Source organism: Narcine bancroftii, chromosome 5, assembly GCF_036971445.1.
Source record: "Narcine bancroftii isolate sNarBan1 chromosome 5, sNarBan1.hap1, whole genome shotgun sequence".
Lineage (NCBI taxonomy): Eukaryota > Metazoa > Chordata > Chondrichthyes > Torpediniformes > Narcinidae > Narcine > Narcine bancroftii.
Genome location: NC_091473.1, coordinates 229,195,080 through 229,459,648, shown reverse-complemented (window position 1 = coordinate 229,459,648; position 264,569 = coordinate 229,195,080). Strand labels below are relative to the sequence as shown.

Here is a 264,569-nt window from a genome sequence, read left to right as displayed (position 1 = left end):
AATGGGGGCTCGTCCAGGATCACACTCCCTCCACTGACAGAGTACCCCGACGACGAGAGTAGGTGCACCCCGGCTGATTCAGCTGGACTCACGGGCGACGGGTGGCTGGTCAGTGGAAGAAGCGAGTGATATCCGAGAAGAGGCATTGAGAACAAACGACGGAAGGAAGCGCACTAGAGCATTACTACTGGAACTCGGTAAGAGTAATTTTACTTGTTTGTAAGCATGGGAATAATGGGTAGAGAGTCCTGGTTCAGGATGTGAACACCAGATAGCTACGTACAGCCCACTTGGGTTGATGTTATCTGAGTGGGGCACAGGAAAGACCCGTGGTAAAGAAAAACTGACAATGGTCAGGTATTGTTGTATTGAATGGGTTAAATACCCGGTTAAAGGGAGCTCCGTGTACTGGCCAAAATTCGGATACGAGGATGAATGGATGTGTCAAGCTTTGATCCTATGGCTCTATCAAAACCAGAAAGACAATGTTGAGAGCAGGGAATATGCAGCCTGCTGGCTCAAGGGACCCATTGAACAACTGGTTTTGAACGAGAAAGAATTCAGGGATAAGAGAGAGGAGGAACCTTTTGTCCCTGAATCACAGGGTTGGGATGTGTTACATTCCCTCCCTCCACCTTATGTTCCTCCTATGCCGGCTCCTATCTTTCCTTCCCCTCCTATGACCTACCCTTCTGCACCTTCCCCACCTCCCCCACCACTAGAGAAGAGAGAAGAGAGCAGGAGTGGTATGATAACTTGCTCACAAAGCACTCGATTACCACCTCTGTTGGCAGGAGAGAGAGGTAACTTTAATTCAGAACAGCGTGAGACTCTTCAGGAAGAAAGGGCAGAACCCTTTGATTCATTTCCCAGGGAGCAGGAACCCAGACCTAATAAGCCAGAAACCAATTGGATGAGACCACTGCGGGAAGTTCCCATGGGAGAGGGTCTCGGTTTCGTAAATGTGCCCCTGACCAGTACTGAAGTGCGTAACTTTAAGAAAGAACTGACCTCCCTGATAGAAGATCCCCAGGGATGTGCCGAACAGTTAAGACCAATTTTTGGGACCAAATATATATACAATATGGGGGTCTCGACATAGAATCCCCAGCAAGGGAACAATTGGTACTGACAGGTTTTGTTACCAACTCAGCCCCAGACATTAGGAGAAAATTACAAAAGACAGAAAATTGGCATGAGCAGGGAATAACCCAGCTTCTACAGATCACACAAAAAGCATTTGTCCAGACATCTGAGGATAAGCAGAAAGCAAAGGCTAACATTTTGATGCAAGCAGTTAAAGTAATAGTAGATGAGTAACATGGAAAAGGCAGGGACTGTGTGCCAGCTCCTGAATGTTGGGAGAAGCGTCGGGAGTGGGAGAGTAGAGACCAGAGATAATTTCATAAATCACGACTTCCCACTTCAGTCACTGACCAATATTGATTAAAATTCATGCTAAAAATTAAATGTCATAAATGATCGTTTTTCAATACTGTAGAATTAGCGAATTTAACTACCAGTTAATTCCAATTTATGAAATAAATTGTATTTAAATGTGATTTTGCACAGGGAGTACCTGAGAGTTGTGATGTTATAACATTTGCAGGGAGAAATGTTTGCGCAAATAGGGTGAGTTCGACACATCTTATTTTAAGTGTATGTAAGATAAAGAAAGGATCTGATGTGTAAAGTGGCTGGATCAGCCAGTTGAAGGGGGAGTGTGCATGTCCCTTTAAGTGCACTGTGGCACTTGAAATTGAGGCTTCAGGCTCTTGTCTTGCAGTTAGAGGTATTTCTTCTACACATTCAGCAGTCAAGGTCCGTGAGTTTAAAGATCACCCACCTCTGGAGAATAAAGATACCTCTGGGGATTCCTATGGGGATTCCTATAAGTTTAATCATTCATTTCCTCCGGAGTGAAATTAATGCCTCAGCACAATTTCTCTGTATTGCCGCTGTTATTTAATTCATGATAACTTTCCCCCATTCATCAGGTTTATATTTAAATCCGGTAGTGCGGAAGTTACATTGTAAATAATCTCGGAGGTAAACCCTGCGCAACTGGATTCAGCTTAATGGAGAAATAAACCTGCGAACTGGTCTATGGTGCTGTGTGAGTACTGCAATAGGTGGAATATGATTTAAATTGGTGGCATAGTTCAGAACAATTGGGTGCATAAGAATAATAATATCATTAAGAACTCACAGATCTTGTACCGGATGCTATTCAGTACATCTTGACTTAAGGACTGGAGAAATTGGCATGTTAGAATGAGATTGGCATGGCACCAATATTTCTTGATTCAATAATGACTCCACAAGCTCCAGGATTCATGCAGCAGATCTTTTAAGTGGAATATAATAGAAACTAGCCTGAACTTAAATTATTGTGTGTTCAATCTTCATAAGAACATCTTTTAACTTTTTTTGGTGCCTGTTTTACAGACTGTTTTAAATAAGGCCAGCTCCTGTGAGCTGTGGCACAAGGCATTTTACTTAAGGCAGAACTAAAGGTTGAATATGTTTCAAGTTCTCTTGCAGGGGCTCTTGTGCTGCAATGTCTGTTATGTACCCACTCTAACAAATTGGAGGGTTGTGCCCCATACAGACAAGCAGCTCCAACTGCATTTTAATAAGGTCTAACATATTCAAAACCCATGGAAATATGGTTTGTGTTTCATTTTACAATTTTTACACTAACACAAAGGAAAGTCAGATTGTTATTCATTTTATTAAAATCTAGTGATTGGTTATATGTAAAAGCATGGCAAGAGGATCAACTAAAACCTGCCTGGGATGGTCCCTTCTGTGTACTTTTAATTACAGACACCGCAGTAAGAACAAGAGAGAAAGGCTGGACCCACATTCAAAGAATTAAACCAGCTTCTGAACCACAACATCATGACACACTGATTCAACCCTCAACCTGGCGTGCAGTTCCTCATCCTTCAGACCTGAAACTTACACTGCGCCGTGACAAAGTGCCGTAATGTTACATTTATCGTGGTATTTTTTTAACTGTTTATACATTTATTGTTGTATTTTTAACTGTTTATTTTTTTAACTGTTTATTAATTTATTGGGGTATTGTTTGTTAACTGTTTATGTCACTTCACGACTCGCTATGTTTTAAGTCCTCCTGGGATAGGGGCAGCAGAGGTGACAATTATTTTCCTTTAGAATGTAGACAGGGCATAGATTTAATGTATAGTCATAGTGGGATATGGGTTAACAAGGGATTCCAATACGGACCAGGGGAACTGAACAGCTTTAGTGGAGTACATCTAATTTGTATCTTAGCCTACACAGGTATTAAAGACAAGAGTTTTGAGGCGATAGCACAAAGGGCATGGTGGGACAAACACAGACAGAATGGTAGTCAGGATTGTACATGTAGCAGAGAGAGAGAGAGTTAATACATATGCTAATGTACACAGACAGGCTGCAACTCACAAGTTCAATGATACCCATGCTAATGTTAGCAGACAAGCTGCAACACACAGTTAAATCACAAGAAACAATCCCCCCCCAGCTTGGTCTCTTTTCATCACCCCGTGAAGGGGAGCACCAGTTACCAACAACGTGAGCTGCTTGGCACCTCAATATCAGACTCCAGACAGCCTTCGGAGATCGGTGGCCCTGGGATTCAGGGCTGAAGAGGAACGGCAGATACGAGCCACAATTCAACGGAACCGCCTGACTCTCGACTATTCGTTCGCTGCTGAAGGCAGCGTTTCTCACAGACTTCGTCAGGACAATGCTTACAAAAGTCGGGTGGTTAAAAGACACTGCTTCAATGTTTCAACGTGAATCTTGTTTTAACCCCTAGATTCCAACATGAAAGAACAGTACTTTGCTGATTGGACTAACGTTCCTGAACACTGTGTTGGGGCCCCCACTGGACTGAAGTGTGTTCATAATGGCCAAGTTTGTGAGGTTAAGTTTAACAAGGGGTCAGAGATGCCAGTCCTTGCAAAAACTCCTGAGGTCTTGGTCCCATAAGTTAACTGGTGGTTGGTCTCAGTTTCCTGAGACCAAAAGGGGGACTGTTGGAATCTAGGGGTTAAAACAGTATGAAATAAATGATTAATTAATAAGTGTATATTTACTGCATGGTTCAGGGAAAAAGGAATGTGATTAAGTGGCAATCACAGCATGGAGCAAAGTTGGCTGAACAAAATTGTCTCTCCAAAATACAGGGAGAGGAAATGCATAAAACGATTTAGGAGGAATGCTCAAACTAAAGGAGGTGGTGAGTAGCACAGGAGACACAGGCCAGATCAGAACAAAGAATGGCCTGTAAGAAACAAAGGGAATGGAAAACAAGTCTAGGAGGAAGATTAAGGCAGGAGGAGGTGTTAAAGAGAACAGCAGAAATTGGCAGGACAAGTACAGAATGGTGATTAGAGATATCTGGGGATGAATTAATTTCTGATCAACACAACTGGATAGTCTGGCCTGGAGGATTAAGATGGGAGTGCTACACCCCAGATATCTGCAAAACAGGAGATGACTTGTGATAACCCTTATGCAAAAAGATCTAGCAAAGGAAGACAACTTTTGTTCTGTATGATAATGAAATCTAGCAAAGGAAGCCAACTTTTGTTCTGTATGATAAGGTTGACCTATATAAACTGAACCAACTGGACAATAGGGGTCAGTCTTGGGGAGTAGCTCACTGTGCAGGTTGTGAGAGATGGGAAAATTGATCTAAAATTATGAACATGGAAGAAACTAAAGTTCATCAGTAAATGGCTGTAACCAGTTCAAACAGGATAAGCTTGGGGCTTAGGATGCAGGAAAGCAGAGTCAGCACGATTAACATAAGAATCTTCTAGTCTTTGTGACAAGACCATAAGACTAAGATAAGGAATGGTAAGGTACAATAGAATGTAGGAAGTTGAGGTAGTCTGGATCAGATAAGGGTCTCCTAGCCCTGGACAGAAGTACCAAGTCATACATTTCTAATTAGCTAACCATACACAGATTTATACATATGAAATTAGCCAACCCTAGATAGAATGAGTCAACTCTGCATATCAAGAGACTGTAGCCCCGAGAATCAGGAAGGTGTGAATAAGGACAATGACATGATGGGGCACCCACATGATACCCCCTGGTCCTCCAAGTGTACTGAAACTGCACGTAGGCAGGAAGGATTACCTATGCCAAACCCATCCAGGGGGCAGAAGAATGTAAGGGGGAGGGCATTCTGATACTGAAATTGACTGTATAAAAGTTGGGTGAGCCCCAGTATGTGTGTGTATTCCCAGGGTAAGGGGAAGCACCCAACTTTGCATTGTTGTTGTAATAAATGTTCTTTGTTCTCAATTTTTGTCTCGAGCAATTTATTTAAAGGTACTTTAATTTCTAACAAATGGGGGCTCGTCCGGGATCACACTCCCTCCACTGACAGAGTACCCCGACGACGAGAGTAGGTGCACCCCGGCTGATTCAGCTGGACTCACGGGCGACGGGTGGCTGGTCAGTGGAAGAAGCGAGTGATATCCGAGAAGAGGCATTGAGAACAAACGACGGAAGGAAGCGCACTAGAGCAGTACTACTAGAACTCGGTAAGAGTATTTTACTTGTTTATAAGCATGGGAATAATGGGTAGCAAGGAGGAGAGTCCTGGTACAGGATGTGAACACCAGATAGCTACGTACAGCCCGCTTGGGTTGATGTTATCTGAGTGGGGCACAGGAAAGACCCGTGGTAAAGAGAAACTGACAATGGTCAGGTATTGTTGTATTGAATGGGTTAAATACCCGGTTAAAGGGAGCTCCGTGTACTGGCCAAAATTCGGATCCGAGGATGAATGGATGTGTAAAGCTTTGAACCTATGGCTCTATCAAAACCAGAAAGACAATGTTGAGAGCAGGGAATATGCAGCCTGCTGGCTCAAGGGATCCATTGAACAGCTGGTTTTGAATGAGAAAGAATTCAGGGATAAGAGAGAGGAGGAACCTTTTGTCCCTGAATCACAGGGTTGGGATGTGTTACATTCCCTCCCTCCACCCTATGTTCCTCCTATGCCGGCTCCTATCTTTCCTTCCCCTCCTATGACCTACCTTTCTGCACCTTCCCCACCTCCCCCACCACTAGAGAAGAGAGAAGAGAGCAGGAGTGGTATGATAACTTGCTCACAAAGCACTCGATTACCACCTCTGTTGACAGGAGAGAGAGGTAACTTTAATTCAGAACAGCGTGAGACTCTTCAGGAAGAAATGGCAGAACCCTTTGATTCATTTCCCAGGGAGCAGGAACCCAGACCTAATAAGCCAGAAACCAATTGGATGAGACCACTGCGGGAAGTTCCCATGGGAGAGGGTCTCGGTTTCGTAAATGTGCCCCTGACCAGTACTGAAGTGCGTAACTTTAAGAAAGAACTGATCTCCCTGATAGAAGATCCCCAGGGATGTGCCGAACAGTTAGACCAATTTTTGGGACCAAATTTGTATACTTGGGAGGAATTAACGTCCATCTTTAAGACTTTGTTTACCTTAGATGAGCGGGGAATGATCCGACAGGCAGGCATTAAAGCATGGGATAAGGAACACCAAGGGGGACACGAGGCGATCCCTGGAGAAGCCAAATTCCCTCTCACAAAACCTAATTGGGACAAAAATACCAGTGCTGGCCGCACACTGATGGAGGAATATAGGATTAATTTGATCAAAGGAATCAAGGAATCTGTCCCAAAGGACAGAACTTCAAAAAAGCCTTTGAGGTTCCCCAAGGTCCCGAGGAGACCCCCTCTGCATTTCTCAATAGATTGCGCACGGCAATTCAACAATACGGGGGTCTCGACATAGAAACCCCAGCAGGGGAACAATTGGTTCTAACGGGTTTCGTTACCAACTCAGCCCCAGACATCAGAAGAAAGTTACAAAAGACAGAAAATTGGCACGAGCAAGGAATTACCCAGTTAATGCAGATTGCTCAGAGAGCATTTGTACAGAGGGCAGAGGATAAACAAAAAGGGAAAGCTAAAATTCTATTACAAACAGTCAAAGGAATAGTAGCTGACCATCACGAAAAAGATAAGGATTACTGGCCAACTTCTGTACGAGGTGAGGCGAGCCACGGGTGGGGAGGTGGAGACCCCAGCAGGTGGAGGAGTAGAGGAGGATTCCGGGGACGACGTATGCCCCCTAGAAATTTTGGGAAAGATTGGGAAACAGGACCCCTCATTTGTTTTCATTGTAGAAAGGAAGGGCACTTTAAAAAGGAATGCCCACTGCGAGCAATGGACACACGTTCCTATGCCTTGATGGAAGCTGATCACGAATAGGGGGGTCACGGTTCTCAATTAATACATACCGTGGGGCTGCAAGGAGAACCGTTAGTTAATTTATGCATAGGACCCCACAGGGATAAGATGACATTTCTGGTCGATTCTGGAGCCGCCCGATCTAGCGTTCTATACCAACCCCAGGGGGTGAAAATAGAAGGGACAGTTACAGTTTCTGGGGTAGGAGGACGAGACTTTCCAGTCCCGGTATTGCGAGATGTCAGTATTCAAATGGGAGATAAGATCATAATTGAGGATCTTCTATTACTTCCCCAAGCCGGAGTATGCTTGCTAGGAAGGGATCTACAGGACCAATTGGCTATCGGTACTCGACCTCTACAATCAGGCATTGGAGTACAATTCTATGTTTTAAACGAAGAAGATCGCAAACTAATAAATCCAAGAGTATGGGCAGGAAATGGAAATAGAGGAATCCTTGATATTCCTCCGCTACAAGTCACGTTAAAAGATACTCAACGAATTGTTAGACAGAAACACTACCCAATTCCGATGGCTGGCCGGAAAGGTTTACAGCCCGTAATTGACCAGTTGATTCAGGACGGTATACTCGAACCCTGTATGTCTCCCTTTAATACCCCGATTTTACCTGTTCAAAAGCCAGACGTCACCTACCGCCTAGTACAGGACATGAGGGAGCTTAACAAATTCATCCTTGCCCATCACCCGGTTGTACCCAACCCTTATACCATCATGAGTAAAATTGACCCCCATAATCAATGGTTTAGTGTCATTGATTTAAAGGATGCATTCTGGACTTGTCCATTAGCCACAGAAAGCAGAGACATGTTCGCCTTTGAATGGGAGAACCCCTTTACTGGCCGTAAAAACCAATACCGGTGGACTGTCCTTCCCCAAGGCTTTACAGAATCGCCCAATTTATTTGGTCAAGTCTTAGAGCGGGTATTAGATGAAGCTCCTAAGATAGAAAATTGCCAACTCATACAGTATGTGGATGACTTGCTAATTACTGCAAGAACACAGGAATTAGCTAAAGATTTTACGGTAGCACTTTTAAATTTTCTGGAGAAGAAAGGTCTGAGAGTCAGTGAGTCCAAATTACAATTTGTGCAATCCGAGGTCAAATACTTAGGTCATCTAGTTAGTTAAGGAACCAGGAAAATTAGCCCAGAAAGAATAACTGGTATTATACAGATCCCCCCTCCCAAAAATGCCCAAGAACTCAGGAAATTCCTTGGGTTAGTGGGATTCTGTAGAATATGGATAGAAAATTATTCGATTCTGGTCAAATTTCTTTATGATAAGATTTCCAGTATAAGAACCGAAACCCTTGACTGGACGGATGAAGAGATTGAAAAATTCAACTTTGTTAAACGGTGCCTAACGAGTGCCCCAGTTTTAGCGCTACCCGACCTAAACAAAACCTTTGATTTGTACACTAATACCAAAGCTGGAACAGCCACTGGAGTGCTCACCCAGAGCAGGGCTGGCTATAGACAACCAGTGGCTTTCCTGTCAAAGCTTTTAGACCCCGTTTGTCGCGGCTGGCCAGAATGTATACAAGCCGTAGCAGCCACTGCAATTTTGGTGGAAGAAGGACGAAAGATTACTTTCGGTGCCCCTATGACAGTGCATACCCCTCATACAGTCCGCAATATTCTATTGCAGCGGGCTGGAAGGTGGCTCACGGATTCGAGAATCTTAAAATACGAAACGATACTAATGGACAGCAATGATTTGACCTTAATTACAACCAAAACTCTCAACCCAGCAGCCTTCCTCATCTCTCCAACTAATGACCAGCCTTCGGACAATTTAGAACATGTGTGCTCAGAGGTTATCGACTTACAAACAAAAATTAGGGAAGACCTAACCGATGTCCCTTTAACTGAAGGGGAAAAATTGTTTATTGATGGTTCTTCACGTTGTATTGCAGGAACCCGCTATAGCGGGTATAGTGTAGTGGACGGTAAACAGGAACTGGTGATCGAAGCTGGTCGCCTCCCTGGTCATTGGTCAGCACAATCCTGTGAGCTATATGCCCTCTGTAGAGCACTCCACGAACTAGAGAACAAGGTAGGAACGATCTACACTGATTCTAAATATGCTTTTGGTGTAGTCCATACCTTCGGTAAGATATGGAAAGAAAGAGGGATGATAACTGGCAAAGGACAAAAGTTAGCCCATGAACAGTTAATTACCCAATCCCTAGAGGCTTTAACACTCCCGTCCGATATTGCCATTGTACATGTGCGGGGACATCAGACTGGTAACAGTCCTGAAGCTAGAGGAAACAGGCAGGCTGATGCAGCTGCCAAACAGGCGGCATTAGCAGAAAAGATTCACATATACCAGCTACTACCCACGCCGATAGAGATTAAAAAGAATCCCATCTTTTCACGGGAAGAGGAGGTCGCAATGAGAGATAAGGGATTTTGCCAGACTGCCGACGGGTTGTGGTGGACAGTAGACGGACGGCAAGACATTAACAAAGCCATAGCCCGCCAAGTCATAGATCAGTTACATCAACAAACACATTGGGGAACCCAGTCCCTTGTTGATGCCTTTGCACGTTCCCTTCACTGCCCTGGCATATACAATATTACTAAGTTTGCTACTAGATCTTGTCCCATTTGTCAAAGGGTTAATAAGAAATCGATGCGCCAAGTAATACCTGGCGGTCGCGACATTGCCGTTCGCCCGTTCCAGCGCATACAAATAGACTTTACTGAACTTCCTAAGATTGGTATTTACAAATTTCTCCTTGTCATGGTCGATCATTTTACAAGATGGGTTGAAGCTTTTCCTACCCCGAATGATCGTGCCAACACTGTCATCCGAATACTCATTGAATGTGTCATCCCACGATACGGTATGATGCAGACCATTGATTCAGATAGAGGTACGCATTTCACCTCTAAGATTCTACAGGGTGTCTGCAAGAACTTAGGAATAGAATGGCAACTACATACCCCATGGCATCCCCAAAGCTCGGGTCGAGTCGAACGTATGAATCAAACATTGAAACTCCAACTCACTCGACTTCATGAAGAGACTGGTCTTTCCTGGATTAAATCATTACCATTAGCCCTGATTAGAATTCGGACAGCACCTCGTAAAGATCTTGCAGTCTCACCGTATGAGATGATGTTTGGGCTCCCATTTATGGGGTTCCACACTGATTCTCCCATTCCTGAAGCTAATGACCAATACATTTCCAAATTTTTACGAGGGCTTTCTACTTCCATCCAAGATTTAAAACAAAAAGGACTCTTAGCCCAAACACCACCCTTAGACTTTCCTATACATTCTATTAAACCTGGTGATTGGGTTTATGTAAAAGCATGGCAAGAGGATCAACTAAAACCTGCCTGGGATGGTCCCTTCTGTGTACTTTTAATTACAGACACCGCAGTAAGAACAAGAGAGAAAGGCTGGACCCACATTCAAAGAATTAAACCAGCTTCTGAACCACAACATCACGACACACAGATTCAAACCCCAACCTGGCGTGCAGTCCCTCATCCATCAGACCTGAAACTTACACTGCGCCGTGACAAAGTGCCGTAATGTTACATTTTTGTCGTATTTTAATGGTTTATTCAGTTATTGTTGTATTCTTTATTGCCGTATTTTAATGGGTTTTACATTTATTGTCGTATTTTAATGGTTTATTCAGTTATTGTTGTATTTTATTGCGGTTTTCAATGGGTGTTACATTTATCGTTGTTTATTCAGTTATTGTTGTATTTTATTGCTGTTTTCAATGGGCTTTACTTTTATTGTTATTTATTCATTTTTTTGGAATATTGTTCGTTAAATGGATATGTCACTTCAGTACTCGCTATGTTTTAAGTCCCCCTGGAATAGGGGCAGCAGAGGTTACAATTGTGCTCCTTTAGAATGTAGACAGGGCATGGATTTAATGTATAGTCATAGTGGAATATGGGTTAACAAGGGATTCCAATACGGACCAGGGGAACTGAACAGCTTTAGTGGAGTACATCTAATTTGTATCTTAGCCTACACAGGTATTAAAGACAAGAGTTTTGAGGCGATAGCACAAAGGGCATGGTGGGACAAACACAGACAGAATGGTAGTCAGGATTGTACATGTAGCAGAGAGAGAGAGAGTTAATACATATGCTAATGTACACAGACAGGCTGCAACTCACAAGTTCAATGATACATATGCTAATGTTAGCAGACAAGCTGCAACACACAGTTAAATCACAAGAAACAACCCCCCCCAGCTTGGTCACTTTTCATCACCCCGTGAAGGGGAGCACCAGTTTCCAACAACGTGAGCTGCTTGACACTTTAATATCAGGCTCCAAACAGCCTTCGGAGATCGGTGGCCCTAGGGTTCGGGGCTGAAGAGGACATCAGATACTAGCCACAATTCAATGGAACCGCCTGACTACTCGTTCGCTGCTGAAGGCAGCGTTTCTCACAGACTGCTACTCGTTCGCTGCTGAAGGCAGCGTTTCTCACAGACTGCTACTCGTTCGCTGCTGAAGGCAGCGTCTCTCACAGACTTCGTCAGGACAATGCTTACAAAAGTCGGGTGGTTAAAAGACACTGCTTCAATGTTTCAACGTGAATCTGCCCATGCCCATGTTCAGACGTGGCAACTTCGGACTGATGTGGGATGGACTAGACTCTTTACTGAGAACTGGAGCCTGATACTCACAACCCTAATAAGCAGCTGGACTCGCTACTCTGGCCTTCATGGTGCTCCCCTACCTAAATACTTTACACAGAGATTACAATTCGGTTATTGACCAGCTGGGTAAAACTACACCTTACACTTGAAAGATCAGTATTACTGTTCTAAAAGAAAAGTGAGGAAGGGGGTGGGGGGGGGGGGATCAGTCACACTGACACTAGTAACCAAAGATCAGTAACACTGATCATGGTGAAAGATCAGTATTACTGATCTAAAAGAAAAGTGAGGATTGTGAGAGATGGGAAAATTGATCTAAAATTATGAACATGGAAGAAACTAAAGTTCATCATAAATGGCTGTAACCAGTACAAACAGGATAAGCTTGGGGGTTAGGATGCAGGAAAGCAGAGTCAGCACGATTAACATAAGAATCTTCTAGTCTTTGTGACAAGACCATAAGACTAAGATAAGGAGTGGTAAGGAACAATAGAATGTAGGAAGTTGAGGTAGTCTGGATCAGATAAGGGTCTCCTAGCCCTGGACAGAAGTACCAAGTCCTACATATCTAATTAGCTAACCATACACAGATTTATACATATGAAATTAGCCAACCCTAGATAGAATGAGTCAACTCTGCATATCAAGAGACTGTAGCCCCGAGAATCAGGAAGGTGTGAATAAGGACAATAACATGATGGGACACCGACAGGATACCCCCTGATCCTCCAAGTATACTGAAATTGCACGTAGGCAGGCAGGATTGCCTAATGCCAAACCTCTCCAGCAGGAGGCAGAAGAATGTAAGGGGGAGGGTATTCCTATACTGAAATCAACTGTATAAAAGTTGGGTGAGCCCCAGTGTATGTGTGTATTCCCAGGGTAAGGGGAAGCACCCAACTTTGCATTGTTGTAGTAATAAATGTTCTTTGTTCTCAATTTTTGTCTCGAGCAATTTCTTTAAAGGTACTTTAATTTCTAACACTGTTGTCTTGTATGTTGATTTTCTTTTCCTCAATAACAGATTATCCACAGCCCTTTTTGGCAACTCTGCAAAAAAAAAATTTTTTTTTTAAATCCTCTTTCTCTCAATCCAAAATGTGTTATTCTCAAACTTGCCCCTGGTTCTGGACTCCTCACAGAAAGAAGCCAATAATTGTCTGAATCTTGTATGTCAAATGGTCTCAGTTGTTCTTCATAGGCATCCCTTTCCTCTCAGGAATCAATCTTTTAAATCTACTCTGCAGTGACTCCAAGAGAAGTGTATCCTTTTATCAGGCATTAAATCTGCTTCAAATATGTCTCACTGAAGTCCTCTATAATCTAAGGAAAACTTTTTCAGTTTTATCTTCGAACCTCTCAGAATAAAGGTCAGCAGGTCATTATTTTTCTTAAAATAATTATTTGTATATACTGCACTTGCATGTTTATGCACCTCATGAAATGTCCCATCAATTTTAGGTCCTTGTCTCTTGAATCAATACAACAATTTAGATACTTAACATAATTCTCAATTGTAACCAGTCTATAATATCCATTTTCTTCTGCTCTCTCTCCTCCCACAGACATAACCGTTGTTCTCTCCATTGCCACTTTCCCTGCTCCTCTGCACTTGTCTTACTGTTTGCATTCTATTTTGTTCCTGGTCCTGGTGCCAGACCCTCAACCTGACATTTTAAGTTTGTTTTTCTCTCTCTGCAGGCACTATCTGGTTTGTTGCACATTTACAGCATCTTCTGTTTATACTTCAAGACTAAAAGCTTTCCCTATACCTAAACATTTATTCATTTTTTCATTATGTAGCAAATATTTTGCTTTAGCATTCTTTCTACGTCAAAATTGGTCACCTTTCCACCATCTGGCCCATTCACTTACCTCGACTATGCCTGAGCAGAATATTTTTGTCTTCCCAACCTTCCCTTTCAGCTTTAGGTCATCAGCATTGCATTGCATTAACCAGAAAATCTATGAAGTACTCACAAGGTTAGGCAGCATCTGCAGAGAGAGAAAAAAAAAAATTCAAATTAATTAACTTTCATAAGAACTCTAGATATATTAATTTTTACCTTTTCATCCAAGTCATTATTGTAAATTGTGGAGAGCCGAGGCCTCATTCTTAATCTCTGCGATACATCAATGATAACTGATGGCCAACCTGAAGATTCATTCCTTTTTACTCATTTAATAAATGAGCTACATCACAATGATGGCTCGCCAATGATCCATAATTAAACAAGTTAATCCCATTCATTTGAAAGGAGTGCAAACTTCCATTCTAAGTGATTTGCTTTTTAAACCCTTTGTTTGAATTAATATTATTCTTTAGTTATTTTATATAAAAAAAATTAAATATGCTTATGGTATTTTTATTGTTTACATTGCTTAAATTATTTAAATGTAGTTCAACTCTTTCCAAATGTCTCTGGTCATCGGATCCACTTGGAAATAAAGGCTGTCAGAAAACCATCACAGCAGCCAGGGGTCAGGATCCATTTTGGATGACTTGAGACCTAATTTCTGCTCATAATCTGCTTCACCTCACTGGATGGTCTCAAGAGCAAAGCATTCAGGATATGTTCGTGGATCAAGTCAAGTGATATTTGACCCAATGAAGCAAGTTTGGAGTTTGGGGAGGTGGAAAGGGAGTTTTAACTTAAGACAACTAGCTGAACAAGGAATATCAAACCAACTGCCCTTACCAGTTCCTGCCTCACCCTTCACCTCTTTATAGTGGCCATCTTTACATGCTCACTTATGGTGGAGGGTCTTGACCCAAAACATTGACTGTTTCTTCCCCTTCACAGATGCTACCTGATCCATTGAGTTCCTCCAACAATTGTTTTTATTTTTCTCCAGATTTTACCATCAGCAGTCTCTTGTGCACCCATTATATCTCTCACCTAATCTTAGATTCCAAACAAATACTTAAATATTACATAGTAAAAATCAAAAGTAACCCTAATATTGTATATTGTTGTCAAAATCATATCATGCAGCCAATATATAGTAGGGCAAGTAACATTTGAAAAATCAGAATCATTAATATTTTGCAGGAATAAAGCCAAATGCTTTTTTATTTGAGTAATGTATGTTGTTTCTTGATCTGCAGCGTGATTTTGTTCCCTGAGATGCTCTGAAGTTTAAGTGTGGTAAGGCAATCTTTTCATCCAGCAACTACATGTGGCAATGTTTAGTGTTTTGGAATATGGATGTTGGCCACAGCTCAAAGTATTAGGCAGCCTTGAGAATAGATCGGTTTTGCTATATCCACAAGAGAACTTTAGGAAGCTGATGTGTGAGATTATTAATCTATCACCACTCAAATGATCTCACTGAGTTTTAGCTGCTTAGCACACTGTATGTCTGATATATACAAGCAGATGTAACCAAGCATAATTGCAGTGTTTATGAGGTATATATGTCGGACTTGGTTATTATTATCATACATAACAGAAACAATCTTAATGATGACTGGCTGCATCATTTCCACAATAATATTTTCAGTAAATATGCAGTTGTGGCAGGTGACGGAGAAGACAAATGGTAGCTTGATTTCCATAGCACTTGCGCACCCCATCACAGTTAAATGGCAAAGAAACAGGCTCATTGAGTTTGCACCCATCGTCAATTTTCACTCATCCCACGTTTTCATTTTCTGCTTATTCCCAGCAATTCCCCATACATTCAATGATTGGTCTACATATTTGGGGCAATTAACCTATCAACCCAAATGTATGATATATGTGGGAGGAAATCAGACATCCAGAAAAAACCCACACAGTCAGTCAGAAAACATGCAAAGTCTGCACAACACAAGAGGTTAGGATTGAACCCAGGTCAACTCCACTAGAGGTGTCAGTAAGCCACTCATCTGGCCCCTCTTGCCCAAGTCTGTGGGTTTCACATTGGAGTCACTACAGAACACGAATACATGAGTGGAACTAAATCATTCTCAATCTTGAGAGACCATGAAGCAGAAGAAGATAAAGTCTATTATGATTTAAATTCACAATCCATGTTAAGGCAGTTGCTTCTTGAAACAATGGCACTGGAAATCCTCAAGAATAAAGAAATATTGCATTGTGCAATTTAGTATAATCAAAAACAGACAGTAAAACCAAAGAAAATCCTGCTTCTGGTATACTTTTTCCAATTTTGTGGCAACCTCAATATACAGTAAAACCCCTGGTATCAGGCACCTATAGGGATGATAGATGCTAGATAAATGCATTTTCTGGTTGTTTGAGACTTTCTCTTTACACCTGCATTAAGAATTAGCAGATTAAAAGACTAAAGACAACTCAGATTATCTGAAATCCTCAGTTATCTGAAATTTTTTGGACACGGAAGTGACATCTGTTCAGCTCCGAAAATCTTTTTGGATAACTGAGGATTTCAGAAAAATCAGAAATCCTCATTTATCTGAAAAATTCCAAAGCCGAAATGACATAATTTCACATCCGAAATAATCAGAAATTTCTTTGGAGTCGAACTGATGTCACGGGTTGAAATAAATTTGAGATTTTAGATAAACCGCCGAGTAGAATTTTGAGATTTTGCTGTGAGAATTCAACATTATTTCATGCATAAAAATCCTTCCCTTGTTGTTTGTTGTTGTCTAAGCACTATTACAAATGATTTGCTGTTGATACTGGGCTGTTTTTTTAAAAAATGACCAGTTTTCTGAAAATATAATTTATCCGAAATAGGACTTCTGGGATTGTCTCCTGAAGTTCCATGTCTCAAATCCAGATTCCAGTAATTTCTTGTTGATGGTGTCTAGCTGTTCTGTGTAACATCAGAGGATTAAATATAAATGAAAAATATCAGAACTCCGATTTCAGTTCATTTCTGCAGAATAAAGAAAAAAACTTACATTCTCCCATCCTGCATCAGGACAATCCTTGAATTAAAGTAAAGCTTTCACTCTCAGCAAACTACTTGGGGGGAAAAAGGGCAAATGTTGTCTATTTTAAATTTTAACATCGTGTTTTCTGCCAACTCATCGAAATATTATTCTCTTTGAATATCATCATACTTTGAACTAGTTACCATATCTGTGAAAATTAATATCTCTTGTATTCCCAGTCTTGCTTTTCAGGTTCTTAATGTGCTCATTTTTGTTATTAACTTGATCCTTGAATGATATGGGTCAGATTCATAGATCATTGCTATGTTATTTCTGTTGTTTCCCAAACCCAACAGAGTGAGGGTTCTGATCAAGTTAATGTACTGAATATTCAATTATCCAATAAATATTCAATTTGTTTTATTAGTTCCTGCTAATAACTAATGAATTGTTTTCAGAAATAAAATCTGGAGACAAAAATAATAACCTACCACAGTCATTTGTGGGGTACTTAAATCAACTAAAATATTAGATAATAGTTGTTTTCATTATTACCTGACTTCAAAATTTATTCTATCTTTTATACAAACTGTGCTGAGATTCTACAAAAAAATCTTCTTCTTCAAGATGCCCTCGTTCTTTTTTAGTAGCTTTATAAGTAGACAAACTTATTAGCATATATTGTAATTCTCTCCTCTGGAGTTATTGCCTTAATTAAAAATCATCCTTGTAAGATACTGCAAGAAAGATCCTAGAAATCGGCAAGCAGAAATTTACAGAGCACTGCTGTCATTTCTTTATCATGGAGCTAGCAGGTTATTTTTAAAATTTGTTCTATTTTGCATGAAAAGTTTCAAATGCAATTAGACGAGTTCAATGTTTAGAAATTTCAACCTTGAGTAAGTTTCTTGCCTTATCCTATGAGGTTTCAAGGTGTGTCACTAAAAAGCAGGGATCAGAAGTGTGGAAACAGTGACATCTAATGCTCCTTATAAATGAACTGCAATTGCATTATAACACAGGGAGAACAGAGAAGAAAGACCCTGTGATATCCGTCTCTGAGGGCGACATCAGAACAACATTCAAGGAGGTGAACCCTCGCAAAGCATTTGGCCCTGGTGGCATACTTGGCAGGGTACTGAAAATCTGTGCCAATCAACTGGCTGGAGTGTTCATGGACATTTTCAACTACTCACTGATGCAGTCAGAGGTTCCCACCAGCTTTAAAAGGGCATCAATTATCCCAGTACCCAAGAGAGTAGTGTGGGCTGCCTCAACGATTACTGCCCAGTAGCACTAACTTCTACTGTGATGAAATACTTCAAGAGATTGGTCATGGCCAGAATTAACACATACCTAATAAAGATCTGGACGCACTCCAATTTGCTTATCGTACAATCGCTCTTCAGCAGATGTAGTATCACTGGCTTTCCAGTTAGCTCTGGATCACCTCAAGAACAGCCATTCATACCAGCAGCTGCTCTTCATCGACTACAGCTCGGCCTTCAATACAATTATTCCCTCTGCTGGTCAAGGAGCTACAAACTCTAGCCATCTGTACCCCTCCACTGCCCCCCCCCCCCCCCACCACCTTTTCAACTGGATCCTTGACTTTCTCTTTGGAAAACAACAGTCAGTACAAATTGGAAATGTCTCTTCCTCATTGATCATCAACATAGGCGCACCCCAAGGATGCGTGCTTAGCCCACTGCTCTTCTCTGCTCTGCTCATGTCTGTGTGGCCAGACACAATTCCAATGCCATCTACAAGTTTGCCGATGACACCACAGTTGCCGGCAGAATCACAAACAGCAATGAGGAAGCGTACAGGAGGGAGATAGATTGGCTCGTTGAATGGTGCAATGACAACAACCTTGCGCTCAACACCAGCAAAACCAAGGACATGATTGTGGACTTCAGAAGGAAGTCAGGGGAACACGACCCAGCCCTCATCAAGGGCTCAATAGTGGAGTGGGTCAAGAACTTCAAATTCCTGGGAGGCAACATCTCCGAGGATCTGTCCTGGAGCCTCCATGTTGATGCAATCACAAAGAAGCCTCACCAGCGGCTAGACATTGTGAAGTGTCTGAGGCAGTTAGGTCTGTCACTGGATACTCTCGTAAATTTTTACAGGTGTACCATGAAGAGCATTCTGCCTGGTTGCATCACTGCCTGGTATGGAGGTGCCAACTCTCAGGACAAGAATAAACTCCAAAGGGTTGTTAAATTGGCCTGCGACATCACAGGCACCAGACTTCACTCTATCAAGGACATCTACATGAGGCTGTGTCTTAAAAAAAGCAGCCTCTATCCTCAAAGACCCCCACCACCCAGGTCATCCCCTCTTCACTCTGCTACCAATGGGGAGAAGGTACAGGAGCCTAAAGATGAGCACTCAGTGCACAAGGACAGCTTCTTCCTCATTGCCATCAGATTCCTGAATAATCAACGAATCAATAATCACGGCCTTACTTTTCGGGCACTGTTATTATTATTATTTTATTTTTTATACAGTAAGATGGTTATTATGTATTTTTGCTCTATGATGCTGCTGCAAAACAACAAATTTCAGGACTTGTTCATGATAATAAATCCTGATTTTGATTCTGAAGAATTGATGCCAGCTGAAGAACCATGGACCAATAGTGAATGGAACCATTTAAATTGGTTAGCAAGAGAATCCATTTTGAAGCAGAGCTGGTGACTATTGAAGTAAAGCACAGAACACACAGAAATGCTGGAGGACCTCAGCCAATCTCACAACGTCCATAGTGTAATAATAGAGTGCTAGTGATAATCCTGACCACTAGAGGGAGTCGGAGACAAGTTGTTGCAGCTAGGAGTAGATTCAAAATGGATGCCTCCACGCCGTTTTGAGTTCAAAAGCTAATATAGTTGTTATAAAAGAACCCACATTTCTTTGTTACAATAAAAGAAACATCACATGGTACCAGGAGTAGAAGAAACAGCAAGAGTGTTCAGAGTGAGAATCAGTCAATAGCAGCAGAAAACATGGAGAGTGTAAAGGCTCTTGACGCTGTAAATTGAACTGGAAATGTCGACCACAACTGGAGATTGTTCAAATAATGATTTATGCAGTATCTGCAAGCCATTGGACTTGATAGCAAACCTGATATGCATACAAGATTGGACTGTTACTTACCCTAGTGAAACCATTAAGCACTAGAGGTTTTCAACACATCTGTTTTTGCTGAGGCAGCTGACCAGGGCAAGTTTGACAAGGTTATCGAGATGCTTGATGAACACTGTTCACCAAAGAAAAATGAAACATTCGAGAGGCACGTGTTTCACTCACGCACGTAGCTGCAGGGAGAGAGCTTTGATACTTTTTTAACAGATTTGAAATTAAAAGTAAGAATGTGCAATTTTGGATCAATGATCCGTGATCAAATTGTGTTCAGGATTATTGATAAGAAAGTGAGAGAGAAATTGCTGAAGATATGACACACCAGTGAAATAGCACTGCATCATATGAAAAAGTTTGGTGATAGTTCAAAAGCCAGTAAAAATGAAGGCATAGTCCTAGCCACAGTATCTGGACACACACATAAATAAAAAACAAGATACAGGAAACAGTAAAAAATTGGAGAGACATTCAATGGTAAACGATGTGGCACTCAACATGCATCTAAACAATGCCCTACCTATGGAAAAGTCTGTAATAAGTTAAAAAAGGGCAGAAGCATTATGCAAAGCAATGTTTTTCCAAAGAGAAACAAAATAAAAGTGAAAGTGCACACTATTCACACTATTTAAGAAACTGCTCTCGGTGATGCACTCTTCCTTGGCGCATTAGTCCAGAAAGACTATAAATCAGCAGACACTGAACAGCCAAGCATGATAAGTGGACAAATGGAATATTCCTTTCAAGCCAGACATAGGGACAAAGGTCAATTTGATTTATGAGCACGACATCAAGGCGATAAAATAAAAGCCATACATCCATGCAAGTCCTGGACAGCTCAAAGCCTATAATGGACAGAACATTGACACAAAAAGTACATGTGAACTTAAGGTGAAAGTTAAAGATAAAGAAAACCACCTCAGGTTCAGGGTAGACCCAGATGGATATGAATCACTGTTTGGTGACAAAACATGTGAAACCTTAAGCCTAGTCAAGAAGGTGTACCACATTAACTGCACGTTAATCACAATTATGAGAGGTTAAAGGCACATATATGACTACAATACACAGATGCATTGAAATTCTTGCTTGCTGCAGCTACAATATGAACATAAAATATACTAATAACTATAAATCAAATTACCACACTAGATGAAAAAAGATAATAAATATACAGGTAAAGTACTTGAAGTTCCGAAAACCAAAAAGATCCAAAAACCAAATTTTTTTTTTTAGCACCAACATGATGTCACAAGTGGAAAAAAAAATCAACTCCTGACTTGCCCATGTGGGGGTCTGATGCTCTGTTGGCGCCAGTTTGATTACAATAACAGTAACAAAAATGAAATCTTTGCTTCTGGCCGGGAAGATGCCAAACGGAGCTGGGTCCAAGTCTTCAGCATCAGCTGCAGCTGGAGTCAGAAACAAAGGCTCCTTTCTCCACATTGGGTGTGGTACTATCCGCATCAAGAAGTCACCGCGGGCTCCCGGGCATGAGCGGAGACCTCAGGCTCCGGGCAGGAGCAGGGACTTTGGGATTCTGAGCAGGAGCGGGGACCATAGTTGGCGGTGAATTTTCCACTTGTGGCATCATTGTTTGTTGTTGTTTAACATCTAATACAAGTATTCTGCTTATGGTACAGTGCTGTTTTTGGGGTTTTTTTCCCAGTTTTGATCTGGTCCCAAGTGTTTTAGATACGGGGTACTGTACCTCTACAAGGATGGATAAATATTCTAGTTGTAGCCAGTGCAAAAAGATGCTATGTTACAAGAGTACAAGCAGTATTTGATAATCCTGGAAAAGTGTTAAGGTTGGGATAGTACAGTAAGTCCTTGAATAATGTTGTTTCATTCAATGTCATTTTGTTATAACGTTGATGAGAAATAATAAGAGATAAAAAGTACTGTGCCGCACTTTATTATTGTTTGGTTTTGAACTGAATCCTGGTAGGTGCCTGCCTCTTCAAACGTTTATTGTTTTTCAAACATTTATTCCTTGATTTACCCCGTGGCAATGAGCACAAAAACCTGCATTGTTCATCCCTGCTGATGGTGGCCACAAAAAAAGAGAGGAAGTGCAACGTTAGAAACAAAATTAGAAGTTTTAAAGGGATTTCACAATGGACGGGGAGCTGTGGATATTGGAATAGCTCCCAGTCTGCAACCAACAACTGTATGAACAATTCACAGTCATGGCAAAAAGATTAAAGCCGGTGCTCAAAGTGTAACACCTTTAGCTGCTACAAAATTAACTCAGAGTAGAAGCAGTATAATGGAAAATATAGAAAGACTTTTAATTATTTGAATGGAAGACGTGTGTCAGCATAACTCTCCATGTTCGTTAATGGATATACAAATTGAAGTTTTAAGTTTATTTGAAGAAACAACAGTGTTCTAATGCTGAAAACAAAACCCCGTGACAAGTCGTGGTTGGTTGGACCATTTTAAGAATCGCCTTCTGTGATGATGACGACCAAGCTGCTGCTCTGCCCTTTAGTAATGACGATCACTGGGGGATTCCAGTAGACCCCTCCCCATACCAGCCACCACCACTACATCCGCCGTCACTCACTGATTCACCAAAATTCACTCCATAATTTTTATGTGTTTTTATTGATCTTTCTCAAATGTCTGTATAGCACACATTTATTTCAATGTTTAATATTGGAAGTGTTTTGGGTCATTATTTAGAAATTGGGTGATGTTTTTGTGACCATAAATAAACCGTAGGAACTTAACTCGATAGTAAAACTGGTTTTGTTTAACATCGCTTCACCTAAAGTCGCATTTTCCAAGAACGTATCCAGTGTTTATGTTGAACGTTTAGTGGGTGGGGGAGAGAGTGGGAGGGAAAAAGGGGAGAAAATGACACTGTGTCAAGAGGGAAATGTTTATGTGTATTTTGGTCAATATTGGAATAGCTCCCAGTCGGCAACCAACAACTGTACGAACAATTCACAATAATGGCAAAAAGATTAAAGCTGGTGCTCAAAATGCCACAAAATTAACTGCATAGTGCGAAAAAAATTTTTTTAAAAAGCAGTGTTAAGTAAGGACCTGCTGTACAGAAAGGTTCTTTTCAATGTTTTTATTATACTTTTTATTTAGGAATACATACAAAACTAAAAAGGAATGATGCATATCAGTGATACACAACTCTAATAAAGTAAGCATACTTGATTTTTTATTATGCAACATTATTCAAAGACAAAGTAGAAAAGAGAAGAAGAAAAAACAAAATATTAAACATAATTTTATAATCCAAACCATTCTCAAGTTGCCTGGCTAATATAAAGGTATTAGGAATATAGGAATTAGAAATTAGGAACCTAATATAAAGGTTGAGGAAGGATATACTGGCTTTGGAGACGGTCCAGAGGAGATTTACTAGGTTGATCCCTGGGATGAAGGGGTTGACTTATGATGAAAGATTAAATCGTCTAGGATTGTATTCACTCGAGTTCAGAAGAATGAGAGGAGATCTTATAGAAACATATAGGATTATGAAGGGTATGGATAGGATAGATGTAGGAAGGTTTTTTGAGCTGGCCGGCGAAACTAAAACGAGAGGACACAGTCTCAAGATTCGGGGGAGTAGATTTAGGACAGAGATGAGGAAAAATAGTTTTTCCCAGAGAGTAGTGAATGTTTGGAATTCTCTAACTAGGGAAGTGGTTGAGACTGCCTCATTAAACATATTTAAAATTTGGTTAGATAAATTTTTACATGATAGAGGAATTAGGGGATATGGGGAGAAGGCAAGTAGGTGGAGTTAGGTCATAAATTAGATCAGCCATGATCGTATTTAATGGCGGAGAAGGCTCGATGGGCCATTTTTGGCCTACTCCTGTTCCTACTTCCTATGTTCCTGTGTAAAATTTAAAAAAAACACAAATCCACGAGAACCACAGATTACTTAATTATCATTACCGTTAAAGATTATGAAAACAATTCAAAAAGGAGCCCAAAGATTTGAAATACTCTAAAAAAGTTAGATATGGCATCAAATCATGCAACCATTGATTATAAGTGAGCAGGACAGCATCTTTCCATCTGATTAAAATAATAAGCAAGGCAAATATATGACATTGAGATGCAGACAATTTCACTACCAGTTTCAAGGGCTTTAAAGGCTCTGGTGTTAGGTTTACATTAATAATTATTGATAAAGTATGGAAGATATCTTCCCAATATTTGACAAAGGTCAAACAAAACCAGAACATATGAATTAATGAACCTCCTCATTCTTGCATCTATCACAATCAGAGCTAATACATCCCCATGAGACTGGCGTTGTGGATAACCAGTGTTTCAGACCTGAGCCCTTCATCAAGTTAAAGATACATTACCCACGTTTCGGGCCTGAGCCCTTCGAAATGGGTTTCAGCCACAGCGTCTGCTTAATTTCATGTTTCACTCTTTCGGGCCGGAGCCCTTCTTCAAGGTATTAGCAAAAACCAGGCAGGCGCCTGAATAAAAAGGCTGGGGGATGAAGGAAGAAAGGGCAGCAGGAGAAACAGGGGCCGCAGATAAAAGGCGATAAATAGACATGAATAGGAAGACAGGAGGTGAAAGGTGAGAATTGATCAGGGAGGGGGGTAGCTCTGTGAATGCTGAGCTGGAGAAGGGAGACAGAGGGAAAAGGAAAGAGAGATACAGAGCTAGAGATAAGGAGGAATAGGGATAGAGGAAGGAGAGAGACGGGGAAGGGCTAACAGAAACAGGATAAGACAATGTTAATGCCTTCCAGTTGGAAGGTGCCCAGATGGAGATGCTGTTCCTCCCAATTTTCAGGTGGTCTCAGTCTGGCAGTGCATGAGACCAAGGACAGGCATATCAGCATGGGAATGGGGCAGGGAATTGAAATGGGGTTCCACTGGGAGATCCCCACTATTGCATCGAGCAGACCGAAGGTGTTCAACAAAGCCATCTCCCAGGCTGCGTCCTGTCTCTCCGACCTAGTGGAGACCACAGCAGGAGCATCAGATGCAGTAGATGATTCCTGCAGATTCACAAGTGCTGCTTCACTTAGAAGGACTGCTTGGGTCCCTGAATGGTGGTGAGAGAGGAAGTGTGGACACAAGTGCAATGTTTCTTGTGGTCATGGGAGGTGCCAAGGGGGAGACTGGAGAGTGTGGTCCCTGCAGAAGGCAGAGAGGGAAGATGCACCCGGTGGTGGGTTAACATAGTAGGTGGTGGGAATGGCAAAGAATGTTGGATGCGGAGGCTAGTGGGGTGGTAGGTGAGGACAAGATAAATCCCGTCCTTGTTATGCATAGCAGCCGCTCACAACCTTTTTTTTTGGCTATGGCCCTCGCCCCCCCACCCCCATAGGATTCTGCTCACAGTTAATGATGGGCCTCCTTTCCCTGTGAAGCAGTCAAGTTTTGGTTTCTTCCATTCCTCTCTCCTGCATAAAAATTTTTTTCTAATTTTAAAATTTAGACATACAGATATACAGCACAGTAACAGTCCCTTTCAGCTCATGAACCCGTGCTGCCCACACCCAATTGAGCTACAGTCCAGGTACATTTTGAATGGTGGGAGGAAACTGGAGCACATGGAGGAAACTCGCACAGACACGGTGAGAATATACAAACTCCTTGGACCCTGGACCCAATCACTGATGCTGTAATAGCATTGCGCTTAACTGCTACACCAGTGGTGTCACTAGGGTTGGTGTTACCCAGAGTGGTAACTCATGGTGTCACCAACACCCCCCCTCCCCCACCATGGGCCTCCTCCTCTACAGAATCCTTAGTAATGTTTTTTGTACTAATGTTACTTGTAAATTGTAATTCCTGAATACCACTGAATGTAGTGAGATAAACAACTTGAAAAAATAAAATTACAACTTTAAATTACAATATCATATTCATAGCCTAAATGTATTTACATTGACATAGTTCAGCACATGGTGAAGATCTTGACTAATTCAGAACTTTGTTTTCCTAGTCTTCAAAGCTGCAAACTTGTGAATCATTTCATCTAATGCAATGCCTTTCGCCAACTCACTTTCAATTGATAATATCACAAGATTGGAAAGCCTTGACTGTCCCATGGTAGATCGCATATAGTATAAGTTTCAGCTTTGAAAAGCTCCTCTCACATCAAGCCACAGACACACAGATGGTCAGAAATAATTTTAGGTTTAGTGAAAGGGTTGGGAGAGATTCTACAATGTACCCATTCAGCTATAAATGTCAAAATGTCTGCTGTTGTCCAACCTTTGGCTTCTTCCAGATTTATCTTTGCTGCTTTCAGGTGCCTTCTCAGCCTTGGTGTTTCTATTAAAAGCTCACTCTCGGATATCTCATCATAGAAAGTGATCAGTTTTGGAATGGGCACCTCAGTGGTAGATATGAGATTCTTCACTTGAACAGCCTCAAACATGGCAGCTACTTCCTTGATGGCTCTTGATCTGAAGTTCAGAATGAACTTGTGAGAGATGAGTAAAACTAATATGAAAATATGAAAATATGAGAGATGAAGAAAGCTAGTATGGATATATGTGTAATGAATAAAGCCAGTATGAATAAGATAAGGGTAGATAATAGAATGTAGGAAGTAAAGTTAGTCTGAATAAGATAAGGGTCTTCTAGCCTTAGACAGAATTAGCAAGTTCTGCATATAAGAGTTAGTAAGCCCTGGGGGTTGGGAAGGTGTGAATAAGGACAAAGGCAGGTTTGTCAATAAGGACAATGACATGATTGGACACAGACAGGATACCCCCTTTTCCTCCAAGTTCAGCATGTAGGCAGACAGGATTGCCTAATGCCAAACTCATCCAGGAGGCAGAAGAATGTAAGGGGGAGGGTACTTCTATACTGAAATAAACTGTATAAAAGTTGGTTGAGCCCCAGTGTGTGTGTGTATTCCCAGGGTAAGGGGAAGCACCCAACTTTGCATTGTTGTACAATAAATGTTCTTTGTTCTCAATTTTTGTCTCGAGCAATTTCTGTGAAGGTGCTTCTGTTTCTCACAAACTGAAGCATGGCCCTCTCATTTACTTCTTGCAGAGTGAGTCCAGCATTGCTTGCCTGCCATTCTCTTCCTGAATCTGGCTCTTCTCGGTGCTGCAATGCCATAGTCACCCGATTGTAAAAAGCACGTGTTCAATTGCATGCTCCACTAGGGTACAGAAAAGAAAAACTCCAGAAAATCTGACAAAAGCAGCAACTATTAAAAAAAAACACCAGCAGGAATGAAAACGACAGTGTGTGCTTGTGGTCAGAACGACGACTTGAAGCCTCATTATAATTGGGTCATAATTCCAGAAGGGGGAGGGGGGGGGGGTTAGAAGATTCAAAAGGTAAATTAGCACAGAGTTTTAGCCTTGTATATTGATACATGTAGGCTGGATTGTTTACTAACTACAAGAATATTATTCTAGGGCCAAATCAGTCATCCGCCACAAGATGGCAGGGGGTCCCCTTCCCTCCAACAAGCCCACAGTTGACGACAGGGATTGCCCGCTGGGAGGGGGGGGACGATGGGACAGCGCCGCATCCGGGTTGCATGCCACTCGGTGACGCGGCGACGCGCTGACGCTACTTCCTCAGGCCAGCGCTCACAGGAAGTGGGCGGTCTCCTCGATCAAAGTAAAGTTCAGTTACTCGTCCAAGGTCTTTCTACTGAGACCCTGCCCGAAAATTGTACAGGCAGGCATTGGGGTGTCACCCAGTGTGGTGTGCACCCTCGCTAATCACCCCGCCTTGAAATATATTTATGTGGCTTGAGGTGAAAAGAAAGCATGGTTTTTACTTAAAAGGTGCTGATCTAAAGCAGTGGTTCTCAACCTCTTTCCCCCCCCCCCACCACTCACATACCTCCTGAAGTAATCCCTTACTAAGTTTGGCCCATGAGGTAAAATGAAAATTACAGTTTGTTCCTCTTTTGGATCTAAAATATTGGTGATCTTAAGTCAGGAGTATTGTGGAAGTGCCTTTATGGAAAAGTCTTGGAAAGTGATAGCTCCCAGCATCCATATTATATAAATACAAAATTAACATCTTTTACGTGTGGATCATATGATTGATTAATCTGCGCCCTCTCACAGCTGGCACCAACAGTGCATATTATTCAGCTTTTTTTATATTTCTCTCCCATCACAATCCACCCCAAACGAGTGGAAAATGACTTTCATTTTAATCTTGATTCTGAAAGCCCATTGACCTGCAACACTAACCCTGCCTCAAAGATGTATGTTGCCTGACCTGCTGCTACTAGTTAATGAGATAGGGACAGCTTTCTTTTGATCGACATTTGGAGATTAAAAAGTAATAATCTACCTATGGCATTGGAAAGGATCACTTCAAATGGTATGTGAGGGGAAAAAAAACTAATGGGCCAGTGGAATAGCGCGCAAGCGCTGAAGGTTCGGCAACGCCGCTCCCGGTCGCGTCGTGGCGCTGTCCTTGGCGTCTTTGTGGCAGTGCGCATGCGTGAGCCGAGCGGCGGTGTCTGGGTGAGGGAAGGTTGTGTTGACGGCTGATGCTCGGTGAAGGTTGATTCTGGCCCCGGGCATGGCGTATTCACTGGTAGGGCATGTTGTGTGTTATTCGGGAGCTTGTCGTTTGGATCCCCGCCGCTGTTTTTCGCAAAGGAAAAAGAGTAGCATCCAATTGATGCGGCGCGGCTAGTCTTGGGTGATGGCGAGAAGATTCATGGCGAGGCCTGGGGGAGCTCAGCGGGCAGGGTGGGGGAGGCGGGGCCTGAGGGGAGGTGGGTGGGGGTGGCGGGGCCTGAGGGGAGGTGGGTGGGGGTGGCGGGGCCTGAGGGGAGGTGGGTGGGGGTGGCGGGGCCTGAGGGGAGGTGGGTGGGGGTGGCGGGGCCTGAGGGGAGGTGGGTGGGGGTGGCGGGGCCTGAGGGGAGGCGGGGTGGGGGTGGCGGGGCCTGAGGGGAGGCGGGGTGGGGGTGGCGGGGCCTGAGGGGAGGCGGGGTGGGGGTGGCGGGGCCTGAGGGGAGGCGGGGTGGGGGTGGCGGGGCCTGAGGGGAGGCGGGGTGGGGGTGGCGGGGCCTGAGGGGAGGCGGGGTGGGGGTGGCGGGGCCTGAGGGGAGGCGGGGTGGGGGTGGCGGGGCGGGGCCTGAGGGGAGGTGGGTGGGGGTGGCGGGGCGGGGCCTGAGGGAGGTGGGGCCTGAGGGAGGTGGGGCGGGGGTGGCGGGGCGGGGCCTGAGGGAGGTGGGGCGGGGGTGGCGGGGCGGGGCCTGAGGGAGGTGGGGCGGGGGTGGCGGGGCGGGGCCTGAGGGAGGTGGGTGCTGGCTGACGAGGTGGGTGGGCAGGAGTGGGTGAGGAAATGTGCCATGACAGTTTTATTCCTTAGTAAGGGATAACTTAAGGAGATATGTGATTAGGGAAAAAAAAAGTTGAGAACCACTGCTCTAGACCCAATTGTAACTGAAATATTTTGCTTGAGAAAAATTGTCATTAGCCTATTTCCTTTGGAGTTATGAAGCTGCACAAAACGAGTCAATTCAGTACAATTAAAAGTGGTTTTCAACCTTTTTCAGAATCAGGATTTTTTGTCATGAACAAATCATGAAATTCGGTGTTTTGTGACAGCATAATAGTGCAAACATACATACATGTAACCATCTAACAACAGTACTATAAAAAATAAAATAATAACAGTGCACAAAAGTAAGGCAGTGTCTTTGGTTCATTGAATGTTCAGGAATCTCATAGCAGTGGGGAAGAAGCTGTCCTTGTGCCGTTGAGTGCTCATTGTTTGGCTCCTGTACCTTTTCCCTGAGGGTAGCAGAGTGAAGAGGGCATGGCCTGGGTGGTGGGGGTCTTTGTTTCCACTCGCATACCACTTTAAGTAATCCCATACTAATCACAGAACTTCTACGGCATAGATGGTATGAGTGGAAAGAAAAAGTTTGGGAAACCCTGTGCTTGAGGAATGTAGTGGTTTCAGCAGTACCATTGAGAGAATTCTCACAAAAGATGTTGCTTGACTTGCTGACTTACTCCTTATCCATCTTGTTCCTTGTAAACTGTTTTTGTTTTACAAGCAGATGGTATTACATTATTCTTCTTTTCTTTGGCTTGGCTTCGCGGACGAAGATTTATGGAGGGATATGTCCACGTCTGTTGCAGGCTTGTTGGTGACTGACAAGTCCGATGCGGGACAGGCAGGCACGGTTGCATTGGTTGCAAGGGAAAATTGGTTGGTTGGGGTTGGGTGTCCTTTTGTCAGTGAGGTGGGCTCTGCGGTCTTCTTCAAAGGAGATTGCTGCCCGCCAAACTGAGGCGCCAAGATCCACGGTTAGAGGCAATATCAGCCCACTGGCGGTGGTCAATGTGGCAGGCACCAAGAGATTTACATTATTACTGGTATATAAAGCACCAACAAATCGAGGATATATCTAACAATGTGATGTGAGAGGGAAAAATGTAAATATAAAGGGTCGGTTTATTCCCAGTTGCAATAGTGAAAAAACAATATGTCAAAAATAGACATAAATTTTATCTCTTGCGTTTAGTACTTTGAATTGTTTAGTTTGGCCCATGAGGTAAAATGAAAATCACAGTTTATTCCTCTTTTGGATCTAAAATATTGGTGATCTTAAGTCAGGAGTATTGTGGAAGTGCCTTTATGGAAAAGAGTCTTGGATCAAAGTGATAGCTCCCAGCATCCATATTATATAAATACAAAATTAACATCTTTTACGTGTGGATCATATGATTAATTAGTCTGCACCCTCTCACAGCTGGCACCAACAGTGCATATTATTCAGCTTTTTTTATATTTCTCTCCCATCACAATCCACCCCAAACGAGTGGAAAATGACTTTCATTTTAATCTTGATTCTGAAAGCCCATTGACCTGCAACACTAACCCTGTCTCAAAGATGTATGTTGCCTGACCTGCTGCTACTAGTTAGTGAGATAGGGACAGCTTTCTTTTTATCGACATTTGGTGATTAAAAAGTCAACCTTAATAAATAATAATTTGCACAAGTTGAATGCTTGTATGTCTGGTTGTCAACCAATGAAATTTTTTGCATCTGTCGTCTCTTCGATTTGGCATTAGGCAGTGGATGTTCTTTGAAACACTGAAGATATGCTCTATGAATGTTAGTTGTTTGTGCTGAGTTACTTATGAATTCATGTAATAACTAGGCACTGTAATTTATATTACCACTTCAGCTAAGTAAATACAAAAGAACCAGTTCCATGATTGCCTTCAGGGTCAAGACTATAGGCCCTTTCAGGTGGCCCAAACTCTTTCTCTCCCCCCCCGGTGTCTCTTCTTCTTTGGCTTGGCTTCGCGGACGAAGATTTATGGAGGGGGTAAAAAGTCCACGTCAGCTGCAGGCTCGTTTGTGGCTGACAAGTCCGATGCAGGACAGGCAGACACGGTTGCAGCGGTTGCAGGGGAAAATTGGTTGGTTGTGTAAAGCTGCAGATTATCCCCCTTGCGACTAAATACCTACTTATCTGAATGCACCCAGAGCACCTTCGAGGTGCCGATGCCAACCCTCTCAGGAAGGAATAATCGGCAGAGCTTGGCGCTCTGCTGACGCACCTGAATGTGCAGCCACTGTAAGCAGCTACTTAGGGGTGGGCTGATGACTCCATGAACCAGCGATCCAACTCCACGCTGCCTGACAACCCCCTGCCCAGCTACCTGACAACACCCCCGCCTCACTAGGGAGGGGAAGTCTGTGCGAGCCACTGGGGCAGGGGTGGTGGATGCCGGCTGTGACAGCCCGGCTGGCCGCTCCGGCACCTCACTGGGCGCTTTGGTCTTCTGGACCACTCTCTACGGCTCAAAACAATCTCCCATGCAGCTGGAACTGTTCTAGGAAACAGAGCGATTCCAACTGCGTGGGGGTTTATTGGTAGGGAACACCGCCATTGCTATGCTGCGTATTTATGATGGGGTGGCACTGCGGGACCACTCGCCCCGCCTCCGTCAGATCCGGAGGGCACTACGAGGTGCCTCTGGATATGAATGGGACACTGGAGCAGCCTTTTAGAGCTATTCTCTGAAAGGTGAGTTCTTGGTTTTCAATCCACTCCTGTTGTTGGCCTCAAGGTGGAGAGTTCACCTGAAATGACACATTGTAATGAAACAAGATTTAGAAGTAACAGCACCTGAATTAGCCACAACACCGAAAAATAACATTTGATAATCCATGTTTTTACTAACATTAGAAAGAGATTAGAAAACAAACTGATCAACTGCAACTGAACTGTAACCTGTTAGTTGACATTGTGGAGATAAGGTCATGGGGAACCACTTTAGCTGGGTGTCATCATTTCATTGTGGTGCTACCTTGTGTTTTGTTCATGGGTGACAGACACTATATTAAAAATTCAGCAATCCGGAAGTTTACATTTGTGGTGAACTTCTTGTTGAAGTTACCCTAGGATCTATTGCTGTTAGCAGGATTCCATATTTGCCTGTCATAACATTTTTAAGCATTGACAAAGTTGGCAGTCTGCTTTGGTTGCTGGTGTTCGATGTCTAAATGTCAGAGGAATAGCTGACTGCTAATGTTGACACTTGGCATCAGCCTGACATAGTTGGGCACAGAAGTCTTGTAACACCCATAGCCAAGTATAATGAAAAATAGAGCTTAATATTCTTGTACAATATTTCATTCTATTACTAGTCCTGATTTTACAGATATTTATTCTAAATAGCAAGAGAAGTACTGATTCTGAAAGTTATGATGTTTGTACATTGGAGAAATATTTATAATTATTTAAAGTTTGGATAAACTGGCATTGAAAGATTGAAATACAAATGAGTACATGATTGTGTTCTGACTAAAGCATTATTCAGAATTAGTTCCAATTTAGCTCAATGAACTTGGCCAGTAACTTCCATGATATTACATGACTAGCTAATTTTCTCGACCATTGTTGTAGAGTTCTTCAATAGTGCAAAAATAAATTACCTCTGTTCATTGCAAATCAAACAGTTATATTCCCATTAATTTTTAATTATTGTCACTCTTTGTCTTGGTAATATGATGCTCCATCTGACTTGGCATACCCCAAATGACTGCTATAAACTTTAAAATTTGATATTCAATGAGATGCTATTCTCATCCTCATCCAGAGTAAATTGGATATTTGTGAATAGGAAAATGTTAAAAAGAGAAAATACTCAGCAGCTCAGGTGTATTTTTGGGAAGAAAAACCTAGTCAGCATTTCGGGTGACCTAGCAATGGGTCTCTAACCTGAAACTTTGTTTCTCTTCCCATAGATGTTGCCTGAGTGCTCAATGAGTCCTTTTTTTTTTGATTTTGAGTATCTGCAATCTTTTTTTCCAGGAAAATCTGAATGTTGCTGTCAGTGATTCTACACTACCCTTTGGTCTTCTCTGTTGCAAATTAATTGAATCTGCAAATTTCAGTATTACTCAGTTTAAATATACTAAATGATATTTTGCTTGGCAAATTCTGGCCATTAAGAATCAAATTTTCTTTACATGGATTGAGATTTCCCTTAAATTTCAAAGCAAATTTTTCACTTCTACCTTGATCTTGTTTTCTGACTTCTATTAATCTGGAAAATAATTGTTCTTCCTGATTTGCTATCTGAGAAGTTTTTACTGTAAAACAAAACACTACTCGTTTGTATCAGAGCTGCTGCTAAACCGATAGGATGAACAGTTGCCTGATTTCAGAAGTGAAATCCACACCCAAGATGGCTAAAGGTTAGGTTAGCTTTGTACAAAATCAGTGGCAATCCCATCATTTCTCCTCTAATTATGAAATGTAGATTATTCTGTAACTTTATAGACTATTTAGCTAGGTGTTTATATTTTTTTGGGGGGAAGAAGAGAAGTGGGCAGCCTCTCTTTGATTATTAATCTGGATGATTATTAACAGCGTCCTGATACAGTGGGCTAAAGATTATGGTATATTTGTGCTTTGGGGTAATATTGAACTCTAATCCACTAATGTAATCCAAGTTCATGTTCAGTTGTATGGGGAACCTGGGAGAAGTTCATTTGTTTGCAGAACCAATTGAAATTCTGTGCAGAATGCAACAAGAAAATTCCTTGAAGCTCTGTTTCATTATGTTTCTGGTCCTTCTCATAAAGTTAAATGCAGAAAAAAATTACACAAATGTGTTTTGTATACTGGTTTTGATTTTAAATACTCTGGACTTATTATTAGTTCTGTTCATAATTTTAGATAATGCTTTGGATTAATTGAGCCATTGTGTAATGGCTGAACCAATTTGTGTTATGAAATTGTACATAAACATGAAATACTGTTGTGTCTTACAGACCTCAGGAGTGCTCCTTGCATTTGGTGCCATTTTTTTGACAACTGTTGGAGTTGTTGTTGGACATTATGTATTATCTAAAAAAAAGAAACCCAAGGTTACCTTGCAAGATCCCAATGAGAAGTACCCTCTGCGATTAATAGATAAAGAGGTAAATGTGATAACTTTTGAGTACCCAGCTCTTTAATACTTAATACATTTGTAAAGTACTGTCACTTGGTTTTACTTTTAAAACAGGTGGTGAGTCATGACACCAGACGGTTTCGCTTTGCTCTTCCTTCGGCTAGTCATATTCTTGGTTTGCCTGTGGGTGAGTTAAATTGGCTTTGAATAACAATACTGATTAAGATTCCATGGGAGTAGCAGATTGGCTTGTTCTGCCAATTCAATTTTTCCGCTGTAAAATAAAACATTTCTCCTGTTCATATGGGAATGTGGGAAAACTCATTGAATGAATGAAGACAATATTGGGTTTTTTTTTTGCCACTATGAATTCATTATTACTTTAAGCTGTACCTTGTTAGTAGCATCTGATTTTTGTTTTTATTACTCATCAGGCATTACATAACATTCCTGGAAAAGAAATGCATGGCAGTAAATGACTTTTGCTTGAATATATTTTGTGCATATCCAGTATGCTTAGATTAAAAAAGATTTTGGTAATGTTATTCCTTTCAGTGAAGCAATACAGATTAGGCATAAAAATTCTTCCCTACAAAATCATTTGTAGAAAAATAATAATTAAACCCTGGCTAGGCTTTAGTTTGTCTGTCTAAGCAATGTCACCTGCACTCCTACTTCTACCATTCTACCACCTGTGTTTTTGCAATACATTTCTCTTTCTTAGTTGAGTTTTTTTAAGACCTATGTCTAAACATAGAAAAAAATATTTACTATGGACATTCCAGATTTAAAAAAAAAAGCTTTGTTTTAAAGTTTTGTTCCTGTGTGCCCACAGATTATTACATTTTAAACATTTAATTTGACTTCAATATTTAATTTTAGGAAAACATATATACCTCTCTGCCAGAATTGATGGAAGCCTCGTAGTGCGACCATATACTCCAGTTACCAGTGATGATGATAAGGGCTATGTTGATCTTGTTGTGAAGGTAATACTTCTTTCCTTATTCATTAATGAGTATGTATTGCAATCTGCTTTTTTTCACATCTTGTAACCATAGCAAAGTAGAATTTGAGACGAGGAAGTTGCCCCTAAACCTGCTTGACCGAAGAAGCTTTCCAGTCATCAAGTAAAAATGAAGTTTATGAGACATTTTACTAACCTCTTTAAAATAACAAATTTATTTTCCATAACTTGAATGCTACAAAAAAAAATTTCTCTTCTCAGCAGTTGGCATCCACTTGTACAAATATTCACTTTTAATTAATCCATATGGTGGTACTGAAAAAAATAGATTCAACTTTATTGTCATTGATCTAAGTGCAAATACAAAGCCATGAAATGCAATTAGCATCTAACCAGAGGTACAAAGAATAGTGCTATTTACAAGTAATTGCGAATAAAAGCAAACAAGTATAAAAGTACTGACAGTACAATATGGGTGCAATACTGCTCAGCACTGTGATGCAAGGTTCAGCAGGGTCACAGCCTCAGGAAAGAGGCTTCCTGAGCCTGCTGGTCAGGAGCAGAAGCTTCTGTAGCATCTACTGGATAGAAGAAAGAGTAAAAAGTCCATCGATAGAGAGAGATGCATTCTTGATGATGCTTTTTGCCCTGCCCAGGCAGGGATTCTGATAGACGTTCTCAATAGTGGGCAATTGCGTACCGATAATCCGCTGGGCAGTTTTCTCCATCCGCTGGAGTGCTTTATGGTCCGATATGGGACAGTTGCTATACCACATTGTGATACTGTAGATGAGTATGCTCTCAATGGTACAGCGGTAAAAATACATTAGTGTCTTGGGACAGAGGTGAGCTTTCTTGATGCTCCGCAGGAAATGGCACTGTGGCGCCTTTTTGATCAGGATGAAGGAGTTCATAGGCCGGGTAAGATCATCGGAAATGTGAACACCAAGGAATTTGAGGCTTGATACATGTTCCACTACCGTCTCATTGATGTAGATAGGAGCATGAGGGTGGCTCCCAGCACATCCAAAGTCCACAATGATCTCCTTGGTCTTCTGGGTGTTAAGGGACAGGTTATTGTCGGCACGCCACATGGCTAGGTGCTGGACCTCATCCCTGAAGACCGTCTCGCTATCTCTTCTGATCAGGCCAACCACTGTGGTGTCTGCGAACTTGGTTGTGGTGTTGGAACCATGTACAGGAGCATAGTTATAGGTGAAAAGGGAGTATGGAAGAGGGCTCAGCATAACTCCCTGAGGAATGCTAGTGCTCAGGGTGGGAATGGAGGAGGAGAGGTTGTCTAATTTAACAGATTAGGGCCTGTTAGTCAGAAAGTCTAAGGTCCAATTGCAGAAGGATGAACTGATACCAAGCTGGAGAAGTTTGGCAATCAGCTTGGAGTGAATCGCAGTATTGAATGCCGAACTAAAGCCAATGAACAGCATTCTGATATAAAGAATTTGGGCTGTCCAAGTGGGTCAGGGCAGAGTGAAATATTGTGGGGATGGCATCCTCAGTCAACGCGATAGACAAATTGATAGGAATCCAGAATGGTGGGCAAACAGGATTTCAAATGTGATAGAACCAGTCTCTTAAAGCACTTTGCAATGATGAGGGTGACTGCAACTGGATGGAAGTCGTGCAACTGGATGGAGGTTGTTTGGGCTTGTGGCAGTGGAATGCTTTTGACACTTGCACAAGGGTGAATATATTAAAGCTTGTGGATACAATTGCCTGGGCCAGGGACGGATTGAAAATGTCCGCGAAGACCTTGCCAACTGCCCTGCACACAGCCAGGTATGCCATTCTGACTGGCTGCCCTCCGTACATTCACCCTACTCAGAGTGGCGCAAACATCTGAGGTGGAAAGTGAGAGAGGCAGTTCACCAGGTGGAAGATCCGCTTTGAGGGTGACCTCCTTGTTCCCTCGATCAAAGCGAGCATAGAAGTAATTGAGCTCCTCAGGGAGGGAAGCACAGCTGGTAAGCTCATAATTTTGCTGCAGGTTTTCAGGATATTTATTAGTTTTCAACCATGATTAGATTATGTTCTGACATTGAAGTACTGATTTTAATTTATTTTTTGTAGATTATATTAGGGTAACTAACTGAAAAACCTTGCATATGCTGATTTTAATTAATTCTCATAACAGATGCCTTCTGAACTCCAGGTTGATTTTTTTCTTGCAGATATATTTTAAAGGAGTGCATCCCAAATTCCCTGCAGGTGGAAAAATGTCTCAGTACTTGGAAGATCTGAAGATTGGTGATACTATTCACTTTAGAGGGCCAGGTGGATTACTCACTTATAATGGAAAAGGTGAAATTTGCATTTGCAATCCATTCAAAGATGCTGGGGTAACTTTACAATAGTCATTTGTATAATTAGATTTGAATTGAGGATTACTAATATTCACCCCACATTTGGATGGATGAGTCGATTGATATGAAAGTAAATGTATCTTTTTAATTTGTACATTACATCCTTTGCATACATTTGTATGCTAATGGGAATAATACTGTATTTGACAGTATGAAAGACCTCTCCTTTCCCCCCCCTCCAAACAAATCGCCTGAAAAACTGCCTGTCTTGTATCAAACGAGACATTTTGGAGAGCATGGTATTGCTGCCTGGCCCTGGTATCAGGGATGGAGTGATTTTTTTTCCCCCCCCCCCCCCCCCAACGTTTTGGGTGCCACGAAGCCCCCCTTTGCCCTGAGCACTCCCACTCCTAACACTGCCCCCCCCCCCCCCGAGCACTGCTGCTCCTAACCCTAACCCCCCCCACCGAGTACTGCTGTTCCTAACCCTAAACCGCCCCCCGAGCATCACCGCACCTAATCGCCCCAACTGAGCACCACCACTCCTAACCGTAAGCCCCTGCCCTCTGAGCGCCACTGCTGCTATCCCAGACATAGCACCTGTTCGTTCTAGCATTCATCCTCAATGAAACAACACCAAATAAAACATGGCGGCCATCAAGGTCAGGTCTTGCAAGATCTGGCCTACCCATAATACATAGACCAGCTTACCCATAAATACACTAAAACATGTACACTCAAACAACATTTTAATTCTTAATATTCTCTGCTGAAATTGGGGGGGGGGGTCTTGTATGCTGTCAAGTACGGTATGTCTAAACATTTGTTAGCCTGAGAGTATGTAAAACATGCTGCTTCTCTAGCCTGCTGCTATTTTCAGCAAAAGAATGACTGATCTTTGACTTCTTACTCTTTTCCAAGTTTCACGACTTATTCTAACAGCCATAAATCTATCTATCAATACATGTTACAGTATGTTGCAGACTAATGTCAGAACTTGTCAAGGCAGTTAATGGAATAGCTGTTGGCTCAAAGACGATAATGATGAGAGTGAAATATCGGAAATGCTCTGCATATGTCCACACAATTAATCATTTGTAACCAACTTAGACTTTGGAATAAACTTGACACTTCACATGTGTTGAAAGTGTAACCTTGAACTCAAATTTTCTGTATTTAGACAAACAATGTAATGGTGTTGACTTGAAATGATTTCAATTGATGGCCACTGTATCAGTGCATTTGTAGGCATTTAATTGAAATTGTGAAGATGCTGGAAACTGGATGGACACACAGTGCTGGAGGAACACAGGAACAAAGGGTTTTCAGCCTGAAATGCCGACCTCTTGTTTTTCATGGATGCCTGCTGATTCACTGAGTCCCCCCCCAGCACGTTCTTAAATTGAAATTGTGCGGGTTTTCCACGTGTGTGCATGAGTTTCTTTTTCATCTTCCAACTTTATTAAAACAGATTTCGACTCCATTTTATTTAGATTTTCCAGTGATTTTTTTGATAAGAAAGTCTACGTTCTCATCACAAACGTGATTAAGAAATGTTGTCTATTTCACCTGCATATTTCACGGAGACTGCCGATGCTCTAGTTTTATTCGGTGTTGGCTTTGCCAAAACCTTGCATAATTTGAAGAACTGCTAGGTCATTTTTCTAGAATGAACTGAGCTTTATCTTTGGCATCATCTCAATTTTCTGGTGTTAACTAACTTTGCAGCCCTCTCTTGTTATAATAAAGCAGCCAGAACAGTGCACTGTACACAAATGGAAATACATTTACAATAGTTCAAATGATTTAATGTCTTGTACTTGTTATCGAGCCGTCTCTAAATTTCGAAATTGTATTTCAAAGTATTTGATCTTTATGGAGGAGCAGTTGTTGGTATCATGCTAAATAGCACTCCTGTTTTGTCTTTCCATCAACAGGCTAGGCACTTCATTAATTACCCTGACAACCTCTTGTCTATCACGTGTCATGCTACTGAAGGCTTATTTTATAATAAAAAGCAGTATATGTTACCTATTAACAAGTTGGTCAAGAAAGAAACATCCAATATTAAATGTTTAACTATTTTCTCCTCTGGGGTAGGATTTTGAGTTCATAGTTCCCTTGATGTATTCATCCAAGTATTGCATTACTTGTCCACTATTCTTTTGACACTATGGTTATTTCATAAAGACTCTGCTATTTTGTCTGAAATTATTTTAAAGTGAATTAAATCTTTAACTGCATTTAATACTTGGCAATTAAAATAAATATATACAGAAATATTCTGTATAATATTGCCATATCTTGCTCTTAAATAATAGAGGCTCCAATAGCTTAGTGGTTAGAGCACTAGTGTTGTAAACCGGGGTCACTAGTTCAATCCTCGCTGACAAAGTCTTCCCTACAGTAGACATAGTTAAAGAACTTCATGTATGTTACATTCTAAATGTAGTATTATGTGAATAATGGGAACCTTTACCATTAAATTTCAGTGAATCACAAAGATGTGTAATTTGGCAGGTTAAACAAGGGCAGGGCTTGCACAGTAAATGAAAGAATCCTAGATTCCTAGTTGCAAAACAGACTTGGGGGTAAAGGTACACTTCCCAAAAAAGCAGTGACATAGGGAGACAGGGTGGCAAAGAAAACACAGCATGCTTGCCTTTATTGGACAGGACACTTAGTACAGGAGTTGAGATGCCTTGTAAATCTGTACAAGATGTTGGTGAGGTGATGTTTTAAATGCTGTAAGGCATTTCGATCGCCTATCCTTAGGAAGCATATCATTAAGCTAGAAAGGGAACAGAAAAGACTCACAAGATAATTACTGGGACTAGTGTGGGGGAGAGGAGCTTGAGTCTCTGGAGCAGAGGCTGAGTGGTGAGAGGTATATAAAATCATGAGGCATGGATAAGTTGATTGGTGAGGAGAATGATTTCAATGGTACCTGAGGAGCTCTTGATTTTACACAAAGCAATGCAATATGTGGATGAGTTGCCAGAGAAAATGGAAGAGGTGGGTCCAGTTGACTGATAGGCAAGATTGGGATGAAAATGTCCCATATGAAGGAAAATGGGAACACTTAGTTTGCCTGTTTCTGTGCTGCATGACTGACAATTGCCAAGGAGAGTGAGTTAGTAAATGGGGAATAGTTTATGAAGAGGTTGAAATCTTGTGGCTTAAGTCCTCCAGGTACTTTACTGAAATCATGAACACTTCCTGGTTGTTGTATAAGCAAGCTGATAACTTAACTCAGTGAGGAGAGAATTTGTGTTTCTTTTAGCAATATCAGTTTGCATGTGCATGCTAGAGGCAGCGTACTGATGAGAAATTGGAAAGGTGCAAGGATGGACCCAGAGCTCATCAGAAAGATCATAAGGGCATACCAGAGATGAAAGCATGGTATGAAGCTTGTTAACATTGGTCTTTAGCTATCATTAGATAATGTATAAGTAAGCTTTGGAGAAGTGCTGGGAGAGGGTTATGTCATCAACCAGCTCAAAGACTGCAGATGAGATGAAGGATAGATTATGATTATCCCACAGCATTTTGTTAGTTCGATTAAGAGATTTGAGAGAGTTTTTCATAGATGACATGGCCTGATGAATGAGATGAAAAGATGGGATGACTGGAATCTTGGTGAAAAAAGTCCACGACTCAATAGTAGATGAGGTAGGTAAAATGAATAAAAATGTGGTGTACAGTAGATTAAAATCAAGGAGCTTATCATTGTTCCAGAGTTAGAATACTGGAATGGAGATGAGGACTGCCAGGGACTGAGTGATGCAAAGCATTGGGGATGAATGCTAGAAGTAAGACTATAGTGTTGCTATCTTATCTTTAAGACTTTAGGAGATGTACCTGCTTTTGAGATAGTCTTACTGAATTATACCAGTAAACATTAATTTTTGTAGCCATGGTGATTTAATTGAGCTAGCTATTTAAGTTCAAAAGGAGGGATTATGCAAACTACTCTGGGCCACATGGTAGTCAGTATCTTGTGACTTGTTCCAACATTCTTCTCTCCCCCTTTTCACCCTTCTCAACCACCTTTTAAAATCCCTGAATGTCAGGTTGAAACTGATGAATATTCTTTCCTCTCAATTTGAGTGGAAAAAATACACGTCATCAGACTCACTGGGCTCTAATTTCCAGGGTTCCCTTTGGTGCCTTTTTTAAACAATCGAACATGAGCTACCCTTCAATTCTCTGGCACCACACCTGTGGCTAAGGATATTTTAAATATTTCTGCCAGAGCTGCAATTTCTATACTAGCCTCCCTCAAGTTCTGAGGAAATACCTTGTCGGGCCCTGGGGATTTATCTATCCTTATTTGCTTTATTTGTATTGGTTCAATTACCTCATTGCTCGTTTTCCTTACTTCCCATGACTGTTCATTTCCTGAGTGATACTGATGAAAAATAATGTTGACCAAATTATTGAGAAAGAAGTAGAAATATCACTTCAGCCTTGACTCTTGGCTACATAGTGATTAAGTATGGGGATGTTCTCTAGCAGTTTTGGTAGTAACATAAAGTGAGTCATTTTTGTGAAACAATTTAACTTGCTGTCTTTAATTAGGAGGGTTGCTCTGTGTGGTTACATTTAGTTCATCTGTCATGAAGATATTTTCAGTGCTGCTCGTCATGGAAACTTTAGTCAGACCCACAGAACTGTGAGCAAGTCTGGTCTGTATTATCTGCTCTATTTCTTTATCTTGATGTACTTGACCAGCAAAAGTCTTTCAATCTAATTTAACTAGTATTTACTGCTTTTTGTGGAAACAAATCTACAATCTTTTTATATGTTATTTCTTAATCTGGTCTGAATTAAATTAAATTTTAAATTTGGACATACAGCACGGTAACAGCTCATGGGTCCGTGCTACCCAATAAACCTTAACAGTCAGGGAAAACCCATGCAGACACGGGGAGAATGTACAAACTCCTTACACAGCATGGGATTCACTACGTGACAATCATACCGCCCCTTTGATTTTTAGTTTTAAGACTCCCTTTAACAGCAGGACAAAGAAATCACAAATGTTGCCAGATACATCAGTTTCGCTAAAAATATTTCTAATTTCTAGTAAAACTACCCATGTACGCTATAGTTTTGTTCTTGAATTTGATTATTATAAAAATAATTGAATGACTGAAAGTAGTTTCTCAAAGCTGTAGTCACTTACTCCATTTTGACTATTTTGTTCACACAGCAAATCCCCAAATTGTCTCTGCAATCTTAAGAACGTTATATAGCTTCTGCCTGATTTAATTTCATATAGTCCAATTGTCATCCATCACCAAGATTAGAGGGCACCAAGAGCTAAAATCTGAAACTTTTACTCATGTAAATGATAGTTTGGTGTAGGTTTCTTGAACTACGTAGGAATACATGGCAGCACAAAATGTGCGTTTATTTGTATTTTAAGACATTTGGGAGCAGGAGTTAAATCATTTGCAGAAAGTATTTTGGTCTGTAAAATTGAATTTGTCATATTGAACAATGTACATATACACTGAAATTCTTGCTGCAGCTGAACAAGTATTTTGTAAAAAAAAAAACTACAAAATATTTTTAAAAAACAGCTACAATAGTAAACTTGATTGAATTGAAGAGATGATACAAAAATGATAGTCATCCTCATGCAAAACAAGTGATTTAGCAATAGACTACCATACTACCTTGTTTCCTACTTTTGTATGCCAGCTGAGGTTAGAAATGTAGTAGTGCAAACTATCTCAATAGTATAATAAAAGACACAATGCTCAAACTGTTGAACAAAAAAGCTACTTTTGTCAGTCCAGGCAAAAATAAACATTTCGCACTTAGTGGGCTTTCATACAGTTGAGACTGCGGTCTTAATTTGCAATATGGCAAATAAGGTGATGAAGGAACAGTTCATCAAAATTATTGTTCTCTTTTAGGCAAATTTGGTATCCAGCCTGACAAGAAATCACCACCAGAAGTCAAGTTTGCAAAAAAACTTGGGATGATTGCAGGTGGATCTGGTAAGTATTGCCATTACTTGGAGAATTGATGTGTAAACTTGATGTAGCACAAATCTTGTGCTGGTTGTGACTTCTGTAAATATATGGTTCTTCATACAAGTTGAGAATTTTTGTATTTTTCTTTAATGCTTCCTTTATATTGTGAAAAAGATACCATGAAACTCAGGTTTTTGTTAGAATGGATAGTAGAGATTAGGAGTATTAATGAGAGGATATAGGGTGGAGAGAACATGTATTATTTCCATGGATAAGAAATAGGAAGTTGAATACTTTGCTTGGTTTTGCTTCTCTTCCCTTTGGGAGTTACTGACATGCAGCACACTAACAGCCCCTTTCGGTGCACAAGCTTGTCCCAGCCAATTAACCTTCAACCCCCATATGTTTTGAAGGGTGGGAGGAACAGGAGCACATGGAGAAAACCCATGCAGTCACAGGGAGAACAAACCAACTCCTGACAGATAGCACTGGATTCAAACCCTGGTAGCTGTTACAGCTACGCTGTCTGGGCCACCCAACTAGCAACTTCATAGCCATGAGCAGTAACACAATCGTACATGATTTCCCACAGTATTGAACTGCATTAGAAGGAAGAAATATTAATTAAAAAAATTAAGTGCCACAGAATTAAAATGCATGACCTGAAAATAAATTCAAATGTAGAGCATTGGAGCTGATGTGCCAAACTGTCAACTGCATAAATATTGGCAACTGGCTTTTATTTAAATGATATTACTAACTTGATGTATTTTTTTCTATAGGTATCACACCAATGTTGCAGTTGATCCGTGCCATCATGAAAGATCATGAAGACCCAACAATGTGCTATTTACTCTTTGCAAATCAAGTATGTAATCTAAAATGTGCCCAAGCGTATTTGTTATTTAAGTGTTAAAGCACTAATCATGGTAACTCGAAAATGTCATAGTTGAAATATTGTTAAGTTTGCTCACTGATGTGGCAGCCACTGTGCATAGCAAAATACCTCAAACAACAACCTGAGACAAGATAAGGTCAAGAACCAAGTATTGTCTACAATTCTAGAAGAATTTTTGTATTTCAAATAGTGTGACTGGAGAATTTTGTACCAACTCAAGGCAGACTGGAAGCCTGTTCAAGCTCTCTTCAGAAAAGTGACACCTTCAGCACTGGACTTGGGCTGTATTCAGGACTAGACATTTAATTCATGGAATATTTCCTAAACTTTTAACTTTGCGTGAGAATGTAATCACAAAGCTGTTAAAGATTATACTTGTGATTCCAATACTGTAGTTCCATACATGAATGGAAAGAGCATAACGTGGTTTAGTGTGGGGGGGGGGGGGGTTGGGATAAGAACATAAGTAGGAGGAGGCCACCTGGCCTATAGAGCCTGCTCTGCCATTCGATAAGATAATGGCTGATCTGACTGTGGATTCAGCTTCACTTCCCTGTTCCCAATGCTCAATTCCCTTATTCTTCATAAATCTATTTATATTTTAAATTAATTGCTTCCTCTCAACTGTTTCAGTCTCTCCTGCCAGTAGAAACAACTTCCCTGCTTCTGTCCTATCTATTCCTTAGTCTCCATCTGATTTTCCCCCTCATCCTTCTAAACTCCATTAATCTTCAAGCTTCTTTTTTTTCATAAGCTAAACAAAATTCTCACATTGACTATTCAGCTACTGCCATGTCCATAAGACATAGGAGGAGAAATAGTCCATTCAGCCCATTGAGTCTTCCCTACCATTTAATCAAGAGCTAATGCATTTTCCCACTCAGCTCCACTGCCTGGCCTTCTCACCTGGCTAATTAAGAACCTATCCATAAATTTGCCACCCTCTGGGTGAAGATATTCTACATCTCTGTTTGAAGCAGGCACCCTTCAATACTGAAGTTGTGCTCTCTTTTCCTAGACCAGGGGGCCCCATTCTTGGAATGCTTGATCCCTCGTCGATTCCTGGGGATGGAATCCTCCCTCCACCGGTGACATTCTTTGTATATGGGGGAGGGGGTGGTGGTGGCACTGTCCAAGTGGTGGGGGGGATGGGGGGAGAGGGTTAGCAACATACAAAGAACACTCACTTATCTCTTCTCTGCTCCGCCCACCTTCCCACTGATTTCCATAGACAAGCCCCTGCTTTCTACTGCAGAAGTTCAATTGACTCTCCCCACTGGCATTTATCAACTCCTTGGATAGTCACATCGACCCCCAAGGGTAGATATTGACCACTTTGGAGACCCCTGTCCTAAACTCTCCCACCATGGGAAACAACCTTTGTTCATTTGCTCTTACATTTCAACAATTAAAATGCCTCAATGAGATCCTCTCTCATTCTGCTAAATTCTGACAAGTACAGGCCAAGAGCTGTCAAACATTCCTCACACAATAACCCTTTCATTCCCAGAATCATCCCTGTTAACTCCCTCTGAACCCTCTCCCACGTCATCAAATACTTTCTTAAATGAGGAGCCCAAAACTGCTCACAATACTCCAAGTGAAGTCTCACCAGTGCCTTTTTAAAACCTTAATATCACATCCCCAATGTATCCGAAATTGAATTTTAATCTGAGTGAAAACTGCCTACTGTGTTGTAAGAACAGACCTCCATTTAATGGTTTTTGGGAACGTCGGAGGAAATTCCTGAAAGAGCACAACTGCTATTAATGGGCAAAAGATGTCAAATGTTGCTCATTAGAAAATTCTGAGGCATAAATGGATATAGTCAGGACTACAGCTTTCTTTCATGGAAAGATTAGATAGATTAGAATTTTTACTGTTTTGGGCTGAGATTTAATTGAGGTACCTAAAATTAAGAGTTTTGATGTTTGCTGTTCGTTACATTACCCTGGCATAAGGAGAAATTTGAACAAATGGGTTTGGAAAATAGTGAGTTTTTAAACTCAAGTGTTGGAGCTGAACTTGCTACAAGAAAGGGTGATGGAGGCCAAACACTTCTTTTCAAAAATAAACTATTTGATATGCTTTGGAGTATGGACTGATAACCAGAAAGTAGAAGCATCTTGCTCTTCCCCAGAAAGTATAGATGTAATTGGTTGAATGCTCTTTCTTCCAAGTATATTTTTCTCTTTTCAAATCTCAGCTTATGAAGAAGTTGGCCACAGGTATAATGGAGTAGATCATTTTTACTAAACTTCATTTGAATCACAAAACTGTTGAAGTGTCTCAACAGGATCTCGAGCTATTTTAATCAGTATCTTCTGGAGATAATTTTCCCAGCAGTTGCAAATTGTTTGTGCTTAACTGTTGTTTCCCCACTTATCAGACTGAAAAGGATATTCTGCTACGTGATGATTTGGAGGAACTTCAAGCTCTGTATCCTGATCGCTTTAGGCTGTGGTATACTGTGGATAAAGTTCCTGCAGGTAGTTAATTATATTTGGTTTATATTGATTGACCAATGTAGATTTAATGTAGTTTGCTGCTACAAACTCAGTGAGTAAAATCTTATATTTATTTTTATAACATTATTGCTTTTCAACCCAAGCTGATAGCAGATGGAAAAAAAGTTTTAACTTATAACAAAAGTACTCTAAACTTTAAAACAGTTTATAGGAATCTTAAGTTAAAGCTTTGATCAATGGTTTAATTTTACATTTTCTGGAGCTGGGGCTTCAATTCCTCAAGTTCAAAAACTTGTTAATTTTCAGTTTAAGTTGAATTCTATTAATAAAGCTCCATTTACAGCTGTTAACTTGGATGAATAGCTGAAGATAAAAATAAGAGAAATTAAAAGAAATTATGTTATTTAGGGCTGGCAGACAAATTGTTTCTAGGCTGAAATTTATGCAGGACCCAAACTATTCATTAAGTGGCTTACATTGTGTAATACAGGTGCACTATCCTTTATCTGGATATCTAAAATCCAGAAAGCTCCAAAATCTGTCAAGTGGGGAGAGACCGGCAGTGCGAGTCGGGGTGGGGAGGGGGCAAGGAGGAGAGACGGCAGCACGACACGGGCGGGCAAGAGACCAGCAGCGCGACGCAGGCGGGGGAAGAGACCAGCAGTGCGAGTCGGGTGGGGTGAGGGGGGGAGAATGGCAGCACAATTCGGTTGGGTTTAAATCTGGCTTTCCAAAATCCGAAATTCAGAACACACTGTCCCCCAAGGGTTCCGGATAAAGGATCGTGTACCTATACAATTATTCAGAGCCACTCTATTTATTTTTAAATACCAGTAATTAAATTGAAGAATCCACCAGAATTTGGTGCATCCAGTAAATCACTAATGTTAGTCAGTGAAGTAATTTAGATTAATTCAATTTTGTTTTTCTTGAGAATGTCATAACTGATTCCTATTTGGTATCTTGAAGTTAATTTTAATATCCAAGCTGATCTATCAGATATCAAAACCACTTAACCTTGCTTTAACTTTCAACGGAAATGTGACAGATAAATACATAGGCCTAATGGTTCGAACATGTCTTGCATTGTTTTTTTGAAGCATTTAACCAATCATTCTGACATGTTTAATAATCTCTCAAATGGCTGTTTTTGTTTTAGGCTGGGATTATAGTGAAGGTTTTGTGAATTCTGAGATGATTAAGGAACACCTGCCACCACCTGCTGATGATGTATTGATTCTCATGTGTGGCCCACCACCCATGATTCAATTTGCATGCAACCCCAACTTGGACAAACTTGGATATTCGCAAGGAATGTGCTTTACATACTAAGTGCCAACATTTATATTTTGGGTTTGAGTAAAGGAGAAATTGAAAATATTTGCACTTCAGCCTGTGGTATTTGCTGTCCGTAATTAAACAAAGCTGTTTTTACACGTTACACACAATGCCAATATTCATGGCACATGTTCAAATATTTATGGCTGTGTTTTGAAATGAGCAATGATAACCTTTTGGTTCCCATGGTTTGAAGAATAAGCTCATGTTTAAGCTAAAGGGGTCTGGTGTGTAATGTTAACCACAACCCATTTATCAAAAATAATTTTGGAAATGCAAAGATTTCTGGGTGGGTTAAGGGGACGCTCTTTTGACATTGTTAGGGAACTTTGGATTTGTGTTTAATATGCAAGTTTATCAGAGATTACAAAATAAAAGTACCAAACATAGTAGTTTGCAGTGCTGGTTGCCTATACTGGTAGTTGGTCTAAATATTTAATCTGTATTTAGCAAGCTTGGCATGAGATCTTTATTAGTAATCAATGACAGAAAATATTATTGTCTTTCTGTCCAGTCCTTTTCTCCAGTATCTCCACAATGACCACTGAAGTACTTATGCCTCAAGTGACTGACTTGTTTGCATTTTGTTTTACATCATCAAATCCATTCTGATTTGATTTAGTTTACAACAGCTGAAACGTGCAACTGTAAATTTGGTGCTGTCTGTCAGAACTGACAATCCCATATTTTTTAATTTATTAAGAAATTGGCCCACAAATTGGTGCAACATACTGCACCAGATGCCATATTAGTACAACTCAAATTGATACCAAGACACAACTCTGTACATCAATTAATGAAGCACATGAATTGCTGTAAGATTCTTGCAATAAATTGTACTAAATATTGATTGATTTTTAAAAAAAAATGTATAACACTAAATAAAGACTTTGTGACTTGACTAGTTTTATTTAGGGTTTCAACACAACACTAAGTTTTAAGCATTTAGCATTTGATTGAAGGATGTACAAGGGACTTGGGTGTTCTTGTACACCAATCTCTGAAAGCAAACTGAAAAGTACAGGCAAATGGTAAGGTGGCTTCATATGAACAGAGGTTTTTGTTTGCTGGAAGTAAAGCTGTCTTGCTCCAGTTTTCTAGGATTTTGGAACCACACTTGAATATTGTACAGTTTTGTTCTCCCTGGCCCAAGACAGGATATGGTTTCCTTAGGACTGTAGCAAAGATGTATATGATTCTTCAAATTGCAAATCTCAAATGAGGAGAGGTCAGAATGATTAGGCTTTTATATAATGGAGTTCAGAAAGTACAAGAGATCTCATTTAATTGTACAAAATTATGACTAGGATAGAAAAACTAAATGGCTAGATGATGTTTCTGAGGGATGTGGAAGGGGTGCTCAGGATATTTAGAACTGAACTGGGATATCTTCACTGAGAGAACAATTCTCTACCACATGATTGTGCAAGATAAGTCACTGAATGTCCAGGAACAAGGTAGATTTCTAAATGTATGGGCAGAGATTGGCACAGTCTGATAAATTTATTGTCATCTGCATTATATGTGCTGAAATTCTTGATGCAGCTGAGTAGGTACTTGTTAATTGAAAAATAAGAGAGAAACACAAGATACAAATCACAGTAATCCTAGTGCAAAGCCTTTTTGTGATGTGGAAATAAACTGTTTTTCAACTGAGAGGTGCTGGTTTTCAGGCTTTTGTTTCATCTGCCTGAAGGGTGGAGTGAGAAGAGGTTATGACCTGGTTGGTGGAGTTCCTTGATGTCAGCTGCCTTCAGGAGATAACTCTCATTGATGTATACATTTGATGGAATATTAGAACCTGTGATGGACCTGGCTCTTACTGCCTTGGGTGTTTCTGGGTAGATGAATTACCAAACCAAGCTGTGATGCCGGTATACTTCCCAGAGGTATCTGACATACTTTCTTGTGTGCTTTCTTCATTATTGCCCTAATGTGCTGGTTCCAGGCTTAAAAGCCGAATTGCCTAGTCCCAGTCATCTTCAGCTACTTAATCGGTACTTTCATCAGAAGTGAGGATGGTTGCAGATAACTGGTTATTGCATGAAAAGATCTTGATGTTGTTCAGGCACGGTCTGATATGTGGGGTTCTGATCCGAAAAGTTAACCCTTCATTCCTGTCTGTGGATGCTGCGTGACCTGATGAGTCCCTTCAGCTTCATTGTTTGCGGTGCCAACTCTCTAATAAGTAACACACATGTTAAATCTCCCACCCGTGAGATTCTGGATGTCATACTGCAGCAGGGCCCAGGAATCTCGTGTCCAAGAAATTCCATCCATCTCCAAGGGATTGTTGCAGGCATTTCCAACACAACCAGTCCTGACGATCTTCCTTGAGAGAGAAAGTGGACTCTCTTTGTTGATGACAGTGTGTACTAAAGATGTATCACTCAGGGCTTATGTAACCTTATCAGTTACATTGCTACTTTCTTACACGATTAAATGATGCGCAAAAAGGTTGATAAAACTTTTTGGTTTATCCCAAGACCCTCCATCCTCGCAGAACGAATCTGGTTTCTCGGTCTCGCCATGAAGTTGGCTGTTGCGAGGAGATTTGTGGCCACTTGCATTTTAACCCTTGCACAACGGTCCGGGTCGAGGCAGCCTGTCGGACAGGCACGAGTCGACGGACCAATGTCACAACAACAGACTGGAGCGACTGGCCATTTCACAGAGCAGCCCCTCGCCCGGCAGCAGGAGGATCAGCCACCACCCACTCTGAGCGGGACTCTCGAGCACGGTTTTCCCCGTAAAGCATCTGTTCCAAACGGTTTCCTCTGAAAGGCGAGAATTTCGGTAACGACTGTAGAAGAATTGAATGATTGTTCTGTGACTTTAACCGCAGTTCTCGAAGGCGAAACGGGGGAGGGGGAGGGGGCGGGGGCGGCGCCAGCGTGGCGGTCCGGGACACTTCGCCAAGCCCACCGGATCCGGTCACTTTCAGCGGAAGTGACGATCTAACGCGGGGAGCGAGCCGCGCGCAGGAGGTTCTCTCGGGGGTCCGGGGGTGTTTTATTTTTAGCGGAAGGGGCTCGTGGTTGGGGAGGGAAATGCGGCGGGTAAACGAACCGCTATTCACTGGTTGGTGTGGGTGCGGGCTTACCCAGGGTGGGGGCTTACCCAGGATGCGGGCTTACCCAGGGTGGGGGCTTACCCAGGATGCGGGCTTACCCAGAGTGGGGGCTTACCCAGGGTGGGGGCTTACCCAGGGTGCGGGCTTACCCAGGGTGGGGGCTTAACCAGGGTGGGGCTTACCCAGGGTGGGGGCTTACCCAGGATGCGGGCTTACCCAGGGTGGGGGCTAACCCAGGGTGGGGGCTTACCCAGGATGCGGGCTTACCCAGGATGCGGGCTTACCCAGGGTGGGGGCTAACCCAGGGTGGGGGCTTACCCAGGGTGGGGCTTACCCAGGATGCGCGCTTACCCAGGGTGGGGGCTTAACCAGGGTGGGGCTTACCCAGGGTGGGGGCTTACCCAGGATGCGCGCTTACCCAGGGTGGGGGCTTACCCAGGATGCGGGCTTACCCAGGGTGGGGGCTTACCCAGAGTGGGGGCTTACCCAGGGTGGGGGCTTACCCAGGGTGCGGGCTTACCCAGGATGCGGGCTTACCCAGGGTGGGGGCTTACCCAGGGTGGGGGCTTACCCAGGGTGGGGGCTTACCCAGGGTGGGGGCTTACCCAGGGTGCGGGCTTACCCAGGGTGGGGGCTTAACCAGGGTGGGGCTTACCCAGGGTGCGGGCTTACCCAGGATGCGGGCTTACCCAGGATGCGGGCTTACCCAGGGTGGGGGCTTACCCAGGGTGGGGCTTACCCAGGGTGGGGGGGAGAGGGTGGGCGCATTCCCAGGGTGGCGGCGAGAGGGTGGGCGCATTCCCAGGGTGGCGGCGAGAGGGTGGGCGCATTCCCAGGGTGGCGGCGAGAGGGTAGGCGCTTCCCCAGGGTGGGGACGAGAGAAGGTTGTTTACCCAGAGTAGGGACGAGAGAAGGGTGGGGGAAAGAGGGTGTGTGTTTACCCAAGGTGGGGGTGAGAGGGTGGGTATTTACTCTGGGGGAGTGTGAGGCTATTATTTACCCCAGTGGGGTGAAAGGGTGGTTATTTACCTTGATGGGGAGAGAGGGTGGTATTTACTCAGTGTGGGGTTATTTGGGGTCATGCCTTGCTTTTGAAATTCCTACCATATGGAAAACGCATTTGATCATTTTTCTCTCCTTACATCTGGTCACCCTCGGCCTTCTTCACTCCTTGGAAAACAAGCTACATCTATTCTAATCTCTCCATAACTGATGTCCTCCAATCCAGGCAACATCCTGATAAATCCAGTAAAAATACGAAAGTGTTGAAGAAACTCAGCAGGTCTCACAGTGTTCTTAGGAGGTAAAGGCATACAACTAATGTTTCGGGCCTGAGCACTTCTTTAAGGTACGAGATCCCCACAAGTGCAGTAGCAGTGTGATGGTGCTCAACAAAATGATCACCCAGCCTACTTCTAGTGTCAACCCATTTAAATTTCCCATTCCCTTGCACACATATCCATGGTTTCATACACTGCCAAACTGAGACAGGTTGAGGAAGAGCATCTCTTACTCCATGTGGGCACTCTCCAACCAGACAGCATTAACATTAACTTCTCCAGTTTCCGTTTTCACTCTACCTCCCCCCCCCTACCAGCCTTCCCCTCTCCTCTCTTTTCCCATCCCTATTTCTCCTTTCCTCTAGCTCTACGTTCACAGACCCTCCCTTGATTAATTCCCACCTTTCCTCACCTATCCTATCCTTTTTTCTGAGCCCTTTCTTCCCTTCTCCCTAGCCTTTTTATTCTGGTGTCTGCCCGCTTTTTGCTCATACCTTAAAGAGGGGCCCAGGCCTGAATTTTTTTTACATATCTTTATTTCCTGTGAGACCTGCTGAGTTTCTCCAGCACTTTTGTGTTTTATTTACTGTGATCACAGCATCTGAGACTTTTGTGTTTTACTCCATTCTGAGAAATCTAAGCCCTCCCTCCAGCAATTTCTCATCCTTCCTATAGTTTAGGGACCAGAACTGAATTTTAGCTCCAAACAAGAAATAGGCACAGATCAAAAGGCAAATGGAGCAGGAAAAAGAATCTCAGGGTTGTACGTGATGCCATGTATGCACTCTGACAATAAATCTGAATTAAGAGAGCGATAATCTTAGAGTGGTTGTTACTTTGTCAGTGTAACCAAGCAAATTTTAATTTATGTACTCCATGCTGATCTCTATTTGTCATTTCTTTCCAGGAGCATGAACAATTTTAAAGAGATTATGGAGCAGTTTCAGAAACCGTTCCAAATTCTGCTCTACGCACTTACCCTGAGTACGTCAGGAGCTACAAGTGCATTTCATATTCTGCAGCGTATACAGTCAAAACAGTCACTTCATTGGAGAAGCTTCACTGAGACACTGTGTCAACTTGAGCCATTTTTGGAAGGGAATGAACAGAAGCTAAGTCTGTAAGAGCCTTTATGGAATATTAATTCACATGCAGAATTCTGATAGGGCACAAAAGGTTGGATCCTTGGGTAGTTAGAGTTACAACACACAAGGAAAGACATTTAGCACCATGGTGAAGGGAAATTTCTTTACTCTGAGGTTAGTAAGGCTCAAGGACTATGACTAAACATCTATTTCATTGGTGTGCTGAACTGTATTGGTCTATTTACCTACATTATGCCAATGACTGTACCAACAGTGCTTTGGGGTATTCTGAAAACATGATTGGTTGTATATTTGAGCATCACACTTTATTTTAAGATGTAGTTTTGTCCATCATTTGCCATAATTTCAAACTGACAATCAAGCATGACAGGATAAAGTTTGAAGCAGGAAAATCACAAATGTGAAGTGAAATTGTGGAGATAAATACAAGTTTCCTTGAAATGGTGGAGGATGACTACAGAAAAAATAGTCTGTGAACCTTTGAGCCACATTTTTGCATAGACAGGGCAAATATTGACTTGGACTTGGTAATATTTTGTTGATTAAAAAATCGGGATATAAAATAATTATTCACATTTTATCCTACAATTTCTGCACAGCTCATTTTAATTAATAAGAATTGGAGAATTAGGTATCTTGTCTATCAACTAATTAACCAATGGTATCATTGTTTTTTCTCTCTCAGAAAGCCATTGTTTTACCTTTTTCCAGTAATGGTCAGGAGAAATCTTTTATCTTTTCTTCACTTGGCCTGTAGCCATGTACCTAAAGACTGTCTGCATCAGCTCATTTCACAGTTGAGAGAAAACCTGGACACTGATCTCTGGATTCAGAAATTAATTGACACCTTGGAGCAGGACTTAGAAAGTGGATCGTGTTATTTGAAGTCAAATTCACCTTCAAACAAATTTCAGGATCAATTAACAAATATCTGTCAGAAATTGAATGGAAATTCTGAATATTCCTCGGATGTTGAGAAAAGGTTGGGATGGTACTGCAATCAACAAAATGATAAATCATCTGAAGGTGCAGAAGTCAGTCTAACGTTACCACAGAATTGTAAAAAACGGAAAAATGCTGTGAAAGATGCATCTCTTTTGAAAAATGATGAGCAAAATAGAGCAAAGAGAATAAAGCTAGCAGAGGATGTTGTATGTTTAGAACCCATTATTGTCCATGAGAACCAGGATGCAACTGCAAACTTGGAAAATGTGAAGCTTATCCATATGCAGAATAAGATGGGCATTGTTGAAGAGGAACAGAAAGTTTTGAAAGCAGAGAAAAATGTTGAGCTACCTGAACATGTCAAGGTATGAATAAAATGTATGTAAATATGCAGTAAAATCCGTGTTATCTGGTTTTCAACTAACCAGCAAAAAAATCAAGAAAAATAAATAGGTAAAAAATACAAAAGTTTAAAATTGATGCCCCTAGCCATTCGTTTGCCAATCAGGTAGCATGCAATCTCAGGCAAACAGAAATTTCACTTATCCAGCATTTACCTATCCCCATAGGTGCTGGATACCGGGAGTTTTAGTGTGCATATAAACAGTGGATGTTTGACTGAAACTGTTAGTCCAGAGTTTGCTGATGGAAGTTCCTTGTCCTTGTTCATTCCAGAAAGGCTGGATTTGTTAGGCACAAGATTACAGAAGTGGAGCATACTCAATGATTTCAAACCATAATTTCCCAGCAAACATGGAGCTTGCAGGTTTGGATAAGTATGTTGCAGTTACTGGCATTTTTGTGGGTTATAACTCACTACTTGCTGTGAAATTTTAGACACTTCACTGAGATTCAACCATTTGGGTTTTGGTTATAACTTGAGTGACTGACTTTATTCATTAGTATATGTTTAATTATTCCAGTATTAATAAAAATGTTTTGTTGAATACTTGTAATACCTTTTGGAAGTGTAGAAGAGTGTGAAGAGTTTCCCTTGTAAACTCAAGTTATTCCTATAGTACAATAATGAGAAGGAACATTAGAAGATTTAGTTGTGGAAAGATGATAAGTCAACAAGTAAAACAGCTCTGGCTGAGATCCTTTCTCCTTGACCAATTTTTTGGTGTTGCTTTGGTACAAAATGAGAAAATGATAGTTCTCTACACTTCATGCTCCTTTTAGTCCTATCCCAGTATCTCCATTTAACTTCAGGAAACTTTTCCTTGTGGTATTTTCCCCACAAACAAGATCCTTATTTGAGCTGACATTGACATTCTGAGTTTTTTTTAAAAAGGAAAGAAAAATTAGGGCAAAGGTAGCTGTGAATGTGAAAAAGCAAGTTTCTATAGATACTTAAAAATGTTTGCTCCTATATAAACTGATGCTGGGAAATTAATACTGGAATTAAAGAGACAGTTTGGACTAGTGTTTACTATCAAGGGTATAAATTAATCCGAATTTCAGAAGAAAGAACTTGGGAAAATTACAATCACCAGGGTAACAGGTGCTGAGCAATATTGAGTGCAGGCTGACAAGTCCTTAGGTTCTTGGAAAATTTATCAAAGGGCATTAAAAGAAGTGACTGGTGAGATCATTGTTGCGTTGGTTATAATTTTTCAAAAGTTCCTCTTGGTTGGAGTTTAGGTAGGATTACAACAAAACTGTGATCTACTTGTAATTGAATGTCAGTTCAGATTTGATGAGCAGAGAGACCTACTCCTAATACAAGTGTTTGTATGTTCAATGTATTAACAGAGGAAAATAAGTCTGGTTGGAATCTTTTGATCAGTACTTAAGCCATAGTTATTTATAATTTGTATCTATCACTTGATTGAAGATCCAGAGATGGCTGGATCACTCAGTGGTAAAAGATCAAAGAAGCTACAAAGACTACCTTACTTAAAAGGAATGGTACCATCAAAATGTTTAATGGGAAGATGCTTTTGCAGTATTAGAATACATCATCACGGTAGAAATGAGAAGAAATGTCTATGTTCCAGAAGCTGTGAATCAAGGAATTCTCAGAGGGTTGTGGATGTTCATTGGCTGAGTGTGTGCAAGGTAGAAAAAAATCTTCAGTATTGGGGCACTTTATGGAAAGCTCTGTAGTGTGTGAATACATAATTGAGATACTACATACTGCCAAGGATTGCTTTTGTGAATATAGTAAAAGCCCAAAAATCCAAATGTCAGAAATTCAGATCACCCAAGAATCTGAACTTCTCAAACTGTCGCCTGAAATCTTGAGAATCACTTAAAGATTCTTACTTTGCACTTTTTTGATTCTCTCTGTATTGCATAGTCAGTTTGTTTATATTTCTTTATTTGTTTACATGTGTACATTGTGTAGTTTTTTTTTGCACTACAAGTAAGTGATAATTCTGCCTCACCCACAGGAAAAAGAATCTCGGTTGTATATGATGTCATGTATGTACACTGACGATAAATCTGAGATAGCTTGAAGTTGTTGGGGAAATTGTAATTAAATTTAAATCTAATTGCTCACTGTAAACTGGTCCCTAGATCCCCGTCAGCAGGTAGCGCTGACATTCCAACAAACTGAAATAAAAGTTACATACGCTTTCTAGTTTTGGCACTCCCAAGTGCTCTTGACCTGTTACGACAAACACACCTAAAACTGCCAAAATCATTCTATTGTTGGACTTGGAAGATTCTCTGGTTATACTTGTACTGCAAAAACATTTAAATGTTTGTACATTTATAGGAAACATCATATGCAGACCAGGAAATGATAAAACCTGACATGATGATTGGTATAATTCCCAGCAGCAGGAAACAGCAAACTGAGGTGTGGGGGGGGGGAGACAGAGTAGGAAACAAGGCCATAAAACCAGCTTTAAGAACCTTATTCAAAGAAATTGGAGAGCTTTGGATGGGTGATTTGATTAAGCAAATCGTGCCAATTTGATATCAGCATGTAATTCTTCTACATTTTAAACCTGTTGATCTTTTTTTAAAACAGGCTTCAATATCCACACTAAGAGATATATTTGAAGCAGACGCCGATGTAAGTTTTATACACAAATTTAAAGCTGCTTTTGATACAAGAATTATTATTCATGCTCATCTGCCAAATTGGTATTTGCCAAAAAATAACTTTTGGTTATTTGTTAATCATACCTCATTACTCGTATACTGTGGCTGCCAAGGAGCAACAATTTATAAGTGCAAGTTATGATTTTTTGACTAATTGCATGTTCCCTGCAGTGTTACAGTTATTTTTAATGAGGACTGTGGCCCGTGGTTTGATGAGTTTCCACAGTGACAACCTGATGAACTTTGAGCTCTGATGTCAAGTTCAGATCAGATCTAGTGGTTTCTGTATTTTCTCATGGTAGATCAAATTTAGAAGACTTTGTTACTGAATCAGGAATTATGTTTATTCTGGATGATGGTTCCATTCTTTTCTTTCTTCCAAGCTATTTCATTGTTGCATCCTATAATGGCTTGCACATGTCCACAAAAAATCAACTAGGTGGTTCTTCATAGATCTCTGATTGGAGTAGTCCAAGGTTAGTGCTCCCTCTTGGGCAATGCATTTCCAGAATTATAGTCATGTGACCATGGCCTGTTGAGCTTAGCCTCATATTTGGGAAGCCTAGCAATATGTCTAGTAGTAACCTGATATTAGACATAAAATTAATCATGCGAGATACAAGTTGTAATTAGGTGTTGGTTGTATAGGATGCCTTATTCCAACAGACAATTCATTATCTGTTTTAACAGTGTAGGGTGCCTTCGTTTATTTTTACTTGTTTCTACAGCATTTTGGATAGCCAGAGGGTTTTTTTTTCTTCCCCAAGGTAGAATGGCTAACACGGAGGCAAAGCTTTAAGATGTTTGGTTGTAAGTGCAGGGAAGATATGTTCTGGCTCATTCTGCTTATTCCTTGAAGAAGGGCTCAGGCCTGAAACATCAGCAATATATCTTTTCTTTTTGGACTCTGAAAAGACTGGCTGAGTTCCTCCAGCATTTTGGTATGTTTTCACTATTAGATGGGTACATGGAACTAGGAAAAATGGAGAGTTATGCAATAGGGAAATTCTAGGCAGTTAGAGTAGGTTATTAGGTTAATAAATTGTGGGCTGAAGGGCTTGTACTTTGCTGTGTATATCTATGTTCTATATGCTGCAGATGGAGTAACTGAATTGTGTTCCCACTGTTACGAGCCAAGAGGACCCATAAATCCAGCAGCAAGATATTCACCAAGACAAATAGTTACTTTTAAAAGGAAACAGAAGTTGCTTTTAATTATCTTTAAACATGAAAACAGGATCAAACTTTAACTTATTACTATTCACTTTTTCTTTGTCTTGACTTCGCGGATGAAGATTTATGGAGGGGGTAAATGTCCACGTCAGCTGCAGGCTTAACTTAACTTAACCCCCTTCTAATTCTAAGTGCATGTGTATATAAGTTCAGAAAAGTTCTTTGATTTACTGTCCAATCTCACTTCTCATTCCTCCAAGTTCACTGGTTGCAGGTAATTCTTATACAGTGCACAGAATTGAACATTTATGAAGTTCATCAGGCTTTGGTGCTTGAAAGGTAAATAGTTACTGCTCAGAAAGGTTCTTGTCAGTTTTCAGAGAGAGATTTGTTGTTCGCTGGTCACCCACAACTGATTCCTTGTAACCAGCCACTGCAGTGTCTTGCCAAAGAAACTTGCCCTCTCAGGGTTCTCCAGATGATTATCTCTTTTTTTTCAGGTCACCTCAGAGTTCCCTTTTGTTTCTCTTGAGACATTAGACAGCCAGTCCTATCCTCTTGCATGAACCACAAGGGCTTTGACCAGGCTGAACTAAACACTCGCAACCTGTCTTACAAATGGGGTTTTCCACAAACTTTCCAGCTTGTCCTGTTCCAGTCCCAGCTGTTGCTGCTGACTGTAAAACTGCAGAACTGAATTCCCCCTCTCTCTGAGAGAAACCCTGTGTGACCCTCTCTGCTTGCAAAACCACATAACCCTTTTAGAACAGCAAGCTGCACTCCTGACAGCCTGCAGCTCCAACAAGCTCTTTCATCTGTTGCCTTTTTGTAAACAACAATCCATTAGTGAAGTCTCTTGGGCACTCTCCAAAGCTTTTGCAAAGGCTGTTGGCCCCAACATGTCTAACATGGGGCAGAGCTCCAGGATTTTAAATAAGATTTGTTTTAAAGTGACCCACACCAAAAAACCTGCCCCGATTTATCTCCCAAAAACATCTATTATCTGTCACACCCACATTAATTGCAGGGCAGCTGAAGGTATACTACATATTTTTTATTTGTTTCTTGTGCCTGAGCTGAATGCATGCAGATTGAACTGTGGATTGTTTCTGTGCACACAGATATCTTTTGTATATAAACTTGATTTTAATTAAAAAATTTTTGGACTCTTTTTAGAAGTTGGAAACACCTGAAGAACTAAATATCCTGAATGAATGTGATCCATGTCAGGTAGGATCAGAGTATTTTTCAAAGTGATCCTTATCAGCTTGCCCATGATATGCAATGCTTTTTTTTTGCCAAGCGTTCTTGGCCTAAGTCTTCACTGTTTTGGGCAACTCTGAGATGTTGCAAATGTCTACCGTCCAGGAAATGCTCCATTGCCAAGGCAGCATTTCCATCGTTTTTGGTCATTTGTGTGAAAGATGGGGATTCATGAAAGACCTGGTATGGAGGTTTGTTGGTGAGTCAGGAGGAAGTAGACAGAAATCTTGGTGAAGGATTTCTTAGATTCTTTGTGCTGAAAAAAAAATCTCCTTTTGCATGGACCCTTCGCAATGCACTCCCCTTATGAAAAACATCTTACCAAAATGAAAATGGGTCAAGATTTAATTTTCCATTGGTATTATTGGAATTATGGTGAATTGGGATTTGACAATATTCTACATAAACTTATTTAAAGGGCTCAGGCATGTCCTAACAATGAGCAAACTACAAAACTCACAGAGATATCATTCAATTTTATGAGCTGTCAAGAACTGGAATCTGCTACTGACTATATTACATCTTTTAAACTACCAACAGAAATATTAAAACTCAATCGCTGTTGCCCAAGTGCAGCCTTTGGCTAGTCTGAACATGTTTCCACAATTCTGTATTTGTTTGACAAGACAAACAAAGACTGTATCCTTTCAGCAACAAATCTGTGAACCTTTTTTGCATATTAGCAATCATCAAGGATCCATACCACCCAGCCGACACTCTGTTGTTGGTGCTACCATCAGGAAAGAGATATAACATCACCAGGTTCAGGAACAGCTGCTCCCCCTCCACCATCAGACTCCTCAACAAAAAACTCAATCAGGGACTCATTTAAGGACTCTGATTTGTGTACTTTGTTGATTTTTTTAAAAATGTTCCTCTCTGTACTGCAGTCAGTTTGTTTACATGTTGTAGTGCCAGTTGATGAAGTAGACAAAGACGATGTGGTCAAACAATATTCATGGCTTTTATTAGCAGAAACTTATGGTCCAATAATGAAAGACAATGGGTGCATAGACAGTTATGCCCAAGGGGAGTGTCTTTAATGGTAGAGATAATGCACAGCCAATGTTAGTACAGCAAAGCGTGCCAGAGGGGAGACAGGCAGCTCAGCAGAGATTCACCACACATGTATACATTGTGTACAGTTTTTTTTTGCATTACCAGTAAGTGGTGATTTTGCCTCGCCTGCAGGAAAAAATCTCAGGGTTGTATATGATGTCATGTATGTACTCTGATAAATCTGAATCTGATATTGATTAAAACACTGTATTTCTTGCAGTTGGAGAAACTCTGTTTATTATTGCAACTGCCTGAACTCTCAGAGCACCAACTTCCCCTGGCCTGCAACAAAATAATCTCCCTATCATCTGACCTCAGTTGCAGCAATGCAATTGTGCTGGCTCAAAACCTCTTCTTAACACGGGTATGCTCATTAGTAATGGTATGATTTCCAGTTCTCTCACTATGTAACTTCTTGCATAATTCAGCTATTGTGTTTCGAATGCAAGCTTAATGGCCCTGAGAAACGCTGGACACCATGGATTTTTTTTTGTGTTAAATAATTTGATTCCATTGGATTGTAGCAGAATACCTATCAATAATTGGGCAGATGTAGATTTTGGGTGAATTCCAAATGAATCACTTCTGAGGAATGATGGAATCCAGCAAACTAATGGCTTCTGAAGATATTTTTTACCTTGCCCACACTGACAGAATTAGGCCGGCAGCATCTGGGACAGGAAAATCTAGTTTTTAATTGATCTGCTCTTGAATTGGTTGGTGGAGAGATGTATATATGCATTAATTTAATTGAAGTGTAGTTCTCCCAAAAGTTCAGTTCGTGAAAACAGAAATACAAAGGTTAGGAGTTTCTGAGAACTAAAAATAGAAAATATGTTGTTACGAGCCCAGAGGACCCCAAAACCCAGCAGCAATAGATATTCAGCAAGACAAATGGTTACTTAAACAAAAGTTGCTTTTAATTATCTTTAAACATGAAAACAAGATCAAACTTTAACTTAACTAACCTAACTTAACCCCCTTCTAATTGTAAGCACTTGTGTATGTAATGTGTGTGTAAATTCAGAAAAGTTCTTTGAATCACAGTCCAATCTCACTTCTCATTCCTCCGAGGTAATTCTTATTCTGTGCACAGATTTTAACATTTATAAAGTTCACCAGGCTTTGGTGTTTGAAAGGTAAATGGTTACCACTCAGGAAGGTTCTTGTCGGTTTTCAGAGAGATTTGTTATATGCTGATGCTCACAACTGATTCTTCTTTACATCAGCCACTTCAGTGTCTTGCTGAAGAAACTTACCCCCTCAGAGTTGTCCAGATGATAACCTCTTTCTTTCAGGTCACCACAGGGTGCCTTTTTGTTTCTCTTATTCCAAGTGAAACATTAGACAGCCAGTCCTATCCTCTTGCATGAACCACAAGGGCTTTGACCAGCACTCGCAACCTGTCTTCCAAATGGGGTTTTCCACAAGCTTGCCAGCTTGTCCTGTTCCAGTCCCAGCTGCTGCTGCTGACTGTAAAACTGCAGAACTAAATTCCCCCTCTCTCTGAGAGAAACCTTGTGTGACCCTCTCTGCTTGCAAAACCACATAACCCTCTTAGAACAGCAAGCTGCACTCCTGAGAGCCTGCAGCTCCAACCAGCTCTTTCATCTGTTGCCTTTTTGTAAACAACAATCCATTAGTGAAGTCTCTTGGGCACTCTCCAAAGCTTTTGCAAAGGCTGTTGGCCCTGACATGTCTAGCATGGGGCAGAGCTCCAGGATTTTAAATCAGATCTGTTTTAAAGTGTTTGTAGGTGACCTACACTTAAAAAAAAATTGCCCCAATTTATCTCCCAAAAGCCATATCTATATACTGTCACAATGTAAGAATTCAGCATGTCAGGCAGGATGTGTAAAAGGAAATAAAGTGTTAACATTTCAGCTCAATGACCTTTGAATAAAACAAAAAAATGAGACATGACTAATGTTAAGCAATTACAATGGTCAGGAAATAGAAGAGGAGGAAAGGACACCTGTGATGGGATGGGAGGCAAGAAAGATTAAAATTGTGGTGCAAGGAAAAGGGCATGGTAATGGGACGTAAATAATTAAAACATGGGTATGGAGGAGTTATAAATAAGTAAAAAGATTAATTACTGACATTTGCTGTCTGATAAAATGGAATCTCTGAGCAGTGGTTATTTTCTGAAATTGTTGAACCCAATAAATGTTGACAGCTCGCTGCATTTTGAGGCTCTGTGCCATGAATTTCTGTTGATTATTATTGCAAAAGAAAGAGTTATTGAGCTGCCTTTTTGTTGGCGATGTGGAGCAATCGTTGCTACAAGCCTACACAGGCAGGGTCCTCAACTCTTCCACCACTACAATTGACAAATACATTGCTGCCCTTCTGCACCCATGATGAGCTTGTCTACTTTGTCCACTTTGCTGCTAACTTACACTCCGAATCTTTTCCTTTCTCTCAATTCCTCTGTCTCAGTTGCATCTGCACCTAGGATGAGGTCTTGCATTCCAGAACATCTGAGGAGACCTCCTTCTTCAAAAATCGTGCCTTCCCCTCAACTGCCATGAATTCAGCCCTTATCCACATCTCCTCTTTCCCACATATATACCCTGGTCCCCCCCTCCCCTGAGGCACAACAAGGACTGTATTCCCCTTGTCCTCACCTGCCACCCCAACAGCTTCCACATTTGCAATTTCTGTCACCTATGTCATGATTCCACTGCTATACAATCTCTTTCCTCCTTCCCTCCCCCCCCCCCCACCTCTCCATTTACCACAGGAACTCATCCCTTACCACTAATCGTCCCCTCGGTATCTACCCCTGTGACAAGATATATTACACTTGCAATCACACCTCCTCCCTTACCACCATTTGGGACCCCAAACAATCCTTCTAAATGAAGCAACACTTCATTTTGTTGTCTATGGCATCCATTGCTCCCAGAAGTGAAAACTGTCTGCAAGGTTGGTGTAAGTGGGGAGTGATGGAATAAGAATTTAGTTGTTGTAAGAAATTTTTCCTCCCAATTGGAAACCTTGAAGACTAAAGCAGGATTAGGGTATCCTCTTGTGCCTGGAGATGAAATTAGCATGAAGGCTCCTTTTGCTGTGGAGTGTTGCTCCTACTCTTTTGGAATAATGACTAATATCACTTCAAACACATTATATCCAGGTGCTTTACACATTCAGGACAAACTAAAGGATGCAAGGCTAATCAATGCAACTTTATGCACAAATGCACTCACAATACCTAACCTAGGTCCAACTATCTGTCCTAGTCTCCATCAATGGCTGTCCACTTGGGGCTGGTCAGAGGCATCATCTCAGGAGTCCAAGGTTCTCTGCTCTTGAAGGCCAGTTTCCTGCCTCGGGTGGTGACGGCACTGTTAGAGCCTTGAAAGTAGACTGCCCCTAGTTCTCATAAGCTTCAGTACTGAGAATCAAGAATTAGAGGGAACAGCCTCAGAATGAATGGATGTCCCTTTGGAAGAGAGATGAATAGGAATTTCTTCAAACAGAGGGTGGTGAATCTTTGAAATTTGTTGCCACTGATGGATGTGGAGGCCAAGTTAATTGGTATATTTAAAGCAGAGGTTGATAGATTCTTGATTAGTAAGGGCGTCAAAAGTTATGGGGAGAAGATGGGAAAAATGGGGTTGAGAAGAGAAATACATCTGCCATGATTTGATGGTGGAGCAGACTTGATGTGCCGAATGGCCTCATTCCTCTCCTACACCCTATAGTCTTCTCGCTCTCTCGAGCTTGCTGATGTGAGCTAGCTTGCAGCTATATTTCGTTAGGAGTTTGAGGAGATTTGGTATGTCACCAAAGACTTGCAAATTTCTACATGTGTATCGTGGAGAGCATTCTGACTGGTTGTATCACTGGTTGGTATGGAGGTGCCAATGCACAGGACTCGGCCAGCGACACAATGAGCATTAGTCCACTCTAGTATGTCTCAATAAAGCAGCCTCCATCATCAAGGACTCTCACCACCCAGGCCATGCCCTTTTTTCAGTGTTACCATCAGAAAGGCGGTACAGGAGCCTGAAGAGACACACCACATTACAAAACAACTTCTTTCCCTCCACTGTCAGATTTCTGAAAGGACAATGAACCTATCAGAATTTATTGTGAACAAGTCACAAAATTTGTTGTTTTGCAACAGTATCTTAGTGCAAACATTCATATAAACCACCTTACAACAGTTTAAAAAATAGTGCTTGAAAAGTAAGGCAATGTCTGGTTCATGATTATTCAGGAATCTGATGCTGCTGAGTGCTCTTCTTTAGGCTCCTGTACCTTTTTCCTGATGGTTGCAGAGTGAAGAAGGCCTGGGTGGTGGAGGTCCTCAAGGACAGAAGGTGCTTTTTAAGAATCTGCCTCTTGTAAATGACCTTGAGCATTCCATCTGGTGCCTGCGATGTTGCAGGCTGAGCTAACAACCCGGAATTTTTTCTTGTCCTGAGCATTGGCACCATCATATCAGACAGTGATGCAACCAGCCAGAATGCTCTCCATGGGACACCTGTAGAAGTTTTTGAGAGTCTTCGGTGACATACCGAATCTCCTCATGCACCTCACAACGTGTAGCTACTGGCGAGCCTTCATGATTGCATTGATATGGAGGCTTCAGGACAGATCCTCGGAGATGTTGACACCCAGGAATTTGAAGTTCTTGACCCTCTCCACTACTGAGCCCTCGATGAGGACTGGGTCACGTTCCACTGACTTCCTCCTGAAGTCCACAATCATCTCCTTTGTTTTTCTGACTTTGAGTACGTTTGTTGGTGTGACACCACTTAATGAGCTGATCTATCTCCCTCCTGCATACTTCCTCATTTCTATGATTCTACTGACAAATGAGGTATCATTGGCAAATTTGTAGATACCATTGGAATTGTGTCTGACCAGTCATGGGTATATATGAGTAGAGCAGTGAACTAAGCACATATCCTTGAGATGTGCCAGTGTTGATAAACTGTGAGGCACCAAGATGCACAGTTGGAGGCGATATCAGCCCACTGTCAGTGGTCAACGTGGCAGGCACCAAGAGATTTCTTTAGGCAGTCCTTGTACCTCTTCTTTGGTGCACTTCTGTCACGGTGGCCAGAGGAGAGCTCGCCATAGAACACGATCTTGGGAAGGCGATGGTCCTCCATTCTGGAGATGTGACCCACCCAGCGCAGTTACTACTGCCGCTAAACAACAAATTCCATGATGCATGTGTATGACATTGAACCTGATTCTGATGGTGAGTTATACTACCAAGGCTTTCCAGAAAGTTCCCTTGATGAGCAGAAGGACCACTGCTATTCATTTCAAAGGCTAAAGAGTTTCAGCAAAAGCTTTGAATGCAAGCTCACAAGTAGGATACGAATAATAAACCAAGGGTCCATCCGGTTTACCTCTGCATTATTTCTCTTTCCCTAGACAAATGTTTGTTTTAAATATTCAATCCCTCATCAAAGTGGTCATCAACACCTATTCTGCCACAGTCTCGCTAACCTGAGCTCCTGCCTACCCCAGCTAATTTTGTGGACTGGAATTTCCACGACTGTCTGGGATATTTTTGGCCAAATGTCTCATGATTCATAGATCTGTTCTAAATGGCCACAGGAATTGCAAGAACCTGCAGAATCTGTAATCCTGAGTAAGCAATAGGGAGCTGGAGGGACACAATGAGTCAGGCAGCATCCGTGTTGTTGTGATCCACACAGGAATTGGTGTTATAGGTAGGCCTAAAAATGATGTTCTGAGAAAACTTAGGAAGCTGGGGACCATAACCGTGAAAAGAGAAACAGTTAACATTTCAGATCTGAAACCCTTCATTAAAACTGGTAAAGAGAGAAAACAAGTTGGTATTAGATAGCAGAGAAGTTAAAGGAGATGGAACAAAGGAAATATCTCTGATGAGGTGAAACTGAATTTATTTATATGGAAAAAACAGTTCTTAACTTTTTAACAAAGTTATCTTGGGGTCTATATTTTCCAATGAATTTGGTTGAAGATATGGGAATGCTCATCAGAGGAACTAGTATGGAGGATCATATCAACAGATCTGACATACTGAGAAACTGAAGGAATGGAATAAAGACAATACAAGAATTGGGATGGGAGGAAGAGTAGATTCCAAAGATAGAGGTGGTGAGGTTGAGGATAGGAGGAACTGTGCTTTAATATTCCTTTAGAACCATTTCTCACAAGAGAAACATAACCTTCAGTGAAGGTAGAGTTCAATAGCTGTGGACTGTGCTTATTCACAGGTACTGTCATTGACAGAGCCAGCATCACGCTTTTTAACAGCTGCCATCACTTTATTCTGCAAGAAATATCCACGTCCTACCTGCAGTGCTCTGGTTGGGCCGCTCCTTCAATCTCCAGACATAGGTAAGGTTGGTCTTTGTGAACCTGTGGTGGATATACTGTCTACTAGTTAGCAATGTTTGATGGTTAATGTAAAAGTTATTTTATCGGTTGTCCCCGCTTCCCTTAACTGAGCACCTGCATTCACCTTTAATTCTTCCCATTGTGAGGATCCTTCTTCACACAAGATGGTGGGTAGATGGAATGAATTGTCTTAAGAGATAGAATCAGGGACAATTGCAATGCCCAGAAGGTTCACAGATATGAGCCAAATGCAGGTAACTGGGACCAACTTCGTTAGCATGGACGGGTTGGCCTGAGAGGCCCTTTTCTATGCTATTGGAACTCTGATTGTTAAGCATTTGACTCTAAATGCCTGACTGCTATGAAGTCTATTGAAGAATAATTGCTGAACTTAGGTAGCCTCCTGTTAATTAAAAGGGTGGGGAATTAGAATTTAGCTTACTTAAGTTATTCCAAAATATTATTCTCAAATACGTTTATCCACTTATTGTTACTCGTGGGCTTGAATTGGGTAATCTAGTGAAACAATTTGGCAAGTCTCTCAGTTATATTTTTGTTTCTAGTCACAAACGTGATGCATACTGAATGACACTTTCATGCCCTGAGGCCCTGCTAGTTCCAACTATTAGAGATGTTTTATGTTTTGACAAACTGAGGGTTAGATTGCTCCGATGAGTGTTTATATCACATTACATCTCTTGAAATAATATTTGCAAGTAACAACTGGAGCAAATTTTTTACCCGTGTGAAATTTTTCTTTCTGTGTGAAGCTGCCTTTTTTAAACACTCAGATGGTTGCATAACTGACATTGAGAGTTTTCATAATGAGCCTTACAGGTTTTCATGCTGTGTAACTCCAGATTTTCTGGTAAATATTGATATCTTCTGATTTAGAGCTATAAATTTGTATATCAAACCATTAAAATAGGCAAAAAAAGCTATTAAGTATTTTTGCAATGTAACAGGAAGTTTATTTCTGTTTTCTTTACAGGAAATGTTCAAGTGGAACTGATATGTAGGATTACAGAAGACTGCCTTGAACCAGACCATTTAGCAATGATATTTAGGTTGATTTATTCTGTTGTTCGTGAAACTATACATTTTATGCATGCATATCTTGTACAAATCTTATTCAAGAAAATATTTTAAAACGTCCACCTATACAGTAAAATGCATTTTCTTTGGTTGACTTATTTTGAAGCAGCTGTTGTTTCTCTTGATTTCTGAATGTTTTTGATTTTGCAATTCTATCCAGGAAATCCCTGCCTCTTAGGAGCTTCATTAAAAATGTGGATTGTTCCTCCAAGACATCTATTGGGTTGTTTAGGAAGGAGCTGCAGGGCCCACCATGCTCTGTGGGTTTTGTGTGACCATTTTAGCTTAGTTAATATTAATAGCACCTTTCACACTGCCAACCTTCCTAGGAAATGGAAAAACTTACCAGGCCTGCCTTTCCCGCTGCACTAGGATTTATCTGGTTAATCGGCAACCCGGCATTTTAAGGGAGGTCCTGCCTCCAGCGGTGACAATGCAAAAGCGGGTTGTGCTTTCACACCGCCAGAAGATAATTAGTGTTAACTCGGCAGGACTCTGACACTTTCCCCCCCACCCCACCGAATGTCAGAGTCTGGTTGAATTTAATTCACCTTGCCAGGTTGGGACGTTTCACTCCGCACGATTCCCAGGAACAGACCCACTAAATTAGCCGGTTAACCCACACGGAATCAGCAGGGGTGGAGGCCAAGTTTTGAGTTTAGTTGGAGGTCTCCATATTAACCACAGAAGTGATGTATTAAAATTAAATTGCCAGTATTAGTCACCTCCATTGATTTTATTTCTCTTTTTTGGTTTTGTGAGGGGGTAAAAAGCTGAAGAGTAACTTGTACAAACAGTTTTAAAACACCACTACAGAAGAAATTCCTATTAGTGTCCTATTGGGAGCTTCAAATCAAATAGGCAAAAGTAAACATGTTCTTATCAATACCTATAGATATTTTAGCATCCATCATATAGATAGCTTTAGTCATTATCATAGTTTTACAACCTTGCTTTATCTATAGACGTTATGCTGCCAAAGAAATATTTGCTCTAAATATTTTACTAAATTGGAAATGCTGCAAATTCATTGGAGTTCAATTGAATTTAATAGTAAATAAAAAAAATTTGTAAAAATCACTTTTGAAGTATAGTGATTTGCATGATAGTGTTTGTGGAAACCATTTTAAAAAAAAATGCACAGCTATGGAGAGAGTGCAGAGATTTACCAGGGTGCTGCCTGGATTAGAGAATGTGTCTCATGAGGCAAGGTTAACAGAGCTAGGGCTTTTTCTCTTTGGAGCGAAGAAGAAGGAGAGGGGATTTAATAGAGGTCTACAAGATGATGAGAGGCACAGATTTGGTGGACAGCAGCACCTTTTTGTCCAGGACAAGAGTAACAAATGACAGAAGACATCTGTAGAAGGTGAGGGTATGAAAGTTTAGGGGAGACATCAGGGATAAGTTTTTTTTTACACACAGAAAGTAGTGGGTGCCTGGAATGCATCGCAAGGGATGGTGATGGAGACTGGTACAATAGGGACATTTAAAATACTCTTTGACAAGCACATAGATGCAGGAAAACTAGAGGGTTAAGGGTGTGAGGCACAGAAGGTTTAGTTTGTAGAGTAGGTTTATAGAGGTTGACACAAAATTGTGGATGAAATGCCTGTATTGTGCTGTAATGTTCTATGTTCTTCACTCTTGAGATGAATGCTTAATATTGTATTTAATGTGTTGAGCGATGATTGTCGAGTTGAAGTGTCAGCAGAATTTTTCTGTGGAAAATGGTGCAGGTATCTATCACATCCACTCAAGACAGAAAAGTGGAATGTAAATTTGATTTGAAAATTGGGATTTCTGATAGTGCAATTATATAGTCTAAGTTTCATTATCTCCTGTTGTGACTTTAATCTTGAAGTTAGAGTCTAAGTACTTGACTACATTGGGCATGATCTTTCTTGCGTTGACTGGTTTTCACAGTAGCAAAGCATCTTTGCTTGAGTTTGCTTGTAAAGGCTGAGGGAATTCCAAACGATATTAACCTGCTGGCACAGAACTATAAAGGCCATAATAAGCAGTGGAAAAGGAGAAATGAAATGCTTAAATAATGGTTGTAATGCCTTATAAATTAGGATTGTATTTCATCTCCCTTGAACATTCTTGCTAATTATTGTGTTATACTTACAGACATGTCCTGACCATAAGATGGAGTGAAGAAATACTTTCTGTGGCCCATATATTGCTTGAGAGAAAGGTAATCAATAAAGTATCTGCAAGTTCAGGGCACCATAAAGCACTCTTATAGTTTCATTTGAGCATATTACTCAGCATCCAAACTAACCACCCTGTCTAAAGATGAATGGTAGCTCTGACTTGAATCAGTTTTTATTTGATGTCATAAATGGTTTGTTATATGAATCTGACTCATAACTAGCATCAAATACTTATTGGCCCGGATGGCAGTGGATATATGCATCTTGATACTAGAGGGCATAGATGAGAGGGGTAAAATTTAAAAGATACTTAAGGGCTCCTTCACTCAGAAGATTGTGGGTAAATGGAATGAGCTGCCTGAGGAAGTGGTAAAAGAAGGGATAATTGTAATATTCAAAAGACATTCAAAGAGGTCCATGGAAAGGAAAGGTTTAGAGCATAAATTCTCAAGGTATGCCCCACTGGTGGGGTGTGGGGTTTAAGTGGGGCATAGGAATATTTTGGGAAAAAAATCAAAAAGTTGGTTTGAAAAAATAAACTCATTGTGTTGGCGTGAAAGGTGTGATTTGACAACATTCAGTACAACACAATTATGGTAACATCCAAGTAAAATCACTTTCTTCTTTTTATTTTCATAACGTGCTTTTGCTCTTCCAACGTTTCTCTTAACTGTTGTTATAATTGGTTAACATTCAGACTGGTCCTTATTATCATCCATTCCAAATTATCTCATTGGTGACAAGAATTCCAAATTATCTCAACAATCGTGTCTCCAACCACACCCCTTTACTTTTTCAGTTCAATAGTGAGTGAGACTATTGTATCTGTATGTATCTTTGTGTACTAGCGTATTGATGGGGGAGTGGGATGCCAAAATCGGGGAGGGGGGGGGGGGGGGTTCGTGGGGGGGGGGGGGGGGGGGGGGAGGGGGGGGGGGGGGGGGGGGGGGGGGGGGGGGGGGGGGGGGGGGGGGGGGGGGGGGGGGGGGGGGGGGGGGGGGGGGGGGGGGGGGGGGGGGGGGGGGGGGGGGGGGGAAGCCCCAGAAAGTAAGCATGGTTTTGACGCACTCTGCAAGTAAAAATGTTAGAAGCTGCGCTAATGCTTTTTTTTCACGTTTTTTTATTTAAGGTCACAAATCTTTCTTGATTCGATCATTTTATTACATTTTTCAATTCTAAGACATAATAAAATATTGATTAATCAGTTTCAGGGAGCTCACGCTATTGTATTTATCTATTTCAGGGAGCTCGCGCTGTTGTATTAATCTGTTTCAGGGAGCTCGCGCTGCTGTATTAATCTGTCTCGGGGAGCTCACGCCATTGTATATTCAAAATGAGTAGACCAAGCAAGAAAAAGGTTTTGTCAATATTCAGTGGAGTTCGGGTTTATGCCTGCTGTACCTGCTGTGTATGATGAACAAGCACCTTTTTGCCTATTATGCTAACAGACTTTGACAAATGAATCAATGAAAGCAGACCGTCTTGAAGCTCATTTGAGGGTAAACCATCCTAACCATGTGACTTCAAAATTGGAATATTTTAAATCACTGAAAAAGTTTGAAAATAGATCAAAAATCACTTCATTATTTGCTGTGCAAACTACAGCCTTGAATTGAACCATTGAAGCGAGATATGAAATTTCCCTGCTGAGAGCAAAACATGGGAAGAATCATGATTGGGAGGAACTGATTAAACTCTCAAAACTTGAAATTAAGTTCTTGCTAACAACAGATGGCAAAGCTTAAGTGAGTTACTTGATGGATATTTTTGAGAATCTAAGTACATTGAACTAAGTAGCAAATATGACGCTTGTTGATGCAAAAACAAAGATATTTGAATTCATGACACTTCTAGAATTATGCCAAGGGAATATTTCTGCAAGAAATTTCAGTCAATTCTTTTAGGTGTGAGGTAACTAATGCTGCTACAAACGTCATTGTTGACCATTTGATAATGTTGGTTACCGACTTGAATGATAGATTTTGTGATTTAAAGACAGTGGATTTTTCCCTCTTGATTAACTCAGCCATTGCTGATGGACTTATCTGAAGTTCCAGTGCAATACCAAGAGGTGTGACCTGAGTTGCAACATGATGAATGTGTGAAAACTTCAAAGTTAAAGGAACCATGATGTGGCTACCTAACAAGTTAGAAAAGAAATACCCAAACTAAACTACTTTAGTAAGAGAACCATTGATACATTTTTCATCGTCTTATTTAGTAGAATGTGGCTTCAATGCTCTTAGTGATTTTCTACAGGCTAAGAGGAACCGACTGGAAATTACAAAACATGGAGATTTACGGTTGAAGCTAACAGAATTAGTCCCTCGAATCAAAAAATTCTGCAGCCAGCGTCAGGGGCAAGGTTCCCACTGAAGTGACAATTGTTGAATGTGTGTTTGAGATAGTTGACAATATTGTAGTAATTTAATATGAAATATGTTTCCAGTGTACTCCCAACCTTAATTGCATTGAAACACTTGCAGTAAATTATTTAATTAAAACTTATTTTGAATATATAACTTTTTTACGATAATGATGGGGCATACTTTTTTTTGAAAAATTAAAGTGGAGCCTAGGGCAAAAAAGGTTGAGAAACCACTGGTTTAGAGGGATATGAAGCAAATGAGACAAACTTGGTTGGCATGGACAGGTTGGGTCAACGGGCCTATTCTATGCTGTAGAAATCTAACTTCCTCAAAACAATAAAGTCATTCATTTTAGAGATCAGTCAAATTTTTTAAGGAGCTAATTTTGTTCAACAGTTCGGAAATAAATATGATAGAATTCCTCATTTAAATAATCCAAATTGCTTTACAAATTTACATTTTTAATGGTAATCGGTCTTAATCAAATGTCAAAGTGCGGCCTTTTATAAATAATACTGATAAATGACTGAGCATCATGTTTTTATGGTGTTAATTGAGATAGGAAATGAGAATTATAACAGTGTTTTTTTTGTGACAGGTAGAGCTAACATCAGAACTATTTGAGCTATTCATTCAAAAGTTAAGCCAGCAAGCTGGGAGATTCAACAACTCGGTAAAATATGCCAAGATGGTCCTAGCAACTCTTACAAAATACCCAACCTATGTGAGTATTTAACTAGACATTGAGGAAAAATGGGTTGAAATCTTAACTCTTCAATGAAGATTCTTGAATATGGAGGGGAGTGCAAGAGGACTTGTGGCTTCCTCCTTGTTTATTTCTTACTTTTCCAGCCTTAGTGTCAGAAGTAGAGCTAAGTGAAAGGGCGATGTCTATAGCCTAAATGTGCATAAACTTTTTGTTATTTTCCAGTAATTAAACATAAATTGCTTTATTTATATCATTTGAACCGCTTTTAAATCTCTGCGCTTATCAGAGATATTTTACAACAATTCAAAGGCAGTTCATAGCAGTGAACTATCAGTATGCTCTGTTATTGGAGCTTTAGCATGCATTGCCAGAGGACTAGTCATGACCTGCAGACTGCTCTGGGAGATGCAGCAACTTGAGATCCAGCTTGATTGAGCTTTTGCTGCAGACCAACAGGAACAGTCTGGCCATCTAAGTGTTGATCCAATAAAATAATCAAAAGCCCAAGGGCATATCTATTATTGAATAATCACAGTGCAGTCCATGGGATACATTCATTGCTATGTGGGGTCCAATTCAAAGGTGAGAAACTCTTGAATTTTATAATGGAATACAATTTTGTTTTATAATTTTAATCTTATTTTTGAGGCAAAAGTTTAAGGCCGAAAATAATGCCGACTCTTCCCCCCCCCCCCCCCCCAAGGAGAACCTTGACATAACTAATTCTGTAAAATTTGGTCTCCTGTGTTTTACATTACTGTACTAACAGTAGTTAAATTAGATTACAGTAGAATCAGATGTTCTTAACATTCGAAAGATGGACACAAGTATTCAGATTGGGTAAGAGCATAATTGATCTTTGGTATGTTTTCTGTAAGAGTGGGAAAATTTAATAAGGACATACTATTAAGTTTTCTATCGACTTTTTAATTCATTTTGCCTATTGCTACACGATGGCTGATTGTAGACTAAGTGCTGCAGGGTAGCTGACTGGAGGGGCAATGGCCAGATTGTCAGTACACCCCTACTTGTGCCCTTCATTTAGCTGCAATATGCCCATTGGCCCTGGCATAGCTTTCCAGTATAATTGACAGCTGTAGCTGAACATCATTGTAGAATATGTTGTACAGCTGTGAATGTGATGGTCATGGTTCCTTGAACTGCCCCCTGCAAGAACCTTGTAATGTTGGATCACAGAGCTTGCCAAGTGACCCAATTCTGACCTTATCCTGGGCACATTGCCATGTAATGCAGCTCAGTGTGTGAGCAAACAGAGCATCATTAAATTTAATCTCCCTACCACATCTCATCCTTTTCTCCCAATTTCTTAGTCTGCCCCATTCTTCTCTCAAGACCGTTCCAAAACATATGACCTCTTATTCAGGAAACTTTTTTTCTGTGGTTGATGGAACTCTGCATATTTCTTTCATTTGTTCACAATCCCAGCTCCCTCAAAAAACAAGAGTGTAGCTACTAAAGCAATACACGCACACCAGGTTAGTCAACACAAGACTGATTTATTCGGACTTTACAAGCTTTTTTATACCGCGTGTCCCGGGCTCCATGGGACAAGGTGGGACATCACTACGAGTTTATTGCCAATCCCGGGGACTGACAGGTTTAAATTAAGCCCTGTGAGTGTCCCGCGCCTTCTGGCAGGAGACTCAGCAGATCAACATGCCGTTCCTCGGCATGTAGCACCGCTCGTGAAGTCCCACCGCATTAACTGCCGCAGTTGTATCCTCGACAACTGTAGATTCAAGCTTCGGCTGAATCTTGCAATCGGGGGTCACCAATTGTAACAGCTACTTCGGTAGAGCTACTAAAGCAATACAGCTGCTACAAGAGTTCCTTTAGTCCTCACTATTAACTTCTGCATGCTGCATCATTTCTGACAGCTGCAATCTTACCCTCCCCAATTTCTACAGGGACCACAACTCCCTGATCTGCTCATCCCTATGACCCCCAGCACTTTACATGGCAACTGCAGGAGGAACTAGACTGGTTCTTACACCGTTCCCTCACCACCAAGCAGTCTACTTGGTGAGGTAAAGATTTACATACATCTCTCCTGGTATCGTCTTCTGCATTCCATTCTCTCACTGTGGCCCCTACATCAGCGAGACCAAGTGCAAGAATATCTTCCCTTTTTTCCCAACCATAGTTTTGACAAAACTGATAGCTGCTTGATTCTCTTTCTTTTTAAAATATCATTATTGAGTTTAATAAAAAAAATACACATTAATCCAATAATTGAGTGAAATGACAGATAATTTGTATTTTTTACTGAAAATTTTAAGTTTTCCATGCATGCAATCATAACCAAATATAAATATCAAATCCATTGCAATGATGATATAAATCCCCACCCCCCCACCAAAAGAAACCCCAAGAAAAAGAAATGAAAGCAAGACATTGAAAAAGAGTAAAGTAAGAAAAGAATAGAAACCTGGTTGGCAGAGGATTCCTCCTCATCACACTGTTAGTCATTTATATCTTTTAATACCTCCAAGGATGTTAATGAGGTTCGAAGCTTAAGGAAAGGGTCTATAAATTAATTCCCTCAATGTGTAAATATGGGCACCAAATTTTCAAATACATCATACTTATTTCTCAGATTATGTGATCTTCTCCAAAGGAATGCAGCTATACATCTCTGCGTTTCCACGCTGCCTACCTAAGTGGGTTTATTTCTCAGATTATGTGATCTTCTCCAAAGGAATGCAGCTATACATCTCTGCGTTTCCACGCTGCCTACCTAAGTGGGTGTCTGATTTCCATGTTACTGCTATACATTTTCTCACTACTGCTAAGGTAATCATTAGAAATTATTTTTGATATTTAGATCATTTCAATTTTGGTCTTATACCTTAATTACCTATTAAAAATAACATTGGTTTTGTGAAAACTTAATTCCAATAACCTGTTCTAAATAAATCGCCAAAATTGAACAAAGGTCTCACTTTGAGCCAGACCAATTAGAATGTAAAAAAAAGTGCCTTCCTCCTGACCCCATGTAAAATACTGATCAGATAAATCTGACTTCAATTTATTTAACTTTTGTGTTGTAAGATATAATTGATGTAAAAAAAAATTATATTGAACTAACCTATATCTAACATTTATAGTGTTTGTCATGCTATCTTGGCAAACCTATCCAATTTATTTCATCAATATTAGAATTTAAATCTGTTGTTTAGATGCATACCCTGTTTAAAAAGTCCCCTTCTGCAATAAATTATACATAGCCAAAATAAATGTCTTTATATACTTACTATATATCAACAATTCTACATCACCACATTTCAGTAACAGCATTATTGAACCCAATTTATCTCTTAAATAAGCCTGTAGTTGATAACAACAAAAAAAAGTATTATTTTATATCCCATACTTACTTTTTAATTGTTCAAATGACATTAAATTTATTCCTTCATAACAATCTTCTTTATACCTAATTCCTTTTGAGACCAAATATTTTAAAATTGATTATCCATTGAAAATGGATTAAGTCGACTTGTATCAAAGGCAGTTTAGGTAGGACAACCCTCCTTGTTCCAATTTTGTCATTTACTTTATTCCAAATATTAATCAAATGTTTCAATAAGGGTGCTTCCCTCTCCCCAGGTAATAATTTAGATTCCTCTGACTTCCTCAGTCCTATTTTATCAATTTCTATTTTGATCCATGCTGTTTTTTCTTCGTCAAAAAAAATTCAAAAATCTCAATTGAGCTGCCTTATAATAATTTTTAAAATTTGGTGATTGCAAACCTCCTAACTCAAATTTCCATGTTAATTTGTCTAAAGAAACTCGACATCTTACCCTTCTAAAGAAAATTTCTAATACATTTATTTCGTTCTTGAAAAAACTTTTGTAGTATCATTATTGGTAATGTTTGAAATATTGTATCATAGGAAATATTTTAACCCTACCCAAAAGTGTTATTGGCAACAACTTACTCAAATCCTCACCAATTTACTTAAGGGTATAAAATTCAATTTATACAGATTTTAACTTATTATCTACCTGTATTGCCAAAATGTTTGGCCTGGAAGTCAGCCTGAAGAAAACTGAGGTCCTCCATCAGCCAGCTCCCCACCATGACTACCAGCCCCCCCACATCTCCATCGGGCACACAAAACTCAAAACGGTCAACCAGTTTACCTATCTCGGCTGCACCATTTCATCAGATGCAAGGATCGACAATGAGATAGACAACAGACTCGCCAAGGCAAATAGCGCCTTTGGAAGACTACACAAAAGAGTCTGGAAAAACAACCAAAATGAAAAACCTCACAAAGATAAGCGTATACAGAGCCGTTGTCATACCCACACTCCTGTTCGGCTCCGAATCATGGGTCCTCTACCGGCACCACCTACGGCTCCTAGAACGCTTCCACCAGCGTTGTCTCCGCTCCATCCTCAACATCCATTGGAGCGCTCACACCCCTAACGTCGAGGTACTCGAGATGGCAGAGGTCGACAGCATCGAGTCCACGCTGCTGAAGATCCAGCTGCGCTGGATGGGTCACGTCTCCAGAATGGAGGACCATCGCCTTCCCAAGATCGTATTATATGGCGAGCTCTCCACTGGCCACCGTGACAGAGGTGCATCAAAGAAAAGGTACAAGGACTGCCTAAAGAAATCTCTTGGTGCCTGCCACATTGACCACCGCCAGTGGGCTGATAACGCCTCAAACCGTGCATCTTGGCGCCTCACAGTTTGGCGGGCAGCAGCCTCCTTTGAAGAAGACCGCAGAGCCCACCTCACTGACAAAAGGCAAAGGAGGAAAAACCCAACACCCAACCCCAACCAACCAATTTTCCCTTGCAACCGCTGCAATCGTGTCTGCCTGTCCCGCATCGGACTGGTCAGCCACAAACGAGCCTGCAGCTGACGTGGACTTTTTTACCCCCTCCATAAATCTTCGTCCGCGAAGCCAAGCCAAAGAAGACCTGTATGCCTAAATATACTATCCCATTCATCGGCCATTTAAATTGGGTAAGGGGCATAATGTAACTTTTATCCCAATTCACTTTATAACCTTGCTGTACTCCTTCAATCTTAAATATAATTTGTGTAGCGAATCTATTGGTTCTGTCAAATACATTAATTTTATATTCTTCTTGATTAACCTTAAACCCTTTAATTTCTGGATCAACTCTGCAAGAATTTCAATTTCGAAGATAAATAAAGCAGGTGATAAAAGGCATCCTTGCCTATTAGATCTGGTTAACAAAAACTTGCTTAGCCTTAGGATTATTATAAAGCTTTAACCCAATTTATAAATCCTGGTCTCATCCCAAATCTCCCCTCTTTTGTGCTAAACATATTATACTGAGTAATCTAGTTACATTATCTACAGATTTTCTCATTTTTACAAATCTGATCTATATTTATCAATTTTGGTTAAAAACTTCATCAATTAGCTAAAATTTTTGCAATTATCTTATATTCTACATTTAACAAGATTATCAATAGGACGATGGTTTTAGAGAATGTCTTTTTTTTTTGGTATTACCGTTATTGCAGTAGAGAGTTTCCTGGAGGGCATGTGTTACTATCTTCTTTCTTTCTTTCTTCCATAAAAGGAGGAATCAATCAATCTTTAAATTCTTTATCAAATTCAGGCACGAAACCATCTTCTCCTGGATATTTATTACTTTATAATGAGCTCAATGCTTCCCCCTCCTCCACTGATGTGAAAGGAGTATCCAACCCCCTTTGGTCTTGTTTGTGACAATAAATCTTTTATTTTACTATCATCTCTGTGACTCAGATTTATGAGTAAAACTGGTTAAAAGTTTTATTTATTTCATAAAGTTTATGAAATCACATTCGACTGTTAATTGTATTAATAGTTCTTGAAACTTATGAGCCCTTTCAGCTAGCTCGTATCCCTGCTTAGTTTTCATTGTTTTATTTCATTCTACAAGTTTGTAATGCATTATACTGGTTTCTTATTTATAAGCCTTCTACATTTTTCCTCAGAAACCTTTCTAAATGCTCTCTTTCTCCAATTGATCTGATTTTTTTCATGTAGTCCTTCTTAACTTTAGAAGTATAATATGTCCCCTTAAATACGCTATCATCGCATCCCATAAAATAAATTTATCATTAACTGAATTAGAATTAGTCTGAAGAAAAATCTGAATTTGCCTTCAAACAAAGTCACAAAAATCTGGTCTTTCTAATAAAATTGAATTAAATCTTCATCTATAAATGAATTGTTCTTTATCTAACATTGCAAATCTCATTAATAAAGGTGAATGATCAGATAAAAGTCTGGCTTTATAATCAACTTGATGTGCTGACATTAAAAATAAATCTATAAGAATCACACCAATTTGAATAAAAAGCATAATCTCTCTCGGATGAATTCTCCATATATCTTTTAAATTTAACTCTTTCATAAATGTTAAGGTGGTTTTCGCTGCCTTTGCTCTTGATATTGTTCTAGATTATCTATCTAAAACTGGATCTAGACAAAAATTAAAATCCCCAGCTATTAAAATATTCTGATGTGTTCCAGAAAATTAAATGTTTCTTGTATAAATTTTACATCATCCACAGTTGGTGCATATACATTCAAAAAAGTCGACAATGTACTATAACATGTCTTCCTACAAGATCAGTCACCACACTTTGTATTGTAATTGGAAGAGTATATCAAAATTGCTACTCCCTGTGCCTTTGAATTAAATGAAAATGCTATAACATCCCACCTAGTCTCTTTTCAATTTCTGATGATTTTGTCCTTCTCAAATAATAACTAAATTATATAGAACATAAATTGTGTGTACTCTCAAAACAAAGTTAACTTACATATCTAATATACATAGGAAACGAAAGATGACATTCATAAACTAGGCAACACTGCTCAACAGCATCCGAACACTCTAATTTTTTTAAAATGATGCTAATACTCCATGAATGGGCCCCATGTCTTGTAAAAATTTACCTTTAACATTCTGTCTGATTTTTTTTTTCTAAACTTAGGAAACACATGACCTCCTGTAACCATTGAATGAGTAGGTGGGGTGCTGACTTTCCATTTCATCAAGATTGCCCGTCGAGCTTTCATGAGGTAAAAGCTAAAATTCGCTTTCGAGATGGAAGCAGTCGTATTTCCTCTTCAGAAAAACCAAAAAGACCAATTAAAGGGGCTCGGTTCTAATTTGACCTTAAAAATAACTGATAAATGTTTCCAAAAACCTTTTAAACTAGGGCAAGTCTAAAACATGCATCAATAAAGCCCCCAAAATGTTACACTCACCGCACAATGGATAATATCAGAATAAAAAAGTGAGATCGTTTAACTTTTGAAGTGTGCTGCATATACCAATTTGAACTGCAACAACTAATGTAATGCACAGGATTCATTAATCAAATTTAAAATAATATCCCAGCCCACATCTGTAAGTGATAAATCCAAGTCATGCTCCCAATCATTAGAAAATGGACCATTTAAGCTAGTTTCACATTCCTTGAGAGCAACTTTTATTTTGTAACACAAGGCTTGCCAATAGGTGAATTAATCATTTAAGATACAAATTGGCAATCATACTATTGTGTATTGAAAACAATTATACAGGACATTTTCAACATGAACATTCTGCAACAGGCATTTTTGGGGTTAAAAAGGGCATGCAATCTGCAGGCATTAATATCTTGGTTTTTTTTCCTAGATAACACGTGTTCACAAGAAATCATTGTCCCATGTCTTGACACTGCAAACAACATTTCTGAAGAAATCAATACAGGCAGCACTGAAACATATTAACATATAATTTCTTTAATTTTTTTTCCTGCAATTGCTTTGAGTATATGTTTCCAAAGGTCTGTAACTTATGTAAGGGTGAATAGTTGTGTGGAAGTTATGATAGCTTTTTAAATTGGCTAATATACTCTACTGTACCTGCATTTATGCCTTGCCAATACTCAATTGTGATGAAAAACAGTTCCTCACTGCTCTGTCCTAATGCCTTCCTAACAAAATTGTAGAAACCCCTATAATGTATTGCTGGTGAATTTGACTTCCCATAAAGATTAGCTTTTTTCTGTTAGTTACAAGATGTTCTATGAAATGACTAGCTGATATTTCTCTTTATTTGAAATCATCCCACAAGAATTTTGAAATGAAGGTGCAATGAGTTATGCACATTAGAGAAAATAATTGCTAATTCTGTGCTTAAGGGAAATGCAGTACCATGTGAGAATCTGTAGCTGAGAACTTCCTTCCACAGCAGACATCATTGGTGTCAGTGAGAAGCTGGGAAAGATTTTGACTGGACTTCCTTCACTCTCAGAAGATAAACGCTTCAGCTGTCATTTTACCCAAATGTCCAGCAAGACAGTTCCAGGATTCAAATTTTTCCAATCAACCCTCCAGCACAATATAAGAGCTGTAAGTACATTGTCCCTTATCTCTTTAAACACCTGAGCAGTATTTCTTTCCATTGTTATTAAGAATCTTGAAATTACTTCTAAATGGAATCATAGGAAGCACTTTCTTACATTGTTCAAATATTATTCAACTCAAAGCATTTGACACCCAACTAAATAAAGCAGGTGAGGAAAGGTATCCTTGCCTATTAGGTCTGGTTAACGGAAACCTGCTTAGCCTTAGGATTATTATAAAGCTTTAACCCAATTTATAAATCCTGATCTCATCCCAAATCTGCCTGCCGCCGTGACAATTGCACTCTGGGCGGTGAGCGCAACCAAAGGCCAGCAGCCCATGCAGCTGGCCCCAACAAACAAAATGGATGAACGGCAAGGGCATCTGAAAGGCCAGCAACCCCAAAATGACACTGGCCTTGCTGCACAGACGAAGAGCGTATGGGGAAGAAGCATCCACGCATTAGAAACCCACTTTTGTTATGTATGTTGTGACGTCAGCCAGTGTAAAAGTCAGGCCTAAGCCCCAATAAAATTCATATCTTAACCTGACTACACTACGTGTGTGTGTGTGTCTTTTAAGTAGTGCGTGGCTAAAATATGTTTTAGATTAACCAGTTTTCTGATTAATTAATAAGCAAAGAAAATTCAAGGTGTCTACATCAAAAAAAAAATCATGCTTTTACTCACTCTTCAATTTATAATCTTACAAAGATTACAGCAATTGGGACTCTAAATGCTGCAGAAGCTTTAGAACCCAAGCCTCCAAAATTATGGGATTATAAAGTGCATGGACTGAGTTAGATGAACAGAGGGAACACATTTTGCAAGAACAAACACCTACTTACAAATATTTTATTTTCACATTTTTATGCAGTACATTTTTTTTAAAAATCCATTCGTTTTATTCATATCTTATTTATATTGATCAGGTTACAAAAAAAATTAAATTACCATTGATTCTAGTGTTAAATTCCTATTTGCCCTGAGAAAGGAAGCAAAATTGTAGGTTATTCCCTATCTACATTCAGTTTTAAAACTTTGGTGTATAACTACAGCATACAGGTCCATTAACCTGAGAGCACATAGTGTATTTACACTGTTTGGTGACATAGCCAATTTCCCAGTGAACAAGAACTGTCAATTCTTAAAATCACAAATATTGTTCATATTGAGATGCATCACATGTGCCATTCAACTTGTGTTAATTAAGTCTTCAAGCTAAAGGGCATGAACTGCTGAGCACTGCAAGTTTTGACAAGTTTATAGATTGCAGTGTCACTAAGCTGAGAAATCATGTTTACGAAGAATATGCCAGTGTAAATGGACGTTACATATCGAACTGCATCAGCACTACCAATACGGTAGGATGAATGAGCACTACACCAAAGTCTGAGAAGACTTTGATTGCAGCATTAATCATCGGAAGAAGAATCAAGATCATAATCCAGACTAAAATCAGACAGATCAGAATCAAAAAGTTCATAATGATAGTGTGCGTTCTCTAAAAAGTCAAGAGAAAGCACACCAAAAAGATGAAGAGCGTGATCAAGGTCATCATTTTCCTCATCGTCATCATCCATCCATTGAGGTTCCAAAGGCGGCTGTGAGGTACACAAGATTCAAAAGTAACAGTTAGACAGCAGTCAATTTCATTACTTTATGAAGGTAGCTAATGAAGAAGTAAACAGAGTCCTCCTGCCTCATCTATTCCATTATTCTGAAATTGTCTCAACTTTTGCCAATTTTGAACCATTAGAATTTCCCACAAGTCCAAGGATGGGAATCCGAGCTCAGAGAAAATCCGTATAGTTTGCAATTTTAAAGAAGATTATTATTTCTTTTCTTTTGGACTCCATTTACAAAGATAGAGCCCATGTGGTTTAAAAGTTTAAATCAGATATCCAAATCTACTAGTCATCGTCATAATTACAATGTATTAGCTTTCTAGACATTATGAAGTTTGCACTTGATGTAGTGATACGATCAGTTGTCTAGGAAGTAACTTCAAAGAAACTGCTACACACCATCTGAAAAACAAAATTCACACCAACTAGGCTGGGAAATGGTCTTTCTGACAAGTTACTGAAGCCAAGCCCATTATGGACATGATGCAGAGATGCAAAGTTTAGGAACTATGCATCTTTGGAAAGTGCCATTTGAGCCAGTCTTCCACAAAACAACTTGGCACAAACGAAAAGCTGAGTGGAAAATGTTTGATCCCGTGCTATATCCTTTACCTGGGGGAACATTGGAAGATGGACTTTTTTCAACCTTCCTATCAGAGCCAAGTTACAATCAAAAGGATTAAACAAAAAAGTTTGCAAACACTGGATTGAGTGCATTACACAAAGTGCTCAACTCCAGCACTTTTGCATATAACAATGAAATTGTTGCCTCTTTAAGGATATTTATCCTAGTACCAGCATTCTAACACCAAAACCTATATCTCATGTTTTTATTATCCTAAAACTCCTCTGCTCCAACATCCTAGATCGTTTTCTTTATTCTACTTTATTATCCAAAAGATCCAAAATATGTACTGTTTCTCTTCACATTTGCAGCATGACCTGCTGAGTATTTCCAGAATTGTTTTGATATTTCTAGCAATTTTTAAAAAAAATTTCATTCAAAAGACTTGTTTTTAGTTATAATTTGAATGAAATCATTTACCCAACACCCAAGCTTGCCAACCTACAATAAAAAGCAACAATTTTAAAACATTCTTCCTAGTTGTTAAATCTTTGTGAAAAATTTCTTGTCATACATATCTAGTTGTAGCTTAATTTTAGTAGTTTTAGATCATTTTATTAACTGGAAATCACAAGCAAGACAAATTGATAGTTTTAGAAACTTAAAATGTTACTTGCAATATGATTTGCTCAAACTAATCAGAAGCTCTGCTACAAAATAAATCAATTAAGCAGCCTGTAATTGAATACTAATGTTAAAGTAGCACAGAAATTACTTACACGATTGTTTCGCCTTCTTCGCTGACGTTGAGTCGGCTGATGTCCCTTTGGAAACTCGTGCAAGTAAATGCACTCAGATTTAAAAGGACATTTGCCATTACTTTGCAGAAAAAATTTGCATCTTATTTTTCTGTGAAAAAGAATGCCATTGCAGAGGTAAATCAACTGTGCAGTAGGACGGTATTTACATTTTGTCTTGGAGACCTCCACGCTGATGTGCTAAGTTTTTCAGTGCCCTTTCTTTGCTTAAACAAATTTCCATGTTAATCTTAATAGTGCATTTTATTGTAGGCTTTTGTGAGGCCAAAATCAATCCTAATTATACCAAAGTAAACCAGGACTAACACTAGCAGCCTTCCTGCCCATGAGGAAGCATTTCAGTACATTTGAGTACAATGATACAAAAATATTGCCAGAGACTGTCTAAATTTGGGAAATGCCAAGTATTGAACTTATGAACTTTTGATTTTCCCCATTCCAAAATTAGTCATCCCACAGGGAGAGGAATGCAAGGAAATCTTGGAGGAAGTAGTAAAATGCATCCACTTGGAAATGTTCACAGACTGATGTTCAGTAATGAGGGCAGCAAGACAGAAAAACAGGTCATCAGAAAAGAGCAAGCATAACATGTAGCAACAATTCGACATCTGCACTGGTTAACATTGACCTTAAAAAAAATTATCAAGAACAATCACCAAACTGATGAAGGATTTGACAAAAAGAAATCAAAAGTCAAAGCTTGTATTATAGCCAATGAAGAATTAGAAAGTTTAACCAGCCTTCCAAATATGGAAGAATCAGGAGTGTAATTATGTATAAAAGTTTAAAACCTATAGGAAAAACAAGAAATAAGCCTGGTCACTGGCGCGCTAACAGTGCTGCCATCACAATTAACACCACCCCCCCCCCCACACCAAGTTTGCAGACAAAGCCTTACTAATATACTTATACTAATAAAGACTTATTAGGCAGGGAGAGGGAGACACATTGGTAGAGTCACCACAGCGGCATCAGTCAAATCTTCATTCTGGGCGCTGCCATTTAAACACAGCATTATTCAAACAGCTGATGTGCACAGAGCACAACCAGGCCGCTCTGTTGGCTGAATGTTTGCTCCTATCTTCACCAAGGGCTTGTGAGTTACTTTGTAGAACATTTATTTTTACAATTTTAAACTTATTTATTGTTATTTCCCCTTTTTTTTGTCAGTTGCTTGAATTCCAGATACCGGGCATTTTAATGTAGTATGAAACTACTCTTTTAACTCGTCTCAGCTTTTCCAGGCAACTTGACCAAAATGACATTAAGAAATCAAAATACCAAGAGCTCCTTTCAAGTCCATCATCCCTTAAATCTTAACCTGCCAATGGAGTTTCTAGGCTGAGGAGACTTAGTAAAATCATCTTGTTTTGGAATTACTTTCATTTTCACAGGAAGGAGAACACAATATGGCCATCAGAACTCAGGACAGGCAGAATAATTTAAGTGCTCAATGTACTATTTACATCTAACAATGGTAACATCAATCATCTATTCCCAATGCCTCGGAACAAAAAAAGTATACAGACTAAATGCAACCAGTGGATTATCATCCATAAACAGAATCAGGACCTGCTTTTAGTATCCAGATTCAATTTGTTTAAAATTTCCTGGCTGTCATGGTGGGCTACTGAATCTCCTCCTTGGATCTGTGGTTAATGAAAAGTTGGTTACTGAACTTCAGATACAGCATAGAACTGTGATTGAGAAAACCAGAGAAACAAAATTTATCAAATATCATTATCCAATATCACTACAGTACTAGAATAATTTTCTAATAACTCAAAATAGTGTAGTCTAGAGTATTATCAGAGTTAAGGAATGCATATATCAGGATGCTCTTCATCAACCACAGTTCAGCATTTAACACCATCATTCCCTCAAATTTGATCTAGTGGGGATGCTGCCATCAGAGAGCAGCAGCAATCATCAAGGATCCACTTCACCCAGCACATGCTCTGTTCTCGCTGCTACCACCAGGAAAGAGGTACCATATAGGAGCCAGAAAACTTGTACCTTGTTCACTGCCAGTCCAAGACCACCACATATTGGAGGAATAACACCCTGCAAATGGATGGCATTAACATCGACTTCTCTGGTTTCCGTTAAACATCCACCCTCCTTTCTTTTTCCCCTGTTGAAAATCAATTCTCACCTCTCCTCTCATCATACCCAATTAACACCTTTTGCTGATTTGGACTCCTCCCCCAGCCAGCCTTCAGTATCTTGCACCTTCCTGTTCTTTCTTTGTTCCTCGAGGAAGGGCTCATGCCCAAAACATCAATAAAATATCTTTACCTCCAATAGATGCTGCAAGGCTGACTGATTTCCTCCAGTGCGTTTTTACATGACCTGTACCATCAGGTTCAAGAACAGCTGCTCCCCCTCCACCATCAAACTTCAAACAACAAACTCAATCAGGGACCCATTTAAGGACTTTTACTTTTGCACTTTGATTTTTTTTCTCTGTATTGCAGTTTGTTTAAATTTCTGATGTGTACATTGAGTCTGTTTTTTTGCACTACCAATAAGTGGTAATTCTACCTCGCCCACAGAAAAAAGAATCTCAGGGTTGTATGTGATGTCATGTATGTACTCTGACAATAAATTTGAAATCTCTGATGCTGCAGTATCCAAGTTCAAACCTACCTCTTTTCAGCTTTGAACTTGTCAATCAGCTCTTGTTTCTGTTCATCCACAACCCAGTATCTGTGGGGAATGTAGTAACTGGACACTACTCTACATTCATGGGGAATGTAGTAACTGGACACTACTCTACATTCAGGACAAGCTCTGTAAGTAAACACATGACAGATTTGACACAAATACCATCCACAAAGGTCAATAATGCATAGTACACTATCATCCAAGCCAGAAAATGTAACATTTTTGTTTATGCAGAAATTTTAGAAGAATATACAACTCTGGTTATCCAAAATGGTCAAGACCAGACCTATTTTAGATAAACTTTTTTTTTCCCTAGAGAACTGGTCATTTTAAAAACACCCCAGTAGCAACAGCAAATCACTTGTAACAGTGTTTAAACAATAACAAACAACAAGGGAAGGCTTTTTAAGCATTAAAATAATGTTTAATTCTCACTAAAAAATTGTAGGTCACCGACACTTCCGCACTAAGGCCCATGTTGGGAGCCCGAGGTTCCTACTGTCACTGCTGCCAAGAGCCTGAGGTTCCCGGTCAGTTTGGCTCCAAAAAATTTCAGATAACTGATGATTACGGATACTCAGAGTTGTAAGGTAGTTACATTCTGAAGATATTTCCATCACCAAATTAAAATGTTCTCAAACACCAAACATCCATTTTTTTTTCTACAAAACCATCTCTATTTTACTGTGCCTCGGAACAAAAAAGTATACAGACTAAATGCAACCTGTGCATGAGTGTTGTGAAAAGGAATTTTCAGTTTCTGGGCTTTGTGCATGCTCAGGAAACTAGTGTGGTAAACACCCATTTTTTTTCCTACCCATCACACTCCTAAGAGGTTAACTTTAAAAAGCCATCACCCAAGTGCACTTGGTAATCGCTAATAGTCTACAGTACATTTCTGATGATCAGAAATGCTCAAGAACTGGATGTTTTTCAGTTAACCAATTTTTTGGATAGCTGAGAAATTGCTTTAAGCATCCCAGTAGCATCAGCAGAATTCTTGTATCAGCGGTTAAACAGCAAGAAAAAATAACGGAAGGGTTTTCGAGCATGAAATAATGTTTAATTCTTACCAAAAACGTGATCTCTATTTACAAGATAAATGCACCTATTTAAGAAAAGATCTTTTTTTTTCAACTTTCAAAATTTTGGATAACTGAGAATTTAGGCAACGTGGTTTCGGATAATTGAAAACATTCCATTTATTGAAACATGGAGAACTGTGACATTGCTAATGGCACCACAACTGAATCAGTTTAATCAGTAATATGTACTTACTTTGTGATATTATTGGTAAATCCCTTGCTGCATCGCCACTTCTTAATACAGGTCACACAGAAAGCATGATTGCAGTCAGGAAGGATTGCAAAGCATTGGTCTTTAGCTGGTGTTTTTTCATACACTTTGTCCATGCAAATTCCACAAATGATATCTTTACTTATTTCAAAGGCCTGTTTTTGAGACAAGTTTTTCTAAATGCAAATAGAAGACATTAAATCATTCCTTTCTCTTTTCATTCACTTTTCAAGTTCCAGAGTGCTATTAAATCGCCAGGTTCTAATCTAACACTGCAAGGATTCTGAAAGTTTTCTGTGTGGGTTTTCTCCCACATTCCATAGACTATAGGTTGATTAGGCGCGGGCTCATGGGCCAGAGGACCTGTATCATGCTGTATGTCTACAAATATATTTTGCCAAAGCTGTCTGGCATTTTCCTGCTAGCATCACATAGAATCATACAGCATGGAAATAGATGCTTCACCTCAACTTGCCCACTCTGCCAAAATGTCCCACCCACACTAGTTCCACCTGCCTGCATTGAGGTCATATGCTTCTAAAGTAATCGTAACCAAGCATTTTTCTTTTGTTACATGAAATATACCATACCCACAGAAAGGTTATGGAACAACCCAACAAATTATTTTTCATAGAAAGATTAAGGAATGCAAGGCAATACAGAAATCAAGCCTGTTTTGATTGAAAATGGTCCTTCCATCTCTATTAATGCTGCAATTGTGTAATAATTGCTGTTTAAATAAAGGAACTTTTTTAAGAATTGCAGTTTATGATCTTCAAAAAAAATTCTCAACAAAAATCATTCCATTTGTACAATGTGGTCCTAAAAAATTCTCTTTTTTGAATATTTTTTAAAAACTGAACTTGTTAAGCTAGTGGATTCCTTTATAAAATCTGAAATTGCAAACCTTCATAAAAGACTGAGAAGTCAAAGAATTCTTCAGTTCATTCTGAGGTATGTTGTCAACTTCACTGTTAGGCTTTTGGCACATACAGTGAGAAGATCCCGCTGCTTGTGATGTTGGTGAATCATCTGAAATACAACAGGGTGAAATGTGAAGATAAGCAAGTTTTAGCCTGAATAAAGGAGCAAACTTTTCAGTGTACTGGTGCTAAGCAGTGAAAACTCAAAATAATGTTGGCCTAGTATATGAAGAAAAAAAATAGAAATCAACATTTGCCAATTGTGAAAATGTAATTTTCAGTGAAACACCACGACCTGTGAAGGTCACAAAAATTCCAAACTTTGGACAACTTCCATTATATTAAAAAGCAGTAAATGATTCTTCCCTTTTCTGAGGTTATTTATGCAATTATACACCACTACTAATTCTGAAACACAAAGTCTCTTCTAAATGAACATCCATTGTCATGACCTATTTCTTGATGTTAACATTTAATTGCCCAAACAGGTCATCAGATAGACCCAAGTATTGAAATTCACTCAATCCCTCCATCTCAATTCATTGCTGCACAGCCAATTTACAAATCAATGGCACATTTACAATTAATAATATCAAATGCAAGAAGTAACAATTTTATAGTTTAAAAAATTGAATCTTGCCAAAAGGGATTTTAATTTGTGCATACTAAACCACATCATTTAGTTATCACCACATACAATGAGTGCAAAAGAATCAGTAAAACAAATTTTGGACAACATTCCCTCCATAATCCAGGCCAATACAGCATGTTGTAATTCCCCCCCACCCCCACACCACATGCAATTTCTTTCACCAAATGCTGCCCACAACCTTGGTTGAAATGACACACAGATAAAGCAGAGCAACCACTTGCTACTTTTGCTACTTGACCATTCATTTATGCCAATTCTCTTCCACTAAATGAGATTTAATAATCTATTAATTGGTTTTCAATAGTTACGGAGAGAAGGCGGGGACGCGGTACTGAACTTTAAGATCAGCCATGATCTCGTTGAATGGCGGAGCAGGCTCGAAGGGTCGAATGACCTACTCCTGCTCCTATCTTCTATGTTTCTAAGTTTAGTTAAAGTTTCACTTCTCTTTCTCGAAAATTTCTTTTTTTAATCCAGTTTCTAATTCGAGACACAGCAGCCATGGGAACCCAATTCCCATCATTTACCCATATGGCCTATTGAAGAATCTTGTATTTTTTTCAATGAATTTACAAGTATACCCTGCTTTACGAAACTAGACCATTCCTACGGAACGTTTCGCAAGACGAAATGGCGTAAAGCAAAGAAGTGATTACCACTGAGCATTCGTGGACCCCCAAAAAATAATCCATCAAATCATACCAATTAATACATAAAACCTAATATAACACTAACATATGGTAAAAGCAATTTTTCGGGCCCAGACGACTCCAAAACCCAGCAGGAATAGAAATTCATCAGGACAATCGTTACTTAAACAAAAGTTGCTTTTAATTTTCTTTAAACATATTAACAAGATCAATCTTAAACTTATTACTATTAACTTAACCCCCTTCTAATTTTAAGTGCAAGTATATGTAATGTGTATATGTTCAGGAAAGTTCTCTGTTTCACTATCCAATCATTCACTATTCATTTCTCCAGGTTCACCGTTATCAGGCAATTCTTATACTGTGCACAGAATTTAACATTTATGAACCTTTACCAGGCTCTGGTGCTTAAAGTTAAATGGTTACCACTCAGGAAGGTTCTTCTTGGTTTCAGAGAGAAATCTGTTGCTCATTGGACACACAAACTATTTTCCTCCAGTCACATACTTCAGTGTCTTGCTGAAGAAACTTGCCCCATCATGGGTTTTCCAAATGATAACCTCTTCTTCCAGGTCACCACAGAGTCCCTCTTGTTTCCCTTATTTCAAGAGAAACACTCTATCCAATCATTTCCTCCTATAAGGACTACAAAGATTTTGAACAGGCTGAATTCAGAACTCACAACCAGTCTTCAAAATGGGGTTTTTCAACAAGCCTGCCAGTTTGCAGCCTCAACTGCTACTGTAGAACTGACTTCTCTCTCTCGTAAAAAAACAATACAACTTCTTACAGGGCTTAAAACCTAATCTTTGAAAGATCTTATCAGTACCTTGGCGCCTGGACTTTATTGCCCATACACAATAGATCAGCATTCCTCATTGCTTCTGAAAAGTCAACTGGAGCCTCAACATCTAACTTCAGCAAAGATCTTGCATTTTAAATGAGATATCTTTTGTCAAGTTTTACTGTTTGTTAAGTATAACCTATACTAAACCCCCACAATCTCTTTCAACGAGACTTATGCATTCCTGGAATAAGCCATACAAAAATAATAATTGAAGGCAGAGTTAATACTCTCCAGAAAAATAAGCAGTGGAAATAACACAGCCTTGCCACTTCAGATTTGTTTGTATCCCATTATCTCACCCCGTCTCATTTGATCTCATGTTCCACCCATTGCCCTCTATACCTTCTCTGCTACATTACTTTTCACAAATGTAAAGGATCCCAGATACAAATTGTTAATAATTTCTTTAGACAGAGGCCACGTTTCCAGCATTTTTTAGTCATCCCCGCCCCCTCCTCCAGATATCTTGTATCTGTAATTTTGTGATTTTCATTAACTTATCCTGAGGAGCCATTTTATAATAGTTAAAGACAATCTTCAGTATCTTATTAATGCATTTAATAACTATATTTTACAAGCAGAGAATTTCATTCCATTATATTTTAATTTTTGAACTAATAATGATCAGCAACAAACAATAACAAATGCAGTCTTTGATAAGTCTAATCTTTGATTAGTATTTCATGAAGCTCAAAGAGCAAAACATCAAATTTAAGCTCAATTCATGTTGATCCAATTTTCCAAAATTACAAAATAAGAAAGCAAATGTATTTTATGCCTACAGAAATTCTCATCAAGAGAAACACAAGGAAGTGCAGCGAACAAATCACACCAGCATCAGTGAGTGAGCTAGACCAACTGACTTTAATTGAACTTGCACATATCTTCCAGTTCCCAACGATGCTTGCGACTCCTAGGACGGAAAGGATGTCAGCCCCGAGGGCTGGAACCGCACCTGGTAGATCGGGGCTCTCCGCTCCCCGCGAGTCCTCCGCTCCCCGCGAGTCCTCCGCTCCCCGCGAGTCCTCCGCTCCCCGCGAGTCCTCCGCTCCCCGCGAGTCCTCCGCTCCCCGCGAGTCCTCCGCTCCCCGCGAGTCCTCCGCTCCCCGCGAGTCCTCCGCTCCCCGCGAGTCCTCCGCTCCCCGCGAGTCCTCCGCTCCCCGCGAGTCCTCCGCTCCCCGCGAGTCCTCCGCTCCCCGCGAGTCCTCCGCTCCCCGCGAGTCCTCCGCTCCCCGCGAGTCCTCCGCTCCCCGCGAGTCCTCCGCTCCCCGCGAGTCCTCCGCTCCCCGCGAGTCCTCCGCTCCCCGCGAGTCCTCCGCTCCCCGCGAGTCCTCCGCTCCCCGCGAGTCCTCCGCTCCCCGCGAGTCCTCCGCTCCCCGCGAGTCCTCCGCTCCCCGCGAGTCCTCCGCTCCCCGCGAGTCCTCCGCTCCCCGCGAGTCCTCCGCTCCCCGCGAGTCCTCCGCTCCCCGCGAGTCCTCCGCTCCCCGCGAGTCCTCCGCTCCCCGCGAGTCCTCCGCTCCCCGCGAGTCCTCCGCTCCCCGCGAGTCCTCCGCTCCCCCCGAGTCCTCCGCTCCCCCCGAGTCCTCCGCTCCCCCCGAGTCCTCCGCTCCCCCCGAGTCCTCCGCTCCCCCCGAGTCCTCCGCTCCCCCCGAGTCCTCCGCTCCCCCCGAGTCCTCCGCTCCCCCCGAGTCCTCCGCTCCCCCCGAGTCCTCCGCTCCCCCCGAGTCCTCCGCTCCCCCCGAGTCCGCCGCTCCCCCCGAGTCCGCCGCTCCCCCCGAGTCCTCCGCTCCCCCCGAGTCCTCCGCTCCCCCCGAGTCCTCCGCTCCCCCCGAGTCCTCCGCTCCCCCCGAGTCCTCCGCTCCCCGCGAGTCCTCCGCTCCCCGCGAGTCCTCCGCTCCCCGCGAGTCCTCCGCTCCCCGCGAGTCCTCCGCTCCCCGCGAGTCCTCCGCTCCCCGCGAGTCCTCCGCTCCCCGCGAGTCCTCCGCTCCCCGCGAGTCCTCCGCTCCCCGCGAGTCCTCCGCTCCCCGCGAGTCCTCCGCTCCCCGCGAGTCCTCCGCTCCCCGCGAGTCCTCCGCTCCCCGCGAGTCCTCCGCTCCATAACCTGGTTCACTTGCAGAGTGGCTCAGCCTGCCACAGGACCACGACCCCCCCCCCCCCCCCCCACCACCGCTTCCAAAAGATAAGATGTTCAGAGGTGACGAGCCATCTGACAGTACACAGTTTGTATGTTTAGGCAGATGACCCCTCCACCACGGGGACGTAACTGTCACTGGTTGCTCCAAGTCAACGTGTGCCGGCTTGAGGTGGTCAACTGTGAAGGTTTCTTGCCTGCCTCCAATGTCCAGGACACATGCCATGTCGCTGTGTCGAAGCACCTTAAATAGACCCATATGGGTGCTGAAGCAGAGTTCATTGCAGTCCTCTTCTCACGAAAATGTACCGGCAGTCCTTGAGGACTTTCAGGAAATAGATGACAATTAGACTGTGCCAGGGGATTGGGATAGGGGTTAAGTTGCTGACCTTTTCCTGTAGTCGTGTCAGGAGTGCTGTGGCGAGTCTTCCTGTCCCCTGAGCTGCTGGTGCCCGGGACAGTAAATGGAACCCCATACAGTAGCTCAGCAGCGGACGTCATCAAATCCTCCTTCGATGCCATGCGTATGCCTAGTAGCACTCAAGGCAACTCATCGACCCAATTCGGACCTTTGAGGCACACCATTAGGGCGGTCTTGAAATGACGGTAGAATCTCTCCACGAGACTGTGGGTGGTAGGCCATGGTAGGAACTAGGCAAGCACTGTCCATAATGCTGACGTGAACTGCACTCCCCTGTCCGAAGTTATGTCAGCCAGTAATCCGAAATTAGCTACCCAGTTTATAATGAGGGCCCTGGCACAGGTCATCGTGGAGGTGCCCAATAGCGAAATACCCTCTGGCCATCTTGTGAATCTGTTGACCATCGTGAACGTGGTCAAAATGCCTGTGAGTTGGAGTAAAAGACTGGAGAAGGACTTTCGCGTGCCTCTGTATCTTGGAGGCCTGACTGTGCTCACTTGTCTGCAACAAGTTGTGTGATTGCTCGGATGGATGGGTACGCCAGACGCTGAATTGAGTCGAACACACAGTGATTCCAAGTAGCAGATACAATGGGTCGAAGTTGGCCAGTGGATACATCGCAGAGAGGCATAGCCCTGGAAGGTCCAAACTTCAGGTCATACAGCTTGAGCCTTGAAATGGCAGTATGATAGGCCAGTATCTCACCATCCTGCTGCTGCGCTGCTGCAAGAGCTACATAGTCAATCCCTGGAAACAAAGAATGGATTGAATGAATTAACATCCAAGATGGTGCATCCGTCATGAGATTGTTCTTGCCCGCAATGTGTCCATTGGAAGTAGTGTATTCTGAGATATAGGAGAGATGCCTCTGTTGCCTTACTGACCACTTGTCTGATACTTTGGCAAAGGCGAACATGAGGGTCCTGTGGACTGTAAAGACGTGGTCTGCTGAAAAAGGCAAGTGGTTCCCAATTTCCAATGAACAACTGCTCTAAACTCCCACCAACGGCTGTGTTAGACACAGACAGTGAGGGCCGAGGGAGCGTTGACTCGTGGATGCATCAGCATGGTCACATTGGCCAATATGTCTTTGGCTCTTTCGAAAGCTGCTGTCGACTCCTCATCCCATTTTAGATCTTTGGGCTGTCCGGACAGAAGCTTGAAGAGGGGTTGCAGAATTCTGGCTGCCGCCGGTAAAAATCAATGGTAGAAATTCACCATACTTACAAATTCCTATAGGCCCTTCACCGTGGCTAGCTTGGAAAATTTGGTTATAGCCTCCACTTTGGATGATGTTGGCACTGTTCAGTGTTGGTTGATACGGTGCATAAGGAAGTAGATCGATGCAAGGCCAAACTGCCATTCAGCTGGATTGATAGTCAGGCCATATTTGCTGACCCGCTAGCAGAGTTGGCACAGGTGCACGCTGTGCTCCTGACGCGAGTGGCTGGCAATGAGAATGTCGTCCATATAAATTAACACAAAATCAAGGCCGCAGCCCACTGAATCCGTAATCCTTTGGAAAGTTTGCACTACGTTTAATCCAAATGGCATGCGTAATCTGAACAGCCCAAATAGCATGATGAGTTCCATCTTTAAAACATCGTTGGGGTGCACCGGAATCTGAGTGCATCCCCTAACCAGGTTGATCTTGGAGAAGACCTTAGTGCAGTGAAAGTTAGCAGTAAAATCCTGGATATGAGGAACCGGGTACCTGTCGACAGTCATGACGTCGTTGAGCCGCTGATAATCTCCACATGGTCTTCTTCCCCCGTAAGCCTTTGGTACCACGTACAGGACTGCCTACGGACTGTCTGAGTGACGAACTATCCCCAGCTCTTCCATCTTCCGTAACTCCTCATTTGCAAGATACAGGTTGTCAGGAGGCAGTCTGTGTGCTCGGGCGTGTAGCAGTGATCCTTCCATGGAAATATGGTGCTTGGGTATAGCTGCAGAGAACCGCGGGTGGACAACGCTCGGAAATTTCCACCAAGATATTGGCATACTTGTTTTGAGAAAAAGTCACCGAGTCCAAATGGGGTGCCGGCAGAGTGGCTTGGCGCAAGGTGAGCGATTCAAGTCTTGGAATTTACCAATCGACGTCACTTCAAGTGAGCTCAGAGGAAGTCCGTACCCAGCAAGGATTGTGACGTATCAGCCAAGATGAAGGTCCACTTAAAGCAATAGGAGCCGAAGTCAAGCAGGATGGTCTGCACACTATACATATTAATATTGCTGCTATGTGAGGGAAAGCACAGACTTTCCAGCATGGGTGCCCCAGCTCATGTGAGGCAAAATGGTGATTTCTGCCCGTGTCAATGAGGAAACGGCAACCGGAATGTTGGCCCCACAAGTAGAGGAGACTGTCTTGGTAGCCAGTTATCATAGCCATTAGTAGCGACTGGCCCGGGTGTTTCCCAGGTGCCAGCAAGGTGGGCTGCAGAACCCCATCTCTGGTAGCAGTAGCACCACTGCTCCTTTTCCGGGCTTTCATCCGCTGTAACTGTCACCGCCCTCTTCTCTGGGGTGGGGAAAACCAAGTGCCCGGCGTGATGCAGCAATATGGTTGGCAATCACCCCATCTTGTTGCTTGAAAAAACATACAGTGCTTGTTGCTTGGTGTGACATAGGATGTCATTTTGGGATGCCAGTCCATGTGGGGAGGGTGGGTCACCGAAATAGTCTGCCAAGACCAGGCAAATGTCCTCTGGAATCCGCTCCAGGAATATTTGTTCAAACAGCTGGCAGGGTTTGTGGCCATCCATAAGTGCCAGCATGTTGTTCATGAGGGCAGGTAGTGTTAAGTCACCTAGGTCATCCACGTGTAGCAGCCACGCTGCCCGTTCATGCCAGGAAAGTCCAAAAGTATGAGGAGGAGCGCTTTAATGGCCTCTTACCTGTCAATGGCAGGGGGATGATCCGGGATACCGACAATTCTTCCAGCAGTCTCTTGGTCAAGCGAGCTGACCATGAAGTAAAACTTTGTGGTGTTCGTGGTGATCTGCCTGACATGGAATTGGGCCTCAGCTTGCTCGAATCAGACAACAGGCTGTGAGGTCCAAAAGGTAGGCAGTTTCAGTGAGACCATACTTTGTAAATTAGCCCCATTCATTATTGGATCCAAAATTGTCATTTGGGCTCGTCGGGGTCACCACTGTGATTGCGAGGAGGTGCAGTGAACAAAGCACACTGGCAGCCCTGAGTGAGCTCGATCAACTGATTTTAATCGACACACACCTATGCTTAAGGATGTCAGCCCCGAGACTGGAACCGCACCTGGTACATTGGGGTTCTCTGCTCCCCGTGAGTCCTCAGCTCTGCAACCCAGTTCACTTGCAGAGTGGCTCATCCTGTCACAAAGTAACATTACACAAAGGCATACACAGATACTTTCAAAACTGAAACCTACACAAACCTTTCTATACTACAAAGCATTTTCAGCACAGAACAATGCATTTTGCAAAATGGATCAACAACTTTCAACAAATCAAGTGGAATTTACTCCTATAGTTGGCTTTACTATGGCTTTCAGATTCTTACAGGGTTAATGAATGACATAGAAGAGCCAAAAAGCAGATTTATAGAATGTGGATATCTTGGGAATCAATGCTTGCACAGTTCCAACTTTTTAGACTTTTAGCTAAGACTGTAATTGCAAACAAAGAATTCTCAAAGTAATATAAAAAAAGGACATTTTTTAAAGATTCCAGGCATTAAAAGTTCTAACTTTACAAACTGCAATGCAGTTTCATAAGATGTAATTTTCAGTTATAAAAGTGATCAAGAAATTGGTAGATTTCCAGGACACTTCTCCATGCTATGTTCAACAGCCCAAGCATCTCGACATTTATATATTCAGACTGCTACTCTGATCAGTCCAGAGCTTCCTTTCACAACTTTTTCTTTTAAAAACTAAACACCAAACCATTGAATGGAACCTATTGCTTTTAGCTTTTTTTGCATACATGATCTGAAATTAAATTCTAATGCATTCCCCAAAGCAAAATAATGTGTCATTCCAACAAGATTGGTCAAGCTCTACTCATATGGAAGTTGTGTTTTTCAACTTTTGCAGAACCATACTACGACAGATCTCAAAACTTCTCATTTTTCTAGATCTATGGTAATTTAACAGACTTAATGTTTTCAAACAGCATTTTCCTGATTATTTCATCCTTCCCTGGAAATAGAGGAAGTAGATATGAGCACCTGTGCCCCAAAAAAAGTGATACATTTTCTTTGCCTGTTCTGCACCACTCACCTCATCTGAATGAAGCATCTTTCCCCCCCCCCCCCCACCCCCAACCGCCCCCCTACCAAAAACCAGGACTGTGAATCATACCTCAGGAAAACTTCACCTTAATTAAATGAGGAATGGAAAACAAAGATTCAAAGCAGAACCTTGCATAAAAGTTCAGTATTACTTACCACATGCTTCAAACTGCCATGGTACAAATTCTGCACCGAGTTGCCATTCCTCCAAGCTTCTGGAAGGCGTCTCATCTTCATTATCTTCTTCAATTCCTTCCTCCAGTCGTACACCAAAGCATTCAGTATTCCTCGAGTTCGTGGAATTTGAGACAGCAGGTTCAGAACCACGTCGACAAGGGGCCAATTCAGCAACAGATTGGACAGTACAATCTATAGGTTGAGAAGGTTGAGCAAATCCAGCTGCTGTTCGCTGAACAGTAGGAGCGGAACTACGCCTGTTTCCGGGGTTATATTCTCCAGTGTGGTGTCTAGATTCCATATCGTGAAAAGTCTGAGGTAGTTCTCTGGTCCTCCTCAGCTGAAGGGCAGGCTCAGAACCACGTCTGCTCCCAGCTGACCATCCTACAGTTGGCTGTATATGTTGGTATCTAGTACAATATTTTTAGGCATGGTTCGTAAATACAATTTAACACCACTTCTAAACAAGTCTTCAGAAAATGAAACATCAAGCTTCAGACTGTAAAGATGTACACAATGCCAATCAGTTATAAATTTAACAAATTATTGTGTCCTGTAAAATAGTGATTAAATCCAATTTGAACAACCTGGACAGCAATTTAATAAATTACATCTATGCTGGAGAATAAGATGGTCCTCTTCCTAAAATATGACCTTGGTGTCAATAATATAGTCGGTAACAACTTTGGCCAGAACAAAAGCACTGGCAGGTTGTGCTGAAGGTTCAATCAAATGCCTCAAAATACTAATAAAATACTACCAATTATAGAGCTGCATTGACAGTCCAAAATATAGAAGTCAAAATCCTCAATAACCAAAGCAACTTGATGAAGTCATAGACCTTGTACATAACTGGTTGTTTAAATTTGTGCATCGTTTCCCTATCATCTGATATCACTGCACCACCACAGATTTGCAACACTACTACCAAAAGTTATGGCTTGAGCAGAAGAGTGTGAAGATCACAAAGAAAGATGGGGGGATAGAGATATGACAAAGATAACAGCCAGATTTACAATTCTTTTTACAACCAGAAAGAGAACTAAACAAACTAAGTGGCTCAGTCTGTGCTCCAAGTTTCTTTCTTGATACATAATGCTTGCCACATTTCCCAACATTACAAGGCATTGATCTATAAATTTACTGTATATGGCACTTAGTATTTTAACGATGCAAGACAGCATTATAGAAAAGCAATTTTTCATCCCAAGGCAAACGACAAATAGAAGTTCAAATTCCCAAATACAAACCTGCACTGGTCTCCATAGAAGCATAATCCATTTAAATAGAACCTACAAATCCGGGACGATTTTTGCATCGACAGGTCATGTGAGTAATAGCAGCGATGTCCCCACTTACAAGATCCGTGGATGAGGTTTCTGAAAATGCAGAGGACATTTAATGTTTATTTGTTTCAAATTAATACACTACATAAATTGCCCAAGGTCATCTGTTACAAGCTCCTTATTCCAAATTAGAAAAAAAAAATAAGATATTGAACCCATTGCACCTCTGCTATTATTCAATAAATCTCCAAAAATTTGCAGGGTTTGTAGACTAATTTGTGTAATTTGGACAACACAGGCTCATGGGCAGGAAGGGCCTGTTACTGTGTTGTATCTCAAAACAAAAACCCATGGATCTTATACTTCAGCTACACTTTTTGCACTAATAAACCGGGATTCGCTTAATTGTCCAAAAATGTATCCACCTTATTTACTCCACAACCAAGTATTTCCCAAAACTGCTGAGAATTCAAAATATACAGTCTTAAAAGATCAACTCCTTATTGAACTTATGATCCAAGTATAACCAGTGGAAACCAAGACTGCATAAAATTCAGTAAGAATTTTGGAAATCGCTTCTCATTCTTCAAATTGATCAGGTCAGTCGAAACCTGTCTCACAGGACAATTTCACTCCTCCCAGAAATCAATCTTATGAACCTGCATTACACTCACTCAAGTGCAGATATATCCTTCCTTGGGTAGGAGACCAAAGCAGCATACAATATTCTGGACAGTTTCTTCAACCCTTATACAAATTCAAGTAAAAAATTTGACTTATGCTCCAATTCTCCCTCAATAAACGCCAATTTCTTATAAACTGCTTGGTACATCCGCACATTAACTTCCAGCGATTTGTGTACAAGATAGACAATTACTTCAGAACATTCATGCTATTCAATCTCTAAATAATTAAAAATATTTCACTATCGATTTTGTTTCATCAAAGTGGAGGACCTCATTTTTTTTCTCCCTCATCATAGCCCATCTATGCTCCATATTATTCTCCAAAGCTTCTCTGCACCCTCCTTTCATTCCAAATTACTAACTAGCATTGTATCATCAGCGAAAATGGATACATTACACGGCATCCTTTCATTCAAATTATTCATACAAATTGAATTTCAGGCCCCAAGCATCAACTTCTACTGCACCCCATTACACAGCCTAACAACCTGAATAAGAACTCTTTTCTATACTCTGTACATTACCCACACACACATACGCTCTAATTTTGAATAATAATCTTACTGAAGGGCTTTTGAAAGTAAATATTTCCACACTCATGTCTAACATTGTCTCCTCTACCTGTTCTCTGATCCACTTTTGCAACTTTAGCTCCAATTTAGTCAATCTGTTCCGGTGTTACGAGCCCAAGCACTCAAAACCATTAGCAACAGAAATACACCAAGACAATGGCTACTGTGCCAGAGTAGATAGAAACATTTTTGGGAGATAAATTGGGAAAGATTTGTTAGAGTAGGTCACATACAAATATTTTAAAAACAAATCGGAGTTGAAATACTGCAGCTCTGCTAATGCTAGACATATCAGCTCCATACCTTTTGCAAGAGCTTTGGAGGGTGCTCAAGAGACTTCACTAATGAATTGATCTTTATAAAAGGCAACAGATGAAAGATACTGATGGAGTCGCAGATTGTCTGGAGATGTTCTAAGAGGTTCATGTGGTTTTGCAAGGAGAGTCAAACAGGCTTTCCCTCAGAGAGGGGGGGGGGGTGGGTGGGGAGAGAGAGAGAGAGATCAGTTCTGCAATGTTACAGTGGGTAACCACAGATGGGACTGGAACAGGACAAGCTGGTAAGCTTGTGAAAAGCCCCATTTTGAAGATGTCCTGGTCAAAGCTCTTGTGGTTCATGCAAGAGGAGGACTGGCTGTTTAATGTTTCAACTTGAAATCAGAGAAACAAAAACTAACTCTATGGTGACCTGAAAGAAAGAGGTTATCATCTGGAGAACTCTGATGGGGCAAGTTTTGTCAGCAAGACACTGAGGTGACTGATGGAAGTACATCAGTTGTGGATGTCCTGGAACAACACATATCTCTCTGAAAACTGACAAGAACTTTCCTGAGCAGTAACCATTTACCTTTCAAGCACTAAAGCCTGGTGAACTTTATAAATGTTAAATTTTGTGCACAGTTTAAGAATTGCCTGCAACTAGTTAACTTGGAGGAATGAGAAGTGAGATTGGACTGTGAACGAAAGAACTCTTCTGAACTTACACACACATTACACACATGTCCGCTTAGAATTAGAAGGGGGTTAAGTTAGGTCAGTTAAGTTAGTGTGATTCTGTTTTCATGTTTAAAGATAATTAATAGCAAATTTAGTTTAAGTAACCATTTGTCTTGGTGAATATCTATGGCTGGTGAGTTTTGGGGTCCTCTGGGCTTGTAACATTTTTTGGGGGTTCGTCCTTTCAGATTGAAAATTAGAGCTTTTGTGATTTATTAGTTAATTGGTTTATTTTCAAGCAAATTTAAAGCTTGTGTGTGGAAAAACAGAAGCAATGGATGTTGATACATTTTTGTCACAACCATCACCTGCAGAGCAAGAGTAAAGAGGAACTGATGGTTATTTCTTAGGCATTAAAACTGACTGAAGTCAAGCACTGGATGAGGAAAATACAAACACAGGATTATAATGTAATATTATATAGGTGAGGGAAAATTTGTTGAGAAAGAGATAATTTTCCAGATCTGTTGAGTTGCAATTGGAATTGGAGAAATTGAGAGTGGAAGAAGAGAGAAACAGAGGGTGTTGGAGGCTGAGAAACAGACAATATGAGGCAGACCAAATTGAAAAAGAGACTCTGAAAAACAGAGGATATATGATTTGGAGATAGCTGAAAAATGAACGGAGGATGATGAAAGACAGAAAATATGACTTGGAAAAGATTGAAAGGGACAGCAGTTTCAATTAGAGAAGTGAAAAATTGAGATGGAGAGAAGTAAGAGAATTGAGGCTGTAACACTTGGGGAGAGGTTTTTGGCTAGTAGAGAGGTAAAATATGTATAGATACATATTTTCAGCTTTTTGTAAAGGTTGCTGAGAGCTCAAGATGGCCAAAAGAAAAATGGCCTCTTATGCTCCAAAGTGTATTGAAGGGAAAAGCACAAATTGCATCCTCTAGTTTGACTGTAGAGTAAGTGGCAAATTATGATACTGTTAAACAAACAGTATTGAAAGCTTATGAGTCAGTTCCAGAAGCATATAGCCAAAATTTTAGGAGTTTGGGAAAACATGGAGTCAATCTTATGAGGATTTTGCTGTATGTTTTGACTGTTGGTGTGCCTCAAAAGGAATAAATGATGGTTTTGACAGATTGAGAGAATTGTTGTTAATTGAGGAAATTATAAGGTGTGTTCCAAATGAGATTAAATTATACCTGGATGAGAGAGACGTGGGGATGTGGCGGCAAATGGCTAGATTAGTGGACGAATTTCACAAAAAATACATTTCAGACTAGTAGGCATTTTGAGAGAGTTAACGTGGAACTGCTTAATAAGCCTGTTCAAAAGGTTAATGTGGAGCAGACTAGTAAACCTGAAATTAAGTCTGGAGAGAACGTCAAGAGAAAAAATGAAGCTAAGGTGGGAAAGGACAGAACTTCTGGATTTGTATGTCATTATTGTAAGAAACCTGGTCATGTTATTGCGAATTGTCTAGTATTGAAAAAGACGAGAAAAGGAGATTTTACCAGAAGCACGTATTCAGACTGTTGCATTTAAGGAGAGCAGATGTTCCAAACCTAGTAAGGGTGTCATGGATGTTTTCAAGTCTTTTGTGTCAGAGGGCTTGGTTTCAATAAAGCAGGGAGAATCACAGGTTCCAGTTAAAATTCTTAGACATACTGGGGCTGCTCACTCACTGATTTTGGAAAGTGTTTTAACTCTTGTTGCAAGCCCAAAGGACCCCAAAACCCAGCAGCAACATTCATTCACCAAGACAAGTGGCTTTCAAAACAAAAGTTATTTTTAATCAACTTCAAACATGAAAATAGAATCAAACTTTAACTTAACTCTATTCTTATACTATATACTAACCCAAATTATCCCTTCTCATTCTAAGCGCACGTGTATGTAATGTGTGTGTGTAAATTCAAGAAAAGTTATTTGGTTTACAGTTCAATCTCACTTCTCCTTCTTCCAAATTCTCTGATTGCAGGCAATCACCCTACAGTGCACAGAATTTAACATGTATAAAGTTCACCAGGCTTGGTGCTTGAAAGGTAAATGTTTACCGACCACTCAGGAAGGTTCTTGTAGGGTTTGCAGAGGTTCTTGTAGGGTTTCCAGGATTTCACCCACAACTGAGGTACCACCACTAGTCACCTCAGGGTCTCGCTGATGAAACTTGCCCCATCAGGGTCTTCTAGATGGTAACCTCTTTCTTCAAGCTACCAGAGTTCCATTCCTTCCTCTATTTCAAGAGAAACATCAGACAGATAGCTAGTAAGGATGAGGTTAAAGAGGATTTTGAGATATATCCTGCATGTGCTGTAACAAGGTCTTTGGCTAAGAAAATGGTGAGAGCTGAAGAAGATCCAGTTGATAAAGACTTGCGCAGTGCTTCTGAAATAGTTTTGAAAGAGCAGGGTAATTGTGAGAGTAAGGGTTTCTCTTTGTCAAGGAAAGAATTAATTAAACAACAGAAAACTGATTCAGATCTTGTTGACTTAAAGAACAAAACAGTAAGTGAACAGATTAAAGAAATGGCTTATGGATATTACTTGAAGGGTGAATTGCTGATGAGAAAATAGAGACCTCTTGATATTCCTGCTAGTGAAGAGTGGGGGGTGATTCATCATGTGGTTGTTCCTAGAAATTACCAGAATGAAATTTTAAATCTACCCCACATACACCTTTGGGTGGTCATCTTGGTGTAAAGAAAACCATGAATAAGATTTTGAGACAATTTTTCTGGCCTGGTTTGAGGAAGGATATTGTAAATTGGTACCGGACATGTCACTTTTGTCAGGTTGTAGGAAAACCTAACCAGGGTCCTCCAGTAGCTCCATTGTAACCTATTGCTGTTGTTGGGGACCTTTCACTAGGGTTATTGTGGATTGTGTAAGTCCCCTGCCTAAAACTAAGTCTGGGAATCAGTACTTATTAACAATTATGTGTACAGCGTTGAGATTTCCAGAGGGTATACCATTATGGAATATTAAAGCCAAAACAGTGGTAAAGGCTCTGGAAAGATTTTTCAGTTTTTGGATTACCTAAAGAGATCCAGAGTGATCAAGGATCTAACTTTATGTCTGGGTTGTTTCAGCAGTTGATTTATGAGTTGGGAATAAAACAGATCACTTCATCTGAATACCATCCTGAAACTCAGGGAGCTTTGGAAAGCTTTCATTCTGCTCTTTAAAAATATGACAACGATTTATTTTCTGGAGAATGGAAAAGATTGGGATGAAGGTATTCATTTATTGTTATTTACAGCAAGGGAGGCTGGGCAGGATTCATTAGGTTTCAGCCCTTTTGAAATTGTGTTTGGACATCAGGTTAGAGGATCTTTAATGTTGACAAAATAACAGTGGGTTAATGAGGGAGTGCAGTTGAACTTGTTGGATTATGTTTCTAAATTTAAAAATAGGTTACAAAAATTGTGGACTTTGGCTCAGAGAATTTAGAAATGGCTCAGGGTAAAATGAACCATTTATTTTAACAGGAAAGCTAAAGTGAGAAATTTTAAGGCAGGAAGTAAAGTTTTGATTTTGTTTCCAACACATGACAATCCTTTGAGAGCTAGATTTTCTGGGCCGTACGAAGTTAAATCAAAACTGAACGATGTTAACTATGTTGTTAACACTCCAGATCAAAGGAATAAAACTCAGGTTTATCACGCAAGCGTGTTGAAACCTTATTACGAGGATAAGGGTAGTGGAGAACAATCTGTATCCGAGGTGTTAGTTGTTGACAGGGTTGAGGAAGTTAATGGATTATAAGACTATGGAAACAGAATCTTGTGAGGGTAACCTTAAAGAAACCATGGTTCCTGTGCATCTGTCTAACTTAGCAATTTTGGAAAATTTGGAGGTAAAGTTAGGCCATCTTAAGTCACAAGGACAGATGCAACTGAAAGAATTAATTTTGAAATATACAAATTTGTTTTCTGATGTTCCAAAAAGGACAACTGTTGGAATCTAGGGGTTAAAACAGTATGAAATAAATGATTAATTAATAAGTGTATATTTACTGCATGGTTCAGGGAAAAAGGAATGTGATTAAGTGGCAATCACAGCATGGAGCAAAGTTGGCTGAACAAAAATTGTCTCTCCAAAATACAGGGAGAGGAAATGCATAAAACGATTTAGGAGGAATGCTCAAACTAAAGGAGGTGGTGAGTAGCACAGGAGACACAGGCCAGATCAGAACAAAGAATGGCCTGTAAGAAACAAAGGGAATGGAAAACCAGTCTAGGAGGAAGATTAAGGCAGGAGGAGGTGTTAAAGAGAACAGCAGAAATTGGCCAGACAAGAACAGAATGGTGATTAGAATTAATTCTGGGGATGAATTAATTTCTGATCAACACAACAAGATAGTCTGGCCTGGAGGATTAAGATGGGAGTGCTACACCCCAGATATCTGCAAAACAGGAGATGACTTGTGATAACCCTTATGAAAAAAGATCTAGCAAAGGAAGCCAACTTCTGTTCTGTATGATAAGGTTGATCTATATAAACTGAGCCAACTGGACAATAGGGGTCAGTCTTGGGGAATAGCTCACTGTGCAGGTGACCTATGAACTAACGACTGACCCAGAGCTCTGTTAAGTTTTATTCTTGTGCTGTGTAATAAATTGACTGTTGAACCGAATACTTCTCCTATCACTTCATTCAAAGAACGCGCTGGACTCAGACTACACATAGACTAAATTAAGAGTAAGGTAAAGCCAGAGTCCGACACATCAAGTCCAATAAAACAATACCCATATAGAATAAACATTCAGAAGAGTAAAATCATGGAGCAGGCAGTGGAACATATATTGAGAAATGGCATTATTTGACCTTCAACTCAAAGAGACTGAAAGCAGATGGAACTGTTAGGTTCTGTACAGATTACAGGAAGGTTAATTCAGTCACTAAAACAGATGCTTATCCTATTCCGAGAAGAGATAACTGTATTGATAAAATTGACAAAGCTAAATTTCTTGCTAAATTGGATTTGTTGAAGGGTTACTGGTGTGTGCCTTTAACTGAGAGAGGAAACAATATTTTGGCTTTTGTAACTCCATCTGGTTTATATGAGTATAATGTGTTACCTTTTGGCATGAAAAAATGCCCCTGCAACATTTCAAAGGATGATTAATTCGGTAATCCAAGGGTTAACACATACAGATGCTTATATTGATGACTTGGTCATAAAAAGTGACACATGAGAAGAACATCTAAGGGAATTGGACAAATTGTTTGCAAGATTATCCAAAGCAAACTTAACTGTGAATTTAGCAAAGAGTCCATTTGCAAATGTCACTGTAACATACTTGGGTCATGTAGTTGGTCATGGCAAAGTTGCAACTATTCAAGCAAAAGTTAATGCAATTTCTGAGTAAGAAGGAAGTGAGAAGGTTTTGAGGAATGGCAAGATATTATAGAAAATTTTGCTGAGGTTGCTCTTCCTTTAACCAACCTTTTAAAGGGGAGAAATTTGTGTGGACTAAAGTTTGTCAGATAGCTTTAGAAAATTTAAAGATGTTATGCCATTGCCCTGTGTTAAAATCTCCTGATTTTGATAAACTATTTTCTTTAGCAGTGGATGCTAGTGAGGGAGTAGCAGGTCCAGTTTTATTACAAAAACAATGAAATTGATCATCCAGTTGCCTACTTTTCTAAAAAAAATTCAATGTTTATCAAAGGAACTAATCTACTATTGAAAAAGAACTGTTGTCTATCATATTTGCTCTGTAGAATTTTGATTTATATCTCTGTACCTCTCATGAACCAATTGTGATAATTACTGACCACAATCCTCTGGTGTATTTGAATAAAATGAAGAATAAAAACAGAAGATTGTTAAACTGGAGTTTAAAGGCAGTTTGGTTTTAACTGAATTTTAACTCAAGAGTTAAAATCCCTTTAAAGGGGGAAAGTGTGACAGAGTATATAGAAATGTTTTTCGGAGACAGATTGGGAAAGGTTTGTTAGAGTAGATCACATGCAAACACTTTAAAACACATCTTATTTGAAATATTGGAGCATAGTAGCTTCTCACACCTTTTTGCAAGAGCTTTGAAGATTGCTCAAGAGACTTCACTAATAGATTGTTTACCAAGGCAACAGATGAAAGAGCAGGCTGGAGCTGAAAGGAGAATTTGCTGTTGTAAGATGGTCATGTGGTTTTATAAGCAGAGAGAGTTAAACAAGCTTTCTCTCAGTCTCAAGTGTGTGTGTGAGAGAGAGAGAGAGAGAGAGAGAGAGAGAGAGAGAGAGAGAGAGAAGCAGAAGTAGCTGGGACTGGAACAGGAAAAGGTGGCAAGCCCCAGTTTGGAAGATGGCCTAGTCAAAGCCCTTGTGGATCATGCAAGAGGAGGACTAGCTGTCCAATGCTTCACTTGGAATAAGAGAAACAAAAACAATCTCTATGGTGACCTGAAAGAAAGAGGTCATCATCTGGAGAACCCTGATGGGGCAAGTTTTGTTAGCAAGACCCTGAGGTGACTGATGGAAGTACATCAGTTGTGGATGTCCTGGAACAACACGTATCTCTCTGAAAACCAACAAGAACCTTCCTGAGCAATAACCATTTACCTTTCAAGCACCAAAGCCTAGTCAACTTTATACATGTTAAATTCTGTGCACAGAATATGAATTGCCTGCAACCAGTGAACTTGGAGGAATGAGAAGCGTGATTGGACTCTGAACCAAAGAACATTTCTGAACTTACACACAAATGTGCTTATAATCAGAAGGGGGTTAAGTTGTTAATAATAGTTAAGTTAATGTTTGATTCTGTTTTCATGTATAAAGACAACTTTTGTTTAAGTAACCATATGTCTTGGTGAATATCTATTGCTGCTAGGTTGATGGGTCCTCTGGGTTCATAACAGTAACTTATCCTTTTGCAGTACTTGTCTTCACCAACTGTCTTGATTAAAGTTTCAGATCAGAAACATTAATCTCTTTTTCTCTCACTAATACTGCTCAAAACACTGTTCTTCCAGCAGATATATAGTTCCAAAATCCAGTATCTGCCGCTTCTCGTGTACCCCCAGATACAATTTAGTAGTGGAATGAGGATTACATTACTGTTCCACAAACGAGTCTGCAGCTGACGTGGACTTTTACCCCCTCCATAAATCTTCGTCCGCGAAGCCAAGCCAAAGAGAAAGAAGAGAGACCGAGTCCAGAGGACCCCAAAAAGACATGAACCACAACAAAGGGTTACTTAAGCAAAAGTAGTTTTTAATTATATTTGAACAAGAAAACAGAATTAAACTTTAATTTATTATTTATGTTATGAGCCCAAAGGGCCCCAAAGCCCAGCAGCAATAGACATTCACCAAGACAAGTAATTAATTAAACAAAAGTTGTTTTTATCTTTAAACATGAAAACAGAATCAAACTTTAACTTATCTTTATTAACTTAACTAACCCAACTTAACCCCCTTCTAATTCTAAGTGCACGTGTACGTAATGTGTGTATAAATTTAAGAAAGTTCTTTGGCTCACAGTTCAATCTCACTTCTCATTCTTCCAAGTTCTTTGGTTGCAGGCAATTCTTATACTCTGCACAGAATTTAACATGTATAAAGTTCACCAGGCTTTGGTGCTCGAAAGGTAAATGTTTACTGTTCTCAGAGGGTTTGCAGAGAGAGATATGTTGTTCCACAACTGAGGCACCATTATTAGTCATCTCAATATCTTGCTGATGAAACTTGCCCCATCAGGGTTCTCTAGATGATAACCTCTTTCTTTCAGGCTACCAGAGTTCCTTTCTGTTCCTCTTATTCCATCAGAGACATAGCATTTCCAGCCATCCGCCACTCTGGAGCTTCTGTTTCATCAATTTCAAACCAGTTTCTGCTGGCTCTCAATTCCAGCAAGCTTTCAGTGTCACACACACTGGCTGAGAGAACTTGTTTCACCCTTCTCTCTCTCTCTCTTCCTCCCTCCCTTCAACTGCCAGAAAACCCATGTGACTCCAACTTTCAAAACCCCTGATCTTCAGCTCCCATCTGTTGTTTTTGGTAAACAAGAACCCAGAAGTGATGTTTCTGTACACTCTATCAAAACTCTCGCAAAGAGCTTTCAACAGCCAGAGTATCTCCAGTCCTTTCATTTCATGATATAATTTCAATTAGCACCTACTTGTGAAATGTGCATAGCATTCTCCATAGTTTCTGTAAATTCACTGAATATGAATTCTTCAGTATTTCAAATAACATCTGTTTCAAAATGTGTATATGTATGTAACCTAATCTAATTTTACCAAATTATCTCCCAAATACATCTATCACATATTCTATCACAGTTAACCTACTTACTTAACTTACCTAACCAACTTAATCCCCCCTCTAAACTAAGCACAGTTAAGCTTAGAAGTTATTTGGATCACAGTTTAATCTGACTGGTTACAGGCAATTCTTGTACTGTGCACAGAAGTTAGCATTAACAAAGTTTCACCAGCCTTTGGTGCTTAACAGGCAAATGGTTACCACTCAGGAGGGTTCTTGTTGGTTCCTTTTTGTTCCAGGACATCCACACCTGATTCCTGTTTAATCAGTCTTGCTGATGAAACATGCCCCCTTGAAGGTTGTCAAGATGATCCCCCTTCTTTCATGTCGTTTTAAAAAGCCAGTCTTCTCCTTTGACCACGCAGTCTTCCAAAAGTTTGCCAGCTTTGTCCTTCTGGAACTGATTTCTGTCTCCTCTCTCACTGTTTCATACCCTCCCTCTCGGAGAGCAAAACTGTTCTCTCCCTGCAAATATCACATGCTCTCCCAGGCAAGCTGCATGCTGATACTTGGTTGCTCTTTTTGTAAAAAGCACTCTGCAAAAGTCCTGAAAATATTCTGGGTTTAAAATGGGTGTGTGCAACCTGCTCTAATAATCCTTCCCAAAACACCTCTTAATACTTACTCTATCACATTACTTTCCAAAAGAGGATGATGATAAATCTTTGGAATAGTCTGTTTATTCATCAAAAACAGATAGTTAGCCTTCCAGAAATTAAAGGAACCGTGGATAAGGAGAGGAAAAGGTTGGGGTGTGTGAGAGATAATAGAATATAGGAAGTAAAGCTAGTATGAATGAAATAAGGAATGCTAGACTAGGTTAGAGGAAGTTAAGTAAGTGCTGAGTAGGGATGAATTCCGATAAGGATGAATTCCGATAAGAGTGTGAGGAAGGGTTACGCAAGTATGATAGAATAAGGGTCTTATAGTGATAGAAAGAATTAGCCAGTTCTGCAGAATTAGTAAGTCCTGGGGGTTGAGATGTGTGAAAAAGGACAAAGGCAGATTCATGAATAAGGACAATGACATGATGGGATCCAGACAGGGTACCCCATGGTCTTTCAAGTTTACAGAAACTGAGTTAAGATCATTTGTGAAACAGATATGTGGCCGACATATGATTTTATTGCCTGAAACTAGTTTTGAGAAATACGTACTTTCCATATATCTGATTTGTATTGTATTTTACAAGAAAATGAAAGCAAGATAGATTGGGATAAAGATAAGTTGAAATGGGAAAAAGATTTAGGTTCTATAATAGATGAAGAAGCCTGGATGGAAATTTGTCAGAATAGTATTCGGAAATTGATCAATGCTAGATTAGCAATGATTAATTATAATTTTATACATCAATTATATTTAACACCAGAGAAATTAAAAAAATTTGGTCTTAAGAAGACAGATTGTTGTTTTCGTTGTGATCAGACGGCCAATACTTTTTTTACATACTGTTTGGTTTTGTGATCGATTGCAACAGTTTTGGAAAGGTATTCATTCTATATTTAATAGTTTATATACGGCCAATACTTTTTTTACATACTGTTTGGTTTTGTGATCGATTGCAACAGTTTTGGAAAGGTATTCAATCTATATTTAATAGTTTATATATCTATGTTGTATTAGATCCTGATATATTTTTATTAGGGAATATGCAATCATTAATTGACTTAGGCTTAAATGATTATCAGATTTATTTTATCTATTTAGCCTTAGCGGTGGCTAAGAAATGTATAGCGCTTACTTGGAAAAACAGAAATATATTAACCTTAGATAGGTGGTATTTAGAGATGAAGACTTGTTTAATTATGGAAAAGATATCTTTTTCAATTCAAGATGTCTTTTTATAAGCTGAAGTGGACTCCATTTGTTAAGTACATGAAATTAAGTTTGACTTAAATATGTTTTATGTGTGATATTTTAGATTTGATAACTTTTTTTATTAGTATTTTTATCTGTTTTTTTTGTTTGTGAGTGTTTTTTTCTATATATATTAACTTTATTAATTCTTCACTCTTTACTTTGGGGGGGAAGGGTGGGGTTTTTTTATATATATAGATTTTTTTTAGTGGCCATATATGTTAGGGGGGGGGGTTAGACTGATTTAAGTTAGGTCATTAATGCTGTGTTGTAATAATTACTTTATTTTTATTTAAATGTAATTTTTTTGTTTTATTCATGTGATAAAATCTTTAAATAAAGTTTAAAAAAAAGTTTACAGAAACTGCACGTAAGCAGACAGAATTACCAAATGCCAAACCAATCCAGGAGGCAGAAGAATGTAAGGGGGAGGGTACCTCTACACTGAAATGAACTGTATAAAAGTTGGGTGAGCCCCAGTATGTGTGTGTATTCCCAGGGTAAGGGGAGGCACCCAACTTTGCATTGTTGTACAATAAATGTTCTTTGTTCTCAATTTTTGTCTCGAGCAAAATCTGTGAAGGTACTTCTGTTTCTCACAAATGGGGGCTCGTCCGGGATCCCACTCCCTCCACTGACAGAGTGCCAACAACGGGGGTAGGTGCACCCCGGCTGATTCAGCTGGACTCCCGGATGACGGATGACTGGTCAGTGGACGAAGCGAGTGATATCCGAGAAGAGGCATTGAGAACAAACGACGGAAGGACGTTAAGGAAGCGCGCTAGGAATAGCTACTGGATCCCGGTAAGAGGAATTTATTTAACTGCTAGTATGGGAGGAGTAAGTAGCAAGGGAAACAGTCCTGAAGAAGGACGGGAAGATCAGATACCTAAACATAGTCCGTTAGGATTAATGTTATCTGATTGGGGTGCGGGGAAAACCCGTGGGAAGGATAAGCAGACCATGGTCAGGTATTGTTGTCAGGAATGGGTTAAGAATCCAATAAAAGGGAGTTCAGTATATTGGCCAAAGATTGGATCCGACGACGACTGGATGTGTCAGGCATTGAACATCTGGCTCTACCAAAATCAAGGAGACAATACCGGGAGTAGGGAATATGCAGCCTGTTGGCTTAGTGAATCATTTAATCAGATGATATTGGACGAGAAGAAAGATACAAATAAGAAGGATGAGGAACCTTCTGCCCCCGAAGTAAAGGGATGGGATGTGTTACATTCCCTTCCTCCACCTTACGTTTCCCCTGTGCCGGCTCCCATCCCCTCCCTCTCCCCTTCGCTTTACCCTTCTTCACCTTACCCTCCCCCTCCACAGTTACAGAAAGAAGGAGAAAGTAGGAGTGGTATGATGACTGGCTTACAGAGTGCAAAATTACCGCCTCAATTGGCATGAGAGGGAGGAGACTTTGATTGTGAGGGTCATTCAGAAGAACACTATGAGGCCCTTCGGGAGGAAAGGGCAGGACTCTTTGATTTGTCTCCCAAAGGGCAGGAATTTAACCATCATAAAGAAGGAGATAAGCCAGAAACTAACTGGATGAGACCTTTACAAGAGGTTCCCTTGGGAGGGGATGCAGGGGGTCTCAGATTTGTAAATGTGCCTTTGACTAGTACTGAGGTGCGCAATTTTAAAAAAGAAATGATAGAAGATCCTCAGGGATGTGCAGAAAAATTAGATCAATTTTTGGGACCTAATATATATACCTGGGATGAATTAATGTCTATCTTTAAGACTCTATTTACTTTGGATGAGCGTAGAATGATCCACCAGGTAGGGATCAGAGTCTGGATATTTACTAGTTCCCCAACCTGGAGTTTGCTTGTTGGCAAAGGATTTACAGGACCAATTGGCTATCGGTACCAGACCACAGGGATCAGGTATCGGGGTTCAATTTTATGTTCTAACAGGGGAGGATCGGGAACTAATACATTCTAGAGTATGGGATTAAATGCTTACCCTTAGCTTTAATCAGGACTCGCACAGCTCCTCGTAAGGATCTTGCCGTCTCACCATATGAAATGATGTTTAGTCTTCCTTACATGGGATTCCACACTGATACCCCTACCCCTGAGGCTAATGACCAGTACATATCTAAATATTTACAGGGACTTTCTATTTCTCTGTACGACTTAAGGCAGAAGGGTTTATTAGCTCAAAACCCACCCCTGGACTATCCTATTCATTCTGTTAAACCTGGTGATTGGGTATATGTAAAAGCATGGCAAGACCATAAACTAAAACCGATATGGCCCTTATTGTGTACTTCTGATTACAGACACTGCAGTGCGAACAAAAGAAAAGGAGTGGACTCACATACAACGCATTAAAAAGCTAATCCACAGACTAAAGACGTTGATAATATACCCTCCACCTAGCGTGCAGTCTCGCATCCTTCTGGTCTGAAAGTTACACTACGCCGGGAAAAAGTGCTATAATGTTATTTTTATTATTTGCTGTATTGTTTTTCTGCTGGTTCCCAATTTTTGGGAAACCACCCAATTGTACACAATGTATTAAGTCCTCCTGGAATAGGGGCAGCAGAGGTGATAATTACTTTGAGCAATGGACAAGTTTACCTTTAGAATGCAGACAGGGCACAGGTATAGAGTGTATTCATAGTGGGGTACCTTATTTTGTAATTTAGGATCCCAACATGGACCAGGAAAACAGAATTGGTCTAGGGGAGTGGATTGGCCTCTACAGATATTAAAGAGATGAGTGCTAAAAATATGGTACAAAGAAGATGGTGGGAAAATGATAGGCAGAACATTAGTCAGGGCTATATCTAGAGTAGGGATAAAGGGGGTATATATGCTAATGCTCGCAGACAAGCTGTGAGGTTAGGTAACAATAAACGCTCCCCCCCACCCCCCCAACTTGGCATCTTGTAAATCATCCTTTGGGTCACGAATACATTCGGAAGGCTAAAGGCCATCACTATAAGGGGGATTCCAGTTGTAAACGGCTCAAGCTGCTCCAGAGTACCACAGCAGTTTGGCATTTAAACCGTTTAATCAGACTCCAGGCAGTTTTGGAGATTATCACCAAACAGACAGCGAAGGCCTTGGATTTATGGGCTGAAGAACAACGATAGATACGAGCTACAGCTTATCAACACCGCCTGGCTCTCGATTACTTGTTGGCTGCTGAGGGCGGCGTTTGTGGAAGATCGATCGATGACAACGGTCACAATGGTCAGGCGGTTGAACTTTTTACTGGTGACTTATAGCAGCTGGACTCGTTATTTAAGCCATCATGGTACTTCCCTGCCTAATGACTTGTGTGCAGTGTTTAATTCAACGGACCCTTCGTCAGATCACTACAACCCAAAGGATGTCTGGTTCCCAAACTCCATCTGATGATGCTGAGATGGCAGTTCGTTTGCTGACTCACTGGGAAAAAGACCAAGCTTCCAGTTGAGAATTTACTAAGCGTAGCTAAAGGAAAAGTGTGGATTGTGGGAGATAATAGAATATAGGAAGTAATAAGAAATACTGGACTAGAGGAAGTGCTGAGTAGGGATGAATTCCGATAAGAGTGCGAGGAAGGGTTACAGAAGTATAATAGAAGAAGGGTTTTATAGTGAAAGACAGAATTAGCAAGTTCTGATATAGAATTAGTAAGTCCTGGGGGGGTTGAGATGTGTTCTTTGGCTTGGCTTCGCGGACGAAGATTTATGGAGGGGGTAAAAAGTCCACGTCAGCTGCAGGCTCGTTTGTGGCTGACAAGTCCGATGCGGGACAGGCAGACACGGTTGCAGCGGCTGCAGGGGAAAATTGGTTGGTTGGGGTTGGGTGTTGGGTTTTTCCTCCTTTGCCTTTTGTCAGTGAGGTGGGCTCTGCAGTCTTCTTCAAAGGAGGTTGCTGCCCGCCCAACTGTGAGGCGCCAAGATGCACGGTTTGAGGCGAAATCAGCCCACTGGCGGTGGTCAATGTGGCAGGCACCAAGAGATTTCTTTAGGCAGTCCTTGTACCTTTTCTTTGGTGCACCTCTGTCACGGTGGCCAGTGGAGAGCTCGCCATATAACACAATCTTGGGAAGGCGATGGTCCTCCATTCTGGAGACGTGACCCACCCAGCGCAGCTGGATCTTCAGCAGCGTGGACTCGATGCTGTCGACCTCTGCCATCTCGAGTACTTCGACGTTAGGGATGAAAGCGCTCCAATGGATGTTGAGGATGGAGCGGAGACAACGCTGGTGGAAGCGTTCTAGGAGCCGTAGGTGATGCCGGTAGAGGACCCATGATTCGGAGCGTGAATAAGGACAAAATGACATGATGGGACCCAGACAGGATACCCCATGGTCTTTCAAGTTTACAGAAACTGCACGTAGGCAGACAGAATTACCAAATGCCAAACCAATCCAGGAGGCAGAAGAATGTTAGGGGGGGGGGGAGGGTACCTCTACACTGAAATGTACTGTATAAAAGTTGGGTGAGCCCCAGTATGTGTGTGTATTCCCAGGGTAAGGGGAGGCACCCAACTTTGCATTGTTGGACAATAAATGTTCTTTGTTCTCAATCTTTGTCTGGAGCAAAATCTGTGAAGGTGCTTCTGTTTCTCACAGGGTGCAAGAACTTGTCAGGCTGAGCATGCTCACTCGGATTATTTCTGCCCCCCAACCTCAGGACCTACTACTGACGCCATGAACGTTAGTTAATGGACGGTGGCACTCGGCTCCCTCGGATGGGAGCGAAGAACGGCAAGTCCCCTGCCCCGTCTGCGGCCGCGCGCCCCCCCCCTCCCCCACACCACCTCGCCTCGGTCGCGCGCGCCCGCTCACCGCCTGCCTCGACCGCGCGCCCGCCACCCCCACCCCGCCTGCCTTCCCCGCGCGCGCCGCCTCATGAACGTCGCCGAACTCCAACCCGCCACGCAGCCGATGAAGGCTGACGGGCTTATCCCTCGAGGGCCAAAGTAAGTCGGTAGAAACTTGCTCAACTCCCGCTCCTCACCTGCAGGGGATCCGCTTCCGACGTGCGACACTTTCGGACCACCCCTCGGCCATTGCCTTCTCTCCTTTTCCCCTCCCCCCAACCCGCTTCTCCTTCTGCCTCCCCAACTGACCGTCTCCCGGCAGCCCAACTTCTGACTGGCCAAAGGCCCGAAAGGAACGACAACAACCTGCTCACGGCCAATCGCAGCTGGCCACCCCCCCCGCCCCACGTGCCCCGTCTGACCAATCCCAAACGCAGACAGCTCGATTTGAAGCCATCGCGATGAGAATTGGTTAGCCCTTCGACCAATCAATGTGCAGTATTCTGGTCTCCTGCTGGCGGCCCGGAGTGGGAATTTTGGGGGGAGAATGGAGGCTTGAACTTTTATGGAGTCACCCGTGGGAGGATAATAATATTGATTTCTTCTTAGAAAAGTTGGGATCAAGAACGAAAAATGCTGGAAATAGCAAGTTGCTCCAGATGTGTGGTGCTTAGAGAAATGGAATGAGGAACTTGAGTTCAGCAAGGTGTTTTTACTGCAATGCTGATGGAAAAACCCTATCAAGACTAATGGAACATTTTAACGCCACACCTCGGCCCTGCACCCACCACCATGCCGAATTAAACCAGTCCCCAGCTACTTGCACGTAGCCTGCTTCCAGTCCCCCGCTCGTTCAAGAGCATTTGTTGCAATTTCTAAATTAAACTGGATAATACAAAGCACCTAAACAAAGAATTGGATTCCAAAGTAGCCCTGATGCCACATTACAATATTGCAGCCGTTCTTGAATTGGTTTGCATCTTCTTACTCCTCAAATCAGTTGAAAATATCTATTATTAGGTACCACTCAGCCATTTTTTCCTAACCCTGAGCAGAACAAATCTCCAGCAATAAATTCCGGAGGCTTTATAAAACCATATCAGAAACAGGCCTCTTCTGGTCTGTTCCAAAACGATTTTTTTTGCCTTGTCCCACTGACCTGCACCCAGCCCGAGATGCCTCTTCCATCCATGCACCTGTCCAAGTTTTTCTTAAATGTTCAAATTAAGCCTGCATTCATCTCTTCGGATGGCAGCTCATTCCACATTCCCACCACTGTGAAGTTTTCCCTCACACTCCCCCTAAACTTTTCCCCTTTCACACTTAACCCGTGACCTCTGATTTGTATCTCACCTACTCTCAGTGGAAAAAAGCCTTTCTACACTTACTCTGTTTATCCCCCTCAATTTTAAATAGCTCTATCAAATCTCCTTCATTCTACACTCCATGGAACAAAGTCCTAATCTGTTTAACCTTTCCCTGTAACTCAGTTCCTGAAGTCCGGACAACGTCCTAGTAAATCTCTGCACCATTTCTATTATTGATTTTTTTCCTGTAGTTAGCTGACCAAAACTGCATAAAATACTCCAAATTTGGCCTCACCAATGTCTTGTATAACTTCACAATAACATCCGAGCTCCTGTACATAATACTTTCATTTTATGAAGGCCAATAAGCCAAAAGCTCTCTTTACAACTCTACCCACCTGGGAATTATGTATCTGTACTCCCAGGTCCCTCTGTTCGAACGCACTACTCAATGCCCTACCATTCACTGTGTAGGTGCTTTCTTGGTTTGTCCTTCCAAAATGCAATACCACACATTATTTTTCCACCCATTTTTCTAGCTAGTCCAGATCCCCCTGCAACCTTCTTCAATCTTAGTGTCATCTGCAAACTTGCTGATCTAATTTACCACATTCTCATCCAGAACACTGATATAGATTACAAAATACAATGGTCCCAGAACTGTTCCCTGAAGCACACCACTTGTCACAGGCCTCCAGTCTGAGAAGCAATCATCTACACTACTCTCTGGCTTCTCCCGTCCAGTCATTGTCAAATCTAGTTCTCTACTTTACCATGTATCTTAACCTTCCTGACTAATCTCCCATGTAGGTGGTTAAAGGCCTTACTAAAGTACATAAATCCACGGCCTTAATGTACTTGTAATTACAAAATGGTCACTTTTGAAATTCCAAAAATTAGATCACTAAAGTTCCTAATTTTAAGAGGTCCAACTTCATGTGATTTACTAATGTCAGGATGGTCTTGAAGATTTGGATGTGGTTAGAAACATAATTGAGGATAGCAAGTCCAGAAAAAAATTAATTTATAGGACATGAAAATGTTTCAATCATTTGCTGAACCTTGATTAAACCAAGAAGAGTTTTTGACTTTTATAAAAAGATTATACTTTCTCCTCTTTTCAAGGCTGAAGAACTCCCGTGCTTGCTTTTTAGTGGTCTTGCAATCCTCATCCATGGCTTTATCATGCATCTGTTTTATGCAAAAAAAAACAATAAATAATAAAATGAGAATTAATTTTTAAAAAAATTGCTGGTAAAATGGGAGAATAAAATTGGCGCAGTTCAGGTCCGAACCATTCATCTAGAATATGCCAAACCTGACCTAAAAGTTAAATCTGATAAGAAAATTAACAGGATGGGAAGTGTAGATTAATAGATATCCGAGATCATGGAAGTTTTTTTTTAAATTATGGCTCAGAATGTCTCCATTTGTGGTGTAATTAGAACCAGAATCTAGAAGCATAAAATAGTCACTAATAAACTCAAATAGTAATTTACAAGAAATATATTTACAAAGGCAGATAGAGAGAGAAATCATTAACATAGAGTGATACAATTTTCCAACATGTAAATAGGCCCCTAGGCTCAACTGGACCATGCCAACCAAGCTAGTCCAATTTACCTGCATTCAGCCCATTATCCCTTCAAACCTTTCCTATTCATGTACCTTTCTAAATGTTACAATTATCCCCACCTCTACTATTTTTTTCTCTCTGGCAACTCATTCAATATGACCCACCCTGCATGAAGGTATTTCTTTTTAAATCTTTCCCTTCTCATCTCAAATCTATGCCCGCTAGTTTCAGATTCCCCTACCTATGGAAACAAGACTGACTGTTTATTTTATCTATTTTCCTCAGGATTTTATAAACTTCTACAAAGTCCCACCTCAACCTCCAATGCTCCCAGAAAAAAAATCCCAGCCTACCCTTATAATTCAAGCCTGCCAGCCCTGTTAACATTCTCATGATTTTTTTTTTCTGCATCATTTCCAGTTTAATATCTTCCCTAGAGCTAGGGAACCAGAACTGTGCACAAGACTCCAAGTGATGTCTCAACAGTCTTCTTTCTACATGTGGAATCATTTAATGTATTTAAGACACCTCTATACTTTTATATTTATCCTACATTGATACTTAAGATGATAGGGACCAAGCTGGCTCCCAGGTGAGCAGTCCCACTCATTTCATCCCTCCTCTCCTTATTCCTCTGTACTCCTGTAACTTATTCTCTCTTAACATAAGCTATCAATTCTCCCTCATTTTTAATTAACCTACACTAAGTGTAACAAATCTACCAGCACGTCGGTGGGATTTGGGAGGAAACCGGAATTAGAAGAAACCCACTTGGCTCACAGGTATTATACAAATACTGGATGGTGTATGGCAATTATTTTTTTGCATGAGAACCAACTTTATTTTTTTTGTATTTACCATCTTTTTGATAAGCATACTATTGTAGTTTTTAATATTTTTATTCCCCACAAAGTACCTGTTCAGCTGCAAGATAGAATTTCAGTGCATATGTACACTGTACAATGTATATGACAAGAAATTAATTGTTATCTTTTGCTAAATAACAAGTGATTCAAGACTACTTGGTTTGATTTCTCTCTATTTACTAGGCTGGCTGTAAATGCAAATTGAACTTTTGATTTTCCATTCACATTATTCAGCTTCTGTTGCTTTGTTCTTCCAGAGGGTTTTTTTTAAACCAAATGGAGCCAAATTTAATTTATTTGATGGAGTGCCAACTTATTCACTGTGACATGCAACCTTGTTGCATAGTACTTTATGTTAGTTAATGGATCTCTTGAACTTTATGACATCCACTTGACATCAAAGTTAAAATATTCTAACATTGTTTTAGATCTTCCATACAAGCTCTATCAATCAGTCACAACCAAACACATTAATTGGTAGCAGGAATTAATAAACTGGGTCATGCACAGACTTAGCAATGAAAGTTCCACTTCAGGCAGGAAATAATTTTGAGTATAGAACAAAGCACAGGTGACAAGATTAACCTCCACAACAGGTTCAAGATTCCAGGCCAGAGATCCCTTTGTCTTCTCATCATTCCACTTTTGGTTCTCCTCAGTCATGCCTCTTTTTACAATCATACAAACTCTTCTGTTACATTTCATGGATATCGATCACCAGAGTGAACAAAATTCCCCTTATTAAAATGGTACAAATCAGCATGATCCCTCCCTGATATCCAAAGTGGTCCCATGCAAATAACACTGAACTTGACATGATACAGCAACGAAGGGCAATTAAATGGCAATAATCATTCGAAATAGAAGTGGGCTGTCTGTTTAATCCATTAGACACATTTCATAATCATTCTGAAGCAGCTCATTTTGTTTTTGTAAGATCCAATATTGATCAACTTAATGGTCACCTAGTCAGCAGAAAGGGCAAGACGCTGCGATTGCTTGGGACTGGAATCCCACGTTATTTTGTGGGTCGACGAGAGAAACCATTCTGCTCCTATGCTATTCAAAGTGTGAAGTTTTCATCTAGCCTCAAGAGCACCCGATTGTTAGATTAAAAACTCGTTTAAGTATCCATGTAAAACACCATTCAAGAGGATATATATTGGTTTTAGGATTCATATTTCTTCATTAGGTATCTTATTTACAGTTAAGCCCATTTTGTCTAACTTCTTAAATACCCCTTTCCTCAGGGCACAAGAAGCATCGTGAATTCCTAAAAAATTAAACATTTCTCTCTTTTTAGTAAAATAACTTGTTTGAAACAGCAACAGAGCATTCCAATCACATAATTTATTTTGGTTAATCTTTATTTCAATTGCCTGGTCTTTTGAGGTAAGAGGTGTCAAAAATTATCTTCATCATAAAATGTACAGGACAAGAGACCTCAACTTATCCACAAGTCACAGCGCCATTTATTAAATTCACATATTACAAAAAGTTATAATGTCCACAAGTTTCTAAAAATAGGTTATTTTTGGCCCCATTAACCTAAACTATTTAATTAAATATACCAAAAATTTCAACATAAATCACAATGTAGAAAACTTAAAAGGAGGAAAAATAAACATGGTGAAATTTATTAAAAGTGAAAAGTAACATAACCTCTGAGAATTTGGCCCTTAGTGGTTGATATCTGGAGAATTTCAGAAATTCTGGTCGGATTCTCAAAGCAACACCAGGGAACATCAGAAACCTCTTCACAATTCCACGCAAAAGACTCAGCACTGAAAGAGTTCTAAAAGTGTAAATTTCAAAAGTGTAACTACATACTGAGAGTTCAGAACAGCAATTTCTGATATCTTTCAATACTTTATGAAGATCACAACTGACACCACAAAAATACCATTTTACTCTATAAAGTTATAGTTTACACAAGTTAAATTTTTCAGCTTTTGAATGTTGTTGCGGGTTTCTTCACAAAATACACCATTAAGAAACTTGTCTTGCAACTCCTGAGATGTGACCAAATTTCTGCCTATTACTGCTTTTGAGAGTTCAATATGATTAACTAGAAAAGCACCCTATACGGGTGAACACTTTTTTTTCTGTTCCAGTATTATGGAATCATTTTCTATGGAGATTATGGCTGAATTGGACCATAACCTATGAACATTTACACACATCTTGTAACTGACATGGTCACAGCAATTATGTAAATAAGGAAGGTTATCAAAGATCTTAGTATATACACACACAAATAATGGTGGTTGAAATACTTGAAATATATGGCACAGTTTCAATGTCCTGAGTAGACACAAGTCTGGTTTCTGTAGGTAACATATTGAAGGCACTTCTCATGTTCAGCCAGATATTAAAAATGGGAAGTGTAAAATATTTTTTCACCCATCCATATGACAAGCAGATTTTTTCATGCCAACTCCAGTTAAAAATTAATGACTATAAATGGAAATACTCATGGTCACCACCATTTTTACATAACAGGACATTTATTTTAAAATTGTTGAATCTTTGCAGGTTGACATGCAGCTGAAAATCAATCTTTTGCTTTTGCAAACCTCAACAACTAGGAGTGTAAGGTTAATACACCAGAAAAATTCTGGGTGTGAGAAAATGATTGAATGACGCATCATTTATTCAGATGAGAGAGCTTGGCCTCCACATCTCTAAGATACAATTTGGTTCTGTGGCTAGTAAATCAAATATCTGACATAATTGATTATAGTTCATTGATCATCACCTCCACTAAGACAAAGCTCTATTGAGGATTGACAGTTCTAACATAAAACATGTGCTTACAATGGAGCTTTTAAGACTTTTTTAGTACAAAAATATCATCTGTGCAAGCAGCACAATGTTAGAACCACATTTACCAGGTAGTGCATAGCCTCATAAAACAAAGAGAAAGGAAACAAACTTTCTAACAAAAAAATAAGCTTCAGTTTAGATAACAAATACAGAATGTTTAAGGACAAGACATATAGCCTAAAAAATGTTTTGCAAAACATACATGATAAAGCATATTTATTGCATCTCCCACAAACACAATAACCTAATAATACTAAAATGATTTCAAAAGGTTATTACCATTTGGTTCCAAAACTAAATAAACCAATATTTATACTTAAATTAGCATTAGAGTCTATTAGACTAAAAACTTAATCGATGTCCCAGATGCCTTTTGCAATTATTGCATTAGGCTTATCGTAAATGTAAAGCTAGTCAAAGCTAGTTGATGGAAGATCTCCTAAGAATGTAACAGCCAATTTAACAAAATATAGTTGGCAATGCACCTGGAGGGCACTTATGTACAGTTCAAATAATTTAGAGTCTGAAGTAACTAGTCAAAAAGTGCACGTCCAGACTTTGTCGGTTCCTCATATCTTTTTTATCATCTTATTAATCATAGATATAGCCAATACTTTTGTCCCACTATTGATTTTAGTTTTTCACAAGAATAATTAGAAAATAGGATGACATCTACAAGGTGGTGATATTGTAATAACCACCATAGTACATTTGGATAGTTTTTTAAAAATTACATGAATAAATCAATTTGTTCTTTTTTTAAAAAAAGACCAAATATATTATCTGAATCCATTAGGGTAATCAATGAATTATGATTTTTTGTAAGTTTGAAACTTAAAGAAGCATAGATCAAGAAACAGAAGTGCTTGGCATTTCCTTGTGAATGTACAACTTAAAAAAAGAAAAAAAATTCTGGTTCCTGCTGTAACATTAGTAGTCTTTATTTTTTTCCAGCATTTAATTCATCAATTCCTGCATCTTCTTTTAGTTTATGATGGTCAACAAGGAAATAATCCTGTTTTCAACTGGACTTAAATGAATGACATTAAAATAAATCTGGCAAAAGATTCCATTTATTTTAATAATGTGCATATGCATCCACATTTTCCAAGAGAATGTGTTTGTCCTGAAAGTTGTTTTGATTTACAGAGGTAAGCTGTCAAAGTGTGCAAAATACTACACAAGAGCATCACCTCATAATGGAGCAAGCATTGGTTGCTCAACACCATTCTATTTCTAGAATACACTAAAATATATCGTTTTTATTGCTTGGAGAAACTGTATGGTAGTGCAAGTTTACAATTTCTGATGCCCATTTCATCCAACCACACTGCTCAGCAGTCCCATTTAATTTAAATCATTTACTTTTTATGTGGTTCACACAGAAAATAGTTGAGTCACACAAACCAGAAAAACACAAAATCCAATGTCCCACATTTGCACGATTTAGGAATCTCAAGTTAAATGGTTTGGCAACTAGATTTACCACGGCTGAAGGAGAGAGTACAATGGTCATATTTTCTACTCCTGATCACTATCCAACTTCTCAGCTGGAGGTTCACACATCCTCAAGGACAGGATTTCCTTCAACTTCAATACTTTTCTGAATTCAAGCCTTCACAAAGATATGCAAATTGTTCAAGACAGTGTTTTTGCTATGGTAACACCACAAAGAGTGAACATCTCAAGAATTCCAAAGAAGTAAAACAAAATCACATCAAAATAGGATGAAAACAGGATATATACAAATTGAACAAAATGTTTAAATTTTTTTTTGTCTGCTTAAAGGAAAAAAAGAACTCACTAATGGATTCAGATTACATGATTTAATCATGAGTCACTAAAAAACAACTGCTCTTCTTCTCTACTTTGAACTCCTGAATTAGTACTTATTTCCCGACTTCACTGTGCTTTGTAGCATGGCCTACTGAACAAATAATCAGATCTTGGTCACTTTATGCTGCAAAACCATGCCAATTCCAGTGGGTATCCTCATCTTAGAAAGCAATATAGACTTCAGAAATTCTTTTGATTTCTAATCAAGAGACACAACAATAAAATCATTTTAAAATCGCAGCAATTAAATAATATCAAAAATACAAACATGGTAAAATATTAACACTGGAATTTATTGGGATTTAATTGGATAACGTCAATCTATGGCTTAAACCACATTACACTGGCTGACATATGGGGTATTTGTGATTCTCAGTGTCAAATATACACCGATTTAAAATTTAGTATGGGCTCTACTTTGGAACACATTTAAGTGTGTTACATTTGTGGTATCAAATAACAGAAAACAAAAAAGCAAAAGCTAGATATTTTAAATCCAATCAGAAAACGTTGGAAAGACCATGCAGGTGCAAGAGGATCTGAAAAATAGACCAATTTTGAGGGACAATAACTAAATGTTTTTGTTATACAAATCTTAATACATTTGATTTTCCAGTATTATCCTTTGCCGAAAGTATTCATTTTTTTAATTAATGTACAGCATTCCAGTGTCAAAGCTGAAGATGGAACCTGTCAATCAGTCAAAAATCAACTTGGGAGGTATGCCTTAAATCTTGTTTTACTAGCTTATTGATGCACCCCCCTCATTAAAATCACTTCTAGAGAAAACTGCAGTATTTTCAGATCCATTGGAATTCAGCAATAATGGTGAAAATATTTCTAAGTTCACAACAAAGAAATACAGTGGAGAGAAGAAAATACTAATGTATCCTTGTGCTAATGAGCAGCAGAATAGAACTAAGAGAACTTGTCAATTTACCACAGAAATTCCAAATTAGTAATTGTAATATGAAGGTCAAATGCAAATTTGACAATTAAGGTATGACAACTTCAACTAAATATTTGAAGATTAATTTGCAAAACACGACAAGTTCATGGCTTTCATATATAGTAAATTTGACTACTTAAAAGGTTTATGGCTATATTATTTTTCCCCCAGAACAGATTTCATTTTAGGGAGCTTTATTAAAATGTGTAAATATTTTGCACTTTAACCACAGTGAGGAAGGAATGCTCAAAAGAAGGATGGAGACTGCAAACATACTACAAAAAGAATGTGTAAATACCAACTGGAAGCAGAATTGGATACGGGGTCAGTTTCTCCCAATCACGAATTTCAATGCTCAACAAGGAATTTACAAACTTGCCCTCAATAAAATTTGATCAGCATGTATGGCTGTCAGATACAGAAATTTGAATAAAGTGACTTGAATATTTAAATGAAATTCTTCCTCACTAAAGAAAGAATGACATTCATCTAAGCACCTCATCACACTTCTGTGAAACTTCAAAGTGCTGCATAAAGTCTTCTTGAAATATGTATTTTCCCCATAATTGCTACATCCACAACTAATTCTATAAATGTATGCACATTCGTAGCCAAATACCTCTTGGAGCAAGCCATTCTTTAGGATAAACTGCTATACAGTACAAGCTACATTTATTGTAGCAGTTTGTATAATAATTTCCATATCCTCTACTTATATCAAAATTAAGACTGACCAAACAGATGTATACTGTTGGGCTCAGCAAGCACAGTACCATTAGATACTTCTACAAAAATTTGCTTTTGACAATAGTTGTGTCTACCAAGCGGAGGTATTAATACTGTAACCAAGTTCAAATTACAACACAAATAATATTTATTGCAGTTTATCAGTAGTGCTGATAATGTGTAGTTTTTTTTCTGTATTCTTCAGCTGTAACCATTAACGTCTGTTCAGCTGATTTCAAATGATTCAGCTGCAACCAACCAACTGAAGAACAGAAAATTTAAATGAGGAGTACCTAGTTACAGATATATATGAATTCTCAAGATGACCTATGTTGAGAATTCATTGGAGTCATGTTAGTTAGTTCTGGGGATGGGGTCATAGGGTGTCTATGGAGCATTATATTAGGCTGAATAGTGAATGTGCAATGTTTGTCAATACATGTCCTTGTAGATCTCTTGTAGCAGCGGATGCAATGAAGTGTCTGCTTCAGTTTTCTTAATCTTCTGAACAAGCTGTGCATGCTCAGTGACTAGCTGGCGCAGGTCAGCCATTTTCTGGAGGAGCTTTGGAAAGAGGTACTGAGAGTCTGGATGGTTGGCTTGTAAATGTAGGCTCAATGCTTGGAGAACACTGTCCTGCATTTCTTCAATCTGCTTCACATTCATTAACCCAGGACGGTCTACATTAAAAAGGGAAAAATAAAAACGATTAAACTAACTTGTTCACATTTTCTTTTGAAGTGAAGCAGGAAAGTCTGCAAATCCTGTTAATGTAGTAAAAACACAGAAATGCTGGAGAAATTCAGCAGGTCTCACAGCGTCCGTAGAAAGTAAAGATATATAACTGAAGGTTTGGGCCCGATCCCTATATCAAGGTATGAGGAAAAAGTAGGCCTGAAGAAAAAGGCTGGGGAGAATGGAAGAATGAGCAGGGGGAGGAGTACAGACCAACAAGACAAAAGGTGTTAAATTGGATACAGGAGAGGAAAGGTGAGAAATGATGAGACAGAGAGAGAGAAATACAGAGAGAGAGATAGTGGGGGGCAGCCTAATGGAAACCTGCTGGAGGGTGCTGAGACAATATTCAGGTGCCTGCCTGCATTTTGTTCATACCTTGAGGAAGGGCTCAGGCTCGAAACTTCAGTTATATGTCTTTACCTCCTACAGATGCTGCAAGCCATACTGAGTTCCTCCAGCATTTCTGAGTTCTTGACACTTTTTCTTTTGATCTGGACTGATTATTCAGTCGAATTAATAATGAACATTTGCCAAATTGTTTCATAACCATCCAACTACTCCTTCTGAATATTTTCAAATCTAAAAAAACCAAAATAGATTACGAGTCTATCACAACTTGTGGAAGGTGGAAACCAAGATGAGAACCAGAGATGTACCAAGAATAGACTAATTGTATTTTACATATTTTGTCATTTGTTGTTGATAGCAATGAAGCAATATAAATAAAATGGTGCTAGTGCCATAACAAAAGTAGTGGGTGGTATTTTTCAAGACTGTTTCTGAGGCAACAACCTTGCCAGGAGTCGATACAAATTGCAGAAGACTACTAGAGATACACAAGCAACTGCAGATGCTGGAATCTAAAGCAAAAGAATCTCCTGCAGGAACTCAGCAGGTTAAACAGCATCAGTGAGAGAAAAAGAGGTCCTCTTTACACTAGCTTCTCTTCTCCACATCCCCATTCTCGATAAAGAGTTTTAGCCCGAAACGTCAACCATTCATTTGCTTTCACTGATGCTACTCGACCCAATGAGTTCCTTCTGCAGATTGTATTAAGCTTCAACTAACTATTAGATGCTTTTGGCTGCTAATTCAAAATTCTAAATCCGGACAGACTTTCAGATTCCTTGTCAATAATAAAAAGCCATGTATTATGTTGAATTGAGAAAATGAAAATTAGTTTAATCACTTTTCAATGAAACTGGTAACAAAGGGCCAAATCTGTAATTGCATAGTTGAGCACAATTTCTCTAACTGTGTCATCAGAATTTAGTGTAATGCTCTTAGATAATTGGGTGGCCACTGTCACAAAGAACAGCATGGCTCAAATACTCTGGAATGAGCAGTTGTAGAATTGTACTCTACTCATTACAGATCTTGAGAGCATTGAAAGAGGAAAAGAATTGAAGTAAATGCAACATGCTAACAACTTCATGATGGGAAGGAGTGCATGGCCAGAGATGTGAAATGCATTCAGACAATCTTCCTCAATCAGCAATCTGATAAGTCAGCTAAATATCAGCATAACTCTTAAAAGGTTCACTCTGCTTAAACTAATCTGACTGAATAGACTTCAGAAGGGAAAATTGAAATATTGCAAAAGATTTGTTGCATAAATGTTATTTTTAATTTATACCCATTTTTTCTTTTTAAAAACTTTTGTCCCTCAATATTGGTAGTGTTTCTTTTGCTCAGTAGACATTTTCTTATTTCTGCAAATGGTGTAAAGTTTTCAATACACTACTATCCTTATTGATTGTCAATTAAAAAGTTCACGATCGAGAATAAACTAACCACATGCCACTTAGCATGGTATATCTTCACAATTCTCAAATCTCTCAGGGACCCAACTCCAGGGAATCCAAAAATATGGGACCCAGATTACAAAGATGAGTTAATATAGGAGTCCACTGTCTTAATGAATAGTGGGCAGTGGACTAAATAATCTACACCTGCTTGCATTTCTGATAGGTTAAGTCATTAAGCACAGAAAAATATGGGACCCAGATTACAAAGATGAGTTAATATAGGTGTCCACTGACTTATGAATAGTGGGCAGTGGACTAAATAATCTACACCTGCTTGCATTTCTGATCGGTTAAATCATTAAGCACAGAAAAATATGGGACCCAGATTACAAAGATGAGTTAATATACGTGTCCACTGACTTAATGAATAGTGGGCAGTGGACTAAATAATCTACACCTGCTTGCATTTCTGATAGGTTAAGTCATTAAGCACAGAAAAATATGGGACCCAGTTTACAAAGATGAGTTAATATAGGTGTCCACTGACTTAATGAATAGTGGGCAGTGGACTAAATAATCTACACCTGCTTGCATTTCTGATCGGTTAAATCATTAAGCACAGAAAAATATGGGACCCAGATTACAAAGATGAGTTAATATACGTGTCCACTGTCTTAATGAATAGTGGGCAGTGGACTAAATAATCTACACCTGCTTGCATTTCTGATAGGTTAAGTCATTAAGCACAGAAAAATATGGGACCCAGATTACAAAGATGAGTTAATATAGGTGTCCACTGACTTAATGAATAGTGGGCAGTGGACTAAATAATCTACACCTGCTTGCATTTCTTATAGGTTAAGTCATTAAGCACAGAAAAATGTGGGACCCAGATTACAAAGATGAGTTAATATAGGTGTCCACTGTCTTAATGAATAGTGGGCAGTGGACTAAATAATCTACACCTGCTTGCATTTCTGATAGGTTAAGTCATTAAGCACAGAAAAATATGGGACCCAGATTACAAAGATGAGTTAATATAGGTGTCCACTGACTTAATGAATAGTGGGCAGTGGACTAAATAATCTACACCTGCTTGCATTTCTGATCGGTTAAATCATTAAGCACAGAAAAATATGGGACCCAGATTACAAAGATGAGTTAATATACGTGTCCACTGACTTAATGAATAGTGGGCAGTGGACTAAATAATCTACACCTGCTTGCATTTCTTATAGGTTATACAGATTCCACGTAATTGGTAAAAGATACCTCATCAAATGAGGAAAAACCTAAGCATTTGGTTTACATTGTCTGATGGCACAGTGTATAGAGATTCCGATCTAGCCACCAAAATAAATTAAATGCTTCAAGGACAAAACAAATTGCAGGGATACAGGGAAAGAGTGAATAAAAAAAGATCAACTGGCTTTGCAAAAGAAATGGATTCAACCAGTGGAAATGCATCCGACTCAACTGCACCATTCAATAATTCAACCATGTGCAAAGCACTTATGGATCCAGAAGTTATTTTCTTACCTCCACATAAAATAATGGTGGCCACAAAAAGAGCCAAGTCACTATCATCCAGCTCCAAGGCATTGAACTTTACTGCAAACTCAAATTTGGGTTCCATAATTTCACTGAACGGCTTGCGCAGACTCCTTAGGAATTCTCGAGTCACGAATCCGTTTCCATTAGCCACAAGAAGACCATCCTTATTCATAATTGATGCCAACATGGCAAAAATGGCTTCATGAACACCATATTTTAGTAATGTCACCTGGTCATTCAGGTAAAGGTTTAAAAATTCTGGGATGCACTTGGCAAATTCAGTCAGTTCTCTTACAGTTTCCACAGTTGTACACTGGCAGCGGTGGAAGACATGAACTGCAATTTCTTTGTTCGGAATTCCATTCACTGATTGCTTCCAAACTAGATTTTTTTCAGCCTGCCAAAGAGTTTCCATGTCGTGAATAACAAAAGGCTGCATTCAGGAAAGAAAATTGAGGATTAGAATTAGCCTTTTTACTAAAAATAAAGAAAAATTAAAAGAACAATAGAATGATTTTATCAACAGCTCAGGAGTTAATCCTAAATGTCACATTTACTCAAGTGAGCATATGGAGCAGAAAAATAAATATCGGCTGAGCAACAGAAGTCTGACTAACATTAAGAAACTTAAGAATTTTAGAAGATAAAATAAGTACACATCAAAAACAACAACATTAAATAGAACGGATTTTAAGCACAGCTTATTTAAAATACAAGATGATTACTGAGAAAATCAGAATGAAACAATTTCTTCAATTAAAAAAACAGCAGCGCTGCCGCTGGTGCAGACCCAGGAGAGCGGAGAGTAGATACACAGTGCTTCAGCACAAAGTTCAATTGCCCAGTCCAAAGGCTGGCAACTCTGTACAGGCTTTAAACAGCCTGTTAAAGAAGCCGACAGTGTAAGTAACATCCTGCCACCACGGAGCTCTGTGCCCAAACCTATGCTCGCAGTAGCCACGATAGATTGCAGACTCTGAGGGGGGCAGCAGCAAACCAGTGCAGGGCACTATAAACAAGAAGAACACACCATGTTCAGAAAGAGAAGCAGAGGAAACAACCCTCCTGGTAAGGTGACCATGGCAGTGAACCAGCGAGCTCAGAAGCTGAAGGACCCACACAGGCTACAGGCGACTTGCAGTCGAGGGACGGACCCACAAGGGCTACAGGCTGCTGGAGGCTGGCTCATTGAAACCAGGTATCAGAGCCAGGATTTGAAAGGGTGCTGAGGACAAGAAGTGCTTCCAAAGGGCCTCGAGCACTAAAGGCTTCCTGATAGCATCGGAGGTTTGGATCTGGAGCTCAGATTGCCAATTAATTGAATATGAGTTTGTGCGGCTGCAGAGGCTGCAGGAGCACTGAAGGCGAATCTACAGACACTGACTCTGAATGAACTTTGGCTTCTCTTTCTCTTACTGTTAAGGGCACCGGGCGACACTAATGGTGACTCTTTGTCTTATGGCAGGCAGAAGACAATATCGTGTAACATTGCATGTTCTGTACTATTACATGACAATGCAGGAATCTTGAATAGTGATAAAATGGATAAGAGTAAACTAGGTCATAACATTTCAAAGACTAGATAAAAGGGATATGTCATTGATGTAGATCAAAAAGTTAAGAACAAAATTAACAAAGCACTACTGTGATGTCATTACCAGCAGCAATAGAAATTCACTAAGACAATGGCATCTAAAACAGTAATTTTTATCAATGACTATTAATATATCATCTTACTGTGATTACACCTTGGACACAATTCTAAAAGTCAATTCAATGTTCAGTCTTACAAATCTTGTGTTGAAACTCAGAACCTTTAAACTGATGTTCAGAAGTAATTATGAAGTAGATGAGACACCAAATCATCACTTCTCAAAGCTTACAAATTCTTGTCGCATTTCTTTCAGAGAAATGTTCCTTCATTTGAATGATTTGTCACAATTCCCCTCTTCCTTGCGTAGGGGTTATGAAACTGACTGCGCAATGCTTTCGTGAACCCAGGCAAGGGTTAAATTAAATAACCAGCAGAATGGTCACGATCCAAATACAGGAATGATCCTGTTTCCTTTACCCAGACATGGGTCAAGCAAAAATTACCATTTCAATGGCCACAGTAAATCACTGCTTTCCTCTGACAAGGTGAAACAGCAGAAGTGACCATCTCACCTGAAGTCACTCCAATGCTGTCTTTCCAGATGTATTTCTGATGAAATGCTGTTTATTCTCCATCACATGACTTGCTATCAATACTAGTTTTCAGTTTCAATTTCACAAAAGCCTGAGTCATAATCAGATGGCTTTCTCTTTGAACCAAAGTCTTCATGATAAAAAAGATAAAAAATAAAAGAAGCCTGCAACAGTACAAATGTAGATTGAATAGTAGTTCAGGTTTCATGGGTCTAATGGGTTAATATGCTCTTCAAAAAAAAAAATCTTCTGCAACTTTCTCTGTTCTCTGACCATTTTTAACACCTACATTTTCCCAAAGCCAAGCCATCTCCAGAAATTCCACTGCTCCACACTCTATTCCATCCTCCCTAACTCTCAACAATCTACTGGTGATTTTTGCCATTTTATTTACATGCATTCCCTTGACAATATAGAAGCAACGGGTTAGCTTCTCCATGTCCAGAATGTAATCCTGGTCTATTTCTCACTGCCATTGATCAAATCTTCACTTACAACTACAATTGGAGTTCAAACTGATGCAAGAGATAACAAATAATTTTAAATATATAAAGCTATATTCATATTGTGTGTCATTATTTGAACATTATTGTTGTAATGAGACAACTATAACCTGCAGCCAACCAAACAGAGGTAAGCAATCATGTTGCAGTCAGAGAACAAGCCTCCAAGTTTTCAAAGAATTGACTATGAAATCCATTTTTTTTTAAATATTACTTTTTTTGTTTTGGATGTATTCAATTAATCTTTTGTGGTTATAGCCAATATACCTGTAACCAATAGCAATTTGGTACAGATAATCAGGTGTCTTCAATTAGATAAACTTTGAATCTTGAAAGTGCCAAAACCTATAACTACAAAAGTGGTTTATCTTACAGACAATTTGAATCTTAATATCACAGAATCAGTCATACATTCATACACCCCAAATCGTCTATGGTATTCTGAGTTAGTCCCATTTGCCAGCATCCTATCCACATAGCATTATATATTCCAAATGCCTTTTAAACATTGTAATTCGATCCATAGCTTCCTGGTGAACTTTATATATGTTAAATCCTGTTCACAGTACAAGAATTGCCTGCAACCAGTGAACTTGGAGGATGAGAAGTGAGACTGGACTGTGAACCAAAGAACTTTTCTAAATTTACTCACACATTACACACACGTGCACTTAGAATTAGAAGGGGGTTATGTTAGGTTGTTAAGTAAATTAATAATATATAAGTTAAAGTTTGTTTATATTTTCATGTTTAAAGATAATTAAAAGCAACTTTTAAGAAACAATATATCTATTGCTGCTGGGTTTTGGGGTCCTTTGGGCTCACAGCAGTATACTCCCAGTACTTGAACAGAATTTAGACCATCTGCTCAACAGTTTCTATTACCATCTTCCATTAAAACCAAAGAACATTACAGCACAGAAACAGGACCTTCATCTCTTCTAGTCTGTGTTGAACTATTATTCTGCCCAGTCCCACAGAAGTCATAACCCTCCATCCCCCTCCGATTCATGTCCCAGTCAAAATTTTTCTGAAATATTAAAATTGAGACTGCACTCATTACTTCAGGTGACAGCTCATTATATCTTCCCACCACTCTCCATATGAAGTAATTTCCCCTAATATTCCCTTTAAACTTTTCATATTTTACTCTTAACCCATGTCCTCTGTTTTGTATCTCACCTAACCTCAATGGAGAAAAAGCCTTCTTGCATTTAATATATCTATACCCCTCATAATTTTGAACACCTCAATCAATCTCCTCTCCTTCTTCTTTGGTAGAGGGAAATAAAGTCCTAACCTGTTTAACCTTTCCTGACAAGTCCTGACAACATCCTGGTAAATCTTTTCTGCATTCTTTCAATCTTATTGATAATTTTTCTGCAGTTAGGTGAGCAAAACTGCACACAATACTCCAAACTTAACCTCAACTATTTAATGTTATCCAACTTTACCATAACATCCCAACTCTTGTACTTAATACTTTGATTTATGAAGGTCAATGTGCCAAAAGCTCTCTTTTTGACCTTAACTATCTTTGATGCTACTTGTAGGGAATTGTGTATCTGTATTCCCAAATCCCTTTGTTCTACCGCATTCCTCAGAACCCTACCATTAACCATGTCTTACTTTGGTTTGTCTTTCTAATATGTAACACCTCACACATTTCTGCATTAAATTCCATCTGCCACTTTGTAGCCAATTTTTCCAGCTGGCCAAAATCCCTCTGCAAGCTTTTAAAACCTTTTTTTACTGTCTATTACACTTCCAATCTTTGTTCCATCTTCAAAATTCCTGATTCAATTTACCACATTATCATCCAGAACATTGACATAGATGACAAACAACAATTGACCCAGTACTGATCGCTGAGGCACACCACTAGTCACAAGGCTCCAGTGTGAGAGGCAATCATCCACTACCACTCTGGCTTCTCCCGTAAAGCCAACATCAAATCCAGTGTACTACTTCACCATGAATGCCAAAGTGACTGTACCTTCCTGACTAACCTACCATGTCAAGTCCTTAGAAAAGTCATGTAGACTTCATTCACAGCCTCTCCATCAATTTTCCTAGTAACCATCTTTAAAAATTCTTAAAGATTTGTTAAACACTACCTACCACACACAAAGCCATGTTGAACATTACTAATCAGTCCCTGAATATCTAAATATTTGCATATCCGATCTCTTAGAACACATTCCATTAACTTATTGAGTACTGACATTAGGCTCATCAGCCTATCATTTCCATTGTTATTTTTGGAGACTTTTATAAATAATGGAACAACATATGCTACCCTCCAATCCTCCACCACCTTACCCGTGGCCAAGAACATTTTAATTTCATCTTCCAGGGCCCCTTCAATTTCTACACTAGCCTCCTTCAAGGTCTGACCTTTAAGGACCTTCAAGACAACCTTCTATCCCTCATCTGCCTTTGCTACACATACACAATATAATTTACAATTCTTTCCAGATCAGTTACTAATATGCCATCTTTTATAAATGCAAGTTCATCCAAAATTCTGCTAATCCACTCTCCAACATACAATTATAATTTCATCTATCAATCCTATCGGTACTGGCCTACATTGGATCCAAGGCCCACTCAAAATTTTCATTATATTTTAATGCTTTTATAGATCCATTCAGCTATCTCTTTGTAACATTCCTTAAACCCTGTGAACTCACTATTCCACCCTTGTCTCTGGGTTGTCATCACTGACAGTTCTTTCAGCGATCCTGGTGGGCCTTTCTAAAATGCTGCCTCTTTATAATTATCTCCATGGCCAAGTTTTTATTCCTCTGTTCCAATTCAAGTTTCCATTTAATTATTTGGTTAAGTTAGTACTACACATGCAGGAAGAACCCATAACCCCATCACAAAATTCAGGTTGGGATCAACAAAGTTCGCTACATTTACTTACAGGGTCTTTGGTTGCCTTTCCACTGAGGATATCACGTGCTTTTTTCTTAGTCATATTGAAATTCTTTAGATATGCATTGTAAACATGCTTTGCCAGTGATTTCAAATCAGCTATCTGTGGATTTTGAACTGTTGCTTCACCAGCTAGAAGTCCTGCAACTAGCTTTTTCTTCTCTGCTTCAGGCATTCTGCCAAAACGGATGGCTGTTACCAGAGAAAAACTAACATTAGATTTGACAAAGAATTCACTTTGTTTTATTAAACATCTTGCATCAAATACTATTTGGCTGGTCAGGAGAAAGAAAGTCTCTTTTCAGAGGTTCTATAGCTCTTCTGCTATAGGACATCTTAACACAAGTCGTTAAAAAATGAAAAAACCAGTCCTCTGCACTGAAAATATCTACAGGGTATCCTTTTCATTTGTGGAGTGCCCTTCATTATAGCTTCCTGATAACATCAGAGATAACATTAAAATTATCAATATAGAGAACGAGCTGGAAGCGTTAAACAGATGTAACAAATAAACATTCAAGAGCAGGCAGACCTTAATGGCCAGCCAACTTTCAAACAGCAAGCTCTTACTGGATAAAACTCAGAAAATGCTGGAGCATAGAGCATGCAAGGTAAGACCAGTGGGGAGAGAAAGAATTGACATTCTGTGTTAAGATTGTACCCTATCACAGACAGTCCTGTGTTCTAAACACACTGTTCTCTGCAAGTTAAAACATACAGTACCTTGCATCCTCATTTTTCCACTTCTGATGAAACATTGATTCCTTATCTCTTATCACTGATGATGCCCAATCTGCAGAATGCTTCCAACATTTTCTGACTTGTTTCCAATTTCCAGCAAGTGTCAACTCTGTTTTACCTCCAACTTTGTAACATATTTTCAAATCCCCAAGAACTGATCTTAAGAAATTTCACTGTGACTCAAAACCAATTGTAAGATACAATAACAACAAACCCATGGCATAACATGTTTTACAAAAAGGTTTTCACCAGCTTAACTGAAATAATTATTTCAAGTTTCATAATTTACTGTTAACTTATTCAATGCAATATTAAACACTTAAAATGCTTTTGATTTTTATTTTTGATAGCATATTTTTAAGTATGGAAATCTTTTCATAAAAGGTTAAAATTCTTAATTCTAATCTAAAAGGGACTTGCACTTACACAGGTATTTCTTTAAATTCCATCAGTCCCATCACCCTCAGTTAATAGAATTTCTCCAAAGCTATTTACTTGTACTGCACTATACATTCACAATTTCCTTTGCTTCATTAATGGACATCCACTCTCCTATTCCCAATTTCCTGAAACTCTAACCCCACGACAACTCTCCAGTACTCTTGCTCTTCAAATCAATTGATATCAGGTGACAGCTGGACTTTGGCAGGACAGGTAAGGTGGGTATAGGCTTTGCATCCAGCATGGGGGAGTATATATGAAGGGTATGATCTTCATCTCTTCACAACTCAAAAGGTGCTGTTTAAGATCCATCAAGAGTGTCGGGAAAGAGCAAGATCTATGACTGGTACACAGAATAGATTTTAAAAGTACTTTTTGAAAACTCTCATTTCCTATTAGCATGCACCTGATCAACGGTTCTAAAATGTCCTGCAACTGATAGGATTTCCCATAAGATTTTCATATTATGGCCAGAGGTCTGAAAGAAATTTGGCCAATCCTAAAGATGGCAAGTAAACAAACCCCTTCAAAGCAAATCAATAAATAAACAGTTAAAACTTTAATGATGGTATTGGTTAAAAGACAGAATGTTGCATGGCCATTTGGGGGGAGTGGAACTCTCTGCTCTTCATAATAATACCAAAGGGCCTCTTACATTCAGAACAAAAAACTACTCATTTTTACTGAGCAATAGCTAAAGATTGTGGTACCATAGAATCTTCCATTGACAGGACAGAGATGCACAAAAGGAAGAAACAAACTACTACACCTTAAGCAAAACCAAGGTGGTGCCTCTTTAATTTATTCTTATAGCTTTACTTTAAATTCAAATTTGATTGTTTTTTTTTTCTTTCTCTTCTGATACCAGAAGCTTCCAAATTTTCACATACTAAACCAATGAAGTAAATTCTTAGTGTCAAACTGACATTAACTAGAAACAGTTAAAGCAAGAACAAGATCATCTTGGCCTTTCCTTACTTCCAAATTCTCAATTTGATAAGCAGTTGAAATAACCAAGATATTGTTGTGTTTTTTATTTTCCTTTGCTCTTTGTGGAAAACGTTACTGACCATTGTGTGACATCCCTAATGCCAGGCACTTCTGGAAGCGACAATACTGGCACTTATTCCTGTTCTTTTTCTGAATCTTACAGTTGCGATCACATTTTTCATATTCCAGCTTCATGCGAATTGTTCTTCGGAAAAAACCCTGAAAGCAAAATTTTAGCTTAATCTTAAATTGAAGCAATGGGATTTCAAAAGGCTAAACAAATTATTTATAAATATTTTACAAGCAAATTTCAGATTAAATAAAATGGACAACATTTCACTCTTTGCCTAACCAAGCTGCCAAGTTATTCTCAATTATTTTCATTGTCATGAAGAATAGTTTTATTTTGAGACTTTCCTCCATACACTAAGCATATGAAAGCACATCCTAATACATTGCAATTTTTCTTGCAATTTTATAGTCCTGCCTGCACCATATCCATCCAAATTTACAAATCTATTTTACAACAATATTCACACTAACTCCTAAATGTGTTGGCAAATCCCATGTTCTAAGAAACTCTCTCAAATTCGCCACATTAACATTTATCTGATATTTTGACCTCTGCACATTATATACAGGTACTCCCAGACTTACGACCTACTTGGTTTGTATCCATCTGCATGTACAACTGGATTTTTAAAATATATAAAAGAAAAGATAAAATTTATACAGTTTACATTGCATTTGGTAAACTGTAACAGGGATACAGGGCAGGTAACATTCTAAAAGTGTATAGTTACCTTGTTAGTCAGCATCAAGGGGTCCATAGGCTGGGCGCGGCCATCTTGATTCCTGTACGCATGCATGGTGGATTTGAGTATTGGAATTCGGTTGGTGCATGAACAAGATTTAATGGTGCAAATTCAAAATCGTCAGGGCACTCAACTCTCGTGCATGCATCAACTGAAGAATGGGAATGAGACTAATTGGATTATTAACCTGGGAGCAGGACCTGAATGGGCTAAAAAGTCTCTATTGTTATATACAAGATATTATTGTTTGTCCTAAATTTATAGCATTTATGCTTCTTTCTGCTGACCAAGAGCTTTTTACAGACAGCTGGTTACTAATTTGATGATACATGTTATGGGTTACTATTGTTACGACCCCAGAGGACCCACTAAACCCAGCAGCCATAGAAACAAAAAGGAACTCTGTGGTGACCTGAAAAAAAGAAGTTATCATCTGGAGAACCCTGAAGCGGGCAAGTTTAATCAGCAAGACACTGAAGTGGCTGATGGAAGTACATCAGTTGTGGATGTCCTGGAACAACAAATCTCTCTCTGAAAACCAACAAGAATCTTCCAAAGCCTCTGCTGGTTCACTGACAGAGATAGAGAAATTCATCAATGTCTGGCTTCACTGTAATACATAAATGTAATGGAGAAACTCAGCAGGTTATGGAGGATGTATATGAGGTACGGGGTTAGGAATGTTTCGGGCTTTGTCAAGGTATAGTTCTCTTTACTTCCTAAAGATGCTGCGTGACCTGCTGAGTTTCTTCAACACATTTGTGTATTACACTCAACCCCAGCGTCTGCAGACTTTCTTGTCTAACTGCCCTCACTTTAAGTGGCTCTCAAGGCAAATGAAAAAGAGAGTTTTCCAGACTTTTAACAAAGATCATTTTTGAGGAAAGACAGTGTGGAATAACGGGCAGATTAGTAGAGAACTTTGTGTTATAGTGCAAAATCCTATCGATTTAATTGAAGCATAATGATGAGCTCAGCTTTTTAACTAGTAACTAAATAAGCACTGTCTGCAACTTAAACTCAAGTAGGGGTGTTCTCGGTTCTGAAATGGAGGCAATGTGTGTTGAGAAGCTTCTCACTGGTCTTGTAGATTAGCTCCACTCCTGTCAGACCCTTATTAGAAATGAAGTTAAGAAAGGTGAGCATGTCCAAGACAACACAAGTGAATTCCAATATTTCTGAGAAAGTGCTGCACTTAGGTACACTAGTTGGTGTATTTGCTTTAGTGTTTTGACACTTCACTAGAACATTTTGTTGTTGGCATAGTAGAGCAATAATTATTTACTGTTGTTACAGAATAGTAACTATTGAACTGCAATAAAGTGTCACACTGCATTTGCCAGTGAAAAAATAATGGAATATTTAGTAGAATTTCTGAGATTCACGACAAGAGAAAATATGTGTACATGGAGGTGAGGGGGTTGGAGGTTTATTGGCGGTGAGCGGGAGGTTTGAGCTAGTGGAGTTGTTCTAGTGAACTGGTGCAGACTTGAAAGGCCGACATGGCCTGTTTCCACTCCATAAATGGTTATATGGTTATTGATCTTGAATGCTCAATTTTTGTCAGCTTCTCCCAACCAAGCCCAGACAAGAACTCTAATGAATGCTACAACACAGAGACTGGGTGATTCATCACATGTGAGTTAAGACAACAAGCAATGGTGATATTAGAAGGTATGCTAAGCCTCCATGCCAAGATTAACCAGGATGAGGAACACCTTCTTCCCACTGCAGTGAGTATGCCGAACAATAGATATTCACCAAGTGGTTACTTAAACAACCATAGTAACATCTCTCACTAACCATCTGAGACACTCGTATTCATCAAACAATATTTATTTACATTGATGAATACTTGTCATGCATTATGTATTGTTTGTCTGTATGTATGTTATGTCCGGTTGTATGTCTCCATGTTTTGTACCGAGGACGAGATAACACTGTTTCATTGGGTTGTACTTGTACCATCAGATGATAATAAAATTGACTTGACTTTTAAATTTAACTGACGTGCTCGCTTCGGCAGCACATATATTAAAATTGGAACGATACAGAGAAGATTAGCATGGCCCCTGTGCAAGGATGACACGCAAATTCGTGAACCGTAAATATTTTTTTTTAAATTAAAAAAAAATTTAACTGACCAGATACTATGGGTTTCAAGATCCAGCAGGGTGTATGCATAACCTTAAATGTTCAACTCAAGTGCCCAAAAAAACAGCTACGTCACCTTCCTCTTCCCTTTCCCTCCCCATCTCGACTTAATTCCAAGAAAGCTTCACGCACATGCAACATGAAAGCGCGGATATGGAAAGCATGCTGAAAGTGGAAAATGCTATCCAAATTACCTATAGTTAAACAACTAACATGTAAACTAGTGGCATCTAAATGTTTCAGAGCTGATTTTTGTATTATGGAATTTTCTTTCTTGGTTCCAACACCAGAAAATCTATTCTGCAATTCCTTATCCTAGTATTGTACGAGGGTCCTTAAAGATACCCTGATGTCATCCCATTGGCCCCTGGAGCTTCAGTAACTTCCACAAATTGAACTGAGACATACCCAGAAAGATTAACTACATTCAAGTTCCATTGAAGGACGTATAGGAAACCAAATGCTACACAGTAAATAAGCAAGGACATCACAAAAACAAACTCTATTCTTCACTTAAAATGAAGGATATTATCCCAAAATCAAAAGAGTCAATAGAGTGGGTGACCAAGACTGACTGAAGCTCAATGTTAACTTAAATTGCATCAACAATGATTGAACAATATTTAATGAAAATTGTTAAAAACAGAAAAATCCTGGAAAGGATTCTACAGTCATGCAGAATCTGTGGAAAGAGAAACAGTTAATGTTTCAGGTCTGGGACCCTTCACCAAAACTAATAAAAAGGAAAACTACTTGGTGCAGGTAAAGATAAAATGGAGAAGAGTAATGAGTGGAAGAAAGAAAACTTCTCCAACAGGGTGAAGTTATGTGTCAGTTAAAGGACAGTTAAACCTCTTTGTCTGTATCATATGTTGTTAATGTCACAGAATCTGGTTTACAAAGACATGCCAATGCTTTGATTTTCAATATTTAATTATGGATTGATTGTATTTTTGTCGTTAATTGCAAATATTTTACACAAAGCTGAAACATGCAATAAAGAATAGCTGTATTTTGTTAAAGCTATCCAGTAATATAATATGCATGGGAATTGTGTATTTTCACTGATCTAATACATTAAAATTGAATTTTCTGCATTTATATATTTTTCAAAATCTAGAAGAAGTTTCTCATTTACATAAACCATGATGGACATTTCTATAATGTTATACATTACACACATCATAATCCACTTTACCTTACAACCTTCACATGCATGTACTCCATAATGGAAGCCTGAAGCTTTATCACCACATATTCGACATTCAACGTTCACACCTGAAGCGGTAACCTCCTCATTGGTCACTTTGGATTGTAGAACTGATGGACTTGCAGCTTCCATTACATCTAAAAAGGAATAATACATTATAATCGAGTTTGTTTAAAAACATTAGAGAAGACTCTAGAGTGGATGTTTGACTGTTACATTCAAAATCCTGAACAAATTCTCCAATAGACTGATGTTCAGATATTTTCTTCATTTTACAGCTACATTTAATTAAAGCATTATGACCAGAAAACAAATTACTGTTTGGTGTTTCCTAAAGACCCACAATATGAAACTTTGCTAAATATGTACCCTTGATAGAAAGGGTACATGGCACAGTACAGCACAGGAACAGGTTATACTGCAATATCTGCACTGAATATTTTGATAACATTAAACTAAAACTCATGATTCACATCACTTTATTGCCTGCACATACAATGCCCTCCATGATCTTTGGGACAAAGACATTTTTTCCTTTATTTACCCCTGTGGTCCAGTTTTAAATTTATGATCAATATTTCATATGTGATTAACGTGCACATTTTGGAATATATTCAAGGTTATCTGTATATATTTTCGTTTGACCACGTAGTAATTACAGCACTTTTTATACATTGTCTTCTCATTTCAGGGCATCATATTTGTCCATGGTATGATTAATAGTCATGTTTTGTACTTTGTTGCATATCCCTTGTATGCAATGACTGCTTGAAAACTGATTTTTAGACATCACCAGGTGCCAAGTGTCTTCTCTGGTGATGTCCTGTCAATCCTCCACTGCAGCTATCTTCAGCTCCTGCTTGTTTTAGGGGCTTATCCCCTGATATTTTCTCTTCAGCATATGGAAGGCATGCTCAATTGGATTTAGAATGGGTGACCAATCTTGGCCATTCAAGAATTTTCCAGTTTTTAGTTTTAAAAAAACTCCTTTGTTGCTTTGTCAGTATTTTTGGGATCATTGTCTTGCTGTAGGATGAAGCACCATCCAATGAGTTTGGAGGCATTTGCTCAAACTTGAACAGATGTTTCTATACACCTCAGAATTCATGTTGCTACCGCCATCAGTAGTTATAGCAAAGATAAGTGCACCAATACCTGTGGCCACCATATACCCAGGCCATAACATTTCCACCATCGTATTTCGCAGTTGATGTGGTATGCCTTGGATCTTGGGCAGTTCCTTTACACCTCTATACTTTCCTCTTGCTAACACCCTGATACAGGTTCATCTTGGTATCATCTGTCCACAAGACCTTTTTCCAGAATTTTGCAGGCTCTTTTAAACTGTAATCTGGCCATTCCATTTCTGAAGGCTACTAGTGATTTGCATCTAGCAGTGTAGCCTCTATAATTTCTGTTCATGAAATCTTATGAGTTCAGCAGGTCATTGACACATCCATACTTCTCTTCTGAAAATTGTTTCTGATCTGTCGGATAGACGTTTGTGGATTTTTCTTCATTATGATGAGAATTCTTCTGTCATCAGTAGTGGAGGTCTTCCTTGGCCTACCACTCCCTTTGCAATTACTGAGCTCATCAATATGCTCTTTCTTCTTAATAATTTTCCAAACAGTTGATTTTGGTAACCCTAATGTTTGGACAATGTCTCTTACTGTTTTATTCTTGTGTTTCAGCCTCATAATGGCTTATTCGACTTTCATTGTCACAGCTCTGGTCCTCATTGAAAAATGGCAACTACAAACTCCAAAAGTGATCAAAGCTTAGAAGCAAGCCTAACTCTCTTTTCCCTGCACCAATGAAGCAATTAAACATACCAGAGTAATCACAAACACCTGTGAAGTCAAATGTCCCAAACAAGGGGGTGATAGGCAGGAGTTACAAGGACACTATCATACCTAGGAGGCAGGAGGAGGGTAGATGGGTGACAGTCAGAGAGGGAAAGGGAACAGGCAGGCAGTGCAGGGTATCCCTGTGGCCATTCGCCTCAACAACTTTTACCATTTTGGATACTGTTGGGGGGGACAACCTACCAGGGACAAGCCATGGCGATCAGGTCTCAGACATGGAGTCTGGTCCTGTGGCTGAGAAGGGAAAGGAGGAGAAGAGGCAAGCTGCAGTGATAGGGGATTCCATAGTTAGGGAGACAGATAAAAGGTTCTGTGGAAGAGATCGCATATCCCATATGGTATGTTGCCTCCCTGGTGCCAGGGTCTGAGACATCTCAGATGAGTTCATGGCATTCTCAGGAGGGAGTATGAACAGCCAGATGTTGTGGTCCATGTAGGGACCAATGATGTGGGAAGGAAGGGTGAGGCTGTCCTGCAAGGAGAGTTAGGTGCTAGGATGAAGGGCACGACCTCCAGGGTTGTGATCTCAGGATTGTTGCCATGCCATGTGCTAGTGAGATTAGAAATAGAAAAACAAAGAAGCTTAAAACATGGTTGAAGACATGGTGCAGGAGGGAACTTTTCAGGATCATTGGGCTTTCTTCCAGGGAAGGTGAAACCTGTTCTGACAGGTCTGAACTGGAAGGGGATTACTCACTTGCAGAAAGGTTTGCTAGGGTTGCTCCAGGGGGTTTAAACTAGATTTAAAGGGGGATGTGAACCAGAGTAGATAGAGGAGGAGGAGGGAAAAGATAATGTGAGAATTGCATGTAACATTAGAAATCAACAGGTTGTATGTGGTGGAAGTGTCCTCAGGACATCTATTTCAATGCAATGAAAGGCTGGTGAGCTTAGAGTGTGGATTGGCACATGGAATTATGATATTGTGGCCATTAATGAAAACTTGGTTGCAGGAGGGGAAAGACTGGCAGCTCAATATTTCAGGCTTCTGTAGCTTCAGACAAGATAGAACAGGGAGAGGGAGGGAATGGCATTGATCCTCGTGAAAAATCACAGCTGTGCTCAGGAAGAACAGACCAGAGGGCTCTGCTGAGGCCATGCCCAATAGTCAGTAGCCCCTTTTACACCTGCGTCCCACTAAGTCGGCCATTCAGTGACCCGGAATAGGAATGGCATTTTTGCTGTTCACACTTGCAAGGAGCCATCCCCAGGGTTAGGACTGTTCTACCTTTTACCAGTAACATCATAACGCATCGAGCGATGGTGGACCTGCATAAATCCTGATATTTAAACAAAATTTATAAAGATCGTGGGAGAAAGCAATTATGGACCTGCCCTCCCAGAATGCCATGCGGCAGAGAAATGGCTGCATGCACGGAGCACTCATGGAGGGGTTTTCTGCCGAACAGAATTCTGGGAGGGCAGGTCTGCCATCTCTTTTTCCCACGCTGTTTACAAATTGTCCACTATTGCTATTTATTGCTAGCACTTTCCTCTCTCTCACTTCGACTTTCCCATGGCAAAATTTATACCTTCATTTTAATCTTTTCTTCCTTCATGTTCCTGCACTCACGCAAAAACCTGGGTCATTTCTGTCCTAGAATGCAATTGCCCATTCTACACTTGCCTGATTGCAATGCTGGCATCTGGAGACGCCGGGGATTGCACGAAGGGTCAAGGCAGTTTATTGATTGAGACGATTTTCATTCCACACCAGACCTTTTTTAAGACAATTGACCATTAATTCCTGGGACCATTTGCAAGTGTGGAAGGGGCTACAGAGAATGTACAGAGATGGCAGACAGCTGCAGGAATCACAGGAATCACAAGTTTGTAATAAAATTAACTTTCCACATATTGACTCCAATACTATAAAAGGACTGGATAGCTTGGAGTTTGTCAAATGTGTTCAGGAAAGTTTTCTAAATCAATATATAGAAGTACAAACTAGAGAGAGTGCAAAACTGGATCTCCTTTTGGGGAATGATACAGGCCACGTGACAGAAGTATGTATAGGAGAGAATTTTGGGACCAGTGATCATAATGCCATTAGTTTCAAGTTCAAGATGGAGAAGGATAGATCTGAGCCTTAGGTTAAAATTCTAAATTGGAGCAAAGCCAATTTTGAGGAAATGTGAATGGATCTAAAAGGCATGAATTGGGATGTTGTTTTTAGGCAAGGATGTGTTTGGTAAGTGGAAGACCTTCAAAGTTGAAATTTTGAGAGTACAGAATTTGTATGTTATTGTCAGGATTAAAGGCAAGGTTAGCAGGCATAGGGAATCTTGTTTTTCAGGGATATTGGGAATCTGGTTTCAAGGTGTATAGCAATTAAAGGCAAAATGGAGCAAATGAAGTACTTGAGGAATATTAAAAAATGCAAGAAAAATCCCAAGAAATAAATCAGTAAGGCTAAAAGAAGACATTGCTTTGACAGAGAATGTGAAAGAAAATCTTAAGGGGTTCTACAGGTATATTAAGAGCAAAAGGATAGCAATTGGTCCCCTTGAAGATCAGAGTGGTCGGCTTTGTATGGAACCAAAAGAGATAGGTGAGATTGTAAATGTTTCCCTCCCCACCACCCCCCCCCCCCCCCACCTCCATCAGTTTTCACTCAGGAAATGGGCACAGAGTCATGGGAAGCAAGGAAAATAAGCAGTGAGGTCATGGAACCTAAACAGATTAAAAAGGAGCTGCTTGCTATCCGAAAGCAAATAAGGGTAGAAAAAAACCCAGCGCCTGACAAAATATTCCTTTGGACCTTGAGCAAAGCTAAAGAAGAAAGTGCAGGGGCTCTGGTAATAATATTTAAAATGTCTTTAGCCACGGGTGTGCCACTAAAGAAATAGAGGGTAGCTCATATTGTTCCGTTGTTGTAAAAAAGGCTCCAAATGTAACCCTGGAAATGATAGGCCATTGAGCCGGATGTCAGAAGTAGGTAAATTATTGGAAGGTGCTCCAAGAGATTGGATATATAATTATTTAGATAGCCAAGGACTGATTAGGGATAGTCAACATGGCTTTGTGCGTGGTAGGTCATGTTTAATCAATCTTATAGTTTTTCAATAGGTTACACGTAAAGTTGATGAAGGAAAGGCTGTGGATATTTTCTACTAAAGGCCTTGGACAAGGTTAGTCAGAAAGGTTCAGATGCTAGGTATTCATGGTGAAGTAATAAACAGGATTCGACAATGGGTGGATGGGAGAAGCCAGAGATTAGTAGTAGACGATGGCTTCTAAGACCGAAGGCCAGTGATTAGTGGTGTGCCTCAGGGATCAGTGATGGGACCATTGTACTTTTCAACTATATCCAATGATCTGGATGATAATGTGGTAAATTGGATCAGCAAGCTTGCAGATGACACTAAGATTGGAGGTGTTGTGGACAGCAAAGAAGGTTTTTAAAGCTTGCATAGGGATCTGGACCAGCTGGAAAAATGGGCTGAAAAATAGCAGATGAAATTTATTTCAGATAAATGTGAGGTATTGTATTTTGAAAGGACAAGAAAGGACAGCAATGGTAGGGCTCTGAGGAGTACTGTAGAACAGAAAGATCTGGCAATACAGAAAAACAATTCCCTGAAAGTCTCATCACAGGTGGATAGGGTTGTACAAGAGATTTTGGCATAAATCCAAGTACTGAATATAGGAGTTGGGATGTTATGGTAAAGTTGTATAAGTCATCAGTGAAGCCAAATATGGAGTATTGCATGCAGTTTTGGTCACCTAACTTGAGAAAAGGAATCAGTAAGATAGAAAGAGTGCAGAGAAGACTTACAAGGATGTTGCCTGGACTTCAGGAACAGAGAACAAGGAAAGGTAATACAGGTTAGTACTTTAATCCTTGGAGCGTAGGAAGAATGAGGGGAGATTTGATAGACATATTTAAAATTACAAGGGGGATAGACAGAGTAAATGTAGGTAGGCTTGTTCCACTGAGGATAGGTGAGAAATGGGTTAAGGGGAAATGTTTAGCAGGAACATGAGGAGGAACTTCTTCACACAGAGTGATGGTGGAGGTATGGAATGAACTGCCAGCTGAAATGGTGAATGCAGGCACAATTTTAACAGGTACTTGGATGGGAGAGGTATGGAAAGCTACAGACTGGGTGCAGGTCAGTGGGACTAGGCAAAAAATATGGTTTGATACAGACTGGGTCTGTTTTTGTGCTATAATGTTCTATGGTTCTACTCGTGTCATGAAATGAGGGGACAATGTATAAAAGTGCTGTAATTTCTAAATGGTCAAACAAAAGCATTTACAAATAACATTTAATAAAATCTAGAATGTACACTTTCATCATACTTGAATTGTTTTATTACGAATTTAAAACTGTGGAGCACAGTGCCAAATAAAAGAAAAAAATTGTCTGTCCCAATCATTATGAAGAGCATTGTACGTGATTAAAATGACAATATACATGATTACACCTGGCACTCCAGCTCCAAACAAAGATTTAATCTCTTGTTCTGTTCGTCTTGTGTCTATGACTAGAAAACATTGCTAAATGTAAGGAACCCTGAAACATGTAGGTCTACCAAGCTAGAGGACCAGATTACGAAGGTACCGTGAGAATATGGCTTAATGGAGGCATCGAGCCCTAGCACCAAGTCTACTACTTAAACTTGGGTTAAGGTAATCAGAAATGGTTTGTAACTTGAGGAATATACAGGTTGTCAGAAACTGTGGGAAAGGAAGCAGAAGCATGCCAAGCATGCCGGCATTTATGTAAGACTCAAAATGAATGCATTCTGGCCTGTTCCACCGATAATTTTACTTGCAAATGTATGACCTTCGGAAAATAAACAGGATTACCTGTTGTGGTATCTGAACCAGAGGGAAATAAATGACTGCTTCAATCTGGTAATAACTGGTAATTACAAAAGTGTGGGTCCACCCTGGATTCAGCATTCCAGCAACAATATGTTTGTTTTGATTTTTTAAGTGATTGTTCTGGATTGGCAATTGTGTACGCACCATGGTCAGTGAGACACTGTTTCGTCAGGTTGCATACAATGAGATGATAATAAACTTGAACTTGAGTATTCACATGTCCATCAAGAAGCAACCACCATCTGCCTCCACCACTACCCCAGCCACACATTGCAGGCACCTGCCACTCTCTGTGTCAAAAAGAAATGCTGTCACCCAACCACCACAATCCTTAAACACATGCAACAAAAGATGGTGACATTTTTTACCCTGAGAAAATAATAATGACTGTCTAATGATGCTTCTTCCAATTTATAAGCTTCTATGAATTATCTTTTTACAGGCAGCTTTGTGTGGATAGTGCATCATTAACAAATGCTACATTCTGATGTAGTACATGAAAAATATTGGAAACCAGCAGAAAGAATGTCCTAGAAAACACAACCCAGGTTTATCCAACCATCCCCCATAGCTCATACCCTCGAATCCTGATAAGTCTTTTGTACTCCCTCCATATCACTCCAGTAATGGGGGCAAACGGAATTGCATGAAATACTTCAAGTGCAACCAAATCAAAATTTTAAATGGAAGCGTAGATGGCAAGGAATTAGATACAATATTCAATAATCAGGTGAATTCAAAAATAAAAAGCTTTTTTCTAAACTAAATTAATTCTTAAACCTACAAGTTTTATTTTGAACCACTGTGTCCAAAAACCCATTATGGCTGTAGGGACAAGGTATTTTCACACAGATGAGAAAGTTTAAATAAAATCAATAAGAGACTCATGTATCTCAACTGTACTAGATGACACAGAAGGGACAAAAATACTGTAATTATTATGAAGATTCAACAAGGCCAGAGGGTTGGGAGTTAGAATGACAGTATATTTTGCAGTAAGAAATAAAAAAATCTAAAAATTTAGCAAAATTGCAGTATAGCAATATAGAATGCTATTCTTATTCATTTCCTTCAATTATCTTTTTACAGGCAGCTTTGTGTGGATAGTGCATCATTAACAAATGCTACATTCTGATGTAGTACATGAAAAATATTGGAAACCAGCAGAAAGAATGTCCTAGAAAACACAACCCAGGTTTATCCAACCATCCCCCATAGCTCATACCCTCGAATCCTGATAAGTCTTTTGTACTCCCTCCATATCACTCCAGTAATGGGGGCAAACGGAATTGCATGAAATACTTCAAGTGCAACCAAATCAAAATTTTAAATGGAAGCGTAGATGGCAAGGAATTAGATACAATATTCAATAATCAGGTGAATTCAAAAATAAAAAGCTTTTTTCTAAACTAAATTAATTCTTAAACCTACAAGTTTTATTTTGAACCACTGTGTCCAAAAACCCATTATGGCTGTAGGGACAAGGTATTTTCACACAGATGAGAAAGTTTAAATAAAATCAATAAGAGACTCATGTATCTCAACTGTACTAGATGACACAGAAGGGACAAAAATACTGTAATTATTATGAAGATTCAACAAGGCCAGAGGGTTGGGAGTTAGAATGACAGTATATTTTGCAGTAAGAAATAAAAAAATCTAAAAATTTAGCAAAATTGCAGTATAGCAATATAGAATGCTATTCTTATTCATTTCCTTCAATTATCTTTTTACAGGCAGCTTTGTGTGGATAGTGCATCATTAACAAATGCTACATTCTGATGTAGTACATGAAAAATATTGGAAACCAGCAGAAAGAATGTCAATTTATTAAAGAAATCATGAGAATTTTCACTAATTTATAGACAAATACCAAGAAAACAACTCATCCTTAACTGCTCTTGAAGATGAAGATGAAGATGGCCTCGTGCACTGCCAAACAAAGGTCACCCGTAAATTGGAGCAGCAACACCTAATACTCCATCTGAGCATGCTACAACTGGATAGCATTAATAGAGACTTCTCCAGTTCCATTCTCCCCCTTTTCCCTATCCCTCTGTCTCCTCTCCTCCAGCTCTCCACCCCCTTGCCTCCATTCATAGAGCCATCCCCCTCCTCGATTGATGTTGTGCCCTCCCTCCTTTGACTCTAAAGGTTGTCATAGCCGAAGGGTGATAGAGCTCCCACTGCCACACAAATACTCTTCATGGCATGCGTCTCAAACAGTCTCTGACAACCAAATCCAACTCCTGGCCTTCACATGTGCCCGGTGAAGCTGTTCTCACTAACAGAAGGGGCAAAGGCATGCCACTGACACCTTGAAACCAGTTGCTCTGAGCAGATGGAAGTCATTAACCACGGATGGTAGCTCATCTAGGAGAAGGAAAACTCTGATTTCAAATCTCTGCTGCCTTGTGGCTATACCCGTGAATGGGAAAGGCTTTGGGAGTAAACCCCAAGAAATACCTGGAATCGGAGACCCAAATATGGTTGACTGCTGTACCCAGCAATGACATTGCAACACCTGCGATACTGCTGGCACCAAACTGTATTGACTTTTTCATTCCTTTTGATCTGTTATTAGCATGAAGGAGGGGGGGGGGGGTCCCACTGCATGGGCAACAGATGGTTCTCCATATCAACTCTGCCCTGGCTTGTCCCCTGGAGAGGCCACTTCAGCTACCTGAGGCGTAGTACCCATGGTCAACCATGATCAACAGAGGCCACAGATTCCTCCCTCCTTTATCCACCCATTACCTCTTGTCATACTCCTACCCTTGCCCTCCCCACCCACCATTTTATTCAGATGCCTGCATACATTTTGCTCGCATCTTGAAGAAGTCCACAGGTCCAAAATATTGGTTATGTATCATTATCTTTGCTATATAATGTACGCTGTTTGACCTGCTGAGTTTCCCCAGCATTTTGTTGTTACTTGAAGTTGGAGCAGTTAACAAAGTATACCAAAAAACAAGTATAATATCTCTTGTTAAGCAACATTTAGTATTATTTTATTACCTGTTTGCAAACTGAAAGCTATTTCAGTTTCTGGTTCCAAAGTTTCATATACTGTGGTCTTCGAATCCATCCCATCATTCCCCTCTTCCTCAAAATCTTTTGACACATTCTATGACTTTTCCATCACCTATTATCCTCTTCATCAATGGATCTCAAGTCATGTCCTTGATGTGTGCATTGCGAGCACAATCGCAAAATGATCACAGGCTCGATATAAAACATTCATTAACCTAATAGGACAAAAATGCATAATTTTAGAATAAGTTTCCTGCAAGTTAGTACATTGAATCTGAGTTTGAACAAAGATGTGATTCTATTAAAAGAATGGATTACTTTCATTTCTTCTGATGGATCTCTTCTATCCATTCTATCCCTATCTTAGTCAAACATGTTAATACACATTCCAGGTGCTCGAATTTGCTCAAGTTCTGCCTGTGATAGGCCCTCACATTCTCCCAGCTACTCCAACTTCCTCCCGAGGCATGCTGGTTCATTAATTGGCTTTTGTAAATTATCTTGGGTACAGGTAAATGGCAGAAGAATCAGAATTTATTGTCACAAACAAATCATGAAATTTGGTGTTTTGTAGCAGCATCACAGAGCAAACATTTATATTATAAACCATCTTACAACATAACTCTAAGTAAAAATAATAGTGCACGAAAAGTAAGGCAGTGCCTATGGTTTATTCAGGAATTTGATGGCAGAAGGGAAGAAGCTGTCCTTGTGCCAATGAGTGCTCGTCTTTAGGCTCCTTTCCAATGGAAGCAGGGTGAAGTAGGGATGACCTGGCTGGTGGGGGTTTTTCAGGATAGAGGCTGCTTTCTAAATACTGAAGATTTTTTTAAGATTTAAGAATCAATGGGAAGTTGTTGGGATTGCGAGAGAAAACAGTTTAGAAGGAAATAGCAGAGGAAATGCGAACAGATGAAATGTTCTGAGAACTCGCATGGACTCGATGAACTGAATGTCCTCCCTCTAGGCCTTGAGGTAGTGTGAAATATAAAATTCATATTCATGCCAAAATAATTTCAATGTTTATGTGCCTTTTTTGAATATTTTTTTCAATTATTTATACTTATATAGATATAAAAATATAAATTAAAAAACCTTTTCTTACTAAACAAAACACAACTCCTTCCCTCCCACCCCTTCACAGTATAAATCTGTACACTGTTAGTGCTTACAGTTGGGTGTAAAAGAAAAAGTCTTCATTGGGGAGGTCTCTTACATTTTTAAAATAATAACACCTTTTTAAAATTTTATTTGGCCTCTATATAGTCCAAATATGGTTGCCATATTTTAATAAATGCATCATATTCATTCTTTAGATTGCATTTTTTTTTCCTGTTATACAACTGTTCATCTCTGTTTTCCATCATGCTATCATGCCCACCTCACTGACAAAAGGCAAAGGAAGAAAAACCCAACACCCAACCCCAACCAACCAATTTTCCCCTGCAACCGCTGCAACCGTGTCTGCCTGTCCCGCATCGGACTTGTCAGCCACAAACGAGCCTGCAGCTGACATGGACATTTACCCCCTCCATAAATCTTCGTCCGCGAAGCCAAGCCAAAGAGAAAGATCTGTAGAGGGGAGTCAGATTTCCAAGTAATCGCAATACATTTCTTAGCCACAGATAAAGCTATTTTAACAAACAAAATTTGGAATTCAGTTAGTTTAATACTTATTTCAATAAAATTGCCCAAAAGATAAAGCTCCGGGTTGTCTGCAAATGCAACCCTGTTATCCTTGCTAGTATTTCAGTAATAATCTGCCAGAGAGGTCTCACCTTTGCACATGACCACATAGCATGTCAAACCTTCCTATTTCTATTCCACATCAAAAAACACATCTCTGATATTACCAATTTTGATATATGAAATTTCTGTGCTGTGAGGTATAATTGATGTAGAAAATTATATTGTACTAATCTGTATTTTGCATTTATAATTGACATCATACTATCTAATCAGACCAGCATTTTCCATTATTGCAACTCCTAAAACTGACTCCCATCTTTCTCTCAATCTCTGTAAACCTGGTTTTGCACTTCCATTTTGCAGAGCAAAGTACATTTTAGATATAAATTTAGGTGTGTACCCCAGTCAAATTGTTAGCTCCACCTCACTAATTTCAGGTGGGGCCAAGTTTGGACCCCATCTTTCTCTTAAGAACAATCTTAACTGGGGAAAGCAAAAGAATGTCCCATTAGCTACTCCATACTTATTTCTTAGTTGTTCAAAAGACACACCAAGAGATCCTTACATTTAGCAATAATCAACTTATCTTATTCCTTTGTCATACCATGAATTCAATATTTTGTTACCCAGATTCATAGACAGTAGTAAATTTTTGCATAATGGCATTCTCAATTATATAACTGCTTCCTCCCCCCCCCCCCCCATATATTCATTTATTTCTAGCCATATTCTAATCATGTGTATTCATATAGGATTATCTGGGTTTTTTTGTTATTGACAACATTCACTTATAAATAGAATCCTTCACTGTCTTCTCTTTTATTGAATTCAGTCCCATTCAAATCCACAAAGGGGGACTGTTTTCTTCAAAGAAAGATGATAGAAAACTTGCTTGTGTTGATAGATAATACTTCTTAAAATGCGGGAATCTAAGTCCTCCCAATTTATAGTCCCGTGTTAACTTTTCCAGTCCAAAGGAAGTGCCTTATACAATTTAAAGAAATTTTTAGATAGTACAATAGGGAATGATTGAAAGAGATTCTGTAGTCTTGGCATTACCTTCATTTTTATACAATTTACCCGTTCCATTTCTGTAAATCATTTTTTCTACTTTTTCTAAGAGGAGTATAATTAAGATTATATAAATTCTGTAAATTATTCTCTGTCATTATTCCTTAGTATTTAATTCCATCTTCCATTTAAATCTACTACTGTTTTTATATCTTTCATAATCAAAATTTTGCAATGGCATTATCTCACTTTTATCCCTATGTATTTTACATCCCAATATTCTTTCATAATTTTCTAATATTGTTTGTAATCTTGTCAATGATTCAGCTGGATCAGACATATATAATACCACATCTTCAGCAAATAAACTAATTTTATGCTCTTCCTGTTCAACTTTGAAGCCCTTAATATTAAGAGCTCTTATAATAATCTCTGCAGAGGCTTAATAGCCAATATGAATAATGCTGGTGATAGGAGACACCCCCTGTATACTCAATCTACTCAAGGGAAAAATACATGACATTTGGTTATTAGTTATAATTTTAGCTTTTGGCTTATAATTGAGTTTTTATCCAATTTATAAATTTTCTACCTACACCAAATTTTTCCAATGTTTTATAGAAGAAAGACCATTCTAATTAGTCAAAAGCCTTTTCTGCATCTAAAGAAATAGTTATGCTTGGATTCAACCTTGATTTTTCCATATGTATTATATTGAATAATCTACCCAGACTATTCGAAAAATGACTTCCTTTAACAAATCCCACCTGATCGGGATGTATTAATGTTGGCTGGTGCTTATGCTAGAATTTTACTGTCTGCCTTCAGAAGTGATATTGATCTGTATGATGAGGTTTGTAATGTGTCTCTACCTTTCTTTGGTAGGACTGTAATTATAGCAGTTGAAAATGTTTCCAGGAGGGTTTGGGTCTCCACCGCCTGGTCCAACACATTCATCAACAGAGGCATCAACAAATCTTTAAATTGTCTATAGTACTCAGGAGGGAACCATCTTCTCCCAGGGACTTACTAGCTTGTAAAGTACCCAAAGCTTTCTCCATTTCTTCCCTGGTAAAAAAGTGCACCTTAGTAATCTTTTTCTCTCTCTTCTAGTTTGGGAAGTTCAACACTTATTAAAAATTTCTCCATCTCATTTTCATCTCCTACTAACTCTGATTTATATAGTATGGTCTAAATGTACTATTTATTTCTTTTTGATATATGTTATAGTATCAGCTTCTGTTTCTATGGCATTTATCATTCTGGATGACTCCTCTGCTTTAACCTATGAAGATAACACTTTGTGTGCCCGTTCCCCTTGTTCATAATATTTTTGTTTAGTTATAATAGTTTTTTCCCCATTCTATATGTTTGCAGGGTATTACATTGTAACTTTTTATCCTCTTTTGTCTTCCTGATATCTGATATTCTTTTTCCAATTTTTTTTATATCCCTCTAAGTTATCTCCTTCTAAGTCTCTTGCATATTCGCTCAAGATTTTTAGTCGAAGAAATAATTCGCCCCCTCAAATAAGCTTTAAGCATATTCCATATTAGAAAACAGTTGTCAATGGAAGGAAGATTATTTTCACAAAATATTTCTGTCTCTTCATCAGTTCACAAAAATCCTTCCTCTTTAATAATGTAGTATTAAGGTGCCATCTATTCATACTTTCTTTCTTTTCCATTATTGTAATAGATAACATTAATGGTAAGTGGTCTGATAAAAGTCTTGCCAAATACTCCATTTTTAACACTCTACTTTGTAACTGGGCAGACATTAAAAATAGGTCAATCCTTGTATGTGAATCATGTACCCTTGAGTAGAACAAGTAGTCTCTTTCTAAGGGGTTGAGTCACCTCCATATATCAATTAAATTTAAATCCTTCATAAATGATTATTCGTATTTCCATTATTGGATACAAACAAAAACTGAAATCTTCTCCAATCATTATATTTTGTCTTCCCCCCTGCAGTTTTTAAAAAGATATCCTTCAGAAAGACTTCATCATCAAAATTTGGGGTGTAAATATTCATAAGTGTCCATGATTCTGCATACATTTTACAGTTTGCCATTGCAAATCTTCCAGTTTAATCAGTTAAAGTCTCTTCTATTATTATTGGTATACCTTTATTAATTAAAATCATTAGACCTCTTGCTTTTGATCCAAATGAAGACAATATTACTTGCCTCACCCATCCTCTTTTTAATTTTGCGTGCTCCAATTTGGTAAGATGTGTTTCTTGTAAAAAAAAAGACTATAACTGCCTCTAATTTCTTTAGGCATGCCAAGACCCGTTCTCTCTTCACCATCCCGTTAATTCTATAAACATTAAAACTAATAAATTTTAATGTTCTATCCATATTCTTCTTTAAATCATTATTTTTTAAAACAGTGAAATCTCTGACTCTTTAAATAATAATGATATTTCCCCTTTAAGAAAAACACACAATGTGCCTGTCTCAACGGCGACTTATACGTAGACCCCGAAAGTCTGCGAGAAAAGCCCATGGAATCTCTCGAGAAAGGAGAACCTTTAGCACCACCTTTTTTTTTGCTACTCCTTTCCAAGTGCCATTCTCACCCTTAAACCGGAGTTTCCACCCTGCAACTACTTTTCTCATGTTATTTTTTTCTTTTCTAAACTCTCCGCGAGCATTTCTATACACTTAACTTTTAAACAATATTTACAAGACAGTTTAACAAAAATAAAAAAAATACAACTTTTACTACTTAGTTCTATTACAAATATTTTCACAATTTACTCCCTCAGCAATCTCAATCTCTTTTTTTTTTTACGAACTGCAGAAAGTCTTCCACCTCGTTCTTGGTCTTGAAATATCACCAGTTCCATTAAGCTACTTCAACCCTCAAAGTCACAGGATATATTATTGAGTATTTCAGGTTTTTAGCACATAGTTGCCTTTTCACATCTTCAAATTCTTTTCTTTATTTAATCAAGGTCCTCAAAAAATAGTATCTTTTCATGATCAGGCTATTATTCTGCTTAGAGTAATCAATATATTGCTTCCAGAATTCTCTCTCATTTTCAGTAGCTTAAAAGTATTATGGGCCCAGAGAACCCCAAAACCCAGCAGCAATAGAAATTCACCAAGACAAATGGTTACTTAAACAAAAGTTACTTTTAATTTTCTTTAAACATAAAAATAGGATCAAACTTTAACTTATTACCATTAACTTAAACCCCTTCTAATTCTAAGTGCATGTGTATATAATGTATATAAGTTCAGAAAAGTTATTTGATTTACAAGTGTAACAATGTTAATATTTGGGGAGAATTTATAAGATTTTGAGTAGGTCACGTACATGCACAAATTTTAAAACAGATTTTATTTGAAAGACTGAAGAATTCACATTGCAAGATCTCTGGAGAATGTAAGCACTTTTCACATGTAGGTGTTAATTGGACTGAAGTCATAAATTGGTTGACCATTGTCTTGGTGGAGTCATGCTGTCTATCAGTACCTTTTCTGCAAAGTGCTGGATTGTTTACCTAAGATAACAACTTGAGAAGAAGAAAGAACTCCTGCTGTTTGCTGGAGAAGGTGGGGATTTTGCAAGACATAAGTCACATGCTCTCTTTGGCGTTTCAGTTGGAAAAGAGAGAGAGTTAACAGCTCAGTCAGTCAGTGTGTGGGACACTGACAAGTAACTGAAAAGTGCAATCCAGAGAAAACTGTTTAAAAATGATGAAAGCAAGTCGCAGAGCAGAAGATGGCTGGAAGTGCTATCTGTCTGATGTATCTCTTGAAATAGAGGAAGGAATTGAACTCTGTGGTAGCTTGAAGAAAGAGGCTACCATCTAGAAGACCCAGATGGGGTAAGTTTCATCAGCAAGACCCTGAGGTGATTAGTGGTGGTACCTCAGTTGTAGAAATCCTGGAGCAACAAATATCTCTCTCTGCAAACCCTACAAGAACCTTCCTGAGCAGTAAACATTTACCTTTCAAGCACCAAGCCTGGAGCTTTATAATAGAACTTTATACATGTTAAATTCTGTGCAGAGTATGGTGATTGCCTGCAACCAGAGAACTTGGAAGAAGTGAGATTGAACTATGAACCAAATAACTTTTCTTGAATTTACACACACATTACATACACGTGCGCTTAGAATTAGAAGGGGGTAATTTGGGTTAGTATAGAGTATAGTATAAGAATAGAGTTAAGTTATAGTTTGATTCTATTTTCATGTTTGAAGTTGATTAAAAATAACTTTTGTTTTAAAAGCCACTTGTCTTGGTGAATGACTGTTGCTATTAGGTTTTGGGGTCCTTTGGGCTAGTAACCACAGTCCAATCTCACTTCTACAAGTTCATCGGTATTAGTCAATTCTTATACAGTGCACAAAATTTAACATTTATGAATTTTCGCCAAGCTCTGGTGCTTAAAGGTAATTAGTTTCCACTCAGGAAGACTCTGGTTGGTTTCGGAGAGAGATTTGTTGCTTGTTGGACAAACACAAACCGATTCCGTCCAATCAGCCACTTCAGTGTCTTGCCGAAGAAACTTGCCCCATCAGGGTTTTCCAAATTATAACCTCTTCTTCTGCAGGTCACCACAGAGTTCTTTTTGTTTCCCTTATTTCAGATGAAATATTTTAATCAGCCATTTCCTCTTGTATGGACCACAAGGGTTTTCAACAGGTCTCAGAACTCACAATCCATCTTCAAAATGGGGTTTCAACAAGCAGCCAGCTTGCCATGACTGCAGAAACCAGCTCTCTTAGAGAAAACCTATTTGGTGTGTGTGTCTCTCTCTCTCTCTAATCTCTCTCTCTGCTTGCAAAACCAAATGACCTTCTTAGAACAGAAAACTGCAACTAGACAAATTATGGCACCAGACCCAAACGAGCCTATACATCTTCTCCTTTCAAAAATATCATCCATTTACACCTGCTTTTGAAGTTTCTTCAGCTCGGGTTCTTCTGTTTTCCCCTCTTTGTGAAATTCTTCAGCAAAGCAGTTTCATTGTCTTTACAAAGGCACTGGGCCTGGAGTGTCTGGTTTGAGCAGAGCTCTTGCATTTTAAATGAGATCTGTTTTGTGAAGTGTTTGTGTTTGTTTGTGACCTACACTAAAACTCCACAATCTATCTTCTCCAAAAACAAATTTATATGTATTATAAAATATAATATAATCCATCACAAAAGTCTAACCAAAACTGGTCTTGGTCTCTGATCGCCGTCTTTTCTGGGTCCGAATGTTCAGTGAGCTCTCTCGATATTAGTTTTTTTCCAAATTTGTCTTCTCCCAACATTTGTGGGATCCATTTTTGAAAAAAAGTTCTGTGACAGATTATTTTGTGTTTGTATTGTATATAGATATGTTTTGGGGAGATAAATTGGGGGAAGGTTTTTTTGTGTTGGTCACATGCAAACACTTTAAAACAGATATTTAAAATACTGGAGCTCTGCTCATGCTAGACAGGCAGCGCCAAGAGCCTTTGCAAAAGCTTTGGAGAGTACCCGAGAGATGTCACTAATGGATTGTTGCTTACAAAACGGCAACAGATAAAAGAACTCAGAGCCACAAGCTGTCTGGAGTGGAACTTGCTGTTCTAAGAGGGTCATATGGTTTTGCAAGCAGAGAGGGTCACACAGGCTTTCTCTCTGAGAGAGGGAATTCAGTTCTGCAGTTTTACAGTCAACAACAGCAGCTGGGACTGGAACAGGACAAGCTGGCAAGCTTGTGGAAAATCCCATTTGGAAGACAGGTTGTGAGAGCTTAGTTCAGCCTGGTCAAAGCCCTTGTGGTTCATGCAAGAGGAAAGGACAGGCTGTCTAATGTTTCACTTGGAATGAGGGAAACAAAAAGGAACTCTGTAGTAACCTGAAAGAAAGAGGCTATCACCTGAAGAACCCTGAGAGGGCAAGTTTCTTTGGCAAGACATTGAAGTAGCTGGTTACAAGGAATCAGTTGTGGGTGTCCAGCAAACAACAAATCTCTCTGAAAACGGACAAGAACCTTCCTGAGCAGTAACCATTTACCTTTCGAGCACCAAAGCCTGGTGATCTTCATAACTGTTAAATTCTGTGCACAGTATAAGAATTGCCTGCAACCAGTGAACTTAGAGGAACGAGAAGTGAGATTGAACTGTGAATCAAATAACTTTTTTGAACTTACATACACATTACATACAGGTGCGCTTAGAATTAGAAAGGGGATAAGTTAGGTTAGTTGTTAATTGTAATAAGTTAAAGTTTAATCCTCTTTTCATGTTCAAGGATAATTAAAATTAACTTTTGTTTAAATAACCATTTGCTGTGGTGAATATCTATTGCTGCTGGGTTTTGGGGTCCTCTGGGTTCGTCACATTTTACTAGGTCTTTTCTCTCGATTCCTTCCTTTAGTCCAATAATTCGGACATTATTCCATTGACTAAAGTTCTCCATATGGTCAATTTTGTCAAGCAGTCTTTGTTTATCCAACCCCAATTCTTTGGCTTTTTTTCCCCTCAAAGCCTTAAGCATTTCATGCGTTTTTGTCAATTCACTCTCTGCTTGACCCATTTTCTCCGACAGGTCTTCAATAATCTCTTTTATTTCAGTCATTTTCTCCATCATATCTCTCATCACGGTTTCAACACTTATGAATTGGTAACTCAAATTCTCCATTTTTTCCAGGATGATGCTCAATTCTTGACCCAACTCCACAGTTTTACCTGGTTCTGCTGATCCCATTGCCATTTTTGCACCACTCCCTTTCGGACTTTCATCCGATGTTCCCGGTTGTACAGAAGCTTCTTCAATTTTTGTTCTTGGCTGCTTCGTGCTAGTTTTATCCATTTTTGATGAAGAATGTTTTCACCATCTAGTTAGTACTCTTCATAGAGAGATCAACCAAAACACATCTGTCTAAATCCTTCACATGGCCATGCCCCCTTTATACATCATTTTTAATTAAAACTGATACCCTGATCTTCACACAACAAAATGTGAAAATGCTAACAGAGCTGCATTCATATATGCTCACTCATCTACCAATTAATTAGTTTCTGAAGCAGCCTTAAACAGGGTCAACACATCACAACTCTTTAAAAACTCTTGTAATGGATCTGCGTTAATATTAAGCTATATTTTATATAAATATGTCTTAGGTAATGTAGTGGGTTTAGAACAGGGTTACACACACTCAGACAATACATTCAGAAGTGAGGTAATCATTTGGAGTCTTAACGTATGCAAGCCAGAGTTATGAAGGTCACATGGTTTCCAAGAAACTGGAGCTGGCAACTGAAAGATTCCAGTGAATGGTCACATGGTTTCTAGAATTTAGACTGATGTCATTGATGATGTAATGTTACATGATGTCAGAGAACATCATGTCTAGAACAATGAAGGCAGAGTAATCTCTACAAAGAAATTGAGATACTGTTCTATATTGTATTATCCTTATCACAGGAGATACACAACACAAGTGGCTTTTAAATAAACAGGATCACTTCCCACTGCTCTTTTAAGAAAATAGAAGCAGCCTCACTTGTGCCCAGAAGATGGTCACTCCTGTCTAAAAGACAGCTCATTAAGAGACTTGTGAGTTTAAAGCGATCTGAAAATATAATGTTTATAATTACTTCTAAACTGTGATTTAAAAGGACCCTGAAGTCAACAAGATGTTTGAAACTTGTCTTTAAAATTGACCTTTTAGGTTTTGGGACTTTTAACACACACACACACACACACACACACACACACACACACACACATATTTACATTTGCACATAGTAGGGCTAAATTTAAAGTTAAGTTTAGAGACGAGTAAGAAATGTTACGTTATTAATGGTTTAATTAAATATTATTTTGAATTTACCATTGTCTGGTGAATTTTTCATTGCTGTTCATTTGTTAGTACTAATAAGAATTTATTAGTTTGTAACACTCTAAACTGGAGTTAAACATTTTTTTTAAAGAATTTCCTTTAACATATCATCGTATGCAAATAACTTGAAGTATAAATCTATAGGACAAGATATGTACAAAACAAATCAGTGTATCAACATTAGTATATCATTAAAGAAGTTCTAGCCTAACACAAATGGAAAAAATTATATTAGGATTTGACATAATTTAGAGCATTGGACCACAACATCAGGAATATGCGATTCATCCCATCACGAGCAACTAGCAGCCAATCAGAACGTGATCCTTGCCCCACCATTCAAACATGAGCTGGTCCATTTTCCCACTCAGCCCCACTTTCTCCCCATAACCTCTGATGCCGTGGCTCATCAAGAATCCACCGATCTCTGCCTTAAGTACACCCAGTGACCTGGCCTCCACAACTGCTTGTGGCAACAGATTGCACAGATTTACCACCATTTGGCTCAAGAAATTCTTCCACATCTCTCTTCTAAATGGACACCCTTTAATCCTGAAGCTTTTCCTTCTTGTCTAGACTTCCCCACCCTGGGAAACGACCTTTCAACATTTACTTTGTCCAGAGCTTTCAACGTTCAAAATGTTCCAATGAGGTTCTTTCCACCACACCCCACCTTCCACCCCCCCCCCACCCCGCCCCGGTCATTCTCCTATTCCAACAAATACAGGCCTAGAGCTATCAAATGCTGCTCGTATGATAACCTTTTCATTCCCAGAATCATCATAGTAAATCTCCTTTGAACCTTTCTAATCAATATCAGCACATCCTTTCTTAAATGATGAGCCCAAAACAGCTCACAATACTCCAAGTGAAGTTTCACCAGTGCCTCAACGTCACATTCCAGCTCTTGTATTCTATTTCTCTTGAAATGAATTCCAGCATTGCATTTACCTTCTTCACCACCATTTCAACCTGCAAGTTTACCTTCAGGCCATCCTGCACGAGGATTCCCAAGTTCCTTTGCATCTGGGTATTTTCAATTTTCTCCCCATTTAAAAAAAAGTCTGCTCATTTATTTTTTTCTAAAAAAATTGCACGACTATAAACATTCCGATATTATACTTCATTTGCCAATCTGCCTATTCTCCTAATCTGTAAGCCCTTCTGCAGCCTTAGTGTTTCCTCTACACTACTTGCTCCTTCCCCTACCTTGGTATAATCTCAAACTTGAGCCATTCATTCCATAATCAAAATCACTAATATATAACATAAAAAGAAGCAGTCCCAGCACCAACCCGTGGAACATCTCTAGCAATTATCAGCCAATCAGAACATGATCCTTGCATTCCAATTCCGCTTCCTGTCAGTCAATTTACTTACATTTATGAATGGGAAATCACATTTGACAAATCATCTGAAATTTTAGGAGGGTGTAACAAGCAAAATAGACAAGAATGAAGCATTTGCTGATGTACAGTAAAATTCTGATATCCAGAATTCAAGCAATGGGCAAATCAATGCAACCAGCAAAATATCCAGTGCAAATAAATAAATAAATAGATTGGAATAAATAAAATTTAAATAAAAGTTTAAAACTGTAAAAGTAAATGTTCTCTGAAGCAAAACACAGCCCCTCGAAGTTGTCATATCAAACCTCTGCAAATTCCTAAGGAGATGCGCTGACATGCTTTTATTCACGATGCCAGTGTCCAGGAAAGATCCTCTGAGATAGTGACTCCTCTATTTGCTCACCCTCTCCACCACTGATCCTCAATGATCACTGTATTGTATACCTCTCGCTTTCTCTTCCTAAAATCAACAATCAACTTCTTCGTTTTGGTGACATTGAGTGCAAGGTTGTTGTTGGTGCACCCTCCAGCCAAGTTTTCAATCTCCCACCTGTATGCTGACTCATCACGTTTCCTTATGCAACCCACTACTGTGGTGTTGATGGTAAATTTGTGGATGATGTCATTGTTGTACCGAGCCACACAGTCATAGGTATAAAGTGAGTTGAGAATGGGACTAAGAACGCAGTCCTGTGGTGCTCTGGTACTGATGGAGATTGTGGAGGAGATGTTCTTACCAATCTTCACCGATTGCAGTCTGGAGGTGAGGAAATCCATGATCCAATTACAGAGTAGGGTGTTGAGTCAAAGGTCTTGGAGTTTGCTGATCAGTTTTGAGGGGATGACAGTGTTAAATGTCAAAATGTAGTCAATACAGTGCATCTTTACTGTCCAGGTGTTCCAGAGCTTTGTGAGGAGCAAGTGAGATGGTATTCGCTGTAGACCTATTGCTATGATAAGCAAACTGAAACATATCCATGCCACTGCTCAGAATTGATCTGATTTAGCACCAGCCTTTCAAAGCACTTCATCACTGTTGATGTAAGTGAAGTGCTACTGATCGATAATCATAAAGGCAGGTTACTGCACTCTTCTTGGGCACTGGCATGATTGACACCATTTGAAATAGGAGGATGGAGTGAGATATTGAAGATATCCGTGAATATATTGGTAAGTTGGTCAGCATAGATTTTTAATACTTAGCCAGGTACTCTGTTTGGGCGAGATCCTTTCCTCAGATTCACTTTCCTGAAGACAGCATGCACGTCATCCTCAGATATGGAGAAGATGGGATCATCGGGATGTAGGATGCAGAGGGGTGGTTCTTCACTGTTGCTGTCATCAAATCAGGCATAGAAGGAAGTGAATTCCTCCGGAAGTGAAGCTTTGCCATCTGCTACTTCACCAGATTTGGTTTTGTAACAGATTATAGCATTTAGGCCCTGCCACAACTGTCATATATCCCTTGCTTCCAATTTCATTGGGAATCTCCAATTTGCCCAGGAGAGCTTTTCGCAGGAAAACAATACTGAAATTTTTTTCTTCAATTTACTTTACATTTTGCAATGTATTTTGTCTTTTATATTCTTAATGCAGATGTATTAGCTAGACATTGTAAGAGTCCACGCAACTGGAAAATTTGCATACCCGGCATCTGCGATCCCCGTACGTGCCGATAGCAAGGATTTTGAAGGTCTTTAGTAAAATACCACAGATTATGAAAGAAAATTATAGCACATGATATTCAGGTTATGTACTGCTGTGGATGGAGGACTGCTTCATGGTTACAAAACAAACTGAAAGAATCAGTTGGTTCATTTCCTATCAGGTACATGTGGGCAGAAGAGAGAAAAAGGAATCAGTACTGTTTTCCCAGGTCCCACAATTATTCAGATGAAGATTATTATTAAATTAGACAAATATATTGTCATAGGCCAATTCGGCCCTACAAGTACTTGCCCATTTTACACCCTGATACGTCTTTGATGGATGGGAGGAAACTGGAGACCCCAGTGAAAACCCACTCAGACACAGGGAGAATGTACAAACTCCTTACAGACAGTGAGGGATTTGAACACAGGTCTGGTCCCAATCACTGGTGCAGTAAAGGTGTTGCACTAACTGCTATATCAACCGTGCAATCCATATGCCAGTGTGGGCTGTATATAGGATTCACTTGGCCTGTCTATTATCTTCAGAGGATAATAGACAGGCCAAGTGAATAGGCAAGGACACTGCAGATGCAATACAAGGTATGGAAGTCTAATAAAACGACTTCATCTGGAATAGTGAACAGATTTGGTCTCCTTACAAAAGGAGGATATGGGTACTACATTGATGTACATGTAGAATGTACAATATATATGACAATAAAATCATAATTAAAGGTTTACCAGATTGATTCCTGAGATAGTGGGCTAGCCAAATGATAAGAAATGAAGCTGACTTTGCCTATAGTCTTGCAATTTAAAGACAAGAGACAATTCAGGTAAGGACTTACAAGTGGCAAATAACATTCACACAAGTGTCAGGCAGTGACCAATTCCAACAAGGAATTGCATATCCTAGATAGCCCAATGAGTGCATCTTCAACTTCTCTCAGGTAGCTTTACCCAAACAGATGAAAGCAGCTTATTTGATTGGTACTCCATTTTGCTTCAGACTAATGTGGTGAGTATATGAAGAAAAGAAACTGAGTATCAAACATAAATGATTGGGCTGAAATGTACCTACCTCCAACCATTAAAAGAGAGAACTGGATATAACTTCCTCCTCATAGGTCAGTTCATCTCCCAATTCCAGCCTGTGCATTGAACAGAGAAATGAGATGTAAATCGGATAAAAGCACATCAAACCTCCAACTCCACAAAAGGACTTAATGGCAAACCTTCTACTGCAGCAATGACATTATGAGCAGAGGGACAAGATGCATTGCATCTGCCTCCTTAAATTTTACCAGCCCAGATGACCTTATTCATTTGAATGGGGTCACTGGCTTTGAGTATATAAAACATAATGCAAAAGGAAAGTGATTTAATTTATTTCAAAAAAATACTTTAAAGCATTTTAATTAAACATATTGAAAAGGTTAATGCTGTCATTTAAATAAATGCAAATTATACAAAATTAAATTATATAAACCTTTTTCTAACTAAATGGTGACTTCATGAACATATTGAAATTTTGATGCAAAATGTTAGATTTCATTTCGTCCATGTAGACAAGTTCCAACTGTACAAATTTAGGGAGGCATTTTCCTACAAGTGAATATTAAGTTAAGGTGCTCTGACCATTATATTGCAGAGCACATTTGATGGACCAAAAAAAATGCTTAAGAAACTCAGGAGTAAAACATGAAAGTCTGCAGACACTGTGATGAACCTCATTGAAGGGCTCAAGCCCAAAACATTGGTTATGATTCTTTACTATATGAAGGACGCTGTTTGACTTACTGACTTTCTCCAGCATTGTCAAGCAGAATCTATGGAGGAAATTGGACTGTTGTCGTTTTGGTCAACTCTTGAAGGACCAAAAATGTCAACTGTCCTTTTTCCTCCATGGTGCCTCACTCAATGAGCCCAGGTTTGAAACGTTTATTATCCTTTACTTCCTATAGATGCTGCTTGACCTGCTGAGTTTCTCTGGCACATCTGCGTATGGCACTCAAATCCAGCATCTGAAGATTTTCTTGCATAACTCCTACATCACTTTATGTTCTAGATTCCAACATGTACAGTTTCATGTCCTACATTTTGATGAACCAGGGGTCTTTCAAAAGTAACACTGATAGCAGTAATATCATTCATGATGGATATGTTAAAAATGCCAGTACATTTTGATAAAAAGGGAAAGGATACAAGCATGGAGTTACCCTTGCCCTCATCTTCCAACTACAAGGAACTTTTTTTTTGGCATTTTCCACCACCTTTAATGCAATACCACATCAAGCACTCCTTCCCTTTCTCCATTCCAACAGTTCTTTCTGTAGCTAACTAATTCACTTTTCCATCCCCACCAACATTTACTACCCTTCTTATGCCCACTTCCAATGCAACTGCAGAAAATAAAACACTTGCCCTTTCCTATTTATTTTCCCACTCTCAAGGCACCGAAACATCACCTGTCTATGGTCTTCCATGGATGCTGCCTGACATGGAGCTCCTCCCACATTCCACCATAACAACCCTTCAGAATAAGCAGCAAATTGACTTATACTTCTTTAATTTTAAGAGTTGTGTATTCAGTGCTCACAATGTAGACCCATCTATAATAGAGAAACCAAACAAAGAAGAGATTATTGCTTTACAAAATATCTTAATTTGGTCAGCAGGAATAACATTGAACATCCAGTTGCCACTTTAATACAACATACCACCCCTTTGTCTTCAGCCTCTAACATTAAGCCAATGAAACACAACAGAAGCTCAATAAACAATGCCTCACAAATAGATGAGCGCAATTGAATTGAGTTATGTAGAAAGTATGAAAAGCGCAGTAAATGTGAGGTATAGGTTGGTACAATATAATTTTATTCATTAGTTACATTTGATACCACAAAAGTTAAAATAAATAGAAACAGACCTTTTCATATTCATGTTTTAGATGTGGACCAGAAGTTGATACATTTCTGCATTCTACTTGGCAGTTGCCCAAGATTAAACATTTTTTTCCACAGGATCCAATAATATTTTTATTTGGTGATATTAGAGGGATTAAAATTGAATATGTATCAAGTGAGGTTTGTTCAAATTGATTAGCAATAGCTAGAAAATGTATTGCTACAACTTGGAAGTCTGATACAAGCTTGGGAATGGAGAGACAGCAGGTGGAAGTTCAGAGCTGTATACCACTTGAGAAAATTATAAGAGATAAATATCACATATTTTGGAGAATATGGTGCCCATATTTACAAAGTGTGGGTATGAATATTTAAATGAAACTCAGACATTCCCTTTCTCCTAAAGGTCTCTGTATATCAGAAGCCTTATGGTAACAAGTGCTCCTGTTGAAGATCTCTTGTCCTACTCTTTTTTTTTGCTTTGTAGGGGTTTAGAGGGGGGAGGGTGGGGTTTCTTTTTTTTTGCCTTTTTGCTTTGTAGGGGTTTAGAGGGGGGAGGGCGGGGTTTCTTTTTTTTTTGCCTTTTTGCTTTGTAGGGGTTTAGAGGGGGGAGGGTGGGGTTTCTTTTTTTTTGCCTTTTTGCTTTGTAGGGGTTTAGAGGGGGGAGGGTGGGGCTTCTTTTTTTTGCCTTTTTGCTTTGTAGGGGTTTAGAGGGGGGACGGTGGGGTTTCTTTTTTTGCCTTTTCGCTTTGTAAGGGTTTAGAGGGGGGACGGTGGGGTTTCTTTTTTTTTGCCTTTTCGCTTTGTAGGGGTTTAGAGGGGGGAGGGTGGGGTTTCTTTTTTTTTGCCTTTTTGCTTTGTAGGGGTTTAGAGGGGGGAGGGTGGGGTTTCTTTTTTTTGCCTTATTGCTTTGTAGGGGTTTAGAGGGGGGAGGGTGGGGTTTCTTTTTTTTTGCCTTTTTGCTTTGTAGGGGTTTAGAGGGGGGAGGGTGGGGTTTCTTTTTTTTTGCCTTTTTGCTTTGTAGGGGTTTAGAGGGGGGAGGGTGGGGTTTCTTTTTTTTGCCTTTTTGCTTTGTAGGGGTTTAGAGGGGGGAGGGTGGGGTTTCTTTTTTTTGCCTTTTTGCTTTGTAGGGGTTTAGAGGGGGGAGGGTGGGGTTTCTTTTTTTTTGCCTTTTTGCTTTGTAGGGGTTTAGAGGGGGGAGGGTGGGGTTTCTTTTTTTTGCCTTTTTGCTTTGTAGGGGTTTAGAGGGGGGACGGTGGGGTTTCTTTTTTTTACCTTTTTGCTTTGTAGGGGTTTAGAGGGGAGAGGGTGGGGTTTCTTTTTTTGCCTTTTTGCTTTGTAGGGGTTTAGAGGGAGGAGGGTGGGGTTTCTCTTATTTTTGTCTTTTTTTCATATATATATATGTTTGAAAAGGATTTGCATCATTGTAAAATATGTGAATTTTTTTGTAGTTTTAAATTTATAACTTCCAACTTGTTTTCCCTCCTCTCTTCACAGGAGGGCTCTAATTTTGGATCCATTAATTTAAAAAAATACTTGATCAATTCCAAAACACTTTTGCTTGATTTATCAACTGTCACACTGACCCAATCAGAATATAGCCAAGATAATAAGAGGTTTAAGTTTTAAAAAATGTACTAACTCAGTACAAATCTGTATTATGTGCATGGGGGGCCAGCACCGTACAGTACAATAAATGTAAGGGCCAATGCAGATTGTTACAGAACACTGGATTATCACAGCAGTGAAAAGCTTCCCAATCCAGGGAAACTTTTCTGTTGCAATTGTGAATCGACTGGCTGATGTCACAGAAGTACAGCTGTTCAAAAGTGATACAGAGCTTCAATCTGGGATGTCACAGGTTATCGCCTGTGGTTCAGGTTCTGCCGGTGGCAACAAATTGAACTGGTGGACGCCAGAAATGATAAACGTGTGAAGTGACATATGTGTAAAGGAACAGAAGGGCACCAACTGCTCCGAGTCGCGGGCGACGATTTGTAACACCCACGAGCTATTCGAGCGCCTTGCGACCGAGACCTCACATCCATGCTCGCCGATTAATTCATTCAAGAAGAAATGAGAAACCCCAGCTGTCACTGTGCCGAGTAACTGTTTAAACGACTGCGGGACAAGGGGCCCTCATTATCGTCCGCTTCGGAGCAGATTTCGGGGTCTACTTTTGATCTATTGCTGTCGATTGAGTGGACTCACAATCTGGCCAAGACCTTCGCCCTCCCCACAAATCAGCTGCCGCCGCGGGACCCTGGACGGCGGGCAACTTTCAGACTCAGAAACTTTCCCCCCCCCCCCCCCAGAGGAAGAACCCGCCCGACAACTGGGACCGAAGTGAGGAGCACAGGAGGGGAGGGGGGGACCATAACACGTGGGGGGATACATGAGGCTTTTACCCGTTACGGGCTCAATCCTGACTCCCCGCTACCCAAACCCCCCCAAAAATATTCCATCTAACCTGCTGCTCGGATCACATGCCAGATCCCCAACTGACAGAACAACCCGCCAATCGGGTGCGCGGACCCTCCCAAACCCACCAATCGGCCCGAAGCGGGGGCGGGACCTCCGGTCCCACATCCGCTTGTTCCACCGCCTCAGCCCGGCTGTCCTGAGAGGCTTTCAATCATTCTTCCTGTTTTAAAAGAGAGGGGGAGGGGGGGGGACATAGTTCTCAGTGAGAAACCACATCCTCAGGACTCACTCGGGTCCGGTTATTCAGTCACGGCCCGCGCAGCTCCGAAAGACACCCACGCACCGTTGCTCGGTCACTTTTGAGACGGCCTCAAAGTTCTCTCCCGTAATGTTTACGTGCGCCTCGGCTCGAGGAGGGGGGCAGTGACAGCCTTGCTGACGTCATTCGGCGTGACCGCCTCGCGCGATTCCCACGCGGGGTGACGTCAGAGGGAGCGCCCGACAGGTCGGAGGAGTCGCTCTGGGACTGAGGTGGCGTCCTGTGAGCGAGCGACGACAAGTTTGAAGGGTCTTCCTACTCTAGAAGATGGGGGCCCTTGCTCTGGAGGCTGAGCTTGTATGTGGCTGTTGGGCACTATCAGTTGCAATGACAAAGACTGAGGGGAACCATAGGCTTTATTGCACAGAAGACTTGAGCTGGCCCGGATCCAGACTAGGGAAGGGAAAGGTGGCCCGACCTTTCTGGCCTGGGTCCCAGGGGAGGGGTCCAGGTAAGAGTGTCATCAGGGGGCGGGCCAGCCTGAAGCAATTAGCACACACAATCCATGCCATTGCAGTGGTAAAGGCACGTAAGAATCCTGCCAGGTGAGGCCACACCACTTGTGAATCTGCAGGAAATCATCAACTGCATTCTGTGCTCCCTATGTCGGAGAGACTGGACGATCGCTTGGCTGAGCATATTTGGTCTGTCCGCATCCTGTGGCCATCCTCGTTTCAGTTCAGTGCCCCCATTCCTCTGCTGATGTGTTTGCCCGCAGCCTTATGTACTGTCCCACCAAGACCACCCATAAATTGGAGGAGCAATGCTTAATTTCCTGGCCCGGCAATCTCCAACCAGCTGGCATTAACGCCGACCTCTGGTTTCTGCCAGCATATTCCCTGTTCTTCCTCCTCATTTCCTGTCTTCTAGCTCTCCAGCCCCTTCTTTCTCCATTCACACCCCCCCCCTTCCCCTGTTTGCTGGTGTGCCCTCCCTCCCTTATCCTCCTGTCTGTGAGATTGTGTATTCCCCACCATGCCCCTCACCACAACCATTTTGTTTGGGCACCTGCCCACATTTTCCATGCCTTGATGAAGGGCTCAATATGTCTTTATCTTTCCTTCATAAAGTAAGCTGTTTGACCTGCTGACTTTCATGTTTTACTCATCCATAACCGATTCTGGCTTGAGTTCTTCCTCAAAGTATGAGCAAAAAGCAGACAGCTGCCTGAATAAAATCACAGTGTTTGCAGATTTTTGTGGTTAACATATTTGTGTACTGCACTTGACCTCAGTATCTGTAGATTTTCTTACTAAGGTGATGACTCAATCTTTGTTCATTTGAACCATACAATACAGATATCTCATCAGCACAACAAGATGCATAATTTCTATTCAGTCCTTAAAAATCGCGCATGTTCTGTAAATAACCTTGCATAGCAATGGGAACATTGGCTGATATTGATATTGCATGTGATATTGCATTGTCAGAAATAAAACTTCTCACACATGAGTCTCTTTAAAACTGATGACACGACAAGCTTTATTTACAAGTCTGCAGAGTTGGACTCAACCAGTTAAGCCCCGATACATACAGTGCATTGATTTTTATACCCTTATTGTTTGCCCTTCCCCTTCTTATTAATACTGTTTTAATTGGTTAGTATTGCAAAAGCATTCTAAGTACAACTGCATTTTTAATTATCACGTTCGTTACGTACGCTGCGAACTCTACATACACTAAATTCTGTTTCTCACCCTTCTTATCAATCTTTTGTCTCCTGCATGTCTCTCACTATGACCATGAAAAGATAGGTTTAAAAAAACATATCCAGCTGAACCTTTTGTCCTTGGCTGCTAGTAAGCTCCCTGTCCGTTCTGGCTTCCCTTTTTATGATTAATCATCACATTTTAACAAGTCATTTTAACCTAAATTCTCTATATAACAAATATTGTAAAAATACCACGAGAATTCGCAATGCATTATAATATTCTGTCCTCATACTTTAAAAGGGAGAATTTCACAGTGTGTCTCAGTGGCAGCAATTATGTGCACAGTCACAAGGCATCCTTTGCTATTTTCAATCCTACCCAGACAAATAAAGTATAGAATGCTCAATATCCTTCTTTATAAGACTGGCCCTTCTGTAAATTAATTGTTTAAACCATTTGACAACTGTTTTTGTCTTGAAAAAAATTAAACAATAAAGCTGGAGAACCTTTAGATAATAAATATCCTTGTATTTATTAGAGAATTGAAGGGCTCAAGAAACTGATATCTGATTAAAGTTATTTGCCATTTTTAATCTCATTCTGGAAGAAACTGCTCAGAATATCACATCATTGAATTGATTGGATGGACCTGATCCTAAATAATGGATTTTGCTTTGAAATCTCTGCTGTATATCTGTAGCAACTGACACCTTGGACCTCGGGTGCTGTTGCAGTTTTCAGGGATGGGCTCTTCACTGAAACTAGTCAGCACAGGCAGCAACAATATATCTTGTCTGAAGCAGAATTTCAATCCAGAACATCAACTGACCATTTCCCTCCATGGATGCTGCCTGACCTGTTCTGCTGGGTTTTTGTTTTTGGTTATTGATTCCAGCATCTGCAGTTATAGTATATCACATCTTTGAGGAAGCTCCTCGATTTCCAGGTCCAGCTCTGTACAGGAACGAACTCACAAGCTGATAGCTCACAGGTGAGAATATAAGAAATAGGAGCAGGACTAGGCCATTGAGCCCGCTCCACCATTCAATCGGATCATGGCTGTTCTGATGATAGCCTATAGAATCTAATATCCACTAAGACATAGCTGACATCTAATCTATGAAGTTAAAGACATATCGAATAGACTGTCCAAATAAGTGATTGGTGTGCAAGACAATTTAAAAAAAAACAATTGGTTTCCAGATGTCAATCTGAATTTCGTTACTTGGGTTATTGCATTTGCTGTTTCATGTGCTTTTACCAAATTCAATATTTTAATTAAATTTTACAATAATAATAATAATACAAAAAGTATAAGCCATATTTATCAAATATAAAGAGGTAAATATGAAAAAGAAAATATATAAAATGTATAACAAAATCTGTTGCATGTGAACTAGATATCATAATCAAGAAAAAAATAAAGGAAATAATCAAGTAATCATTTAGTCAGTTATAACATGTGGCTAACTGAAAAAAACCAAAATAAATTGATACTACAAATTCTACCCCCTCCGACTTTATGGTAAATGCATACAATTTCACTACCATTAAAAAAAAGTCAAGACAAGATCTAAATGATCTTACAGATGATGAAAAAAATTAATGATGTCCCCATAAGCTTGTGTCACATTAGAGGAGCATCTGATTTTTTTTTCCAAAGTTAAACATGCTATCATGACATATAACGATTGAGTGAGAGTAGGAGGGTCAACATCTTTCTATTTCATCAATAATGATCGTCTAGCAATAAGGGAAGCTTTTTAATTATAATTAACTGTCATTTACCGAGGTTTTCCATTTTGTAATACAGAATTCTCTAATTCTAGTTAACCCATGATATGAAACAAGCAAAGATATTTGATTAATACCTCAGATTTTATGTTCTCATTTAAATTTATTTGTTCATTGAATAATGAAAGGCGAATACGGATATTATGTTTACTGAGAAACTTGGGTTCACTGGGCGAAACCTGATTCAAGAATGAAAATATGACCAAATTTATTGTTTGATGAGCATTTCCAAAATTAAATATAACTATTAACGTTTACTTCTGTAAGGCTTACATTCTAGATTTTTTAAGGAATTCTGCAAAGCATTACTGTTTTATTTAAATTTCATTGAATTAATTGTTAATAAAGCAAGATACTAACAATCTCCAAAAGCAAACACTAATGGCAAAAATCTAATATAAAAACAATATATTGCTAGAAATAACTCAGCAATTCAAGTAGCGCCTGTGCACTAGCTAACAAAGGAGGGCATCGCCTTAAACATTTTAGTTCCTTTATCTATCTATCCATCCTATGCCTTTAAGGTCCCTTTGTTCCTCCATACTTCTGGATACCTACCATTTATTGTATATTCCCTTGTCTAATTGCACCTCTCCAAAGGCATCAACTCACACCTTAGAGATTTGTAATTTTTCTGCCAAACTGAACGAACGATTTATATACTCCTAAAATTCAAAGCTTTCCTTTGCTCTGTCAAACTCACATCCAATTTTTTGTATTGTCTGCAAAGTTCCTTTTCATTGCCTTCGACATTAAAGTCTATATTAAAATAGAGAAGAAAAAGAGAGAGACCATATGGTGAGCCTCATGGAACTTCACTGGCCTTGCAGTCACAATCATTACCCTCTGCTTCCTATCATGGCACAAATGCTGCCACCTTTCTTTGGATTCCCAATATCTTTACATTTAAAAACAGCCTGCTATAAGAGACCTTGTCAAATGCCTTGCTGAAATCCATGTAGAGAACATTAAATGCATTGCTATTATTGATCCTCAAAAAAATCAATGTAGTTGCTCAGACATGACCTTTCCTTAACAAACCCATGCTGACTCTCCACTTTATCTGTCTCTCCACTTAATCTGCCTTTCCAAATTAAAACTAATGGGACCACTCTAAGTTGATTCCACTTTGTTTTCTTAATTCCTTTTTACTTTCACCCCACATTCTTTGCCACATACTGTCTTTTTTTTTTTTTTTTTTCTTCTTTGGCTTGGCTTCGCGGACGAAGATTTATGGAGGGGGTAAAAAGTCCACGTCAGCTGCAGGCTCGTTTGTGGCTGACCAGTCCGATGCGGGACAGGCAGACACGATTGCAGCGGTTGCAAGGGAAAATTGGTTGGTTGGGGTTGGGTGTTGGGTTTTTCCTCCTTTGCCTTTTGTCAGTGAGGTGGGCTCTGCGGTCTTCTTCAAAGGAGGCTGCTGCCCGCCAAACTGTGAGGCGCCAAGATGCACGGTTTGAGGCGTTATCAGCCCACTGGCGGTGGTCAATGTGGCAGGCACCAAGAGATTTCTTTAGGCAGTCCTTGTACCTTTTCTTTGGTGCACCTCTGTCACGGTGGCCAGTGGAGAGCTCGCCATATAATACGATCTTGGGAAGGCGATGGTCCTCCATTCTGGAGACGTGACCCATCCAGCGCAGCTGGATCTTCAGCAGCGTGGACTCGATGCTGTCGACCTCTGCCATCTCGAGTACCTCGACGTTAGGTTATCTGCAATAGTACATTCTTTGTATTTGACAAAAACTTCACTTTTATGGCTTACGCTACTCTTTTAGACCATTGTCATCAAGGGGCTTTAAACTTTGTAGTCTTTCCCCTTCTCCTGTAGGAACATGTTTACTCTGAACCTCTTGAATAGTCTTTTGCATTCTGAGAATAATTTATTATACGACATCCAATTCTTGTCCATTTTTACTATTTTTTTTAATCCCAGTGAAATTGATATTACCCCACATTAGAACTGTTTTATTCCTTTGTGTATACTCCACCTTTGTTGTGGTCTGAAATACCCATCCTTGGATTTATTTATTTGATTCAATCTGCTAATAAATAAATAAAGTATGCTTAATTACCAAACGACTTGGGTTTATTATATCCCAATTAAACTTATCAATGCTCTGAAGAAAGGTATGTAATTAAGATTGCAAAAAAAATCTAATCTGTAAATAACGAGAAAAATGAGTATTTGGTAAGCTGTATTTAACTGATATTTGTTGAAAAGAAGCAAGACTACCTTTGATAAATAATTCATTAAAACATTTATTGCCTAATCTATACCATTTTTTAAAAGCTATGTCAATCATGGAAGGTTTAAAGAAATCATTAGAAAGATAGGGCTAGAAAGAGAAAATTTCAGTAAGCCAATATGTTTTCTAAATTGTATCCAGATCCTCAAAGTATGCTTAACGGGGTTATTGGATAATTTATTTAAAGATATGGGAAGTGAGGATCTGAGAAAAGAAATAATAGAAAATGTTGTAACAGGATTAGATTCCAAAAAGACCCATATTGGACAGTCTTCACAGTTAGTATAATATGACCAAAACATATGATTTTGTATATTGACTGCCCAATAATAGAACATACAGTTTGGTAAGGATAAACCTCTATTCTTTTTAAGTTTTTGTAGATGAACTTTATTTAGGTGAGGCAGTTTATTCTTCCATATAATAAAGAAAAGATTGAGTCAAGGGAACCAAAAAAAAATGTTGGAATAAAAATGGAAAGCCTGAGAAAGGTATTATAAATTTAGTTTATATATTAATTTTAATAGAGTTGATTTGACCAATCAACGATAAAGAAAGAGGTGATCAATTTGATATCACCCCTCTCACATATTTGCTTAAAGTGAGAATATTTTTATAATTTTTACACCCAAGTAAATAAATTTGTTTCTTAAAAGGAAAGTTACTATTTATCGTTGCCAAATTATTCAAAGGAAAATGTTCACTCTTATCTAAATTTAATTTATAACCTGAAATTTGACTAAAATGAGAGATTAAAGAAAGCATAGAAGGCAACGAAGTCTCAAGATTAGAAATAAAAAAACAATAAATCATCAGCGTAATGTGAAACTTTATGGGTTGTGCCCTTCCTTAAAACGCCAGTAATATCATTAGATTCTCGGAAAGTGATAGCGAAGGGTTCTAAATCCAGGTCAAAAAAGCATCCTTGTCAGGTTCCATGCTGAAATTTAAATGGTTTAGAATTCTGAAAATTAGTAAGAACACAGACAGAAGTCGATAAATGTAGTAATTTAATCCATTAGATAAATTTTTCTAAAGTCTTAAATAATTCCACTCTACCTAATCAAAAGCCTACTCTGCATCCAGAGTTATCACACATTCCAAAACCTAGAAGGAGAGTATATAATATTTAATAAATGCCATATATTGAAATTGGAGTAGCAATTTTTAATAAATACAGTCTGATCATCAGACATAATAAATTGCAAAGTATGAGCCAAAACTCAAAATGAAACTTGCCCAGTTTAAAAGAACCAGGAAAAAAAACCAGAATATAGGTAAGGTGTGAGTACTGAGGAAAATGCCTTATAAAATTTTCCACGAAATCTATCAGGACCTGGTGACTTCCCAGAATTTAATGAACATACAGCCTCAGCAATTTCTTCATACAAAATAGGTTGATCCAATTGCTTTTGATTAGCACCAGATAATATAGGAATATTGAATTGATTTTAAAAAAAATTATTCATTACAATATTATCCTTAAGAGAGTCAGAACTATACAGTTCAGAATAAAATTCCTTAAAGATATCATTTGTTTCTAAATGCTTTACAAATTTCTTTGATTTTCTGTTTAGCTACTAAAGCTTTTAATTGATTAGGCAATAGTTTACCTGTTTTATCTCCATGAATATAGAATTGACTTTTATCTTTTAAAAGTTGGCTTTCAATTGGATAAGTTAAAATAAATTCATATTTAGTTTTAATTTCAACATGCTCTTTGTATAAAGCAGAGTCTGGAGACAGAGCAACCTTTGATCTAATTGTTTCAGTTAGCTAATTTATTTTTCTCTTTATTAGCTTTTTCCATAATGCTTGAAGTATAAGAGATAATTTATCCCCTATCAAAAGCCTTAAAAGTGTCCCAAATAATAAGACTGGAAGACTCTTCCACAGTAGTTTTTTTTAAATAACTTTAAAAATTCATTATCAGATAGTAGGGTTGAATTAATGTCTGCTTATTTGAGGAAGATCAGGAAAGTTTAAAATTAGTAACACAGGAGCATGCTCAGAAATGACTATATTTTTGTATTCACAAGATCAAATTAGTGGGATCATTTGACTATCAATAAAACAATAGTCAATCCTCAAATATGTATGGTGAATATAAGAAAAAAAGAAAATATTCCCTGTCTTCTGGATGAAAAAAAATGCCAGACATCAATAATGCCACATTTCAATAAAAAAAGATTGAATGAATAAAGGTGATCTATTCAAAGTGGCAGGTTTACAAGACAAACAATCTAAAACCAGATCTAACCAGCAGTTCAAGTCTCCTCTCATCACTAATGAATAGAGGCTCAGATCAGGCAAGAATGAAAAGAAATGTTCAAAGAAAAGGGTCATCCACATTCAGAGCATAAACATTAGCAAACCAACCAATTTATTATTCAATTTCCCTGTCACAAAAACAAAACTGCCATTTGTATCTGATACTACATTATGTTGAAAAAAGGAAATTGTATTATCTATAAAAATCAACACACCTCTGGATTTGGCCTGAAATGATGAGTGAAAATGTAGCCATTCTATCTTCTGAAAAGACGTGTTGTCACTGTTATGTATATGTGTTTCTTGCAAAAATATAATTGGGACCTTAAGTTTTTTAACATAAGCAAAAATCTTATTTTGTTTTACAGAGTGCTTTAACCCTTTGATATTAAAACTAATTAACTCAATAATTTGATCCATTTAACTATTTAAAAAATAAGAAAATAGCAAATAGGGAATTTATTTCAATTACACTGAACAAGCACCAAAAATTAAGTAGCCAGAAACAGGTGTGATTATACAAAGCAAACAACTTCCAAAGAGGTATTAGCCTCCCCTACTCCCTCCACCCAAAGCCAGAAAGCCAACCAATAGACAGATGGGACATAGTTAACTAAGTTACCCATTCCCAAAAATTTCCTGCTGGCAAAACTCCAATATTATAATGAAACTTTGAATGTGTTCCAAACAAGACAAAATGGAGCTAGTGCAGTTTATGACAAGAACTGAGACTAAGATAACTATTATGTTTTCATAATATTAAACACTAAGGCATTAATTCACATAGACCTTATTCTATTAATTAAGCATTAAAAATTCAAGAAGTACATAGAATTAGAGAAGAAATATTACTCAGATGGAGAGATAATAGATGGCAGTTGTTCTTCCAAGAATTTCTGGGCTTCTTCAGCGATGTGGAACCACTACTTAGAATTGTCCTTCAGTTTATTTTGAAGGCATACTGGAAAAGCAGTGCAGGCTTAAAATAATTGTAGAATTCCAACATTATCTTATATTTCACACATTCACTCATACATAACCTCAGATGAATAGTCCTACATAATTCCAATCTTCTGACCTTTATAATCAATTTTTCCTCTGCAACGAGCTTCATGTTATAAAAGCTACTTAGTTTGAAATTCATGAAAGCACACTACAACTGATCAAGGTCTTTGATCGGGTGCTGGTTTAGGAATCAACGATCTATGTCCACAATCTATCATAGGGAGAGGCGGCAGAACTCCAGATCCAAACAATTCAGACAAAAAACTTGCATAAAAATTTAGCAGCCACCCTCAGTTAACTCTTCCAAGCCTAGAATTTGTAAGTTATTTATTCTGCTTCTGTTTTCTAGATTAATAATCTTCTGGGTTATTTTTTTTTATAGAGCATTTGCATATCTTTCATTCAAAATAGTCCCTAATGCATCAGTATCTTGAATACATTGATAATGTTCTTCTAAAGTTTGTTGAAAATCCAATTTGGCATCCATTGCTTAAATTCATTTCTGAATTGCTGTAATTTATCTGAAGATTCTTTTCTGTATTGTCAAAGCAAATTCTTGAAAGACGCAGGAGGGTCTTTTTCTTTTCTAATAGCTTTACTCCTTGTAGCCGTGTTAAAAACAGTTACAGTCATTAATCCAATTAAATTCAGTAAGCAGTGTAGAATTAAAGAATAAGATTTTTAAAAGGTTGGAGCAACTTCAAAAAGCTGCTACTCCATCAATGGCCAGCAGGAAGTCAATCAGAATATCATTGCAAAAGCCCTACCTATATATACTATATATTTCCCTCCCCTTGGAACATGAACTGTGCAACACTCTGGTTCAATCATCTTGACAATGGCTTCCCTTTGCAAAGTTCCTTCCTATCCTTGTGCCTTTTTATCCTTACCTTTTCTACATTCTGCCTCTTGCTCCTAATCCCTTCCTCTTCTCCTTTCAGGGTCCCAAATACTCTTTCCAATTAATGCGGCAATCTACTTGTACTTTAATCAGATTAGTAGTCAACCCACTTTTTATACTGCAATTTCTAATTGGGGAGACCAAATGAGATTGCTTCTCTGGACACCATTGTTCAGTTCACAAGCATGATCCAAGACATCTTTCAATTTGGCAGATTGCAATCTTCCATCCTAACATAGAATACAATAATTTCAGATCATAACCACTGGTATTTTTGAACAGGTGTTGCAAATAGTCCTTTTGCTATTCATATTCTTTAAAATCCACTTTTTGTTTCCTTACTCAACCCATGATCCTGCATGACTATACATTTTCTCACATCTGGACAACACTAACTCTCTTTACACTGGGATTAGCCAGTCCTCCCTAACCTGCCTCTAATTGGTTCAGAATGCCACCACAAGGGTCCTGACGGGTGTGAAGAAGAGTTATATCACCCCAATTTTGGCCTCCCTCCCATGGCTGCTGGTGCGGCTCAGAATTGACGTCAAGCTGCTACTATTTACATATAAGGCTCTCAACAACCTTGCACCTATCTCTCTGATCTGCTTACACCCTACTCCGTTCCCAAGCAGCTCAGATCAGCTACTGCAGGATGCCCAGCTGTTCCACATCGTAAGTGCGCATAAAGGGAACACTGGGCCTTCATGGTTGCGGCCCACAAACTGTGGAACAGCATTCCCCTGACCATTAAACCAGCCCCCTCCCTCAATTGCTTTAAATCCAGGTTAAAAACATACCTTCTGTCATTAGCGTTTTACGTCTGAAACCCTTTGTATGTTCCTAACCTCGGACAGTGTTGCACATTTCACGGCAATTGTGGTCTATTTATAACGTCTTAATCCATTGTTCTGTAAATAGTTGTACTAGTTTTGTTCGATTGCTTTGGTTTGTATAGCACTTTTGTCTTTGCAGGTTGAAAAAAATGTGCTATATAAATAAAGAACTTGAACTTGCATTCCACCAACTCCCATTTTGTTCCTTTCTTCCTAATTATCTTATTCTGCTTAAAAGTGCTATACTTCTAACTTCTTCCAGTTCTTATGAAAAGTAATTTACCTGAGATGGTATGAACCTCTATCAGCATTTTGTGGTTTTTACACCAAAGTACTCTGCAGAGGATTATCATGTAATAACATTGCAAGCATTAATCCTCCATAAAGGAAATCAAACATATGAACTATTTCAACATCTTGACTGGAAATAAATATTATGGACTAAAATGAAGGAATAATTTTATAGAAAGTTATAGTATCTATCAATAAAATACTGAAGGGAGCTAAGTCTTCATGTTGCTTTTTTTAATCTTCCTTTATTTTGCCCCAAGTTCTCAGCTTCTCTTACTCCACATTTTTTATTTCTCATTTTCTTTACCCTCATGTCTCCTCCGCTTTCTCTCCTTCGTTTCCTCATATTTCACTTCTTCATACTGGCCCCACTTCACCATTCCTCTCCGTATTTCTGCCCTCTCCATTTTCCTACACATTTAATTGTTTTCACTTATGCAATTTTTTTCTTGTATCTCAATTCTACCTTTCTTTTTAATCCATTCACTGATCCTGCATCAACACTTCCAATAATGTTTTCTCTTTCCCTTCTTGTTCTTACTGCATCCTCTTCGCATTCTACTTCATGCTCCCAATCCCTCCCTCTTCTCGTTTCCATCTCCTGTTCTCCCTGTTTTTCTTCCCACTTCTTAATCTCAGTTTTATCTACCCTTTCCCTCTCCTTGTTTCTCATCATGATGTATATTCTATTTTGCTTCTCCTCCGTGTGTCACTGTTGTTACAGACCAAGAGGACCCCAAAACCCAGCAGCAATAGAAATTCACCAAGACAAATGGTTACTTAAACAAAAGTTACTTTTAATTTTCTTTAAACATAAAAATGAATCACACTTTAACTTATTACTATTAACTTAATTTAACCCCCTTCTATTTTTAAGCCCACATGTATATAATGTGTATAAGTGCAGAAAAGTTCTTTGATTCACAGTCCAATCTCATTTCTCACTCCTCCAAGTTCACTGGTATCAGGCAATTCTTATACTGTGCACAGAATTTAAGATTTATGAATCTTCACCAAGCTCTGGTGTTTAAAAGTAATTGCTTACTGCTCAGGAAGGTTCTCGTTGGTTTCAGAGAGATATTTGTTTCTCATTGGACACACACAAACTGATTTCATCCGATCAGCCACTTCAGTGTCTTGCTGAAGAAACTTGCCCCATCAGGGTTTTCCAAATGATAACCTCTTCTTCTGCAGGTCACCACAGAGTTCCCTTTTGTTTCCCTTTTTTCAGGTGAAACATTCTAGCCAGCTATTTCCTCTTGTATGGACCACATGGGTTGTTCCAACAGGCTGAACTCACAACCCATCCTTAAAATGAGGTTTTAAACAAGCGGCCAGCTTGCCAATCTGCAGAAATTAGTTTTCTCTCTCTCTCTCTCTTAAGAAAGCCTGTTTGGTGTCCTCTCTCTCTCTCTCTCTCTCTCTCTCTCTCTCTCTCTCTGCTTGCAAAACCATATGCCTTCTCAGAATAGCAAACTGCATTCAGACAGATTGCAGCACTGGACCCAATCTTTCGAGTCCATTCATCTGTTGTTTTCTAAAACAATAATCCATTACTCCACAGCACATCCAATTAACGCCTATTTGTGAAGTCTCTATGGGCATTCTTGCAAAAATATAATTGGGAAGGTGCTCGGAGCCTGGAGTGTCTGGTTTGAGCAGAGCTCTGGCATTTTAAATGAGATCTGTTTTGTGAAGTGTTTGTGTTTGTGACCTACACTAAAACCCCACAATCTATCTCCTTCAAAAACATATCTATATAAAATATAATATAATCCATCACACTGTTTTGTTCTTCCTTTATTACTCCTTCCTTCCTTTTCATCCTATCCTCCATTATTTTTCATCACTATTTTGATATTTTGAACACTTTTTCCTGCTGTTCTTCCCTCTCATGACCATTTGTTTTATGATGAGTTTCAAGTACTAAATTTTCAAATCAGAAATGAGCCATCTGTTATACCCTTGGGAAATAGATTAGTTTTTATTTTGGATTAATTTGCAGTATCACTTTTAATTTCTCTATACATATAATTGTTCACGAATAGTCCACTTTGATGGTTATGCATGTCAAAAAAGTGACTGGGTTCTGTTATTTGCTTCTTAAAATGATGCAAGACAATTAAAGTACGCATGCTTTCCAATAGTAACGGTTACCTCATGCATAAGGTCCAGTTTGTAAAGAGTAGATTAGCATTAGTGCAGATAGTTGAGGTAGATCTGAATGCCAAATTGACTTAAATGGTTTCAGTATTGTTCTGTATCTGAAACTAAGTATGATACATGGGCAATGATAAATGTGTAGTAAACATTGCATGTATTGTATCAAAGAAGCTTGCTTTTCACATGGAGATAGTTTGGAAAAAGTACACTAGACTTTTCCATTGGTGTTAATACCACATTGCAGAAAGGGAAAAGAGTATTTTTAGTCCATATTAAAGGGCTTTGGATGTTTTGAAGGTATCCTTGGTAGTAGATTTTACAGCACTAGAAATGCAAAGAGCTGAACAAGTGAACAAGAGACAATTAAATACCACAATAGTAATTAGATAGTTCATGTTCAGCTACTCAGAAAGTAACCAAAATAGTAAAAGAATATATTCCAATTAATGCTCCTTACCTTGACACATAAAACATATTTAACAATATACCACACAAAGAACTATTAGAAACATTATTTTAATACAGTGGTTTTTTGATGCAAAGGAGGAAAAACCCAACACCCAACCCCAACCAACCAATTTTCCCCTGCAACCGCTGCAACCGTCTCTGCCTGTCCCGCATCGGACTTGTCAGCCACAAATGAGCCTGCAGCTGACGTGGACTTTTATCCCCTCCATAAATCTTCGTCCGCGAAGCCAAGCCACAGATCAATAACTCCAAAGACTAGAAGTTACCGGACTGATAAGCTTTTATTACCATAAACAGAAGGCACGACCCATGTTGCTGACCTGAGACCCGAGCTCATTCTGGAGGAGGGGTTATGGCGTTGCCATCTTTATTAGGCAAATCAAGGGGGAAGAGCCATAGGTACAATCAGCAAGGGGCAGGCCAGCCATACTCATACAAATAGTAGTTCCACCACAGTTTTCAAACTTTTTCTTTCCACTCACATACCACCTTAAGTAATCTTTATGCCATCGTTGCTCTGTGATTAGTAAGGGATTACTTATGGTGAGTGGGAAGAAAAGGTTGAGAACCATTGCTCTAGGCCCAATTGTTACTGAAATATTTTGCTTGAGAAAAATTTTCATTGGCCCATTTCCTTTGGAGTTTTGAAACCATGCACATAACGAGTTAATTAGGTACGATTAAAACAGAGGTTACTATTCTATATCACAATTATCCTGAGATCTTATTAAAGGAGTGGTTTCAAACTTTTTCTTTCTACTTACATACCATTTTAAGTAATCCCTTACTTATCACAGAGAACCTATGGCATAGGGATTACTTAAAGTGGTATGTGAGTGAAAAGAAAAAGTTTGAAACCACTCCTTTAATAAGATCTCAGGATAATTGTGATATAGAATAGTAAGTTTCCCACTGGAATGGAGGATTAAAACCATGTACCCAGATGCTTTTTGCTTATGTGGAACTGACGACACTGGGTCCACACGCAGGTCACCTTACTTTCAGAACTAGCAGATGTAATTAAACTCAGCCATGGGGACTTATCTGAACATACACTTTGAAATGGAATTCCACTGTGAGGCCCAGGGAAAGCAGTTGTCAAATGCAACACTCTGAAATTGACAAATTGGTCACAACCTGTCTTGCTCGAGAAGTTTTAATAAGTCTTTGTATCTACGAGATAAACCAGGAAATCATAACATCCTGGTTCCATAATAATTAATCTTCTAAATTGTAGAATGTAATGTTCAGTTTTGATTTTGACTGACAAATATTAGAAGGAGTAGGCGCATGATTAATTGTTTTTGGGGTATATAAGCCTGTGGTCCTGCTGCTGAAGTTTGGACTCTCCGAGGGGTGGGAACACCCCTTGTCAAGAAGGAAGAACAGCCAGAGTCCGTTCAACGTCCCGGTCGGGGGAGGTGGAGAAGCTGCTACCAGCGCCCTGACAACCTACTACAAGTGTGCAGTCGTTGCCTCGCTTCGGCAGTTGGGACCAGTCCAAGCGTTGATAAGTATAGTTGGGAAGGGCTTGTATATTGTAGTGTGAAATTAGCTTTTGAATTAGTAATAAACATTTGTATAAACTGAACTGCTCTCGGTGTGTGTGTGTCTATTTTCTTTCGGTAGCTCAGACACTGTGACCAATCTAAAATGAACAAAATGAGAGGTATAAGTTTACCCAAGACACCCACAATCATGTTTCCAAGGGGTTGTTTTCAATAACAAATTATTAGTGACATTTCACGAGGCTCTTTACCAGGGCCATTGTCATTCATCGTTTCACTAATTAAATAAAGGTCTTAAATTGAATTGAATTATTGACCTATATTTAATGGAACAAATTATCTGGTAGTTTTCATCCTTTGTTAACCTTTTGTTCACTAGCTGAGAGAGTGCCATATATGAGGCTGCTAAACATGATGAGAGCTGATGGATTACAGGAAGGAGCATTGGTTAGTAGCCAGGAAGCAGAGAGTGGGAATAAGGGGAACTTATTGGTTGCCTGTCACTAGTGGTGTTCTGCAAGGGTCAGTGTTGGGTCTCCTTTTTACATTGTTTATAAAAGATTTGGATAATGGAATAGGTGGCTTTGTGGCGAAATAGGTGGTAGAGCTTTGGATAGATTAGGAGAATGGGCAAAGAGATAGCAGATGAAATACAATGTTGGGAATTGTACAGTCATACACTTTGGTACAAGAAATAGATGGGCAGACTATTATTTATATCTGGAGAAAATTCAAAATTCAGAGGTGCAAAGGGACCTGGGTGTCTTCGTACAGGATACCCTAAAGGTTGACTGCCAGGTTGAGTCGGCATTGAAGAAAGCAAATACAATGTTGGCATTCATTTCTAGAGGAACAGCATACAAGAGCAGAGATGTAATGTTGAGACTCTATAGGGCACTGGTGAGATCTCACACGGAGTACTGGGTGTCTTATTTAAGAAAGAATGTGCTAGCATTGGAGAGGGTTCAGAGAAGATTTACTAGAATTATACCAGGAAAGAAAGCATTAGGATATGAGGAACATTTGTCAGCTCTTGGACTGTATGAGACATTTTGAATGTTGGTAGGCCAGAACAGAGTAGATATAACAAAGTTATTTCCCATTGTAGGGGAGTCTAGGACAAGAGGCCGCAATTTCAGGATAACATTATTAATTTATATCTTTTACCTGCAAGATTATAGGTTTAAGGAAGATGCGTTTGAGTGTGAATATACCTGTAATTAATGTCAAACAACAGAAAGGAAGACTGGATTAGGAGAGGGTAAAAAAATAAAGAACATTTATTTTAAGATAATATAGAATTTGATGCTTTAAACATCTCAAACAATTCACAACCTCAAGGAATGAGACTCTACACTGTTAATTGTTCACTTTTGGGTTAAAGGCGATTAACCAATAATTCAGCTCTGCATGGAAACAGATTTTGTTCCCACACAATCTTATGAAACGTACATGCATTCTGTTTTTCCTAACTTGAACTTTCCTCCTCTATTTCTTCCCGAATTTTAACTAACCTTCCATACCTGAAGCAAAACCCACAATTCTCTTATTGTAACTACATTGTGTCCGTCCATAGTTATTAATAGTACTTTTCTGCACTGCTTTAAATGCTTTGTGTCTTCACATATACACCAGTCAATCCTGAATCCACCTTTTTTGGATCTTGACCACAATACTTTTCTTGATTTACTTGTATATTTTTCTTTACATGAATCATCTCTTCCCATAATCTCAAAGCCTTCCCCCTTTTTCATTGCAATATTTTCTCAATCTTTATTTCAACAAAGCTTATATACTTCAATTTGTGCAATTTTTCATATTCTACTTTCCACCTACCTTTCAGCTACTCCCATTGGAAAAGAGATACAGGAGTATCAGAGCCAGAAATGACAAGGCTGAGAAAAAGTTTCTTCCCACGAGCAGTGAGATTGCTGAATGACTGATGAAATGGTCATACAAACTCTACTATTTTATTTAACAATTTTTTTTTTGATTTTAAGATTTGTATATACATACTGTGCATATGTGGCATTTGTCTGGATATATTGCTATGTCTGTACTATGTGTATTTGCAAAGTTTTACATCGAGGGGCGGAGAATGCTGTTTCATTGGGTTGTAGTTGTACAATCAGATGATAAATGAACTTATACTAATTCTGTGAATCTGAATCCACATTGAATTTGCTTCAATTTAACCCAGGATATCGAATCAAACTCAATCTCATGCTAATTCAGTTCCATTACTATCGATCCTTTTGGTATAACTATCTCATGCTTCAATACAGTACATGCTCCAATATCCCAAGAGAGCGAGATTGCACTAGCCCAGTAGCAGCACATTGACGATTTTAATCTTCCTGCTATTGTTCTCGCTGTACTGACTTACTAGTTAAGCAAGATATCTTAGTGGATGGGAAAAGGCAAAGAGAGAAAATAAAAGTCAGAAAATGAACAATAAATTTGGAAACAAAGAAAAATAACAGATATTACACAAAGGGAGAAACAAATAAACACTGCACATTTCTTCCTGTTTCTTTCCTAAATGTATCCATGCAAATATTATTGCATTTCCTAAAGGAAATGCTTTCTTGTCCTCGATTTCTCAGAAGTTTTACAAGTCAAACCTTCCTTGAAAATAACAAAGGTAGTGTAATAGTTGAAAAGTGGTGATAATGTCTTTATCCCATGTTGAAACATTCTTTCAAAGGATGCTCATGTCAATTGCTAATCATCAGCTAGGAGTTTGCTGCACCAATGACAATGTTACCTTGAGTACAGCGCCCTCTATTGGAAATATATATTCAAATAGAAACTGTCAGGCCAGCATTTCTGATAAGATAGGCAAGTTGGTGCATGATTAGATTTTAGTTTTTTTCAACATACTCTATGATGGAGGATGTGAAATTGAGAATGGTAATAACAAAACAACTAGGAACATGGTAAAGGTAAGAAATAGGAGCAGACCAGCTCATTCAACCCCTCATTGTGGCCTGTACTTCAGAGTCTGGATGCAGACTGGAGATTGTTTCACTGAGCACCTTCGCTCTGTCCACATCAATGACAGGATCTCCCAGTGGTCAACCATTTCAATTCTGCGCCCCACTACCATGCTGACATGACTGTCCATGACCTCATGTACTGTCAAACCAATGCTACCTGTAAATTGGAGGAGCAACTCTTAATTTTCTCTCTGATCATTCTCCAGATAACATTAATATCAACTACTGTAGTTTCTGCTCACCTACGCTCCACTCTCCTCCTCATCCCTCTGTCTTCTTTCCTCCAGCTCTCCACCCCCTTCACTCTCCATTCACAGAGTCATCCCCCTCCCCCTTTTTGCTGGTGTGCCCTCCTTCCCATATCCACCATTAACCTCCTGCCTGTGGGAATTGCTCCTCTCATGCCCCTCAGTCCCACCATTTTATTTGGGCACCTGACTACATTTTGTTCATACCCAAATGTTCAAGCCCAAAATGTTGGTTATGTATCTTTATCCTTGCAAATATAAAGTACACTCTTTGACCTGCTGAGTTTCTCCAGCATTGTGTTTTTACCTGATTTGCCTTCATCAGATCCTGTCTAATCTACCTTAACATCATTTTCATGGCCTACCTGCACATAGGCCTTCTGGTCAAAGAATTCCAAAGATTGACCGCCCTTTGAGTGGGAAAAGATTCTCCTCATTTCAGTCTTAAAAGGCCCAGCCCTTAATTCAGACTGCGACCTCTAGTCCAAAACTCCTCAGCTAGTGGAATTATCCTCCCCACATTCTTGAAGTTGAGTATTCCAAGAGATTTTGTATATTTTAATTGTCAATCTTCTATATTCCAAAAATCACTCATTCATCAGATCTTCTATCCAAAGCATCAGTTTGATAAGGCTCTATTGTGCTTCCTTGATAACATGTATATCTTTTTTAAATAATGGGGAGAATAAAGCATCTAATTGCAGTGAGCGGCATGATAAGCATAGCGGTTAGCGCAATGCTATGTGACAGATTATGTTATACTTTATAATATGTATAGATATGTTTTTGGAAGATAGATTGTGAGGTTTTTAGTGTAGGTCACAAACACTTCACAACACAGAGAATGCCAGAGCTCTGCTCAAGCCAGAGAGTCCAGGCTCTGAGTGCCTTTGCAAAAACTTTGAAAAATGCCTATAGAGATTTCACAAGTAGGTGTTAATTGGACATGCTGTTGAGTAATGGATTATTGTTTACAGAAGCAACAGATGAATGCACTCGGAAGATTGGGTCCGGTGCCGCAGTCTGTCTGAATGTAGTTTGCTCTTCTAAGAGGTTTATGTGATTTTCTCTGAGAGAGAGAGAGAGAGAGAGAGAGAGAGAGAGAGAGAGAGAGAGAGAGAGAGAATTCAGTTCTACAGTTCAGCAGCAGCAGCTGGGACTGGAACAGGACAAGCTGGAAAACTTGTGGAAAACCCCATTTTGAAGATAGGTTGTGAGTTCTTAGTTCAGCCTGGTCAAAGCCCTTGTGGGTCCATACAAGAGGAGATGGCTAGCTGTATAATGTTTCACTTGAAATAAGGGAAACAAAAACGACTGTCTGGTCATCATCTGGAAAACCCTGATGGGGCAAGTTTCTTCAGCAAGACACTGAAGTGGCTGATCAGAAGGAATCAGTTTGTGTCTAATGAGCAACAAATCTCTCTGAAAACTGACAACAACCTTCCTAAGCGGTAACCATTTACCTTTCAAGCACCAAAGCCTGGTGAAGATTCATAAATGTTAAATTTTGTGCACAGTATAAGAATTGCCAGATACTAGTGAACTTGGAGGAGTGAGAAGTGAGATTGGACTGTGAATCCAAGAAATTTTCTGAACTTACACACACATTACATACACGTGTGCTTAAAATTAGAAGGGAGGTTAAGTTAATAGTAATAAGTTAAAGTTTGATCTTGTTTTCATGTTTGAAGATAATTAAAAGCAACTTTTGTTTAAGTAACCATTTGTCTTGGTGAATTTCTATTGTTGCTGGGTTTTGGGGTCCTCGAGGCCCATAACAGCTATTGTAGTGCCAGCAACACGGGTTTGAATCTGGCGCTCTCTGTGAGGAGTTCTTAAGTTTTCTCCAGGGTCTCTGATTTCCTCCAGTCCTTCAAAACCTTCAGGGGGATTGGAGGTTAATTGTAGTATTTGGGCAGGATGAGCTCATGGGCTGGAAAGGCCGATTACCATGCTGTATGTCTAAATTTTAAAAAAATTAAACAACCTGGATTTAAGCATAATGAACCATTATTGTGGAGCAAATATTTAAATAATACACCTACCTGGTAATCATGAGTACCATGAAAGTGATTAAATGGAGATTGAGAAGTAAACTGGCCACTGCACTGCAAGACATTAGCATTTAATATAATGTGACCAATTCCACTTTGTCGAGATTCAAAGCACAAGCTATAATTAGTTCAACTCCTAATCTGAATATAATGAGTCATGGTGAGAGAATTTGATGCTAATTAGACCAGCAGAGGACAACTGCTAAACTTGTAGTTGAGAAAAGAAAAGAAACATCTAATACAGGTACCTCTGCATATTTATCTGAATTGCTACTGACTTTACCACAGAATAACCTTGGAATTAAGTATTTGTATTGCTCCTTCAAGGTTGCCATACATCAATGGTTTCCCAGAGATTTTAAAGTCAACTGTGAGAACTGTGGAGAAATTTTTTTTTAAAATCTGCAGATATTCGAGATTAAATAGTGTTATTTCTACATGTTTAATCTATAAATTACTCATTGACTAATTGCGGGAGTTTTTTGAGGATGTAACTACTAGAGTAGCTAAGTAGATGTGGTGCTTTTGGAGTTTCAAGTGACTTTCAAAAAGGTACAACTGAAGGAAGTTTTAATTTTAATTTAGAAATATAGCATGGTCACAGGTTCTTCTGGCCCAAGAGCCCATGCTACCCAAATACACCCATGTGATTAATTAACCTTCTGACCCCATATGTCTTCAGAACGTGAGAGGAAACTGGAGCACCCGGACTACAGACATCAGCAGATTTGAACCTGGGTTGCTGGCTCTGTAATAGCATTGCCCATACCTCCCGTTGGTCAACATGATAGAGCATACAAAATTGGGAATTATATACTGACATTGATTATTCTGAATTGGTTGTCAAGCCGAAGCAAAGACTGGGAATTAATGGATCTTTTCAAATTGGCAGGCTATGATTTGCATGGATAGACCTGGGTTCCGAGCTTTACTCCCATTTATTCAAAATTTATATTAACAATTTGATTGAAGTGACCTGTGATGGAATTATGTTATTATTCATCTTTAGTTATCAAATATATATTTTTAATAATGTTATTTTATGGGTGGACACAGGGTCACACACAGACACCCAATTGCATGCAGAGAGAGAAGCCATTTTTGAAGTCACAAAGTCTGTTAAGCAACCCAATAAAACTAGAAGGTTTGTTCATTGGAATATCTAGGACAATAGAGTTGCTCAAGGAGGATATATAACTAAACAAAAGACTCTACTTGTTTACCAATGCTGTTAGAATGGAGACTCAGATGGCATCTTTTTAAACAAAAAAAAGGCTTTTGCTTGTGACCAGCAGACTTATTGGAGGCATTGGCTTGTAAAACCTTTGGAAGAGATAAACTTCAAAAGTCAGGAATGATGTCATGTCATGTGGTAAAGACCCCACATCAGGAAACATTTTTGAATATTACAGAACTAATTTCAAATTGAAGGCAGAAGTTGCCCTCCTAATTGTTTCCTGGATTTTTAAGTTGGTTCAGTGACTTGTTAACAACACAGCTGTTGCTGTGATGGAATTATGTTATTATTCATCTTTAGTTATCAAATATATATTTGCAGATAACACAGGATTGAAGCAGTTGCTTGTCTTTCCGGTAAGCCACACAGGATTGTATTACATAACTTGAAAGATACTGATACGTGTTACTCCTGGTCAAAGGAGAACACAGAATAAGTGGCTTTCAAAAGAGAATGACCACTTCTGATTGTCTCTAAAAGAGAGCGGGCAATTCTGCTGTGAGCATTTCGACATGGCACTTCGTTTAACCCTTGCCTGGGTTTGTGAAATCATTGAGGAAGGAAAACACAGGTGCTGCAACCTCCATATAAAAGGGGGAATTCATTTGTATGAAGAAAGAATTCATTGAAAATTGCACTACAAGAAATTCAAGTTTTGAGAAGTACACCTACTCTATAATTGCTTTTGAACAACAATTTGAAGAATCCGTGTTTCAAAACAAACCTGATTGAACTTTAAAATCTTCACTTCAGAATTATGCCCGAACTATAATGGTTTTGCCACACACACACATGTATACATTTGCAGGTTGTGGGGTTAAGTTGGAGTTAAGTTTGGAGTTAATAAGTGTTATGTTATTAATAGTTGTTCATAAGGATTATTGTTTTGAAGATATCATTATCTTGGTGAATGTATTATTGCTGCTGATCTATTACGTAACAGGACCAAATGTCATATAGAAGAGGATGTGAAGAGGCTTCAAAAAGATATTAACAAGCTGAGGAAATGAGGAAGCAGAAGAGGCCTGATGGAATATAATGCAGAAATGTATGTCAACTGCTGTGGACACACAAGGGAAGAGTATTTTCAAAATGATTAAAGAGTGTTGACAATCATAGCAACAGCTGTGTTGTTAACAAGTCACTGAACTAACTTAAAAATCCAGGAAGGAATTAGGAGGGCAAATGTTTTCTTAGTCTTTTATTATGAGAGCATGTGAATATAGGAAGATGGAGGTTTTTATACAATCCCGTAGGCCCTTGGAGCGTTCACAGCTGGAGAATGGTGTATAGGTTTGATATTATATACTTGCCAGAGAAGGCATGCAATGAAGATTCACCAAGTTTAAGCTTGAGTTTATTTGTCACAAAACACCTAGCAGAGTGAGAAGGGCTCTTTTGAGAACAGACTGACAAGTTATCTCCAAGATGTGAAGAGCACAGTTATAGAGTATAGGATTGCAATGAAAAGAAAAATCAAATCTCATGAAATGGTGCAAGAGCAATAACCTGAGTTTCAATGTGGCCAAGGCGAAGGAGATAATTGTGGACTTCAGGAGGACCAGGGTCGACCACCTCCACTACACAATAGGTTGGTAGTGGAGAGAGTAGAGAGAACTAAGTTCCTCTGAGTCCATTTAAGCAGTGACCTATCCTGGTCACAAAGCATCTCCTCACTTGTCTGGAAGGCGCAACAGCAACTGCACTTCCTGAGAAGATTGAGGCAAGCAAGGCTACCAGCCACCATCCTGGCAATTTTCTACAGGAGCTCTATTGAGAATGTCCTGGTTGGTCGTAAGAGTGTGGAATGGTTGCTGGAGAGGCACATCAGACCAAAGGGGAATCAAAGGACCATAAGGAAGGCAGAGAGGATCACTCGGGTCTCCCTCCCCTCCATCAATGGGATTTACTGGGATTGTTGTCTAAAGAGAGCTTGCAAAATTAGTGAGGACCCTTACCAGCAGCTTTCAGCTGCTCCCATTGCAAAAGACATACAGGAGAATCAGAGACATAGCCTCAGGCTGAAAAACAGCTTCATCCCATAGGCAGTGAGACTACTGAATGACTGATGAACTCCTCATTCAAATCCTCTGTGATTCAACTATTTATTTAACAATTATACTTATTTATTTTAATATTGGTATACAAGTACTGTGCATATATATCATTATTTTGGTATGTGTATTATGTCTGTATGTGTGTTTGCAGTGGGTTGCTCTGAGGACTGGAGAACACTGCTTCATTGTACAACCAGATGATAAATAAACTTGAACTTAGATCTGATGAAATCTGACAAAATTCTTCCAGTGCTCTGAGGGATCCAGAGATAGCGGTCTCAGTGGAAGGACCTGATAGTTCAGGATTAAGACGAGAAGAAATTTCTTCACATTCAGAAGGCTGTAGGAACACAGTCTTTAGGTTCATTTGAAACAACTATTGAATGTTTGCCAAGGGAATCTAATTAATATGGAATCATCCTGGAAAATAGCACTGAGATAGAATATTATCCTTGATCTTGAGGGATGGTAGATCAGGATCAAAGGAATGGGCCATCCAGCTCTTCTCCTATTCTTATAGAGAATATTTATCATATGAAGAACTTCATCATTAACATGAGCAAAGTTGCATTTTCTGTAACGTTCAAACATTTCTCTTGTCTGTATCATGGAGGAAATTCCTCTATTAAGTGTGTGAAGTTTGGTGAATTCTATTTCTGAAACATTTTAATGCTTGCATTCAGGTAGGGTTGAATTGTCTGAAGTTCAGTGGTCTGCCTCATAAAACTAATTGAAAATTAAACCAACTGATAATTTATTGTATGCCCTGGGGCTGGATTCATGGAGGGGATGGAATCACAGCCAGCATTGGGGTTGGGTGGGCTGCAAAAAGTATAGTTCCTGGGTTCAGGAAAAAATATATTGGAGTCATGATGGGGGTGGTGTTGGGATCAAAAGCCAGGAGTCAATGGGCCTTGGAAGCAAGGAGGATGTATTTGAGAAGGTGGGATTTGGTTTGAAAGAACAGTAAAGGATGGGGAACTTTGGAATCACAGCACACTTGTGGAGAACTATCTGGAGAGGGTGGTTGGGGTGAGATAGAGTTTGTTTGAGAGGGAGTAAGAATAATCTAGGTTGGTAACTTAATTACCAGACAGGCCATCTTGACCTGCACCACAATATTAAGGTCACATTTTCCCAGAAGGGCACATGACATGTTTACTAAGGACAGTGTAGCCATATTCTCCTGAAATCTTCCAAAAAGAACACTTATACAATGCATAGAACCAAAGAACATTACAGCATAGAAACAGACCTCTTAACCCCTTCTAGCCTGTGCCAACCCTTTTTTCCCCCAGTCCATAGCCCTCCATACCTCTCTCATCTATGTACTTGTTCAATTCCTCTTAAATGTTAAAATTGAGCTCGTATTCACCACTTCAGCTGGAAGCTTGTTCCACTCCCCCACCACTCTTTGTGTGAAGAAATTCCCCCTCATGTTCCCCCTAAACGTTTCCCCTTTCACTCTTAGCCCATGTCCTCTGGTTTGTATCTCACCTACCCTCAGTGGAAAAAAAAGCCTATCTACATTTTAATATATCTATTCCCCCTCATAAATTTAAATAAAAATACCTCCATCAACTCTCCTCTAATTCATCTACACTCCAGGGAATAAAGTCATAACCTACTTAACCTTTCCCTGTAACTCCTAGCAAATCTCTGCAAGCTTTCTAGCTTCTTGATTTCTTTCCTGCAATTAGGTGACCAAAACTGCACACAGTACTCCAAATATGGTCTCACTAATGTCTTATACAACTTTAACATCACATTCCAACTCCTGTACTCTGATTTATGAAGGCCTATATGCCAAAAGCTCTCTTTACAACCCTACCCACCTGTGACACACTTTCAAGGAATTATGTATCTGTATTCTCAGATTCTTAGCCTTCCTGATTTCTTTCTTGAGTATTTTCTTGCATTTTTATGCTCCTCAAGTACCTCACTTGTTCCAAGTTGCTACACCTGCTGTGCACCTCTCTCTTCTTCCGAACCAGATCCCAAATATGCCTCGAAAACCAAGGTTCCCTACGCCTTCTAACTTTGCCTTTGTTCCTGACCGGAACATACAAACTCTGTCCTTTCAAAATTTCACCTTTGAAGTTCCTCCACTTACTGAACATATCCTTGTCTGAAAACAATTTATCTCAATCCATGAATTCTATGTCCTTTCTCATTTCCTCAAAATTGGCCTTTCTCCAATTTAGAATCTCAACCCGAGGCCCAGACCTATCCTTCTCCATATTGAACTTGAAACTAATGGCATTATGATCACTGGACCAAAATGTTCCCTTGCATATACTTCAGTCAACTGTCCTGTCTCATTCCCTAATAGGAGATCCAGTATTGCACCCTCTCTAGTTGGTACCTCTATATGTTGATTTAGAAAATTTTCCTGAACACATTTGACAACTCCAAGCCATCCAGCCCTTTTACAGTATGGGAGTCCCAGTCAATATGTGGAAAATTAAGATCTCCTACTATCACAACCTTATGTTTCCTGTCTGCTATTTCTCTACAGATTTGCTCCTCCAATTCTCGCTGACTATTGGGCCGTCTATAATACAACCCCATGAATGTGGTCATACATTTCCCGTTCCTCAGCTTATATAACCTCAGCAGACAAGCCCTCTGGTCTGTCTTGCCTGAGCACAGCTGTGATATTTTTCCTGATGAGCAATGCCACTCCTTCCCCCTTCATCCCCCCTCCCCCCACTTCCATCGCATCTAAAGCAACAGAAACTCAGAACATTGAGCTGCCAGTCCTGTCCTTCCTGCAACCAAGTTTCACTCATGGCCACAATGTCATTATTCCATGGGCCAATCCTACAATACTTCTTGCATTGAAATAGATGCACTTGAGAGCATTTCCACCAGGTTCAACTCGTTGACTTCTAATAGTGTATACAATTTTAACATCATCTTGTCCCTCCTCCACTCCTCTATCTGTTCTGGCACTCTGGTTCTCCTCCCCTGCAATCTAGCTTAAACCCTCTGGAGCGGCACTAGTAAATCTTCCCACAAGGATATTAGTCCCCTTCCAGTGAGATGCAAACTGTCCTGTCGGAACAGGTCCCACTTTCCCTTGAAGAGAGTCCATTGATCCAGAAACCTGAAGCCCTCCCTCTGAAACCATATTTTTTGCCATGTTAAGATGTATTATCCTCCTATTTCTAATCACATTAATGCATGGTATGGGTAGCAATCCTGAGTTCACTACCCTAGAGGTCCTGTCCTTCAACCTAATGCCAAAATCCCTGAACTCTACTTGCAGGACCTCCTCACACATCCTACCCATCCTACCCATCCCCACATGGATCACAACATCTTTCTGCTCACCCTCTCTCTTGAGAATGCCATGAACTTGATCTGAGATATCTCAGACCCTGGCACCAGGGAGGCATCATACCATCTGGGATACTATCTCTTCCACCAAACCTCTTATCTGTCCCCCTAACTATGGAATCCCCTATCACTACCACTCACCTCTTCTCCCCACTTCCCTTCTTACCCAAAGGACCAGACTCCATGCCAGAGACCTTATCCATGTGGCTTGTCCACCCTCCTAACAGTATCCAAAACAGTGTACTTGTTATTGAAGGTTAGGATGGCCAAGAGGGTCCCTTGCACTGCCTTGCTGTTTCCTTTCCTTCTCCTGTCATCTATCTACCCTCCTCCTGCCTCCTAGGTGTAATAGTGTCCTTGTAACTCACCCCCTCTGCCTCCCAAATGATCCGGAGTTCATCCAACTCCAGCCCCAATTCCTTAACTCGGCTTGTCAGGAGGTGCAGCTGGATTCACTTCTTGCAGATGTAGTCATCAGGGATAATGCTGGCTTACCTGTTGACCCACATTTTGCAAGAGATACATTCCCCTGCCTTGGCTGCCATTCCCACTGTCTATGACTAGATGAACAAAATATATATCTAAGAAACCTGCCCTTATCTGTACCTATCTGCTGAATCATTTCTGTTCTTCGAATAGGGTGGTTCTTTCTGACTTCAACTCCGACTATCCCTCGCCGCTTACCTGTTCTTGCCGAGCTTGTTGAGCCAAAGCCTTACCACTCTGACTCAGCCCACTCTGACAATAACTGCTCCCTCCTTTGACTTCAGCTGTTGAACTCAATTGCCTAATCAAATGATATCACTCTATGTGCTCATGCTGCTAACTTTGCATCCAGTCATAAAGATGACTTACGACATGAAGAGCCTGGTTGAATTTTCAGACAATAGCAAAATACATTATCTTGCTTTACCTACGTTTTTTTAAAAATATCAACTTCCAATTCTGTAACACAGAACAAGCATCATGAAATTGAATTTCCAGATCAATGTATGAAACTGTGGCCAAAAGTTAATAGATTATTTTGTACAAGATATCCCTTTCTCTTTCTATATATGCGTAATTACTGATATCAAATGTGCTTAACAGTTTCAGTAAATATGAGCAAAATGAGTGACAGATTGTCAAATGTCTACCCTAGCAATGTTAAAAGAAACTTCTGATTTGAGTTCTACACAGGTGCATAACTGAGAAGACCCCAATGAAATGGCAAAATGTAACATTTAACGATCTGCTACTTGTTTAAAAAATATATCTGATAGTATGGCTGAAGTACAATTTGATCTTAGTAAAATCTTGCCTGTAGCAGTACAATGCAGGAAGCAAGAGCTATCTCACTCTGACCACAAGGAACATCAACTTCTTGAAGTTTGCCACGTTCACCCACGCCCCAGAACTTACTGCTAATTCATTTCCGCATCCAGCTCTGGTAAACCAGCAGTCATGTTTACAATAAATTGTTTGCTCCCTCATCTGCTTGGTGAAAATTGAAGCCAGCTGAACACAAAGCCAAGAGTTGAATGATAGGTTTACACAACATCTGTGGTGATTTGTGATGTTAAGTTTCTGTGAAGCCAAAAAAAAAAGACATCTTCATAAGCAAAATACACAAAAAGCTGGCAATCCAAAATAAAAACAGAACATGCTGAAAATATTCAGCAGGGCATGGAACATCTCTAGAGGTGGACAGAACTGATGTTTCTGGTCAATAGCCTTCGATTAATTCAAAGCAAAATAAATGTAGAGTTGCTGTGAAAGGAGGGAGATGTTGATAGAACAAAATGAAAGGTCTGTTAATATGGTGGAACACAGGGGGAGATTGAATGCACTGTTGGTGGAAGTGCCAGTGACTGACCTTTCACTGCTCTCTCAGGCAGTGCACTCCAGGTACTCACAACTCCCTCAGTGGAAAAAAAGGTCCTTCTCAGATCTTTAAATCTCTTATCTCATTCACTAAAACAGTAGAACCGAGAATCAAATAGATTCCAGACCTTCAATGTGGGAGCTTGTTAACGACCTTACCAAATGCCATGTAATCCATTGATCTCATCAGATATTTTGATAACTTCAAGAAATTTATCAAATTGGTGAGCTCTATCTGCCTTTTACAAAGCCATGCTCATTGTCTCTGATAAGTCCCTACCCATCCATGATCATTAATCCCTATCCCTCAGAATTTACTAATAACTTCCCCATTTACAATAACTTCCTAAAAACTTTTAGATCTCAAGAAAGGGTTAATTGTTAATCTTTTTGTAAAGGGGTCTTTAGGGAAGACTGAACTTAACATGACACAGTAAAGTTCCCGCTATCCGAAATTCAAGCAACTGGCAAAATAATTGTGGAAAATAGGTTAAAAAGATATGAAAGTTTAAAATTGGCACCTCTTTGTGACTAATTCACCAATCACACAACACATAATCCCAAGCAACTGGAAAATTCACTTATCCGGCATCCAGATGCCGGTGGTTTTACTGTATAATTTTACATTGTTTGAAAGTGACATAGGTTAATCCAAAACTAGAGTATTCTTCTAAGCAAAACAAAACTATGAAGGCATGAGGAGCACATTGGCTGTGATTGGCAATTAGCAATTGCAGAAATCATGTATAATTTGCATAAAAATATATTCTCTTAGAGCAAAAAAAATTGAAAAAGTAGTCCTTTTTGGCAGGAAGAATAAAGAAAAGTCTTTACAGTTGTTCACAGACATCTTCAATCTCTCATTGCTGCAGTCAAAGGTTCCCACCTGCTTCAAAAGGGCATGAATCATACCAGTGCCCAAGAGCGGAGCGAGCTGCCTCAATGGCTATTGGCCAGTAGCACTTAAATCTACTGGGATGAAATGCTTTGAGAGGTTGGTCATGGTCAGAATTAACTTGTACCTAAATAAAGATAAGTAAAGACTTGGACCCACTGCAATTCTCCTACCTCCACAATTGCTCCACAACAGATGCAATGTCACTGGCTCTCCAGTCAGTCTTGGGTCACCTAGACAACAGCAACATGTACATCAGGCTGCTTTTCATTGACCACTCAGAACTGGTCAGCAAGCTTCAAAACCTGGGTCTCTGCACTTCCCTCTGAAACTGGATCCTTGACTTCTTCATTGGAAGATGTCAGTCAGGGCAAATCAATAACAATATTTCCTCCTCACTGACAATCTAGACAGGCACACCTCAAGTCAAATCAAGTTTATTGTCATCTGATTGTACAAGTAGAACCCGATGAAATAGTGTTCTCTGGTCCTCAGTGCAAACCACACAAACATCCAACCAGACATATCACACATACAGACAAACACGAAGATGTGTGCTTAGCCTACTGCTCTACTCTCTCTACATCCAAGACTGTAGCTAGGCACAACTCAAATGCAATCTACAAATTTGCTGATGACACCATGGTCATCACCAAAATCACAGATGCCAAAGAGGAAGCATACAGGAGGAGATAGATCAGCTAGTTGAGTGGTGTGTCAACACAACCTTGCGCACAACTTCAGCAAAAACAATGAGCTGATTGTGAAATTCAGGAAGGAGAAATCAGAATATAACCCAGTCCTCATTGAGGGGTCAGCAATGGAATCGGTAAGAAACTTCAATTTCTGGATGTCAACATCTCTGAAGACCTATCTTTGGGCTATTATGTCGATACAATCATGAAGGCGGCTCACCAGGGGCTATATTTCATTATTGCTTGAGGAGATTTTGTATGTCAGCAAAGACTCTTGCAAATTTCTCCATGTATACCATGGAGAGCATTCCAACTCCCAGGAATGGAGGTGCCAATGCACAGGACAGGAAAAAGCTACAGAGAGTTGTGAACTCAGCTAGCACCATCATGAGCATTAGTCTTCTCTCCATTAAGGACATCTACAAGAGGTGGTGTCTCAAGAAAACAGCCTCTATCATCAAGGCAGGCCACCCAGGCCATGCCCTCTTCTCACTGCTACCATCAGGAAGGAGGTACAGGAGCAGTAGACAAACGCGCAACGGTACAAAAAAAAACCTTCTTTCCTTCGCCATCAGATTTCTGAAAGGACAATGAACCACAGAATCTACCTCACTTTTCCTCTTACTTTGCATGAATTAATTTATTTTTAAAAATGTAATTTAAAGCAAGTTTTGCCCTTGCGATGCTGCCACAAAACAATAAATTTCTTGACATAGTTTTATGACAATAAATTCTGATTCTGTAACCTTAGTTGAAACCCCAAGTCACAGCCATAAATAATTGCAACAGGTTCCCTCCCCCCCCCACCCCCCCCAACTAGAACCACTGGATTAATGCAATCTGGTTTTGAATATTAATCTTTTTCAAAGCAAAAATGTGATAGAGATAGGGGTTTATTTTTTCTGGCTGTCATTATTTATATAGTCATAACCATAAGATACAGAAAATATTTCCTACATCAACATTGCATAATGCACACGTTGTGATCTTTCATGCATTTCCAAACTTGTCTTCTTGAGCTAACCCAACATTTGATTATATCCATAGGTGGAAATATGTCAGTATGTGCTTGTGTAGCGTACCAATAGGAAGATGATGGACACAGTCAATACAAATAAGTTAATTCAGCTGTGTTAGCAATGCAATTGCATCAATAATAAGCTTATTTTACTTTCACCTTTGATATGCCTCAAGTCCATCTGAAAATTTATAAACTTATCAATTCTAATTCCCTAGAGGATTGGAAAATGTCACTAACTTCAAAGTTCAAATTTATTGTTCGAGATCATGGATGACATCGCATACAACCCTGAGATTCTTTTTCATGTGGGCGAGGTCGACTTCTACTTATCGGTTGTGCAAAAAAAAAGATAGATTATATAAAAGAACAAAATCTAAACAAGAAAGAAGTGCAAACAAATTTACTGTGCAATACAGAAAAGAAATACTCAATCATAAATTATGTGCAAAGTTAGAGTCTTTAAATGAGTATCTGATTTTGTATGTTGTTGAGGAGTCTGATGGTGGAAGGGTAGCAGCTGTTCCTGAAACCTGATGGTAACTATCTTGTGGCACATAGACCTCTTTCCTGATGGCAGCAGAGAGAACAGAGCATGCCCTGGGTGGTATGGGTTCTTGATGATTGCTGCTGCTCTCTGACGGCAGCGTTCCATGTAGGTTTTCTCCGTGGTGGGGAGAGTTTTGCTTGTGATGTACTGGTTTGCATCCACTCTTTTACCAGACTTTCCACTCATTACCAGGCCATGATGCTGCCAGTCAGCACACTTTCCACTGCACATCTGGAGAAGTTTGCCAAATTTTTAAATGTCATATTAAACCTCCACAAACTCCTGAAAAAGTAGAAGGGCTGATGTCCTTTTTTCACAATGACATTCATGTGTTGAGAGTCCACAAAAGGGTCCTCTGAAATAGTGACTCCCAGGAATTTATATTTGCTCACCCTCTCTAACCCTGATCCCCCCCTCCCCCCCCCTCCCCCCCCACACGCCACCAATGAGCACCAGATCATTCACCTCTGGTTTTCCCTTCCTAACGTCTACAACTCCTTCTTGGTTTTGGTGTTATTGAGTGCATTTGTTGTTGGTACACCATTTAGCCAAGTTTTCAATTTCCATATTGTAAACTGATTTATTTCTCCTTTTTATACAATCCAATGCTGTGGTATTATCAGCAAATTTGTAGATGGTGTTGTCATACCAAGCAACACAGTTATAGATGTAAAGCAGGAGGCCAAGAACAGGCTCTGGTACTGATGGAAATTATCCAGGATCTAATTGCACAGTGGGGTATCGAAGCCCAGGTCTTGGAGATTATGAATCGGTTTTGAAGTGATGGTGCCCTGTGGTGTCCAGTACTGATGGAGCTTGTGGAGAAATTCTTACCAATCTTCATTGAATGTGGTATTGAGGTGAGGAAATCCAGGATCAAATTCTACATTGGCAAGAATCAGTGGTTTGATAGATATTGTTCCAAATGCTGAATGTGGAACTTTTTTTTCTTGCAGACCAGCATCAGTGGAATTCTTAAATGAGATATTTTCCGTCAATGCAGTGATTGTGTATTGAAAAGGTGAATGAGCACAGAACTTCTGAAGAGCCTCTTTAAGATTTCCAATTAAAACCAAGTTGTATGTTTTAGTTTCCTGATAGCTCACCAGTTGCAACATACTTAATGGTTTACTTTTCCCCCTCTACAATTTGGACTCAAACAGAAATCACTTAATCCTTTATTTGAGATCTCACCAGCTTAACACTGAGAGCATTGTGTACGAACAAAATAATGTATTTGTGGAGATTGTTCTACATCTGTGACCTGAATAAATATATTTACATTTAAAAGCTAAGAAATAGACAACAGAAAAATATAATTAAAAAATAAACAAACACAAATTTAATAATAAAATTCAGAAAATGTGAACGAGTCTGTGTGTGTGAGAGAAAATCATGTTTAAAAATATAATAAAGTATATTGTGAGGTCTCTGCTACCCTGACCTTTGCTTGACTAGTATAATTTACAATGATTTTCTTTAATTTTTATGTCAAATAACACTAGGCAATGAAGATTTTGCTTCTTGATCACTTTTGGGTGTATTTTATGAATTTTGGACTGCTGATCATGAAAATGGCCTTAAAAATTTTCCATCACATACCTTTTTTTAGATATCTTATTTTTGTCTACTTGTATATTGCCCACAAAACAGGTTGTTTTGGTTAGTCCAAGCATAGCTGTGCATGCACTCAGTCCAAGTGCTATGATTATGTTGTCTTAGGCCTGGGCATGCTTAGTCAGGACAGATGCAGGTAGGCTACAAAAGCAGCTCACATATACAGATACTGTGAATTACATCGATATAGATTGAAAGCAGGTTGATGCACATGTTCTTCAGACAATAACATAGTTAGTGTACATAACAATAGTATTGTCTTCAGGAAGATTCAATACAGCAGAAATGTCTCATCAATGTTGCAAAACCTGTGATACATTCTCATACATTTGTGGCAAGTATACAAATATACACTTAAGGTTCAAAGACACAGCATGACTGCATTCATTAAGAAAGCCTATGAGCTCGACTTCATTGTGAAATTGGTGACCAGGACAAAGCTTGGGCTCCTCATATTTGTTGTGCAACATGTGCAGTCAACCTGAGAGCTTGGCTCAGAGGTGCCCTAAATGAAATTCAATAAAAGTTCATTTAATGTTTCTCCAATGTGATACAGCAAATCTGAAATTAGATTTGTGTTCAGCTTGAAGTTGTCTATTATAATCCCCAATTTCTTTTCAGGAAGTAAACTTTTTGAAAAATATTGTTGTCCAGTGTAAATAAACCATATATGATGTTTAGTACAAGGTAGTCCCCAGAATGCAATGATCTTCAGACTACAAGCTTCATTAGCAATGCGGACAGTGAGTAGAATCTATGGGAATCCACCTAGTGTCTCAGTAGCATAGATTCAGCGATTGTTTAGAGTGTAATTGATTATTAGAATCAAATGGGTATTTCTAATATTTTACAATAGTTCATTCAACATATCAAGATAAAGACTTAAATTGTGTAAGTAGTATTTGGTGCTTCTGGTTAAAGAGTTTAATAGAAAGGATGTTAGTTTGGATAATATGACTTCAGTATGAGAAGAGCCAAGAAATACAAAGGGACAGAAAATATTAGTAATGATATTGGGAATGGCATTAAACAGGAATGTGGATATGCACACTGTAAGAATACAACTATTATCCTGGGGGACTTTAATCCCCACATACTGTAGATTGGGCTAGCTGAAGTAGTAACAATAATGCGAGAGAGGCTTGCTGCAGGGTATACATGAACCAATTTCCCAAGAAACCAACTAGAGGGAAGGCTGTTCTAGACTAGGTATTGTATAATGAGAAATAATTAATTAACTAACTTGTGCAAGGCCCATTGGTTAGAGGAGTAACTATAAGATTATACATGCTGTTCCTCTGTGTGCACTGAGGTAGCAACAAGGAAGCCCAAAACTCAAAAGACTGTATGACAGACTTTGTTCCAGCAAAAGTCTGAACACCAGTTTATGCCTTGGTGGCTCCCCGTGTGACTGGCTCAAGAAGGGCAGGCTCAGGTTTATATTCAGGTCCACTGATTGACAGCTGGCCAAGTGGAGGCAGCTCCTCAGGTGGACTTCCTACAGGTACAGAGATTGCCCCCTGCAGTAGACTGATGGTTGTATCAACACAACCTCTTTAATCCGCTGACTTTGGGACCTGGCTATTGCTGCACCACAGAAAATGCCGGAAAACAGAAATTGACCCCTAAGGGACCCCCATCATATCAAAGGTAGAACAAACCTTAAGACAGGAAATAATACTGTGGGGTGGCACGGTTAGCATAGCGTTTAGCTCAATGCCTTTACAGTACCAGCGATCGGGACTGAGGTTCAAGTCCCACAATGTCTATAAGAGTTTGTTCTAATGGCGGAAAATTCAAACGAGTCGGACAATGGGAGTTGCCAGACCACAGAGCGCCAGATAAGAGAGGTACAACCTGTAGTATTCTTCATTAAGATGGAGTGACGACTGACTTGGGTCCAGAATGTAAATGAAAGAAACGATGATAGAATGAGGTAAAAGATGATTAATAATGATTGGGAAACATTACTTTTGCATTGGCGTTGGGAAATATTTAATGAACGTATGGGTGAACTACGTTCAATTGTTCCTTCTTGCTTGAGGGCAACACAAAAAAAGGAAGAGGCTCAACCAATGCTAACAAGGAAAAGAGGGATTATATTAGATCCAAGGAGAAGACTTGCACCTTGAACTGATAAAGCAGTGAATCTGACATGGGTCAGTGTAAAATGCAAAGGAAATCAAAGGGATTAGTTAAGAAGAAAATAGAGTACAAGAAGAAACTGGCAGGGAACATGAAAACTGATTGAAAAGCTATAATTATATGAGAAAAGAATTGGTGAAGACAAATGTAGTTTGTGAATTCATAGTGGGAATAAAACAAAGCCAGAAGAATTGAACAAATACTTTATACTCACAAAGGAACACAGAAATAAAATTCTGAGCTAAGATAGGGTCTAAAGAGGCAAATTAAATTTTAAAAATCGAGTTAGAAAAAGTGATGAGATTGAAGGCTGATATTTTTGCAGGGTTTGATGGACCGCCTCCCAGAAATGGCCCTTGAAATAGATGCATTGGGAATCATTTTCCGCCATTCCTTAGATTCTTAATCAGCTCCTATAAATAAAATAGGGAATCATAGTCTGACATTGAATGTGGCGAAAATCAAGTCCATTATTGATGGATGGGGGGGGGGGAAGAACCACTTGACTTTCAAAAGGCTTTTTATCATAGTCCAAGACTTACTCCTGGAATGGAAACTGACAGATTGAGATGAATAGTCTTATTTTTATTGATGATTAGAAGAATGGAAGGGAATCTCATTGAAATTAATAAAACTCTGACAGGACTGGATAGACGAGATGTAGTAGAGATGTTATTAATGGTAGAAAAGCTCAAAATGAGTACTCAGAGCGGAAAAATATGAGTAGGCCCTTGAGGACTGAGGTGGGGAGAAAATTCCTCACCCAAAAAGTGTGAACTTATAGAATTCTCTACCATCTAAAACATTTGAGGCCAAATCATTAAATACATTCAAAGAGTTTAGATATGATAGGAATAGCTGAAGCAGTCAAGAGACATACAGAAAATGCAAGAACATAGCACTGAATTTTGGTGAACATAGCATTGAATTTTACCGGTAGTAAGGGCCTGAAAAGGGTCAAACTGCTTACTCTTTGTCCTATTTCTATGTCTGCTAGTTTTCTGCTGACGGCCATCTTCTTGGTCTCTGTAGCTGCCTCATCCCTCGCATTTCAGGAATGGCTATACTTCAAAAGTATTTCAACGTATAGAAAGCACCAAGAGACACATGGAGGTTGTAAAGGCATTCGATAATGCAAGTCTTATATTCTCTTTATATATGAAGAAAAACAAACAATGTTAAGAGATGTACACATTCCTCTACATTTCAAATTCCAGCTTCTCAACCAAAAATTTAAAAAATATAACATTTACGCCATTTATGTTATAATTGACAAACTATTTCAGGGACGCAGAATGTGCATACTTACCATGTTAGTCGACGTCCTGGGGACCGTAGGTTGGGCACTGCCATCTTGATTCCTGTGCGCATGCACAAGGCTTCAGTTGGTGCATGCGTGGTGGCTTAGCATATTGGAGTTTGGTTGGCACAAGTGCGAGAGTTAAGGGCGCAAATTCATTATCTTTTGGGCGCTTAACTCCCGCACATGCACCAACCAAACTCCAGTAGGTGATCCCACCGCGCATGTGTCAAGTGAAGACTCGTGCATATGCACAGGAATCAAGATGGCCACACTCAGCCTAAGGACCCTGGGACACTGACTAACAAGGTAAGCATGGACCAGAATGTGGGAAGATTCACCAAGGTTGATCGACAAATTCAGGAAGTTTAAAGTTATCATCAAAAAAAAAATTTTGATTAAAAAAATTTACTTTAAGGTTGCATTATTGTTGTGTAATACTATATTTAGAATGTAACATACATGAAATTCTTTAATTTTTCTCTACCTTAAGGCAGACAAAGAGTTGCCACTTTGTCCAGCACCCTAGACTTTGGTACTCCACACCAAAGTCAGAAACTTGATAAAAGTGTTCCGACCTGAAACGTCAACCATTCTTTTTCTCCCACTGATGCTGCTCTACCCGTTGAGATTCTCCTGCATAGCGTTTTTTCCCCTATAGTCTAAAGATTAAAATGCTTTCAACTACTGTTTTTGTCACAGATCTATAGTCTTAAGTTGTGATACCATGTCTGACATATAAAGGCATCACATTACAGTGTACAGAGTAACCATTGAAAGTGAAATTAAAAGGATAACAAGTGTTAACTTGTGCAAAGGGGAAAAAGAATGAAATTTATTTTTCCTTTGCTGTGTTTTTCTGAAGTGTTTGTAAGCCTTTTACACAAAATTAATGACTTCGAAACACAGTAAACTCATTTAAACACATGTATTTTAGCACATTTAACCTTCACCCTAAATTAACAAGATGAATAGATTTTTAATTTGTTATTTAAATTATGCTAGTTTTATAGTACAACGTATTGAAAAAGTAAAAACTATTCATGTACGATTTAAAAAAAGGTTTCATTGCACAATGAGTAAACATTGCCACTTAACTGGGTTTGAAAAATTTCTGTAAAAATAATTTAGAAATCAAATTTTTCCAGTCTATTATTATTTTAGGATTGAACAGAATACAAATTTAAATTAATTCTATAATATTTTGTACTAACACATTACCTTTGCCTACATCCATCTCAAAACTGTTCTCATTCCACACTGTTCATTTTACTGTGTGGTCATAAAGCAATTGGTTTGGAAAACCATCTGCATCAAGTTCAACTGAGGATGTAATAAATACATGTGCCAAATGAAATCCATCTGTAAAATTTGGGATTAAATTGGGATTACTTTGTCATGTTTTCCTTGTAATGAAACACCTCAAGTACAAATTTCACCCCACCATTTTGTGTATTGCATCCGATTTGTATTTTTCAATTATGTTTGAACTTCCCTGTCCAAAAACCAATGTGATATCGTACATTCTAACCCCCCCTTCCTAAATCATCTCCAACTTTGTATCCCTATTAAACCTGAAAAAAAAACCCAAATACAATTACTTATAACTCTGTAAAATAGCCTAGTTTTGCCACATTAACATTTCCTGTTTTTTAGCTGTAATGCACAAAGCATGAAGATTTTATTCTTCAGCACAATACTTCCAGATCCAGCCTTTAGGGCCTGAATTGTTGCTCAATTCTGCTCCTGTTTGTTTTGATATTCTGCCAGCTTATAAAGAAAAAAATTCCATTTAAGGTTTACATCTGGCAGTACTTAAAGGTTAAGTAATAAAACTGAACCATTAAGTTTCCTTATTTTATTTTCCAATCATTTCAAAGGCATCATTGTTTACACTCTTGTCGATGAAGTTGCTTTATTGTGAACTGAACTAATATGAATAAATTGCATTGATTTTTAAAACATTTGCACATTTTGTAAAGTCATAATTCTAAAACAAATTTAACAAAATACTTATTTAATTTAGAGCTAACGTTCAATTTAAAAATAACTGCCATTTTGGCCATTTAATTGTCATAGAAAACTAATTAATTGTATACAAAGTGCTTTCAAATATTCCTGAAACACGTCTTTTATTTTCCCTTTTCAGAGCTTATGGTTTGCACATTCCACTCAATAGCCATGAGTACAAAATCTAGCCTGACATTCCAGTGCAGTTTAGAGTGTCCTCTATTGTCAGAAGCATTTGCCTAGAGATTAGATTTTAACCTTGACTTTGGTATGTTAAACATGCCTAATTGGATCTTCAGCAAAAGATGCATGAAATTGGCTCAAACGTTAAAAAATAGCACTGTCCTATCTTATGCCAAAATGAGACTTGCCTAATTCCTGTGTTAGAAGTTCCCAGCTACGACATTGATTATTGAGAAGGCATCAAGCATCATAAGAAAACAGGTCATTGCAGACACTCAGGAGAGGGAGAAGAGGCATGACCTCCATTTTTGATGGCTAGAAAGAGGTAGTAATATTAAATGCATTGACCAATATCCCTGGGTGCTGGATGATGGATGCAATGGCTGGCCAAACTTTTCAACTTTTAGGGGATGTTAGTATCACTGGGGATGGAGGACTGAAAGGTGAGCAGTTTAATTAAAGAAGGTAACCTATGCAACTTTGGTTCCAAGTCATGGGCTGAAACTTGCTCCAGGACCCCTTCTTTTAAAGCAGCAAGTGAAATCAGAACCAAATTTAAAAGATGAAATAGAAACAGAAGAGAATGGCTGTAATTTCTTCCAGCTATGTGTTAGAAGATTCATACTTCATTGATCTCAGCTGGAACAAGCATTAGCACGGCAGGACTAATGGAGCAATCAGAGAATGACAGCAGAGTTGTAATTCATTAGAGATGTGTCAATTGATCCCATGATACAGTGTCATATCTTCAAAAGGATAATGTTAAACCTGACAACACCCAAGGTTCAAGAGTTCTGGTTATATTTGAAACAAACTCACCGTAAGTGACAAATTCATTTTAATTTAATAAATGTAAATTAAATTTTAACTGTATTTAAATTTAGACATACATCACAGCAACAGGCCTTTCACCCACGAATCTGTGCTGCCTGATTCCAATCTACAACGTCCGTACATTTTGAAGGATGGGAGGAAGCCCATGCAGACCAGGGGAAAATGTACAACTTTCTTACAGATAGTGCTGGATTCGAACCATGTGTAATGATATGGTTGTATGTACAGGCTGGCCCGCCCTCCTGATGACATCCTCTCCTAGACTCCTCCCATGTGACCCTCTTCCTCTCCTCATTTCCCTAGCCTTAACCTGGGCCAGCAATCTCTAGTGTCATAAAGTCTATTGTTCCCCTCCGTCTTTGTATATTATTGGGGAAACCGGTAGCGCCCAACACCATGGTCGCCGGCCTTGTAACGGCTACGCTAACCATGCTGCCCTATGCTCATGATATACTTTAATTATTTTTCTGATGAGGCAAATTTTAACTTTTATTATTAGACAAATCAAGCCTTCGTGGAATGAAAATGCTAGATCTACAAATGGACACATCACCTGACCCATAGCCCATGCCTTTTATGTTTGTTTATGATCTCGTTTCCACACAAGGAAATTAACTCTACAGGACTATGAATAACCATCTGTTGCAACAAACTTTATTGTAGTTATGTTATGCCTAAATCCTCCTTAATCAGCTGCCATCAAACTTGGCATTCCATGGCCCAGCTCTTCAACGAATACATTTGCTGAGTCATCAACCAAGTCCCACCCAGCATTTCTGATAACAAGTTACAAAATGTTCTCTAATTGCACCTCTTGCCAGCTTGTTTTATCACTCACTTGTTCTTTAAACAAAAATCTTGTTTTCCCATTATTCTCAAAAACAATTCTAACTCTATATCCACAAATTTATTCCTTCAGGCGTGAGGCAGTATCTTTGCATTGCAATATGGACCGGTTTTCAAACAAGATTATTGCCAAAAAAATTACTCCATAGCATTCTTCTCAGCACCATGCAAACCAAGATTTTATCCAGAGTCATTTCACTGGACATTTCCAAGTGAACTTGCTCTAGTTGAGAAACTGGACTGCTTTTTCAATGTCTTGAGATCCCTGCTGAATGTAGTCTAGGGCTCAAAAATGGCAACCATTGCTGCTTCCCAGTTGACACACACTTTGTGTTTGGTCTGAACTCTCGATCTTTAGAAAAATTTCATCTTCAACCAAAGGCTGTGCTGGCACATTGAATCAGTTGATGTATTTAACCTTAGATGTTTTTCTCTGACAAGGGGTAGTTGATGTATGGGAAGTAGTCTAGGGAATAACCCTGAACATTTGGCATCTGAGGACAGTGTGGTACAGCTGGGTTAGCTTGATGGAAAATTTGTCTTGCTGATGTTCAGTGCAAAGCCTATCTTCTCATACACCTTGATGAAGAAGTCAATAATGGCTTAGAGTAAAACACAAGAGTTTTCAGACTATATGATTGAAGGAAAAACTCAGCAGGTCAAACAGTGTACTTTATATAGCAAAGTTAAAGATACATAACCAATGTTTCAGGCTTGAGCCCTTCATCAAGGTATGATAGGCCTGAATAAAATGGTGGGGGAGTAACACAGGTCCGCAGGCAAGAAGTAATAGGTGAATAAAAGAGGGAGGGCACAACAGAAAACAGGGGGAGGGGGATGGCTCTATAAATGGAGAGGGAAGGGGGTGGAGAGCTGGAGGAGACAGAGAAATGGGGAAGAGAGGGAGAACGGAGAATGGTGTCCAGATGGAATATTAGGTGTTACTCCTCCAACTCACGGGTGCCTTGGTTTGGCAGTGCATGAGGCCACAGAGAGACATGTGGGAGTGGGGTGCAGAACTGAAATGGTTAGCCACTAGGAGATCCCTGTCATTGATGCAGGCAGAGCAAAGGTGCTCAATGAAGCTTGCGTCCAGTCTCTCCGATGTAGAGAAACAATAACAGGAGCTCAGGATGCAGAGGTGACTCCCACTGATTCACAAGTGATATGTTGCTTCTGTTGGAAGGACTGTTTGGGGCCCCAAAAGGTGGTGAGGGAGGAGGTGTGGGCGCCAGTGTGGTACTTTCTGTGGTCACAGGGCGAAGTACCAAGGGGGTGATTAGAGGGAAGGGATGAGAGGACGGGGAAATCATGGAGAGAGCAATCCTTATGGAAGGTAGCGAGGGGAAGATGTGTCTGGTTGTAGGATCATGTTGTAGGTGTAGGAATTTGGCCTCCTAGGAGATGAAAGCACAAACATTGTCTTGTACAAGAGTGGACTACAGATATTGCGGTGAACTTGGTTCTGGAGTGTAGTTGCCATAAACGGAACAGTTTTCCATTAGTTCTTAAGACTTTCTCTGTGGAAATTTTGTTGGAAGTCAAGTGCAGTATTGTGGTGAGAAAGACTGTGAAGAATTTTGGGGCAATGAAGCTGTTTTCTTTGATGTTGTTCTTCACCAAGATTGACTCTGTTGTAGACCAGTGGTCAGGGTCATGACAGAAGCCTTTTTGTACCATCATTCTAATGAAAGCAGAGTTAAATTTTGATTATGAAATTCATAGAAAAACACTGGCCATAACTTGCCTAACTCATTACCTTTGGTGGGTGCCAAACATTAGGCTTGTTCATACTTTTAAATATTTAAATTAGCCCACTTACATTTTGTATGCTTCAGAAATCTTGGGTGGCCAACTGGAATAGTTCCCCTTAAATCTGAAACAGATCATTTAGCTAATTGCAATGGCCAGGATGGCTGCTTGCTGGCCAACTCATTTCACCAGTGAAACTATCTCAATAGACAAACATACATATATGCAGTAGAGTTTATGTTTCAACAGTTTTTAAAACTTGCTCCCCCAATATTGCTACAACTATCTAATAGATACATTTAAAAATTGTGAACTTCTCATGTGCTTTAAGAAAATATGTTAAATAAAGTGATAAACCAGTTAAAAAAGAACAGAGAAATTATCAATGTTTTGGAATTTACAAGCCATCTATCATCTGTCCATCCAGCTCTGTGACTTTCTACAGAACCATATTAACATTGAAACACACTGCTTAAAAAGACTATTACAGCAGAAATATAATAAATATTATGGATGATTTATCTGTTACTTTATCTTTTGTTGCAATAAATGGAGCATTAATAATGAAAAACTGAAAATGTAACTATAACTTACAGTTGTCACCATTTGGATTTCAACATTTAAGAGAAATTTGGATACGTACATAGAATTCCACTGGTTAAATTTAGTAATGCATTAAACCAAATGATAATCATAATTCATAGTCACAGATTTGAGTCTGCATCAAAACCTATCCTATCTTTTCAAAGCAGAGATTTTTGGAATTGGCCATTTCGTACCCTGCAATTTTGTTCAAATGCTGCACAGGTTGCATTTTACAAAGTATTTATTAAAAATAGTTGCATAGACATTTTAAAAATGTAAGCATAAAAATAAAAGCAGTGCTGAGATGATATTACTCCTTACAGTAACCCAACAATAAAGAAGATGTTCGTTTGAAAGCACATTGCAGGAATAAGGCTGCCCGTTGTTTATGAATTGCAGAAAAGGCTTTTATCCTGCACCCTAGACTTGCATTTCCTGTACAAAATTGTACAATGCCATCGAGGAAACATTCATGTTTATAATGCCATTCAGATGCATTTCTTTGAACCCAGAATTTGAAACTAGTTTACAATTGATCTGAAGTATTTCATTAAAAATGTATTTGCTTCATCAATTCTGATTTTGGACTGACACACACTGGTACATTTGAGCAAGTACTGTTTAAGACTTAAAACAAAATTAAACCATGAGTAGTAGGGAGGGGTAAAAGAGTCAGAGGATTTTTTTTTTTATTAAGAAACATGAATTGAAAACTAATTTATTTAACAAGGAATGTTTCTATTTTAAAAGATGTGGAAAAAAATGGTAATTTCTTTTACATCAAAAGTCATTCATTCACAATTAGTCATTCATTCTTAACATAGATGCTTTGTGATTCTGAATTTAAAAATCCCCAAACTGTGGTTTGCAGGAATAATGTTCCAATTTTATTTTGTAGTTCTTTCTTGAAGGACGGAAACATTGGGCAAGGTTTTCCAATGAATGTAAACAATTGCTGATTGCTCCAGGGAATCTGTTATTATTTTTCTAGAAGGAACTTCAGTTATTCCTTTGGAAGAAACTCAGATAACGATTGACTTCCAACTTGTCATCTGTCTTTCACAGGGGCGAGTCTGAACTATTTTGTCTTGGTGATATGATGCACACTGTGAAACGATAGAAAACAAACTACTCTGAAACACTTAGTGCTCATACAAGTTCAATAGTTTTCCCTGTTGTTCTTGCTCTGGGCCCTCAATGGTTTCTTATTTCCACTGAATTGCATTTCAACTGGCCCTTTTAAGGCATGTCCTTCATTATGAGTTTGTGTTTGAAGGACAGTTGGCAAGGACTGATGGAGTTTCCCTTTTCCAGCAGTTACATAACCTTTTTCTTCAGGTCATCCTGATAATGTTACTCCTCCAACCTCTGTCCTCCTGATCCTCGAAATGTTTGTACGCTGGTAGATGCGGTTATCGAGCGTTTTTCTGTGACAATGTAAGCAAGTAATTAGAAAACATTAACAATAATTTGTGTAAAAATATAAAAAAAGACAATTTGTCATTGTATTCCTGATGAGAACTTATGTGGGAAAGGTACATACAAGTCAGAACTGTACAAAGTAAATTATTGAGCTGAAGGAAAAGATTGAGATTGAGCCCAACTGCTGTTGAAACCAAGCAACAGGCCTTAACATAGTTGAATAGATTCTGTTTATAGCTGATACCTCTGCATTCTCGTAGGAGAGAAAAAGAGGTGCTTGAAGTGCAGTTGAATGTGTGATTGAAGAAATGCCAACCCCGACATCTGCTCGACACAAATGAGAAATTAAAAAACTTTTTTCCTGTAATATTTTAAATTATTAATCACATATTCCACATTGTAGGAATTGTTATTCCTCCTGCAGATTTGTTTTGTATAGCTGAAGATAATGACATTAATTCCTTGGATGGAAGTGCAGTGGACAGTGAGCAAGGCTTTCAAGCTTGCAGTGGGATCTGGATCAGACGGAAAAGTGGGCTGCAAAATGGCAGATAGAATTTAATCCAGACAGTGAGATGTTGTACTTGGGAAGACAAACCAGGATGGGATGAACATGGTAAAGGGTGGCCCTGCTGAGTGCAGTAGAACAGAGGGATCTGGGAATACACAATTCCTTTAAGAAAGAGTCATAAAGAGAGCTTTTGGCATACTAGCCTTCATAAACCAAAATATTGAGTACAGGAGTTGGGATGTTATGTTTAAGTTGTACAAGACCTGGTGAGGCCAAATTTGGAGTATTAGATCCAGTTTTGGTCAATAAACTACAGGACTATAAGATTAAAAGAATGCAAAGAAAATTTACATGAATATTGCCAAGACTTGAGGGAGCTGAGTTACAGGGTAAGATTGAATAGGTTAGAACTTTATTCTCTAGAGCATCCGAGATGAGGGGAGATAGAAAAGAAGCGAAGTACAAGCAGGCTTTATCCACAGAGGTTGGGTAAGATAAGAACAAGAGGACATGAGTTAAGTGTGAAAGGTTAAATGCTTAGGGGCATTTCTTTACTCAAGAGAGTGTGGAATGAGCCTGCCGATGGAACTGGTGGATGCAGGTTGATTTCAACATTTAAGAGAAATTTGGATACGTACATGGATGGGAGAGGGGTATGGAGCGCTATGGTCCGGGTCAATGGGACTAGGCCAAAGGACCTGTTTCTGTGAAATAAAATGTTCTGAAGTTCAATAGAATATAGTGCACAGACATGAATTTTGTTTGAAAGATCACTGACCTGCAGCATTAACCCTTCTCCCTCCATGAACATTGACTGACCTGCCAAATATTACTGGCATTTTTTGTTTTATTTCAGTTTAGCATTAATAAATGACAAAAAAACCCCACAAATAAAACAGAAACAAAACCAAACTTAAAAGTTGAATGCATTTGTCCAGTGGGGTTGAAAGTGGTCCATATTGGAGCAAATATTGCTATAACTGTTATAGTTTTTAGAAAACCTATGGCAAGATCAATTGGAGGTTCAACCTAACAAAATAGTGTAAGTTAAAATGAAACTTAACATGGAATAATGAAGTTGATCTTCGCAAGAGAAAAACATACACACTGTGATATTTATTAAAGACATTAGCCTGGAATTTATATGACCACTCCCAGATAATTTGGTTGATGATCAGCAAAACCGCCAGCTAAACACAGATGTTAAAGTTGTCTCTGGAAGAAGCCCAGCTGTCTGTGCAAAGGCAGAAAAATTCATACTGCAAGTACAATCCTAAGACACTGTTTCATTGCACCAATATGACAGTTAGTTATTAAAATTATTAAAAGAAGGGCTTGTATTTTCCAATGTCAATTTTTAAACCAGTACAGTTTAAAAACTAATACATTTTCTTCCAAAAACAGATGAGTTCAATGTCGCTGGTTACCTCCTGGTGCAATTGGATGCATTAGTCTGTTCATCTGGACATTCCAGTGCTTAACATGCGAGCTTGCTTGGCGTAGTTTCCGTTGTGCAGCCTATAAAAGGAGAAATGTCAGAAAAATCAAACCTTGTAACAATTTCATGGACCAGCAAATGGAAAATTGCCTCATGAAATTACCAAATTCACCAGGTGTATTTGTTCTTCCATTTTCGTCCAAGAGAAATAACCAACATTTCACTTAATGGAAAGTTCTCAGTTGTTACTAATTAATCCTGATGCCAAAGATGTGCAAGATTGGCACACAGCTGGGAAATGGCTGATAGGTCTGGTAGTGTCAGCGTGAAATGTTAAAGACTGAGGAGTGGAGGAAGGTGATGGTGGTGGGCGAACAAAGGACAGGAGAGCGTCAGATGAACTAAAAGACTCTGAAGAGGTCGGGATGGTCCAGGGATGAGGTGCTGGTGTATTTAATGGCAAAACATCTTATTTTCCTCTTCTTCCCACCATGCTGCCAGCAGAAGGGCACCAGCTGGGGCAGCAGGCAGCTCAATGCTATTACAGTGCTAGCAACCTGGGCTCAGATTCAGTGTTATCTTTAAGGAGCTTATATGTTCTCCCCACATCTGCATGGGTTTCCTCCGGGTGCTCTGGTTTGCTGGTTTGTAGGCTAATTGGTGCATTTGGGAGGGATAACCGTGTTAACATGTTGTATATCTAATTTTTTTTAAATCAAAAAGCCTGGATTTTTTTTTTCTAAAGCAGGCTCACCCAGGGGCTCTTGGAGACACTTCTCAGAAAGTTGGAGGGCAAGAGAAGAAATCAGGGTTCAAAACCCAAGGTCAGCAGCATCCATGGGATGAAGAAAGACTGGCACAGAAAGGACAGGACAGGGATGGAAAGAGGCTGTAAATGATGCAATGAAAGTTAAAGACTCCTGAGGATCCAAGGGAGTGCAACTCTTTCTAGCCCACACATGGTGAGTCGCATTTCACTACCACGATTTTCAATCCTTTTGAACATGTGACTGACATAAATTTTAAATCAGGCACCTGGTTGCACATTTCATAACCAATTTTATTATATTAATGAAGTGTCCAATCTCTCGATGGCAGTATTTCAGGAAATCAAAAGCTCATTCAACCCACTGTGATCCCATGGTAGCAGAATTAATTCTGGTCCAAGATTTTAGAGCTTTTAAGCAATGACATGAAACATAAAATTTATGTTTCTACTTGAGATAGTCAACAATGTATTTTTTTTAGCTTTAATTTCCATTTTCCTGCACTTGCAATATCACATCACTGAAATTGTTCTCCAGATGTACCAGTTGGCTCCAAAATTATGACTAATTCCAGAATATGTCACTTTCTAAGCAGAGCCCAATTGCTCAAATCAGTTCTCAGCTGCTGAACATGTTTCAAGGTTGTGCTGATACCAAAACTGTCGGCATTTCCTCCTGTTACAACTTCTAATGAGAACATAATCAGCAAACTTGAGAGTGTGCATTTCTCGTGAAATCCAGAAATCCAGAAGTAGCCCTTCTGTTTAATGTGTTATACTGCAACCTCCAGAACTTTGCAGATGTGAAGGAATGGAAACAGAAAATGTTGGAAATATCCAATACATTGAGAGAAAGAATGAATGTTTTAGGTTGATGACCTTTCATTAAAAATAAAAAAATAAATTTTAGAGAAGGAGGAGTAGAGAGAACAAAGGGGATAATGATATGAACTGCTTGATATAAACCCTCTGAGACTCCACTAATTAATAAATAATATGTATATTCGCACTGCATATATGTCATATTTCTGTATATGTGTTATGCCTGGATGTGTTTCCGCACGTTTTTTACACTGAAGACTGGAGAACACTGTTTCGTTGGGTTCTCCTTGTACAATCTGACGATAATAAACGAACTTGATATGATGGAGACCATGAAAGATTGAATGACAAGTGGTAATGGCACTAGAGATAAATAGCATTCTTCCTCTTATTTTGGAGTTAAATCTCAGCCAAATACTCCTGTTTTGAGCTTCACAATATGTTAGTTGGATGAATGAGATTGTTTACTTCCTAGCTACTGGGTTTGCGAATTCTTCAAAGTGATCAGTTGCTGAGAAAGCTTCATGTTACTACTGCTGCAGGATTCCAAAGGTTGGAAGCAATGTTCCCTCTAATTTTTAGTACTCACTGTGCACAAAAATCTTACGTTGGGCAAATTTTTTTCCGGTGACAAAAATATGTGCGCGATGAATGCTTGTGCAAATGTAAACTTGAATTTGTTTCAAGATAATTTTGGCTCAGCCGATCTCTCATGGCTAATAAAACTGTATTGACATGTTTTAATATGACACAAGTATGATTACATTCTACCAATTAACATATTTAGTTAAGATTTTATTCTATACTCTGAACTACATTATTTTAGGTAATTAACTTTTCGTGCGCGCATTAGTTTCCTTTGTGCGCTGGTTGCAAAACATGTGCGCGTGCACAACTTCAGGGGAACAGGGGCTGTTCGAGTTAACATGGTTGGCGACAGGAAGCTCAGGTTTAGACCCACAAAGAGAGCATAGGTTACTTTTGTCTCCTCATTTGGACTTTAATGTTGTGTGGTGTTGTACTTTCAGGACACATCAGGCAAAAAGAGCACCATATTTAAGCTCATTACCAAGATTTATTTCAGGGGCTTCAAAGGAGTGGTGGCAATGTTGATAGAAAATTGGCTAACTGACAGGAAACTGTAAATAGTATTTTTTATAAAATTTTTCTGTAATGTAGAGGAAATTGTACAGTGGAGTTCCTCATGGGCAGGCCAAGTACTGGATCCTGCTCAGGATATATTAATAATCTTCATTCACAGGATGCACTTTCCAATTGTGTAATCTTCACAAAAATTAGAAGTCAGGCGAACAATGAGAGTAGCATTAGATTTAAGGGGGACACTCAAGAGATGATGGAAGGATGGAAGGAAATGAGACAGATGTCTTGAAATGCAGATAAATAGAAAGATTTGCATTGTGGTAGTAAGAAATAGAGGGCACATTTTTTTAACGGTGCAAGAACAGAGAGATCTGGTGTTAGAAGTACATCATTCTTGACATTCTCAGGGCAGACCAGGAAAGTAGCGCATGGAATCCCAGGCTTGAAATATAAAACCTCAGTGTATGAGAACAAGGCAGTAATGACAAATCACAATAAAATGCTGGTTTGGCCATAACTGGAGTGTCACGTCCTGTTCTGGGCACCACACTTTAGAAAAGAAAAACGTGAAAACTTTAGAGAAGGTGCAGAAAAAAGCTAATATAGTAAAACCCCAGGTATTCGGCACTTATGGGGATTGGTAGATGCCGGATAAGTGAATGGAGTACTAACGGTGAGGCACTCCAAATTTAAACTTCCGCATTTTTTTTACCCATTTATTTTCTGCAATTGTTGTTGCCGGTTGCTCAAGGTTGCCCATTGCTTGAATACTAGATAATGGATTTTACTGGAGAATTGTTACAGTGACAAAGGACTTTGGATAGACTGAGGAAGCTCGGATTCTACTTAAAATGGAGCATGGAGTCTGATGGGAAGTATTTAAAACTATGAAGGTCAAAAACTAGAGGACAAATAGTGCTGCCATCGGTAAAACCGACTAAAGACTCTGCTTCTATACTGCAACCTTTCTCTAACTTTGACACATGTTATAATTACAAAATTCATTTACATTTTAAATCGATGAACAATGCACAATGGCAATCATGGTATTTTTTTTTCCCCTCATTTTGTCCATCACCTAGAAGGTATTGCTTTCACTTGTGACAATACATCTCTTTGATTTAAGTAACAAACTAGACACTAGCCACTTGTTTATCTCACAAGCCATGGCCATTATTTGAGTCCTGAAATGCACCTACCATGACATCCTGGTCTGCTCGCTGCCTGTTGACCCGCACTTCCTCCAGTTGTTTCTGAGCTTCTTCTAAAATACTGGTTTTATGCTCCATCTCTTGCTTTAACTCTTGCTTTTCTCTCTGGGTTTTTATAATGAGTTCTTCCTGCTCTTCCTTCAGCTGCATGAGTTCTTTCATCTTGTCTTCTTCCTCAGAAAGCAATCTATTGCAAAACACACCGTCGGTGACATCTGTTCAGAAGCACACTCTTGCTGACACACTTATATATGTATTAAAAACAATCTGTCAAATGTCCCTCTTGTTTGGCTCCTTAGGCATACAATGAACCTGGTGGTGGAGTCTTGTGGCACCTACACCTCTTTCCTGATGGCAGTAGTGAGAACAGAGCGTGAGAGGGTGGTGAGGTTCCTTGATGTTTTGAAACTTACAACCATTCAATAATACTTCAGATAGATCGAAAAATAAATAAAATAAAAATACATAATATTTTAAACTTTTTAAACATATAGTAAATACAAAAATTATTTTTAAATACTGAAAGTAATCAAATAATGATGTACAAGGATGTAGGTAGATAGATATACATTTTTGTTTATAGATGAGCTATATTCTTAAAAACCATGCCTCAAAACAGCTGCATTGAAAATCAGATCTAACTGAAGAAGATCATCAAAGCAGTGAAAATATCTTGGGGAGTTCTTCCACTGCCCAAATATTCCTGTCCTCTTGCCCCCATTCCATGCTTTGTTCCAGCATGACTCCAAGTGCTATCTTAAGTGGGGCAAAGGACAACTTCGCAAGAGGCTCACCAGCAGTCAACATTACTGATGGTGAATGGACTTCAGATTTGTGGTCAGCGTACATTCATGACATCACATTCAACCCTGAGATTCTTTTTCCTGCAGATGGGGCAGAATTATTACTTACTGGTAATGCAAAAAAAAACTCTATGCAAGTCAACAAATAATGAAATGTAAACGGATAAAGAAATATAAACAAACTGACTGGGCAATACAGAGAGAAAAAAAATAAAGTGCAGAAATAAGAGTCCTTAAATGAGTCTCTGATTGAGTTTGTTGTTGAGGAGTCACCCCCAGATCCCTCTGTACAATACAGCTCTGCAATCTCTCTCAATTTATATAAAATGGCTCTTATGTAATTTGATGCCAAGATGTACAATTTTACATTTATCCACAAGAGGAATCATTCTCCACATCTGACAGACCTTTACTTACTCAACTTTATCAATATGTTTTGTAGTTCCCTTGTATTTAATTTACTTTCTGGGTCTATCTTTGTGCCACTGGACAAATTTAGAAACCATTCCTTCTGTCTCTTCATCCAACAATTAAAAAAAAATTGTAGAAAGATGAGGCTCCAGCATTAACTTTTCATTACATTTTGACAAATAGAAAAAGACCCATTTATGCCTATTCTCTGCTCCCTGTCAGCTGGTCAGTCTCCCATCCACCACAATAAATTACATACATGATCAGCCTTTATTTTCCCACAAGAACATTTTATTGAAAAGGTTTGGTGTAACGTTGGAAATCCTGGCAAATCTCTACAGATGGTGTGGTGGAAAGTGCGCTGACCGGCTGCATCATGTTCTGGTATGGGGACACCAATACCCCTGAGCATAAAGCCCTACAAAAGCTGGTGGATACAGCCCAGGACATCATGGTAAAACCCTTCCCACCATTGAGAATATCTCTGCAGGGAACGCTGCCACCACTATGTCAACCTTAGGAACTCTATCGAAAGCATCCTGGCCGGCTGCATTAGAGTGTGGTATGGTCGCAGCAGAGAAATGGATTGGAACTCAATCCACAGGACCATAAGAGTGGCAGAGAGGATCATGTAAGTCCCTTCAACCCCATCAATGTGATCTACTGGGATGGTGGTCTGAAGAGGGCACACAATATCTTTCAGCTGCATCTGTTGGAGAAGAGATACAGGAGGATCAGAGCCAGCACCATCAGGCTGAGGAACAGCTTCTTCCCACGGGCAGTGAGAATGCTGAACGACCAAAGGAACAGCTCGCACTCACCATTTGAGACTCTCATCTGTACAGACCACATTTATTTTTTTAAATACTTGTCCTGCATATGTATTGTTTATCTGTACGTGTGTTATGTCTGGTTGTGTGACTGCATGTTTTGCACTGAGGACCAGAGAACACTGTTTTGACGGGTGTCTCTTGTGCAATCAGGTGACAATAAACTTAATGTTGGAGACCAGCAGCAATCATCAAGGATCCACACCATCAGCAAATGCTCTGTTCTCGCTGCTACCATCAGGAAAGAAGTATAGATTCCACAAGACTCGCACCACCAGGTTCAGGAACAGTGGCTACCCATCCACCATCAGACTCCAACAACAAACTCAATTAGGGACTTATTTAAGAACTCTTACTTTTGCACTTTATGGATCTTATTTCTTCTCTCTGTATTGCACAGTTTGTTTACATTTCTTTATTTGTTTCTGTGTACATAGAGTCAGTTTTTTTTTGCACTACCAATAAGTGGGGATTCTGCTTCATCCACAGAAAAAAGGATCTCAGGGTTGTGTATGATATCATGTAAGTAAATCTGAATCTGAAATCTAAATATAATACAACCACTGGTTTCCCCTATACAGTATTCTTTACCTATAGCATGTAACTTCTCCAATGAACTCCAATAAATTGGTCAGTGTGATTTCCCTTCATAAAACTATATTGGCCTGATAGTGTTGACTTTTTCAGCGCCTCACAACAATGTCTTCAATTACATTTTCTCTCTGACCCATGTTAAATTAACTGACCGACAGTTTCCTGTTTTCCCGTGTTATAGCTAAATACATAGAGAGGTTTTGTCCCACCATTAATTACATCTGTATATTTCATTTCACCTGGTTTGTGCATATCTCTTTGCCTCCTCTTCCTGCCGGGCAGTTACTTCAGCACAAAGAGCTTCCTCTAGCCGTTTTTGCATATCCTCCAGTTCACGAATCCGCTTTTTCTGACGGTCTGCTTCTGCCTCCTTTAATTCCATCTCTGCTTGCATGCTCGCCCGAGCCTGAAGAGAAAACTTGGTTGTTAAATTGGCTCAACTAGTAATATTTACATGACATTCTGGCTTACTGGGCTTTTCATCTGAGCTCCAATTGAAAGATTTGCACCTGGCAGAGGGGATGAAGATTGCCCAACTGCTAACAGTGATTTCAATCTTGTTCGTAACACCGTTTTCTCAGGGTCTTATAGCATGGAAACAATCTACGCAACTCAAAACCACCCATGCAAAATTGGGCACTTCCACTTGGGCCAAGTCTCTGGGAGATTGATGCAGGAAGCTTCATCATAAATCCTCTGGTTATGAATTCTTCTGGATGGCTGACTAGGATCCACAATCACCCTTCAATCACAGACAGTTTCTACTGTGATCAATTCATGAACCACATCTCATCTGTTTGGGCCCTAACCTGTTCAGCTTGTCGAAGTTGTATCTCTAGTGCCCTTTGCATTTCTTCATGCTGTTGTTTCCTTCGCTGATTCTCTTCCTTTAGCAGAGTTTCTGCTTGTCGCTGGGCCTGAAGCGATGACGAGGGTAAAGAAACAAAAACAGTATTTTAGCTTCAACCCATTACAAAGGACAAACAATAAACTCACCAAAGTGTATCAAAGCACAACCTTTATATGTTATTTTTTGTTATTTTAAGATATTTCTTGGCCCATCGTGTATCCGCAGTACAGCTTGGTTCTTTAATCTACCTGCAGTCTTCAGATGTGTTGACAAGTTAGTCTGACCTTTCGGGGGTGGGGGGGGGGGGGACACAAGCAAGAGTCTGGGGAGGGGCTAGAGGGGGAAGAAAAGAAGTCAAATGAATGGTGGCACAAAATTAAATTACTCAGTGTTTAGCGAGTAACTTGTCAAGGCATTTGTTATCTGGAGGATTATCCAACATGCCAGACAGGAAACTGCCTTGAACAAAGGATAATCTATGTGCTTGCTCCTGGAGGGTCATCTAACCAGGCAGATCGATAATTGTTTCCCCATGTCAATCAAGGTTAGTCCACCCACAGGTCAGGGCACACCTTATGATTTGCTCTCTTGAACACCTTGCCTCATTTGGGCATACCTGAGCCAGCCCCTCCACCCAGCTGCAGTGGAGCAACTCTCCTTCTCTTTTTGGGAACAAACCCTAACTCCACTCCAGGTTGCAAGCCATGGTCGATACTGGAGTGTCAATTGTAAGGTCTTGTTGGTACAGGGTGGCGTGTTATAGTGGTGCATACCTAGAATGGACTCTTGTGTCTTAGTCATGTTATCAGTGTTATTAGATTCTGTAGTTAAGTGGGATACTTTGATGTGGGTGGTTTATTTAACTCTTGTTTCACAATCGGGAGTTGCGATTTTCAGTGATTTATTGGGAGGTGTGATTAAACAGCTTCCAACACTCATGAATTGTGTGTAGTTTCTTTGTGTGTGAGAGTGTGATCCCTGTTGCAACTTCCTCCATGTGAAAATAAAGATTCTTATGTGCAGTTAAATTACGTTCAGATTTGTCACTTCTTGGATCCTCCGAACTTGTTCACATCACAGCGTTTTAGATAAAAGGCTATCATGAGGAGAAGGTTAATAGGAGATCTTTTTGTTTAAAATGGAGTTGTCTGCTCAGAGTCCTCCTCATAATGAGCCAACATATAACTGAAGATACGTAGGACAAAGTCCTGATTCATGGGATCAATTAGGCCTTGAAACCTGGAGATGCAAGGATTAAAGAAATGTGACACACTAGGAAGATTAATTTGTTTTTCCAAGCAAATGTGATTGGTAATGCAAGACTCACCTTTCTTGAAGAATTTGTTAAAGTTTTAAGAGTTATAGCCAATTAGTAGGTATCAATTAGGAAATAAATGCAGCCCCTTCGATTATACAAATATGAGCAAGTTCTTGGGACTTCTCTTCAGAATGGAATTGTGGTTGGTGCCTAGGACCTATGGGACTATGAACCAGCTGTCGTAAACCGGAGTCCCCAGTGAGCAGAAGGGTGCGAGACTTGCTATTCATTATTACACTGTATCTTAGACTGTTATTTTTGTTAATCTTTAATCTGACTTATTGCACTTTAATAAAATACCCTTTTGCACCCTTGAGGTATTTTTTCTCCCTCACTGATCCGAATCCTCAAAAACCTGTTTATTTTGTTTCATTACAGTTAATATATAGGCAAAGATAACATTTTAAATGCTTTGAAATGCACTTTGAAGATTACTTTGGAAAAATGCTTCCTTTTAGTAAGACCACTTGGATTTTTTTTCTTAAAGTTCCAAATAGTTTTGAACTGAAGACAAGATCATATGCATGCCCCATCCCCAAGCTCTGGGATCTGTAGATGGAAGATTCTCAATAGTATGGACACCAAATTCCTCATTCTAATAATATGACTTGTGAGGCTTGACATTGTCAGAGGGCAGTAAAGTTGTAATTCACCCAGTGGCCACACTCTACCAATTTTACTTCTTGCCATTAGTGGCACTTGACAGAAGTCGACTTATTCAACAACCTGAGCATCCAAGCTGACTTCCTCTTTGGTTTGTGTGGCTCAAACGCTCACTGGGTAATCGTTCTGAGCCCATTCTTAAACATGCTAATTAAACCCCACAAAATATACAAGTAAAAGCCACTTTGCAGCTGTTGCTCCTTGCAGGCAAGTAATTGACTGTTAAAATTTTGATTTTTTTAATCTTCCAAGTCAGTCCAATAATTTCCAGGTCACTGCAAAATGTGCCCTTAGAGTGCAGATAGGTCAATAAACTACTCAAATTTTAAAACAAATGCACAAATGTCTTTTTTTTCCCATCTTTATGCTAATTTAAAGTACGCTTCACAAGATACACTGGCACCTGAAATACAATAAGCAGGTTGATACCTCTCTCACCAACAGAATTTTCTTAAATAATGTTTATATGATTTCAACTGTCAGATAAAAACCCTCAATCTTGATAGTCAAGTGTTCAATGCAAAGAGGTCCATTGCACCAAAATACATTGCCAACCAAATATCACAGTATTACTTATCGTTTGTGGTAATTTAATCGTTAGAACTGAAGTGTCAACCTCTTCTAGAAATTGTAATTGAAGTTTTACCAATTTTTGATTTTGCTCTTCATTACCATTCAAAATGATATTCCCAGTCTTTCCTATTTACCTCCTTAAGCAATTCCAGTTCCTGCAACTTTCTTTCCTTTTCCTCCTGAAGCTGTTTGAGTCTCTGAAGCTCTTCCTCTTTTGCTGCTCTTCGTTTCTCCCGAAGCTCGCGTTGATCACGTCTTTTCTGTTTTAAGTCCTTGTGCAGTGATTTCTTTCCCTCTGCCTGTAACCGTATTGCTGTCTGAATGGCTGGAGGCAGAAATCAGCGTAAATGAGATGGCATGCAGTCGGACCCCTACATTCCAAAAGCAAACAAAAAAGATCACATCTGCCTCGTCAGACATTTGCAATTCCCTTCTTTATTCTTCTGGAAGTATTAATCCTAGTTGATGGATGTTCATATGGTTGTGCACAGTCCTCTGTCAACACTTGCATTTCCTAGCAAGTGAGGACAATGATTTCGATGGTCTGCCTCAGCACTGATGAGTGATGAGGAAGGATGAAATTCAGAACCAAGCCAAATATTGCTTTTCCTTACTACCCATTTGTTAATAATGAAAAGCAAAGAAAAATCAGAATCTTTGTTCCCAATTTAGTACGTTGGAAACAAAATTTGTAAGATTCCTTGCTGGAAATAGAAGCAATGTTTTAAGAGAAGAAAACCATGCAATGAAAACAGTTCTTGAATAGAATAACCTCGTGGACTTCAAATCCAGTGCTTCCCTGGGTAATTGGGTTCCATTTTTACTAGCATCCCTAGGTTGATTTTGCTCACGTCAGAAAATATTTAAAAAAAAATCACTCCATGTGGTAATCATAACACAAGAGAGAGGAGCAGAAGTCGGCCATTGAGTCTGCTCCACCATTCTAACCTTGAGCTGACCCATCCTTCCACTCAGCCCCATAGCCCAACTTTTTCCCCATAACCCATGATGCCCTGACTAATCAAAAGCCAGTCAATCCGTGCCTTAAATATACCCAAAGACCTTGTTTCTACAGCTGCCCGTGGCAACATTCCACAGACTCATGACCCTCTGACAAAAACTTTTTTTTGCATCTGTTTTAAATTGACGCCGTTTTAAACCTGACGTTATGCCCTCTTGTCCTAGAAACCCCTACCAAGGGAAACATCCTTGCCTCATCTACTCTGTCCAGGCCTTTGGGCATTCAAAATGCCTCCATGCGGACACCCCCTCATCCTTCCGTACTCCAACAAGTCCAGTCCAAGAACTAACAATCACTCCTCATATGCTAACCCTTTCATTCCTGGCATCATCCCAGTAAATCTTTTCTGAACCCTCTCCAATGCCAGCATGCCTTTTCTCAAATAAGGGACCCAAAACTCTACGCAGTATACTCCAAGTGAGATATCGCCAGTGCTTTATAGAAACTCAACATTGCATCCCTCCTCTTGTATGCGATTCATCTAGAAATGAATGCAGCGTTGCATTTGCCTTTTTCACCAATGACTCAACCTGGATGCTAACCTTTAGGGTATCCTCTACTTTTAGCAGAAACATCCAAACATTATCAGATAGCACTTTGTCTACAAATGTTGTCACTGTCAAATATTTTGCTTTTGCACAGTTCAAACTTGATCAATAAAATCAGACAAGATTAGCTCTTGCTCAGCAAGGTGCACTGACAGATTAACTGTTATACCTGTTGTCCACTCCTGCCGCTGTTTTGTGTCTGATGCACTCATCTCATAAGTCCTTGATGGGGTCTTTACACAGAACAAGCATCTTTTGCCATCTCGGTCTGATAGAACCTTAAAAGCAAAAGTCAACATTTTATTAAATATTTAAAAAATATATAATAGAGAGAGAGAGAGAGAGTGTGTGTGTGTGTGTGTGTGTGTGTTTTACACACGCGCGCACACACACACACACACACTATCTCAGTGTACATCACATAACTTGTGTCCTATGAAATGTTTGTAGTTAACTGAGCCTACCTCAACACAGCAATTTCTGTCCAAAGGGATGCTTCCTTTCCTTTCCTTCCGATCTTCACTCACATAGTAGGAGAGGATACTTGGTTTGAGAATGAACCACCGCTCCGTCCAATTGCGTCTCAACTGGCCTTTCTTCCACAAGTAACCCTGGCGTAACACAATAATATCAAAACAGACCAATGACATATCTGAAACTGATAATTATCACCATTTAGCTTTTTTTGAAAACATTTCCAGTAATATACATTGCTCATGGTTATTTTTATTAGAATTAATAAATAATTTTCCAACTCAAAGAAGAGCTTCAGAGACTCAAAGAAGTAAGACATGACCATGCCCACACAATGACTGTTTTTATAAATATTAAATTTTCTCTGCTTCAAGATCATTCATAGTAACAGAAGTTCCTGATAGCCTCAATTCCTCTTCCATGACCCCATTTAGATCAAATTTTACCCACAGTTACGATATTAGTTTTAATGCATTCGTCTTCTCTGTGTTTCTGCTCTGACGTTACAAGTGCCAAATTTATTGGGCAGAAAGCTAAGAGCAATGCATTGATTTCCCCACCCGATTTTCCAAGACGATTTAATACCTGGCCTAGGTCAGTTTTCCCTAGTATCAAAAAATAATTAATTTTTAAAATATGCAATTTTGTACTTGAGTTAAAATATCCCAGAAATTCAGAGTTGTACGTTTGGTCAAAAATCACCCATGTGCAATTTCTTTAAGGATCATGCTTTCATTCCCTGTGTAAGCCATTTTGGAACATTACCCTGCAAAATGAAGCCATAACATTCCAATTAATGATTACCATTGGTCACTTCTTGAACAAGCATGTTGTTGTTTAAAGGTGACCTTCTGGAGGAGATCACAGGTCTCCAATCAGAGATAATCAGGTCATATCTCTGTCCCTGATCACTGACCATCCTCCCAGGGCCCAATCTTCAGGAATCCATTCTCCCCTGTAGTTCCTGATCTCTGTAGCTTTCTCCCTTCCTTTCCAATAAATTACACCACAGCTTTACCACAATCCTCTCTCAAACAAGCTTTCCTGGCACCAATCGCTGAACACAGTTCCACCCACACTGCCCTAATCTCTTGTGATCTCCTTCTCTGTTGTAACCTGTGCTTGATCACTTGGACTCTCATGCCTGAGAACTGAAGTGCAAAATTACAAAGGCTTGAATTTATGTTGTGTACAGTTTTTATTGCACTACCAATAGGTGGTAATTCTAACTCACCTGCAGAAAAACAAATCTATATGTGATTATTAGAATAAATTCACATTTCATCCATACTCTATTCAAAGGCAAAAAGAAAATTCCACAGTGAGAGTCAAAGAAGAATTCACTGCAAAGAAAAACTGTGATAGGAATGAAAATATTCTAGTTTTCTCGAAAATACATGCCTGTTTAAGCACATCCTCGATAATTTCTTGATAAACTTCCTCCACTGCCATTGTAACTGTTTCTCTTTCAATTCCCCTGGTAAATCTCCCAGAATTCACCCACTCCAAAAACAGCCAGACTGTGATTCCATTCTGATGGAAGGTCTCCTGGTTGAAGAAGTCATCCAGCTCCCCTGCATTCCATTCCACGTTCATTTCTGTACAGATTTTCTTCAGCAGATATTCCACCTACAAAAAGAATATTGCAACATGGTTAGTGTCGTCGTTAGCGCAACACTATCACAGAGCCAGCAACCCGAGTTCAAATCCGGTGCTGACTGTGAGTTCTCCCTGTGACCTGCATGGGCTTTCCCCAGGTGCTCCCACACTCCAACATTATACAGGGTCTGTAGGTACATTGGGAGGCATGAGTTTCAATGGCCGGAATTGGCTTTTTATGGTGTTGTAAATTTAAAAAATTATGGATAATATTTCAATCACTATCCAAGATGAAAAAGATTGAACACTTAAGAAAAATTTAGGTTTAGCACCAAAACAAAATTAATTTCAGGATGTAAAATCAAAGCTTTTCTTTGATGCTTGAACTAATTCTGACCTCAAAGCACAGAACCATTAATTTATTGTCTGCACTCTTAGAAAACCTGTGAAGGAGAGCTTTCAAAATGTAATTGGCTTGCTGCAGAAATATTTAAGAGAGGTGTTAATATGTTAAAAGATTAACCAAAACTGCATCTACACCTTGAGAGAGTAGTAAATTTCATCTTGAAGTTAAATTCTAAACCACTGTAGAGTAAATTAGCATATAAATTACACAACAAAATTCTGTCCAAATTATCTTTATTTTCCGCATGAGACTCCCCCTACACTGCTTTATCTAATGAGTTCTGCGATTTTTCTACTCAATTCTTCTCATAGCAGGACTGAATAAATATATTAAAATAGAAAAATATTAAGACTCAAAGCATATCTGCCAATTTGGTGGTTTGACCTTGAGATACGATTAAAAACTTGACAATCTGTAGGACCTTATCAAAAATGTGACCTTCACTATCCATTAGCATTGCAGACTAATGACAAGGGTGACATGGAGAAACCAAACCATGACTAAGCATCACCTCAGGATCAGTGATACCTACATTTTGTGAAAGATGAAAGACTAGGTGAGGATTGCGAATCTGGTCTTTGAAACATTTGTGGTTCAATGCAATGCACCTGATGCTAATTATCTAGTGCTGGCAAGCAATGATAATTTTAATTCAAAAATATTTTATTAATAGAAGATATAAACAATAAATCTAAAATGAAACAGTGCTTTCTTTACATTCATATTGTACAGTCTATATTCAATGAGTTGTCATGTCACGATGACGGGAATAAAAGTTAATGCAAGTTTATACTTAAGTAATACACCAATACTCCTCGTGTGATCTCAAGTGTTTCTGGGGCTGGTGCACAGGACCCAGCCCCTTAAAACACAGTGGTATCGTAGGCGGTAGTCCTTCCCCACAAGATTTTGTATTGTCTACATCAAGCTTCAGTGTTTCATCCTTCAGCACATTCTCCTGCAGCCTCGAACATGTAAGGTGGCAGCATTCACAAAGGGACATCTTGTGGTATTGGAAGACCCAAAAGGTTTTGAGGAGACCCAAGTGACTCTTTCACCAGAATGATGATCTTTCAGTAGTAATTATCGATTCTTGTTCCTTAGGAACAGCTCTTAGCTCATATCCTGTCTCCTGCCTCAGCGGCAACAGGCCTACAGCAGATGCCATTTCACTGGCTCTACACAAAGCCCCACAATATCTGGACAGCAAAAATGCATTCATCATGGTGCTCTTTATCGATTAGAGTTTGGCATTTAACACTCAAAACTGTTCAGCAAACTCCAAGACCTGGGACTCAACACCCCACTATGTAATTGCATCCTTGATTTCCTCATCTCCAGACCACAATGTGAGGATTGGTAAGAACATCTCCTCCACAATTTCCATCAGTACCACCACAGGGCTGTGTTCTTAGCCCCCTGCTCTACTCACTTTACATCTCTACCAACTACAAATTCACTGATGATACCACAGTAGTGGGCTGTATAAAAAGGGGTAATAAGTCAGGAGGGAGATTGAAAACTTGATTGAATGGTGCACCAACAACAACCTCCCACTCAATGTCACCAAAACCAAGGAGCTGATTGTTGACTTCAGGAAAGAAAAAACAGAGGTGTACAATCCAGTGATCAGTGGGAGACCAGAGGTGGAGAGTGTGACCAATTAAATTTTTGGGAGTCACTATCTCAGAGTATTTTTCCCAGACCCAACACACTAATGGCATCAGCGCCTCTACATGCTCAGAAGATTGTGGAGGTTTGGTATGACATCATAAACCCTGGAAAATTTCTACAGATGTGTTGGAAAGTGTGCTGACCAAGTGCATCACTCTCTGGTATGGGGACACCAATATCCCTGAGCATAAAGCCTTCCAAAAGATAGTGGACACAGCCCAGAACATCACAATCCTCTCTACTATTGAGAACGTCGACATTGAACACAGCCATCAGAGAGCAGTAGCAATCATCAGGGATCTACACCACCAAGCACACACACTGTTCTCACTGCTACCATAAGGAAAGAGGTGTTTTTCCTATAAAACAAGGAGCACTTTACAGTAAGGATCACCAGAGTTGCCACAAGAATCACACCACCAAATTCAAGAATAACTGTTACCCCTCCACCATCAGACTCCTTAACAATAAACTCAATCGTGGATTCATTTAAGGACACTTACTTTCGCACTTTTATGATTTTTTTTCTTCTCTGGATTACACAGTTTGTTTACATTGCTTTATTTGTTCACATGCTTATGTGTGTCCTTTTTTTTGCACCACCAACAAGTGGTAGTTCTGCCTCGCCTACAGGGAAAAAGAGAATCTCAGGGTTGTTTCTGATATATGTACTTTGACAATAAATCTGAAATCTTCAGGGTCCTCCATTATGCCAATCCTCGAGACGAAAAGACTAGAAAATTCAATAAGGATTCGTGTTCTTTTCCAGACCGACTTTACAAAAGCACAATCCACAAGGAGGTAAACAGTTCCCTCATCCTCATAAGAAAACCCGTCTCGAGGGCAGCACTAATTAAGAGCGAGAGCCCAATGGTGGAAGGAAGGATCTGATGGGAAGGACCCCTCTCTCTGCCAGACAAGCGAGGCCTTGGGGCTCATTGAGGTCTGACCATAAGGTAACTACCAATAAGAGATGTGCTCCTCCTTTCAGCTCATGAGTCGAGAACCAGGAAATCAGATCAAGCAGCTGGTTTTAATGCTCTACAGCAGCATCCGAAAGGGAAGGTGCAGGAATTGAATGAAAACAAGGAGCACTTTGCAGTAAGGATCACCACAGGTGCAAAACAAGCACGTGATGCATAACATTGGAAACTTTAGTTACTGCTGATAAGACAAGCTCTCATAAGCTGTCTTCTTGCCAAAAGCTGGTTATGGTAGGAATAGAAAAACTAGTGTCAGGAATTGAGAAGCAAAAGAAGCGAGGGCCAGGGGCATACAAACAATGTCAAATCGATCATTCTATTTTTAATGATATTAACCAATCATCGTTCTGTGAAGTATAATGCAGGATCTTTTACATTCACTTAGAGGGCAAAGTGCTTCAATTTGGCATCTCGTCCAAAATATCCAGAGAGGGCAGCATTTCCTCAAAATTGAAGCTATCATCTTAGATTTCTGAAGTGATGGGAAATTTGAATATTGAATTGGCCTTTTGACCAATCTTAATTCCACAGAAAAAAAGTTAAATTGTAAAATGTAAAAATTTTATTTATAGCACAGTAGAAGCCCTGTAGAGATGGCGGCATGATTGGCGTAGCGGTTAGTGCCACGCCTTTACTGTGCCAGCGACTGGGACTAGACTAGGGTTCGAATCCCTCACTGACTGTAAGGGGTTTGCGTGGGTTTTCACTGGTGGTGTAGGTTAATTGGGTGTAAATTGGGGAGCACGGACTTGTGGGGCAAAATGGCCTGTTACCGTGTTGTATTTCAAAATTAAAAAAATTAAAAGCTGGTTATGGCCATGAACACCCAAATTAATCGACAACCCGTACATTTTGGAGAGAGGGGGTGGGGGAGAGGAAGGACATCAGAGCCCAGGGAAAACCCACGCAGTACAAACTCCTTACAGACAGTGCCAGATTCAAACTTCGGTCAACTGGTGCTGTAAAAATGTTGCATAAATGTGATTGTGTAGGATGCATATGTTCCTGTGCAATTTTAAGGTGTCTCTTTTTTCCTGTTCATTGCTATTTTCATTGTTCTAAAATCCCATTGTTTGTAGGAGGGGCCTAACTTGAAAAAGGATCTTATCTATTATTTTGGTGGATGTTGATAAGCTGAATAATTTAGATTTTTTTATTCAAAACCATTTTTTAATAGAAATTATAGAGTGGCACAGTTAGCGTAGCGGCTAGCACAACGCTGTTACAGCACCAGTGATCAAGGCGAGGGTTCAAATCCCGTGCTGTCCGTAAAGAGTTTGTATGTTCTCCCTGTGTCTGGGTGGGTATTCCCTGGGGGCTCCAGTTCCTCCCCCCCCACTCTTAAAAAATGTACTGGGGGTGCTGATCAATTGGGCGGCACAGGACTGTGGGTCGAAATGGCCTGTTACTGTGCTGTATGTCTAAATTTAAACAGTGGATGATTTTCAATGATGTTTCAAGCAAGTACTCTGAAAACTCAGCAGGCCTGGAAATATTTAATATTGGACTGAGGGAAATTCTGGAAGAAGTTCACCAATGACTCTCAGAAACTTCTACAGGTGTAATGTGGAGAGCATTCTGGTTGGTTGCATCACTGTCTGGTACCGAGGTGCCAATGCTCAGGACAAGAAAAAACTCCAGAGGGTTGTTAATTCGGCCTACGACAACATTGGCACCAATCTTCACTCCGTCAACAATACCTACAAGAGGCGATGCCTTAAGAAAGTGCTCTCTATCCTCAAGGACCCCCACCACCCAGGCCATTCTCTCTTTGCTCTGTTATGAGCACTCAGCACCACGAGGACAGCTTCTTCACCCTCTGCCATCAGATTCCTGAATGAACAATGAACTTCCTTACTTTGTCTTTTTTTTCTTGCACAATTTTTATTTATTTTGTCAGGTGGTTTATATAAATGTTTGTAATGTGATGCTGCCGCAAAACAATGAATTTCAGGACATGTTCATGACAATAAATTTTGATTCTGCTTGCAATTCTCCAACCATGGACGCAACACATAATTAAGAAGCTGGTGCATGCCACTCCACCCCCCCAACACAAACATGAAGCCTGAAGTTCTAGGTATTTCTGAACAAGGCGAGGCTCAGTTGACTGGATACTGACAAAATATATAATGCCTTGAATCCAAATAAACCAAAAGGGAATGTGCTGGCCTATTTACTTCTTTCATATTTACTTCTTCCAATGACTTATGGTAGGCAACAAACACTGTTTGATAATTGACCACAACCATGGTGCTAGCCCAACACCAAGAGCATATTTAGACCATATTTTTTAAATGAAAGGTCCAGATGAAGATCAGTGTAACTCCCCAGTATGTAATAATAATGATGGCAATTGTTCAGCATTCTCATCCAGGAATCTGAAGGCAATGTCACAATTCCTCTGGGAGCATGTGAATCAAGCAACCTAATTGAGTTATGTAAAATATTAAATTTCCATAAATAATCTGGTGGTACGTAGAAGGTTGCCATAGGGGATGTAAAAAAACCGGCATATGTAAAAGATTCCATTATTATGGGGGGTAGGGGAGGGTGGTTTTTTTTAAATGTAGTTGGGTGGTAAGGATGGGGGAGGGGTAGGTTATTACCAATAATGCACTGTAATATTGGGTTTTTATATGTAACTTTGTATTTTATATTTCATAAATAAAGTTTTCAAAAAAAAGGTTGCCATTGGAAACACGGACACTGTAAGCACCAGAAATAAGGTATCATGAAATTCAACAACTTGGCAATGATGAGATAAACAAGAAGCAAACTAATAAAACTACTTTGGCTGTTGTAACTATTGAGGAAGCCAGATACGTTTTCCTTCTTGTCAGGATATTATACTCTGCATGAAATAATTCATATTGGACAAGGTCAATAAAGTACATCATGAATGCAAAACTTTGATGACTTGGGAGAGAGCAGTGGAATGAGGAGGACCTCTGCCAAATAACTCAAAGGTATTTGAATACCTTTCTGAAAGTTTAGCTACATTGGTTAGAAGATGATGCAACTGCTGGTGTGAGCAGAGGTCAATAGATATTTGGTGGGAGGGCAGGGAGAGGAAAAGATTATGGGCAAAGGTTAGAATTAATGATCAGGGAAACCTGCTGAAGAGATGGGGTGGGGGCGGGGGGGCAGTGGTGGACAATGAAAGGTTTACTTTTTTTAATCAAACCCAGCTGTCTCTTTCAAAAGTTATCAAATTTGTTTATTGTGTGAGGATTTGGGCAACCTAATTATACTATTTTTTTCCATATGAAAATGACCAATTCAGCAAACCATCTTCCATTTTCAGTTCACACATTATAATCAAAACATATACTTTTATATAACAAAAAAAATAAAGTATATTTGCTTGAATGATGCATTTCTATGAATGAACACAAGACCCAATTTGAATTTTATTAATTTTTTTTAAATAGCAATGGTTTTCTGAAGATTCCCCAGTTCTTGCAGAGGGTGCCCGCACATAATTAAGCTCTGTAATGGGAGCGGATCTAAGTTTTTTAAAATGCTGCTCAACAGTAAAGGAAATGCTTCAAATGCTACAGGAAGTGTGGTTTCAGAGCAAGTGCCCCAAGCTACTTATAACCAACAATTTTCACAGAAGTATGTTTTAGCATTACTGGTTCAATGCCACATAGAGGGTCACAGTAGCACTCAGCACTCGACTCCAGGTTAGTGCTCTTTTTACACAATTCCACATTCAAGCACTAGGAATTTTTTTTTCCCACTTTTGAAGTTACCTTTCATTTCAAAGGAAATTTGGATAACATTTTTAAATTATGTGTATAAACATCCTGATTTGTAAATGATTAAACAATAGTATGGTTCTCCAAAATATTAAAAAATATTTTGAATAATTACATACACTTTTCCACAAGAACAAGGAAGAACCACTGCACATTGCCATTTCCCCTGATCATCCTCTGCTGTCAGCATTAGAGTGTCGGGTGCCTTTAGATGAGTCAATCCAACGAAAGCATCCGGCCAAGTACTGAAAACCTGTGCTGATCAACATGCCACTGTATTCACGGATATCTTCAACATCTCACCGTGGCAGGGCATGGTGCACAACTGTTTCAAACAGGCCTCAATTGTATCTGTCTGTGCCCAAGAAGTGTGTGGTAACCTGCCTAAATGACTACTGATTCGTGACCTCGCGTTCGCAGTGATGGTGTTTTGAGAGGCTGGTGTTGAAGCATATCAGCTCCTGTCTGAGGGGCAGCAACAGGTCTACTGGCCCGAAGTGCCAGTTGATGAAGTAGTCAAGGATGATGAAGTTAAATAATTATCATGGCTTTTATTAGCAGAAACTAATGGCACAATAATGAAAGACAATGGGTGCATACACAGTTTATACCCAAGGGGAGTGTCTTTAACAGTAGAGATAATGCACAGCCAATGTTATTAAGGCAAGGGTCGCCGAGGGGAAGACTGACAGCTTAGCAGAGATTCATCACAATGCAATCTTCTTGGCTTTACACCAAACCTTGGATAGCAAAGGCACAAACATCAGGATGCTCTTTATTAACTACAGTTTGGCATTTAACACCACTGTCCCCACAAAACTGATCAGTAAACTCCAAGACATGATACTTGTACTTGATTACCTCCAAACCCCAATCATTGAGGATTCATAAGAACATCTCCTCAACAAACTCCATCAGCACCACAGCGCTGCGAACATAGCCCCCTGGTCTATATGCTTTACACCTATGACTGTGTGGCTTGGTACAACAACAACACCATACAAATTTTCTGACAATATCTCTGTATGAAAAGGGGTGATGAGTCAGTATACAGGAGGGAAATGAAAATCTTGGTTGAATGGTGTACTAACGACAATCTCAGACTCACTGTTGTGACAGAGTATATAGATATGTTTTTGGGAGATAAATTGGGAAAGGTTTGCTAGAGTAGGTTACATATAAACACTTTAAAACAGATTTTACTTGAAATACTGGAGCTCTGCTAATGCTAGATATTTGGGCCTCGAAGCCTTTGTAAGAGCTTTGAAAAGTGCTCAAGTGATTTCACTAATGGATTGTTGTTTACAAAAAGCAACATGAAAGAGCATGTTAGAGCCACTGCTATCTGAAAGAGAGCTTGCTGTTCTAAGAGGGTCATGTGTTTTTACAAGCAGAGAGAGGCAAACAGGCTTTCTCTCAGAGAGAGAGAGAGAGAGAGACACACACACACAGATCACTTGTACAGGGATACAGACAGCAGGTGGGACTGGAACAGGCCAAAAGCTTGTAAGCTTGTAGAATGCCTCATTTTGGAAGACGGCCTGGTCAAAGCCCTTGTGCTTCATGCAAGAGGAGAGGACTGGCTGTCTAATGTTTCACTTGGAACAAGAGAAACGAAAAGGAACTCTGTGGTGACCTGAAAGAAAGAGGTTATCATCTGGAGAACCCTGAAGGGGTAAGTTTCATCAGCAAGGCACTGGAGTGGCTGATGGAAGTACGTGAGTTGTGGATGTCCTGGAATAACAAATCTCTCTCTCTCTCTGAGAGAAAGCCTGGGTTGTATCAGAGCCGGATTGATTTGTACACCCTTCCCCCACTGGGTTGGGAGCATTCTCAGTAAATTGCCAGGTTCAACCCACGTTCAGTGGCAGTGTGAAAGGGGTTAAAATTGTGTAGGTGCACACTTAAGAGTCAATAAGACGTTGTGCAACCCCTTATCAGTCAGCAACGTTAGAAGAGGAAGAATGGAGAGAGTGGAGAGAGTGCAGAGAAGGTTTACCAGAATGTTACCTGGGTTTAAGCATCTAGAGTATAGGGAGAGATTGGACAGATTAGGTCTTTATTCTTTGGAGCGTAGAAGGTTGAGAGGGGATTTGATAGAAGTATTTAAGATTATGAAAGGGATAGACAGAGTGGATGTGGATAGACTATTTCCGTTAAGAGGAGGAAAGATTAAAACAAGAGGACATGAGTTAAGAATTAAGGGGCAGAGGTTTAGAGGTAACATGAGGGGGAACTTCTTTACTCAGAGAGTGGTAGCCGTGTGGAATGAGCTTCCGGGAGAAATAGTGGCGGCGGAGTCAATTGTATTATTTAAGAAAAGGTTGGACAGGTATATGGATGAGAAGAAGATGGAGGGTTATGGGCATTGTGCAGGGAGGTGGAACTAGAAAGGGGTGTTTGGTTCGGTGCGGACTAGAAGGGCCTAATGGCCTGTTTCCGTGATGTAATTATGTTATGTTATATGTTAAGCACGTCCATCATTTCAGAACAGAATCAACAATTAGATTCTTGAAGTATCATGTGCCTTTAGAGAGCAATTGGTGATGAGCGGCACAAAGCTGATTTTGCACAAGTCGAGGCCTAATCAAGATTAGCATTCTGAAGATTTGAAGTCCTTCTGTTGTAACCATCTGAAAACCATTCAGAAAGGCAAGGGAATCATTTTCTCAAGTAATGCAGGCAACCAAAAACACATAACAACCGAACATTTTACTTAAACACAGCTTAATTCTTCAGGATGTATTTAAATAAAGTGCGAAAGAGTGATTTATGACAAAAAAGAACCTTGTTTGTTGTCAGAGCCTTGTAAATTAAACGTTAAGTGCCATCAGCTACTGAAGGATGGTTTGATTCTGCAGTTTATGTATATTTTTAGCATTTATACGGCAGCAATGCATTAAATAACCTAACACAGGGGTGTCAAACTCAAATTCACGGAGGGCCAAAATTAAAAACTTGGACTAAGTTGAGGGCCGAACTAAATATTTATTGAAAATTTACAACAACATCTGCATGTTTTCTCTTCTTTCAACATATGTAATGTTAAACTTTTTCTTATTAAAATAAATGTTTAATCATAGTTTTGGATAAACTCTTTCCAGAAGCATTAACAAATGAGAAATAAAATATTCAATAAATAATATTTCTCTATAGCAAAAGACTGTTAAATAAGAAGGCCCCTTCTGAAGAAAACACATCAATGTGAAAATAATGAAAATCATGCTGTCAAAAATAAATCAAAAGCATGGAAGGAATTATTTTCATCAGAAATGGATGAAAATGAAGTATTAGCTGCAAACCCTGCTGGTGATTATTCCTGTGAAACTAAATCTGAGGCAGGACTAACACAAATGACAGAACAAATTGGAAAGAAATTAGCTTCTGTTTCCCAGAGGCTCCAGTAGACAAGGTCAATGAAAATATCTTGCAGCATTCTGTAAAATTGGTGCAAATGCCTTCAGAGAACAAAATGTTGAAAATGGACTTGGAAATATTGGATAAGTACGAAAAAAGTAACCAGAAGTATTTTAACGATGTACTTTGAAATAAAACTAATTTTCAGAAAAATCGGAATGAATGTAATAATTTTTCATTTTTGAGAGAGAAAAGACCAAAGAGAAATTGAAAGAATGGAGATTTAATTGTAGGTAGAATTCACAAAGCCAGACAGTGGAAGAATAACTGCTGAAGAAATGGATGCAGTTATTGAAGAGATTCAGCCTTATCAAGATGCCAACAGTTGGAGGAGGAGATTCTGCTTTTGAAAGAGAACAAGTCATTGGTTAATAACCCAAGAGAGCTAACTACAGAAAACAACCAACAATGTAACTTGAGGCCCAGCTAATAACAATGCAGAAAGAGATATTGCATTTCACCAATGTAACATGCAAGATGTAGAAACTCAGACACCGAGGTTACGACAGCAGGGCTGAAAGAAGAATTACATGACCCTTTCCCTTCAGGTCAAGTTGCTAACATCTCAGAACATAATGGGAGAATTACTTCCCTTTTGAAAAAATTGAATGCAGAGAGAGAATCTAATAGATTTTAAAGTAAACTGTCAGAAAATTAGACTGAATTGGAAGTTGCAAAATTGGAGCTGGAATGGCAGGAAAAGGCAATAGAAGTCATAGTGGCTGAAAAGGCTGCGGTTCTAGTTGAAGAGATCTGTAGGAGCCATAACTGGAGCCAGCCTGCTTCTATACAGAAGGATTCTACAGATGCCGTGGCTGTTGATGGGTTTGAAGGACCAATGTCATTTGATTCTCATCTTATCTATGACTAACCGCTGAAAAGAAAGAAAAAGATGAGCAAACCTCCTGTTGCTAGGAAGGTTAAAAGAGCCCATTAAAATCAAGAGGATCAGATAAAATTCCTTCAAAATCTGGTTCTGAGAGCTCAAACTCTTCCTACGAGGAGTGGAATGCTGAAGGAAAGTAGAAAGCCAAGTGGCGTGCTGAAGACATGCCTCATGTTAAATCCAAAAGGGGATTGATTGATGTGGCACCAGGCATTGCCAGAGATTCAATTGCCACTTATCCAGCCTCAGTACAGACTTTTCCCTTCCGTGGATTTTACTCCATTATCACCACCCAAAGGGAAAGCTGTGTCTATTCTGGCTGAGGAAGATCTGAGGTTTACTGGTCACCATTTTAACTCAAATGTGCAAGTGTACTCTGGATCAAAGATTGTTTATCTTCCAAAGATGATGATGTTATTTGAACAGTGCATTTGAGTTCCTCAAAATAATGTAACTCTATTCTTGAAGTCTGAGGAATGCCATTTGAAATCTTGGAGCCTGTATTGGAGCAGTGTATCCCTGATCAGCTATATTGTATTGAAAACTGCCATCTACTGTTTGTGGAAGAAACCAATCATTTGTGCTTAAGACAATGTCAGAAAGACTTTAAAACACAGGACAGAAATGGACTAACATCAGATCTAATTAAGTCTGCCTTCTACAGGAGACGAAGGAACTTTGACAAGTCCAAACTAACTTTATTTTGTTTTTTAGACCTTGCCCCCTTGCCCACTAAATGGACTACAGACTTTACTGGTCCAGAGTGGCAGTGAAGATCACACTTTTTCAAGGCTATGTGCTGGTAACCTCTGGCCTTATGAAGAAAGAAGATCTACATAATATTGAAATGTACTGTGTTTGATTGTTATTTATAATTGTGTAATTATTATTGAGATATTATGTTTCATTATAATAATTAGGAGCTGGTATTGTAGGAGTCAAATGCGCTCTACTTACCTTTGCTGGGTTGGTTGCGGGCGTTGGCGATGTACCAGGGTCAGAAGGCTGCGATGTCTGGCTGCTATCATTGTTCATGTGGCTGTTCCCTTTCACCGCTGCCCTTTTCCAGTGCCATGTTGCATCTGCGCATGTGCTATTCTCTTGGGATAGTTGATGGTGGGTTTCGTGTACAGGGGCGGTTGGCTCAGGTGCGGGGGTTTTGTGTTTCGGGACAGTTGGCGCAGGCGTGGGAGTCGAGTGTGAATTTTTTTCCGATATAGTCTAGGAGGGGGAGTGAGGCTCGCATATTTTCTGTTGACCGTTACCATGGATTAAACATTCATTATTATAGATCATCCAGCATTGTAATAGATTGTTTCCGCATAGACGTTACTATGTGGAATATTCATATTATGTTATGATAAATCATTACAAGTCTTTATGTTCATCGATAAACCATTAAAAATCTCATCTGGACTTAGTACTGTAGTGATTTATATCAAAACACATCAAATAGCCCAACCTAGCCTCCAAGCGGCTTTTATGGATAGTAGTTACTACATTTGCAATAAGAATAAATCATTTAAAAGTCAAAAATGCTACACTGTACTTACACTAAACAAACTTCACTTGCATGAATCTATAAACCTTAAAACATGCTACTTTATTTTCAGTCACATTCTTTGAAAAAATGTAACCATCATTGCATCTGCAAGTACTTCTCCTTCCATGGAGCCGTCCGAAAGATGAACAGTAACATTATAGATAATTAACCCACCCGCCAAAGTTTACCGATAAAGCTTCTGACTGGGGCAAACCTTACTCAGCAGGGATGAGGAGGTACTTTAAGGGAGTCACCCCAACTGTAAGCAGGGTCAACCAGCTCTTCATCCAGGGCTACGCCAATGCTGTTTCACACAACTTTATTCAAACAGCTGCTACGAGCAAAGCACGGCCAAGGCACGCTGCTGGCCGAATATTTGTTCTGATCTTCACCAAAGGTTTATGTGTTTCTCCAAAGAATATTTGGTTTTACAATTTTAAACATATGTAATTTTAACTTTTTATTTAAAAAAAAATATTTTCCTTAATATTTTTTGCTGGTTGCTTGAGGCTGCCAGTTGCTTAAATTCCAGATTCCAGTGATTTTCACTGTACCTGTGAAGCAGCAAACATGATTTCGCTGCTTCTAACTTGTTATTTCAGTTGCAATGTGAAGGACAAGCTAAAGTAAATTGCAGAGCATTATTTTTCAAGTTTTATTGGGTTGAGGTAGGAACTGACAAGCTTTTGTCCCAGTGTTAGGTCAGCAGAAAAGGAAGCAGTAGGAAGTTTGTTCTAAGTTTGTTTGTCTTTTTCACGTGGAAATAAATGTCTCAATATCAAAGTGCACTGGGTAGTTTTTCATTCAATCACGATGAGGTCCATCAAGATCTATATAAGATTTTTGACTATAAATATTTGACAGTTTCAATATTTAAACCACAGAGATTAATTGGTAAATTTTTCAATTTGCTGATGACTTAAGACCAGATGGGAAAGTGAGTTGTGATGCAAAGAGGATGTAAACTAACTGAGCGGGGGTGGGGCAACAACATGACAGATGGGACTCAACATGAAAAGTGTAAAGTTACTTTATTAGAAAAACAAACCCCAAGTATTTTTTTTTAAATGCCAGGAGACAGAGAAATGTTCATGTTCAAAAGAGACATGATGTCCTTGTCACTGAAAGCTGCCATGCATGTGCACCAGGCAGTTGAAAACTGCAGAGTTGGCATTTTATTGAGCGTGGATTTGAGCACACGAGTAAAGATGATTTACAACAACTAGGTCTTTTTTTGTCTTCTTAGAAAGCCCCTCTGAATTGAGGATGATCAGCTTCCAGCTAGTGGCCAAGGTCATTGTGAAAAGTGGAGGCTCTTCCACAAATTCCTTCTGCTGACGATGCAGGGCTTCTGTGAGCCCTGAAAATGTGGGATCAGGGTTCCAAATACTAGCCTGAATGCTCCTTCTCTGGAGTTTTCCATTGAATGATTTGCATCTTTTTCGAGGAGGCTTGGAGCACATCCTTCTGTCCACCTGGCAACTGGTTTTGCCTAATAGTGCTTGGATTGTTGCTTGTATCAGGAGGTGGGTGTCAGGCATGCAAACCATGTGGTCTACCAAATGACTCTCTGTTGGGCACGATGGCCTTTGAGAGGACGGCGACTTTCATTCAATTATCCTTAGAAGGAATATAGGGCCGAGATGAGGCACAATGGAGTATCATGAATCCTGCAAAAATAGCTGCAAGCGTTCACTTTTTTAAAAATGGCAGGACTGCCACCAGTCCAGACACGCGGAGAACAGAGACACAGCATTCCCGTGGGGTCTACCCACCCAGTTTGACACCCGTCAGGACTGTACAGGCTTTATATGGCCCGTTAAAGGAGCCAACAGTGCTTTATCCTGCAACCATGTGGTCTGGGCCCAAGTTGGAAGAGCCTCTGATTGGCAATGACCATGAGGGGTTGGAGAGTCTGGGGAAGCGAAGGCACCAAGAAAATAGTGACCCATTTGAGAAGGAGAAGCAGAGGAGACGACCCACAGGGCGGAGGCCAGGGCAGCGGACCTGCAAAGGGATCAGAGGCTGAGGAACACATCGGCAGCGGGTATTGGTGACTCAAGGCAAGGAACCCATGCAGGCTGCAGGAGACTTCAGTCGAGGGACTCGCACCAGGTCGCGAGCTTGGCCGAAGAGGTACCAGGTATTGGAGCTGGGATGCGAGAGGGTGCTGAGGGTCCTGGAGGCTTCCTGATCACGTCAGAGGCTTGCACCTGGAGCTCGGATTGCTGATGGTTTGGATTGAAGGCTGTGTGGCTGCGCAGGATGCAGGAGTGCTGGAGGTGAATCCATGGACACTCAGTGACTCTGGGGGAACTTTCTTTTGCACGGGTCAATTTCTGCTGCTTGTGATTCTTTGTCTGCCTTACAGCAGATTGTTTATTACATGATAATAAAATCGTCTGGAAGCCTTCATCCATGCCTATTATCCCTTTATAAACTTCTATAAGGTCACCCCTTAACTTCCCATGCTCCAGGGAATAAAGACCCAGCCTATTCAATCTCTCCTTTAAGACAAGCCCTTCAGCCCCAGGAGCATCCTCTGCACCCTTTCCAACTTATTCGCCTTTCCATAGCCGGGTGACCATAACTGCACACAGTTATGACCAATGAGTTGAACAGCTGTAAGTGACTGAATTGCCTTTCATTGTGCAACCAAATTGATATTAAACAGTGATCAATATACATTGTTTCTCTATATTAAAACACAAGATGAGATGAGGTTTAAAGCAGGAGAATGGAACTCCTTGGGAGAAGGCCATGGGGAATAAAGACAGCTGATGCATGAAATGGATCTTGGGAAACTCGAAGCTGGAGGAATGATGTGATTTTGGGAGAGAATTTCAGAGACCAGGGCATTAATGAGAGTGGTGAGAGACCAAAAAAATTGAAAAGTGAGCAATACCCCTAAGGCATTGTGCCAGCATGCAGCTCAACTTAAATCCACACTGTCCTCAAATCCTGGTTTGACTACAAGAGTTTAATTCATGAATTCCACACAGTGACTGTCAGAATCTGCAAAGGGTTTTGTTTTACAAGTGCTGCATGACATCGCAGCCACCAAGAATAAATGAATACAGAGGAAGGACAAGATTTATCATTGCAAAGCCCCAAATTAAATTGAAGTAGCAACAATGTTCAGAAATATCAACTCCTAAAATAAAGCACTCTACACCATGATGACTGCAAACCACCAAATGGCTACAAACACGTGAGAAAAAGACCTTTTGTCCACGGGAGCAGTGATATTCATTCCACTGTGGCTTGTTTTGCATAATTCATTGTCCCCAAGTGTATATCTGCCAAAATTGTCAACTTTCAAGAATAAAAGCTGCAAAGAAGCTTCAACCCTGCAATACTTTAACCTCTTCAAGACATTTTTGAAGCAGATAATCTCAAAGTTTACAAGCATTGGGTTACACAGCAACGATCTTTGCACATTGTTTTTTACTGAACAGGACTGATTTTGTTTCAACACTTTTTGAATTTCAGTTTTATTCTATTTTTGATCATATAGTATTGTTTACATCTTTATAATCCAGTCACAATCCTGGAGTCTTGTAAAATAAATGCATTTATATAGCATCGAATGTCCCTCGAAGAAGCTCGGAGCAGAGTTGACACCCCGGCTGAGTTACCTCACCAATTGCCTTCTGGCAGGTTCAAACAACAACCAGTCCAATCAGGTATAATAGTGCGTGCAATCTGGAAGGTGAATTTCACAGTGCAGTCGACCGCGCTCTGACAGCCCCACCCGCCCCACTGCCTGAGCCCCGTTCCGACACCCCATGCTCTGAGAGCCTCGCACTATCGCGTTACTGGGGAAGCAGCATAAGGGAGTGGAGCAGGGGGGAGAGGGTGGCGTGTGGACGCAAAGTATCTTTTGTTAAGTGTAGAAATGTCATTAACATTTCAACAATAAACATTTGACAAATTAATCCGATTGTGATTTTGTGTTTATGAAGGACATGATATCTAAAACTCTGTCAATTGTGAAATATCACTGTGCAGTCAGTTGGCTGTCAGAGCGCTGCACGTTAAGCATCACTCATGACCTCACTGCTGGAGGTGGGACCCCCCCCCCCTTAAAATCCCGAGTAGCAGAATTCCCTGCAAATAATAGGGCAGTGTGAAACGCTACAGGGTTCAGCCTGCCCTGCAATTTTTCCCGTTCCATGGGCATATCAGCAAGGCTACTGTGATTACACCAGAATTAAAGTTAAAACTGCTCTTAGCTGCTAACAAAAAAAATCTCCATGTACAGATTGCAATGGGTACCCATTTCACTAGAGAATGTGGAATTGCAGCTGTACGCTTTTTGCAATGAGGAGTGGGAGAAAAACAAAAATGATGGCAACATTTCCCAAATTCTGTTCAGTGCTCAAATCCAGTGCACTTTAAGGAAAATAGATTGATTTTAAAAAAAATCTTAGTTATTTTAAGGGCCTCAAAACAGTTGACATGTTCTCCAAGGTTAAATTTATTTGCTCATTTTAATTATAAAATGGTAAAGATTTTAAATACTATATATTTCCTAACAATACCTGTACTTTTGAATAGAGCAATTTTGCATCCACTGAGACCCATTCAATCTCCACCAGAGCCAATGAACCTGGAGACAAGGCTTGGTTGGCTATTGAAGCCATTCTCAAGGCATACTGACTGAAGCACAGATGTTGGGGTTAGGTTGACCTCCTGCTTAGAGCAAACTTCGAACAAACGCAGACCCTTCTATCGACCCCAAGAGTTCTCATCAGTGATTCTCACCCGAGTTTATATCCCCTTGCCTCCTGATGCCGATTACAAACAGGCACTTGTGGAGCTGCATGATGTGGTCAGTAAACAAGAGACAGCCCACCCCTATGCACTATAAATCATAATTGGTGATTTAAACCAGGCCTGTCTCAAAAAAACCCTGCCCAATAATCACCAGCACATAACCAGAGTTCCCAACACACTTGATAAGGAAGGACTATCGTTTTTTCGCAGGACCACATTTTGGCAAGTCTGATCACCTGGTAGTGGTCCTTCTGCCATGCCAACTTCTCATTGCTCCCAACAGGAAGGAGGTACAGGAGCCTCCTGAAGGCAAACAACCAATGGCATAAAATCAGCTTCTTCCCCTCTGCCACCATTTTTCTGAATGGACAATGAATGCAGACACTACCTACTTTTTCTCTTTTGCAGTTTAAAAAAAGTGTATTTACAGAAATGTAATTTAATTGCAATTTTGCATCTGCAAATGTACAATATTGCTGCTACAAAACAATGACCTTCATGGCATGTTCATTACAATAAATTTTGAATCTGATTCTGCCTGCACACAGGCAGAGTCTAAAAAGAGAGGCTCCAACAATAAGCACAGCCAGAAGGTTGTTTCAGGAGGCTTAAGAATGGCTACAGGATTGCCTGGAGATTTGTCCATATTCAAGACCTCAGTTGAGGATCTAAATGATGACACCAGGCCCATTACAGGCTTTATCAAAACAGCTGTGGATGACTGTGTCCCCACCAAATCTTTCAGGGTTTTCCCCAACCAGAGGTCCTGGATGAATCATGAAATCTGGAACCTGCTGAGAGCCAGATCACAGACATTTAAATCCGGAGATCCAGAACACTACTCAAGGAGTGTCTTCTTTGGCTTGGCTTCGCGGACGAAGATTTATGGAGGGGGTAAATGACCACGTCAGCTGCAGGCTCGTTTGTGGCTGACAAGTCCGAAGCGGGACAGGCAGACACGGTTGCAGCGGATGCAGGGGAAAATTGGTTGGTTGGGGTTGGGTGTTGGGTTTTTCCTCCTTTGCCTTTTGTCAGTGAGGTGGGCTCTGCGGTCTTCTTCAAAGGAGGTTGCTGCCCGCCGAACTGTGAGGCGCCAAGATGCACGGTTTGAGGCAATATCAGCCCACTGGCGGTGGTCAATGTGGCAGGCACCAAGAGATTTCTTTAGGCAGTCCTTGTACCTTTTCTTTGGTTTTCAGCGTCAAAAGAACCAAAGACTCATTGATCCAAACCAAGGCTTTTATTAACTAAAAGATTGGAGCAAATCACAAGTAGGTCGACCAGTCCAGAATGACCTGGTCAGGCTAGGAGCAATCCTTTAAGACCTACCAGTAAGTGTGGATATGCTCTCAGCCAATCACAGTCATCCTACACAACCATCTGTACATATACACATTGGTGATAGAATCTGTACTATCACAAGGAGTAATTGCAGCCAGCGAAAAACCATCTTCCAGGTGAAGTGGAGATTCTGGACGAGAATAGAAACATCAAAGGATACCTGTAGGAGACAGTAAAGCTTCATTCCCAGATGAGCTCAATGGTTTTGACACCTGATTTGACCCCCAGAACAAGGAAGAGCCACTGCACACCCTTGTATCCCCTGATGACTTCCTACTGTCGCTATCTGAAGACAATGTCCAGGCAGTATTCAGTAGATAATCCCAGGAAACCATCTAATCCAGAAAGCATCTGATCTGGATGGAGTACCTGGCCAAGTACTAAAAACCTGTGCTGACCAACCAGCCAATGTTGGATATCTTCAGCATCTCACTGACAGGGAGTGAGACCCACCTATTTCAAGCAGGTGCCCAAGAGTGTGATAACCTGCCTAAATGACTACTAACCAGTGGCACTCATATCCACAGCGATGAAGTATTTTGAGAGGCTGGTGTTTATTTATTTAGACGTACATCTCTGTAACAGGCCCTTTCTGCCCACAAGCCCATGCCACCCAAATAACTTGCCACCCAGGGAAAACAAGGGGAGAACATACAAATTCCTTCAAAGGCGCGGGATTCGAACTCAGATCCCAATCCCTGGCACTGCAATAGCATTGTACTATCTGGGCTGCCCCATTGATTCAATGAGTCATATCAGTTCCTGTCTGAGCAGTGACGAAGATTCCTTCCAATTTGCCCACTGCAGCAACAGATCTATGGCAGATGTTGTCTCTCTGGCTCTGTTCGTAACCCTGGAACACCAGGATAGCAAAAATGTATAAATCAGTATGCTCTTTATTGACTATATTTCAGAATTCAACACCAATATCCCCTCAAAAATTGATCAGCAAATTCCAAGTCCTAAGCCTCAATATCCAATTGTGTAAATGGATCCTGTATTTTCTCGTCTTCAGACCCCAATCAGTGCAGATTGGCAAGAATATCTCCTCCACAATCTCCATCAGCACCAGACCACAGGGCTGTGTACTTAGCTCCCTGCTCTACTCGCTTTACACCTATGACTGCATGGCTCAGTAATACCACATCATTTACATATTTGCTGACCATAGTAGTGAGCTGTCTAAAAAAAAGGGGCAATGAGATAGCATAAAGGAGAGAGGGTGAAAACTTGGCTGAATGATGCACTACCAACAACCTCGCACTCAAGGTCACCAAAGTCAAGGAGCAAATTGTAGACTTGAGGAAGGGAAAACAGGTCATGGAGGATACAATGGTCATTGCGTGAGCGGGTGAGCAAATTTAAATTCTTGGGAGTCGCTCTCTCTGAGAACTTTTCCTGGACCCAACATACTAATGTCATTGTGAAGAAAGTACACCAGTGCCTTCCTCATGAACTTGCAGAGGTTCTGTATGGCATCAAAAACCTTGGCAAACCTCAGCAGATGTGTGTGGAAAATGTGCTGACCAACTGCTTCATGGCCTGGTATGGGAGCACCAATATCTTTGAGTGGAAAGCCCTGCAAAAGGTCGCGGGCACAGCCTAGTACATCATAGGCAAAACTCTCTTCACCGTAGAGAAAATCTACATGGAACACAGGGATTGGAGAGCAGCAGTCATCAAGTATTCACACTACCCAGGGCATGCTCTGTTCTTGCTGCTACCATCAGGACAAAGGAGAAAGTATGCCATAAGTCCTATTACCATGTTGAGGAATAGTTGGGATCAGACACCTAAACAACATTCAATTGGAGACTCATTTAAGGATTCTTTGCATATTATTCATTACCAAATATTTATTTTTTTCTGTATTTGCACAGTTTGTTTACATTTCTCTCTTTTCTACATGCAGCTTTCTTGTTTTGAGTTCAGTTTACAGTACTGACAAGTAGAAATTCTGCTTGGCCCACAGAAAAACACATCTCAGGGTTGTATGTGATAGCATGTATGTACTCTGACAGTTAAATTAAACTTGAAATTGAAATAGTCAGCTGCAGCTATTCAAGAAATGTTTCATGGGTGCAACAGATGGCATGGCAGGGATGATGAACATTGCTGGAACATTAAATGGACAGTACCCAGATCGCTATTCCAGGTTTGACCACTTACATTTCCAGCTGTCTTTTTCAAAGTTGCTGTAGTGATTTAAAATGACACAAGTAGAGAAATCATGAAAAAAATATGGGGGTAATGTTAAAAGTAATAGTTAATTTCATTTTCCTCCGTTATGCCGACACTCAAGGTGGTTGGCCCATGCTGCTCCCTCTGAGCTGTGCGCACGCACCCACGTGTTTTGCAACCAGCGCACAAAAGAAATTAAGGTGTGCACAGAAGGTTAGTGATCTAAAATAATGTAGTAATGAATAATTATACATTGAAAATAATCTCTCAGCTAACGGTTTCTGTTAATTAGTCAGTTAAACAAGTAGTTAATCATACTTGTATTGTATTAAAACATGCCAATAGTTTTATTAGCCATGTGAGATAGGCTGTGCCATAATGATCTTGAAACAATTTCAAGTTTACATTTACACAAGCGTTCAGCTCACTGGAAAAAACTGCACAACGTAAGATTTTTGCGCACACGGGCTACTAAAAATTAGAGGGAACTTTGGTGGGACAATCAAATATAAGACAGGATTTTTTTCATGTGATTAATGTTATAGAGTAATTTGTCTGTTTAATGAACACCACTGAATTGTGTTCAGCAAACCTACAGCTATAAGATGATTAACATCATAATTACTTACTAAATTACAGGGGACTTGAATTCCCCTCCAGCCAGCCCAATAGGATGAAAATCTCACCTTTCTCCTGTGAAAATATTTATGTTTAATAAACCGATGATTTCAAATCATGTAACATTCCAAAATAAACCATCTTCCAATCATATTCTTAGGCATATATATCAACTATTAGGTGCAATGTCACTCCTTCCATGAAGTCATTGTTTTATAATTCATCCAAAACCTGTTCCTTTTCTTCAGGGAAGAGCCGTAAGAAAGAGAAGTGATCTGCTTAGGAGGTCACTCTGTCCACATAATGCAGTCAATCAACTTGTTACCAGCAATTCTGTGAATTAAACTTCAATTTGTATATTGCTTCAAATTAGTGACTTTCAGTCCAACTATCATATTCAACTTTGCAGTTCATAAAACTGCGAATGAATGAGAATGAGACAGGAATTCTTTTTTCAATGCATGTTTCTTCTTGCACTGTTTTACATAGCAGAGGGAGCCACACAATTCAAAACCAGGTTGACTGAAGCCCAACTGAGGACATGGCTCAGAATGGCGATTTAACCATCGGATTTTTTAATAACACCGAGTTTAACTAAAAAACAGAATGTTTTGAATCTAAACAAGGGTGGCATAGCTAGCATGGCAGTTAGTGCAGCACAATTACAGAGCCATCGACCAAGGTTTGAATCCCATGCTGTCTGTAAGGAGTTTGGCGTTCTCCTCAGGGTGCTCTCGTTTCCTCCCACCCTTCAAAACATTCGAGGTTATAGGTTAATTGGGACATATAGGAGGCTCATGGGCCGGAAGGGCCTCTTATCGTACTGTACGTCTGAATTTAAGTCAAGTTTATTGTCATCTGATGCACAAGTAAAAGCCGTCAAAACAGCATTCTCCGGTGTCCAATGCAAAACACGCCGACACGCAGCCAGACATAACATAGGAGCAGGACAAGTATTCATACATGCAAATAAATAAATAAATATTGTTTCATGAATATGAGAATCTCGGATGGTTAGTGTGAGCAGTTCCTTCGGTCGTTCAGCATTCTCACTGCCGGTGGGAAGAAGCTGTTCCTCAGCCTGGTGGTGCTGGCTCTGATCCTCCTGTATCTCTTTCCTGATGGGAGCAACTGAAAGATGCTGTGTGCAAAGTATAAGGGGTCCTCAATGATTTCTCTTCAGACAACAATCCTGGTAGATCACGCAAATGGGGGGATGGGGGGGAGGGTGACTCCTGCGATCCTCTCAGCCATTCTTATGGATTGACCTACGATCCATTGCTCTGCAGAAACTGTACCACACTGTGATGCAGCCAGCCAGGAAGCTCTCAATAGAGCTCCTGTAGAAAGTTGATGGTGGCCGGTAGCCTTGCCCGCTTCAGTCAATTTCAGTGAAATTTAATGTTTCACCAAGATCCATACTTTGTTTATATATAAATCCAGGTGACTTTAAATTAAAGTTTGCATTGTCCTGATAGATCCACATGAGAAACAGACGTAGGAGTAAACAATTCACCTCAAGCTTCAATAAGATCATTGCTAAATTTTACCTCAGTTCTATTTTCCTGCTTTAACCCAATAAGATTTGAGTCCTTTTAAAATCTCTTAATCTTGGTCTTGAGTGAATTTAGCAATCCGGAATTCTGGATTTCACTAATTTGGGAGGTCAGTGGCTTGTCATTTTAGGACACCCAAAGGAGTCATCATATAGAGAACCAATTAGGGTTGGGGTGCCATGATCAACCAATGCATTTTTTGAAAATGAATACGTGGCCGAGGATGGGGCCAAGGAATGGAGATTGTACCAACCCCTTACAGACAGTGGTGGATGCAAATCTGGGTCACGGCACTGCAATAGTGTTGCACTGAACTCTACACCAAATCTTGGGGTTCACCTTGGGAGTCACAACTAAAACAATCAGCTGGACAGGTTTCAGGTCTAAAACCTCCTTGAACAGATGCAATGTACCATGTACTCACGAGCATCTCTGACCCAAAACTGCTCAATATTGGGACGGAGCATTTGGGATGGTTTTACGAAGCTTGTGGCCATGTGGCCATGCAGTGGGAGCTCCAAAAGCTTAGTCCTAAGAGTGGAAGGAACTCACCACCTCCAAAATTCTCCATCCACCTCCTACTAATGTAGGAAAAGTCTGTGGGTCCCACAGACTCCCACATGGGAGACCCAAGGATTCAAAGAACCAGATTAAAGTGATCCTCAATCATGAGGGATTTCCTCACTCAAGGAGGCTGAATATATACTGCTTGGTTTGATAATTTGCAATTGTTTAAAAAGAATTACAAAAAAAACCAAGATCCTTTTACTCTCATACAATTACACAGGTGTTCCACCAGGCCAAAATATGACACCATGCAGAATAGCATTTTGAGAGTTCAGGCACTGTATGGATGTAAACAATGTATGTAAACCTGCCTGTAGAATTCCTGCCATTTTCTGCTCCACTTTCGCCAAACCTTCACTATATTTTTTTCAAGATCAATCAACGTGCAGATTATGGCACTTTATTAACTATTTTTGAAAATCATAAAACTCACTGAGACTTGCAATCAATTTGAAACTTGAGCTGTTAAACCAACATCCAAATGACTACACACAATTGATGACCTGTGAAAATATAAGTCAATGGCGTTTACTAGGATACACATCTTACAGTCACTTTTAAGTATCTTCAAATTATAACTTTGATAGTAATTTATTAAAAATTATTCCAACAACTAAGTAATACGTGACTGTTTTAAAACTAACTCTGCTTCGTGTTCAAAGTGAACATCCCATCACCAGAGGGTTAATTGTATGAGTATACTTAGGAATTGGCATCACATAGTTTTACAAGCTGAGACAAGAGGTATACATTCTGAGGCCTGTGGCTAATCTGACGTTACTCCAATGTACAGTAACAGCAGTGGGTTGATTGATTTCTCAACATTGTTGAAAAGTTAGTTGAAGAAAACGTCATCTTCAAAAACAGTACAAAACACAGTTTGGGTTGAGGTGTTGTGCAAAGTTCCACTTATTTTCAAGTGTGTTTTATTTCATTTTGATTTTTTTTCCCTACACTTATTGCTGTCTCAAAATAAATTCCAATGTGGCTTGTGTATTCTCATACTCTCTGACCACAACTAAATGCACGGCACAGACTTGCATCGAAAAGCTACGCATTTCAAATAATGTCAGTTAACCACAGTTCTGAAGCTTACAGCAATTTTATATATTGTTCTTCAGTATACCAGCACAATGCAACAGAACTGATGACAGCATCTGAAGGCCACCAAGTCTGAAGATGTCCATACTATGCATGGAATGTCCAGTTCAGGTACTGGTTCCACAAGATTGATTATGTTATGAGATTATGTCTTCTCCAGTCAGATTATCTGCCATAGGTGCATCTTCACCACACTTTCTCAGCCACTGCTACATCATTCAGTCTCTTCTGACCTCCATTTTGTCACAATTTTTTCTCCATGATTTAAAAATGTTTGATTTCTAACCATTCTGATGAAAAGGGAATACATTCAGTTTGTCCCTCCACAAAAGTTGCCTGACACGTTGAGTACTTCCAGTATTCTTTATTTTAATATTCAGCTTTGAATGTTGTTTAGTTCCAGTGAGACCCACATTGCTCCTTGCCATTAAATGAAGTTTCTACAATGTGAGCTGCACCTTTTCTCAGAGACGTAATTGCCAGAGACGGTGACAGCAGACAGCTGTTGATTTCAGGTATTCCAGCAATAGCACCCATGGCCTTGTTTAGTTGCACATCAAGCATCTTGATGTGGTGTTCTTCATTCCACAAGGCATTCAATATTCCATAGTTGAGTACACCAAGGCTCAAACCAGAGGGTTTTTGCTCTGCCATCTCCTGTGGTTCCCTCAAATTCCTGTAGCAGGTGAGATTACATCTTGACCTGTTTCTTCGTTTCAAATAGATGGTGATGGAAGGCGAACAAAGACAGAAGTAAAAAGGAGAAAACTATGCTCTGCTGTTAACTCTGCGCTGAGACTTCATGATTTCTTTCTTCTCCCATAACATACATCGAGGCCCAACGCCCAACACAGGCCTACACCTTCCTGACTGCAAATGGGCTAATGAAAACCACAACTGCTCATCAGAAAACTCAGCAGACAATTTTCCCTCTGCTATGATGAACTGGCACCCTAATTCAAAACAAAGAAAAGTTAAAACTAAGAAAACAAGCAAATCAATTTTTTACCATAGTTCCTTCAGTTTTTGACACTACATTTTAGTCTTGATTAGATCGTGTTTCTGCCAGCCTTTACTTGTTTGAACACAAATTCTGACGAACATCTAATTTCAGATGCAAAAAGATCTAATGAATTTTAGAGATACCGTCAATTCACCAAGATTTCATAACTAGAATTACAGGATGGGAGAAGGCCTTTTGGCCCTGTGCGGGGCCCTAAAGCAACCTCATTTATGCCACTCTCACCCATTTCTCCCAATAGCCCTGCAATTTTATTGCCTTTCAAATATTTGCTCAGTTCTATTTTTAACACCTCCATTATTTTCACTGCAGATCTTGACTAATGAAGCGATTTGTTTTCCCTATGTATCTCACATCACTTTTCTTTCTATTGCCAGTCAACTTCGTTCAAGGGTATCTAATTCTGCCAATGGGAACAGATTCACTCCATCTACTTTGTCATTCATGATTTTAAATGCTCCTTCAGATCCCCTTTCTGCATCTGCTGATCCAGTGAGGACAATCCTATGGATTTCAGACCATCAATGAGATTAGAGAATCTCATCAATAATCCTTCTGGTAAATCTCTTCAACAGCCTTTCACGGAACTTTTCCAAATTTCTTTTGCATAGAATTGGAATGATGAGGAACTTCTCGGACAATTAAGATCATCTTTGCACCTCAACGCAGACTAACAGACATTTTCACGTTTCTTGACACTATCATTTTAATATTGTCAAAAACTCAAACTTAAATAATCTAGGTGCCTGTCACCCCATTATGATATACAGGTACACAATCCTTTACCCAGAACCCTTAGGGGAACAGTGTGGTTTTTCCGGATTTCAGAAAGCCAGATTGAAGCCCACCCGAATTATGCTGCCGTCTCCCCACCCCCCCTGACTCGCGCTGCTGGTAACCCCCCGTTGTCCGTCCGACTCGCGCTGCCGGACTCACCCTCTCGCCCTCCCGACTCGCACTGCTGGTCTCTCGCCCGCCCGACTCGCGCTGCCAGTCTCACCCTCTCGCCCGCCTGACTCGCGCTGCTGGTCTCTCGCCCACTCAACTCGCGCTGCCGGCCCCCCCCCCCCCCTCGCCCGCCCGACTCGCGGTGCCGCCTCTCTCCCCACTTGCTGGATTTTGGAGCTTTCCGGATTTTGGATGTCTGGATAAAGGATTGTGTATCTGTACTGTATTCTGCAAAGGACACAACATGATTGACATTTTCTTTTATCTCTATTGCATCATTCTGTTTCCCTTCAATTCAAGAACTTTCTGTTGCATTGGCGTGCTTTGATAAATGTTTAAATGCGGAAGACCATCAGATGGAATAAAACAGGAATTCAAACAGAAAATGCTGAAAACATTCAGTACGTTAGTTAGCATCTGTGAAAAGAGAAACATTTAACTTTTCAGATCAATACCTCTCAGAACTGACAAACTATTTTACTTTTTGGTAATAAACTGCCAGGCACATTTCCTGCATATTTTTTAGTTCAGATTTCCAGCAGTTTTTTTTTCAATTTTATTTTGACTTACAATTAAATCTTAACCCGTGACTCCTTGAATGCTTAATACATGAACAGGTATTCAAATTTTAATGTTCTTTCCATATTTATGTTTCACAATTTGCGACAAAATAAATGTGGGCCTGCATGATAAGAACACTCTTAATAAAATCCTAATTATGGAACTTCTGCAAGTAGGATATGCCAGTACTTTAATGCATGTCGAAAACTCCAACCATTCATAAATCAATACAGCATCGTATGAATCAGGAATGACTATTAATTGCACAGTATTCCATTGTGAACACAAAAACTAACTTGGATTAGTCAAGAGATTAGAATTTTCCAGAGAATTCCAGCTTGTCATACCTTTGAATTTAATCTTTCACTGGCAATCATTGGGGCATTTTCTTAAACAGAAACTGGGATGTGCCTAATTCTGGAAAATAAATGTTCAATGGACATTTTGAACTAGAGGTATCAGCTTCTCATGCAACAAAAATCAAGATTTAACTTTCACCTCATTCATCACACTGTGTTCTAACCTTCATGCCAGCAACTCATACAACAGAACACACCCACAAATCTAATCTATCTCCTTGAATTGAGGTTCTACAAATGTGGTGTTCATCTATCCAACAGCTATACTTTGTGGGGTGTCTGAGGAGATTCAGTATGTCACCGAAGTCTCTCGTAAACTTCTACAAGTGTACTGTGAGAGCATTCTGGCTGGTTGCAACGCTACCTGGTATGGAGACGCTAGCTCTCAGGTCAAGAATAAACTCCAGAGGGTTGTTAACTCAGCAGCGACATCGCAAGCACCAGATTTCACTCCATCGAGGATATCTGTGTGAGGTGGTGTCTTCAATCCTCTATCCTCAAAGACCCCCACCACCCAGGCCATGCCCTTTTCACTCTGCTACCATTGGGGAAAAGGTACAGGAGCCTAAAGACAAGCCCTCAATAGCATAAGGATAGCTTTTTCAGAATCCTGAATAATCAATGAACCAAAGACATTGCCTTACTTTTTGTGCACTAATATTTTTATTTTTTTTAATATTAATGTTTCAAGATGGTTATAATATGTATGCTTGCATTATGATGCTGTCGCAAAACTCCAAATTTAATGACTGACCATAAATTTTGATTCTGATCAGATCCATTCTAAGGTATTCTTGTTGGCAATGACATTCTTATTACCGTGGAAGAGCCAACAGGCCAAATAATATTGCTCATCTGTCTAAAGACAAAAACAGCAATAGATGCATTTACAAAGGATCCAAATCAATAGAAAAATACATGGAGAAAAGGTCTAACCTCATCAGGAACCATCACCAATGGATACTTGTCTTCTGACAGGAAGTTAAAAAGGCACCATAGCCTGAAGGCATCATGATCTGAAATTGTACAGTTTCCATTCTTGTCATGTTTGTAGTTCTTTTTTGCTGATAAAGTCCAGCAGAGTTCATCAAAGTTTTCTTTAACAAAGGCTCCTTCCTCAACCTGACAAAAAGAAGTAGGTTTGGTATTTACATTAAGTGGTTCTGATAAAATATGGACTTCAAAACCAATTTTCTTTGCTACACAATAGTCACTAAATTCTTTCCCTTCTTTAATCAGCTCTATAATAAATAAAGAGTAAAATTGGACTCTTTTACAGTTAGCCAGGACTGATATAATTGACATATCTAAATAATATTATCTGGAATTGAAATCACTATTTCAAAAACATAAGTGGGTCCAGATTTGAAACACATAACCAAATAGGAATAATAAATACAAATTGATGATTGACAATGGTACACAATGTTCAAATATTTTCAACGATTTACCTGCTTGACTAGGAGTCATTTAAACCGTTCTAGTGTTCATTTAAAGAAGAGGGTTTTTTCAGTTTTTTTTTTAGGACAAATATCTTGTCTTTGATGTTATCTTAATCATATGTTCACATCAAGCGAGTGTGACACCCTTATCTGTTAACAAAAGACATAATTTCCAAAATACACCCATTAGAATGGCTTTATCAACTCTGCAAAACCCTTAAGGAAAGTTGTGGTTGAGGTGGGGACCGGCCAGTCCAGGAGTTGCCACCCCATGTCACTAACAGCACTTGGCATACTGCCCTAAACAAGGATGCTCATGGATCCATGGAAATGCAGGCTCTAAAAGATCCAAACTTTTATGACCAAGGTGCTGAGAGATTTTCCCCTACTTATTAAGGATGCTGAAAATACAATGAGAAGTGTCAAGTACTTGATCTAGGCAATAACCTCCTCATTAATAAGCAGGTTTCAACATTTCTGGAAGACTTAGCCAAGATGGTGCCAGAGAAGGGCCAAACAAGAGAGAACACCCCCTACTGAACCAGGTGCTCACATCACTAAATTTCATCTGGGGTCAGCATGGGAGGACACCACTGGTTTCACATCAGGAGAAGTTCTTGCTTGATGCCTTTTAGTCTTGGCTGAATGCTCTGCTTTGAGGGCTTGCAGAATGAAAGATGGGCAGAAAATATATTAGCTATGGAGATCCTAACTCCTAGTGTAGGTTAAATGTAATGCTCTAAACTTTCAGCAAAGCCTTCTGCTTTCTACAATCACCCATCACCCTCTCTATCGGGAGCTGGTCCACCCTGCACAAACCTGTACCTGCTCCAATTTGATCCATGACGATTGGAAGCATGGCAAATTGGTGACTGGTTTAGCCACATTTCTAGGCTAAACTAAATGAAAGCTGCTAAAGAACTTTGTGAATTCTTCTTAGAGAGACATCTTTTTAATGTAGGTTATTGATGTAATACATGATACATCTGCCAAACACTGCAAGTCTGTTTGTTCGTCCTGTTGAGAAAAATTAGTTGATTAATGCATTGTTGTTTATTTCAGCCATCTCTCTCATTCTTAAAACTTTCCCAACTAAACAATATCCTCCATCAGTATCCTCACTAGCAATGGCCGACCTCTGCTCATTAATTTAATTTCTAGGCCCACGGATGAAATGCATGCTCCAACAATCCAGCTTTATTAAAAAGTGATTTCTATTTTGTTCTCTTACTTTAAGTGTTCGGACTTAAAATATTTTGTTCTGATTTTTGTTTCTGCTTTTTCAAGTTATTTGCTATGTGGCACATGGCAACTACAACGGTCACTCTCCTGGAGTAATCAATGCAACTATTCAACTAATATTTGAATTCAAATAGGTTTTTCTGTTAATCTGATCACAACAATTAAACCAAACATTATGTAAATGAAATGAAATTGTGTTGAAAGTGTCATTTCAAAATATAATTCCATCTTAATATCATAGATCATTAGAACAGAATAATCAAACGATAGAGAATATAATTGAAGATTTTGTCATTTCAAATTCTATTTCTCACAGGAGCCACTAGTTGCTCAATTTAATCTGAATTAATGCACATCGGAGATTTTTAAAAATTGACAACCTTTACAATAGGTTAACCAGAATAAATTTAATAAAACTTGTCTGAACTTAACATCTTGCTGTATAGTGTCCTTGGAAGATCAAGCAAATGGAAGAGAGTTACAGATAAACTGCCATGGTTGGAAATGAGCAATCCTTCCTTCAACCAGAGAAAATGATTGTTGCGAGTGAGGAAACTGGTTTGTTAGGTTTCAAACGCAAGGTTCCTGGACACACAGTTTTGGCAGTGAAGGATTTATTTACAGTAGGCAAGTGTGGGAAATGGTAACCAATGCAACACACACGGTTTACAGCAGCCATGGGAAATAGCGGCACTGAAACACATGTACATTTAATAATGAATGTGAGGAAAAAAGCGTGGGAACAAAGTATACGCGCGCATACACACACAGAATGAACTGGTTATATACAATGATCAAGGAAAAATCAATACAATGTCCCAAAACCCCTTAACTCAGTGCAGACACGACTCTATGCTACAAGGGACTCTAATTAACTCTTCCCAACCCTTTTAACAGTGCACATCTTACCAACAGTTTCTCCAGCGCCCTTCCACATTTCTAGTCCGGGAGTGAAGGAGGGTGGTCCCATGTTGGCAAAGAGGGAGGACAAAGAACACATGGCACCTTTATAGTGCTGTAGGATCCAGCCCAGGTCGTTAGCAG

General features: G+C 39.7%; 5 protein-coding genes, 1 long non-coding RNA gene and 1 other non-coding gene across 18 annotated transcripts in view; 4 read left to right on the top strand and 3 right to left on the bottom strand.

Moving 5' to 3' along the window:
- Positions 1 to 28,372: 28,372 nt before the first annotated feature.
- On the top strand, positions 28,373 to 49,196 carry LOC138765011 (NADH-cytochrome b5 reductase 3-like). Of its 2 annotated transcripts, XM_069941624.1 has the most exons (9): positions 28,373 to 28,475; positions 34,195 to 34,344; positions 34,431 to 34,503; positions 35,199 to 35,305; positions 37,473 to 37,602; positions 43,532 to 43,615; positions 44,374 to 44,459; positions 46,879 to 46,978; positions 48,117 to 49,196. In XM_069941624.1, the coding sequence occupies exons 1-9, from the start codon at positions 28,461 to 28,463 to the stop codon at positions 48,287 to 48,289; spliced, it is 918 nt and encodes a 305-aa protein (XP_069797725.1). In that variant the 5' UTR covers positions 28,373 to 28,460; the 3' UTR covers positions 48,290 to 49,196. The 2 variants fall into 2 exon arrangements, with proteins under 2 accessions (XP_069797725.1, XP_069797724.1); XM_069941623.1 differs by lacking the exon at positions 28,373 to 28,475 and having other exon boundaries at positions 34,171 to 34,344.
- A 1,605-nt stretch (positions 49,197 to 50,801) lies between these two features.
- On the top strand, positions 50,802 to 82,892 carry fance (FA complementation group E). Of its 6 annotated transcripts, XM_069941613.1 has the most exons (12): positions 51,330 to 51,376; positions 52,552 to 52,671; positions 53,556 to 53,768; positions 54,440 to 55,064; positions 57,683 to 57,727; positions 60,106 to 60,159; positions 61,472 to 61,615; positions 67,485 to 67,608; positions 68,600 to 68,675; positions 70,834 to 70,900; positions 73,827 to 73,952; positions 81,629 to 82,892. In XM_069941613.1, exons 3-12 carry the CDS (start codon positions 53,560 to 53,562, stop codon positions 81,728 to 81,730), a joined length of 1,572 nt encoding a protein of 523 aa, XP_069797714.1. In that variant the 5' UTR covers positions 51,330 to 51,376; positions 52,552 to 52,671; positions 53,556 to 53,559; the 3' UTR covers positions 81,731 to 82,892. The 6 variants fall into 6 exon arrangements, with proteins under 6 accessions (XP_069797715.1, XP_069797713.1, XP_069797717.1 ...); XM_069941614.1 differs by lacking the exons at positions 51,330 to 51,376; positions 52,552 to 52,671 and adding an exon at positions 50,802 to 51,091; XM_069941612.1 differs by lacking the exons at positions 51,330 to 51,376; positions 52,552 to 52,671 and adding an exon at positions 51,199 to 51,282.
- Positions 81,417 to 118,087, bottom strand: LOC138765009 (E3 ubiquitin-protein ligase makorin-2-like). Of its 4 annotated transcripts, none has more exons than XM_069941619.1 (9): positions 117,982 to 118,087; positions 100,638 to 100,766; positions 99,367 to 99,797; positions 90,222 to 90,346; positions 89,297 to 89,490; positions 88,136 to 88,144; positions 88,001 to 88,099; positions 85,313 to 85,442; positions 81,417 to 83,944 (listed from the first exon to the last, which is right to left on the bottom strand). In XM_069941619.1, the coding sequence occupies exons 1-9, from the start codon at positions 118,032 to 118,034 to the stop codon at positions 83,756 to 83,758; spliced, it is 1,359 nt and encodes a 452-aa protein (XP_069797720.1). In that variant the 5' UTR covers positions 118,035 to 118,087; the 3' UTR covers positions 81,417 to 83,755. The 4 variants fall into 4 exon arrangements, with proteins under 4 accessions (XP_069797720.1, XP_069797722.1, XP_069797721.1 ...); XM_069941621.1 differs by lacking the exon at positions 117,982 to 118,087 and adding an exon at positions 109,447 to 109,469; XM_069941620.1 differs by lacking the exon at positions 117,982 to 118,087 and adding an exon at positions 102,235 to 102,338.
- LOC138765012 (uncharacterized) lies at positions 117,851 to 118,753 on the top strand. Its single transcript, XR_011358415.1, has 2 exons — positions 117,851 to 117,943; positions 118,394 to 118,753. It is a non-coding gene; the product is annotated as an uncharacterized lncRNA (long non-coding RNA).
- Positions 118,754 to 122,882: 4,129 nt separating this feature from the next.
- Positions 122,883 to 172,934, bottom strand: LOC138765010 (peroxisome proliferator-activated receptor delta-like). Its single transcript, XM_069941622.1, has 9 exons — positions 172,787 to 172,934; positions 169,636 to 169,779; positions 168,249 to 168,318; positions 153,612 to 153,841; positions 143,880 to 144,028; positions 139,793 to 139,931; positions 137,530 to 137,732; positions 131,896 to 132,343; positions 122,883 to 128,550 (listed from the first exon to the last, which is right to left on the bottom strand). The coding sequence occupies exons 4-9, from the start codon at positions 153,679 to 153,681 to the stop codon at positions 128,303 to 128,305; spliced, it is 1,257 nt and encodes a 418-aa protein (XP_069797723.1). The 5' UTR covers positions 153,682 to 153,841; positions 168,249 to 168,318; positions 169,636 to 169,779; positions 172,787 to 172,934; the 3' UTR covers positions 122,883 to 128,302.
- Positions 142,538 to 142,644, top strand: LOC138765578 (U6 spliceosomal RNA). Its single transcript, XR_011358574.1, has one exon. It is a non-coding gene; the product is annotated as a U6 spliceosomal RNA (small nuclear RNA).
- Positions 172,935 to 212,003: 39,069 nt separating the features above from the next.
- Positions 212,004 to 264,569, bottom strand: part of LOC138765007 (differentially expressed in FDCP 6 homolog) — a 122,396-nt gene continuing 69,830 nt past the window's right edge. The window contains exons 3-12 of one of the 3 annotated variants that reach the window (XM_069941607.1): positions 261,778 to 261,963; positions 232,939 to 233,166; positions 231,528 to 231,674; positions 231,233 to 231,341; positions 229,629 to 229,819; positions 226,900 to 227,007; positions 226,330 to 226,496; positions 223,441 to 223,639; positions 219,542 to 219,632; positions 212,004 to 217,608 (exon numbers count right to left, since the gene is read on the bottom strand). In XM_069941607.1, the coding sequence (XP_069797708.1) occupies positions 217,535 to 217,608; positions 219,542 to 219,632; positions 223,441 to 223,639; positions 226,330 to 226,496; positions 226,900 to 227,007; positions 229,629 to 229,819; positions 231,233 to 231,341; positions 231,528 to 231,674; positions 232,939 to 233,166; positions 261,778 to 261,963 (1,500 nt within the window). In that variant the 3' untranslated portion in view covers positions 212,004 to 217,534. Of the gene's footprint in view, positions 217,609 to 218,756; positions 218,819 to 219,541; positions 219,633 to 223,440; positions 223,640 to 226,329; positions 226,497 to 226,899; positions 227,008 to 229,628; positions 229,820 to 231,232; positions 231,342 to 231,527; positions 231,675 to 232,938; positions 233,167 to 261,777; positions 261,964 to 264,569 lie in introns of those variants that run through there. The other 2 variants (XM_069941609.1, XM_069941610.1) reach the window with 2 other exon arrangements.

Bases quoted from the DNA above. Each gene is read 5' to 3' on its own strand.
- fance (XM_069941614.1), top strand. From the start codon at position 53,560: ATGAACAATTTTAAAGAGATTATGGAGCAGTTTCAGAAACCGTTCCAA. The intron at 61,616-67,484 runs GTATGCTCATTA...GCTTATTCACAG, and splicing joins AAAACCTCTTCTTAACACGG to GTACTGTCATTGACAGAGCC. The intron at 73,953-81,628 runs GTGAGTATTTAA...TTTTTTTCCTAG, and splicing joins TTACAAAATACCCAACCTAT to ATAACACGTGTTCACAAGAA.
- LOC138765009 (XM_069941617.1), bottom strand. From the start codon at position 118,034: ATGGCCGAGGGGTGGTCCGAAAGTGTCGCACGTCGGAAGCGGATCCCC. The intron at 100,767-117,981 runs GTGAGGAGCGGG...CTGCATTTTCAG, and splicing joins CGGAAGCGGATCCCCTGCAG to AAACCTCATCCACGGATCTT. The intron at 89,491-90,221 runs GTTTGCAATTTC...ATTTGCATTTAG, and splicing joins CTTCTCAGTCTTTTATGAAG to AAAAACTTGTCTCAAAAACA.
- LOC138765010 (XM_069941622.1), bottom strand. From the start codon at position 153,681: ATGGATTCGAAGACCACAGTATATGAAACTTTGGAACCAGAAACTGAA. The intron at 137,733-139,792 runs GTCAGTAACGTT...CTCTGGTAACAG, and splicing joins ATTAGGGATGTCACACAATG to CCATCCGTTTTGGCAGAATG. The intron at 132,344-137,529 runs GTAAGTAAATGT...TCCTGAATGCAG, and splicing joins GAAAGGCAACCAAAGACCCT to CCTTTTGTTATTCACGACAT.
- LOC138765011 (XM_069941623.1), top strand. From the start codon at position 34,171: ATGAAATACTGTTGTGTCTTACAGACCTCAGGAGTGCTCCTTGCATTT. The intron at 43,616-44,373 runs GTAAGTATTGCC...TTTTTTCTATAG, and splicing joins GATGATTGCAGGTGGATCTG to GTATCACACCAATGTTGCAG. The intron at 44,460-46,878 runs GTATGTAATCTA...CCCACTTATCAG, and splicing joins ATTTACTCTTTGCAAATCAA to ACTGAAAAGGATATTCTGCT.